Here is a 288,358-nt window from a genome sequence, read left to right as displayed (position 1 = left end):
AAATGGAAAGTCAGAGTTGATGTTACTGTTACTCACACAGAGAAATGTTGAGGATGTAACAAGAAACTTAGAGAATTGAAACAGGAGGGTAACGCATGTCAGAGGGCAAAGAGACTGTGCTGCTGAAAGGAGGTAACACGAGCAAATTCACGCTGCTTTTATCAAGAGGTCAAACTGGCAGTGAACAGGAGAGAAATGAACAGAACAAGCAGTGGGAACTTGCAGGAGAAGTCTATGACTGCACAGAATTCTGAAGAAAGGAATTAATAAAGAGGCTTTGAAAGGCATAGGGGTGAAATTAGGAACAGAAGGAAGCTCCTCGAGCCCGTTCCGCCATTCAGTTGGATCATGGCTGATCTGTACCTCAATCCCATTTACTCACCTTAGCTCCGTATCCCTTGATACCCTTAGCTAACAAAAATCGATCTCGGTCAATCAACCCAACATCCACAGCCTTCTTCGGGAGTTCTAGATTTCCTCTACCCTCTGTGTGAGAAAGTGCTTCCTGATTTCACTCCTGAATGGCCTGGCTCTAATTTTAAGATTATGCCCCTTTGTTCTGGATTCTCATCAGAGGAAATAGTTTCTCCGTATTTACCCTATAAAATTATCTTAATATTTGAAACAGCTCGATCAGGTCACCCCTCAACCTTCTAAACTCAAGGGATACGAGCCAAATGTAGGCTACCCTCTAAGCCCTGGTATCGTTCTGGTGAATCTGGGCAGCACCCTCTCCAAGGCCAGTATATCCTTCCTGAGATGTGGGCCGGGATCTTACTTGAAGAGACGCGTTGAGAGCGGGACTGCTGCTTTCCAGGTTCTAATCCCGCCCCCAGCGACGTCCAACGCACAGACGCTATTTTGTGTAAATTGACCTTGTTAAGCCCGCCCAATTAAGAGAAAGTCGGTGTCAGATGACGCCAGTTGATGAGGTGCCATCTGCTGGTTTTCTTAAAGGGGCCACCACCATTTCTTTTTGACAGATGATTTTCCAGTGTTTGACAGCATTGAGGTGCTGCAAACACTGACAATCACTGTACAAAGCTGAGCCCTTTCACCCAGGCTCTCCAGTGACTCCTTAGGCTAAAACAGATGGCAGTTGCAGGTGAGGTTACAGAAGCGATCTATCACTGGTGAGAGAGGTTCTCCCAAAAACACTTCAAAGCTTGTCACCTACAGAAAAATCTAAACATATTAAAAATGACTTTCCCAACATTTTCTTACCTCTGCAACTCACCAGTGTCCCATTGGATCCGTCACACCACTTCTGCATCTGTCATCTATACACAAACATTATAGTAGACCCACAGCACACCACACTTACCCTGGCAGGGTTTCCCGACATCAGGAAGCCCGCAGTGGAAGTGTCAAAATTGGAAAAAGCCTGTTAACAAGCAATTAAGTGGCTATAATCCTCTTCCCGCCGCTAGGAGTCGGGTCCCTGCGCAAATCGGGGACCCGACTCCTGGGAAGATTGATTGGAGGTGGATTGGAAGCGGGTTTGGGACCCGCTGCCAATCTTTTTGATTTTGCCAGCAGTCCCGCCTCCAAACCCGACCCCTGAGCGCTGGCAAAATCGCCCCCGTGGTGTCCAAAACTGAACGCAGAACTCCAGATGGGGTCTAACCTAGGCTCCATACAACTGATGCATAACTTCCTCCCTATTTTACACCATCATCAAAGACCAATTTCACCCCCAGTGGTCCTCAAGGTCCAGGTAGCTGCCTCTATTGCAGAAGTTTTGCTGCCTACAGTATGTTATTCTTCAAGTGGTGCAACCCTCTGCAATCCTGACCCACCATCTCCTTGCACTCCTGCTGCACGACTAGATAACCAGGAGTCAGCATGGCCGAGCCACCTGAGGTGCTGTGTTCATGTCACAGTCTCCACTTTTGGCTTTGGTTTGAATCCCACTTCTGACATTTATCTGGCGCATACACAATGGGCCAAAAGGCCTTCATCTGTGCCATAAATTTCTATGATTCTACAACAGGAAGAAATTGGTGACCGGTGCTGTGGAGATGCAAACTCTGCCATATGATTCACCTCTGTAAGTGCTTGATGAAAATGTAGAAATCTTGCCCTTCCGTTATATAACTGTTATGTGTCTGTTGACCTCCCCCATGATTCTGCAGAGTTTTACTTGATTGGCTTTTAACAATAACATAAATAGCAGACTGGAACACAAATACTGTGTGGGGCAGTTGGGGTCGTGTAAAGGAGCACACAAGGTGACTTGGGTGTAGCCAATGAGGCCCTGGACTGGGGGAAGCCTACAATCTGTGCAAACCCTAAAACCCTATCCAGCTGCTTCTGTCCATGGAGAAAGTAAGGAAAGTATTTGCTCTAGTCACCTGCTTGATGCAAACATGTACTGCAGAATGACTGATGTTACTGATACCCACTGGGGTAGCCGAAAGGAATTGAAGGCGAAGTTGAGGGCAGCAGTGACCTTGATTGGAACAGGCAATGTTGTGCTAGTAAGGGTAGTTGGCTTTGTTACAGAAGGCAACACAACTCTGTGACAGCCTTCATAGAGAAGTTAAAGCCTGCACTGCTCCTCAGAGAACTGCAAATCTGTTGTCCTGGTCCTTTAATCTCTGTTGGGAGCATAAGGATTCCTGCATGTAAGGCTTGTTCTATATGGACTCCATTCAGCTGCAGCTCTGTTAGCTCCTGTTCCTCCTATGGTTCCTGTTCCTCCTACGGCTCCTGTTCCTCCTACGGTTTCTGTTCCTCCTAGGGTTCATGTTACACCAACTGTTCCTGTTAATCCTGCATTTCCTCTTCCACCTGCTGCCCCGTTCCTCCTCCTCTTCCTTTTCCTCCTCCTCTTCCTTTTCCTCCTCCTCTTCCTGTTCCTCCTACTCTTCCTGTTTCTCCTAGTCTTCCTGCTCCTCCTACACTTCCTGTCCCTCCTCCTCTTCCTGTTCCACCTACTCTTCCTGTTTCTCCTAGTCTTCCTTTTCCTCCTACACTTCCTGTCCCTCCTCCTCTTCCTGTTCCTCCTACTCTTCCTGTTTCTCCTAGTCTTCCTGCTCCTCCTACACTTCCTGTCCCTCCTACTCTTCCTGTACCTCCTACTCTTCCTGTACCTCTACACTTCCTGTTTCACCTACTCTTCCTGTTTCTCCTACGCTTCCTGTCCCTCCTACTCTTCCTGTACCTCCTACTCTTCCTGTACCTCTACACTTCCTGTTTCACCTACTCTTCCTGTTTCTCCTACACTTCCTGTCCCTCCTACTCTTCCTGTACCTCCTACTCTTCCTGTACCTCTACACTTCCTGTATCGCCTACTCTTCCTGTTTCTCCTACGCTTCCTGTTCCTCCTACTCTTCCTGTTCCTCCTGCTGTTCCTTTTCCTCCTGCTGTTCCTGTTCCCCCTCCTCTTCCTGTTCCTCTTACTCTTCCTGTTTCTCCTACTCTTCCTGTTTGTGCTACTCTTCCTGTTCCTATTCCTCCTAATTTTTCTGTTCCTCCTGCTCTTCATATTCCTCTCAATCTTCCTGTTCCTCCTGCTCTTCCTGTTCCTCCTACTCTTCCTGTTCCTCTTACTCTTCCTGTTTCTCCTACTGTTCCTGTTCCTCCTGCTCTTCCTGTTCCTCCTGCTCTTCCTATTCTTCCTGTTCCTGTTCCTCCCAATCTTTCAGTTCCTGTTCCTTCTACTCTTCCTATTCCTCCTACTGCTCCTGTTTCTGCTACTCTTCCTATTCCTCCTGCTGTTCCTGTTCCTCCTGCTGTTCCTGTTCCTCATACTCAGCTTGTTCCTCCTACTCTTCCTGTTCTTCCTACTCTTCCTGTTCCTCCTAACTCTTGCTGTTCCTCCTGCTGTTCCTGCTCCTTCTACTCTTCCTGTTCTTCCTACTCATCCTGTTTCTCCTACTCTTGCTGTTCCTCCTAATCTTACTGTTCCTCCTACTCTTCCTGGTCCTCCTCCCCTGCCTGTTTCTCCTAATCTTCCTGTTCCTCCTGCTCTGCCTGTTCCTCCTTCTCTTCCTTTTCCTCTTTCTCTTCCTTTTCCTCTTTCTCTTTTCCTCCTACTCTTCCTGTTCCTCCTACTCTTTTGCTCCTACTCTTCCTGTTTCTCCTACTCCTCCCGTTCCTCCTAATCTTCCTGTTTCGCCTACTGTTCCTGTGCCTCCTCCACTTCCTGGTCCTCCTCTTCTTCCCATTCCTCCTAATCTTCCAGTTCCTCCTGCTGAGTCCTGTTCCTCCTACTCATCCTGTTCTCCCTGTTCCTCCTAATTGTTCTGTTCCTGTTCCTCCAACACTTTCCGTTCCTCCTCCTCTTCCTGTACCTCTTACTCTTCCTGTTCCTCCTATTCTTCCGGTTCCGCCTGCTGTTCCTTTTCCGCCTGCTGTACCTGTTCCGCCTGCTGTTCCTGTTCCTCCTACTCTTCCTCTTCCTCCTACTCTTCCTCTTCCTCCTAATCTTCCTGTTCCTCCTGCTCTTCCTCTTCCTCCTAATTTTCCTGTTTCTCCTACTCTTCCTGTTCCTCCTGCTGTTCCTGTTCCTCTTACTGTTCACGTTCTTCCTTCTCTTCCTATTCCTGCTACTCTTCCTGTTCCTCCTCCTCTTCCTGGTCCTCCTACTCTTCCTGGTCCCGCTCATCTTCCTGTTCCTCCTACTGTTCATGTTCCTCTTCGTCTTCCTGTTCATCCTACTCTTCCTGTTCATCCTACTCTTCCTGTTCCTCCTGCTGTTTGTGTTCCTCTTACTGTTCCTGTTCCTGATTCTCTTCCTGTTCCTAACAATTTTGCTGTTCTTCCTGCTGTTCCTTTTCCTCCTGCTGTTCCTGTTCCTCCTGCTCTTTCTATTCCTCTTACTCTTTCTGTTCCTCCTCTTCTTCCTGTTCCCCTTACTCTTCCTCGTCCTCATGCTCTTCCTTTTCCTATTCCTCCCATTCTTTCTGTTCCTGTTCCTCCTACTCTTCCTGTTCCTCTTGATCTTCCTGTTCCTCATGCTTTTGCTGTTCCTCCTGCTCTTCCTGTTCCTCCTACTCTCCCTATTCCTCCTACTGCTCCTGTTTCTCCTACTCTTCCTATTCCTCCTGCTGGTCCTGTTCCTCCTACTCAGCATGTTCCTCCAACTCTTTCTGTTCCTCCTACTTCTTCTGACCCTTTTACATTTTCTGTTCCTCCAACTGCTCCTATTTCTCCTACTCTTTCTGTTCCTCCTAATCTTTTGGTTCCTCCTACTATTCCTGTGCCTCCCATTCTTCCTGGTCCTCCTCCTCTGCCTGTTTCTCCTAATCTTCCTGTTCGTCCTGCTCTGCCTGTTCCTTCTACTCTTCCGGTACCTCCTACTCTTCCTGTTCCTCCTTCTCTTCCTGTTCCTCCTGCTGCTCCTGTTCCTCCTACTCTTCCTTTAGCTCCTACTCTTCCTGTTTCTCCTACTCGTCCCATTCCTCCTACTCTTCCAGTTCCACCTACTGTTCCTGTGCCTACTACACTTCCTGGTCATCCACTTCTTCCCATTCCTCCTAATCCTCCAGTTCCTCCTGCTGAGTCCTGTTCCTCCTGCTTTTCCTGTTACTCCTACTCTTCCTGTTCCTCCTAATCTTCCTGTTCCTCTTACTCTTCCTACATAGAAACATAGAAGATAGGAGCAGGAGTAGGCCATTCAGCCCCTCGAGCCTGCTCCGCCATTCAATGAGATCATGGCTGATCATCCAAATTCAGTACCCTGTTCCTGCCTTCTCTCCATATCCCTAGATCCCTTTAGCCTTAAGAAATATATCCAACTCCTTCTTGAATATATTTAATGAATTGGCCTCTACTGCCTTCTTTGCAGAGAATTCCAAAGGTTTACCACTCTCTGGCTGAAGAAATTCCACCTCATCTCTGTCCTAAATGGCTTACCCCTTATCCTTAGACTGTGACCCCTGGTTCTGGACTCTCTGACCATCGGGAAAATCCTTCCAGCATCTAGTCTGTCTAGTCCTGTTATAATTTTATAAGTTTCGATGAGATCCCCTCCCATTCCTCTAAACTCCAGCGAGTACAAGCCCAATCGACACAATCTCTCCTCATACGTCATTCCTGCCATCCCAGGTATCAGCCTGGTGAATCTTCGCTGCACTGCTTCCATGGCAAGAACATCCTTCCTCAGATAAGACGACCAAAACTGCACACAATACTCAAGATGTGGCCTCACCAAGGCCATGTACAATTGCAGCAAGACATCCTTGTTCCTGTACTCAAACCCTCTCGCTGCGAAGGCCAACATACCATTCGCCTTCTTAACGGCCTGCTGCACCTGCATGCTTACTTTCAGTGACTGGTGCACAAGGACATCCAGGTTCCGTTGCACTTCCCCTTCTCCCAATCTATTGCCATTCAGATAATAATCTGCCTTCCTGTTTTTGACACCAAAGTGGATAACCTCGCATTTATCCACGTTATATTGCATCTGCCATGCTTCTGCCCAACCACCCAACCTGTCCAAATCATACTGGAGTTTCTCGGCATCCTCCTCACAGCACACACGCCCACCCAGCTTTGTGTCGTCTGCAAACTTGGAGATATTACATCTAGTTCCCTCGTCCAGATCATTAATATATATTGTGAATAGCTGGGGTCCAATGACCGATCCCTGCGGTACCCCACTAGTCACTGCCTGCCACTCGGAAAAAGACCCGTTTATTCCAACTGTTTGCTTTCTGTCTGCCAACCAGTTCTCTATCCAAGTCAATACCTTGCCCCCAATCCCATGTGCCTTAATTTTACACGCTAATCTCTTATGCGGGACCTTATCGAAAGCCTTTTGAAAATCCAAATACACCACATCCACTGGTTCTCCCTTATCTATTTTACCAGTTACATCCTCAAAAAATTCCTGTCCCTCCTACTCATCCTATTCCTCCTGCTGTGCCTGTCAATCCTACTCTTCATGTTCCTCCTACTCTTCCTGTTCCTCCTACTCTTCGTGTTCCTCCTCCTCTTCCTGTACCTCTTACTCTTCCTGTTCATCCTCCTCTTCCTGTTCCACCTACTCTTCCTGTTCTGCATGCTGTTCCTTTTCCTCCTGCTATACCTGTTCCTCCTACTCTTCCTCTTCCTCCTACTCTTCCTGTTCCACCTACTCTTCCTGTTCCGCCTGCTGTTACTTTTCCTCCTCCTGTATCTGTTCCTCCTGCTGTTCCTGTTCCTCCTATGCTTCCTCTTCCTCCTACTCTTCCTGTTCCTCCTGCTCTTCCTCCTACTCTTCCTGTTCCTCCTACTCTTCCTGTTCCTGTTCCTGTTCATGTTCCTCCTTCTCTTCCTGTTCTTCCTACTCTTCCTGTTCCTCCTACTCTTCCTGTTCCTCCTGCTCTTCCTGTTCCTCCTGCTCTTCCTGTTCTCCCTGTTCCTCCTAATCTTTCTGTTCCTGTTCCTCCAACACTTTCTGTTCCTCCTCCTCTTCTTGCACCTCTTACTCTTCCTGTTCCTCCTATCCCTCCTGTTCATATTGCACTAACTGTTTCTCCTACTCTTCCTGTTCCTCCTTCTCTTCCTGTTCCTCCTCCTCTTCCTGTTCCTCCTACTCTTCCTGTTCCTCCTGCTGTTCCTGTTCCTCTTACTCTTTCTGTTCCTCCTAATCTTCCTGTTCCACCTACTCTTCCTGTTTCTCCTACTCTTCCTGTTCCTCCTACTCTTTCTGTTCCTCCTTCTCTTCCTTTTCCTCTTTCTCTTCCTTTTCCTCTTTCTCTTCCTTTTCCTCTTTCTCATCCTTTTGCTCCTACTCTTCCTGATTCTCCTACTCCTCCCGTTCCTCCTAATCTTCTTGTTCCACCTACTGTTGCTGTGCCTCCTACACTTCCTGGTCATCCTCTTCTTCCCATTCCTCCTAATCCTCCAGTTCCTCCTGCTGTGTACTGTTTCTCCTGCTTTTCCTGTTACTCCTACTCTTCCTGTTCCTCCTAAACTTCCTGTTCCTCTTACTCTTCCTGTCCCTCCTGCTGTTCCTGTTCCTCCTGCTCTTCCTGTTTCTCCTACTCATCTTGTTCTCCCTGTTCCTCCTAATCATTCTGTTCCTGATCCTCCCACTCTTCCTGTTCCTCCTAATCTTTCTGTTCCTGTTCCTCCAACACTTTCTGTTCCTCCTCCTCATCCTGTACCTCTTACTCTTCCTGTTCCCCCTACCTTCCTTATCATCTTGCTCTAACTGTTTCTCCTACTCTTCCTGATCCTCCTCTTCCTGTTCCTCCTACTCTTCCTGTTCCTCCTACTCTTTCTGTTCCTCCTACTCTTCCTGTTTCTACTATTCTTCCTGATCCTCCTCCTCTTCCTGTTCTGCCTGCTGTTCCTTTTCCTCCTGCTGTACCTGTTCCTCCTGCTGTTCCTGTTCCTCCTACTCTTCCACTTCCTCCTACTCTTCTTGTTCCTCCTGCTCTTCCTCATCCTCCTAATCTTCCTGTTACTCCTACTCTTCCTGTTTCTCCTACTCTTCCTGTTCCTCCTACTCTTCCTGTTCCTCCTGCTGTTCCTGTTCCTCTTACTTTTCATGTTCCTCGTTCTCTTCCTGTTCCTCCTACCCTTCCTGTTCCCCTTACTCTTCCTGTTTCTGCTACTCTTCCTGGTCCTCCTGCTCTTCCTTTTCCTATTCCTCCTAATCTTTCTGTTCCTGTTCCTCCTGCTCTTCCTGTTCCTCCTACTCTTCCTATTCCTCCTACCGCTCCTGTTTCTCCTACTCTTTCTGTTCCTCCTAATCTTTCGGTTCCTCCTACTATTCCTGTGCCTCCTATTCTTCCTGGTCCTCCTCCTCTGCCTGTTTCTCCTAATCTTCCTTTTCGTCCTGCTCTGCCTGTTTCTTCTACTCTTCCGGTACCTCCTACGCTTCCTGTACCTCCTTCTCTTCCTGATCCTCCTTCTCTTCCTGTTCCTCCTGCTGCTCCTGTTCCTCCTACTCTTCCTTTTGCTCCTACTCTTCCTGTTTATCCTACTCCTCCTGTTCCTCCTACTCTTCCTATTCCTCCTACCGCTCCTGTTTCTCCTACTCTTTCTGTTCCTCCTAATCTTTCGGTTCCTCCTACTATTCCTGTGCCTCCTATTCTTCCTGGTCCTCCTCCTCTGCCTGTTTCTCCTAATCTTCCTTTTCGTCCTGCTCTGCCTGTTTCTTCTACTCTTCCGGTACCTCCTACGCTTCCTGTACCTCCTTCTCTTCCTGATCCTCCTTCTCTTCCTGTTCCTCCTGCTGCTCCTGTTCCTCCTACTCTTCCTTTTGCTCCTACTCTTCCTGTTTATCCTACTCCTCCTGTTCCTCCTACTCTTCCAGTTCCGCCTACTGTTCCTGTGCCTCCTACTCTTCATGGTCCTCCTCTTCTTCCCATTCCTCCTAATCTTCCAGTTCTTCCTGCTGAGTCCTGTTCCTCCTGCTGTTCCTGTTCCTCCTACTCTTCCTGTTCCTTCTGCTGTTCCTGTTCCTCCTACTCTTCCTGTTCCTCCTGCTGTTCCTGTTGCTCCTACTCTTCCTGTTCCTCCTCCTCTTCCTGTTCCTCCTACTCTTCCTGGTCCCGCTCATCTTCCTGTTACTCCTACTGTTCATGTTCCTCTTCATCTTCCTGTTCCTCCTACTCTTCCTGCTCCTCCTGCTGTTCCTCTTACTGTTCATGTTCATGTTACTCCTTCTCTTCCTGTTCCTCCTGCTGTTCCTGTTCCTCCTACTCTTCCTGTTCCTCCTGCTCTTCCTGTTCCTCCTACTCTTCCTGTTTCTGCCACTCTTCCTGTTCCTCCTGCTCTTCCTGTTCCTATTCCTCCTAATCGTTCTGTTCCTGTTCCTCCTCCTCTTCCTGTTCGTCCTAATTTCCTGTTCCTCTTAATCTTACTGTCCCTCATACTCATCCTGTTCCTCCTGCTGTGCCTGTTCCTACTGCTGTTCCTGTTCCTCCTGCTGTTCCTGTTCCTCTTACTGTTCATGTTCCTTCTTCTCTTCCTGTTCTTCCTACTCTTTGTGTAAAATTAAGGCGCATGGGATTGGGGGCAAGGTATTGACTGGGATAGAGAACTGGTTGGCAGACAGAAAGCAAAGAGTTGGAATAAATGGCTCTTTTTCCGAGTGGCAGGCAGTGACTAGTGGGGTACCGCAGGGATCGGTCCTTGGACCCCAGCTATTCATAATATATATCAATGATCTGGATGAGAGAACTAGATGTAATATCTCCAAGTTTGCAGATGACACAAAGCTGGGTGGGTGTGTGTGCTGTGAGGAGGATGCTGAGAAACTCCAGTATGATTTGGACAGGTTGGGTGATTGGGCAGAAGCATGGCAGATGCAATATAATGTGGATAAATGCGATATTATCCACTTTGGTGTCAAAAACAGGAAGGCAGATTATTATCTGAATGGCAATAGATTGGGAGAAGGGGAAGTGAAATGAGACCTGGGCGTCCTTGTGCACCAGTCGCTGAAAGTAAGCATGCAGGTGCAGCAGGCGGTATGTTGGCCTTCGTAGCACGAAGGTTTCAGTACAGGAACAAGGATGTCTTGCTGCAGTTCTACAGGGCCTTGGTGAGACCACATCTTGAGTATTGTGTGCAGTTTTGGTCGCCTTATCTGAGGAAGGATGTTCTTGTCATGGAAGGAGTGCAGCAAAGATTCACCAGGTTGATACCTGGGATGGCAGGAATGACGTACGAGGAGAGATTGGGTCGATTGGGCTTGTACTCACTGGAGTTTAGAGGAATGAGAGGGGATCTCATCGAAACTTATAAAATTCTAACAGGACTAGACAGACTAGATGCTGGAAGGATGTTCCCGATGGTCGGGGAGTCCAGAACCAGGGGTCACAGCCTAAGGATAAGGGGTAAGCCATTTAAGACAGAGATGAGGAGGAATTTCTTCACCCAGAGAGTGGTGAACCTGTGGAATTCTCTACCACAGAAGGCAGTAGAGGCCAATTCATTAAATATATTCAAGAAGGAGTTGGATATATTTCTTAAGGCTAAAGGGATCAAGGGGTATGGGACTTGCAAAGACTGAAAACCCAACACAGGTGCAGTCTTCCACCACGTCCGGGTTACGGCAGGCCCCAACCGCCACAGCTAGAGAGAACCCTGAAAGCAGGGACAGGGTACTGAATTTGGATGATCAGCCGTGATCGAATTGAATGGCGGAGCAGGCTCGAGGGGCCGAATGGCCTAATCCTGCTCCTGTCTTCTATGTTTCTATGTTTCTATGAATTTCTTCACCGAGGGTGGTGAACCTGTGGAATTCTCTACCACAGAAGGCAGTTGAGGCCAATTCATTAAATATATTCAAGAAGGAGTTAGATATATTTCTTAAGGCTAAAGGGATCAAGGGATATGGGGAGAAGGCAGGGACAGGGTACTGAGTTTGGATGATCAGCCATGATCTCATTGAATGGCGGAGCAGGCTCGGGGGGCCGAATGGCCTACTCCTGCTCCTATCTTCTATGTTTCTATGTGTGTGTGTGCAGTCTGGGTCAGTGTGTGTGTACAGTCTGGGTCAGTGTGTGTGTGCAGTCTGGGTCAGTGTGTGTGTGCAGTCTGGGTCAGTGTGTGTGTTGTACGGGGTAGTGTGTGTGTTGTAAGGGGTGGTGTGTGTGGTCAGCTTTGCCTCTGACTCCCTGAGCGGTTCGAATCGCTCCCACTCCCTTGGTTCTAGACTTTGGACTTATTTGGAGGTTGTAATGAAATTGCAACAGACAACTGAGTTGGTCAAAAGAATTGAGATTTTATTTTGAGACAGGAAAATATACAATACAATGGCCTAGAAATTAGCTATAGCCACGCCAGCTCGCTGGCGGCCAGAATTTACCGCTGGGCGCGGAGCCACTCGCGCCCAGCCGATATTCAGTTGCAGCACCCAAAGTCGAGGATGGCCGCTGTTCAAGGGTGTGGCCGCCCCCGCTTGGGGCGCTGAAACTGAATATCGGCGCACTAGTGGCCGCAGCGCCACCCGCAGCGGAGCGGCAGGCTGCGGTACTGCAGGCCTTCCTCCCTCTCTTAAGGGGGAGGTGCCTGCAGCAGCCGGAGCCCCGATCGCGAGTGCCGGCAAAAGAGCCCGGCACAACGGAGAAGTGCCGGGCTCCCGGAAACCAGCTGGCAATGCCATGGGGGGGGGGGGGTGGAGGAGGCCGGTGAAGGAGGTGCGGGCAGGCGGCCGCCGAAAAAGCGGCCGGCTGCACCTCCACCTTAAAGCGCCCCACTAAGGCTGCTGTACGGACCCGGTCTCCGAATGTTATTAGCGGCCGCCACGGAAGAGGCGGCCGCTACTGAAGATGGGGGTCGGGCCGGTGTCGGGGCGGTACCGGGGCGCTGCGCACACCGATGACGTCATCGGTGGCGGCGCAGCGCTAACGGCTACCGCCACAATTAGTGCGTCAATTAAGTTCGCCCGAAGTTTGCAGACTGGCGCAGAAGCCCTCTTTGGGTGGTAACTGGGCGCAAAGCCCACTGAATTTCTAGGCCAATGAATCTTATCACTCTAAAAGGGGGAACACTTCAGAATATGCGAGGGAGAATGACAATTGACGAAATACCTTACCCCTCCCAATCCCACTATACTAACTAGGTTGAATTCCAGAGGACCAGGAAATGCTCACCAAACGACTTTCTTGATAGTTGTAGAGGTTCGCGATTTCAGGGTTCTCTCTAGCTGTGGCGGTTGGGGCCTGCCGTACCCCGGACATGGTGGAAGACTGCACCTGTGTTGGGTTTTCAGTCTTCGCAAGTCCGCTGATGCGGTCGGTGCGTATTTGGATTTATCGGGTAAGTACCCAATTTCCTTTGGTTAGGTATAGTTTTTAGAGTCTTTTGTGTTAAATCTTACCCAGGGGTAAGTCAGGCTAGCTTGTAGAGTGGAAACAAGTTTGCGAATCTTCGGTTTCTTCCAAGTTGGTTTCTTGTTGGTCGCGGTGGCCCAATATTACCTAGTTGGTCGTAATATTGTTAGTTGTTGGTTTCTTGAGGCCTTTGGTTGCTGCGATTCCTTTCTCCTTTCGTTTCGTTGTTCTTTCCTCAAGTCTCCGATTCTCCGACTGTGTGCGATGATGATGATGAGTACCCTTCTGAACCATACTTTCTAACTGCTCGCCTTTTCACTACTCCTTTCACCTGGGTTTCTGAACTGCACTGCTTTCTGTGTACAAGCAGGCCTCAATTATACTGTTTTGAGGCCTGGCTTATCTGACCGCCAAATCTCTTCTGGCCCATTGTTAATTTTGGCGGGCTCATTAATTTTAATAGTTTTAAAATTCTTATCGAGTTTTGAGCCGGTCCCATCTATTTTTAATTGACTTTTAACCAGTTTCGGGATTGCTTTGAAATCAGTTTAAGTGTGCAAAGTGGTTTTGGGTGTCTCTCCGAGTGGTTTAAAACTGTTGTTCAATTGTCTTCTCCTGCTGGGGCCAGGGTCTCTTTTGTTGATTAGTGGCATGTATTGTATTATTCATGTTCTTGATGGCCCTGTAGGTTTCGGCGTGAACTGTCCTTCCGTGGGCCTATTGTCTTTATGTAGAATCGCTGGGACGGCCCAGAACATTCTCAGACAATCTGGCCTTTTCCAATACTCAAACTGTCTGTCCCATAGTGCCCAACCCAATTCCTTTGGTTAGCTTTTCCACAGGCCTAGACATGCCTTTTAAAATAGCCAAATCTTCCTGGGGTTTTAACTTTAAGTCCCTTTTGGCCCAATATTCTTTCGAACAGTCCAAAATCTCTTCTTTTCTTACTTTGGGGGAATCTGTAAAATTTTGCGAGCTTTACTGTGCGCAGTCTGGGTCAGTTTGCATGCGCAGTCTGGGTCAGTGTGCGTGCGCAGTCTGGGTCAGTGTGCGTGCGCAGTCTGGGTCAGTGTGCGTGCGCAGTCTGGGTCAGTGTGCGTGCGCAGTCTGGGTCAGTGTGCGTGCGCAGTCTGGGTCAGTGTCCGTGCGCAGTCTGGGTCAGTGTGCGTGCGCAGTCTGGGTCAGTGAGCGTGCGCAGTCTGAGTCAGCGTGCGTGCGCAGTCTGGGTCAGTGTGCATGCGCAGTCTCGGTCCAGAACCAGGGGTCATAGTCTAAGGATAAGGGGTAAGCCATTTAAGACAGAGATGAGGAGGAATTTCTTCACCCAGAGAGTGGTGAACCTGTGGAATTCTCTACCAAAGAAGGCAGTAGAGGCCAATTCATTAAATATATTCAAGAAGGAGTTGGATATATTTCTTAAGGCTAAAGGGATCAAGGGGTATGGGACTTGCAAAGACTGAAAACCCAACACAGGTGCAGTCTTCCACCACATCCGGGGTACGGCAGGCCCCAACCGCCACAGCTAGAGAGAACCCTGAAAGCAGGGACAGGGTACTGAATTTGGATGATCAGCCGTGATCGAATTGAATGGCGGAGCAGGCTCGAGGGGCCGAATGGCCTACTCCTGCTCCTGTCTTCTATGTTTCTATGTTTCTATGAATTTCTTCACCGAGGGTGGTGAACCTGTGGAATTCTCTACCACAGAAGGCAGTTGAGGCCAATTCATTAAATATATTCAAGAAGGAGTTAGATATATTTCTTAAGGCTAAAGGGATCAAGGGATATGGGGAGAAGGCAGGGACAGGGTACTGAGTTTGGATGATCAGCCATGATCTCATTGAATGGCGGAGCAGGCTCGGGGGGCCGAATGGCCTACTCCTGCTCCTATCTTCTATGTTTCTATGTGTGTGTGTGCAGTCTGGGTCAGTGTGTGTGTGCAGTCTGGGTCAGCGTGTGTGTGCAGTCTGGGTCAGTGTGTGTGTGCAGTCTGGGTCAGTGTGTGTGTGCAGTCTGGGTCAGTGTGCGGAGCAGGCTCAAGGGGCCGAATGGCCTACTCCTGCTCCTCTTCTATGTTTCTATGTTTCCTGTTCCTCCTACTCTTCCTGTTCCTCCTAATCTTTCTGTTCCTCCTACTCTTCCTGTTCCTCCTACTCTTCCTGTTCCTCCTACTCTTCCTGTTCCTCCTACTCTTCCTGTTCCTCTTACTGTTCATGTTCCTCCTTCTCTTCCTGTTCGTCCTACTCTTCCTGTTGCTCCTACTCTTCCTGTTCCTCGTCCTCTTCCTGCTCCTCCTACTCTTCCTGTCCCGCTCATCTTCCTGTTCCTCCTACTATTCATCTTGCTCTTCATCTTCCTGTTCCTCCTACTCTTCCTCTTCCTCCTACTGTTCGTGTTCCTCCTGCTGTTTGTGTTCCTCCTACTGTTCCTGTTCCTCCTTCTCTTCCTGTTCCTCCTACTCTTCCTGTTCCTCCTCCTCTTCCTGCTCCTCCTTCTCTTCCTGTCCCGCTCAACTTCCTGTTCCTCCTACTATTCCTCTTGCGCTTCATCTTCCTGTTCCTCCTACTCTTGCTGTTCCTCCTTCTCTTCCTGTTCCTCCTACACTTTCTGTTCCCCTTACTCTTATTGTTCCTCCTCCACTTCCTGTTTCCCTTACTCCTCCTGTTTCTCCTACTCTTCCTGTTTCTGCTACTCTTCCTGTTCCTCCTGCTCTTCCTGTTGCTATTCCTCCTAATCTTTCTGTTCCTGCTCCACCTACTCTTCCTGTTTCTGCTACTCTTCCTGTTCCTCCTGCTCTTCCTGTTGCTATTCCTCCTAATCTTTCTGTTCCTGCTCCACCTACTCTTCCTGTTCCTCCTGCTCTTCCTGTTCCTCTTATTCTTCCTGTTCCTCCTACTGCTCCTGTTCCTCCTACTCTTCCTGTTCCTCCTGCTCTTCCTTTTCCCCTTTCCTTTCCTGTTCCTCCTGCTGTTCCTGTTTCTCCTGCTCTTCCTTTTGCTCCTACTCTTCCTTTTGCTCCTAATCTACCTGTTTCTCCTACTCCTCCTGTGCCTCCTACTCTTCCAGTTCCGCCTTCTGTTCCTGTGCCTCCTACTCTTCCTGGTCCTCCTTTTCTTCCCATTCCTCCCAATCTTCCAATTCCTCCTGCTGAGTCCTGTTCCTCCTGCTTTTCCTGTTAATCCTACTCTTCCTGTCCCGCCTGTTGTGTATTTTGAATGTTGTATTTGAATTGTCCCACATAGCTTACCATAGTTGGGATGTGCAATGCACTATGGGAAATAGAGTGCATTGACTGGAGAAGAATCTCTTGCAAGATGGCTGATAACGGAACTCTGTCTCCTGCGTACTCTTTTAATTGTTATACAAGCAAGGTTAATAAACTCTTGAGATATAACAAAAGTGGTGACGAGGACGTCTAAACTTACATGGCTCTGCTGTGCGGAAGATAGTCGGGTTTTATGTGTTAAAACTGTTATTTTTGCCGTGGACAGTTTATTAAAGTGAGGCTGGCTCGAGGATAAAGGAGCTTGCATGGCGGGAAGACGAGACGGAGTATAAGGTACTAACGACTTGCGGAAGGGGAGGAAAAGCAGTGAGTAAATCGGGAAGGACATTTATTCAACTGTGAAACGATCTGTGAATTGAAGCACTAAATAACTGATAGTGATTTTAGTTGAGTTCAACATTGGAAGGATCCTTAGTGAATGATAATTAGGAGCCTGAGAGAAGGAAAATGGCTGGAATTATCGGTAACATTGGACCATTTGCTGAGAATGTCGAACAATGGAGCTCATACACAGAACGATTTGAATTCTTCACACAAGCAAATAACATTGGAGGGAACAAAGTAGTACCTACATTGTTAAGTGTGATGGGACCAAAGACTTTCAATCTTTTGCGTACTTTAGTGCATCCAGATAAACCAGGGACTAAACAATATAGCAAAATTGTGGAGATACTAAAAGGGCATTTTTCACCCAAACCCCTAGTCATAGCTGAGAGGTTTAGGTCCCACAGGCGTAACCAGGAAGAAGGAGAAACAGTGACCATGTTTGTAGCTGCACTAAAAAGACTATCAGAGCACTGTGAGTTTAATGACGTGCTAAATGATACTATAAGAGACAGGCTAGTGTGTGGTATGAGAACTGAAGCCATACAGAAGAGAGTATTAACGGAGAGTAATCTGACTCTAAAAATGGCCATTGAAATCAGTATTTCCATGGAATTGGCAGCTAAGGAAGCTCAACAGTTGGGTGCAACAGAAAAAGTGCACAAAGTAAGAACAGAGAGCCAAGGGCCATGCTTCCATTGTGGCAAAACGGGACATCTTGCGTCTGCATGCTGGTGTGTGGACATGGCTTGCCACAGCTGTGGTAAAAAGGGACATATTCAGCGCGCATGCAGAAATAAAAAGGACATAGAGAAAATGTCAAAGACGGAAGGAAGAAAAAAAACATTCAGACAAAAGACAAAGAAGCATGTCCGCTCTGTAGAACAGGACAAAACAGAGGCAAGTGACACTTCAGAGGAGGAACTATTACTGAATGTGCTGACTGTATCTGGGGATTCGCATGGCTACTGGGTCTCAACCTTGCTAGAGGGGCAGCCTGTGCGAATGCAGATCGATACTGGGGCAGCAGTATCTCTTATGTCAGAGATAGTCTACAAAAAGACATTAAAGCACCTTCCACTTTAACCAGCTAATATAGTGTTAAAGACATATACCAGTGAAGGAGTAACCGTGAGAGGTATCATTGAGGTCACAGTTCAGTTGAATGGACAAACTAGGAAGTTACCACTCTGGTAGTTAAAGGAGACTACCCCTCCCTGCTGGGACATTCGTGGATGGAGAGAATAAAATTAGACTGGTCATCAGTCTACATGATGTCACACAATGATCTAGGCTTACCCGCCATCTTAAAGAAACATGCAGAAGTCTTTAATGGAGAACTGGGTAGCATGAAAGATATTACTGTGAAGCTTCGTATTAAGCAGGATAGCAAACCCAAGTTCATGAAGGCACGACCCGTACCTTATGCCATCAGACCAAAAGTCGAGGCTGACTTAGAAGCCCTAGTTGAAAGCGGAGTACTAGAACCAGTCAGCGTGAGTGAATGGGCAACACCCATCATACCAGTGCTCAAGAAAGGGGGTGGAGTTAGGATATGTGGAGATTTTAAAGTAACTGTTAACCCTATATTGTCAGTGGAGCAATATCCGCTTCCCCATATTGATGATTTGTTTGCAGGACTTGCTGGGGGCCAGAAGTTTAGCACAATCGACCTCTGTCAAGCCTACCTGCAAATGCATGTGAATGAACAGTCACGAGAAATGCTGACTATTGTGATGCACAAGGGCCTATTTAGGTATCGTCAACTCCCTTTCGGAATTACATCAGCTGCAGCGCTTTTCCAACATGTTATGGACCAGATCCTTAGTGGATTGCCTGGAGTCCAGTGCTACTTAGATGGTATCTTAGTGATGACCAGGACCATCTGCATAACTTGGACGCAACGCTACAGAGACTGAGGGATTATGGAGTCAGAGTTCGCAGGGATAAAAGCGATTTTTTTCAGGCATCAGTTGACTACCTCGGTCATGTGATCGATGCCACAGGCCTTCACAAGGCACCATCCAAGACCAAGGCAATCGTGGATGCCCCAGCACCTGAAAATATCAGCCAGCTGCGTTCTTTTCTAGGGTTACTGAACTACTATGGACAGTTCATACCGAACCTAGCCTCGATGCTGAGGCCGCTGCATTGGTTGCTATGTAAAGACAAGAAGTGGGAATGGACTAACAAGTGCCAGGAGGTGTTCATGACAGCAAAGGACACGCTCCTGAAGTCAGAGGCTTTAACGCATTTTAACCCTTCATTACCAATACAGTTAGCTTGCGATGCATCGTCATATGGTGTGGGAGCGGTCATTTCTCATATCATGCCAAATGGAGAAGAGAAGCCGATAGCATTCACATCTAAGACTTGGAACAGAGCTGAAACTAACTATGCCCAAATAGAACGAGAAGCACTGAGAATCATTTTTGGCGTTCGCAGGTTTCACCAATATTTGTACGGGAGACAGTTCACCCTACTAACAGATCACCGCCCTCTCACGACCATCTTTGGGCCACATACAGGGATTCCGTCACTTGCTGCGAGTAGAATGCAAAGGTGGGCGCTGCTGTTGTCTGCACACACATTTGACATTAGATATCGTAAGTCTGACCTGTACGGCAACGCCGATGGTCTTTCCAGGTTGCCGCTGCCTGTCACCAAGCCTATGACGCGTAGCATGGACATCTGCTATTTTAGGCAGGTGGAGAACGCGCCTGTTACTTCGACACAGGTCCGACGAAACACCAGAAATGACCCAGTGTTGTCTGCAGTGCTGGACATTATCGTCAGCGGCAAGCTTGACAGCGATGACCCAAACCTGAAACCATATCTCTTAAGGAGAAACAAACTGTCAGTGCAGTCTGGATGTTTGCTGTGGGGGAGGAGAGCGGTTATTCCACCTTCGCTACGGAAACCAGTGTTACAGCAACTACACTCCGGACACTGCGGAATGGTTCGTATGAAAGAAATAGCGAGGAGCTACTTCTGGTGGCCGGGTATGGATGGACAGATTGAGGACAAAGCTAAAACCTGTTCCTCATGTCAGAGAGTTCGTAATGTGCCACAGCTTGCACCTCTTCACCCTTGGGACTTTCCGGAGTAAGCATGGCACCGCATTCATGTAGACTTTGCAGGTCCATTCGAGGAGAGAATGTTCCTGGTGGCTGTTGACGCACAGAGTAAGTGGCCAGAGGTTGTTATAATGAGGTCTACCACCGCTGAGAAGACCATCGAGAAGTTAGGTGAGGTGTTCAGCCGATTTGGATCTCCGATGCAACTTGTCTCAGACAACGGTCCACAGTGGGTGTCACAAGAAATGGCTACATTCCTGCAGGTGAATGGCGTACAACATATCAGGGCTGCACCATACCACCCTGCGACCAATGGTCTAGCTGAGAGGTTTGTTCAGACCATGAAACACTCTCTAAAGGCATCGCAAGGCCAGGGAACGCTTCATCAGCGCCTGAATAGTTTCCTGTTGACTTACAGGAACACACCACATGCGACCACAAAAGCATCACCTGCCACTCTACTGCTCAAAAGAGAGCTATGAACCAACTTCGACCTGCTGAAACTGCCAAAGGTGAAAGACATGGTACAGTATCAGCAGGACAAGCAGATCAAGTGACGTGAACAACGCTCCAAAGACAGAGTCTTCAGTCCAGGTGAACATGTGTTGGCACGTAACTACAGTGGTGGACCTAAGTGGGTTCCTGCTCCTGCTATTGCACAGACTGGTCCAGTATCCTACACTGTACAGATACCGGAGGACATTGTCTGGAAGAGACACACCGATCAGCTTCTACGAAGTGCAGCAACACCCACTGAACCACCAACAGCAGTTTATCTGCCATTGGGTGACGCTGTGGGTCATCCGGCTTCTACACCGAGAGGCTCACCTTCTGAGGAAGCAGCCACTTCAGCCCCTATCTCATCAGCAAGGGAGACCTGTATACAGGCACCTCAGCTGCCTACACCTGTGTTGACGTCACCTGTGAGAGACAATGAACTGGAGAGCCAGGTTGACCGCCGGTATCCCACCAGTGAACGGTGGGCCCCTATACGTTTGAAGTTATAGTTCAGAGGCTTACCCTTTATCTGGGGCAGAATAATCCCCATGGGTATAGCTGTGGTTGGAGGAAGTCTACCTTCACTCCCAGGTTATTGTGTTTTATTGTGTTTTAAAAATGTTGTGGTTCTGTTGGGACATCTAATGTAAAAGGGGAGATGTTGTGTATTTTGAATGTTGTATTTGAATTGTCCCACATAGCTTACCGTAGTTGGGATGTGCAATGCACTATGGGAAATAGAGTGCATTGACTGGAGAAGAAGCTCTTGCAAGATGGCTGTTAACTGAACTCTGTCTCCTGCATACTCTTTTAATTGTTATACAAGAAAGGTTAATAAACTCTTGAGATATAACACCGCCTACTCATCCTGTTCCTCCTGCTGTGCCTGTTCCTCCTACACTTCCTGTGCCTCCTACTCTTCCTGTTCCTCCTACCCTTCCTGTTCCTCCTGCTGTTCCTGTTCCTCCTGCTGTTCCTGTTCCTCCTGCTCTTCCTGTTCCTCCTGGTCTTTCTGTTCTCCCTGTTCCTCCTAATCATTCTGTTCCTGTTCCTACAACACCTTCTGTTCCTCCTCCTCTTCCTGTACCTCTTTCTCTTCCTTTTTCCTCTTTCTCTTCCTTTTCCTCCTACTCTTCCTGTTCTTCCTGCTGTTCCAGTTGCGCCTACTGTTCCTGTTCATCCTACTCTTCCTGTACCTCTTTCTCTTCCTTTTTCCTCTTTCTCTTCCTGTTCCTCCTACTGTTCCTGTTCCTCCTACTGTCCCTGTTTCTCCTGTTGTTCCTGTTCCTCTTACTGTTCATGTTCCTCCTCCTCCTCCTGTTCCTCCTACCCTTCCTGTTCCTCGTACTCTTCCTGTTCCTCCTGCTGTTCCTGCTCCTCCTACTTTTCGTGTTCCTCCTGCTTTTCCTGTTCCTCTTACTCTTCCTGTTCCTCCTTCTCTTCCTGATCCTCCTGCTGTTCCTGTTCCTCTTACTCTTCCTGTTCCTCCTCCTCTTCCTGCTCCTCCTGCTCTTCCTGGTCCTGCTCATCTCCCTGTTCCTCCTACTCTTCCTGTTCCTCCTACTCTTCCTGTTCCTCCTGCTGTTTGTGTTCCTCTTACTGTTCCTGTTCCTCCTGCTGTTCATGTTCCTCTTACTCTTCCTGTTCCCTCTGCTGTTCCTGTTCATCTTACTCTTTCTGTTCCTCCGCCTTTTCCTGTTCCTCTTTTCCTGTTTCTCCTACTCTTCCTGTTTCTGCTTCACTTCCTGTTCCTCCTGCTCTTCTTGTTCCTAATCCTCCTAATCTTTCTGTTCCTGTTCCTCCAACTCTCCCTGTTCCTCCTACTCTTCCTGTTCCTCTTACTCTTCCTGTTCCTCCTGCTGTGCCTGTTCCTGCTCCTCTTCCTGTTCCTCCACCACTTCCTGTTCCTCCTACTCGTCCTGTCCCTCCTACTCTTCCTAATCCTCCTACTCTTCCTTTTCACCCTACTCTCCCTGTTCCTCCTTCTGTTCCTGTTCCTCCTTCTGTTCCTGTATCTCCTGCTGTTCCTGTTCCTCTTATTCTTCCTGTTCCTCCTACTCTTCCTGTTTCTGCTACTCTTCCTGTTCCTCCTGCTCTTCCTGTTCCTCCTGCTCTTCCTGTTCCTCCTACTCTCCCTGTTCCTCCTACTCTTCCTGATCCTCCTAGTCTTCCTGTTCCTCCTACTCTTTCTGTTCCTGTTACTCTTTCTTTTTTTTTATTCATTGATAGGATGTGGGCGTCACTGGCTAGGCCTGCATTTAGTGCCCATCCCTAATTGCCCTTGAGAAGATGGTGGTGAGGCGCCTTCTTTAACCGCTGCAGTCCATATGGTGTAGGTACACCCACAATGCTGTTAGGAAGGGAGTTCCAGGATTTTGGCCCAGCGACAGTGAAGGAACGGCGATACAGGTCCAAGTCAGGATGGTGTGTGGCTTGGAGGGGAACTTGTAGGTGGTGATGTTCCCATGCGTCTGCTGCCCTTGCCCTTCTAAGTGGTAGAGGTCGCGGGTTTGGAAGGTGCTGTTGAAGGAGCTTTGGCGAGTTGCTGCAGTGCATCTTGTAGATGGTACACGCTGCAGCCACAGTGCGCCGGTGGTGGAGGGAGTGAATGTTTCAAGTGGGCTGTTTTATCCTGAATGGTGTCGAGCTTCTTGAGTGTTGTTGGAGCTGCACTCATCCAGGCAACTGGAGAGTATTCCATCACACTCCTGACTTGTGCCTTGTAGATGGTGGAAAGGCCTTCCTGTTCCTCCTGCTCTTTCTGTTCTCCCTGTTCCTCCTACTCTTCCTTTTCCTCCTAATCTCCCTGTTCCTCCTACTCTCGCTGTTCCTCCTAATCTCCCTGTTCCTCCTACTCTTGCTGTTCCTCCTAATCTCCCTGTTCCTCCTACTCTCGCTGTTGCTGCTAATCTCCCTGTTCCTCCTACTCTCACTGTTCCTCCTACTCTCCCTGTTCCTCCTACTCTCGCTGTTCCTCCTAATCTTCCTGATCCTCCTAATCTTCCTGTTCCTCCTACTCTTCCTGTTACTGCTAGTCTTCCTGTTCCTGCTAGTCTTCCTGTTCCTGCTAGTCTTCCTGTTCTTCCTACTCTCCCTGTCCCTCCTACTGTTCCTTTTCCTCCTACTCTTCCTGTTCCTCCTTCTCTTCCTGTTCCTCCTGCTGCTCCTGTTCCTCCTACTCTTCCAGTTCCGCCTACTGTTCCTGTCCCTCCTACTCTTCCTGTTCCTCCTGCTCTTCCTCTTCCTCCTAATCTTCCTGTTCCTCCTACGCTTTCTGTTTCTCCTACTCTTCCTGTTCCTCCTATTCTTCCTGTTCCTCCTACTCTTCCTGTTCACCCTAATCTCCCTATTCCTCCTTCTGTTCCTGTTCCTCCTTCTGTTCCTGTTCTTCCTTCTGTTCCTGTTCCTCCTTCTGTTCCTGTTCCTCCTTCTGTTCCTGTTCCTCTTACTCTCCCTGTTCCTCCTACTCTTCCTGATCCTTCTATTCTTCCTGTTCCTCCTTCTCTTCCTGTTCCTCCTACTCTCCCTGTTCCTCCTTCTGTTCCTGTTCCTCCTTCTGTTCCTGTACCTCCTGCTGTTCCTGTTCCTCCTACTCTTCCTGTTCTGCCTACTCTTCCTGTTCCTCTTACTCTTCCTGTTCCCCCTACTCTTCCTGTCCCCCCTACTCTTCCTGTTCTTCCTACTCTTCCAGTTACTCCAGCTGCTCCTACTCTTCCTGTTCCTCCTATTCTTCCTGTTCCTCCTCCGCTTCCTGTTCCTCCTCCTCTTCCAGATCCTCCTACTCTTCCTGTTCACCCTAATCTCCCTATTCCTCCTTCTGTTCCTGTTCCTCCTTCTGTTCCTGTTCCTCCTTCTGTTCCTGTTCTTCCTTCTGTTCCTGTTCCTCCTTCTGTTCCTGTTCCTCCTGCTGTTCATGTTCCTCTTACTTTTCCTGTACCTCCTACTCTTCCTGTTCCTCCTAAACTTCCTGTTCCTCCTACTCTGCTAGTCCCTCCTGTTTTTCCTGTTCCTCTCACTGTTCCTATTCCTCCTTCTCTTCCTGATCCTCCTCCTCTTGCTGTTCCTCCTCCTCTTCCTATTCCTCCTCCTTTCCCTGTTCCTCCTTCTGTTCCTGTTCCGCCTACTTGTCCTGTCCTTCCTACTCTTCCTGATCCTCCTACTCTTCCCGTTCACCCTACTCTCCCTGTTCCTCCTTCTGTTCCTGTTCCTCCTGTTGTTCCTGTCCCTCTTACTCTTTCTGTTCCTCCGCCTCTTCCTGTTCCTCTTACTCTTCCTGTTTCTCCTACTCTTCCTGTTTCTGCTTCTCTTCCTGTTCCTCCTAATCTTTCTGTTCCTCCTCCTCTTCCTGTTCCTCCTCCTCTTCCTGTTGCTCCTCCTCTTCCTGCTCCTCCTACTCATCCTATCCTTCCTACACTTCCTGATCCTCCTACTCTTCCTGTTCACCCTACTCTCCCTGTTCCTCCTTCTGTTCCTGTTCCTCCTGTTCCTCTTACTCTTCCTGTTTCTCTCACTCTTCCTGTTTCTCCTACTCTTCCTGTTTCTGCTTCTCTTTCGGCTCCTCCTGGTCTTCCTAATCCTCCTAATATTTCTGTTCCTGTTCCTTCTACTCTTCCTGTTCCTCCTGCTCTTCCTGTTCCTCCTGCTCTTCCAGTTACTCCAGCTGCTCCTGCTCTTCCTGCTCTTCCTTTTCCTCCTACTCTTCCTGTTCCACCTACTCTTCCTGTTCCTCCTGCTCTTCCTGTTCCTCCTGCTCTTCCTGTTCCTCTTATGTTTCCTGTTCCTCCTACTCTTCCTGTTCCTCCTGCTCTTCCTGTTTCTCCTACACTTTCTGTTCCTCCTAATCTTTCCGTTCCTCTTACTCTTCCTGTTCATCTTAAACTTCCTGTTCCTCCTGCTGTGTCTATTCCTCCTCCTCTTCTTGTTGCTCCTACTCTTCCTGTTCCTCCGACTCTTCCTGTTCCTCCTCCTCTTCCTGTTCCTCCTCCTCTTCCTTGTCCTCCTACTCTTCTTGTTCACCCTAATCTCCCTGTTCCTCCTTCTGTTCCTGTTCCTCCTGCTGTTCCTGTTCCTCCTGCTGTTCCTGTTCCTCTTACCCTTCCTGTTCCTCTTACTCTTCCCGTATCTCCTACTCTTCCTGTTCCTCCTACTCTTCCTGTACCTGCTTCGCTTCCTGTTCCTCCCAATCTCCCTGTTCCTCCTACTGTTCCTGTTCGCCCTACTCTTCCTGTATCTCTTCCTGTTCCTCCTGCTGTTCCAGTTCCACCTACTCTTCCTGTTCCTCCTACTGTTCCAGTTCCTCCTACTCTTCCTGTTCCTCCTACTCTTCCTGTTCCTCCTTCTCTTCCTCCTCCTTCTACTCTTCCTGTTCCTCCTCCTCTTCGACCTCCTCTTACTGTTCCTCCTCCTCTTCCTGTTCCACCTCCTGCTGTTCCCGTTCCTCCTCCTCTTCCTGTTACTCCTCCTCTCCCTGTTCCTCCTTCTGTTCCTGTTCCTCCTTCTGTCCCTGTTCCTCCTTCTGTTCCTGTTCCTTCTGCTGCTCCTGTTCCTCCTGCTGTTCCTGTCCCTCCTCCTCTTTCTGTTCCTCTGCCTCTTCCTGTTCCTCTTACTCTTCCTGTTTCTCCTACTCTTCCTGTTTCTGCTTCGCTTCCTGCTCCTCCTGCTCTTCCTGTACCTAATCCTCCTAATCTTTCTGTTCCTGTTCCTTCTAATCTTCCTGTTCCTCCTGCTCTTCCTGTTCCTCTTGATCTTCCTGTTCCACGTGCTTTCCCTGTTCCTCCTACGCTTCCTGTTCCTCTTACTCTTCCTGTTCCTCCTCCTCTGCCTGTTCCTCTTGATCTGCCTGTTCCTCGTGCTTTTGATTTTCCTCCTGCTCTCCCTGTTCCTCCTACTCTTCCTGATCCTCTTACTCTTCCTGTTCTTCCTCCTCTTCCTGTTCCTCCTCCACTTCCTGTTCATCCTACTCATCCTGTCCCTCCTTCACTTCCTGATCCTCCTACTCTCCTTGTTCCTCCTTCTGTTCCTTTTCCTCCTGCTGTTCCTGTTCCTCTTTCTTTTTCTGTTCCTCTGCCACTTCCTGTTCCTCTTACTCTTCCTGTTTCTCCTACTCTTCCTGTTTCTGCTACTCTTCCTGTTCCTCCTGCTCTTCCTGTTCTTCCTGTTCCTAATCCTTCTAATCTTTTTGTTCCTACTCCTCCTACCCTTCCTGGTCCCGCTCATCTTCCTGTTCCTCCTACTATTCCTGTTCCTTCTGATCTTCCTGTTCCTCCTGCTCTTCCAGTTCCTCCTACTCTTCCTATTCCTCCTACTCTTCCTGTTCCTCCTCCTCTTCGACCTCCGCTTCCTGTTCCTCCTCCGCTTCCTGTTCCTCCTACTCTTCCTGTTCCTCCTACTCTTTCTGGTCCTCCTAATCTTCCTGTTCCTCCTATTCTTCCTGTTCCTACTACTCTTCCTGTCCTCCTACTCTTTCTGTTCCTCCTCTTCTTCCTCGTCATGTTGCTCCTAATCTTCCTGTTCCTCCTACTCTTACTATCCCTCCTACTCTTCCTGTCCCTCCTGCTCCTGTTCCTCCTCCTCTTCCTGTTCCTCCTGCTGTTCCTGTTTCTCCTGCTGTTCCTGTTTCTCCTGCTGTTCTTCTTCCTCCTGCTGTGCCTGTTCCTCCATCTGTGCCTGTTCCTCCTAATCTTTCTGTTCCTCCTCCTCTTCCTGTTCCTCCTCCTCTTCCTGTTCCTCCTCCTTTTCCTGTTCCTCCTCCTCTTCCTGTTCCTCCTCCTTTTCCTGTTCCTCCTCCTCTCCCTGTTGCTCCTTCTGTTCCTGTTCCTCCTTCTTTTACAGTTCCTCCTTCTCTCCCTGTTCCTCCTTCTGTTCCTGTTCCTTCTGCTGCCCCTGTTCCTCCTGCTGTTCCTGTACCTCTTACTCTTTCTGTTCCTCTGCCACTTCCTGTTCCTCTTACTCTTCCTGTTCCTCCTCCTCTTCCTGTTCCTCCTCCTCTTCCTGTTCCTCCTCCTCTTCCTGCTCCTCCTACTCATCCTGTCATTCCTACACTGCCTGATCCTCCTACTCTTCCTGTTCACCCTACTCTCCCTGTTCCTCCTTCTGTTCCTGTTCCTCCTGTTGTTCCTGTTCCTCTTACTCTTTCTGTTCCTCCGCCCCTTCCTGTTCCTCTTACTCTTCCTGTTTCTCCTACTCTTCCTGTTTCTGATTCTCTTCCAGCTCCTCCTGCTCTTCCTGTTCCTAATCCTCCTAATCTTTCTGTTCCTGTTCCTTCTACTCTTCCTGTTCTTCCTGCTATTCCTGTTCCTCTTGATCTGCCTGTTCCTCATGATTTTGCTGTTCCTCCTGCCCTCCCTGTTCCTCCTACTCTTCCTGTTCCTCCTGCTCTTCCTGTTCCTCCTGCTCTTCCTGTTCCTCTTACGCTTCCTGTTCCTCCTACTCTTCCTGTTCCTCCTACTCTTCCTGTACCTGCTTCTCTTTTTGTTACTCCTAATCTTTCTGTTCCTCCTAATCTTCCTGTTCCAACTATTGTTCCTGTTGCTCCTACTCTTCCTCTTCCACCTACTCTTCCTGTTGCTCCTACTCTTCCTGTTCCACCTATTCTTCCTGTTCCTCCTCCTCTTCCTGTTCCTCCTGCTGTTCCAGTTCCACCTACTCTTCCTGTTCCTTCTGATCTTCCTGTTCCTCCTGCTCTTCCAGTTCCTCCTACTCTTCCTATTCCTCCTACTCTTCCTGTTCCTCCTCCTCTTCGACCTCCGCTTCCTGTTCCTCCTCCACTTCCTGTTCCTCCTACTCTTCCTGTTCCTCCTACTCTTTCTGGTCCTCCTAATCTTCCTGTTCCTCCTATTCTTCCTGTTCCTACTACTCTTCCTGTCCTCCTACTCTTTCTGTTCCTCCTCTTCTTCCTCGTCATGTTGCTCCTAATCTTCCTGTTCCTCCTACTCTTACTATCCCTCCTACTCTTCCTGTCCCTCCTGCTCCTGTTCCTCCTCCTCTTCCTGTTCCTCCTGCTGTTCCTGTTTCTCCTGCTGTTCTTGTTCCTCCTGCTGTGCCTGTTCCTCCATCTGTGCCTATTCCTCCTACTTTTACTGTTCCTCCTCCTCTTCCTGTTCCTCCTACTCTTCCTGTTCCTCCTACTCTTCCTGTTCCTGCTAATCGGACATGGGAGCAGCGAGGCCAAGTACAAGACCGGAAGTGAGGTAAGGCCCGACCAGATCGGACCTGGGAGCAGCGAGGCCGAGTATAAAACCGGCAGTGAGGTAAGGCCCGACCAGATTGGACCTGGGAGCAGCGAGGCTGAGTATAAAACCGGCAGTGAGGTAAGGCCTGACCAGATCGGACCTGGGAGCAGTGAGGCCGAGTATAAAACCAGCAGTGAGGTAAGGCCCGACCAGATCGGACCTGGGAGCAGCGAGGCCGAGTATAAAACTGGCAGTGAGGTAAGGCCCGACCAGATCGGACCTGGGAGCAGCGAGGCCGAGTATAAAACTGGCAGTGAGGTAAGGCCCGACCAGATCGGACCTGGAAGCAGCGAGGCCGAGTATAAAACTGGCAGTGAGGTAAGGCCCGACCAGATTGGACCTGGGAGCAGTGAGGCCGAGTATAAATCCGGCAGTGAGGTAAGGCGCGACCAGATCAGACCTGGGAGCAGCGAGGCCAAGTATAAAACCGGCAGTGAGGTAAGGCCCGACCAGATCGGACCTGGGAGCAGCGAGGCCGAGTATAAAACCGGCAGTGAGGTAAGGCCCAACCAGATCAGACCTGGGAGAGCGGTTAAAAAGTAATCAGAGTGTGACATCACCAGGGAGCAGGTAAGTGATTGGTTGGTGAGTATTTCTCTATTTTTAAAACTTTAACTCTGGTTTATAGTTGCGAAGGTCTTTCTGGTGTAGTGGGGACTGTTGGTAAACCATACAAGCGCCCTAGTGTATATCTTTAATTGGTGGTATTGAATTAATTAAAATTCATTAAAGGGTAGGTCATGTCAGGACAGCCCAGCCCCGTGTTATGCTCCTCTTGCTCTATGTGGGAATTCAGGGACGCTGCCTGTGTCACTGACGACCATGTGTGCCAGAAATGTTTCCAGCTGCAGCTACTAGTAGACCGCATTGCGGCGCTGGAGCTGCGGATGGATGAGTTTTGGAGCATTCACGATGCTGAGAGGGTCGTGAGTAACACGTTTAGTGAGTTGGTCACACCGCAGGTAAGGGCTGCACAGGCAGAAGGGAAATTGGTGACCATCAGGCGGAGCAGTAGAAGCAGGCAGGTAGTGCAGGGGTCCCCTGTGGACATCCCCCTCTCAAACAGGTATACCGATTTGGATACTGTTGAGGGGGATGACTTACCAGAGGAAGGCAGCAGCAGCCAACTTCCTGGCACCAGGGGTGCTTCTGCTGCTCAGGAAGGGAGGAAAAAGAGTGGGAGAGCAATAGTGGTAGGGGATTCTATCGTAAGGGGAACAGATAGGCGTTTCTGAGGCCATAGACGTGACTCCAGGATGGTTTGTTGCCTCCCTGGTGCCAGGGTCAAGGATGTCACTGAACGGCTGCAGGGCATTCTGAAGGGGGAGGGTGAACAGTCAGAGGTCGTGGTTCACATTGGGACCAATGACATGGGTAGGAAGAGGGATGAGGTCCTGCAGCAAGAATTTAGGGAGCTAGGTAGCAGACTAAAGAGCAGGACCTCAAAGGTTGTAATCTCTGGATTACTCCCGGTGCCACGTGCTAGTGAGTATAGGAATAGGAGGATAGAGCAGATGAATGCGTGGCTAAAGAGTTGGTGCAGGAGGGAGGGCTTTAGTTTCCTGGATCACTGGGCCTGCTTCTGGGGAAGGTGGGACTTGTACAAGTCGGACAGGTTGCACCTGAACCAGAACGGGACAAATATCCTTGCGGGGAGGTTTGCTAGCACTGTTAGGGGGGGTTTAAACTAACTTGGCAGGGGGATGGGATACAGAGCGGAGCTATAATAGGGGGTGATGTACAGCCAAATATAGAGGAAAAAATAAGTCAGACTGGAAGGCAGAGCAAATATATAACGGCACAAGGGAGTAGGGCAAGGCTAAATGGCATTTATTTTAATGCAAGGAGTCTTACGAATAAGGTGGATGAACTGAAGTTGTTGATGAACACATGGAAGTATGATATTGTTGCTATCACGGAGACATGGTTGAGGGAGGGGCAAGACTGGCAGCTCAATATTCCGGGGTATAGAATCTTCAGGCGAGACAGAGGGGGGGGGGGTAAAAGAGGAGGGGGTGTCACAATATTAATTAAGGAGACAATTACTGCTGTAAGGAGGGATGATATATTAACAGGTTCCTCTAATGAGGCCATATGGGTTGAACTTAAAAAAAAAAGGGGGCTAGCACTTTGCTGGGAGTGTACTATAGGCCCCCAAACAGCCAGGGGGAGATAGAGGAACAGATATGTAGACAAATCTCAGAGAAGTGTGCAAATAATAGGGTAATTATAGTGGGGGATTTCAACTTCCCCAATATTAACCAAGATAGTCAGAGTGTGAAAGGCTTAGAGGGTGCAGAATTCTTAAAGTGCATCCAGGAGAGCTTTTTGAGCCAGCATGTAGAAAGTCCTACAAGAGAGGGGGCGGTACTGGACCTAATTCTAGGGAATGTGGTCGGGCAAGTGGTAGAAGTGATAGTAGGTGAGCACTTTGGTGACAGTGACCATAATTCGGTGAGATTTAAGGTAGTCATGGAAAAGGACAAGGATGGACCGGAAATAAAGGTTCTAAATTGGGGGAAGGCCGATTTTAATATGATAAGGCAGGATCTGGCCAATGTGGACTGGGATCAGCTACTTGAAGGAAAATCCACATCGGAGCAATGGGAGTCTTTCAGAAAGGAAATTGAGAGAGTACAATGGCAACATGTTCCCGTAAAGGTGAAGGGTGGGACCAACAAGCCCAGGGAACCTTGGATGTCAAGGGATATGCGAGAATGGATTAGGGAAAAAAGGGGGGCTTTTGGCAGATACAAAGGACTAAAGACAGAGGAAACCCGAGAGGAGTATAAAAAGTGCAGGGGGGTGCTTAAAAAATAAATTAGGAGAGCGAGGAGGGGCCATGAAATAACACTGGCGAGCAAAATAAAGGAAAATCTTAAGGTGTTTTATAAGTATAATTAAGGGCAAGAGGATAACTAGGGAAAGAGTAGGGCCCATTAGGGACCAAAGTGGCAAACTGTGTGTAGAGCCAGAGGATGTAGGTGGGGTTTTAAATGAATTTTTTGCATCTGTGTTCACTATGGAGAAGGACGATGTGGACATAGAAATAGGGCAGGGGGACTGTGATATACTTGAACATATTAGCATCGAGAGGGAGGAGGTACTAACGGTTTTAGCAGGCTTAAAAGTGGATAAATCCCCAGGCCCGGACGAGATGTATCCCAGGCAGGTGAGGCAAAGGAGGAGATTGTAGGGGCTCTGACACAAATTTTCAGAACCTCTCTGGCCACAGGGGATGTGCCAGAGGACTGCAGAACAACTAACGTAGTACCATTATTCAAGAAGGGTAGTAGGGATAAACCAGGGAATTACAGGCCAGTGAGCCTAACATCAGTGGTAGGGAAATTATTGGAAAAAATTCTGAGGGACAGAATTGGTCTCCACTTGGAGAGGCAGGGATTAATTAGGGATAGCCAGCATGGCTTTGTCAAGGGAAGATCATGTCTGACCAATTTGATTGAATTCTTCGAGGGGGTGACTAGGTGTGTGGATGAGGGTAGTGCAGTGGATGTGGTTTACATGGATTTCAGTAAGGCTTTTGATAAAGTCCCGCATAGGAGACTGGTCAGGAAGGTAAGAGCCCATGGGATCCAGGGTGCCTTGGCACATTGGATCCAAAACTGGCTTAGTGGCAGAAGGCAGAGGGTGATGGTGGAAGTTTGTTTTTGTGACTGGAAGCCTGTGTCCAGTGGGGTACCGCAGGGATCGGTGCTGGGTCCCTTGCTGTTTGTGGTCTACATTAATGATTTGGATGTGAATGTAAAGGGTATGATCAGTAAGTTCGCAGGTGACACGAAAATTGGTGGGGTGGTAAATAGCGAGGTGGGAAGCCTCAGGCTACAGGACGATATAGATGGGTTGGTCAGATGGGCGGAACAGTGGCAAATGGAATTTAACCCTGAAAAGTGTGAGGTGATGCATTTTGGACAGACTAACAAGGCAAGGGAATACACAATGAATGGTAAGACCCTAGGAAAGACAGAGGATCAGAGGGACCTTGGTGTGCATGTACATAGATCCCTGAAGGCAGCAGAACAGGTGGATAAGGTGGTTAAAAAGGCATATGGGATACTTGCCTTCATTAGCCGAGGCATAGAATATAAGAGCAGGGAGGCTATGATGGAGCTGTACAAAACGCTGGTAAGGCCACAGCTGGAGTACTGTGTGCAGTTCTGTTCGCCACAATATAGGAAGGATGTGATTGCTTTGGAGAGGGCGCAGAGGAGATTTACCAGGATGGTACTTGGGCTGGAGCGCTTCAGCTATGAAGAAAGACTGGACAGGCTGGGGTTGTTTTCCTTGGAGCAGAGAAGGCTGAGGGGGGACCTGATTGAGGTGTACAAAATTATGAGGGGCATAGATAGGGTGGATAGAAAGGAACTTTTCCCCTTAGTAGAGGGGTCAATAACAAGGGGGCATAGATTCAAGGTAAGGGGCAGGAGGTTTAGAGGGGATTTGAGGAAAAACTTTTTCACCCAGAGGGTGGTTGGAATCTGGAACTCACTGCCTGAAAGGGTGGTAGAGGCAGGAACCCTCACAACATTCAAGAAGCATTTGGATGAGCACTTGAAATGCCATAGCATACAAGGCTACGGACCAAATGCTGGAAAATGGGATTAGATTAGACAGGGCTTGATGGCCGGCGCAGATGCGATGGGCCGAAGGGCCTCTTTCTGTGCTGTATAACTCTATGACCTAGAAATTTGGTTGGTTGCGCCAGCGATTAGCGCCTAAAGAGGCCAAGAATTGGGGCGTTACCCAATGTTCGGGCGGGCGCAATGAAGATAGCGACACCTCCCATATTGCCTATCCATTTAGCGCCAGCGCTAACTCTTAGCGCGCGCCCACGTGCGCAGGCAGTTAATGACGTCATTTCAGTGTGCAACGCCTTTTTGGCACCCCTGACCAGATATTCGGTGGCGCCTGGAACCTTTCCGCCTGGCGCTATTAGTAACAGTTGGATGGAACGTTCCCAGGCCCGTCTCGGAGTCGGGGGGCGCTATTTAAAGGGGACAGCTCTAGTATAAAAGCTGCAGGCACTTGGCCTGTTCATTCTGTTCGTTGCTGGAGAGAGTTGGTGAACTACTGTTGCACACTATTTTTCGGATTTAGCCTTCGAAGACTTGGGACTTGCAGGCCTGTCCGGAGCAGTTGGAGCGCTAGACATTACTGCATGTTGCCCGTCTGGCATAGCAATGGGAACTGCTTTGGAGGGGAACGTCCTTGTGGCCGGACACTTGGAAGGGGCACAGAGACGGCGGGAGAGAGGGCCGGGATTGGCCAGAAGGAGGAGGGGCAATGGAGGTCGGCCAATCCGACGATATGCTGTGAGGGTTTTCAGGCAGCAGGTGTCATACCTTACCATGTCCGAGGAGCAGTGTCTGCGAAGGCTCAGATTCGGTAAGGAGGTTGTGACTGAGCTGTGCCACCTGCTTGCTGAGGATCTGCAGCCGTGTCTACGGTGCAGGACCTCTCTGTCGGTTGCCGTCAAAGTGACTGTTGCCCTGAACTTTTACGCAAGCGGATCCTTTCAGTCAGCCACTGGGGACATCGTGAATATAATACAATTTGCAGTGCATTGTTGCATCCGGCAAGTAACAGCTGCCCTCTATAGAAGGAGGCGTCAATTAATCACCTTCCCTGTGACCCTGGAGAAGCAGGCGGAGCGCGTGCAGGGCTTCGCTGCTATTGCGGACTTCCCCATGGTGCAGGGGGCCATAGATTGCACACACGTGGCTTTGCGGGCACCATTGCAGAATCCAGAGGAGTTCCGCAACCGAAAGGGGTTCCACTCCCTCAATATCCAGCTGGTCTGTGACCACCACCAGATGATAATGGCAGTCAGCGCACAATTCCCTGGGAGCAGCCACGATGCGTTCATCCTGCGGCAGACCTCAGTTTCTGACCTTTTTGAGGGCCCGGCTCACCGACGAGGCTGGCTTCTGGGTGACAAGGGCTATCCTCTCTGCCCATGGCTCATGACCCCACTCCATTTGCCCGCCACCCCGGCAGAAGAGCTTTACAACAGCAGCCATCAGGCGACCAGGAACATTGTCGAGCACACTATTGGTGTGCTCAAACAGCGTTTCCGCTGTCTGGACCATTCGGGGGGAGCCCTGCAGTACTCGCCGGAGCAACTGGGTCGCATCATCATCGTCTGCTGCATGCTCCACAACTTGGCCATTCGACGAACCCAGCCAATGCCAGCCGACCCTCAAGGTCCAGCAGAGCAGGCAGACGAGGAGGAGGAGGAGGAGAAGGAAGAGCAGGCGGACAAGGAGGAGGAGGAGGAGCTTGCGGATGAGGAGGAGGAGGAGGTGGGAGGAGGAAGAGCAGGCGGACGAGGAGGAGGAGGAGGAGGTTGCGGACGAGGAGGAGGAGGAGGTGGAGGAAGAAGATGGGAGGGCTCCTGAAAGTGGAAGGGCCGTTCGTCAGAGGCTCATAAGGACTCGGTTCTAGGCCCCTCTGACGGAATGATGGCTGTCATTTGTCCTGCGCACTTCGGATCGTTCAAAGCCTAGGAAGTCCACCATGAGTGTAAATAGTTACGAGTACCATTGTAAATAAAAAAAATTCTTTATTGTCAAAAAAGTGCTTCCTTCCAGCATAACAACGTCATGTCAACAGAAACCATAACTAACAAAATAACAGTCAACTCTCTGGCAAAGCCGCAAAACTAAACAAACCATCACAAACAATGACAACAGGTGAGGGTGTCCTTGAATTTGGAGGAAGAAACGTCTCAGCAACTCCCTCTACTGCTGGCCCCTTGATGGAGACTGACTTCTCTTTCGCGGTCGGCCCCTTTCCTCCCTGCTGCTCCTACGTAATTGAACCCCAGTGGTGGGGTCATGGCTGGGGGATGCCTGGTGACTGTCTGGAATCGCAGAAGCCCCTGATGGACGGCCTGGACGACCTCTGGGCTTGGAGGATGCGGAGGCTGGCTGCTTGATCTGGCCATGGCTGGAAGCAGTGTGCACTGCAGGTGGTGGCAGCTGCACTGCAGACATTCCAGTGGTGGCATGAGCAATGGTCACCTGCCGAGAGAGGACACCTGCACCATGGTCGGACGACACACTGGCTCTCGGAGGGGACCGGCTCGGCTCCACCGCCACAAGCGACTGCTCCACTGATTCCTTACCTCGTGTGGTACTGGAAGGGCCCGGGGTGATCCTAGCTGATGCAGATAGGGTGGCAGCAGTGAGAGTTCGCGTTGCCTCAATCTGGATCTGGACAAGGCCAGCAAGTGGCTGCGTGGCAGCAGTGAGGACCTGTGTGGCAGGTGCCAGTGCTTCGGAGAAGCCCTGGACAGTTCTCTCCATTGCTTCGGACAAGGCCGGAGCAGTCCGTTCCACTGCCTCGGACAAGCCCTGGACAGACCTTTCCAGGGATTGTCCGAAGCTCTGAACAGTCCTTTCCATAGCGGCCTCGAAGCCCTGGACAGTCCTCTCCATTGCTGCCTCGAAGCCCTGGACAGTCCTCTCCATTGCTGCCCCAAAGCCCTGGACAGTCCTCTCCATTGCAGCGCCAAAGTCCAGCACACTCTTTGCCAGTGTTTCTATCGACTGAGGCATCCTCACCACTGCAGCCATAAGCTCAGTGTGCCTGAGCCGGGCCTGGGTGCTCATTTCAGACAGGCTACGCACCTCCTCTGCACTCTGTGCAGCAGTCATCGCTCCCTGCCTCGCCCTCCGGGGAGCCGGTGCCCGAACTTGCCCACCCCCCTTGCGTTGATGCAGGCCGCTTGTTCCGGCAACTGGCTCCTCATCAGAGCCCCCCCCACTCCCCTCCAGGGAGCTACTATCCCCAGTCTGCAGATGTGTTGGCTCCCCTGCGGCTGGAACGGATGGTGCGGCTTCCTCCTGAACCTCGCCTCCGGAGCCACTGGCACTGGCAGCTTCAGGGCCCGGACCCCGAGCTGGTGATGCAGCATCTGAAAGCAGGGAGGTGGAAGAGTGGCTTTAGCAAAAGGACAGGTTGGCAGCAAGGCATGCCAGATTGCGGCAAGGCTATGACATGGCTCCACAGTGAGAAAGCATGCTGGCGGGGGGACCAAGTGGAAGGAGACAGCTGAAAAAGGTGAGATCCTTACCATCGCTGTCGACAATGGGGTCAGCAGCTGCAGTGGTAACAGGACCACTCAGACGTCCTCCAAGAATCTGATGCACTCTCTCCTTGAGATCCATCAGAGTGGCCACTTGTGGAGGTCCTCCACCGGTTCGAAGCTGGTCCTTGCGGATCGTCGCCAGCTTGGACTGCAGGGGAAAGAGGGGGAAGTTCTGTTACATGATGCCCTGAGTGATCATCTCATGCCCCCCATGGTGCAAGAGCCCTTACATGATGCCCTGAGCGATCATCTCATGCTCCCCATGGTGCAAGAGCCCTTACATGACGCCTTGAGTCAAATGTGCATGTGTGTGCCCAGAAAGGGCCATGGGTGCTTGCTGACACATGGCCATTGGGGCATCGCGCACCCTGTAGCCATGAAGTCAGGTGCAGATGGAGGGAATCAGAAATTTGCATAAACACCACTCACCCTAACGACCCGAGTGAGGTCGTTGAATTTCTTCCTGCACTGAACAGGGCTCCTGGTCGCCATGCTGCTGGAGTTGACCCTCTGACAAACATCCCTCCAAGCTCGGTGGTAGTCCTTTTGATTCGGCCTCCTGCCATTGTCAGGATAGAGAACATCTCGACGGTGCTCCACTGCGGCCACCAACTGCTCCAGAGCCTCAGTGCTGAAGCGCTCTGCTCTCTGTCTCACCTTCTCCATCTTGACCAAGTTTTTTGCGCCAGAGAAGGGCGTACGCCGATTCTGAGGCCTACAGGGCGATGAGTGTGGAAGCTGAGGCTGACTGACCCACCCCTTTAAGAGCCGGCCGGCACCTGGAAGTCTCGTGGTTATCAGTAATTGAGATCACCTGCGCCCGTCCACACCGATATTGGGTAGCGCCGGAAGTTTTGCGCCTTAGGAGGCCCGTGCAACATCTGAATTCACGCCTCAATCACCTTTGGGGGCGATGCAACCCAATATCGCGCCAGGCGGTGATAAGTTTCGTCTGGCTATAAACTTTGTGCAGCGCCAGTTCTAACGCCTCAAGCGGGGCTATACTCCTACTTTTCCTGTTCCTCCTACTCTTACTGTTCCTCCTGCTCTTCCTGGTCCTCCTGCTCTTCCTGGTCCTCCTCCTCTTCCTGTTCCTCCTACTCTTCCTGTTCCTCCTACTCTTTCTGTTCCTCCTCCTCTTCCTGTTCCTCCTACTCTTCCTGTTCCTCCTACTCTTCCTGTTCCTCCTACTCTTTCTGCTCCTCCTACTCTTTCTGTTCCTCCTACTCTTTCTGTTCCTCCTATTCTTCTTGTCCATCCCACTGTTCCTCCTCCTCCTCTTCCTGTTCCTTCTGTTGTTCAACTTCCTCTTACTCTTCCTGTTCATCCTCATCTTCCTGTTCCTCCTGCTCTTCCTGTTCCTCCTCCGCTTCCTGTTCCTCCTAATCTTCCTGTTCCTCCTAATCTTCCTGTTCCTCCTACCCTTCTGTTATGTATTGTGTGTTCTCCTCCCACCTGTGGTGGCGCTGTCACAGGAGATAAATGGTTGGGTATTCTCTCGGTTAAGTTTAGCTCTCTTTGTTCGGAACTTGCCAGAACTTCCTTTCCTTCCAATAAAGCACTTCATGTTTGAATCTCTGAGTTCTGAGTCCTAAATTGTGTCTAGGTAGAAAGGTACCGACACAACAAGTGGCAACGAGGAGCGGATGAATCTGCGTACGTTACGGGTGCAGTGAGTAAACAGAAAATTTAATTTGAAACGTGAGATGGCTACAATATTAGGAAACATCAGTGATTTTGATGAAAATGTGGAGCAATGGAGCGCATATATGGAACATTTTGACTATTTTGTATTGGCGAATGCGGTGGCAAATGAAAAGGTCGTGCCTACCTTTTTGAGTGTAATCGGGCCGAAGACTTTCAATTTACTTCGCAGCCTCGTGTAGCCAGATAAGCCAGGAACTAAAACATATAAGCAACTAGTGGAAATTCTTGGAGCACATTTTTCACCAAAACCTCTGGTTATTGCTGAGAGATTTAGATTTCACAAACGGAATCAAGAGGAGGGGGAATCAGTGACAATGTTTATTGCTGCTTTAAAAAGGTTGTCGGAACAGTGCCAGTTCAAGGAGGTGCTGAATGACACCATTAGAGACAGACTTGTGTGTGGTCTGCAAAATGCAGCCACACTGAAGCGCCTTCTTACTGAGGACAACTTTACTCTTGAAAAGGCCATTGAAGTTAGTGTCTCCATGGAGATGGCGGAAAAGGAGGCTCACCAGTTGAGTTCAACAGGGAGAGTTCACAAGGTGTCGTCTGAGCCTAAAGGTGCGCGGAACGGCACATGTTACCGTTGTGGGAAAACGGGCCATCACGCTAATGACTGCTGGTGTACGGAGCTGGAATGCCGAAATTGTGGCAAAAAGGGTCACATTGAACGCACTTGTAGAGGTAAAAAAAGAACAGACAGAGCTGGGAAGTGTTGTGTATGTAACCTGTTCCAGCTTAAGAGAGCTTAAACCTGTTCCACCTTAAGAGATGTACTACTTTCTCAGGCTGCTGTAGACGTAATACCGGGGGTGAACACACCGGTATATAAGCACTGTGCAGTAATCTTGTATTCAGTATAGTCCCTACCTCCAACCAGTAAAGACCTGTTTTTATTGTTACTCATTAGTCTGTGTCTTAATTAACTAAATAATTCACAGACTTAACACTGGCGACGAGTCAGTTTCTTACCCTGCGGCAGTTATTCCACGGCGGTTGAAGAGAGGTTTCAAACCACACCACCCCACTGGAAGCGACAGGCATTAGGACCCTGAAGCCTCCATCAGCTTGTGAACCGGAGTAGAAGACAGGGCTGGGGAAGACAGAGGTACAGGGCGATAGCGATCGGCAGATAAGGGCCGGGCCGCTTTGAAGTGAGGGGCGCAGCCGGGCCATCGATCGCAACCACCGATAAGGGCCGCACTCGGGCTGAAAGGGCAGTGGCTGCAGAAATTGAAGGCGCGAGAGCCGCGGTGAAAAGCGCGGGCCATCGATCGCGATCGGGAGATAAGGGCTTTGGAGTGCGAGGCGCAGCCGGGCCATCGATCGCAAGCACTGATAAGGGCCGGGCCGCTTTCAAGTGCGAGGCGCAGCCGAGCCATCGATCGCATCTGCTGATAAGGGCCGCACTCGGGCGATCGTGGCGAAGATAAGGGCCGCACTCGGGGGCTGAAGGGAGGCGGCGTCGGGGGACGGGTGAAGACTGCAAGCGCGGGAAAACCGCCATTTTGTGGGCGGAGGACGACGGCAAGAGCGGGAAGCCGCCATCTTTGATAACAAGTAAAGAAAATAAAATCTGAGAAATTGCAAATCTACAATGCCTAAACACGGGAATATTAGCACCTTTGATAGTGACCTCGAAGATTGGGCCATATATGTTGAAAGAGTAAAAAATTATTGGAAGGCCAATAAAATTCGTGACCAAGATAAAGCTCTAACATTATTAAATTTAATGGGTGCGAAGACATACGGGCAATTGAAACACCTGTTATCACCAGATGAACCGGCGGATAAGACGTTCGATGAGATTGTTACTGTCCTGAAAGATCATCTAAACCCCACGCCGCTGATGCTAGCGGAACGATTTAAATCTTACGACAGAAGGCAGCTCCAGCATGAAAGCAATGCTGAATATTTGCTGGAATTGCGTAAATTAGCGAAATAGTGCCAGTTTGGAACGGGACTGACAGACGCACTACGAGACAAATTTGTGTGTGGTTTATTTAAACAGGATACACAAAAGCGACTGCTCGAGGAGAATGAGCTGACGCTTGAGAAGGCGGTCACTATGGCAGCAGCACACGAAGCCGCAGCGAGAGGCACGGCAGTAATGCAGCTACGGTCACCGGAGCTCAGTACACACAAATTGGGTGTGAGTTCTGGCAAATGTTATCGTTGTGGAAAGACAACGCATGATCAGAACCAGTGTTGGTTTAAAAACCAAGAATGCAGAACTTGTGGTAGGCTTGGACACATAGCTAGAGTATGCAGGTCAGGGAAGAAGACCAGCAACAAGAAGTCACCGCAAGGAAAATACGCAAAAGTACACAAGGTGGCCGAACAGGAGTCCGATTCAGACGCTAGCAGTAATGAACTGGCTGGCTTAAGCAGTATTGAACTGGCTAGCTTAAGAGTACTCAACGTTGGTAAGGGTGCAGACCTCCAGACAATTTGGGTTACTCTTCAGATAGAAGGAGTCCAAGTAAAAATGGAATTGGACACTGGATCGGCATTGTCAGTCATGAATAAGAAAGATTACAGAAGGTTATTCCAACATATTCCCCTACAGGATACGGAGATTATATTGACAACCTACACGGGGCAGAGAGTGTACCCCATCGGGACAATAAAGGTTGCAGTGGCCAACAAGGGCGAAGGAAGTCAAATAATGGACTTATATGTGCTACCGGAGGGAGGTCCACCACTACTAGGCCGGGAGTGGTTTAGAAACATAAATATGGACTGGCATTCGCTAAAAGCCATAAAGAGTGAGAACTCGGTGCAGATAATCAGCCCAGACTCTAGAACTGATGATGGTAAGACCAACCCATGTGCAAAAGACAAAGTTTCAGCACAGAATTCCACTGAGCAACAACAACATAGTTTAACAGAGAATTCTGAGTCTGTCAAGTCTACTGATATGCACATTTTTGAGGGACACTGGGCTCGAACTCAACTCCATTTCAAACTACAACAGCAATTAGAACAAATGATTCGCCGTTTTGAGCAAGAGATGAATGAAATAAAAAAGTTCTTTGTTACAGAGTGGGAGAATCTGGAAAGTCAACAGAAGCAACTGATGGAGAAAATGGAGCAGGAGCACACCAACCATCTGCGCGAGGAGGCCGAACGAATCAAAGCTGATTCAGGTTCTGAAGGTGCGTGCCATAATCTGGTGTCAGAAGAGTTAACGGTCAGCCAACTCCTTCATATGCTGAGGGACAAGACTCTGAAATGGGAAAAACTTGAACACGAGCTGCGATCTTCAAAGGAAAAGGGTTCGGAGCTCTCAAAAGTCATTGAGATGGCTGATGTGACGACACAGACTGAAACGACTGCAACAGAGCAGCCATTGGATGCCAAAAGTACGCTGACTCACGTCAATGTAGAACAACAGACCGCTGAAACAGCTGCTCCGGTAGAGGGATTGCATAGTCCGATCAATCAATCTCCAAAGGAAGTTGAAGTATTATAATCACAAATGAGGTCACTAGTAAACGACTTGCTGAAAGCCCAGAAAAAGCTGGATGCAGAGGTACACATGAAGAAGTCTCTTCAGGAAAGATGTCTGGATTTGGAACAAGAGCTGGCTAACGTCCAGCTGGGTATGGAGGAAATAGATGACCCTCTCACTGGTCTAGCTCAGGACGACACCGAATATTACTATGACCTGGTGGACGACACCGAATATTACGATGTCCTGTCCTGCCCAGCTTGTAACTTCGACTCCCAAAGTGCAGAAATCATGGAGGAGCACCAAAAGTCTACGGAACATCGGGAGAAGCTGGCTCTATGACGGAAACAGGAGGAAGAGGAGGAACTGCGCATGCAGCTGGCAGCTGTGGCAGCTGACAATGGAGCCCAGAGAGTCTCCAAGAAGCAGAAAAGGAAAAGTAAAAACAGAAGATGACCCATCTGAACCATTATCACCTCTACCAGATCACACACGTGGTCCCTCCGAACGGAGCCAAATCAGTTCGGAAGTTCAAGCTGTTAAATCCATGGAAGGACTATTGAATGAGTCACTCCAGCAACGTGAACCGACTACACCACAGAGACTGAATCTGTGAACTATTTTCCGCAGAGATTGAATCTGTGAACTGTTTTCCGCAGAGACTGAATCTGTGATCTGTTTTGACATGAAGTTATCTATGTATCTATGTTATTCTGTTACGTTAAACATGAAGTTATATATGTATATATGTTATTACGTTATGTTAAATGGGGGGGTGACTATAAAGCTAAGAAGGGAGGAGTGTTGTGTATGTAACCTGTTCCACCTTAAGAGAGCTTAAGCCTGTTCCACCTTAAGAGATGTACTACTTTCTCAGGCTGCTGTAGACGTAATACCGGGGGTGAACACACCGGTATATAAGCACTGTGCAGTAATCTTGTATTCAGTATAGTCCCTACCTCCAACCAGTAAAGACCTGTTTTTATTGTTACTCATTAGTCTGTGTCTTAATTAACTAAATAATTCACAGACTTAACAGGAAGCATGGAAGCAAAATGTCTGTATTTGGACAAGAGAGGAAAAAGAGTGTTCATTCAGTGCAGTATGATGGAACAAGCAAAACAGAGGGGAGCGACACCTCTGAGGAGGAAGAGGTGCATATACTGACGGTTGCAGGTGGTTCAAATGGCTACTGGGTGTCACCACTGGTGGAGGGACAATCAGTGCGGATGGAGGTGGACACAGGCGCGGCTGTGTCCCTTGTTTCAGACACTGTCTACAACAAAATGCTAAAGCATCTTACCCTTCAGCCAACAAACATTGTGCTAAAGACGTATACCAGCGAACCTGTGGCCATGAGAGGCGTCATTGAGGTGACAGTTAAATTGAACGGACAGACTGCAAAACTGCCACTATATGTGGTAAAGGGAAATTACCCATCGCTACTGGGACGTGCGTGGCTAGAGAAAATCACGCTGGACTGGCCTGCAGTCCGCATGATGTCAAAAGGGGAGTCAGGTCTGACTGCAGTGTTAAACAAACATGCAGAACTCTTCAATGGGGAACTTGGGAGCATGAAAAAGATCAGCGTGAGACTGGACATTAAACCTGACAGCAAGCCAAAGTTTCACAAAGCCCAACCTGTACCCTATGCAATTAGGCCAAAAGTTGAGGCTAACTTGGAGGCCTTAGTCGAGAATGGAGTCCTGGAGCCTGTGAGCGTGAGCAAATGGGCCACACCCATTGTTCCTGTCCTGAAAAAGGATGGATCTGTTCGAATCTGCGGGGATTTTAAAGTGACTATTAACCCGGTGCTGTCTGTGGAACAGTACCCTCTTCCACTCATTGATGATCTTTTTACGGGCCTGGCCGGAGGGCAAAAGTTCAGCAAAATAGACTTATGCCAGGCTTATCTACAAATGCATGTCGATGACAAATCAAAGGAGCTGCTGACAATTGTGACACACAAGGGGCTATACAGGTACTGCCGCCTTCCGTTTGGAATTACGTCGGCCCCTGCTCTATTCCAAAGGGCAATGGATCAGATTTTGAGTGGACTGCCAGGAGTCCAGTGCTACCTGGACGACATCCTTGTCACTGGGACAAATGAGGAGGATCATCTTCTGAACTTGGATGCGACACTACAACGACTGAAAGAGTACGGACTCAGAGTTCGTAAAGACAAATGTGAATTCTTTCAGTCTTCAGTTGAGTACCTGGGGCATGTGATTGACGCTACTGGCCTGCATAAGGCGCCACCAAAGGTCAAGGCGATCGTGGAGGCCCCAGCACCCCAGAATGTGAGCCAGTTACGTTCATTTCTGGGGCTACTTAACTACTATGGGAAGTTTAGTCCAGACTTAGCAACATTGCTGAAGTCGTTACATCAGTTGCTATGTCAAGGCAAAACATGGAAATGGACTGAACTGTGCAACAAAGCTTTCGCCCAAGCAAAGAAAGCATTGCTGAATTCGGAGGTCCTGACACACTTCGACCCAAAGCTACCCGTGCAGCTAGCATGTGATGCATCACCATATGGTGTGGGAGCAGTCATATCCCACATCATGCCTTCGGGTGAAGAGAAACCCATCGCCTTCGCATCACGTACCTTGAACAAGGCCGAGAGTAACTATGCGCAGATCGAGCACGAGGCCTTGGGAATCGTTTTTGGAATTCGAAAATTTCATCAGTACCTGTTTGGGAGAAGGTTCACACTACTGACAGACCACCGTCCATTGACTTCAATCTTCGGGCCCCACACCGGAATTCCGTCTCTTGCTGCAAGCAGGATGCAAAGGTGGGCTTTACTGTTGTCAGGACACACATACGACATCAAATATCGCAAATCAGACTTGCACGGCAACGCAGACGGTCTCTCGAGGCTACCCTTGCCTGTTACTCCCCCAGAGCCTCATCAGATAGACATTTTCTACTTTAGACAAGTGGAGGGAGCACCTGTCACTGCAGTTCAGGTGCGAAGGTACACCCGCAATGATCCAGTCCTGTCTGAGGTAATGGACGATGTCATTCGAGGGAGAGCGATAGGAGATTCTCCTAGTTTGATACCTTACGTTTCAAAAAGAAATGAGCTCTCCGTCCAGACAGGTTGTCTTCTTTGGGGACGCCGTGTCATCATTCCGCCACCTCTGAGGGAACCTATACTGCAACAACTTCATACAGGCCACAGTGGGATGGTTCGGATGAAGGAAATGGCAAGAAGCTACTTCTGGTGGCCAGGTCTCGATGGGAATATTGAGGAGAAAGCCAAAACATGTTCCCCATGTCAAAGGGTCTGGAATGTTCCACAGCTGGCAACCCTACACCCCTGGGATTGGCCTGCAGAAGTGTGGCAGCGAGTAGATGTGGACTTCGCCGGTCCTTTCGAAGGGAAGATGTTTATGGTGGTTGTGGACGCTCATAGCAAGTGGCCGGAGGTCGCTGTGATGAAGTCCACCACGGCAGAGAAAACAATTGAGAAACTTGGTGAGATGTTCAGCCGTTATGGCTCACCGGAACAACTCATAAGTGACAATGGTCCACAATTTGTATCACAGGAGTTTGCAACCTTCCTGCATGTGAATGGTGTCCAACACATCAGGTCTGCGCCCTATCATCCCTCTACTAATGGCCAGGCAGAAAGGTTTGTGCAAACTTTGAAGCACGCCTTGAAGGCATCGCAAGGTCAGGGCTCAATCCACCAACGTCTGAACAGCTTCCTGTTGTCCTACAGGAACGAGCCGCATGCCACAACCAAAACTTCCCCCGCTTCGCTCATGATGAAGAGGCAGTTGCGGACAAGTTTTGACTTACTCAAACCTCCAAGGGCAGAGCAGGTTGTCCATCGTCAACAACAAGCTCAAGTTGAAAAGAGAGAGAAAAGAGCCAAGGAGAGACGGTTTCATCCGGGAGAGCACATCCTAGCTCGAAACTACAACACTGGACCGAAATGGGTTCCTGCTACGGTGATCGCGCAGACGGGCCCTGTGTCTTACACGGTTGAGACTGCTGAGGACGTCGTCTGGAGAAGACACACAGATCAACTGTTGCTAGGAGCAGAGACAGCCACAGAGGCTCCAACGGCTGGTTGGCCTGAGCTGTTTCCGAATGATACCGCAAACCAGCATCCTTTGCCACAGTGCTCTTCTCCAACACAGGAAGTCAAAGAGACTGTTCCACCTGTGCAAACTCCTGACTTTCAATTGACACAGGCACTTTCTCCATCCAGGCCTGTGTCAATGCCTACTGCTGTGGAAGCCAGCGATGACCGCCGGTATCCTGTCAGAGAGCGGTGGCCTCCAAGACGCTTGGATCTGTAGGCTTAGTGACTTACCCACAAGACTGGGGCAGAATAAACCCCAGGGTAAAGTCAGGGTTTGAGGCAGTCTACCTCTACCCTAGGTTAGTTGAGTGTATTGAAAGTAACTTACCTATTGAGGAATAATGTGGACCTTCCATTTAAGAGGGGAGGAAATGTTATGTATTGTGTGTTCTCCTCCCACTTGTGGTGGCGCTGTCACAGGAGATAAATGGTTGGGTATTCTCTCGCTTAAGTTTAGCTCTCTTTGTTCGGAACTTGCCAGAACTTCCTTTCCTTCCAATAAAGCACTTCATGTTTGAATCTCTGAGTCCTAAATTGTGTCTAGGTAGAAAGGTACCGACACAACACCTTCCTGTTCTGCCTCCTCTTCCTGTTCCTCCTACTCTTCCTGTTCCTCCTAATCTTTCTGTTCTTCCTCCTCTTCCTCCTCCTCTTTCTGTTCCTCCTACTCTTCCTGTTCCTCATACTCTTTAGGTTCCTCCTGCTGTTCCTGTTCATCCTGCTCTTCCTGTTTCTCCTACTCTTCCTGTTCCTCCTACTTTTCCTGTTTCTCCTACTGATCTTGTTCCTCCTACTCTTCCTGTTCCTCCTGCTGCTCTTGTTCCTCCTGTTACTCCTGTTCCCTTCCTTGCCTGGCCCCTGCCTACAGCTCTACCCCCTTAAAGCTGCTCAGGTTAAAATACGCCCCATAATTTTTCCCCCAAAAAGGCCAATTTTGCTGCTAATGTGCTTTGTGCATTGAGTGTTGCTGGAGTTTTGGTAAGTGGGAGAGTTTGGGCAAGTGGGAGGTGAGGGTGTGTTTTTTGCTCTGTTTTTCCCCCCACTCCCAGGCTTAGACAGCACTGCGGAAGCGGAGCAGCGAGACGAGTCAACCAAACAGGCCCCACAGACAGTATTCACGGAGGAGGTTGGTGATCAGCTGGTTGGTTGGTTTTCTTCCTTCTCTTCTCTTTTATACCTTTAAGTTGGTAAGTCCTATTGAATAGTGGTGTGATATTATCATCTATATCTGGGCAGGGTCTTCATAACTAATAATAAGAAATTTAATTAATTATATAGAATGGAGCAGGTGATGTGTTACTGCTGCGAGATGTGGGAGCCGGTGAACCCCATTGAGGCTCATGGTGATTACATCTGCGACAAGTGTTTGCTGCTAGAGGAACTCAAGTTCCATGTTATAGAGCTTGAGACCGAGCTTCAGACACTGCGACACATCAGGGAGGGGGAGAAGTTCCTGGACTCTATGTTTCAGGAGATGGACACACCTATGAAGTTAATTACTGCAGATGTAGTCCGTGGTCAGGGACAGGATGGTGTGACTACGAGTGAGGAAGGTGCAGGGATCCAGGATGTAGTGTTGAAGGAGATGCAGCCCTTGCTCTTGTCCAGCAGGATCGAGGTTCTTAGTCCCTGTGAGGGCGGGAGCGGGGACTGCAGGGAGGGTGAGCAACCTGGCCACAGCACCGTGGTACAGGGGGCCATTCAAGTGGAGGGAGTAAAAAGAAATGTTGTAGTGGTAGGGGATAGTATCATTAGGGGGATAGATAGGGTTCTCTGCAGTCAAGAGCGGGAGTCCCGAAGGCTGTGTTGCCTGCCCGGTGCCAGGGTTGACATCTCTTCTGGGCTGGAAAGAAACTTGGAGTGGGAGGGGGAGGATCCAGTTGTCGTGGTCCATGTTGGTAGAAACGACGTAGATAGGACAAGGAAGATGGTTCTGTTAAAGGAGTATGAGCAGCTAGGGGTCAAATTAAAAAACAGAACCTCAAGGGTAATAATCTCTGGGTTATTACCTGAGCCACGAGCGAATTTGGCTAGGATAAATAAAATTAAAGAGTTAAATGCGTGGCTCAAAGACTGGTGTGGGAGAAATGGGTTTTGCTTCTTGGGACACTGTCACCAATACTGGGACAGGAGGGAGCTGTTCCGTTGGGACGGACTCCACTTGGCCAGTGCTGGGACTAGAGTCCTGGCGAATCATATAACTAGGGCTGTAGAGAGGGCTTTAAACTAATTAGTGGGGGGGAGGTTTCTAGAGAGCAAATAATAGAAATGACAACAGAGAAGGTCATAGACTTAGGTAGCAGTGGGGGGAATTTAAAAACAGAATGTGTCAGGAAGGGACAGAAGGTATGGAGTAAAAAGTAAAGTACTAAAAAGGGAAAAAACAGGAACTAAGTGTTACAAAACATATTTGAAAGTTCTTTATCTGAATGCACGTAGCATTCGTAACAAAATGAATGAGTTAACGGCACAAATAACGACATATGGGTATGATCTTGTGGCCATTACAGAAACATGGCTGCAGGGTGACCATGACTGGGAATTAAACATACCAGGTTATTTAACAATCAGGAAGGACAGGCAGGAAGGGAGAGGAGGTGGGGTGGCTATGTTAATAAAGGAAGGAATCACTATAATACAGAGAAATGATATTGGGTCAAAGGAGCAGGATAGTGAAACAGTTTGGGTGGAGATAAGGAATAATAAGGGGAAAAAAACACTAGTGGGTGTAGTCTATAGGCCTCCGAACAGTTGCAACTCTGTTGGACAGAGTATTTATCAGGAAATAGTTGAGGCTTGTAATAAGGGAACAGCTATAATTATGGGGGATTTTAATTATCATATTAACTGGACAAATCAAATTGGGCAGAGCAGCCTTGAGGATGAGTTCATTGAGTGTATTAGGGATGGGTTTCTTGAGCAGTATGTAACTGAACCGACCAGGGGGCAAGCAACCTTAGATTTGGTCCTGTGTAATGAGACAGGATTAATTAAAAATGTCCTAGTAAAGGAACCCCTTGGAATGAGTGAGCATAACATGGTTGAATTCCATATTCAATTAGAGGGTGAGAAGGTTGGATCTCAAACAAGCGTGCTGAGCTTGAATAAAGGAGACTATGAAGGTATGAGAGCAGAATTGATTGGAGTGGACTGGGAAAATAGATTAAAGGGTAAGACGGTACATGATCAGTGTTGTACATTTAAGGAGTTATTTTACAACTTCCAAAAAATATATATTCCACTGAGGAAAAAAGGGTGTAAAAGAAAAGATAGCCATCCGTGGCTAAGTAAAGTAATTAAGGATAGTATCCTACTAAAAACAAGGGCATATAAGGTAGCCAAATCTAGTGGGAGGATGAAAGATTGGGAAGTCTTTAAAAGACAGCAAAAAATAACTAAAAGATTGATTAAGAAAGGGAAGATAGATTATGAAAGTAAATGAGCAAAAAATCTAAAAACAGACAGCAAAAGTTTCTATAGTTATATAAAAAGAAAAAGGGTGGCTAAAGTAAATGTTGGTCCCTTAGAGGATGAGACCGGGAAATTAATGGTGGGAAACATGGAGATGGCAAAAACACTGAACAATTATTTTGTATCAGTCTTTACAGTAGAGGACACTAAGAATATCCCAACACTGGACAAACAGGGGGCTCTAGCGGGGGAGGAACTAAATACGATTAAAATCACTAAGGAAGTGGTACTTGGTAAAATAATGGGACTCAAGGCGGATAAATCCCCTGGACCTGATGGCTTGCATCCTAGGGTCTTGAGGGAAATGGCAGTAGGGATTGTGGATGCATTGGTAATAATTTTCCAAAATTCCCTGAACTCGGCAAAGGTCCCGGCAGATTGGAAAACTGTTAATGTGACACCCTTATTTAAAAAGGGTAGTAGGCAGAAGGCTGGAAACTATAGATCTGTTAGCCTAACATCTGTGGTTGGTAAAATGTTAGAGTCCATTATTAAGGAGACAGTAACGGGACATTTGGATAAACATAATTTAATAGGACAAACTCAACATGGTTTCATGAAGGGGAAGTCATGTTTGACAAATTTACTTGAGTTTTTTGAGGAAGTAACATACAGGGTGGATAAAGGGGAACCAGTGGACGTAGTGTATTTAGACTTCCAAAAGGCATTTGACAAGATGCTACACAAAAGATTATTGCTCAAGATAAAAAATCACGGGATTGGTGGTAATATTCTGGCGTGGGTGGAGGATTGGCTCTCTAACAGAAAGCAGAGAGTTGGGATAAATGGTTAGTTCTCAGATTGGCAACCAGTAACTAGTGGTGTTCCGCAGGGGTCAGTGCTGGATCCCCAACTCTTTACAATCTATATTAACGATTTGGAGGAGGGGACCGAGTGTAACATATCAAAGTTTGCAGATGATACAAAGATGGGACGGAAAGTAGTGAGTGAGGAGGACATAAAAAACCTGCAAAGGGACATAGACAGGCTAAGTAAGTGGGCAGGGATTTGGCAGATGGAATACAATACTGGAAAGTGTGAGGTTATGCACTTTGGCAGGAAAAATCATAGAGCAAGTTATTATCTTAATGGCAAGAAACTGGAAAGTACTGTATTACAAAGGGATCTGGGGGTCCTGGTGCACGAAACTCAAAAAGTTAGTATGCAGGTGCAGCAAGTGATCAAGAAGGCCAATGGAATGTTGGCTTTTATTGCTAGGGGGATGGAATATAAAAACAGGGAGGTATTGCTGCAGTTGTACAAGGTATTGGTGAGACCGCACCTGGAATACTGCATACAGTTTTGGTGTCCATACTTAAGAAAAGACATACTTGCTCTCGAGTCAGTACAAAGAAGGTTCACTCGGTTAATCCCGGGGATGAGGGGGTGGTCATATGAGGAGAGGTTGAGTAGATTGGGACTCTACTCATTGGAGTTCAGAAGAATGAGAGGCGATCTTATTGAAACATATAAGATTGTGAAGGGGCTTGATCGGGTGGATGCGGTGAGGATGTTCCCAATGAAGGGTGAAACTAGAACTAGGGGGCATAATCTTAAAATAAGGGGCTGCTCTTTCAAAACTGAGATGAGGAGAAACTTCTTCACTCAGAGGGTGGTAGGTTTGTGGAATTTGCTGCCCCAGAAAGCTGTGGAAGCTACATCATTAAATAAATTTAAAACAGAAATAGATAGTTTCCTAGAAGTAAAGGGGATTAAGGGTTACGGGGAGCGGGCAGGAAATTGGACATGAGTCTAGGTCGGAATGGTCATGGCCCTGTGGGTAGTGGAGTGGGCCCAGGGGCCGTGCAGCCTGGTTCTGCTCCTACTGTGTTCTAATTCTGTGCTAGATTTCAGGAGATGGTTTTATTCCTGTTCCTGGCTGGGGTGGAGATCGCCTTTACAGAAGGTAAGTACTGTAGAAAATATAGGGAAAGCGTGATCTCCTGGAAGAATTTTGATCGCCTAGATGGGTCGGAGAGGAATTTCCCAGATTTTTTTCTCCCAAATTGGCCATTGGGTCTTTTATCTGGTTTTTCGCCTCTCCCGGGAGATCACATGGGTTCGGGTGGATGCAGAGTGATAGAAGATTTGAGGTTAGGATCAGATCAGCCATGACCTTATTGAATGGTGGAGCAGGCTCGAGAGGCCGATTGGCCTACTCCTGCTCCTATTTCTGATGTTCTTATGTTCTTATGCAAGGCAGCAAATCTTGAAATAAGGAAATCCATTCCCATGATAACCTGACCACATCACTCATGAGCAATGCATTCTGTCACCATCAAGATCTGGGATTATTTTCTGTAGGCTGTATCCTTGAGTTCTTCTAATACCACGAGTGGCTCATAGTGTAATATTTTCGTAATTTACAAAGTGGTTTTGTCAGGTCCCACAGTTTAAATATATATCTAACTACAAAATATATTGGCCCAGAAATTCGGGTCTCCACGGGTGAGTACGCAAGGGGTACTCACCCATAGGCCCAATGGAAGTGCCGGTTTCTTGCATGCACTGTGCATGCGCGGGAAACCGGCACTTCCGTTCCCCTGAAAGAAGGGGTTCAGAGGTCGAACGCATGCACGGGAGAGGCTGCGCGTGCACATCGAACTTCCATTTTTTTTGCAGGTTTTTCCAGGAGGGTAAGTCTCCAGAATTTACACATTTAAAAAGCAGGCGTAAGGCCTGCAGTTTACAAGGTAAGTGGTGAATTAATTAAAATAAAACATTTTTTCCACAGGTTTATTATTTTAAATACTTTAAAGAAAGGTAAGTTTATTTTTAGCCCCGTTAGAAAATAAAATTATTTTTTTCAAAAATTATAATTATTGTTTAAAATAGTTATTTCATGTAATTTATAGTTTATTTAAAAATGTGATGGTTTTTTAAAAATTTATTTGAAGATTTAGTGATGTTTTGGGGCCCGTAGTATTTCTAAGTTTTGACAGCTCTTCCTGTCAAACTTATGAATGGGCACTTCCCTGCTCCGATTGGCTCCCCATGGCCCACGTGATCCCAGGGGACGCATCGAACTAAATGCGCCCCTGGGATATGCAAGCGCTGCACGCCGGCAGCTGGAGCAGGCCCAGGATTGGAATTCCACGGGGGCCCACAGCTCAACGGCCGGCGTGCAAGGTAAGTGCAGGCCGGGGGCTTACACCCGCGGGAAGCCCCCGATCCGAATTTCTGGGACATTATTTTGGTTGTTTAAATGTATCTGTTCTGAGCTGAGTGTTGTTGCAAACCGCATGTCTTTTCCAGTGTGTGAACTGCTGTGCGATCTGTCATTACTTCACTGTCAGGGATCACATCAAACTGAATCCTCACTCGAAGATCCTTCCTAATCTTAAGTGCTGTCTCTCTGATCTCATCGTTTCTACTTGGCTAAGCTGTCCCATACTGATACAAAAGCAAAATACTGCGGATGCCGGAAATCTGAAATAAAAACAGAAAATGCTGGAAATACTCAGCAGGCCAGGCAGCATCTGTGGAGAGAGAAACAGCATTAACATTTCAGGTCAATGACCCTTCGTCATAACTGGAAAAAGCTGGAGATGGAACAGGTTTTTAAGCAAGTGTTAGGGGCTGACATGAGTTTGAGCTCTCTAGTGTCTCTGAAAACTCTATCATTCCCAAAGGTCCCCATCAATATCTGTGTGCTTCTCAAATACACTTGATGTATTCGAGGTTTGACTTTGTGCGATAGTGTGAAACGAGTGACAGTGAGTCACCAGCCCATTTTATATCTCTCCCCATTTCCATTGAAGTTGACAGGAGGACCTCCTCGGGTTTGCAATGAGTGCAATGATCCCAGAAGCTTGCGATTCAAAATCCCGGGATCCTATATAAGGATTGGGAATCCTATTTATCATTTCTTTCAAGCTGTTATGAGTCTGTCATCATCTCGTCCTTTAATACTTACAACATTGTCGTCTCGTCACTGGACAGAAATGTCACATCACTTTATACCAGCCAGGGCAATTATTAAAGATTAAGACCTCCATTTTACCCCCGCAGCCCCCCAATAGCTGGGAGAGAGTCGGGGGGCGGGGTTAAAATATTAGGATCGGGCAACCTAAGCCCAAACCAACTCAATTCCCGCTCCTTTAAATTTTTAAGTGCAGGAATCAGGCTGTGGACAAGGCTCCTGCAAAGGGCAGATGGGGGCCTAATTAATGTACCAAAGTCATGGCCTGATGACATCATCGGCACCATGGCTTAAATTTAATAGAAGTGAGGGGGAGGCCTGAGCAGTGGGATTCCCGACAGCTGATCCGAGGCAGCAGCTGCCGGCATCTCAAGGTAAGTGACTCTTTCAGCATTCCTTGTGGGCCACGGCAAGCACGATGCTCCACCCAGGTCCCTCAAGGAAGCCTTTGGCCTCCCTCAGCCAAGATCTCCAGCTTCCCCCCAGCCCTCCTGATCTCCATCCTCCCCCCAGCCCTCCCGATCTCCATCCTCCCCCCAGCCCTCCCGATCTCCATCCTCCCCCCAGCCCTCCTGATCTCCATCCTCCCCCAGCCCTCCTGATCTCCATCCTCCCCAGTCCTCCTGATCTCCATCCTCCCCCCAGCCCTCCCATCTCCATCCTCCCCCTAGCCCTCCTGATCTCCATCCTCACCCAGCCCTCCCGATCTCCATCCGCCCCCCAGCCCTCCTGATCTCCATCCTCCCCCCAGCCCTCCCGATCTCTATCCGCCCCCCAGCCCTCCTGATCTCCATCCTCCCCCCAGCACTCCTGATCTCCATCCTCTCCCCAGCCCTCCCGATCTCCATCACTCCAGTGCAGTACAAAGGGAGTGCTGCACTGTCGGAGGTGCCGTCTTTCTGATGAGAGGTTAAACCAAGGCTCCGTCTGCTCTCTCAGATGGATATAAAAGATCTCATGGCACTATTTCAAAGAGCAGGGGAGTTATCCCCGGTGCCCTGGCCAATATTTATCCCAACATAACAAAATCTGATTATCTGGTCATTATCACATTGCTGTTTGTGAGAGCTTGCTGTGCGCAAATTGGCTGCCGCGTTTCCCACATTACAACAGTGACTCCACTTCAAAAGTACTTCATTGGCTGTAAAGAGCTTTGAGATGTCCGGTGGTCGTGAAAGGCGGTATATAAATGCAAGTCTTTCTATCCTTCCTCCCCCCAGCCCTACCGATCTCCAGCTTCCCTCCCCCCAGGCCCTCCAAGGAAGCCTTCGGTCAACCACAGCCCCGGTCTCCATCCCGCACCCACCCCGAATCCCCAGAAATACCCCCCCCACCCTCCCCGTCTCCCCACAATACCCACCTGCACCCTCCCCGTCTCCCCGTAAATAACCCCCGCACCCTCCCCGTCTCCCCAGGAATACCCCCCGCACCCTCCCCGTCTCCCCACAATACCCACCCGCACTCTCCCCATCTCCCTGTAAATGTCGGGGCCTAAGATTGAGAAATAGTAAAGGGGTGTGAATCGGGGGGGTGAATCGGTGGGGGGGTGAATCGGTGGGGGGTGAATTGGGGGGTGTGAATTGGGGGTGAATCGGTGGGGGTGTGAATCGGTGGGGGGTGAATCGGTGGGGGGTGAATCGGGGGTGAATCGGTGGGGGTGTGAATCGGGCGTGAATCGGGGGTGAATCGGTGGGGGGGGTGAATCGGTGGGGGGTGAATCTGTGGGGTGAATCAGGGTGTTAAATCTGGGGGTTTAATCGGAGTGGTGTAAATCGTTATGCGTGTCCGCGAAGATCAGTTTCATCGCCACAAAAACTAAATTAAGATGGGATATAATTCTTGAATGAGTTTTACATATTTTGACAAATGAGATGCTGTTTAAAATATATTCAGTCATACTTAACATCTCAAGATGAGCCATGATATAAAAATATCCAATTTAATTCTGTGATTATTGTGACATTCTATTTGAATAGATACCAGACAAAGAATATTAAATCTTTTTGACAGACTTGAAGCAAATTGATGCTTTCCTCACAATGTACTTTGAAGGCTTCACTCTGAGACTGTACTCTCTTATTCCAGTTGCTTAGACAACCTTTAGCAGTAGGTTGAAGCATGAGTGACAGAGTATTAAATGTTAAAGAACACTGCAACATAGGTAGCGGAATATGATAATAACATAAAAATACCAAACTCTTGTTCTAACTCATGGAAACCAGGGAAAAATACTAGAGGGAAAATTATTAAACAAAAATGTAATACATTTTTAATTGAAGGGAGTGCAAATTAAATATGAAATATACTTAGAACTAAATAATTGCATATAGTAGTTAAAATAGCACAAAAGAAAACTACTAATCTATAATGGTGCATTGAGAGTGTATTTTGAGCCATTATGTTACACTTCTCATGTCACACTTTTGGCATTGTATATTGACATTATAAATTACTTGCACTTGATCGGCTCAAATTTGGAATTGGAAAAATAAGAACAAACTTCCATTGGGGGAAAACTAAAGGCATACGACAATGAATTGAGAATGAGCAGCAAGCAACATCTACAAACACAATAACGAAGGAGAATTAATCAAATAATTCCAATTAGTTTTTAAACATGTTTTCAATCACCATCTTGGTGCCTCAAACAGAACTGAGCACGTACTACTAGAAATAAGGGCCTAGAAAGTCAGTTGGCTGCGCCAGCCGTTAGCGCCTTAGGAGGAGTAGATCTCAAGCGCTAGGCGCTTAGCGCCCGGGCGCAGCGCGATTTGCGCCTCGCCCCAACTTCAGTAGACATTTAGCGCCGGCGCAAAGTCATTGCGCGCGCTCATCTGCGCGCGCAGATCATGACGTCATTTCGTTGTGCAACGCCCTTTGTGCGCCCGGAACCGGAACTTCACTCGCGCTGCCCCATTGTGCGCCTGGCGGCCCGAACGACTGTGAAGTGGAACGGTACACAGCCGAGGCGGGCCGCGGGGAGCGCAAATTAAAGGGCACTCCTGCAGTAGAAAAGAAGGGGGGGGAGGAGGAGGAGGAGGAGGAGGAGGAGGAGCCGTCCCCAAATACACTAGTCTCGGCCTGTCAAAAAAACAAATCCACCCTCCCCCTTTAAGAGCTCACCGGAGCCAGAGTGTCTGCCGGCAATCAGCAGCTCGCCGCACCTGCCCTGCGCCCAACTTCCGGTGTTAGCGCCCCGGGCTGCCGGCTTAGCACCTAATGATAGTCGTGCATCGCCTGTTTTAGCGCAGCAGCAACCTCTTAGGGCGATGCAACTGAATATCGGCGAAGTGGCCTCGACTTTGCGCTGGGCGCAAACTTTAGCGGCCGCCCGACTTTACCGCCCCAAAAGTGGCTATAATGAATTTCTAGGCCAAGGATTGTAACATAATAAAGCCATAAAGACTAATACAAATTATATTAAATTAACATAGCAATGTTTTCTAACAGAGATCTGGTGGCTTTACAAGGTTGCAAACTGTCAGCCATAGCTCAGTGGGTCGCACTTTTGCCTCTGACGTGGAAGGTTGTGGGTTCAAGTCCCTACTCCAGTGCTGGTACTGAGGGTGTGCTGCACTGTTGGAAGTGCCATCTTTCAGATAAGGCATTAAACTGAGGCCCCAGCTGCCCTCTCCGGTGGATGTAAAAGATCCCTTGGCACTATTCCGAAGAATAGCAGGGGAATTCTCCCCATTGTCCCGATTAGCCATTATCCCTCAACTACCATCACTAAAAAGATTATTGGAGAGTGCCTAGTACGCATGGAGCATACCCAGTGAGGGAGTCAAAATCTTGATGAGAGGAGGGATATAGGAAATAAAAGTGAAAATAATGTTCAACTAATGGGGAAAGGTGGAAGACAGGTAAAGTTATTAGGATTTTAATTTTACTTAGAATTATTCCATATGGTTTCCTCACATTTAGAATAGCATGATTGCTGAAATATTAAGGTTTTTTCAGTGTCACAATCTGAGCTCAAAACTTGTGATGGCATACTACAAATTGACTGGTGCAGGGAGATTGGAATGCCAGCAGTCTAAGGTTTAAACTGGTTATATATTTACGATATCCCTTGCATTATAGAAATAGAACATTAAAGCAGCAAGTTATATACATATGCAAGTATATTTGGACTGAAGGTAATCAAACTAATAACAGAGTAAATTATGCAAACTAGCTGTCACTGAATAATATGAAGGGGTATATAGTGATACTTAGCCTCATGCAAGTGGAGTAACATTGAATTATACAATCACGTCACAATGTATTCATGTCAAAAGGCTGATGGGGTCTGTTGTTCAGACACAAGGGGCTGGATTTTCATTCAGGAGTTGGGTTGGAGGCGGGACTACAACTTTCGGGGTTGTAGTCCCGCCTCCATCGGGATGCGGCCAATCCACGCGATTTTAACTTGATTGACCTTGTTGAGCCCGCCCAGCGGGCTCAGCAGGCCAATTAAGGGCCACCCAGCAACAGGTGATGTCACAGACTGAAATTTCATCTGTCAAGACGTTTTGACAGATGAGATATCAGCGTTTCGCAGCTGTTTGAAGTTGTCAAACACTGACAGTCTTACTTCTAACATGAGTCCTTCTCCACAGACTCAGTTAGAAATCTCTCCTGCACAGAAAGCTGCAGGCTGTCACTTTTGACAGATCGCAGCCATTCTGCTTTCTGTGCCGGTGAGATGAGAGACTCCCCGAACCTAAAGGAAGGAAGGCTGAAAAGGTAAGAAAAGGTAATTTACATTTCTTTAATTACTTTAGACACACCAAACACACTTACCTTTGCACTCATGCACACATCACTCACCTGAACACCGACATTTCGACCCCTCCAAGCCCTTCAACCCGACGGCCTGACTGCTCCAACTTGGCGTGGTTTGGAGCCGTCGGGAATCCCACAGGTCAAGCTTAAAAATAGGGATTAAGCTAAAAACTGCCTGTTAACTACCTGTTAACAGGCAGTTAATTGGCACTAATCCCTTCCTGCCTCGGGGAGTCGGGTCCCAGTGCAGAGCGGGTACCCGCCTCCTTTGAAAGTGGCATGGAGGCGGGTTGGGGGGGGGATGGTGTCGGGACCCCTGATTTCGGGAATTTAACCCCCCGCACGCCTCCAATCCCGACTCCACGGCACACTGAAAATCGAGCCCATGGGATCAGTGTGTGAAACGAATAACCCAGTGCAGTGCATAGACTTTCTTGAAGCAATCAAAAAAAGAAATAACAGATTTCAAATTCAATAAGTTCAAGGCAAGAGGGAGATAAAATGATTTCCACAGGTCCCTGATTATGGATAGAAATGGCAATGTGTGGGTGATGAGTTGAATTCGACCTTTGTAATCCTGTGCAATCTGGAGACTTTGGCCGTGGTGGTCCTGTGTGCAGCAATGTGACCAGATGCTTTGAATGATGTAGCTTTTTGCCAGCATCACTACTTTTAGCATGATTACTGACCGTTCTATTGATTTATACTCACTCATACAGGATTAGAACATTGGCCAAAACACCAATTAAAATACTAACTGAAGGTCAAACCTGGGAAGATGCAAGAAAAGACCAGCTGGTCCATCAAGCCTGATGACTGGAGCATCGTGACTAGACACATCCTAACCGTCGCCCCAGCAGCCATCTAATCTCCTGGAGAGGGAAAACAACAAAAATAACCCAGGGCCAAAAATGGGGTGGAGCCTGCGATCGAAACCAGACCAGGAGATTACATTAACCATGTGCATGTTAACTGTGAAACCACTTACAATCTATATGTGTGCAGAAAATGTGTACCCTACAGGAATGATTGAGATAGGATTTAAGACTGCTAGTGCTCAGCTTGTCTGGATCCTGTTGTCTTATGGAGGTCATCAGTGGAGTTTAATCCTCAGCAGCAACTCCTGCCTGATATTTGACTTTCATGTCAAAGATTGCAACCGACAAAGCATCGAGTACCGACTCGACACAATAGACTGTTCGTTGGCTGGAAAAGCCACCCTTAAAATTGCTTTCAAGCCAATGGAAAACCTTTTTCTCTTAAAAAAAGGTTGCTTGTACCTCCAAAGTGGATGGTGAGAGCAGGGAGGTAGAGCACGGAAAGTAAATAAAAGACTTTAAACTTCTAATGTTAAAAAAATTATAAAAGGTAAAACAATAGCTTGAATAGGTAGAAAAAGTCAAATGAAAATTAAAAATAAACAATAGGATGGAACTGGAGAATTCAAGAGTGGCAGGAAGAGCACAGATCTAAATGTGTTTTAGATGCTTAATTTAATAATTACTGTAATAAAACTATTCTGATGTTTGAGTAGCCTTATTGTTGTAATATTAACATTTAGACTGGCAGAAATCCAAGTATTAATCCCTATTACATTGTTAATGATTAATCACATACCTTCCATATATTTTCTGCTAAAATTAAATCTTCTGTGTTTTGCACTATACTGAGCGGTTACATTCATTTGCCATATCATTTTGAAGATCTGAAAGCAATTATGATTTTTCTGATCCAATTGCTGTGATTACATCATATTATGTTGTTTACTTAAGGGGGCAAATAGCAAATATGACATCAGTAGGAACTGCAGTCGCCAGCAGTTTTTGTGACATACTGTCATGAGTCAAGCCACGTTCTACATGCATACATTAAGAAAATGAGCAGCAAAAGCTAAACCTAAGACAGAAATGTCAGAACGTTTGGGAAACTGTACGGGACTGGCACTTCAATTTGCAGTGGTAATTGGGATTGGAGAAAGGAACAAGATGGAAAATAAGGTTTCCTTTAATACGACTGTTACGCGTTTGGGTTTTTACTCCAGATATTTTCGGCTCCCTAGATACTTGGAGTATTTTCACTTGTCCTGATGTCAAGATGAGTTTCAGAGAATGCCAGGTTAGTGAACAAAGAATCTTTTTTACATTATTGCTCCCTGCTTCTTCAAAAAGTGGCAGAATAATGCAAGACCAGACCCTGATTTAGTCTTTGACTGCCAAACAAATGATTAGATAGTGATAGAATAAGTGAATATGAGGATAATATATAATATATATTTGTAAGTAGTAGTTAAGCTTGACTAACTCTTCACTGAAATAAAATATAATAATTAATATCCAACTTAAATAATAAGCTAAATTTCAATTCATTTTTATGCATATTTATAGTTTTTACATCTTCTCAACAGTATCTAGCTCTCTGGAAGTTTTAACAGGTTCACTTCAAAGATTAGAGACAACCTCTTGCCTCTTTGAAAGCGCCAGATAAACTCATTTGGTTGGAAGACAGCAAGCTCCTAAAACCCTTTCACAACCGTAAGAGGAGCCAAGCAGAATTGAAATAACTATCCATTAAATTCAAACATTTGTCAAACATCCTTTTTATATACTATCAATGTCACTTACACTGGTCAACTGGCCACTTGGCTTGGTCTTATCAGCAAATGTTACATTGATGTAAGTACCTTCCTCCATCACAGTAACAAATACGCTAAGTGAGATCAAGTTCCTTGCTTCCTATGTCAGTCACAATGAGCCCTAGCTCTTTATTCAACCCAATTTATATCTTGTCAGAGTTTCAAATAAATAAACGTAATATTCCTGTAATATTTCTTCTGTTTCAGTTATTGAATTTCAGCTCTATTAGATTTTTTTTTACAGTTCAGTGACCTGCACCTAAGACCCATTTTACTTACTTTTTTATGCATCCTTGCTAGTTCCCCTATTTTTCAGACTTGAGCCTAGAATTTCGGATTGGTAATGTCTGAGTTTCAGGCAAAAGTGAGCGTTACCAACTGGAAAATGGGGCAGAGATGAGTTATGTCGATGGTATCAGCCATGGCTCAGTTGGTGGCACTCTCGCTTCTTTGTCAGAAGGTTGTGGGTTCAAATCCCACTCCAGGCACTTGAGCATAGTGTAGGCTAACACTCCAGTGCAGTACTGAGGGAGTGCTGCACTGTCGGAGATGCAGTTTTTCAATTGAGAAGTGAAACCGAGGCCCCGTCTACCCTCTCGGGTAGAAATGTCCCATGGCACTATACGAAGAAGAGCAGGAGAGTTCTCCCTGGTGTCCTAAACAATATTTATCCATCAACCAATACCTAATAAACAGATTATCTGGTCATTTATTTCATTGCTGTTTGTGGGAACTTGCTGTGAACAAATTGGCTGCTGCATTTCATACATTACAACAGTGACTATATTCCATAAAGTACTTAATTGGCTGCAAAGTGCTTTGGGGCGTCCTGAGGATGTGAAAGGTGCTATACAAATGCAAATCTTTCTTTCTAGCAGACTGGTTTGAACAAGATAGTTGATCGTCTGGAGCACAGTATTACTCAGTCTTGGAACACCTTGCAAGGGCTGTTTGATCAGTACCTGTTGTGACGGCAACTCAAAGCAGTGCATCCTTTGAAATGAAAACAGAAGACATCGGGGGGGGGGGGATTTTTGATTCAGGCGAATAACGGGTAGGACGATGGCACTGCCCGATGCTGCCGGCAGGAAGCCCGATTGATTTTGGTGATCACGGTTATCAAAGTGGCGAGCTGCCAGTGTTAAACGAGCACCGACCGGCAGCAGAAAACCCAATGGCTCCTCCACGAAGCCGATCCGGCAGCGACTGCTTGAGAGGGAGGCGATAGCAGGGGAGAAGGTAGCTGGGGAGGGACTGGCAGCACGTGGGGAGGCTCTTGTGGGGGCCAGGAGGAGCGCCGTTGGAAAAACTTACCATTTGTGATTTTCTTCTACCGCTCTGTTCCCAGCGCAAAACGTGGCAGCAGCAGCCTGAAAGTCACTCCCATTCTGTCCTCCCGTGAGATGGAATTAGTGTCAGTGAAGCAGGAGCATTAGCCAGTGGCATTTTGCCATGTAGGAGCCCATTTTACAACCTCTTGCTGTAAAATTGGACTTCTATACTTCTTGCCTGTGTGACTGTGACTGTGGTAAACTATCCCTCCTCGTCCTTCTCGACTTGTCTGCAGCCTTTGACACGGTTGACCACTCCATCCTCCTCCAACACCTCTCCACCGTCGTCCAGCTGGGTGGGACTGTACTCGCCTGGTTCCATTCTTATCTCTCTAATTGTAGCCAGAAAATCACCTGTAACGGCTTCTCTTCCCACTCCCACATTGTTACCTCTGGTGTCCCTCAAGGATCTATCCTTGGCCCCCTCCTATTTCTCATCTACATGGTGCCCCTTGGTGACATCATCCAAAAACACAACGGCAGTTTCCACATGTATGTTGTCGACACCCAACTCAAGCGCACTACCACTATCAGCCGTGGCTCAGTGGGTAGCACTCTTGCCTCTGAGTCAGAGGTTGTGAGTTCATAGTCCCACTCCAGGGACTTGTGCACATAAAGCTAGGCTGACACTCACAGTGCAGTACTGAGGGAGTGCTGCACTGTCGGAGGTGCCGTCTTTCAGATGAGACATTAAACCGAGGCCCCGTCTGCTCTCTCAGGTGGATGTAAAAGATCCCATGGCACTATTTTGAAGAAGAACAGGGGAGTTCTCCCCGCTGTCCTAGCCAATATTTATCCCTCAATCCACATAACAGGAACAGATTATCTGGCCATTATCACAGTGCTGTTTGTGGGAGCTTGCTGTGCACACATTGGCTGCCACGTTTCCCACATTACAACAGTGACTACACTCCAAAAGTGCTTTGAGATGTCCGGTGGTCGTGAAAGGCGCTATATAAATGCAAGTCTTTCTTTCACTTCTCTCGACCCCTCCACAGTCTCTAAATTGTCAGACTGCTTATCCGACATCCAGTTCTGGATGAGCAGAAATTTTCTCCAGTTAAATATTGGGTAGAGCAAAACCATAGTCTTCGGTGCCCGCCACAAACTCCGTTCCCTAGCCACCGACTCCATCCCTCTCCTTAGCAACTGTCTGAGGCTGAACCAGACTGTTCGCAATCTTGGTCATATTTGACTCCAAGATGAGTTTCCAACCACATATCTGCACCATCACTAAGGCCGCCTATTTCCACCTCCCAAAGATTGCCTGTCTCCGCCCCTGCCTCAGCTCATCTGCTGCTGAAACCCTCATCCATGCCTTTGTTACCTCTAGACTGGACTATTCCAATGCACTCCTGGCCGGCCTCTCACGTTCCACCCTCCGTAAACTTGAGGTCATCCAAACCTCTGCTGCCTGTGTCCTAACTCGCACCAAGTCCCGTTCACCCATCACCCCTGTGCTCGCTGACCTACATTGGCTCCCAGTTAAGCAACGCCTCGATTTCAAAATTTTCATCCTTGTTTTCAAATCCTTCCAAGTCCTCATCCCTCCCTATCTCTGTAATCTCCTCCAGGCCACAACACTCCGAGATATCTGCGCTCCTCTAATTCTGGCATTTTGAGCATCCCTGATAATCGTACCTTCAGCTGCCTCGGCCCTAAGCTTTGGAATTCCCTCCCTAAACCTCTCCGCCTCTCTCTCTCCTCCTTGAAGATGCTCCTTAAAAGTTACCTCATTGACCAAGCTTTGGGTCACCTGTCCCACTATCTCCTTATGTGGCTCAGTGTCAAATGTTGTTTTATAACGCTCCAGTGAAGTGCCTTGGGACGTTTTACTACGTTAAAGGCGCTATATGAATACAAGTTGTTGTTGTTGCCTCTTACCTGTGTCACAGATTGAGGCAGTTTGTCCAGAAACCTATTGGATTTATTTGTTGGTTTAGATCTTGTAAAGTTGGCTGTAGAGTACAGATTCAGTTCAGGAATTATTCCCGTCAAAGAAGAAAATTGCCGCTGTGATGTTTTATTGATTTTTGGGGGGGGGGCTTTCAACTATTTAGCAATTTTCTCCCTTTTAAGTTTTCGCCACTTTTTATTCCTTGGAGCTTTGGAAAGTTTCCAATTTCAGGATGTTGAACAAAATGACCTAGAAATTCCAGAGTGCTGGAAACCTGCCAACCGCAGTTAACAGCCGCCGAAATGAATAGCGCTGGCAGCACTGGTATATTAACATTAGCGCAGAGCTAAACTTGCTGTGCGAGGCCGGTTTTTGGGCGGTGGTTTCAGCAGGAGGCCCCATGTAGCATGGCTGTAGCGTCCCTGGAGCAAGAACAGCGATAGTCTGTCATTTTAGAAAGCAGTATGGTCCCTTAAAGGGGAACCGCCTTCTAAAATGAAAAAAAATCATTTAAAAATAGACAGTTTTTAGCCCTTACAGCTCAACTGCCTTCTGAAGAAAAAATTAACATTAAAAAGAATTCCCAAACGGGAGTCTTCAGCTCTTAAAGCTGAATTGCCATCCACACCTAAATAAATGGCAAAAGTGCTTCAGAACATAAGAAAAAGGAGCAGGAGTAGGCCATTTGGCTCTTCGAGCCTGCTCCGCTATTCAATAACATCATGGCTGATCTTCTACCTCAACTCCACTTTCCTGCACTATCCCCATATGCCTTGATTCCCTTAATATTCAAAAATCTATCAATCTCTGTCTTGAACATACTCAACGAACTAACACAAATGGCTCAGCAAGCCAGGGAAGGGGCACCCAGGATCTCTCATGCAGCACACCAGCTCTGTGCAGGGGGTCAACTCCGCAAGAGAGGTCCTCTACCCACAGGGGCCAGGAGCTCCTTCAGAAAGAACGATGTGGGACCACATCACCGAAGCAGTCACTGCCAGCAGCGTTGCCCCCACCACCTGGCTCCAGTGCTCAAAGAAGCGACATGATCTCAGACCAGTGGTCAAGGTCAGTGAATGCATCTTCAAAAGCCGTCTCCTACCACTAGCCTCACACATTGCTCAATGCACAACCCACCCCCACCTACCACTCCCCCTCCCCACAATCACTCAACTACCAACAATCTGTACCAAGCACGAGGCAAACCTCCCCTTCCTAGCTTCACCTCACTCCCTTGAAGGAGACGATGCTGGCCATTCTTGGCAGCGCATCACTGAACCCTTGACCAGAAGCGGGGCCAAAAGGATACAAGCTGCTGGTATCCTCATACATTATCCTCCTTCTAGCTTTCCCGCCCTCCCCTCACCACAACTCCATCCTTGTGCCTTCCTCATTTCACTCACCCAGGAAATGCAGCCTGCCCAGCCAATGGTTGACCAAGAAGAGGGAGAGTTTTTTTTTTTATTCATTGATGGGATGTGGGCGTCGCTGGCTGGCTAGGCCTGCATTTAGTGCCCATCCCTAATTGCCCTTGAGAAGATGGTGGTGAGCCACCTTCTTGAACCGCTGCAGTCCATATGCTGTAGGTACACCTACAATGCTGTTAGGAAGGGAGTTCCAGGATTTTGGCCCAGCGACAGTGAAGGAACGGCGATACAGGTCCAAGTCAGGATGGTGTGTGGCTTGGAGGGGAACTTGTAGGTGGTGATGTTCCCATGCGCCTGCTGCCCTTGTCCTTCTAAGTGGTGGAGGTCGCGGGTTTGGAAGGTGCTGTTGAAGGAGCTTTGGTGAGTTGCTGCAGTGCATCTTGTAGATGGTACACACTGCAGCCACAGTGCGCCGGTGGTGGAGGGAGTGAATGTTGAAGGTGGTGGATGGAGTGCCAATCAAGCGGGCTGCTTTATCCTGAATGGTGTCGAGCTTCTTGAGTGTTGTTGGAGCTGCACTCATCCAGGCAAGTGGAGAGTATTCCATCACACTCCTGACTTGTGCCTTGTAGATAGTGGAAAGGCTTTGGGGAGTCAGGAGGTGAGACACTCGCCGCAGAATTCCCAGCCTCTGGCCTGCTCTTGTAGCCACAGTATTTATAGAGTGAAGAAGACGACGAAGAAGAAGAAACACCGTCACTTGATTTGACACTCCCAGCCACCAGCTCCTCAAGGTCAAACTGCGAGACCATTTGCAGTGTCCCCCACTGAAAGTCAGCAGCCTTCCACCAGCCATGCTACAGCCACTGGGGAAGCACGGCATGACATCAGCAGGATAGGCAAAGGCACACACAAGACTGTCACTAAAGGAATGCATAAGGGGATTTCTTGACGTCATATTGGATGGATAGATGTATAAAGTTGGATTGGAAAGTTTGCTTTGTGGTGGTTTTTATTTCAGCAATTTGACCAAGAGGACACTGTGATTGTCAGTAACAGAGGAAAGGTAAGGTGTGGGACAAATGTTGAAAGAGGAATTGAGGTTGTGTTCACTGGTACCACAGGCAGATGATTCCATCCCAGATATCCTGGCCAGAAAGGGCTGTCTGGGTTGCATACTTCCTTCTGCTTCCTCCTCTTCTGCTTCTTCCTCTTCCCTCTGCAAGCAGATGCTGGAAATCAGAAATAAAAGCAGAAAATGCTGTAAATACTCAGCAGGTCAGACAGCATCTCGACCTGAGACGTGAACAGTTTCTCTCTCCACAGATGCTACCTGACCTGCTGAGTATTTCCAGCATTTTCTGTCTTCTCAGAGGCCTTCCTTTACTATCCAAGGTCTTGCAAGCATCCAGCAGCACTCCCTGTATACTTTAAAAACTTTTAGCATCTATTGCAGCAAGCCACTACTTCAACAAAATATAAAAAATCTAGTCCAAAAGCTTAAATGCAAACTTACCTGAAAGATGTGTGTGTCCGTTTAAAAAGTGCTCACAGCATCTCTGTCGGTCTGCTGCACGCTCGCTTTTCAGAGCAAGCATAGGACCCAGCGCTAAACTCAGTGCAATGGTCCAAGTTCACAGAGCATGGCGGTAAGTCGGTTTTGCATGCCAACTGATGTCACACTCTCCAGATTTGCATGTCTAGGGCCAGCGCTGTTAATGGCAGTGCTATGGCCCTCACCAAAATGGCGGCCACAGAGTCCCGTGCCAAAGGTGGGTGTTAGAGCGGGTGGCCACCATTTTTTTGCAGGAATTGGCCGCTAACGGGTGATGGTAAGTAGTCCAATTTCTAGACCAATGTCGTTGGGTTGAGTTTTCTTAGCTACAACAAAGGACCCTCCTCTACAAATGCTGATCCCATTTTTCCTTCATGACCAGGGTACATAGCAACTCCCTTTAAATGTCACACTTGATGCCTCCCTGGATTGCTGTCACTTTTTGGGATTTTTGACTATTTGACCTGGAAGGCTATTTCAGAGCAATTTACTTTAGGATGATGATATTAAATTAAATTCAGCTCAACATGGTTTATATTCACAACATAAAGCTTTTAACAATATAGATTAGAATGCAGCACATAAAAGATTAGATCAAGGCGAACAAGCTGGTGAAATATGGGCTGATTTCAAGCAAATGTTATCAAAACCTCTCAAAGGCCATTGAAAGGAATTTGATGATCAACATTAACCTCCAGTGTGCTCTATTTATTCCTGTATAAACTGCTCAAAGTCAGCCAAGAACTCCGGCAGATGACCTCTTTAATCTAAAAAAAAATCTATTACAAGACACAATTTGTTGAAACTGGCCACAAAATCACGGTCCCCTTATAATTCACAGTAACATACTGTGTATGTGTGTCCAGTTAAATTTGATCAGTCATTCTCCTTCCTGGTGGGGTCAGGAGTGGCGATGGTGGGGTCGGGAATGGCGATGGGGAAGGTCGGGAGTGGCGATGGTGGGGTCGGGAGTGGCGATGGGGGGGGTCGGGAGTGGTGGTGGGGGGGTTTGGGAGTGGCGATGGTGGGGGGGTCGGGAGTGGCGATGGTGGGTCGGGAGTGGCGATGGTGGGGGGGGTCGGGAGTGGCGATGGTGGGGGGGTCGGGAGTGGCGATGGGGGGTCGGGAGTGGCGATGGTTGGGGGGTCGGGAGTGGTGATGGGGGGGTCGGGAGTGGCGATGGTGGGGGGGTCGGGAGTGGCGATTGGGGGGGTCAGGATGGACGATGGGGGGGTCGGGAGTGGCGATGGTGTGGGAGTCGGGAGGGGCGATGGTGTGGGAGTCGGGAGGGGCGATGGTGGGGGGGTCGGGAGTGGCGATGGGGGGGTCGGGAGTGACGATCGGGGGGTCGGGAGTGGCGATGGTGTGGGAGTTGGGAGGGGCGATGGTGGGGGGGTCGGGAGTGGCGATGGGGGGAGTTGGGAGTGGCGATGAGGGGTCAGGAGTGGCGATGGTGGGGGGGTCGGGAGTGGCGATGGGGGGTCGGGAGTGGCGATGGGGGGGTCGGGAGTGGCGATGGTGTGGGAGTCGGGAGGGGCGATGGTGTGGGAGTCAGGAGGGGCGATGGGGGGTCAGGAGTGGTGATGGGGGAGTCGGGAGTGGCGATGGGGGAGTCGGGAGGGGCGATGGGGGGTCAGGTGTGACGATGGGGAGGTCAAGAGTGGCGATGAGGGGGTCGGAGTGCTGATGGGGGAGTCAGGGGTGACGATGGTCGTTGGGTTCTGGAATGGCGATGGTGAAGTCTAACCACCTCCCCTTGACATTACCATCGCCGAATCCCCCACCATCAACATCCTGGAGGTTACCATTGACCGGAAACTTATCTTGGCCAGCCACATAAAGATTGTGGCTACAAGAGCAGGTCATAGGCTAGGTATTCTGCAGTGAATGACTTACTTCCTGACTCTGCAGTGCCTTGCCACCATCTACAATGCACAAGTAAGGAGTGTGATGGAATACTCTACACTTGCCTGGATGAGTGCAGCTCCAACAACACTCAAGAAGCTCAACACCATCCAGGACACAGCAGTCCACTTGATTGGCACCCCATCCACCACCTTAAACATTCACTCCCTCCACCACCGGCGTACCGTGGCTGCAGTGTGTACCATCTACAAGATGCACTGCAGCAACTCGCCAAGGCTTCTTCGAGAGAGAACTTCCCAAACCCACGACCTCTACCACATAAAAGGACAAGGGCAGCAGACGCATGGGAACACCACCACCTCCGAGTTCCCCTCCAAGTCACACACCATCCTGACTTGGAAGTTTATCACTGATCCTTCATCGTCACTGGGTCAAAATCCTGGAACTCCCTCCTTAACAGCACTGTGGGAGTACCTTTACCATAAGGACTGCAACGGTTCAAGAAGGCGGCTCACCACCACCTTCTCAAGGGCAATTAGGGATGGGCAATAAATGCTGGCCTTTCCAGCAACGCCCACATCCCATAAATGAATAAATTAAATTAAATATTACTCATTAATGGAGCGGAAGCCCTTGCAATTCATGAAGGCAGTTGGGGTCATGTGAAGGAGCTTGCAGTGCGATGTGTGCGTAGTCAATGAGGCCCTGGATTTGGGGGAAGCCTACAATCCTCGCGAACCCTTGCGCCTTTTGCAGGTTTGTGGTTCTCCATGGGGAAAGTGATGAATGTTTTCCCTCTATCAAACATGGCATCAGTCACCCCTTACTGCGAGCATGAACTGCAGACTGACTGAGGCTACTGATTCCCCTATAGCAGCCAGGAAGGAGACAGAGGCAAAGAAATTGAGCAGCGATCCTGACTGGAACAGGCAGCGCTGTGTTAGCTGGGGCAGTGAGTGGCAGGTCTTGATGCAGGAGGTGAAACAGCTCTGTGACAGCCTTCCAAGAGAAGACCAACGTCCTTGAGCACTGCTCCTTTCAGAACGGCAGATATGGTGTCCTGAGCTTAGACTCTCTGTTGAGAGGCTGAGGATTGCTGCGAGATCGCCTCCTCCTTCTGTTACTGCTCCTCCTCATCTTCGAGCCAACGTGGAACTTCCAGGACCCCATGGAAATAAAAGTATGTTTGCAGAAGTTCACACAGCCGCTACAAGCACATTAACACAATCTAAATAACAAGAAAAACCACACTGTAATGCAAGCAAAATGTCTCCCGAACCTGTCTAAGCTCAGAGCGGATGAGTGTGCTTTAATCTAGCAGTGGAAGTGGCCGCTCCTTGATTAATCTGCTCCCTAATCTCCAACCGTGGTATATAATGCTCAACAAAAACTTACTTGTGTCAGTTGATCCAAACTGTTCAGAGGGCATACTCCTGACTAACAGCTCAAGCCTCCAGCTGAAACTAATGCAGTGCAAAATAAAACGCTCTGGATTTGCAGATTTCAAACTCCAGTTACTGATTCACAAGCCGTACATCTTTTAAAGATTTCTCGTTCTACTTTGCCTGCCTTGCCCTCCCTTCCTGAAGGTGGTGACTCATGCAGTGAGGGCACCTCTTGCAGTTCTCCTAAACAGCAAACGTTCATGGATGAGCCCGTAGAGAGTATCACCACGGAATTCAATAATGGGGTTATCGGAGCCAAGGCTCTCCTGTTCACCATGTAATGGAGCCATGGATCTGCCGTATCGATTGAGTCACGCCTTGCAAAGAGCTGCGCACTGAGCCCCACTCATTAATCAGCAGAAGCTTTTCATGCAATCGATGGGGACCTGGTGACTTGCCCGTGACATTTGCCCTGTTTGCTCAGGGTCCTTGAGTTGGCTCAGCCTTTACTGCCAGCATTTTGGGTTCTACGCTGGCTGGCTGTCCTGCTCTCCTACCTGCCTCCTCTTCAGTTTCCTGGGCTGTTGGAGGGAGGGAGTGAGGGCCAGCTGAGAATCTTCACGGCTCCCTGCATGGAATGGTGGAGCAGGTGCAGCTCCAACATCTGTGCAGGAATGCAGGAGGGTGCAGAATACTATGGAGCGAGTGGCAACTCCAGGCCTCTCTGCCAGAGAGACCTAGAGGACAGAGGGTCCAAGTGTTGATGCAGCTTTGCTTGTCAACCCGGCATCTGCCTCTGTTGAGACCTTGGGCTCCAACTTACAGAAACTTCCTGGTCATCTGCTAGGGCCAGCGAGGAGACGGAGCATGGCATGAAGAGAGATGGAGGATGCCTTCACCTCACAGAGTGCCGACCCATCCGCTTCTCCCAGCTGGCCCTCCCCACCTCAGGGAACTGAAGAAGAGGCAGGTAGGGGAGATGGACAGCCAGCCAGCACAGAGCCCGAGAATGGCAGTATTGGCAGGGCCGACGCATGGCCCTGTGCAAACAGGACAAATGTAACAGCCAAGTCACAATTGATGAGCAGCAACACAACACCACATTTGTCCCAGTCATACACAACAACACATGGAAACCAAAGATACATGGGCAGGGAAAGAGAGAGAGAGAAAGAGGGAGAAAGACAAAACCTGCGCACTGGGACAGAGAGAGAAAGAGAGAAGGAAAACACATGGGGGGGGGAGATACGACCACAGATACAGAGCGAGAGGGGGGAGAGAGAGAAATAAGCCAGAAATAGATATGCACTGGGTGCAAAATCCAGGCTGACACTGAACTGCAATACTGAGGGAGTGCTGCACTGTCACAAGTGCTGCCTTTCAAATGAGACATCAAACCGGCCCTCTAAGGTGGATGGGAAAGATCCCACGGCCATATTTTGAAGAGCAGGGGAGTACTCCCAATATTTATCCCTCAGCCTACATCACTAAAACTGATTATCTGGTCATTATCACATTGCTGTTTGTGGGAGCTTGCTGTGCGCAAATTGGCTGCCGCGTTTCCGACATTACAACAGTGACTACACTTCAAAGCGCTGTAACTCTTTGGGATGTCCTGAGGCTGTGAAAGGCGATATATAAATACAAGGCTCTCTTCCTTTCTTCTTTCTCACCTGAGGGTCGTTGCCATCGCCTGTCATTCAGATGAGGCCTGAGGACCGATGTCTGGTGGTCCTCAGGCCCCTGTCTTCACGATGACAGGCCGGCGCTATGATATTTCCACCCCATTAAATTTTGGCTTGACTTAGATCAACTATTCTTTTCTAACATTCCCTAAAAAGAATGTCTTCAGGAGAAGCCAAGTAAAACAATTTGAAAAGCATTAATGGCAGACATCATCTTTAACGCAGAATCAGATTTTGTTTCATTGATAAATCTTTCATCAAGTCTCTCTCCACCCAGCATGAACTGCTTTAGAAATGTATTTCACAGCTGTCAAATAAATCTGTATGTTCAAATGATCAATCCAACTAACTCGAAAATAATAAAGTTACTTTCACTAAACTTAAGGTTTGGGGCCTAGATCCATTTAAACTTGTGTAGTTCCGACGCAGAGTGCGGACTGCATCTGGCCCTGCGGGATGACGGACAGCTTCACATGGAGTCAGTGCTTCTCTTGTAATGACCGAGCAGCTGATACTTTTCCAATGGAATCAAATTTACTGATAATTTACAGGTTAGAGCTTTTTGACGCATCCTTTTGAAGTAAATGGAAATGAGTGTAGGAAAGGCAGCTTTAACAAGCAAGACCGAGCCCCAGCTGATTGTAAAGCCTCTTGTCATCAACAATCAGTCACACATCTAATGGTGCAAGTTTAGAACACACCAAGGTTCTCACTGCAGCAGCAGTGTAATTAAAGCAGAACAATTTCAAATGCAGCAGTAACTCATTGAATGCGGAGCCTGGCTCCATATTAAGCTCAACCCTTCTTAGTTTCGTCTCATTCATCATCAGCCACTCCAGTCATTTGATTGTTAGATTGTACCAGGGCAGGCTTCATGTGCGTCATCGCTGGCACCCCTGAAGGATGGCATGGTACCACAAGTCAAAGGTCGGCACGGTACCACAAGTCAAAGGTCGGCACGGTACCACAAGTCAAAGGTCGGCACGGTACCACAAGTCAAAAGACGGCACGGTACCACAAGTCAAAAGACGGCACGGTACCACAAGTCAAAGGTTGGCATGGTGCCACAAGTCAAAGGTTGGCATGGTGCCACAAGTCAAAGGTCGGCACGGTACCACAAGTCAAAAGACGGCACGGTACCACAAGTCAAAAGACGGCACGGTACCACAAGTCAAAAGACGGCACGGTACCACAAGTCAAAGGTTGGCATGGTACCACAAGTCAAAGGTCGGCACGGTACCACAAGTCAAAGGTCGGCACGGTACCACAAGTCAAAAGACGGCACGGTACCACAAGTCAAAAGACGGCACGGTACCACAAGTCAAAAGACGGCACGGTACCACAAGTCAAAGGTTGGCATGGTGCCACAAGTCAAAAGACACACGGTACCACAAGTCAAATGTCGACATGGTACCACAAGTCAAAGGATAGCAAAGTACCACAAGTCAAAGGTTGGCATGGTGCCACAAGACAAATGACGGCATGGTACCACAAGTTAAATGTCGACATGGTACCACAAGTCAAAGGATAGCAAGGTATCACAAGTCAAAGGTCGGCACGGTGCCACAAGTCAAAAGACGGCACGGTACCACAAGTCAAAAGATGGCACGGTACCACAAGTCAAAGGTCGGCATGGTGCCACAAGTCAAAGATTGGCATGGTGCCACAAGTCAAAGGTCGGAATGGTGCCACAAGTCAAAGATCGGCATGGTACCACAAGTCAAAAGACGGCACGGTACCACAAGTCAAAGGTCGGCATGGTACCACAAGTCAAAAGACAGCACAGTACCACAAGTCAAATGTCAACATGGTACCACAAGCCAAAGGATAGCAAGGTGCCACAAGTCAAAGATCGGCACGGTACCACAAGTTAAAAGATAACACAGTACCAGAAGTCAAAGGCTGGCACGGTACCATAAGCCAAAGGACGGCACGGTACCACAAGTCAAAGGTTGGCACGGTACCACAAGTCAAAGGTTGGCCCGGTTCCATAAGTTAAAGGTCGGCATGGTACCACAAGTCAAAAGACGGCATGGTACCACAAGTCAAAAGACGGCACAGTACCACAAGTCAAAGGTCGGCACGGTACCACAAGTCAAAAGACGGCACGGTACTACAAGTCAAAAGATGGCATGGTACCACAAGTCAAATGTCGACATGGTACCACAAGTCAAAGGATAGCAAGGTACCACAAGTCAAAGGTTGGCATGGTGCCACAAGACAAAAGACAGCACGGTACCACAAGTCAAAGGATAGCAAGGTATCACAAGTCAAAGGTCGGCACGGTGCCACAAGTCAAAAGACGGCACAGTACCACAAGTCAAAAGACGGCACGGTACCACAAGTCAAAGGTCGGCATAGTGCCACAAGTCAAAGATCGGCATGGTGCCACAAGTCAAAGATCGGCATGGTACCACAAGTCAAAGATCGGCATGGTGCCACAAGTCAAAGATCGGCATGGTGCCACAAGTCAAAGATCGGCATGGTACCACAAGTCAAAGATCGGCATGGTACCACAAGTCAAATGTCGACATGGTACCACAAGTCAAAAGACGGCACAGTACCACAAGTCAAAAGACGGCACGGTACCACAAGTCAAAAGACGGCACGGTACCACAAGTCAAAGGTCGGCATAGTGCCACAAGTCAAAGATCGGCATGGTGCCACAAGTCAAAGATCGGCATGGTACCACAAGTCAAAAGACGGCACAGTACCACAAGTCAAATGTCGACATGGTACCACAAGTCAAAGGATAGCAAGGTGCCACAAGTCAAAAGACGGCACGGTACCACAAGTCAAATGTTGACATGGTACCACAAGTCAAAGGATAGCAAAGTACCACAAGTCAAAGGTCGGCACGGTACCACAAGTTAAAAGATAACACGGTACCACAAGTTAAAGGTCGGCACGGTACCAGATGTTAAAGGATAGCATGGTACCACAAGTCAAAGGTCGGCACGGTACCACAAGTCAAAGGTCGGCACGGTGCCACAAGTCAAAGATCGGCACAGTGCCACAAGTGAAAGGTCGGCACAGTGCCACAAATCAAAGATCAGCATGGTACCACAGGTTAAAGGTCGGCACGGTGCCACAAATCAAAGGTCGGCACGGTACCACAGGTTAAAGGTCGGCATGATACCACAAGTCAAAGGTCAGCACAGTACCACAAGTCAAAGGATAGCACGGTACCACAAGTCAAAAGTTGGCATGGTGCCACAAATCAAAGGTCGGCACGGTGCCACAAATCAAAGGTCGGCACGGTACCACAGGTTAAATGTCGGTATGATACCACAAGTCAAAGGACAGCATGGTACCACAAGTCAAAGGTCGGCACGGTACCACAAGTCAAAGGACGGCACGGTACCACAAGTCAAAGGTCGGCACGGTGCCACAAGTCAAAGGATAGCAAGGTACCACAAGTCAAAGGTCGGCACGGTACCACAAGTCAAAGGTCGGCATGGTACCACAAGTCAAAGGATAGCAAGGTACCACAAGTCAAAGGCCGGCATGCTGCCACAAGTCAAAGGACGGCACAATGCCACAAGTCAAAGGTTGACACAGTGCCACAAGTCAAATGTTGGCACGGTACCATACGTCAAAGGACGGCAAGGACCACAAGTCAAAGGTTGGCACGGTACCACAAGTCAAAGGTCGGCACGGTACCACAAGTCAAAGGTCGGCATGGTACCACAAGTCAAAGGACGGCACGTGCCACAAGTCAAATGTTGGCACGGTACCATAAGTCAAAGGACAGCAAGGACCACAAGTCAAAGGTCAGCACGGTGTCACAAATCAAAGGTTGGCACAGTACCACAGGTTAAAGGTCAGCATGATACCATAAGTCAAAGGGCAGCACAGTACCGCAAGTCAAAGGATAGCGCGGTACCACAAGTCAAAGGTCGGCACAGTGCCACACTGCTGTACCTTCCAGGTTCTCGTAAGAATTGACTTAAATAAAAACATGTTTGAAGAATTTGTACTTAAAGCTGTGGTTACATCATGTGTGGGTCCACCCAAAGGCCTATGTCATAAAACGGGCAGCACTACAAATGGGTTTAATGGAGCAAATGTTTCCATTAGTTTGTTTGGGATCACAGGGGTCGATCGTGACTTTGTGCGAGAGTGTATACCGAGTGATCGTGTGTCAGCAGCCCATTTTATATCTCTCTACTGACTTCAATAGAAATAAAAATGGGGATAGATGTACAACGGGCTCTGGACTCACTGTCGCTCATTTTACACTGTCGCGCAAAGTCAAGACCTACCCCAATATGTTTTGTTTTGTAATGCCACATATTTAATGACTTGCTACAGTACTGAGTGTATATAGTTAGTACCTTATTTGTGGATCGATAAGTAACATCAGCTTATTCATCCATTCAAAAATCATTCATTTAGTTTAAAAACTATACACAAAAACTACAGCTTAATGATTCTTAGCATTCTGAGTAAAAAAACAAACACTGTCTCATTCGGCAGGAAGAAAGGTGTGTGAAGTCATTGGAAGGTAAAGCTACAGGTCCCATATGCAATTTCCTTCTTATAGAATCATAGAATTATAGAATAGTACAGCACGGAAGGCGGCCATTCGGCCCATCGAGTCTGCTCCCGCTCTTTCGAAGAGCGATCCAGTAATTCCCACTCCCCCACTCTTTCCTCATAACCCTGCCATTTTTTCTCCTCCAAGCAGTTCTCCAACTCCCTTTCAAAGGCCACCATTGACTCTGCCTCCACCACCCTACCAGGCAGCGCATTGCAAATCCTAACCACTCGTTACGTACAAAGGTTTTTCCTCATGTCGCCTCTGGTTCTTTTGCCAATCACCTTAAATCTGTGCCCTCTGGTTATCGACCCTTCACCCATTGGAAACAGTTTCTCTTTATTTACTCTATCTAAACCCTTCACGATTTTGAACACCTCTATCAAATCTCCTCTTAGTCTTCTCTGCTCTAAGGAGACCAACCCCAGCTTCTCCAGTCTATCCACGTAACTGTAATCCCTAATCCCAGGAACCATTCTAGTAAATCTCTTCTGTCCCCTCTCCAAAGCCTTCACACCCTTCCTAAAGTGTGGTGCCCAGAATTGGAGACAATACTCCAGCTGGGGCTGAACTGGTGTTTTATATAGGTTTAGCATAACTTCCTGGCTTTTGTACTCCATGCCTCTATTTAGAAAGCCTAAGATCTCATGTGCTTTATTAACTGCTTTGTTAACCCTCCTGCCACCTTCAAAGATTGGTGCACAAACACCCCCGGGTCTTTTTCTCCTTACAGCCCTTTAAAATTTGCACCATTTAGCTTGTATTGCCTCTCCTCATTCTTCCTACCAAACTGTATCACCTCACACTTTTCTGCATTGAATTTCACTTGTCATGTGTCCGCCCATCCCACCAGCCTATCTATGTCCTCTTAAGTCTATTACTATCTTCCAAGTTTCATGTCATCTGCAAATTTAGAAATTGTGCCCTGTACTCCCAAGTCCAATTCATTAATGTATATCAATAAACAGCAGTGGTCCTAGTACAGAACCCTGGGAACACCACTTTATACCTCCTTCCAGTCCGAAAAACAGCCATTCACCTGTTTTCTATCCCTTAGCCAATTTTGTAGCCATGTTGTTGCTGCCCCCTTTATCACATGTGCTTCAATGTTGCCAACAAGCCTAATATGTGGTACTTTATCAAACACTTTTTCAAAGTCCATATACACAACATCAACTGCACTGCCCTCATCCACCCTCCCTGTTACCTCATCAAAGAACTCAATCAAATTAGTCAAACATGATTTTCCCGCAACAAATCCATGCTGGCTCTCCTTTATTAGTCCATGCTTGTCCAAGTGGCTATTAATTTTTTCCTGGATTATTTCTAAAAGCTTCCCCACCACCGACTGTAATTGCCAGATTTAGCCTTCGCCCCTTTTTTGAACAAGGGTGTAACATTTGCAATCCACCAGTTCTTTGGCACCACCCCTGTATCTGAGGATTGGAAGATTGTGGCCAGTACTTCCGCAATTTCTATTCTTACTTCCCTCAGCAATCGAGGATGCATCCCATCCGCTCCTGGTGACTTATCTACTTTAAGTACTGCCAGCCTTTCTAGTACCGCCTCTTTATCTATTTTGATCTCATCTACTCCCAGCAACCGCCTCATTTACCATATCTTTGGCAAATTCCTCTTCCTTGGTAAATACTCATCATAATGACGTACGTCAGGGTGAAAAGCTCAGTACAAAAGCAGCTGTGATTATATTAGTCCCATAGTGATGAAGTGACAAGTTGGCCTCACAATCCAAGGTTATTACACGCACTGGAGTCAATGGCTACACTTAGTTAACAATATGATTGCTTCCCATTTGGCTGGTGGACAATTGACTCAAAGATTGACAGGCAAAACTGTAATGGAACAATGGGCTGCCTTTAAAGAGGAAATAGTTCAGGTACAGTTGAGGTACATTCCCACTAGGGGGAAAGGCAGGGCAACTAAAGTCAGGGCTCCCTGGATGACGAAAGAGATAGAGATTATGATGAATCAGAAAAAGAGCGCATATGACAGATGTCAGGTTGCAAATACATCTGAGAATCAGGCTATATATAGAAAGGTCAGAGGAGAAGTGAAAAAGAAAATAAGAGGGGCAAAGAGAGGGTATGAGAATAGAAAGGCAGTCAACATAAAAGGTAATCCAAAAGTCTTCTGTGGGCATATAAATAGTAAAAGGGTAGTAAGAGGATGGGCGGGGCCAATTAGGGACCAAAAAGGAGACCTATTGCTGGAGGCAGAGGGTATGGCTGAGGTACTAAATGAGTACTTTGCATCTGTCTTTACCAAGGAAGAGGATCCTGCCATAGACATAGTAATGGAGGAGGTAGTGGAGATACTTGATAGGATAAAAGTCGATAAAGAGGAGGTATTAGAAAGGCTGGCTGTACTTAAAGTAGATAAGTCACCAGGAGCGGATGGGATGCAACCTAGGATGCTGAGGGAAGTAAAGGTAGAAATCGCGGAGTTACTGGCCATAATCTTCCAATCCTCCTTAGATATAGGGGTGGTGCCAGAGGACTGGAGATTTGTAAATGTTACACCATTGTTCTAAAAAAGGTGTAAAGATAAACCCAGCAACTACAGCCCAGTCAGTTTGACCTCGGTAGTGGAGAAGTTTTTAGAAACAGTAATCAGGGACAAAACTAACAGTCACTTGGACAAGTGTGGATTAGTTAAGGAAAGCCAGCATGGATTTGAAGGCAAATAGTGTTTAACTAACTTGATTGAGTTCTTTGATGAGTTAACAGAGAAGGCTGATGAGGGTAATGCAGTTGACGTAGTGTACATGGAATTCCAAAAGGCATTCGACAAAGTGCCTCATAATAGGCTTACCAGCAAAGTTGAAGCCCATGGAATAAAAGGGACAGCGACAGCATGGATACAAAATTGGCTAAGTGTTAGGAAACAGAGAGTAGTGGTGAATGGTTGTTTTTCAGACTGGCGGAAGGTATACAATGGTGTTCCCCAGGGGTCAGTTCTAGGGCCACTGCTTTTCTTGATATATATTAATGACTTGGATGTAGGTGTACAGGGCACAATTTCAAAATTTGCAGATGACTCAAAACTTGGAAGTATAGTGAACAGTGAGGAGGATAGTGATAGACTTCAGGAAGACATAGACATGCTGGTGAAATGGGCGGACACATGGCAGATGAAATTTAACGCAGAAAAGTGTGAAGTGATACATTTTGGTAGAGAGAATGAGGAGAGGACATATAAACTAAAGGGTACAATCCTCAGTGGGTGCATGAACAGAGAGACCTGGGGGCATGCGTGCACAAATCGTTGAAGGTGGCAGGGCAGGTTGAGAAAGCAGTTAAAAGGCTTGCAGGATCCTGGGCTTCATAAATAGAGGTATAGAGTACAAAAGTGTGGAAATTACGATGAACCTGTAAAAGACACTGGTTCAGCCCCAACTGGAGTACTGTGTCCAATTCTGGGCTTCGCACTTTAGGAAGGATGTGAAGGCCTTAGAGAGGGTGCAGAATAGATTTACGAGAATGATTCCAGGAATGAGGGACTTTAGTTACATTGATAGACTGGAGAAACTGGGGTTGTTCTCCTTGGAGCAGAGAAGATTGAGAGGAGATTTGATAGAGGTGTTCAAAATCATGAGGTGCCTGGACAGAGTAGATAGAGGGAAACTGTTCCCATTGGCAGAAGGGTCAAGAACCAGAGGACATAGATGTAAGGTGATTGGCAAAAGAACCAAAGGTGACATAAGAAAATTTGTTTTTACGCAGCGAGTGGTTAAGCTCTGGAATGCACTGCCTGAAAGGGTGGTGGAGGTAGATTCAATCACGGCTTTCAAATCAGAGTTGGATAAGTATCTGAAGAAATGAAATTAGCAGGGCTAAGGGGAAGGGGCGGGGGAGTGGGACCAGCTGAGGTGTTCTTGCAGAGAGTCGACACGGGCTCAATGGGCCGAATGGCCTTCTTTCATGCTGTAACCATTCTATGATTCTATGACAGGCTACTGGGTATAATGTACATGCTGCCAGTTTTATGAGCCATGCACAATTGTCCTTTCTGGCCTCTTCTCAAATTCAAAGTACCATTTTTATGTGCACAGACTTATAGTTGAAGTCTGATGGTGCTCTGAGTAATGGAAGAAGTAATGTATGGCTGTAAGCCTGGAGTACGGCAGATTTATCACTAAGACTGCCTATTTCCACCTCCGTAACATTGCCCGACTCTGCCCCTGCCTCAACTCATCTGCTGCTGAATTCCTCATCCATGCCTTGTTACTGTGGTGTATGTAACCGTTCCACCTTTAAGAGAACTATTTTAAGAGATACACTACTTTATCTTGGCTGCTGTATACTGTAATACCGGTGGTGACCACACCGGTATATAAGTGCTGTGTAATGATTTATTGGGCAGTTCAGCCTGACCTTCGACTAGTAAAGACCTGTTGAATTTATTCTTGTGGTCTGTGTGCAGTGATTCTTATTAACAATAACTAGAACACACAGACTTAACAGTGGCGACGATGACGATCTTACCCTGCGGCAGAGATATATCCAAGGCAGTTTAACGGGCGTCAAGAAGAGGCATCCGCCCTCATCATCCTGCTGAGAAAAGACTCGGGTCTGAAGAGCAAGGAAGAATCCTGACACGAACCCTTCCATCAGCAACAGGCAGTGATCATCCCTTCTACCACGGTGGTGGGTAAGCCGATCAGCGACGAGCAGCAAGTCGGCCACGTTGGCTGTGAAGTAGGGGAGGGAAAAATGGAGGATATAAGGGCGGAGAACTCGACCACGGCCGGGGAAAAGAGCCGGACAGAAGTCGGGGCCAGAGGCGCTGAGACTGGGGCAGCGTAAGGCACGGGAGCCGCGGTGAATGCAAACGCAGCCGGTGTAAAAGACCGGGCTGCAAGCGGGCTGGGAGACGCAACAGCGTCGAGAGAGAGCTCGACCGCGACCGGGGAAAAAGGCCGGGCAGCTACCGAGGCCGCGAGGCGCGGGAGAAAATTTTTAAATTTTTTTTAAAAAACCGCGGAGAACTCAGCCGCAGCCGGGGGAAAGGACTGGACTGCAAGAAGGGCTGGGAGGCATGATTTGAGAACCGCTGGGGAGGGCGAACGCAGCAATACGGCAATCGCCATTACAGCCAGCGGGGGAGAAAGGCAAACGCGGGAAGCCGCCATTTTCGTAGGCGGGGGAAGAAGACAAGCGCGGGAAACCGCCATTTTGAAAAAAAAAAATAAAAGAAAAATTTCTTTTTGTTTCTCCAGAAGATTGCGAGGATGCCTAAGCGTGGTAACATCAACGATTTCGATGCCGATGTTGAAGATTGGGCCACGTATGTAGAACGCATAGAGATTTATTGTAAGGCAAATAAAATATCAGATGAAGATAAAGCACTAACCTTACTAAACTCAATGGGTGCGAAGACATACGGGCTATTGAAGGATCTTCTATCACCAGCTAAACCGGCGGATCAGGCTTTCGCTAATATTGTTGCTGTCCTGAGAAATCATTTGAACCCCACACCGCTGATGTTAGCGGAACGATTTAAATTTTATGCGAGAACGCAACTGAAAGAGGAAAGCAACGCGGAGTATTTAATTGAACTGCGTAAGCTAGCGAAATACTGTCAGTTTGGGGAAAGACTGACAGAGGCACTGAGAGACAAATTCGTGTGTGGATTGTCGAAAGAAGGAACACAAAAGCGGCTGCTTGAAGAGAATGATCTTACACTTGATAAGGCTGTCACTATTGCAGCATTGCACGAAGCCGCAGTGAGAGGCACTGCGGAAATGCAGCTGAAGGCAGCGGTACTCAGCGTAGATCAAATGGCTTTGGGTACAGCAAAATGTTATCGTTGTGGAAAGACAACACACGATCAGAACCAATGCTGGTTTAAAAATCAGGAATGTAGAAAATGTGGCAAGCTTGGTCACATAGCTAAAGTATGCCGGTCAGGAAAGAAGACCAGCAACAAAAAGTCACCGCAGGAAAAGTGCAGAAAGGTACATAAGGTGGCTGAGAAGAGTTCGGATGAACAGAATTCGGATTCAGACTCCAACAGCAAGGAACTGGGTAGTCTGAGAATTCACAATGTGAGTAAGGAAGCTGACCTACAAACTATCTGGGTCACACTTCAGATAGCAGGAGTCCAAGTGAAGATGGAATTGGACACCGGATCGGCGTTGACGGTCATGAATAAGCAAGATTACAAAAGGTTATTCACACATATTCCCCTACGGGATACGGAGATAGTATTGCAGACATACACGGGGCAAAGAGTATACCCCATCGGAAAGATAAAAGTCAAGGTGGTACACAAGGGCAAAGAACACCAAGGAATGGACTTATATGTACTACCTGAGGGAGGTCCACCACTTCTGGGACGGGAGTGGATCAGGAAAATAAATATGGACTGGCACTCCCTAAAAGCAATAACGGTAGATTCTGGAAAAAAAGATGTCAAACCTGAACGATTGTCCAGAATATTGGATGAGGCTAAAGAGGTGTTCCAACAGGGACTGGGAACACTGAGAGGAATTACGGCAAAAATCAAGATTGCAGAACATGCAAACCCAAAATTTTTCAAAGCCAGACTGGTACCTTATGCGATACGACCTGCTGTGGAAGCTGAGCTGGAAGGGCTAGAACGTTCAGGAGTACTAAGGTGGACTGGAGTGAGTGGGCCACGCCCATTGTTCCCGTCATGAAGCGTTCATCGAGTAACAAGCCAGGGGAACCGGGGAAGGTCCGCATCTGTGGAGACTTCAAGATCACGGTTAATCCGGTGCTTCACACGGTGCAATATCCGCTTCCGCGGATTGAGGATATCTTTGCTTCATTGTCTGGCGGGAAACACTTCACCAAGATAGACCTGGCGCAAGTGTACTTACAGATGGAAGTTGAGGAAGAGTCGCGCCAGTATCTCACAACCAACACGCACAGAGGCTTGTATCAATATAATAGACTGGTTTTTGGAGTGGCTTCGGCTCCAGCAATTTGGCAGAGGGCCATGGAGCAGGTATTACAGGGAATTCCAAGCACTCAATGTTACTTGGACGATATCCTGATTACAGGAGATGACGATGAGGAACACCTTGCAAATTTGAAACTGGTGCTCACCAGATTGAAGGAATATGGACTTCGAGTTAATCGCCAGAAATGTGAGTTCTTTCAGAAACGGATCTCGTACTGTGGTCATGTCATTGACCAGGAGGGGCTGCACAAGTCACCTGACAAGATCGAAGCTGTTGTGAAGGCTCCCGTCCGGAAAATGTATCCCAGTTGAGGTCGTTCCTAGGGTTGATTAACTATTACCATAAGTTTCTGCCAAATCTATCCATGGTGCTGCACCCGCTGAACGCTCTTTTGCAGAAAGAAGTACCATGGAAGTGGAGCGAGGACTGTAAGAAGGCCTTTCGCAAAAGCAAGGCATTGATCACCTCAGAGGAAGTGTTGGCTCACTTCAACCCAACGCTACCTATTCGTTTAGCTTGTGATGCTTCTCCTTATGGTATTGGAGCAGTACTCTCACACAAGTTGCCAAATGGCTTGGAAAGGCCAGTCGCATTTGCATCCAGATCATTGACCTCCGCTGAGCGCAACTATGCTCAGATAGATAGGGAGGCTCTCAGCCTTGTGTGGGGAGTAAAGAAGTTTAATCATTACCTGCAGGGCCAGAAGTTTACACTGCTGACAGACCACCAGCCGTTGGTATCCATTTTTAACCCTAAGAAGGGTGTTTCGGTGATGACAGCACAGAGGCTCCAGAGATGGTCCCTTTTCCTAGGGGCACATCAATATCAGATAGAATTCAAAGGTACAAAGCAGCATGGTAGTGCTGATGGGCTGTCGTGCCTGCCACTACCTACTGAGGAGGAGGCACCGACGGTTGACCCGGTGGAGTTATTTCACTCGACCATCATCGAATGTTTACCTGTCACCAATGCAAATATTGAAAGGGAGACTAGGAATGACCCAACACTGTCCCGGGTCTACGAATTGACAGTAAAGGGATGGCCAGCCCATGGTGATCCACTGTTACCGGCATTCTCAGCAAGACGAGAACAGCTGTCCATCTGTCAGGGAACATTGATGTATGGAACAAGGGTGATTATCCCTCCTAAGTTAAGAGAGAGACTTCTAAAAGAACTACATGAAGGTCATCTGGGGGGAGTCAAGATGAAAAGCCTTGCTAGGGCTTATGTGTGGTGGCCGGGTATCGACCAACAGATAGAGGATCTGACGAAAAGCTGCTCAGGGTGCCAAAAAGTCCAAAATGCACCTCCAATTGCACCGCTGCATCCATGGGAATGGCCTTCAACCCCATGGCAACGTGTGCATATTGACTTTGCTGGTCCATTCATGGACTCCATGTTTTTAATTGCGGTGGACGCACATTCTAAATGGCCAGAAGTGATTAAAATGACTACCACTACCTCGGAGAAGACGATCGCGGTGCTAAGAACGATATTTGCAAGAAAAAGATTGCCAGAGCAAATATGTTCAGACAACGGACCACAGTTCATGTCAGAGGAATTCCAGAAATTCCTGAAGAAGAATGGGGTGAAACATTATACCTCTGCCCCATATCATCCAGCTACGAATGGGCTGGCCGAGAGGTTTGTACAGACGCTCAAAAAGGCAATAAAGGCCATGAGCGAAGATCAGATTCCACTGCAACACAAGGTGGACAATTTCCTACTGGCATATCGAAACGCCACCCATGCAACAACAAACCAAAGTCCTGCCATGATGTTCTATAACAGGAGGTTGCGGTCCAGGTTGGACTTGTTAAAACCAAATGTGCGGAGGGAAGTCGAAAACAAACAGTTCCAGCATATCAATAACAAGCCCACTCGGAGTTTTGAAATAGGACAACCGGTGTTAGCCAGGGACTATAAAAACGAGAAATGGCAATCTGGAACAATTCGGGCCAGACAAGGACCCCTGATGTACACGGTAGATGTTGGTGAAAACGTAATGCGACGTCATGCTGACCAACTGGTGGGATCGAGAACAAGGGTCCAGCCCATGGTTACGACAGAGACAACTGTGGAGGAAGTTAGTGAACCTGAAGCATCTACCTCAGAAGTGAATATACCTGATGATGATGTCCTATCCATAGGGGATCAACTAGATGAGTCACCCCAGCAACGAGAACCAGAGACCCCTGAAAGGCATTATCCGTCTCGGATCAGGAGGCCTCCTCAGAGACTGAATCTGTGAACTGTTTTTACATGAAGTTGTGTATATATGTTATTATGTTATGTTAAATGGGGAATATATACTGTTAAGCTAAAAAGGGAGGATTGTGGTGTATGTAACCGTTCCACCTTTAAGAGAACTATTTTAAGAGATGCACTACTTTATCTTGGCTGCTGTATACTGTAATACCGGTGGTGACCACACCGGTATATAAGTGCTGTGTAATGATTTATTGGGCAGTTCAGCCTGACCTTCGACTAGTAAAGACCTGTTGAATTTATTCTTGTGGTCTGTGTGCAGTGATTCTTATTAACAATAACTAGAACACACAGACTTAACAGTTACCTCTAGACTTGACTATTCCAATGCACTCCTGGCTGGCCTCCCACGTTCTACCCTCTGTAAACTTCAGCTCATCTAAAACCCTGCGGCCTGTATCCTAACTCGCACCAAGTCCCGTTCACCCATCATCTCTGTGCTCGTTGACCTACATTGGCTTCCGGTTAAGCAATGTCTCGATTTTAATATTAGAGTCATAGAGTTATACAGCACAGAAAGAGGCACTTCGGCCCATCGTGGCCGCGCTGGCCATCAAGCCCTGTCTATTCTAATTCCATTTTCCAGCACTTGGTCCGTAGCCTTGTATGCTATGGTGTTTCAAGTGCTCATCTAAATGCTTCTTGAATGTTGTGAGGGTTCCTGCCTCTACCACCCTTTCAGGCAGTGAGTTCCAGATTCCAACCACCCTCTGGGTGAAAAAGTTTTTCCTCAAATCCCCTCTAAATCTCCTGCCCCTTACCTTGAAACTATGCCCCCTGATTATTGACCCCTCTACTAAGGGGAAAAGTTCCTTTCTATCTACCCTATCTATGCCACTCATAATTTTGTACACCTCAATCAGGTCCCCCCTCAGCCTTCTCTGCTCCAAGGAGAACAACCCCAGCCTGTCCAGTCTCTCTTCATAGCTGAAGCACTCCAGCCCAGGTAACATCCTGGTGAATCTCCTCTGCACCCTCTCCAATGCAATCAGATCCTTCCTATAGTGTAGCGACCAGAACTGCACACAGTATTCCAGCCGTGGCCTAACTAGCGTTTTGTACAGCTCTATCATAACCTCCCTGCTCTTATATTCTATGCCTCGGCTAATGAAGGCAATTATCCCATATGCCTTTTTAACCACCTTATCTACCTGTCCTGCTGCCTTCAGAGATCTATGTACATGCACACCAAGATCCCTCTGATCCTCTGTCCTTCCTCGGGTCCTACCATTCATTGTGTATTCCTTTGCCTTGTTAGTCCGTCCAAAATGCATCACCTCACACTTTTCAGGGTTAAATTCCATTTGCCACTGTTCTGCCTATCTAACCAACCCGTCTATATCGTCCTGTAGCCTGAGGCTTCCCTCCTCGCTATTTACCACTCCACCAATTTTCGTGTCATCTGCGAACTTACTGATCATACCTCCTACATTCATATCTAAATCATTAATGTACACTACAAACAGCAAAGGACCCAGCACCGATCCCTGCGGTACACCACTGGACACAGGCTTCCAGTCACAAAAACCTTCGACCATCACCCTCTGCCTCCTGTCACTGAGCCAATTTTGGATCCAATGTGCCAAATTGCCCTGGATCCCATGGGCTCATACGTTCTTGACCAGTCTCCCATGCGGGACTTTGTTAAAAGCCTTACTGAAGTCCATGTAGACTACATCAACTACACTACTCTCATCCAGACACCTAGTCACTCCCTCGAAAAATTCAATCAAATTGATTAGACATGATCTCTCCCTAACAAATCCATGCTGGCTATCCTTGATTAATCCTTGCCTCTCCAAGTGGAGACTAATTCTGTCCCTCAGAATTTTTTCCAATAATTTCCCTACCACTGATGTTAGGCTCACTGGCCTGTAATTCCCTGGTTATCCCTACTACCCTTCTTGAATAATGTTACTACGTCAGCTGTTCTCCAGTCCTCTGGCACCTCCCCTGTGGCCAGAGAGGTTCTGAAAATTTGTGTCAGAGCCCCTGCAACCTCCTCCCTTGCCTCACACAGCAGCCTGGGATACATCTCGTCTGGGCCTGGGGATTTATCCACTTTTAAGCCCGCTAAAACCGCGAGTACCTCCTCCCTCTCAATACTAATTGGTTCAAGTATATCACAATCCCGCTGCCTGATTTCTATGCCTACATCGTCCTTCTCCATAGTGAACACAGATGCAAAATATTCATTTAAAAACTCACCTACATCTTCTGGCTCTACACACAGATTGCCACTTTGGTCCCTAGTGGGCCCTACTCTTTCCCTGGTTATCCTCTTGCCCTTAATATACTTATAAAACACCTTGGGATTTTCCTTTAATTTGCCCAGCAGTGTTTTTTATGCCCCCTCTTCGCTCTCCTAATTTCTTTTTTAAGCACCCCCCTGCACTTTCTATACTCCTCTAGGGCTTCCACTGTTTTTAGTCCTTTGTATCTGCCAAAAGCCTCCCTTTTTTTCCTAATCCATTCTTGTATATCCCTTGACATCCAGGGTTCCCTGGGCTTGTTGGTCCCACCCTTGACCTTTACAGGAACATGTTGGCGTTGTACTCTCTCTATTTCCTTTCTGAAAGACTCCCACTGCTCTGATGTGGATTTTCCTACAAGTAGCTGATCCCAGTCCACTTTGGCCAGATCCTGCCTTATCATATTAAAATCGGCCTTCCCCCAATTTAGAACCTTTATTTCCGGTCCATCTTTGTCCTTTTCCATGACTACCTTAAATCTCACCTAATTATGGCCACTGTCCCCAAAATGCTCTCCTACTGACACTTCTACCTCTTGCCCGGCTACTTTCCCTAGAATTAGGTCCAGTACCGCCCCCTCTCTTGTAGGACTTTCTACATGCTGGCTCAAAAAGCTCTCCTGGATGCACTTTAAGAATTCCGCACCCTCTAAGCCTTTCACACTCTGACTATCCCAGTCATCCTTGTTTTCAAATCCCTCCATGACCTTGCCTTCCCTATCTCTGTTATCTCCTCCAGTCCCCGCAACACTCCGAGATATCTCCCCTCCACTAATTCTGGCCTCTTGAGCATCCCCGATTTTAATCGCTCCACCATTGGTGGCCGTGCCTTCTGTTGCCTAGGCCCCAAGCTCTAGAATTCCCTGCCTAAACCTCTCCGCCTCTCTACCTCTCTTTCCTCCTTTTAGACGCTCCTTAAAACCTACCTCTTTGACCATCTGCCCTTATATTTCCTTATGTAGCTCGGTGTGAAATTTTGTTTTATAACGCTCCTGTGAAGCACCTTGGGACATTTTACTACATTAAAGGCGCTATATAATTACAAGTTATTGTTGTTGTTGTTGTTGTTGTTGAGCAACACTTACCAAACAGGTTTGCATTGACAATGGCATAAATCTGTTTCCCCGTGCTTGAGAGAATGGCCTTTGGAGAGACTATCTAGAATTGGATGAAAAGCATCTACTCGCACCCCACATCCACAGTCTGAAAAACGGCCAACACTCCTCCACATTCCTCTCCGATGACAGATGAGGTAAGCTGTCACTCTCTCCCTTCCCCTCCCCTCCCCTCCTTTTTGTCGTGACCCATAGAGCTGTTGATAACAACTGCAGGGTGTCAGCCATGGCTCAGTGGATAGCACTCTCGCCACTGAGTCAGAAAGTTGTGGGTTCAAGTCCCACTCCAGAGGCTTGAGCACATAATCCAGTCTGATGCTTCGATGCAGTACTGAGGGAGTGCTGCAGTGTCAGGCTCATCGGATGAGATGTTAAACCGAGGCCCCGTCTGTCCTATCAGGTGGATGTAAAAGATCCTATGGCACTATCTTGAAGAAGAGCAGGAGCGTTCCCCCTGGTGTCCTGGCCAATATTTATCCCTCAGCCAACAGCAAAAAGAGATGAGATGATCATTATCTCATTGCTGGTTTTGGGACCTTGCTGTGCATAAATTGGCTGCCGCATTTCCTACATTCTGACAGTGACTACGCTTCAAAAGTACATAATTGACTGTAAAGCGGTTCAGAACATCCTGAGGTGGTGAAATGCACAATATAAATGCAAGTAATCACCTTCACATGGTCCATCTCCGACTCTTCCCTTCCCTTCCCTTCCTCGACTTTTCTGTCTCCATCTCTGGGGATAGGCTATTGACAAACATTCACTACAAGCCCACTGACTCCCACAGATACCTGGACTACACTTCCTCCCACCTCACTTCCTGTAAGGAGTCTATTCCATTCTCCCAGTTTCTCCATCTCCACCGCATCTGCTCTGACGATGCCACCTTCCATACTAGTGCTTCCGACATGTTTTCCTTTTTCCTCATCCGAGGATTCCCCTCTAATATGGTTGACACAGCCCTTGACTGTGTCCGTTCTATTTCCCGCGCTTCTGCTCTCACCCCTTCCCCTCCATCCCGGAACCACGATAGGGTTCCCCTTGTCCTCACCATTCACCCCACCAGCCTTCATATTCAACGGATCATCCTTCGCCATTTCCAGCACCTCCAGCATGATCCCACCACCAAACACACCTTCCCGTTCCCCCCCCCCTTTCAGCATTCTGAAGGGACCGCTCCCTCCGTGACACCCTGGTTCACTCCTCTATCGCCTCCAACACCCCTTCCCCTTCGCCCGGCACCTTCCCGTGTAAGCGCAGGAGATGTAACACATGCCCTTTTACCTCCACCCTTCCCACTGTCCAGGGCCCCAAATACATCTTCTAGGTGAAACAGCGATTTACTTGTACTTCTTGCAATTTAGCATACTGTATTTGCTGCTCACGATGCGGTCTCCTCTACATTGGGGAGACCAAACGCAGATTGGGTGACCGCTTTGAGGAACACCTCTGTTCAGTCCGTAAGGGTGACCCCGAGCTTCTGGTCACCTGTCACTTTAATTCTCCGCTCCATTCCCACTCAGACCTCACCATCCTCGGCCTCTTACACTGTTCCAATGAAGCTCAAAGTAAGCTTGAGGAACAGCACCTCATCTTTCAATTAGGCACTTTACAGCCTTCTGGACTCAACATAGAGTTCAACAATTTCAGACCATAACCTCTGCCCCTATCCTTTTTTTTCCCCATTTCTTTTCTCTCTCCCACATGGCAGCTATCTTTCATTCTGCCAGTGCCATTTACACTTCATCTAGAGCCATCTTTTGTTTCTTAACTTGTCCCATTGCCATCTCCTTTTGCCTTGCACCATCTCTTAATCTCTCTTAACGTCTCTTAATCTCTCCCACCTTCCACCCTATCACAGATCTTCCCTTTTGTTCTTTCCTCCCCTCCCCCCTTTCCCTGCCCCTGCACTTGCTTAAAAATCTGTTCCATCTCCAGCTTTTTCCAGTTCCGATGAAGGGTCATCGACCTGAATCATTAACTCTGTTTCTCTCTGCACAGATGCTGCCTGACCTGCTGAGTATTTCCAGCATTTTCTGTTTTTATTGCAAGTTATTACTTTCTTTCTTTCTAACGTCAAATTCCAACATTTCTTAAGTGGACAAACAGGCAATTTTCCTCTATGGGCTTGCAGCCAGAAGGCTCCAAAGACCACAAATCAGCCTGAGGGATGGGCTTCAACTAAAATGTTTTACCTTGCTTGCAAATCTCTGGTCTGCCCCACAGGCCCCCCATTAACCCTCCAGTGGCAGCCCATAGCACCAGGTTTCCATGGGGACAGGAGGGTGGAATGTCTCCTACTCTCATTAAATTAGCTACACTAGGCCCGTGCCTACTCCAGGTACAGGCCTACTTTGCATGGTGCAGAGGCCATAGGGAATCCTGAGGCAGTGCAATATGGCCGAGACCTAACACAATGGTCTCCACCCCTTCTTCCTCTACTCTGTGTCCATGGAATGCCAATTCCCCAGGCACCAAATATCACTGCATGCTGAGGATGTGTCATTACACGTTACCAAGCCCACTATCCATCAGTTTTCAAATCATCAAGGCTTTTGACCAGCTCCTAAGTCACAAACTTCACTACTCCAAAACAGAGGATATGTTCTCATGCAGGGAGACCCCTGCACTCATGTAGCAATCCTAGCCCTCTGCATGGTCAGAGATGGGTTTTAAATTTTGGGGTACAACAGTACCCCCAACACTTTCAACCTTATACAGATAGGAATGACCGCTCCCACTCACAGCAAACATAGACCTGTGCAGCAGCTCGCTGATGTACCTCCTGGGGTAGGCAAGCACGTTAAGGATGAGTACACTACGCCCAACTTATTTACCAGTTCCAAATGCTACCTATCAGCGTCCCAAGCCAACAGTTCTGTGACCTTAGCAAAATACTGCAAAAGGGTTGGACCCGAAACGTCACTCTAATTTCTCTCCACGGATGTTGCCTGGCCTGCTGAATTTTTCCAGCATTTTCTGTTGTTCGATCTGTGACCTTGAAAGACAAATAGCTATGTTCCTCAGGCAGGCATGCTCTAGATACCTGCAACTCACAAGTACACGAGAGGACCCACATATTTTAGGCTCTACTACTGAGTAAACAAGCTTGGGGAATTGTTGCCTGGAATACAACTTCACCACAGAATCGCTGGTTGTGTATGGAGTCTGAAGCCTCACAACCCGTCCCCCTGTTCAATCTACTTTCCATACACCCTTGCAAGAGACCACAAGGTCTGCAAATACACCCCATAGTTCTGCTAATGTTATCAATCTAGAAAGAAGCCTAAGCTCTGCTGAAGCTTCCATTAGATATGTCAGTCCTTTCCCTGAACTAGTACAAGAATGCCCAGGTCACAGAATCATACAGCACATTCGGCCCATCGTGCCTGTGCCAGCTCTTTGAAAGAGCTGTCCAATTGGTCGCATTCCCCTGCTCTTTCTCCATAGTCCTGCACATTTTCCCTTTTCAAGTATATACATTTCTGAAAAGTACTATTTAATCTGCTTTCACAAGCCTCTCAGGCTGTGCATTCCAGGTCATAACAACTCGCTGTGTAAAAACATCTCCTCACTGGTTCTTTTGCCAATTATCTTAAATCTGTGTTCTCTGGTTATCGAACTTCCTGCCAGTGGAAACAGTTTATCCTTATTTACTCTATCAAAACCCCTCATCATTTTCAACATCTTTATCAAATCTCCCCTTAACCCTTTCTGCTATAATGAGAACAAACCCAGCTTCTACAGTCTTTCCACATAACTGAAGTCTTTCATCCCTGGTACCATTCCAGTAAATCTTCTCTGCACCCTCTCCAAGGTATTGACGTCTTTCCTAAGTGTGGTGCTCAGAATTAGGCACAATACTCCAGCTGGGGCCTAACCAATGATTTATAATAGTTTGGCCGAGTAATGTGAGGAGGACATGAGGCCAGACAAAGCAGCACCAGCTGCTGCAGGAGAGAGGGACAGGAGGGCGAGGTGGACTCCTTTCCCCTGCTGGTACAGGACATCCCTCTTCCTCTGGACCTCCTGTGCCACACCCAAGAACCTGTGTGCCCTCTCCCTCGGTCGTTGACACTAGATCGGACACCGGATTTTGAGCAAGTCTCCATTCAAAAGCCCATGGAAACGCTGTGGGCAGCTGTCAATGAGGTGAATGGTGAGCACCTTTCTTTCACTGCTGACTACAAAATCCAGGCCAAAATTGAATCTGCTTCCACCTCCCTGTCAGGCGGTGCATTCCAGATCACAACAACTCGCTGCATAAACATTTTTTTCCTGATGTGGCCTCTGGTTCTTTTGCCAGTTACCTTAAATCTGTGTCCTCTGGTTACTGACCCTTCCGCCAATGAAAACAGTTTCTCCTTATTTACTCTATCAAAACCTTTCATGATTTTGAACACCTCTATCAAATCTCTCCTTTACCTTCTCTGTTCCAAGGACAACAACCCCAGTTTCTCTAGTCTCTCCACATAACTAAAATCTTTCATCCCTGGTACCATTTGAGTAAATCTCCTCTGCACCCTTGAGTTAATAAATGAAAGCCATCGCGGATTTGTTAAAAGCAAATCGTGTTTGACTTTCAAAAGGGAATTGAATATATGTAACTGGTAGAATAGATAAGGGAGAACCAGTGGATGTGGTGTATTTGGACTTTCAGAAGGCTTTCGATAAGGTCCTGCATAAGAGATTAGCGTGTAAAGTTAAAGCACATGGGATTGGGGGTAAGGTACTGACTTGGATAGAGAACTGGTTGGCAGAGAGTTGGAATAAATGGGTCTTTTTCCGAGTGGCAGGCAGTGACTAGTGGAGTACCACAGGGATCGGTGCTAGGACCCCAGCTATTCACAATATATATTAATGATCTAGACGAGGGAACTAGATGTAACATCTCCAAGTTTGCAGACGTCACAAAGCTGGGTGGGCGTGTGTGCTGTGAGGAGGATGCCGAGAAATTCCAGTATGATTTGGACAGGTTGGGTGATTGGGCAGATACAGTATAATGTGGATAAATGCGAGGTTATCCACTTTGGTGGCAAAAACAGGAAGGTAGATTATTATCTGAATGGCAATAGATTGGGAGAAGGGGAAGTGCAACGAGACCTGGGTGTCCTTGTGCACCAGTCGCTGAAGGTAAGCATGCAGGTGCAGCAGGTGGTTAAGAAGGCAAATGGTATGTTGGCCTTCATAGTGAGAGGATTCGAGTACAGGAGCAAGGATGTCTTACTGCAGTTGTACAGGGCCTTGGTGAGACCACACCTTGAGTATTGTGTGCAGTTTTAGTCGCCTTATCTGAGGAAGGATGTTCTTGCCATGGAGGGAGTGCAGCAAAGATTCACCAGACTGATACCTGGGATGGCAGGAATGATGTATGAGGAGAGATTGGGTCGATTGGGCTTATATTTGCTGGAGTTTAGAAGAATGAGAGGGGATCTCATTGAAACTTATAAAATTCTAACAGTACTAGACAGACTAGATGCAGGAAGGATGTTCCCGATGGCGGGGGGGTCCAGAACCAGGGGTCACAGCCTAAAGATAAGGGGTACGCCATTTAGGACAGAGATGAGGAGGAATTTCTTCACCCAGAGAGTGGTGAACCTGTGGAATTCTCTACCACAAAAGGCAGTTGAGGCCAATTGATTAAATATATTCAAGAAGGAGTTAGATATATTTCTTAAGGCTAAAGGGATCAAGGGATATGGGGAGAAAGCAGGGACAGGGTACTGAATTTGGATGATCAGCCATGATCTCATTGAATGGCGGAGCAGGCTCGAGGTGCCGAATGGCCTAATCCTGCTCCTATCTTCTATGTTTCTATATACTTGAAGGGGAGAACATTTACAGTGCAATGGGAAAAGAGCAGGGGAGTGGGACTAATTGGACAGCTCTTTCAAAGAGCTGACACAGGCACAGTGGGCTGAATGGCCTCCTTCTGTGCTGTATCATTCTATGATTCTAATGAAGAAAGTTCTCTTGTACAAATTCAAGCAACTCCTCCCCCACTTTGCCCTTTACACTGTTACTATCCCAGTCTATATTGGGATAGTTGAAGTTCCCTATTATCACTACTCTGTAGTTCTTGCATCTTCCTGTAATTTGTCTGCAAATTTGCTCCTCTATCTCCTTCCCACTATTTGGTGGCCTATAGTACACACCCAGCAGTGTAATAGCTCCTCCATTGTTCCTTAATGCTAACCAAATAGATTCTAGATTTAAACCCTCAAGTACGTCATCCCTTTCTAGTGCGGTAAATACTATAGAAATACAAGTTGTTGTTGTAACAGTATTTTTGACCAATACTACCACCCCCTCCATTTTCTTCATCCCTATCTTTCCTGAATACATTGTAGCCAGGAATATTAAGTTCCCAATCCTTTCTTGCTTGAGCCAGGTCTCTGTTATTGCCACTATATCATAATCCTCTGTTACAACTTGTGCCTGCAGCTCACCGACCTTATTTACCTTATTTACCACCTCTGGGCATTTACGCACATGCACTCCAAACCCATCCTAGTCTGCCTCACATTTTCCCCCTGTCTGATCCTTCCTATTTCTGAACGACTCTTTATTCTAATGCTATTTGTCTCTGTGTGCCTTGTATCTCCTCTAATGCTTCATCCTGGTGCCCCTCCCCCTGGCAAATTAGTTTAAACCCTCCCCACAGCACTAGTTAACCTACCTGCGAGGGCGTTGATCCCAGACCTGTTGAGGTGCAACCCATCTATCTTGTACAGGTCCCTCCTGCTCCAGAACTGGTCCCAATGCCTTAGGAATAGAAGCCCTCCCTCCTGCACCATTTCTCCAGCCATACATTAATCTGTTTTATCTTAATGTTCCTATAATCATTAGCACGTGGCACTGGACGTAATCCAGAGATACTACCTTTGTGCTCCTGCTCTTTAATTCCTCCCTAGTTTCTGCAACTTTGGTCCCAATATTAATCTGAAGGCGGCATCTGAGCAGAGAGTGGCAGTGGGGGAAACCTGGAAATCAACTGAGCAGGTTGGAATCTGCGATCTTAACTCAATTCAAACAATTCATTTTAACTTCCGGGTTTTGCGTCTCCAAGCTGCACAGTGGGCGTGAATCACACCCGCATGATGCAATCTCAGCTGTATTTAAAGGGACAGTCCACAAATGTAAATTGGAGGTGTTCAGGATGGATGCTGGACATAGAGCAAGGGCAGCACCCAGATTTAATGATGCCTCGCTGGAATTACTGTTAGTGCAGTCAAGAGGAGGCGGAACATACTTTTCCTCAGCAATGGGAGGAAGAAACCTGCTGCTTCCACCAAGAAGGAGAGGTTGGAGGTAGCTGAGGAGGTGAGCAGCAGGAGCATTGTGCCCTGGTCATGGATGCAATGAAGGAAGTGGTTTAATGACCTAACCAGGTCAGGAAAAGTGAGTACATTTGCTGAGTCAACTGCATCCTGTGCTTTAAACCCCCGTCTCCTTTCACTTTGTCTTGCAAAGAGTTCTCCATCACATCACTCCTCACAGCCACTCAACTTTCAGGAGCACCCAGCCTTCACTTTCTACGTACTTCCTCACCACGCCATTTATCCAGCCGCCATTGACAGTCACCCCAAAGAAGTGAGCACAAAACACAAGGGAGAGGGACAGGACTGGAAGTGGGCCACCACTAATAGTCCAGCTCACAGATGCAGAGGAGGCCCTGGAGATAAGTGGCACATCTACGTCCCTCTCAGTCAGAGATCGAGAGATAAGGAGCTCGTAGATTCTGGTGACAGAATTACAAATATCTCTGACACACATGTGCTGACTGTATTTCATCAATGACTGAATGATGAGAAGACGGAGTATGGTGATTGTCAAGATTGTGACTTTGCCACAACTAATTCATTTCCCTTTCTTTTGTCTTCCAGGGCCTTCACACATACAGCAAGTGTTGCAGGGCATCCAGGAAGATGATTCCTCAGAAGACCTCAATCCTTCTGAGGGTGCACCATCACAGGATGAACAGCCATGCACCAGCGCAAATACTCCCACTTCAGTGGGTCCAGTTAGACAGTTAGTTGGGTTTTCATCTGGTGATTCACACCTAACAAGTGAGCATGAGCAGACACTGGTGGCAGGGACAGCTGTGGAGAATCCACATCAGGGGTGCAATTCACTCCAGGCTCTGCACAGCTGGACACAGGTGCTGAACCCTGGGGTTATCATTGAGAAGGAGAAAGCTAGACGTGCACGCACACTCTCCTCATTAACAGAGATGATGGAGGAGCCCAACTCAATCACTAATGGATTGGTGGTGCAAGGAATTGCGAGATTGTCTGCCTTGAAGAGACAGTCTGCCTCCATGGAGCTTCAAGCACGGCTCTCAAATGAGTTAATGCAGGCCATGACCACGGCTATGCAGACTTTGGATGCCAACTTGTTTGCCGCCTTAAACAGGATGACAGGTACCTTATCCGTGGCCTTACAACACGTCACTGATCTTCACCAAGCTGGTCTCCAGCAGAGTGGTAGGAGTGCTGAGTCACTGGCCCAGGAGAGGAATGATGGCGAATGGGGACATAGAAGTAGGAACTCCACTCAAAGCACTCCCACTTCTCACCTGTTACCCGCCCCCTCCCTCTGCCAGTTCCTGACATGCTGCCTTGTCTCCCGATGGCGAAATCTGCCCCTGCACAGGTGCAGATGGAGCAGTCTTTGGCAGGGCCCTCACGGGCTCCAAAAGTCAGAGGGCATAGGCCAAAAGCATCTCAACAGTCAGAGCAGGGATCTGAGCAACCTGCCTCTACCTTTGCTGAAGCCACACGGGATGCACCACGTAGAAGCGATAGGAAGCATAAGTTGAAGAAATTGTTATTCACCAAGTGTATGCACATGGGTGTTTAACAAAATGTTCTGTTGTTAAGTTTCCTTTTTTTATAATGTCACATAAAATTTATTGATTTGCACCACTTCCACATCTGGCCCATTATTGCATCCTGACGACGGTTGCTGAAACACCTGTCGATTTCCTTGACTATCAAATCCCCTATGATTGCATTTCTACACTTTGCTGTGCCCCCTGTGCAGTCAATTGCCCCACAGTGCTGTGGATGTGCTGGAGACTGCACTCCCCCGAGGTGTCATCACCCTCACCGGTATTCAGCACTGAAGCTGGTTTGCAAGTACCACACTCCCGGAGGATTTCTGCACTGCCTGCCTCTTCCTACCCTGCCGGATGGTCACCCACTTACTATCCACCTGAACTCTCTGTGGCTGCGGGGTGACCACCTCCTGGAATTTGAGCTCCAAGAAATTCTCAGCCCTGCAGTGACTCCAGCCGCTCTGCAAGCTATGAAACCCTGAGCTCAAGTTCGAGCAACTGGAGGCACTTCCTGCACAGGTGGTTATTCAGGACACAGGAAGCGTCCTGGAGTTCCCACATGGCACAGGAATTGCAGGAAACGGGCCTCAGCTGTCCCATCATTTTGCTTAAAAGTCTATCTACTTATGTTTTATGTGTGTTTTTTTAGTTTAGTATCCCTTTACTCCTATTTATTATTTATTTTGCATTTATGTATACCAGATTTTTATTTAATACAATTCGGTATACTCTACTTGTTCATTTTAATTTTATCTCCTTAGATCTAATTCATTACTCTAATTATTTATTGGTATATTTGCTTATTCACTGTTGCACCTTAGTTTAAATTACTTAGCACCTCCTTCCCCCGTGCAGCAAATTCACACTCTCGCCAAATTCCTATCATCACTGTTTAGCGAGCCATTCTGCTTAGCAGATTCATCCAACACTCACCAAACTCTATGCTTAAAGCTCTGTGCTTTTACAGATAGCCCTCTAATATATATCCTTCAGAAACACACTAGCCACAACTGGTCAGGCAACTTACAGCCACAATAATTAATACCTAGTCAGGGACCCACTTACAGCTGATTGACTGTTAGCTGACACTGACTTGCAGTTTTTTTTAAAGTTCGAAAATTAGGTTCAATTTCAGTTTGATAAAAACACGCTCTCTGTCCTACTCACCCATTACTTACCAGTGAATTCCCACTCTCACCAAATTCCCATCGTCACTCCATTTAGCAGATTCACCCAACTCTCAGCAAGCTCTATGCTTCAACTTGCTTGTTTAAAAAATACTAGTGGGATTGAGGAGAGTGGAAGGAGGTCTAAGGGTGAGGTGAGTGCTAGTGAAGTGAGGGAAAGGGGAGGATACAGTGGTTGACACTGACTCCCTCTTTCAGTTTAATATGCTTTCTAAAGTTTATACAGCACAAAAGAAAAGCTACACAAGTATATAATTATTACACTCTAATTTCTCACATACAAACACACTGTTAAGAAAAACACTCACACAAAGTTCACATGATTTTGCCTTCTAATTAAAAAAATATATTTTTGATAAACAACCAATAGATTCTGTTGAAAACTAAGCGAGAAGTTACTGAGAAACAGAATGGAAGCTGATTTTATTTCTTGAAAGTAGTTGGAGTGATTTGTGGGGAAAAGATAATCCAGCAGAATATGGTGGTGTGACAGGAAACCACAACATGCATCCGTGACAGGCAAGTCACAAAATTAGCATTGAAACTCCTATTAGACTGCCAACTACTGGCGTCACAATGAAATGTGGCCATTTAACATAGCGTCCCCAAAGGAAACACTTACATAGTAATTTTCAATGGAGTGTGCAGACAACATACATTTAATATTGCACAAATATTCTCCTGCAAACAACATGTCACAAATGTGCAAGTGCTTAATTGAAGAAAACCTTTAACAGAAATCATTCTTTTGTTTTAACAGTCACTTCCTCACTAGACTTCAAGTATATATTTTAAATAAATCCCTGTAATGCCAGTCACATACCCCTACTAAAGACTGATGGTTTCTTAATCATTATGGGCTGACGGAGAATATGACACAGAATTTGAGTGTTGCAAAATATCAGTATTACGAAGTGTGGAGTGTATACATTTTTGCAGCAATTCAACAATTCCAAATATTAGAAAAATTCAGGAGCAAGTCAATACCACCCGGATAGTATATTGGAGAGTGTATAGCAGGGCTTCATGAACAACAAATTCATTCCAAATTTGAGAGATAAATATTGAATATGTTGCACAGCAGTTGGTTTTCCCGTGACGATGTAATGTTGATACCTTATTTTAAAGAGCTCTAATCATCAGCTTGGAGTGTTGTTGCTCAACTCTGCTGCACTAGGCAATTAATTTGCACCGTAGTTATCTGCTGCAGCACAAACTTCGTCCCAGCAATTCTCACTGCAGTAACTTTCTTTCCATTTTTAATTTTTGACTAATTTAAAGTAGCATGATACCATCACACCTGATGCTGCCACGGGTTTTCGATAATCACCGGTAAGACAGTAACGTTCCTTTAACACTAACTCTTCCATCCCCAGAAATATGTAAATGACAGGTTGAATAATATACAATTACCATATCGAATTCATTTATATATTTTGAAAAACATTCAAATGGGGAACATTATGTCACACCTGGTCGCTCTAGATCAAAGTATTTGTGTGGGCATCAAATCCTTCACCAATTTCTGAAATGATTGCAATGTCTTCATTCATTTGTTATCTTGCTCTTGCTGTGCTTACATTGATATATACGGTTCACCACCGGCAGCCGAAGCTGAGAATCAACAGACTTTACTTACAATGTACAGACATTGCCTGAAATCCACACTATCCAGCGATCAAATGGTGCTATTTATTTTAACCCACACAAACCGAGATGAAAAAATTTTTGATTAAGAAAAAAAATCTAATTTACCTGAACTGTTGAGAATTGACTGTGTTTTGTCTTAAGTTCTGTTCACTTTACAGGCAGATTTTCAAAAGTCTTGAAATCTTCCCGACACCTTTTTTAAAACATTCTGCTGTGCACCGTGTCAGCTGCTGAAAGTGGTATCACAGCATCCCAGTTCTTGGCTTCAGGTCTCCACCAAGTAGAAGATCATTTAGAAAATGTGGCATAAATGGAATCTACGTGGATCTGGAGTGACAGGATAAGACAGTGCTGGGAGGAAATTTTCTCTAGTTGTTACAGAATAGAAGTTTTAATTGGTGAAGCTTCCATAGAAATGTTTAACATGCCCGTTCTACATTCGTATGTGTGCTGTTTTTGCAGTCATTAACCACACAACCATTTAACAGTATGGTGCACACTGCATTTACAGACATTAACCATGCAAACACTGAATATGCTCACACTAACATTACTGTGCACACTGCATTTACACAGACATTAATCACACAAACACTGAACATGCTCATACTACATTCTTATGCGTGCTGTTTTCACACAGACATTAACCACGGTTTAACACTCGGGTAAGCGTAGTGCACACCGAACTGTAGTACGAGCATATTAACTGTACATGCGTGAAGTTTGGCCCTTGTAAACTCGAATCCTTTGTGAAGACAGTGGGAAGCTCGCCAGCATGCTTCCCATTTTCATTGCAAACTACCGGTGTGACATTGGCCATCTCAATTTCTCTGCTCCCCTCACTCACTCCAACCTACCTCCCTCTGAACTTGCAGCACTCCGTTCTCTCAAATCCAACATCAACATTGTCATTAAACCTGCTGACAAGGATGGTGCTGTTGTTGTTCGGCAAACCGACCTCTACCTAACTGGAGATCTTCCCTCCATGGCCGCCAACCTCATAGTTCCTCAACCCCGCACAGTCCGCTTCTACCTCCTTCCCAAGATCCACAAACAGGACTGCCCTGGTAGACCCATCGTTTCAGTCTGTTCTTGCCCCACGGAACTTATCTCTTCCTATCTCGACTCTATTTTTTCTCACCTTGCCCAGTCTCTTCCCACCTACATCCATGACTCTTCTGACGCCCTCCACCACTTTTACAGTTTCCTGACCCAACCGTCCCCTTTTCACCATGGACGTCCAATCCCTCTACACCTCCAACCCCCACCAGGATGGCCTGAGGGCGCTCTGCTTCTTCCTTGAACAGAGGCTCAGCCAGTCCCCATCCACCACCAACCTCCTCCGCCTGGCTGAACTTGCTCCCACATTGAACAACTTCGCCTTTCACTCACTTCCTCCAAATTAAAGGTATTGCTATGGGAACCCGCATGGATCCCAGCTATGCCTGCCTTTTCATGGGATATGTGGAACATTCTTTGTTCCAGTCCTACTCAGGTCCCCTCCCTCACCTCTTTTTCCTGTACATTGATGACTGTATCTGTAGTGTCCGAGTAGCAATAATACACGGACTGCAGGAGAACAATAATAACAGGTATTTACTGAACAGAGGGTAAGTTAAAACTGAAATACAGAAGCCTGCTATGGCTTTATATACAGGGGTGGTCACTGCCAGTACTGCAGTATAGAATCAGTTCTTCTCTTAAAGGTACATACACAACAATTCCTCCCCTTTTAGATAAACAGTACATAACATTCATTTAACAACTAAATAATAACTAATTACAATTACAATTTTCTCTGTACTATATACATCAACTGAAATAATCATTTATAAGTTCAGTCTTTGAGGAGGCTTCCTGATCCTGACTGGATAGCGCCTTTCTCGAGTATCCTGTTCTTGCGGTGGAGTTGATTCTGGCTCATTGTCATTGGTTGGTTCGTCAGCTTCCAATACCACTGCTTCTGAGGTAGACGCAATCTGTACTTCGGGTTGATTACCAGGTGCACCTGCTCGTGGTATGGGTTTGGCTTGTTCCTGTGACTCTAGAATCTGGTCAGCATGGCGTCTCACGATGCTCTCTCCAACGTCCACTGTGTACATTAGTGGTCCCTGCTGTGTGCATATCGTTCCTGGCTGCCATTTTTCTGTTTGGTAGTCGCGGGCCAAGACTGGTTGCCCTATCTTGAAGCTCCTGGTTGGCTTCTCATTTATGTGCTGGAATTGCTTATCCTCAACATCTCGTCTTATGTTTGGTTTGAGCAAATCCAGGCGACATCTTAGCCTTCGGTTGAAGAACATTATGGCTGGAGCTTGGTTGGTGACTGCATGTGTCTCATTCCGGTAAGCAAACAAGAAATTATCCACCTTGTGTTTTAGTGGTATGTCATCATTATGCATTGCCTTTATTGCCTTTTTAAAGGTCTGAACAAACCTCTCAGCCAATCCATTTGTGGCTGGATGATCTGGGGCAGATGCGTAATGCTTCACCCCATTATTCCTCAGAAACCTCCGGAAATCCTCTGACACAAACTGTGGCCCATTGTCGGAGCAAATCTGTTCTGGCAAGCCATTCCTGGCGAAGATGGTCCGTAGGACTGCAATAGTTTTCTCCGTGGTGGTGGAGGACATTTTGATGACCTCTGGCCATTTCGAATGGGCGTCCACAGCGATTAGGAACATTGAGTCCATAAATGGACCAGCAAAATCAATGTGTACCCATTGCCATGGAGATGAGGGCCACTCCCATGGATGTAGCGGGGCCTGTGGTGGAGCGTTTTGGACCTTCTGGCATCCTGTGCATCTCTTGGTCATATCCTCTATTTCTTTATCGATTCCCGGCCACCACACAAACGCCCTGGCTAGGCTCTTCATTTTTACCCCTCCCAGAGGACCCTCATGAAGCTCATTGAGCACTCTATCTCTCAACTTGGGTGGAATTACCACTCGGGATCCACACATCAAGGTCCCCCGGCACACTGACAGCTGTTCTCTCCTTGGCGAGAATGCTGGCAACAGTGAGTCGCCATGTGCTGGCCATCCCTTCACCGTCAAATCATAGACCCAAGAGAGTGTCGGGTCATTTCGGGTTTCCTACTCTATACTTGAGTTTGTAACAGGTAGACATTCGACTATGGTCGCATGGAATATCTCAACAGGGTCCACTGCAGGTGCTTCCTCTACCATAGGCAACGGTAGGCGCGACAGCCCATCAGTGTTTCCATGCTGTTTCGTACCCTTGTACTCTATGTCGTACTGATGTGCCCCTAGAAAAAGTGACCATCTTTGCAGCCGTTGCGCCGTCATCACCGGAACGCCCTACTTTGGGTTAAAAATGGAGACCAGGGGCTGATGATCAGTCAGTAGGGTGAATTTCTGCCTGTGCAGATAGTGATTGAACTTCTTCACCCCCCACACCAGGCTGAGGGCCTCCCTGTCAATCTGGGCGTAGTTACGCTCGGCTGAGGTTAACGAGCGCGACGCAAAGGCTATTGGCCTCTCTGAACCGTCATGGAATTTGTGTGACAGCACCGCTCCGATGCCATAGGGAGATGCATCACATGCTAACCGAATCGGTAGTGTTGGATTGTAGTGGGCCAATACTTCTTTTGAAGTGATTAGGCATTTACATTTCTGAAAGGCACGCTTACACTCATCACTCCATTTCCATGTTACTCCAGTTTGCAGCAGGGCGTTCAGTGGGTGCAGAATTGTAGATAAATTCGGCAAGAACTTATGGTAGTAGTTCACCAACCCGAGGAACGACCTCAGTTGCGACACATTTTCCAGTGCTGGAGCCTTGGCTACAGCCTCAATCTTGTCCGGCGACTTATGCAACCCTTCCTCATCAATCATGTGGCCACAATACGAGATTGGTCTCCTGAAGAACTCGCATTTGGGGTGGTTGGCTCGTAGCCCATATTCCTGTAATCTCGTGAGCGCCTGCTCCAGGTTGGCAAGGTGTTCACTGTCATTTTCGCCCGTAACCAGGATGTCGTCCAAATAACACTGGGTCCCTGGGATCCCTTGCAGGACTTGTTCCATTGCCCTCTGCCAAATAGCTGGGGCTGATGCTACCCCAAAAACCAGTCGATTGTACTGGTAAAGGCCTTTGTGAGTGTTTATCGTGAGGTACTTCCTAGATGCTTCTTCCACCTCCATTTGTAGATACGCTTGGGCCAGATCAATCTTTGTAAAGCGTTTCCCTCCAGATAGTGAGGCGAAAATATCTTCTATCCGTGGAAGTGGATATTGTACTGTGTGCAGGACTGGGTTCACAGTTACCTTGAAGTCCCCACAGATGCGAACCTTCTTCGGTTCCCCAGGCGTGCTGCTCAATAATTTCTTCATTACAGGAATGATGGGTGTGGCCCACTCGCTCCAGTCCACCTTGGACAGCACACCCGAATGCTCCAGACTCTCCAGCTCTGCTTCAACGGCTGGGCAGATTGCGTTAGGTACCGGTCTGGCCTTAAAAAATTTTGGGTTTGCGTTATCTTCGATTTTTATCGTTGCCGTTACTCCTTTTAGAGTCCCAAGTCCTTGTTGGAACACCTCTTTCGCGTCAGTTAGAATCTTTGACAGTCGTCCAGGTGTGACGTCATCATCCTTTTTATCAGTCACAGTTAGCGCCTGAATGGAATGCCAATCCAATTGTATTTTTCGGATCCATTCACGTCCCAATAATGGTGGTCCTCCATCTGGTAGTATATATAGATACAGTTTCTGTGTTTCCTTGCCGTTGTATTCAACTGGCACCCTTATTTTCCCTCTGGGGTAGACTTTTTGCCCCGTGTATGTCTTCAATACAATGGACGTGTCCTTCAAGGGTATGTGTGGGAATAGCCGCTCATAGTCTCGTCGATTCATGACAGTTAGGGCTGATCCTGTGTCCAATTCCATCTTTACTTGGGACCCTGCTATCATGAGGGTGACCCAAATGGTTCGGTGATCCTCCTTTGCGATCACGTTGTGTAACTTTAGACAACTTAGTCTCCTGCTCCCGGAGTCCTTATCACTCTCCTAATCTTCCGAACTACTGTCTGTCAATTTCTTTACTTTCTTGTACTTTTCCTTTGTAGTTCTTGTAGTGTTGGTTTTCTTTCCCGACCTGCAGACTCTTGCTATGTGTCCCATTTTCCCACATTGCCTGCATACTTTGTCCTTAAACCAGCAGTACTTCTGATCATGGGTTGTTCTGCCGCAGCGATAGCACTTTTCTGCTCCATACGCCATTTCGTTAGCGCTGTATTCTTGTGGTTTCTGTTGTATTTCCGCAGCTCCCCGTGCTGCTGCTTCGTAGGGTACTGCCATGCTGAAAGCCTGTTCTAGCGTCAGGTCCTTTTCCGAAAGTAGTCGTTTCTGGGTTCCTTCACTCTGGAGCCTGCAGACAAACTTATCCCGTAAGGTGTCTGCCAGTCCTGCTCCGAACTGGCAGTGCTTCGATAACTTGCGTAGTTCCGTAAGATAGTCAGCGTTGCTCTCATCTTTGTGCTGGTTTCTTTTATGGAACTTGAATCTTTCTGCTATCAGCAGCGGTGTAGGGTTTAAGTGTTCCTGTAAGGTATTAACAATCTCTTCAAAACTTTTCTCCATTGGTTTAGCTGGGGTAATTAAATTCCGCAATAGGCCGTACGTTCTCGCGCCCATCAAATTTAATAATACCGACGCCTTCTTTCCATCGGCCACCTCATTTGCCTCACAGTACACTTCAATTCTTTCTACATATGTGGTCCAGTCTTCTACCTCGTTGTCGAAAGCAGTGATACTGCCACTCTTCGGCATCTTGGGTGGTTTAAAATGGCACCTCCCGCACTTTTTCTTCTTCCCCAATGGATTAAAATGGCACCTCCCGCGCTTTTCCTTTTTCCCCAATGGAATAAAATGGCACCTCCCGCGCTTTTCCTTCTTCCCCTTGCTGCCACACTGCTCCTAGCGTTCTACAGGGTAATGGCGGCGACCCGCAGCTTCGGCGCGTCTCACTTTTCCTTCCCCTCGTTTTATTTTCTCTACGCTGCCCGGTTCTTGAGCACCGACCGTGCCCTGTGCGCTCCACCCTCTCTCTCTCTCTTTTCCTCCCGACGATGCTGCACGGCTCCTTTTTCAGAGCCGCTCGATCGAACCCGAGCCCGCCGCAGTCCGGAAGGGTCAGTGCGCTACCTGCTACCAGCACGATTTGCTGGAACACCTCAACTGGGGAGCCAAGCCCAGCTCTCCACAGCCTCCCCTGCAATTCTCCGAACTCCGATGGATTCCTGGGCGGTTGCCCGCAGTCGACGCCCGTTGCTCTGACTTCGACCTCCCAGAAGCTTCTCTTCAGGGAAAGATCCCCGTGAGGTGATGCAGTACTGCAGGTGAGTTCGAACCTGCCCGTCACCAGTGTAGTGTCTGAGTAGCAATAATACATGGACTGCAGGAGAACAATAATAACAGGTATTTACTGAACAGAGGGTAAGTTAAAACTGAAATACAGAAGCCTGCTATGGCTTTATATACAGGGGTGGTCACTGCCGGTACTGCAGTATAGAATCAGTTCTTCTCTTTAAAGGTACATACACAACAGTATCGGTGCTGTTTGCTGCTCTCGCCCTGAACTAGAAAATTTCATTCACTTTGCTTCCAATTTCCACCCTTCCCTCACCTTCATATGGTCCATCTCCTACTCTTCCCTTCCCTTCCTCGACTTCTCTGTCTCCATCTCTGGGGATAGGCTATTGACAAACATTCACTACAAGCCCACTGACTCCCACAGCTACCTGGACTACACTTCCTCCCACCCCGCTTCCTGTAAGGACTCTATTCCATTCTCCCAGTTTCTCCGTCTCCACCACATCTGCTCTGATGATGCCACTTTCCATGCTAGTGCTCCCGACATGCCTTCCTTTTTACTCAACCGAGGATTCCCCTCTACTGTGGTTGACATGGCACTTGACCGTGCCCGTTGTATTTCCCGCACTTCTGCTCTCACCCCTTCCCCTCCCTCCCAGAACCACGATAGGGTTCCCTTGTCCTCACCTTTCACCTCACTGATCTCCAAATTCAATGGATCATCCTCCGCCATTTCTGCCACCTCCAGCAAGATCCCACCACCAAACACATCTTCCCCTCATTTTCCCTTTCAGCATTCTGAAGGGACTGCTCCCTCCGCGACACCCTGGTCCACTCCTCTATCACCCCCAACACTCCTTCCCCTTCACCCAGCACCCCCCTGTGCAAGCACAGGAGATGCAACACATGCCCTTTTACCTCCCCCCTTCCCACTGTCCAGGGCCCCAAACACTCCTTCCAGGTGAAACAGTGATTTACTTGTACTTCTTGAAATTTAGTATACTGTATTTGCTGCTCACGATGCGGTCCCCTCTACACTGGGGAGACCACTCGCAGATTGGGTGACCGCGTTGTGGAACACCTCCATTCAGTCCGTAAGGGTGACCCGAGCTTCCGGTCGCCTGTCACTTTAATTCTCCGCTCCACTCCCACTCAGACCTCAACCTCCTCGGCCTCTTGCACTGTTCCAATGAAGCTCGAGGAACAGCACCTCATCTTTCGATAATGCACTTTACAGCTTTCTGGACTCAACATAGAGTTCAACAATTTCAGACCATAACCTCTGCCCCTGTCCTTTTTTTTCCCATTTGTTTTATTTTTTTTCTCTCTCTCCCACATGGCAGCTGTCTTTCATTCTGCCATTTACACTACATCGAGAGCCATCTCTTGTTTCTTAACTTGTCGCATTACCATCTCCTTTTGCCTTGCACCATCTCTTAATCTCTCTTAATGTCTCTTAATCTCTCCTGCCTTCCATCCTATCACAGACCTTCCCTTTTGTTCTTTCCTCCCCTTCCCCCTTTCCCTGCCCCAGCAATTGTTAAAAACTTGTTCCATCTCCAGCTTTTTCCAGTTCTGACAAAGGGTCATTGACCTGAAACGTTAACTGAAGAGTGCTGTGCATTGAGTGCTGCTAGAGTTTGGTAAGAGGGAGAAAGTCATTTAAGTGTATTTTGTGAATTTTAGTGTGTTAAAAAGTTAATTATTTGAAGTGTGTTTAATTTTTAAGTGTATATTAAACTGTTGGGGAGTTCAACCCGGAAGTGGAATGTGGGTATAAAAGGGGCGGGACTAGTGCTTGTGCACGGAGTGCTGTGCATTGAGTGCTGCGGAAGCGGAGCAGCGAGACGAGTCAACCAAACAGGCCCCGCAGACAGTATTCAAGGAGGAGGCTGGTGATCAGCTGGTTGGTTGGTTTTCTTCCTTCTCTTTTATTCCTTTAAGTTGGTAAGTCCTATTGAATAGTGGTGTAATAGTATCATCTATATCGGGGCAGAGGGCCTTCAAAACTGATAATAATAAATTTAATTAATTACATAGATATGGGTGAACAGGTGATGTGTCACTGTTGTGAAATGTGGGAGCTGGTGGACCCCATTGAGGCTCACGGTGATTACATTTGCGATAAGTGTTTGCTGATAGAGGAACTCAAGCTCCATGTTAAAGAGCTTGAGACTGAGCTTCAGACACTGCGACACATCAGGGAGGGGGAGAAGTTCCTGGACTCTATGTTTCAGGAGATGGTCACACCTATGAAGTTAATTACTGCAGATGTAGTCCGTGGTCAGGGACAGGACGGTGTGACTACGAGTGAGGAAGGTACAGGGATCCAGGATGTAGTATTGAAGGAGATGCAGCCCTTGCTCTTGTCAAGCAGGATTGAGGCTCTTACTCCCTGTGAGGGGGGGAGCGGGGACTGCAGGGAGGATGAGCAACCTGGCCACAGCACCATGGTACAGGGGGCCATTCAAGTAGAGGGAGTAAAAAGAAATGTTGTAGTAGTAGGGGATAGTATCATTAGGGGGATAGATAGGGTTCTCTGCAGTCAAGAGCGGGAGTCCTGAAGGCTGTGTTGCCTGCCCGGTGCCAGGGTTAAGGACATCTCTTCTGGGCTGGAAAGAAACTTGGAGGGGGAGGATCCAGTTGTCGTGGTCCATGTTGGTACAAACAACGTAGATAGGACAAGGAAGACGGTTCTGTTAAAGGAGTATGAGCAGCTAGGGGTCAAATTAAAAAACAGAACCTCAAGGGTAATAATCTCTGGGTTATTACCTGAGGCACGAGCGAATTTGGCTAGGATAAATAAAATTAAAGAGTTAAATGCGTGGCTCAAAGACCGGTGTGGGAGAAATGGGTTTTGCTTCTTGGGACACTGGCACCAGTACTGGGACAGGAGGGAGCTGTTCCGTTGGGACGGACTCCACTTGGCCAGTGCTGGGACTAGAGTCCTGGCGAATCATATAAATGGGCTGTAGAGAGGGCTTTAATCTAATTAGTGGGGGGGGAGGTTTCTGGAGAGCAAATAATAGAAATGACAACATAGAAGGTCATAGACTTAGGTAGCAGTGGGGGAGTTAAAAAACAGAACGTGTCAGGAAGGGACAGAAGGTATGGAGTAAAAAGTAAAGTACTAAAAAGGGAAAAAACAGGAACTAAGTGTTACAAAACATATTTGAAAGTTCTTTATCTGAATGCACATAGCATTCGTGACAAAATGAATGAGTTAACGGCACAAATAACGACATATGGTTATGATCTTGTGGCCATTACAGAAACATGGATGCAGGGTGACCATGACTGGGAATTAAACATACCAGGTTATTTAACAATCAGGAAGGACAGGCAGGAAGGGAGAGGAGGTGGGGTGGCTATGTTAATAAAGGAAGGAATCACTATAATACAGAGAAATGATATTGGGTCAAAGGAGCAGGATAGTGAAACAGTTTGGGTGGAGATAAGGAATAATAAGGGGGAAAAAACATTAGTGGGTGTAGTCTATAGGCCTCCGAACAGTTGCAACTCTGTTGGATTGAGTATTAATCAGGAAATAGTTGAGGCTTGTAATAAGGGAACAGCTATAATTATGGGGGATTTTAATTATCATATTAACTGGACAAATCAAATTGGGCAGAGCAGCCTTGAGGATGAGTTCATTGAGTGTATTAGGGATGAGTTTCTTGAGCAGTATGTAACTGAACCAACCAGGGGGCAAGCAACCTTAGATTTGGTCCTGTGTAATGAGACAGGATTAATTAAAAATGTCCGAGTAAAGGATCCTCTTGGAATGAGTGACCATAACATGGTTGAATTCCATATTCAATTAGAGGGTGAGAAGGTTGGATCTCAAACAAGCGTGCTGAGCTTGAATAAAGGAGACTATGAAGGTATGAGAGCGGAATTGATTAGAGTGGACTGGGAAAATAGATTGAAGGGTAAGACGGTACATGATCAGTGGTGTACATTTAAGGAGTTATTTTACAACTTCCAAAAAAAAAATATTCCACTCAGGAAAAAAGGGTGTAAAAGAAAAGATAGCCGTCCGTGGCTAAGTAAAATAATTAAGGATAGTATCCGACTAAAAACAAGGGCATATAAGGTAGCCAAATCTAGTGGGAGGATGGAAGATTGGGAAGTCTTTAAAAGACAGCAAAAAATAACTAAAAGATTGATTAAGAAAGGGAAGATAGATTATGAAAGTAAATGAGCAAAAAATCTAAAAACAGACAGCAAAAGTTTCTATAGTTATATAAAAAGAAAAAGGGTGGCTAAAGTAAATGTTGGTCCCTTAGAGGATGAGACCGGGAAATTAATGGTGGGAAACATGGAGATGGCAAAAACACTGAACAATTATTTTGTATCAGTCTTTACAGTAGAGGACACTAAGAATATCCCAACACTGGACAAACAGGGGGCTCTAGCGGGGGAGGAACTAAATACGATTAAAATCACTAAGGAAGTGGTACTTGGTAAAATAATGGGACTCAAGGCGGATAAATCCCCTGGACCTGATGGCTTGCATCCTAGGGTCTTGAGGGAAGTGGCGGTAGGGATTGTGGATGCATTGGTAATAATTTTCCAAAACTCCCTGAACTCGGCAAAGGTCCCGGCAGATTGGAAAACTGTTAATGTAACACCCTTATTTAAAAAGGGTAGTAGGCAGAAGGTTGGAAACTATAGACCTGTTAGCCTAACATCTGTGGTTGGTAAAATGTTAGAGTCCATTATTAAGGAGACAGTAACGGGACATTTGGATAAACATAATTTAATAGGACAAACTCAACATGGTTTCATGAAGGGGAAGTCATGTTTGACAAATTTACTTGAGTTTTTTGAGGAAGTAACATACAGGGTGGATAAAGGGGAACCAGTGGACGTAGTGTATTTAGACTTCCAAAAGGCATTTGACAAGGTGCTACACAAAAGATTATTGCTCAAGATAAAAAAATCACGGGATTGGGGGTAATATTCTGGCGTGGGTGGAGGATTGGCTCTCTAACAGAAAGCAGAGAGTTGGGATAAATGGTTCGTTCTCAGATTGGCAACCAGTAACTAGTTGTGTTCCACAGGGGTCAGTGCTGGGTCCCCAACTCTTTACAATCTATATTAACAATTTGGAGGTGGGGACCGAGTGTAACATATCAAAGTTTGCAGATGATACAAAGATGGGACGGAAAGTAGTGAGTGAGGAGGACATAAAAAACCTGCAAAGGGACATAGACAGGCTAAGTAAGTGGGCAGAGATTTGGCAGATGGAATACAATACTGGAAAGTGTGAGGTTATGCACTTTGGCAGGAAAAATCATAGAGCAAGTTATTATCTTAATGGCAAGAAACTGGAAAGTACTGTAGTACAAAGGGATCTGGGGTTCCTGGTGCACGAAACTCAAAAAGTTAGTATGTAGGTGCAGCAAGTGACTAAGAAGGCCAATGGAATGTTGGCTTTTATTGCTAGGGGGATGGAATATAAGAACAGGGAGGTATTGCTGCAGTTGTACAAGGTATTGGTGAGACCGCACCTGGAATACTGCATACAGTTTTGGTGTCCATACTTAAGAAAAGACATACTTGCTCTCGAGTCAGTACAAAGAAGGTTCACTCGGTTAATCCCGGGGATGAGGGGGTGGACAAATGAGGAGAGGTTGAGTAGATTGGGACTCTACTCATTGGAGTTCAGAAGAATGAGAGGCGATCTTATTGAAACATATAAGATTGTGAAGGGGCTTGATCGGGTGGATGCGGTGAGGATGTTCCCAATGATGGGTGAAACTAGAACTAGGGGGCATAATCTTAGAATAAGGGGCTGCTCTTTCAAAACTGAGATGAGGAGAAACTTCTTCACTCAGAGGGTGGTAGGTTTGTGGAATTTGCTGCCCCAGAAAGCTGTGGAAGCTACATCATTAAATACATTTAAAACAGAAATAGATAGTTTCCTAGAAGTAAAGGGAATTAAGGGTTAAGGGGAGCGGGCAGGAAATTGGACATGAGTCTAGGTTCGGAATGGTCATGGCCCTGTGGGTAGTGGAGTGGGCCCAGGGGCCGTGTAGCCTGGTTCTGCTCCTACTGTGTTCTAATTCTGTGTTAGATTTCAGGAGATGGTTTTATTCCTGTTCCTGGCTGGGGTGGAGATCGCCTTTACAGAAGGTAAGTACTGTAGAAAATATAGGGACAGAGTGATCTCCTGGAAGAATTTCGATCATCTAGATGGGTCGGAGAGGAATTTCCCAGATTTTTTTCTCCCAAATTGGCCATTGGGTCTTTTATCTAGTTTTTCACCTCTCCCGGGAGATCACATGGGTTCGGGTGGATGGAGAGTGATAGAAGATTTGAGGTTAGGATCAGATCAGCCATGATCTTATTGAATGGTGGAGCAGGCTCGAGGGGCCGATTGGCCTACTCCTGCTCCTATTTCTTATGTTCTTATGTTCTTAACTGTGTTTCTCTCTCCACAGATGCTGCCTGGTGTAGTGTATGTATCCGTCTACCTTTAAGAAAACCATTGTATGTAACCGTTCACCTTTAAGAGAACTATTTTAGGTGTGGCACTACTTTGTTGGCTTCTGTATACTGTAATACCAACGGTGACCACACCGGTATATAAGTGCTGTGTCAGGATTTATCTGGCATATTCGCCCTGACCTTCGAATAGTAAAGTCCTGTTTTAAGTTACTCTGGTAGTCTGTGTATTAATTAACTAAACAACCCACAGACTTTACAGTGGCGACGAGTCCGATCGTACCCTACGGCAACAATACTTCCGAAGCAGTTAACGAGCGTCGAGAAGAGGCAACCGCCCTCGTCATTCTGCTGGGAGAAGACTCGAGTCTGCAGAGCTGGAAAGGAGGAAGAATTCAGAGACAAAGACTTCCATCAGCAACAGGCACTGACTGTCCCTTCTGCCACGGTGAGGAGTGAGCCGATCAGCACGAGAAGCAAGCCGGCCACGGTGACTGTGAGTAAGGGAAAAGTAAAAAGAATAACCGGAGGATAAGGGCGGTGCACTCGACCACGGTCGAAGGGGAAAGGAGCCGGACAGAAGTCGGGCCCAGAGGCGCTGAGACTGGGGCAGCGTGGAGCAAGGAAGCCACGGTACAGACAGGCTGGGGACGCAATGGCGTCGTGAGACAGCTAGACCGCGACCGGCGAAAAAGGCCGGGCAGCGACCGAAGCCACGAAGCGCTGCGACCGGGAGCGTAGGCGCGGGAAGAGATAAACTCAGCCGCAGCCGGGGAGGGAAGCACTGGACTGCGAGAGGGCTGGGAGGCGCGATTGGGAGCCGAGTGAGCGGGAGAGGCAGAGCCGACCAAGGGGGAACTGAGCGAGAGCCAGTCCAGCGGCTGAAACTGTTCTCCGTCAACGGGGTGTACCCAGCGCCGGTAGAGCCGAGCGAGCGGGAGAGAGACAGGGCCCGAGCAAGGGGAACCGAGCGAGAGCCAGCCCAGCGGCTGAAACTGTTCGCCGTCAACGGGGTGTACCCAGCGCCGGTTGCCCTGCCGAGAAAAGGGAAAGCCCTGAAGCCGACGCGCAGGCTGTGAACCTGGAAGCCAGCGGCCGTCGCCCGTGGGGAAAGTGTACCCCTCCCGCTAGGGAAGAAACGCGGGAAGCCGCCATTAGGCGGGGAAGAAGGCAGAAGCGGGAAACCGCCATTGAAGTGGGCGGGGAGAGAAGATAAGCGCGGGAAACCGCCATTTTCGCGGGAACCACCATCTTGGAAAAAATAAATAAATAAAAGAAAATTTAAAGAAATAATTCGTGGTGTTATCAGGAAGAGAGGAAGATGCCTAAGCGTGGTAACATCAACGATTTTAATTCCGAGGTAGAAGACTGGGCCACGTATGTGGAACGCATTGAGATCTATTGTGAGGCCAATAAAATAGAAGAAGATGACAAAGCTATAACCTTGCTAAACTCGATGGGCGCGAAGACATACGGGCTCTTGAAGCATCTACTAGCACCAGCTAAACCGGCGGATCAGACTTTCGATGATATTGTGACTGTTCTGAAGGATCACTTGAACCCCACACCGTTGATGTTGGCGGAACGATTCAAATTCTATGCGAGAACGCAAAGGAAAGACGAAAGCAACGCGGAATACTTGGTCGAACTGCGTAGACTAGCGAAACACTGCCAGTTTGGAGGGAATCTGACAGAGGCATTGCGAGACAAGTTCGTGTGCGGGTTGTCAAAGGAAGGAACGCAAAAGCGACTACTCGAAGAGAACGACCTTACACTTGACAGGGCTGTCCTTATTGCAGCATCGCACGAAGCCGCAGCGAAGGGAACTGCGGAAATGCAGCTAAAGGCAGCGGCACTCAGTGTGGATCAAATTACCTCGAGTACAACAAAATGCTATCGTTGTGGGAAGACAGCACACGACCAGAACCAATGCTGGTTTAAGAACCAGGAATGTAGGAAATGTGGCAAACTGGGTCACATAGCTAAGGTATGCCGGTCAGGGAAGAAGACCAACAACCAAAGGAAGCCATCACAGGAAAAGTACAACAAGGTACACAAGGTGGCTGAGAAGAGTTCAGACGAACAGAATTCGGACTCAGACCCAAACGGCCAGGAGCTGGGCAGTCTGAGAATTCACAATGTGAGTAAGGAAGCTGACCTACAAACTATCTGGGTCATGCTAAAAATAGCTGGAGTCCAAGTGAAAATGGAGTTGGACACTGGATCAGCTCTATCAGTCATAAATCGAAGGGATTACCACCGGCTATTCTCACATATACCCTTAAGAGATACCAAGTTCGTATTGCAGACATACACGGGGCATAAAGTATACCCCATGGGGAAGATAAGAGTCAAGGTGAGAGATGGGGGTAAAGAACACCCAAGAATGAACTTATACGTACTACCTGAGGGAGGACCACCACTTCTGGGACGGGAGTGGATCAAGAAAATAGACATGGAATGGCACTATCTAAAAGCCATAACGAGTGAGGACTCGGTGCAGACAATCAGCTCAGATTCTGAAACGGATGACGATAAGACCAACCCAAATATGAAAGACAAGGCTAAAATGGACTTGCCGACTAAGGTTGGAAGAACGAAGGCATGCATAAAGGCTTATGCTCCAGAGAAGAACAAAGTTTCAGAACAGAACTCCACCGAACAACGACAACATAGTTTGACAGAGAATTCTGAGTCTGTTCAGTTTACGGACATATCCATGACTGACGAACACCGAGCTCGGACTCAACTTTATTTCAAATTACGACAGCAAGTAGAACAAGTGGGTTACCGTCTCGAACAAGAGATGAAAACAATGAAAAAGTTCTATGACACCGAATGGGAGAATCTGGAAAGACAACAGAAGCAGCTAGCTCAAGCAGAGAGCGACCATAGAGCCATTGTGACCAATTACTGATCACATCTCCCTTATGCTGTTCAGGAGTTAGAATATTTGCAGGAAGGAGCAAATGAAGAGGAATCTTCAGGAAGCCAGGATTTTATTCCCGTTCTTCTCTACGACTCCTTACAAGCAGAGTTTGAGAAGTTGAAGGAACAGTATGAACAGGCCCAGGCTACAATCCTGGAGGGGATTAACTCGGCAACCTCCGAAAAGCTAGTTTCAGTAGAAGCATATGAGCAACTAAAGGTTGAACATGAGCAAGAAGTCCAAAGGCTGCAGGAAATTCTTGATGAGCTCAAGGCCAAGACAGACTCATCGGTAGGAGTTCCATCAATAGATGAGAAATTAGAGGTGAAAGACATGGCAGAACATGAAAGACAAGATGTCCAAGAACTCATAAAAATATTGAAGGAAACCCAAGACAAATATGAGGCGGCAATGACCGAGGTTCAACAACTTGAAGAACAGATTCAACTGGGAATCCTTTCAGTGGAAGAAAAGGAAACTGTAAGAAACACAGAGACTGTAAGAATGGCCCCTGAACATGAGCTAGAGAGCATCAAGGCGCAACTTCTCCGAGCGCTGAAAGCCAAAGTACAAGAGGAAAAGGTGAAAGCATTGGAGGAAAAGGTGGATGAAATGGAGAAGACTCTGATCCACAGTGTTCCCGTGGAAGAGTTAACGGTCAGCCAACTCCTTCAGATGCTGAGGGACAAGACTCTGCAATGGGAACAATCTGAACACGAGCTTCAATCTTCAAAGGGAAGGAGTTCGGAGCTCTCAAAAGTTATGGAAATAGCTGAGGTTGCAACACAGATTTTACTGGGATGCCAAAAGTACGCTGAATCACGTCTATGTGAACAACAGAATGTTGAAACAGCTGCTCCAGTAGAAGGATTGAATAGCCCGATCAATCAATCCCCGATGGAAGGGGAAGTATTGAAATCACAAATGAGGTCATTAGTGAAGGATTTGCAGGAAACCCAGGAAGAGCGGGATGAATATGAACGCATGAAGAAGTCTCTTCAGGAAAGATGTCTAGGGAGGGAACAACAGTTGGCTAACGTCCAGTTGGGTAAGGAAGAAGTAGCAGGCCCTCTCGCTAGACTAGTTCAGGACGACACCGAATAATACCATGACCTGTTGAGTGACACGGAACATTACGAGGACTTGGTCTGCCCAGCTTGTGATGAAAACTCCCAAAGTGCAGAAATCAGGATGAAGCACTTAAAGTCTAAGGAACATAGGGAGATGGTGGCGCTACAGCTGGCAGCTGATAAGGGAGCCCCGAGAGTCTCCAAGAAGCAGAAAAGAAAAAGACGAAGCAGAAGGTGATAACCATCTAAATCATTATCACTTCTACCAGATCATGTACGTGGGCCCTAGGAAGGGAGCCAAATCAGTTGGCAAGTAGGAAAAATTACCAAGGCAGTCCAGCTGTTTGTAAAAGTCAGCACTGCTGGTTCAGCAGGACGGAAGTTCAAGCTGTTAAGTCAAGGGAAAGACTATTGGATGAGTCACGCTAGCAATGTGAACCGGCTACACCACAGAGATGTTGTTCGGACCGAGTCAAGACCAGAGACTGAATCTGTGAACTGTTCCCGCAGAGACTGAATCTGTAAACTGTTTCCCGCATAGATTATACCTGTGAATTGTTTTACATGAAGTTGAATATATGTTATGTTTAATGGGGGACTAAGTATGTTGTAAGCTAAAAAGGGAGGATTGTAGTGTATGTATCCGTCTACCTTTAAGAAAACCATTGTATGTAACCGTTCACCTTTAAGAGAACTATTTTAGGTGTGGCACTACTTTGTTGGCTTCTGTATACTGTAATACCGACGGTGACCACACCGGTATATAAGCGCTGTGTCAGGATTTATCTGGCAGATTCGCCCTGACCTTCGAATAGTAAAGCCCTGTTTTAAGTTACTCTGGTAGTCTGTGTATTAATTAACTAAACAACCCACAGACTTTACACCTGGCCTGCTGACTATTTCCCGCATTTTCTGTTTTTATTTCAGATTTCCAGCATCCGCAGTATTTTGCTTTTGTTGAAGCTCGCCAGTGTTGTTGATCGCCAGCAAAATTCTAAATGCATTTTAAAGAACACGTTAACAGTTTCACCAGAAATAGCCATCAAAGGAAATCTGCATCAATTTCAAACAATTACAAATAATCTCACCTCCCCTTCCCAGCTGCAAGAAGGCAATGGTTCAGCTGCACAGGTCACGGAGCCAGGACCCACAATCACTCGGTTAACACCACACTCTTGTCCAAAAGCACTCCCTGCAATATAGCATTCAATTCTGGGTCAGCAGTTCTTCACGTCAAGATTAGATCTCCTAGTTTGACTTCACTGGAGTTTAAACCCTGATTTTAACTCAGGGTGGAAATCGGGTGGGCAGGGGGCCGGGGCGAGCAACAAGCTCCCACGACGTCACCAAAGTGAGGCCCTGGGCAATTTTCACATATTATGATATGATTGACAGGCTGCTCACCTATCGGGAAACAGTCAGCCCCCCCATTTTCGAGGTGCAATTTCTGGTGGGCTGCTGGAGGCCTTTTTAAAGGGGATTGCACCTGTTAAAGCGAGGTTGCATTCCCTGATGCGACATTTCAGTTCCATACTGTTGGAGGAAGGACTATTAGGAGAACGAGTCGCGGGGCTGCTCCAGGTGTTCTGATGCCTCAATGGAGATCTTCATGGAGAAGGTCAGGGTGAGGAGGGAGGCGCTGTTCTCAGCACCTGTCATTATTCAGCAGTCTGGACACAGGTGACTGACTGGATGAGTGCCAGCAGCATCTCCCGCAGGACGTAGTGTCAATGTAGGAAGAGGTTCAGTAATCTCACAAGAGCAGCAAGGGTTGAGGCAGCTCTTCACCTCACCGTCACTCTCAACATCAGCCAACAGTCCTTCCCCCTCCCTGTCACTCTCAACAATTCCCGCCCCCATCATATCCATCAGCAGACAATCACAAGGACACTCTGCAACTCCTCTCTTTCTCATTCCAAACACACTCACCTCTCCCTTTGCTCTCTTCACACCACACATTAACACCATTCTCTTCTCACATCCTAGCACTTTCACAACCACCAACTCCTCCCAGGACTCCATCCTCACTTTACATTCCACACACTCATTTCCATTTATTACCATCCTTTCCCCATCCTCATTCAATCTTGCTTCTTCTCCAGCTCTCGACTTATGCACTATGTACACAAACCCTACACATCTCCACATACCTTTTCAGCAGACAATCAGTAACTCTCGCCCTCTCTTTCTGCAGCACAAGACAGCAGATAATGCCAGGGAGAGGAGCAAGACCAGGGGAGGAGTGCCTAAGAGAATAGCCCTCACCCAAACAAAGTAGGAAGCCCTGGACATTAGTGGCCCAGGAAAATCCATTAGCATCGGGAAAGGCGAGGCTGAGAGCTTATCTGTACAGGGTATCTTTTTAACCCTTCATTCACCTCAGAAAATATTCAGCCAGCTTCACAACTTCAAACTACTTTCAGAAGACTGTCATCTGCTAATGTCCAGCCTCTCAGTGCCATCGTAACTCTTGTCCCTTTTAATTTTCCTCTAGGTCCTTCTCAACACCTGGACCCTGCTGAAGAAGACACCTCAGAGGAAGACAAACTTCCTGCGAATGCACCGTATTGTGCTCCATCCCTCCCAGGCACCAGCTCATACACTGAAACTCTGCATGAGTTAGACCGTGAGCTAGAGGGGTCTGCATGTGGTGAAACACCCAGTACAAGTTGTTGGACATCATGGAGAATTAAAGGATTAACAGCCAAACCTCTTCACATCATGGAGCAACAGACTTTCCAAGAGAAACAGGATGGCTTTGAAGTGTTGTGAGAGGAAAGCATAGCTTGTCTTCTGATGCGAAAAGTGCTTGTGTAAAGAAATACATGAGAGTAATGATATTAGCCATGAGTGACTAAAGTGTAACTCTCGAGGCTAGGGTAATAAATACAGGTAGAGGTATCCATTAGCTATAGTAGAGAAAGATAATGGTTGATAAAGCCTATTCTTCAAAGAGGTTGGGAACAGTTACATCAGGAAGTCTTTCACAGACAGATTTTCACAGAATCTGCAGTGCAGATAGAGGCCATTTCGGCCCATCGAGCCTGCACCGACACATATCCCACCCTATCCCCGTAACCCCACGTATTTAATCCCCTAACACTAAGGGTCAATTTATCATGGCCAAATCAACCTAACCTGCACATCTTTGGACTGTGGGAGGAAACCGGAGCACCCGGAGGAAACCCACGCAGACACAGGGAGAATGTGCAAACTCCACACAGACAGTCGCCCGAGGCCAGATTTGAACCCGGGTCCCTGGCGCTGTGAGGCAACAGTGCTAACCACTATGCCACCGTGCCCCCCTTGTTTAAGGAAAGTAGCTTTGGAGTAAACAACTACAAGTGTTTACATGAATAGACTGTCTTCAAAGGATTTGGGAACAGATACATCATGAGGCCTTATCTGTGACATATACCTTTTGATGTAGGAAAAATATGTTGTAGAAAGGAGCATGGTTTTCAGTAGTTCATCTGAGGGCTCGAAAGATACAGAAACCAAAAAGCTGCTCTCTCTGTATACAGTTAGTCCAATCACTGCTGTATATCAATAAAGTCTGTTCCATATACTCCATCATCACGTGTCTCATGCATACTCAAAATGTATTGTTGAGAACCAGAGAAGGAAGGAGGTTGAATGCCAACATTTGGTGCCGTGATCTCATCCAACAAATACGTGGACAGTGAGTATGATTTAATATCGACAGTGGGTATAACTAGCTCCTGGGAATCGCAATCTAAGCAATAGGATGGAATCACACAAAATAAATGCTTTCTCCACCAAGTGGCTCTCCACCTTTGATAAATTCTGATTGGATTAAAAGTAAGATGGGACCTTACGGTTTTTCCAAAGAAATTTTAAATGGGAGCTGGGAGGAGATTGTGCAGGCACTGGAGAATGTGTGTCTGCAGAAACAAAAAGATAGTGGACAGAAAATTAACTGTTTCAGCAGAAACAAAATGATAGGAGACAGAGAACCTACCTGTTGCAAGGCCTTTGTCTGGGAATAGGCGCCCTTTGGAAGCAGCATGATCAGACACAGGCTGAAAATAGGGTCTTAAATGCAGAAATAGAGAAGGAAGAGTGTGATGCAGTCAGGTCCATGCTGTGCAAGCTACTAATTCCTTCCTGGCTAGTCACAATGTTATGGAGCAAATGTGTGATGAGAGAGGAGTTGGAAAATAAAGTAGCAGCTTAGAAGTTGAGGTGGACAGACTACAGATAGAAAAGGTGCTAGAAAATGTGTGCCACCAAAAACAGAAACAAAAGCAAAAGCAGAAACAGAAGCAAGAGGACAGTAGCCTTGGGCTAATGGAAGTGGAAGAACAGTCTGAGGTGTTGCTCATTAATTCGGTGAAAGAAGAGAAACTGATGCAGAGACAGTTAGAAATGAAAGCAATGGGAGAAGCTTCTTCAGAAGCATTTAAAGTTTCTGTAGGAACGGGCTGTCTCAGACCTGATAAGATGTTCAATAAAAAGCTAAAATGTGGGAGTTGTAAACGTGGTCTAAAGGGATGCGTAATGGAAGTTGGAAAGTTGAAATTGTTGAGAGAGGGAGTTATAGTGGTTCCAGAGGGTGAACTGAGAAAAGGACTCTTGACTGGATCTTCGACGTTCCCTTCACCCTTTACTCAATGTCGTTACACTCCTTCCATATACCAGAGAAAAGTGTGAAGAAATGTGTAGGAGGTAACAGGCTTGGATGAGGACACGGACTGTGAGTTTGAGATTTTGAATCAGTACAGAATGGGATTAAGTAGAAAACATCAGAAATTGAAAATTGGTTTAAGTCAAAAAGGGTAAATTAGTCCCTGATGGAATAAAGGAGAACAGGGAAGATCATGTCTCTTTTCTACTGTTCTCGGAAGTTTTTTTGTTTTCAGTGTGAAACTTAGGTCGCGATTTTGCTGGCGTTCAGAGGGCGGGTTTGGAGGCGGGTCAGGAGTGAAAATCTAACTAATTGACGGCAGGTTGTGAACACCCCGCCATCTCGCCTCCACGCAACTTTGCAAAGTGTTGGGTCTGCAAGTCCCGATCAGACCCGACACCAAGCGGTGGGAGAGGCAGCTTGTTAACTGCCTACATAATCCCATTTTACCAGGCTGTTCTCATTTTAGGACATTTTCAGCGTGTTCCACGTCATGCAACAAACACGTCAGCTGATTGTGTCGGGTTCAGCAACTACCTGAATTCCTGACAGCTGCACCTGTAGCATAAAAGCGCACCTGTAGCATGACTGACTTTCAGATGGTAGAACTTTGTGCTTTGAGGTTTTGGAACACATTTTGCAGATCTATTGAGCTTGTAAGTCTTTAATCTGAGATCCATATGCACTGTGACCTCCTTGGAAAACCCTCTCCCCACATTGACTGAGCGCTTATAACATCTATTCCTCAACTGAGATATATACCAGCAGAATGGGAACCATTTATACCCTGTCATCCTGGTCCTCAGAATCGGGGCAAGAGCAGCAGCAGAACCAGGCACAACAGCAGCAGCAGCAACAGGAGCGTCAACCTTCTCATCAGCCACCTGACGCTGCACAGGGCAGAGGGCATCAGTGCAGGGCTGCACCGTGCCGCAGGAGATACCCCCAACACCGGCTTTACAGGCAGAGGATGAGCTTCCTCAACATGACAGAGCAGCAGTGCCATAGGAGACTGAGACTTTCGCGAGAGGTAGTCGGTGACATCTGCACAATGCTGCACCAACACCTGGAGCCCAGAGGAGTGGGTGGACACGCCTTACCAGTGGCTGTCAAAGTCACGACCGCCCTCAACTTTTTTGCTTCAGGGTCCTTCCAGGGATCATCAGCAGGCATCAGCAGCATCTCCCAGTCGGGCGCACACACTTGCATCATGCAGGTTATTGATGCCCTCTTTGCAAAGTCGCACAATTACATCCACTTCTCCACGGATGAAGCAAGTGTTACCATGCGTGCGGTTGGCTTTGCAAATATAGCAGGCTTGCCAAGGTGGCGTCATAGACTGCACACATGTGGCTATTAGGGCACCCCATCACAGCTCAGCTGTATTTGTCAACTGCAAGGGCTTCCACTTCCTTAACGTCCAACTGGTGTGTAACCACAGGAAGAACATTATGCATGATTGCGCCAAGTTCCCTGGCTGTTGCCATGACTCGTTCATCCTGCGGCAGTCTACTGTGCCTCAGCTCTTCAATCCGCCAACCCAACATTCCGGATGGCTACTAGGAGACAAGAGCTATCCCTAAAGACGTGGCTAATGACACTGATGAGGAGCCCATTAAACGAAGCTGAGGAGCGCTACAGTGCCAGCCACATTTCCACCAGAGGCATCATCGAGCAAACCATCGGCTTGCTCAAAATGCGATTCAGATGCCTCGACAGATCAGGTGGAGCCCTACAGTACTCACCAGCCAGGGTCTCCAGAATCATTGTGGTCTGCTGTGCACTGCACAACTTAGAAACATAGAAGATAGGAGCAGGAGTAGGCCATTCGGCCCCTCGAGCCTGCTCCGCTATTCAATGAGATCATGGCTGATCATCCAAATTCAGTACCCTGTCCCTGCCTTCTCCCCATATCCCTTGATCCCTTTAGCCTTAAGAAATATATCTAACTCCTTCTTGAATATATTTAATGAACTGGCCTCCACCGCCCTCTGTGGCAGAGAATTCCACAGGTTCACCACTCTCTGGGTGAAGAAATTCCTCCTCATCTCTGTCCTAAATGGCTTACCCCTTATCCTTAGACTGTGACCCCTGGTTCTGGACTCCCCCAACATCGGGAACATCCTTCCTGCATCTAGTCTGTCTAGTCCTGTTAGAATTTTATAAGTTTCAATGAGATCCCCTCTCATTCTTCTAAACTCTAGTGAATATAAGCCTAATCGACACAATCTCTCCTCATACATCATTCCTGCCATCCCAGGTATCAGTCTGGTGAATCTTTGCTGCACTCTCTCCATGGCAAGAACATCCATCCTCAGATAAGGTAACCAAAACTGCACACAACACTCAAGGTGTGATCTCACCAAGGCCCTGTACAACTGCAGCAAGACATCCTTGCTCCTGTACTCGAATCCTCTCGCTATGAAGGCCAACATACCATTTGCCTTCTTAACCGCCTGCTGCACCTGCATGCTTACCTTCAGCGACAGGTGCACAAGGACACCCAGGCCTCATTGCACTTCCCCTTTACCCAATCTATTGCTGTTCAGATAATAATCCGTCTTCCTGTTTTTGCCACCGAAGTGGATAACCTAGCATTTATCCACATTATACTGCATTTGCCATGCATCTGCCCAATCACCCAACCTGTCCAAATCATACTGGAGTTTCTCTGCATCCTCCTCACAGCACACACGCCTACCCAGTTTTGTGTTGTCTGCCAACTTGGAGATATTACATCTAGTTCCCTCATCTAGATCATTTATATATATTGTGAATAGCTGGGGTCCTAGCACCGATCCCTGCAGTACCCCACTAGTCACTGCCTGCCACTCGAAAAAAGACTCGTTTATTCCAAATCCTTGTTTCCTGTCTGCCAACCAGTTCTCTATCCCAAACCCATGTGCTTTAACTTTGCATGCTAATCTCTTATGCGGAACCTTATCGAAAGCCTTCTGAAAGTCCAAATACACCACATCCACTGGTTCTCCCTTATCTATTCTACCAGTTACATCCTCAAAAAATTCCAATAGATTAGTCAAGCACGATTTACCTTTTGTAAATCGATGTTGACTTTGTCCAATCCTGTCACTGTTTTCCAAGTGCTCTGCTGTTACATCTTTTATAATGGACTCTAGCATTTTCCCCACTACCGGTCTATAATTCCCCGTTTTATCTCTACCACCTTTTTTAAATAGTGGGTTTACATTAGCTGTCCGCCAATCCATGGGAACTGTTCCAGAGTCTATAGAATTTTGGAAGATGAACAGCCATGCATCTACTATTTCTAGGGCCACTTACTTAAATACCCTAGGATGTAGATTATCAGGCCCTGGGGATTTATCGGCCTTCAATCCCGTTAATTTCCCTAACACCATTTCCCTACAAATACTGATTTCATTCAATTCCTCCCTCTCATTAGACCCTATGTTCCCCGACATCTCTGGGAGGTTATTTGTGTCCTCCTTTGTGAAGACAGAAACAAAGTATGTATTTAATTGGTCTGCCATTTCTTTGTTCCCCATTATAACTTCCCCTGATTCTGACTGCAAGTGACCGACGCTTAACTTGAGCAATCTTTTTCTCTTCACATACCTAAGAAGCTTTTACAGTCAGTTTTTATGGTCCCTGCAAGCTTAGTCTCATAATCTATTTCTCCCGTCTTAATTAATCCCTTTGTCCTCCTTTGCTGAATCCTAAACTGCTCCCAATCCTCAGATTTGCTGCTTTTTTTGACCAAATCATATGTCCTCTCCTTGGATCTTATGCTATCCCTAATTTCCCTTGTTAGCCATGGTTGAGTCACCTTTTTTGTTTTATTTTTATGCCAAACAGGGATGAACAACTTCTGTAGTTCATGCATGCGATCTTTAAATGTTTGCCATTGCCTATCCACCATCAACCCTTTAAGTAACTGTCAAGGTTGGGAGTCACGGGGCCGTGTAGATACGGGGCCGTGCTGTCTGGGCGAGGCTGGTTCTGGACCCAAGTGCAGACAGACGAGGCGAGAAGCAGGTATACAGTCTTAAATAACAGTACTTTACTAGATTCACACATTACTAGATTCACACAAGGGAAACAGCAACAAACATAAGAGCTCAAGACAAGCTACCAAACAGCTAGTCAAGATAGGAACTCAGGACAAGCTTCCATGAGGCAACCCACTTGTCCAGACTGAGCTCGAGACAAGCTACCACATAGGCAACCGGCTTGCCGAGATAAGACTCAAGACAAGCTACCACAGGGGTAATCGGCTTATCAATACAGAGCTCAAGACAAGCTACCACAGGGCAACATGCTTGTCCAAACTGAGCACCTTATCAAGACTGAGCAACTTGTCAGCACCTTGTCAAGACCGAGATCAAAAGGAAGAACCACAGACATAAATGCAAACAACAACCATGGCAAGCTGCCACAGAGCAAAAGGCTAGTCGAGACTGAGCACCTAGTCGAGACTGACTCCCTTGTCAGGACTGAGCACAAAGGGAAGAAACCACAGAACTTAAATACCAACAAAACCATGTGAAACCAATGAACAGATAAAAGGCAGTTAACTAATAAACACAAGAGACTAGAAACAATTAACAAAGGGAAACCAACAAGTGAAGGTGCCATCTAGAGGTTACTGAAGGAACTGACCAGCACCCTCACAAGTAACGTTCCCCAATCCATCCTAGCCAACTCATGCCTCATACCATCGTAGTTTCCTTTATTTAAATTCAGGACCCTAGTCTCTGAGTCAACTACTTCACTCTCCATTTTAATGAAGAATTCAATGATATTATGATCACTCCTCCCCAAGGGGCCTCACACAACAAGATTGCTAATTAATCCTTTCTCATTACATAATACCCAGTCTAAGATGGCCTGATCTCTAGTTGGTTCCTCGACATATTGGTCCAGGAATCCATCCCGTATACACTCTAGGAATTCCTCCTCCACAGTATTGTTACTAATTTGGTTAGCCCTATCTATATGTAGATTAAAGTCACCCATGATAACTGCTGTGCCCTTATTGCACGTGTCTCTAATTTCCCGTTTAATGCCATTGCCACCTCAGCATTACTGTTTGGGGGTCTGTATACAACTCCCACTAACGTTTTTTGCCCCTTGGTATTTCTCAGCTCTGCCCATACAGATTCCACATCATCAGGGCTAATATCCTTCCTTACTATTGTGTTAATCTCCTCTTTAACCAGCAATGCTATCCCACCTCCTTTTCCTTTTTTCCTGTCCTTCCTGAATATTGAATACCCCTGGATGTTGAATTCCCAGACTTGGTCATCCTGGAGCCATGTCTCTGTAATCCCAATTATATCGTATCCGTTTACATCTATTTGAGCAGCTAATTCATCCACCTTATTACGGATGCTCCTTGCATTAAGTCACAAAGCCTTCAGGCTTGATTTTTTAACACACTGAGCCCTTTTAGAATTATTATTTACTGTGGCCCTGTTTGATTTACACCCTTGATTTCTCTTCCTTCCACTTATGCTTTTCTCCTTCCTGTCTTTTGTTTCTATCCTTGCTTCCCTTTCCTCTGTCTCCCCGCACAGGTTCCCAACCCCCTGCCATATTAGTTTGAACCCTCCCCAACAGCACTAGCAAACACTCCATCTAGCACATCAGTTCCGGTCCAACCCAGGTGCAATCCGTCCAGTTTGTACTGGTCCCGCCTCCCCCAGAATCGGTTCCAATGTCTCAGGATTTTGAATCCCCCCTCCCTTGCACCATCCCTCCCCCTTGCACCATTCCAAAACCATACACCATCTCTTCAATAAACTGTGGGTTCCTATCACTCTCACCACCATCATTACAGATGAAAGGCACCCTGACCCCTCACTGTGACACTTCCATTTCTGGGCACTCATAGGCCAACTCTTTGAATCTTTGCCATCGCATTTCTTTATTACAATTGAAATAATGATGATAATCTTCACTTTGTAATACATCAAAACACCGAAGTGACTATCCTTGTGACTAATTGTGTGTTAACTTTCTCTTATGCATGCTTCTACATGGTGCTTCCCCTGTGACTTCAGCAGATGTTGATGCTCCTTGCTCACCTTCATGCTACTCCTGCTTTGACACCTTTGGTGGGTGTCCTCTGGGTATGGGAGCCTGGGAGGGCCCCACAACAGTCTGCTCCTTGTGCGGCTGTGCAGGGGCTGAGATGGCCATCTCAGTTGGGTGAGGAATCTGGGGCTCTGACCGAGGGCTCCGCAGTGGCATGCGAGTGTGAGCGCTTGGAGAGGAGCCCACACTTCCTTGTTGTCGACCACCAACATTCTTCTCATGGGTCACCCGCACTTCACTGCTAGCAAGTATCTGGAGAGCACCTTGCTGCATATCAGTGGGGCCATGAGGACCGATCTCTGTACTGACAGTCCTCATAAAGAGGATGTCCATTACCTCTGGTTCCTCACCTCAATAGATGCCCATCTATTCTCTATAGCAGCCCATCTATTTAGAAGAGTCACCATGTTCATTTGCATCTGGCGATTTATCTGCTCCATGGAGATTGCCATCCTTTCCATGGCGGCACCTACATTCGCCATTGAGTGCACCACGGCATTGCTCATGTTTGAGATCGACTCTTCCATTCTCTGCACACTCGCAGTTACCATGGTTGCAAACCCTGCCAGAGCCACCTGCACTTGTTCCTGAAGGCCCAGCATCACTCTCTTTCTGGATGGCCCCAAAGGCACAGCGTCCACATGCAGCTGAGTAGAGCTAGGAGCATCCCCCACACTCCGACGAGGATTCCACTGCTGTCCCTGTCTCCACCATCTGCTGATGGTCACTTGTGAGCTGTGATGTGAGGGAATAAGCCATATTTCAGAAAAATACACCACAATATGAATAGAATACTGATATTATTAATATAGAATATACTGGGTTTAAAAATCTAAAGCCTCGGAGACATAGGCTGCAAACAGAATACAAGCTCCTGAGATAAAGATCAGTTGACAACAAAGTTGTAAACAAGCTTTGAAATGGAAATTAGTTCAATACTAAAACAATGAAAGATTGAAGCAAACCATTGGTGCTTCCAAAAGATAAGACTTCAATAGATATACCAAGCAATGACATTGTGTTTGTATTAAATTTGGAGCAGCATGGAGTCACAATGCCTGCTAAAAACCAGTAAAGCCAATATTAAGAATTAAATGAAAGCATTTTGTAAGAATGACATCAAACAGAAATCATCGCTGTCATTGTTTTTATGATGGTTTTTGAAACACCTAAAGGTAGAGCAATAATTATGCATGCAATAGTTGAATTGACAGTAAGAATAGAAAGCATTCGAAAGAGAGAATCAATAAAGACAATTAGCTGACATCAGCAGAGAACTTCAAAGAAGAAACCAATGCAAAAAGAGTATAAAGCATGGACCTTTTTAACAGAAAGGCAGAACTCGCTGAACGGGCAAAGCGTTTCTCAACTCTTCAGAGGCATCACTGTAAGTCTTTAACTATGAGTTTTGGGAAGTCAAAGTAATTGATTTTGGTGGATATTCTGGATTTAGAAATAAGTAAGAAATAAGAAATGTAATGAAGTAAAGAATGAAAATAAGGATCACTGAGAAATAAGAAATGTAAGGTAATTGTATTTTGATTTGTTAATGTTGTGACTGATTCAACAGCTGTTAACTGAATGTCGACTCTTAAATAAAACTATAAGGCCTAGAAATTAGCTATAGCCCCGCCAGCTCGCTGGCGGCCAGAATTTACCGCTGGGCGCGGAGCCACTCGCGCCCAGCCGATATTCAGTTTCAGCGCCCAAAGTCGAGGACGCCGCTGTTCAAGGGTGTGGCCGCCCCCGCTTGGGGCGCTGAAACTGAATATCGGCGCACTAGTGGCCGCAGCGCCACCCGCAGCGGAGCGGCAGGCTGCGGTACTGCAGGCCTTCCTCCCTCTCTTAAGGGGGAGGTGCCTGCAGCAGCCGGAGCCCCGATCGCGAGTGCCGGCAAAAGAGCCCGGCACAACGGAGAAGTGCCGGGCTCCCGGAAACCAGCCGGCAATGCCGCGGGGGGGGTGGTGGAGGAGGCCGGGGAAGGAGGTGCGGGCAGGCGGCCGCCGAAAAAGCGGCCGGCCGCACCTCCACCTTAAAGCGCCCCACTAAGGCTGCTGTACGGACCCGGTCTCCGAATGTTATTAGCAGCCACCACGGAAGAGGCGGCCGCTACTGAAGATGGGGGTCAGGCCGGTGTCGGGGCGGTACCGGGGCGCTGCGCACACCGATGACGTCATCGGTGGCGGCGCAGCGCTAACGGCTACCGCCGCAATTAGCGCGTCAATGAAGTTCGCCCGAAGTTTGCAGACTGGCGCAGAAGCCCTCTTTGGGTGGTAACTGGGCACAAAGCCCACTGAATTTCTAGGCCTATATTTTTAGAATTGTCTCAAAGAGTAATTCTTTATAAACTCGCGAACCCAAATTCTGTACACTCTTTTGTAAGGAGTTGCAGAATTCTGGGGGGTATTCTGGACCCTCATAATATCCGGAAGGTTACAGTCTAGTTCAACTTATTAAAAGTACTATCTGGAGGATGGTAACATCTTCAGTCATTCCTTTCCTTTAGGGAGAGATAGCCTGAACCTTTAGACCCATTTAAGCATCTTATGGAATTCGGCTATCTCTAACTTAAGTTGAGGGTGAACATCTGGGGAATACGCCTAATCTGGGATAGCCCAAAAGGGCCAGGACTGTAATTGTCCCTTCAGATGGCACCCAACGAGTGTGTTAACGAGTTGATACAGAACCTATACTTATATTTATATCTATATCCATGTTGTAGATTGTTAAGTATAGAAGGAATGTTTACTGACAGTGGTTCTAAGACCAAGATTTAAGTCTCTAGAGACGACAAGACCCTGATCAGGCCTTGTAGAACTTAAATCAGAACTCCCTCAAAATACCATTGAGGTCTCGAAGCTTCTTATAAAGTTCATATTAAACCCTAACTGAGGTTAGGTCCTGACGAAATATTAAATCCTAACCGAGGTTATGTCCTGATGAAATGGCAAATCCTGTCGGAATTGGCCAAGTTTTTTTATTAGAAAATTTAAACGATTGCTTTATTAGGGGAAATAATCCTATCCCTGTACCTTGATAAAACCAAGTGATAATTTTTGAAATAGAAGGCTTTGATGCCGAAGGAGCCATTAGAACTCATGGCACGATTAACGTTGATCCCCAGAACCAGGGGATACAGAATAGCCTGTGGGATAATCAAATGAATACTCCAAATCCAATAAATTCCTTAATGATAAGGTGCACACCTGCACAATTGGGAGGCCTAATGAATGGTGCCCAACAAGGTGGTGTCAACCATGGCCGAATAGCAGGACCCGGAGCAGCCTATGCTCCTGGGGGCCATGGATTCCGGTTAAGATAGCAAACACATAATGAAATAAATGACAACAATCTTCGAGAAAACTATAGACAGCTTAGAATCCATTATAATCAATGCCGACAGGCACTAGCTCACTCTTATCTAAATGCTGGAGGTGTAATGATTAATGGTCCAGTAAACCAACCCCAGCAACCACAAATTGCACCCCTAGGTCAAGTAAACCTGAGCTCTATCTACAAAATGTGTGGTAAACCAGGAAACACCAGCCAGGAAAAAACCTGATGGATTCTAACTAACCTTCCTAAATTGGAAACCTTTTGCCAAAATTGGAATGCTCAACACCTGAGGCAACTACTGCAAATGATACTAAGTTCAGACTTAATTCCCCCATTAAACCAGTGCAACAACTGGGTTCAAATATACGCTTATGCTCTCACGGCAACTCAGGGCGGGCATGTAATGGGTTCAATCAAGGAAATACTCACTAATACAGCCACAACTAAAGGGCTGGTAGCTGCCTACAGATTAGGCAAAGTACTTACACAGGATAATTGGGACATTGTTCATGGTTGCTTGGCCAATCAATATCAAATACAACCCTCAAACTTGCCTGTGAGGGTGCTCTAAATGATTATTGAGATAACCAACAAAGATAGGATAATGTCAATCGCATTATCCAACTAAATCATAAACTCTTAGGTCTACCCCAAACTAAACCTATAATGAGATCAGAAACTAGGGATAAAAAAAATGGAGAAGGTACCTTTGGTACTCAGAAAGAAGGACTGTATAGACACAAGTCTCAAGTCCACCCTGCCCAGACACAAACTCATGGCTCAGGACCCCTAAGAGGGTATTCCAAAAGGTTTACACCCCCAACCCACCCACAATATGAGACAGATTTTTCCCCAGAAAAATGGGATAGATGAGGGGCTAGACCTCAAAAGGAAAGTGAAGGACAGTGGACTCCCTATGGGGACCACTTTTACACTGGCCAAAACTATCAAAGAGCCATGGGAGGGTACCAAGAAAACCAAAATTGGGATTAAAAAGATTCCTGGCAGAACCAACGTCCACCTCAACAGGAGGATCATCAAGAAAGTAAACGGTCCGATAAACCCCATCAGGAATCTGGAAAACATGAAATCCCCAAGAGGGAGGAACAAAAATCAGTTGAAATAATTGAAGATAAAGCAGCAAATGAACCTCAGCATCAATCCCAGCATTGAAGGCCTGGCACCCAGCCAGGACCTGTTGAATTCCCCTATACCTTGGCAACCTTGCCCAGAAATGAAAACAGCTTGATTAAACTTGTCCAGAAGGGGGAGGCAAAGACCTCCTCGAGCAACTCATTAATAAATAATGGCCTAGAAATTCACTATGGCCCCGCCAGCTGGCTAACGGCCAAAAGTTAGCGCTGGGCGCGGAGCCATGTGCGACCGTCCGATATTCACTTTTTGCGCCCCAAGTCGGAACCGGCCGCTATTCCAGAGTGTGCCCGCCCCCGCTTGGGGCGCTGAAACTGAATTTCAGCACTCTAAGAGCCGCTGCGCCACCCGATGCGGTGCGGCAGGCTGCGGTACTGCAGGCCTCCTCCTTCTCTTAAGTTGGAGGTGCCTGCAACGGGGAGATCGCCGCTGGATTGTGCCGGCAAATGAGCCCGGCACCACGGAGAAGTGCCGGGCTCGCGGAAAGCAGCCGGCAATGCCGCGGGGGGGGGTGGTGGAGGAGGCCGGGGAAGGAGGTGCGGGCAGGCGGCCGCCAAAAAAGCGGCCGGCCGCACCTCCACCTTTATGCGTCCCACTAAGGCTGCAGTAAGGCCCTGGTCTCCGGATGTTAGTAGCGGCCGCCACAGAGGAGGCGGCGGCAACTGAATATGGGCATCGGGCCGGCATCGGGGCGGAAACGGGGCACTGCGCACACCGATGACGTCATTGGTGCCGGCGCAGCACTACCGGCTACCGCCGCCATTACCGCCGAGCTCAATATCAGCGCAACCTCCTATACTGGCGCAGAAACCCTCTTTAGGCGGTAACTGGGCGCAAAGCTTGCAGCGCCTTACTGAATTTCTAGGCCAATATCCTTATCTACAAGCCATTCAAATTAATGTGGAAAGATAGAACATCTCTCCATCATGGAGGATGATAATATGGAGGAGAGAATCAGACAAATACTTATGAGACTGCTTACAGAATGCCATCAAGTTATTTACTGTGATGGAACATCAATGACGATTAAAAAAGAGACACCCCAACAATCCTCAGCTAGGATGGGGATAGTAGTAGGGACTTTGAGATTCCTATTCTTTATATCCAAAAGAATTATTGTCTATACCCCGTGGCCATAGGACAGCACAATATGCTGAAGCCGCAGCATTACGGTATGTTTTAAAGAAAGCAGACTTTATTAAACCCACACTGTGGGAAGATATTCTCCATTCGTGAATGGAGAAAAAGAAGTGTCAGGTGATTCATATAAACGGGCATTCCACTGGAACAGTACACTCAAAAGGAAACAGTCTTACAGACGAACAAGCAGAAACGTTCAGTCTGCATGACACCCCTTGAGAGGGGCCTGCCAATGTTAGTGTAATCACTAGGCCAGAACGGGCAGCTAATCAGGATGAGGAACTGATTCAGCTATTAGACCCAGTAACAGAGAATCCACCAGAATGTCCACCAAGGTACTTTTACTCGGAATCCCCTACGGGTATTGTACTAGTTAAGTTGCCCAAAGGAAACCAAGAAGTACCCCCGAGCCACAAACGAGAACAGCTTGCAAAAGAAACTCACAAGGGCATAAGTCAATCACATTGTAGTGCCAGAATAACATTCTGCAAATTGACCCTTTTATATTGGTGGTTAGGCATGCTTAAAGCCTGTAAAACATACGTGGCAAATTGTGAGCCATGCTATTCGACTAATAATTCATCACTAAATTAAGCCACCACCATTGGCCCCTGTGAAAGCTGATGAGCAAATGGGAAAATTCTTTATTGACTTTATTTGACCACTTCCCCAATTTTTGGGATATAGACATGTTCTCGTTTGTGTGGATGGATGCACTTCCTTCTGCTGGCTGGTCCCCACAAACTGTTTCGGAAAACGCACTCGCCAGGGCTATTTCTGATATAATTACTGTAGCTGGTGCACCCAAAATCTTACATTCTGATTAAGGCGGAGCCTTTGTCTCTAAGGTCTTCAAAGCCTATTGCAAACAAAGGGGGATTGGGTTAGAGCACAGCACGCCGTGTCATCCGCAATCAGTGGGGCTGGTGGAATGTAAAAAATCGGGAAGTAATAAAGTTATTGGTCAAACTGTTGAGAATCAGGGAAATAAGTGGACCGCCAGCATTCCGGATGTGCAGCTATCACTCAATAATGTGCCCACATCTGCATCAGGGACAGTGTCCCCTAAGAAACTCCATATTATCTGATGTATGGGATTGAGATGCATACACTGCTTACCCATAGTTCTTTTATTGCCTCTACACACTCTGAGCCCTTGACCCGACAGCGACAGTTAGAAAAAAGAAGTAACAAAGGAGATTCATCGAAATGATCAGAGGAAAAGGGAAGCAAATAGGCAGAAAAAATTGACAAATAAAGTATGGCAGCCCATAGTAAGAAAATGGGTACAGGAAAAGAAGTTTGAGCAGAAACCTGGTTTAAGACTGAAGTGGAAACCTGTTCAAATACAGTCTGTTATTAACAAAAGAACAGTTCAAATACATATTAACCAGCCGAATGGCAAGTATATTTTTTTAATTGACTCCATAGACAATATCAAAAGATGTCCTGAAGGATACCAAAAAGGAGGAACAATACAAGGTGCAGTCATACACTTGTCTTTAAAGACCCAGCTTGGAGTACAACACAGGAAATGGATGCGATCGAAATACTGACGATGGGAAGTCAGAAGGTGTCACCGACACTTCTACATGTTGCTTGGCAACGCATCAGGAATTGGATTTGTGAAAAGCAACAACCGAAACAAGGAAAGATCAATGAGTTACTTCAGCGAAGGAGGAAGATACCGTGGATAAAAGAAGGAATCAACTGAGTGCATGGCAATGCCTTTACCACAACACGCATCTGTACACATGCCGGATCGAAGGAACAGCGTGTACAGCTTCAACTATTTTCAACTGACGTTTTCTTGACTCGTATGAATAACTCACCTCTACGGAACGTACATCTGCCAATTGGACATTCTAAGGACATTGTTATTTCGCTCATAGCATGACTATATACTTATCATCCTTTTAAATTGTGTACAATTTAAAATAAGACAAAACATTGTCCTTGGATGACTTCAAAGGAATTTTCATGTAGCACATGATTGTACATCTCGTGAACTTAATATACTATTGTAACCTCATGAGGATCATTGACCAAACTCTGCCCTGATGTTGGTAGCTCATCTTTTGGTCAAGAAGGGGGTGTGAAGGAATAAGCCATATTTCAGAAAAATACACCATAATATTAACAGAATACTGATATTATTAACACAGAATATACTGGGTTTAAAAATCTAAAGCCTCGGAGACATAGGCTGCAAACAGAATACAGGCTCCTGAGATAAAGATCAGTTGATAACAAAGTTGTAAACAAGTTTTGAAATGGAAATTAGTTCAATATACTAAAACAATGAAAGATTGAAGCAAACCATTGGTGCTTCCGAAAGGTCTATGGTTTGCAACCAACACAATGAAAATGCCCAGTTTAAGGTGTTAAGAACTAACACGTAAAACACAAACACAAACATTAAAAGAGGCATGTGCCTTTGAAAAGGCCACATCAAGTAAAAGAAACACCTGCTGGTCAAATAGTTTTTATGTTACACTTGCATGACAGGAAACATAAGATTAAATATGCAACCAATTGAGATAGCTAGAAATGCATGAACCACCCTAGTCAAAGTGTCTTTAATTTATACATATAGTAAAAACCATACCAACAAGAAGACTTTGAAGATAAGACTTCAATAGATACACCAAGCAATTACATTGTGTTTGTATTAAACTTGGAGCAGCATGGAGTCACAATGCCTGCTAAAAATCAGTAAAGCCAATATTAAGAATTGAATGAAAGCATTTTGTAAGAATGACATCAAACAGAAATCATTGCTGTCATTGTTTTTATGATGGTTTTTGAAACACCTAAAGGTAGAGCAATAATTATGCATGCAATAGTTGAATTGACAGTAAGGATAGAAAGCATTCAAAAGAGAGAATCAATAAAGACAATTAGCTGACATCAGCAGAGAACTTCAAAGAAGAAACCAATACAAAAACAGTATAAAACATGGACCTTTTTAACAGAAAGGCAGAACTCGCTGAATGGGCAAAGCGTTTCTGAACTCTTCAGATGCATCTCTGCAAGTCTTTAACTATGAGTCTCGGGAAGTCAAAGTAATTGATTTTGGTGGATATTCTGGATTTAGAAATAAGTAAGAAATAAGAAATGTAACAAAGTAAAGAATGAGAATAAGGATCTCTGAGAAATAAGAAATGTAAGCTAATTGTATTTTGAATTGTTAATGTTGCAACTGATTTAACAGCTGTTAACTGAATGTCGGCTCTTAAATAAAACTATATATTTTTAGAATTGTCTCAAAGAGTAATTCTGTATAAACTCGCGAACCCAAATTCTGTACACTCATTTGTAGGAGTTGCAGGTCAGGCACACGCATTTCCCCTCAGTGACCCCGACCCGTGTGGCCACAACCTGTATGCTGGGGCAGGGGAGGGTGGCCTCCCGTAGGTGAACCCGGTCTGGCTGGAGTACCAGGTGGAGTTAGATCCCAGCCACCCTGGCCATCTTCCCTCATGGGAATAGATGGCGAGCTCCTCCACGCCTCGTTCGCCGCCCCCAGCAGTCACAACCAGTGCTCTCTCTCCTGAGCACCCATAAATGTGGGAGTCCTCCACATCACCTCACTTCCCCGTGCTCATTCCCATCAGGTTGAGTAGGAGTATGCTCCCCTTCATTTTGAAATCCCTTCTGTAAAGAGACACGAGCATATAGCCAGGTCCCAAGAAGATTCTCTGGCTTGGGTAAAGCATAGTCGAGTCTTGCGACCTCGACCAATACAAACAGTCTTAAACAATAATATTTAAACTACCAATCACCTTATTTAAATTAAACTAAAACACCCAAACTTAACAATCCCCAAATTACACTATAGAAGCTTTGTACATCCGCCGCCCGTCTCCGGGCGGCCAAGCTAATCCCTATTCGGGCTGCAGCACACTACTCCCTTTGGTGTGGCTGCCCTGTCCTGTACTTTCGGTCCCTTGCAGCCTGCGGCTGCTGGCTGGGAACCTCTGCCCTCAGATTGAACCCTGACTCGAGAGGCTGCCCTTTTAAACTGGGGAGCCAGTGACCACGGTATCTTTGGCTGTGGCGTTCATGGAGACCTTCTAGGGACTTTGGCTGGTGGGGGTTTTCTGGCTGATGGGTCTTTAACATGAGCCACTGCCCTCTCTTGTGCGGTCCGTGAACTTTCCACTACCGCTGGCTGGGGATTTTTATCCTCAGGCTTTTCCTCTACTAAACCTGTGTTAGGGGCAGGCAACTCTACGCAGCCTGATGCTGCCGGCTGCGGGTCCTCGCCCTCACATTCCACCTCTCCTAAACCTGGGTTAGGAGCGGGCAACTCTCTGCAGCTTGATGCTGCAGGCTGAGGGTCTCCGCCCCCAGGTCCCACCTCGTCTAAGTCCCAGATGAGTGGGGCAGGTCCCAAACTGTGGGTGGGAGGGCCCCTCCCTTAAAACAGGCCACAGCACCTGCAGACTGAGGATTTCTATCCTCAGACCTTGCCCCAACTGGCTGTTCTCTTCTCTTGGGCTTGGGCTTAAACAATTTACATTGATTAATGTAACTAGCAGCCTGCCAGTAACCCTGTTTTAAAGTTTCGTCCGCTGCCCCGAACGGGCCTTCTATGGACTCCCCATTCTTTCTCTTTACCGGGATGGCCTTAAAGACGGGATCTTGGGCTTCGACCTGCTTTAAGTCCGGGGCCAAAGCTACCCCTTGTGTGCCTCCCTTATCCCGGATTGCGGCTACCGGGCCTGCTCCACAGGGATCCCAGAACTCTCCTTCCCTGGCCCCCTGCTTGGCCACCTCGTCGGTCTTTTAGTTACCCTCCCACATGGTATGTGTAACATTTGCATATTGATTTATCATTGGCCTGCAGGCATCTGTAAGGAATACCTATTATATTCACATGTGATCACATGCTGAGTTGTCACTGGCCTGCAGGCATCTGTAAGGACTGCTATTGTTTAGAGGACCCAGGGGCCCTGTCTCCATCTTGTCCACACGGTGTTGTACTGCTGTGAGTCAGATCAGACCTGATGCTTCATTAAAATAGTTTAAACTGTAATACTCCGTTGTCCTGCAATTTATTATTTTTGTACAAAGTGTGCAAAACAAGACATGGTGTCAGAACAGGGATTTGAAATGGACATCGTTGGAGCTCCCTTACCTCGAATGAATTGGGGATCTTTGAACTTACATAGAGAATGGTGCAAGTTCAAGCAACACGTGGAGTTGATGTTCTCGGGTCCACTGAAAAGCAAAGGGGAGGAAGAAAGATGCAGCTACCTACTCTTGTGGATCGGAGAAAAAGGGAGAGACATTTTTAACACATGGTCTCTCACCGCGGATGAAGCAAAGGTACTGAAAAGATATTTTGACCGTTTTGAAGCATATGTGATGCCCAAGACAAATACGATATTCGCTAGGTACAAGTTTCAGGAGAAAGTACAAGGAGCTAGTGAGTCGTTTGAACAATTTGTGACTGAGTTAAAACTGCCAGTAAAAGACTGTGTATATGCAGATAAAGATGAGATGGTCAGAGACCGCATCGTGTTTGGAATACATTCAGCTAAAGTGAGAGAAAAACTTTTGAATGTTGGGTCCGGGCTAACACTGGACAAAGCTATAGACATAGCTAGATCGCACGAGATAGCCCAAGCACAGTTGAAAACCATAACCGGCGCCACGAGCAGCTCGAGTGAACAGACAGTGCACGCAGTTAATAGACACACACCAAAGAACACTGCCCAGAGAGCATGTTTCAGAACAGAAAGAACAGCGAGAGTTCTAAAAATGGGCGACACAGACATAAAACGCTTCAAAAACTGTGGATATTGTGGAAACAACTGGCATGGAGAAAAGGAGTACTGCCCTGCCAAAGGAAGGCAATGTACTAAATGTGGTAAACGGAACCACTTTGCTAAAGTTTGCAGGACTGCTTTCTGAATAGCAGTACACACAGAGAGTGACAGCCAAATGCCAGATAGAGAGCCAAATGCAGAGGAACTGTTTATTGATCTGTGTCACAGAAAAAACAGATTTCAGAGACTGAGCAAGCTTATGCCGATATTGAGATAGGAAAACAGGGCACAGAGCTTAAGCTTAAACTAGACACTGGATCTCAAGTTAATGTAATTCCTCTGAGTGAGCATCACAGCTTGACGGATGAGTGTGAGCTACAGCCCACCTCATGCAGATTGAACGGCTATGGGGGTGAGCAGCTCAATGTAAAAGGCACATGCGTGATGAAATGCAAGTACAAAGAAAGCGAAATGATGTTGAACCTTTACATTGTTGACACTCAAGCACCTCCAGTGCTAGGTCTAAAGGCATGTTTAGACATGGACCTCGTCAAGCTAGTGCTATCATTGACAGCACCTGTTGATAAGCAGACAGTCATGGAGGAGTTTGCTGACGTTTTCAAAGGAATTGGACTATTCCCAGGTGAATGCACTATTCACCTTGACCCAGCAGCAACCCCTGTGGTTTGCCCACTGAGAAGGATACCCCTTGCTCTGCGTAGTCACCTGAAGGAGGAGCTGCAGAGCATGGAGAATACAAAAATCATCGTCCGGGAAACAGAACCGACAGAGTGGGTCAACGCGTTAGTAGTGGTTGAGAAACCACGTACAGGCAAGCTCAGAGTCTGTCTCGACCCCAGAGATTTGAACAAGGCTATCAAACGCCCTCACTACCCTCTACCAATGCTAGATGACATCACACCCAAGCTAGTGGGAGCACGTTACTTCAGTGTAATGGACGCACGATCAGGATACTGGACTATCAAGCTCACGGAAGAGTCATCTAAGCTAACAACGTTCAACACACCATTTGTATGCTACCGATTTCTGCGTTTACCATTTGGTCTTATCTCAGCTCAGGATGAATTCCAGCGGAAGATCGACAAAACCTATGAAGGCCTCGATGGAGTAGTTGCAATCGTAGACGACACCCTCATCTATGGCAGGAATAGAGAGGAACATGACAGGAACCTCCGTGCGATGCTACAAAGTTCACAGGAGAAAGGTATCCGGCTCAACCCTGAGAAAAGCATAATCGGATCCACCGAGATCAGTTATTTCAGGCATCGCCTCTCAACTGATGGCATTAAGCCGGATCCAGAGAAAATCTCCGCCATCAAGAAGATGGAGCCGCCGAAGAACCGCGCAGAGCTAGAGACAGTACTAGGCATGGTTAACTACTTAGCCAAGTTTGCCCCGAGCCTCTCCGAAATCAACGCACCCATGCGCCAGTTGCTCAAACAATCCAATGAGTTCCTGTGGGACAAACAACACGACACAGCATTTCAGAAAATGAAAGATCTAATCACCAGAGAACCAGGACCAGTTCTTGCCTAATTCGACCCCAACAACAAGCTCAGACTACAAGTGGACGCATCAAAGTACGGAAGAAGGAAAGCCCATCGGCTACATAGAAACATAGAAACATAGAAGATAGGAGCAGGAGTAGGCCATTCGGCCCCTCGAGCCTGCTCCACCATTCGATGAGATCATGGCTGATCATCCAAACTCAGTACCCCGTACCTGCCTTCTCCCCATATCCCTTGATACCTTTAGCTCTAAGAAATATATCTAACTCCTTCTTGAATATATTTAAAGACTTGGCCTCAACCGCCTTCTGTGGTAGAGAATTCCACAGGTTCACCACTCTCTGGGTGAAGAAATTCTTCCTCATCTCTGTCCTAAATGGCTTATCCCTTATCCTTAGACTATGACCCATGGTTCTGGACTCTCCGACCATCGGGAACATTCTACCTGCATCTAGTTTGTCCAGACCTGTCAGAATTTTATAAGTTTCAATGAGATCCCCTCTCATTCTTCTAAACTCCAGCGAGTATAAGCCCAATCGACCCAATCTCTCCTCATACGTCATTCCTGCCATCCCAGGGATCAGCCTTGTGAATCTTCGCTGAACTCCTTCCATGGCAAGTACATCCTTCCTCAGATAAGGTGACCAAAACTGCACACAGTACTCAAGGTGTGGTCTCACCAAGGCCCTGTACAACTGCAGCAGGACATCCTTGCTCCTGTACTCAAACCCTTTCACTATGAAGGCCAACATACCATTTGCCTTCTTCACCGCCTGCTGCACCTGCATGCTTACCTTCAGCGACTGGTACACAAGGACACCGAGGTCTTGTTGCACTTCCCCTTCTCCCAAACTATTGCCATTCAGTTATAGTCTGCCTTTCTGTTTTTGACACCAAAGTGGATAACCTCGCTTTTATCCATGTTATATTGCATCTGCCACGCTTCTGCCCAATCACCCAACCTGTCCAAATCATCCGGGAATTTCTCAGTATCCTCCTCGCAGCACACACGCCCACCCAGCTTTGTGTCGTCTGCAAACTTGGAGATATTACATCTAGTTCCCTTGTCTAGATCATTAATGTATATTGTGAATAGCTGGGGTCCAAGGACCGATCCCTGCGGTACCCCACTAGTCACTGCCTGCCACTCGGAAAAAGACCCGTTAATTCCTACTCTCTGCTTTCTGTCTGCCAACCAGTTCTCTATCCAAGTCAATACCTTGCCCCCAATCCCATGTGCCTTAACTTTACACGCTAATCTCTTATGCGGGACCTTATCGAAAGCCTTTTGAAAGTCCAAATACACCACATCTACTGGTTCTCCCTTATCTATTTTCCCAGTTACATCCTCAAAAATTCCAGTAGATTAGTCAAGCATGATTTACCTTTTGTAAATCCATGTTGACTTTGTCCGATCCTGTCACTGTTTTCCAAGTGCTCTGCTATTACATCCTTTATAATGGACTCTAGCATTTTCCCCACCTCGGATGTCAGGCTTACCGGTCTGTAATTCCCCATTTTCTCTCTGCCACCCTTTTTGAATAGTGGGGTAACATTAGCTACCCTCCAATCCATGGGTACAGTTCCAGATTCCAGCGAATTTTGGAAGATGATCAGCAATGCATCTACTACTTCTAGGGCCACCTCCTTAAGTACCCTAGGATGTAGATTATCAGGCCCTGGAGATTTATCGGCCTTCGATCCCGTCAATTTCCCTAACACCATTTCCCTACAAATACTGATTTCTTTCAGTTCCTCCCTCTCATCAGACCCTATGTTCTCCAACATCTCTGGGAGGTTATTTGTGTCCTCCTTTGTGAAGACAGAACCAAAATATGCATTTAATTGGTCAGCCATTTCTTTGTTCTCCATTATAACTTCCCCTGCTTCTGACTGCAAGGGACCTACACTTGATTTCACTAATCTTTTTCTCTTCACATATCTATAAAAGCTCTTACAGTCAGTTTTTATGTTCCCTGCAAGCTTACTTTCATATTCTATTTTCCACTTCTTAATTAATCCCTTTGTCCTCCTTTGTTGAATCCTAAACTGCTCCCAATCCTCAGGGTTACCGCTTTTTCTGGCCAATTTATATGCCCTCTCCTTGGATCTTATGCTATCCCTAATTTCCCTTGATGGCCACGGTTGAGTCACCCTTTTTGTTTTATTCTTATCCCAAACTGGGATGAACAACTTCTGTAGTTCATCCATGCGGTCTTTGAATGTTTGCCATTGCCTATCCACCGTCAACCTTTTGAGTGACATTCCCCAATCCATCCTAGCCAACTTGCGCCTCATACCATCATAGTTTCCTTTATTTAAATTCAGGACCCTAGTCTCCGAGTCAACTACTTCACTCTCCATCCTAATGAAAAATTCTATCATATTATGATCGCTCTGACCCAAGGGGCCTCGTTAAACAAGATTGCTAATTAAGCCTCTCTCATTACATAATACCCAGTCTGAGATGGCCTCATCTCTGGTTGGTTCCTCAGCATATTGTTCCAGAAAACCATCCCATAACCATTCTAGGAATTCCTCCTCCACAGTATTTTTACTAATTTGGTTCGCCCAATCTATATGTAAATTAAAGTCACCCATGATGACTGCTGTGCCCTTACTGCATGCTTCTCTAATTTCCCTTTTAATGCCATCCCCAACCTCCGTATTACTGTTTGGAGGTCTATATACCACTCCCACTAACGTTTTCTGCCGCTTGATATTTCTCAGTTCTACCCATACAGATTCCGCATCATCAGAGTTAATATCCTTCCTTTCAATTGTGTTAATCCCCTCTTTAACCAGCAATGCTTCCCCACCTCCCTTTCTTTTTTGCCTATCCTTCCTAAATATTGAATACCCCTGGATGTTGCGTTCCCAGCCTTGGCCACCCTGGAGCCATGTTTCTGTAATCCCAATCAAATCATATTCGTTTACCTCTATTTGCGCAGCTAATTCATCCACCTTGTTCCGAATGCTCCTTGCATTAAGACACAAAGCCTTCAGGCTTGTTTTTTTTAATGCTCTCAGACCTATATGAATTATTATTTACTGTGACCATGTTTGATTTAAACCATTGAGTTCTTTGCCTTCTAATTTTGTTTTTCTCCTTCCTGTCTTTTGCTTTTTTCCTTGTTTCCCTTTCCTCTGTCTCCCTGCTCAGGTTCCCAACCCCCTGCCACTTTAGTTTAAACCCTCCCCAACAGCACTAGCAAACATTCCCCCGAGGACATCGGTCCCGGCCCTGCCCAGGTGCAAACCGTCCCATTTGTACTGGTCCCACCTCTCCCAGAACCGGTTCCAATGTCCAAGGAATTTGAATCCCTCCTCCTTGCACTATTCCTCTAGCCACGTGTTCATTTGAAATATCCTCCTATTTCTACTCTGACTAGCACGTGGCACTGGTAGCAATCCTGAGATTACTACCTTTGAGGTCCTATTTTTTAATTTACCTCCTAACTCCCTATATTCTGCTTTTAGGACCTCATCCCGTTTTTTACCTATATCGTTGGTGCCTATGTGCACCACGACAACTGGCTGTTCACCCTCCCCCTCCAAAATGTTCTGCAGCCGCTCCGAGACGTCCTTGACCCTTGCACCAGGGAGGCAACACACCATCCTGGAGTCTCAATTGCGGCCGCAAAAACACCTATCTATTCCCCTCTTTTTCCTCCTGTCCTGTGCAGCAGAGCCACCCATGGTGCCAGGAAGTTGGCTGCTGCTGCCTTCCCCTGATGAGTCATCCCCCCCAACAGTATTCAAAGTGGTATATCTGTTTGAGAGGGGGATGGCCACAGGGAATTCCTGCACTACCTGCCTGCGCCTCTTACTCTGCCTGCTGGTCACCCATTCCCTTCCTGCCTGTACACCCTTTACCTGCGCTTCCAGATCTCTCACAGACAGTGAAATCAACTATGCTCAAATCGAGAAAGAGCTATATGCAATTCTATTTGGATGTAAGCATTTCCACCAGTACGTCTATGGCCGACAAGTCATTGTGGAATCCGACCACAAGCCCCTCGAGTCAATCATGAGGAAACCACTAGCCGCAGCCCCACCAAGGCTACAGAGAATGATCCTTCAGCTACAGAAGTATGACTTCACAATCATTCACCATCCAGGCAAAGACATTCCTGTCGCAGACACACTCTCCAGAAAGTCTCTTAGCTACCAGGACAGCAGCCTCAGTGAAGGCATGGATGTGCAGGTGCACATGGTGTACAACAGCTTACCTGTGAGTGACTCAAAACTGAAGGAGATCCGAGCAGGAACAGGGAAAGATGCACAACTCACACTGCTGAGCAAAGTCATACATGAAGGATGGCCTGAGGAAAGGAGGAAATGCCCTCAGAGCATATCTGAATTCTGGAACCACAGAGACGAACTGTCACAAATCAACGGAATCATCTTCAAAGGGGAGAAAATCATCAATCCTACCAGTCTCAGAGAAGAGATGTTGACAAAAATTCATGCTGAACATATGGGCATGGAAAAATGCAAACAAAGAGCACGTGACATTATGTTTTGGCCCGGAATGTGCAAACACATTGAGGACATTGTCGGAAAATGTTCCATTTGTCTAGAACGCCGCCCATCAAATGTCAAAGAGCCCATGATACTTCACCGTATCCCAGACAGGCCCTGGCAGGTCGCAGCAATGGATCTGTTCACATGGAACAACGAGGACTACATAGTGACTGTTGATTACTACAGCAGATATTTTGAACTGGACAAGCTTCACAGCACCACATCTGCAGCTGTGGTCCACAAGCTAAAGGCAGCCTTTGCCAGGCATGGTATAGTAGAGACTTTAGTCTCAGACAATGGCCCCCAATACAAATCAAAAGAGTTCGAGTCGTTTGCCAAGGCATGGGATTTCACACATGTCACATCAAGCCCACATTACCCTCAAAGTAATGGCCTTGCTGAAAAAACTGTCCAGATTGCAAAAACACTCATGGACAAAGCCAAAGCGGACAAAAGAGACCCCTACATCAGTCTCCTTGAGTACCGCAACACTCCGGTTGACAACTTCAAGTCACCAGCACAGCTGTTGATGAGCCGCAGACTTCGCTCAATCCTTCCAAGCACCAACCAGCAGCTGCAGCCAGAGGTCATCAGCTGCAAGCAAGTGCATGCAAAACATGTACAGAGACAGCAACACCAAAAGAGATACTATGACAGGTCAGCTAGACTACTGCCGCCGCTGCACAATGGAGAATCCGTCAGAATCCAGGAGCATGATTACTGGAAGCCAGCAGTCGTCATCCAGCCAGCTGACACAGAACGATCGTATCACGTCTGCACTCCAGAAGGACAGGTGTACCGCCGCAATCGCAGGCACCTCATGAACACCAAGGAACAACACCTTCATTCCAATGAGAGGATCAGTTCAACAGAGTGTGATGAACAGAGCACCTGAACCTGATTTGTTGACCGATTCAGGAGCATGCTCAGTACCATACCACACAAGGTTGGGACGAGAGGTCAAGCCTAGAGTTATCCTTGACTTGTGAACTGCCAAAGGGTGTAGGCGGATCGCTGCCCTAAAAAAAACTGTACATCGTTATTGAAACATTGAGATGTTTTCAGTGCTAGTTAAATGTTGAGTTTACTTATATGTTGATGCTACTGAGAACATTATGTAAAAGAAAGGTTCAAAAGTAATGCATAACATTTTTCTTTTAAAAGAAAGGGGATGTTGTAGCGGAGCCACCAGGGGGACTCTGATCTAATGTACATAATTATCTTTAACAAATTATTAGCTACAGAATGAATCTGTATCTTTGTTCATATCATTGCATGTACATAGCACGGTCCCTTTAAGAATGAGACCAAACGCGATGACGTCATCACGTTGATCACATGATCCTCCAGCGGCGGGAAAACATGATGACATCATGACGTCAGGCTGGGGAGCCGCCCTAGCCAGTCCTCGTGGAGCCAGCAAAGAGTACAGACCTGTAATGTAGTTCCCCTGTGTTTTCGTTTTAAACTTTGTTGATTAGCATTAAACATCGTTTGTTTGATAGACTGACTCGACCTCAGTCCTTTAGTTAGGAATCTAGCCATTCCTACAATGTAACATTTGCATATTGATTTATCATTGGCCTGCAGGCATCTGTAAGGAATACCTATTATATTCACATGTGATCACATGCTGAGTTGTCATTGGCCTGCAGGCATCTGTAAGGACTGCTATTGTTTAGAGGACCCAGGGGCCCTGTCTCCATCTTGTCCACATGGTGCTGTACTGCTGTGAGTCAGATCAGACCTGATGCTTCAGATCTTCGGTTTCTTCCAGGTTGGTTTCTTGTTGGTCGCGGTGGCCCAATATTACCTGTGTGAGACCACATCTGGAGTATGGTGTACAGTTGGTAATATTGTTGGTTGTTTGTTTCGTGGGGCCCTTGGTTGCTGCGATTCCTTCTGTTCTCCTTCTGTTGTCCCGAGGCTGATGTCTTTCGAATGAGCTGTGCCTTTTTCTGTGTCTGTCCGAACTGTACTGCTGACTTCAATTCACTGACTGCTGTTTCAATTCTCTGCCTGAACGACTGTCTCTGTACTGATCGAACTGATCGAACCCATCGAACGAACTCCTTTCTTGTGGAGAATCGTCTTTTGCTTATACTAAAACGAAACCTGCTAATCTTAGAGTCATAGAGTCATCGAGTTATACAGCACAGAAAGAGGCCCTTCGGCCCATCGTGTCCGCGCCAGCCATCAAGCCCTGTCTAACCTAATCCCATTTTCCAGCATTTGGTCCGTAGCCTTGTATGCTATGGCATTTCAAGTGCTCATCCAAATGCTTCTTGAATGTTGTGAAGGTTCCTGCCTCTATCACCCTTTCAGGCAGTGAGTTCCAGATTCCAACCACCCTCTGGGTGAAAAAGTTCTTCCTCAAATCCCCTCTAAACCTCCTGCCCCTTACCTTGAATCTATGGCCCCTTGTTATTGACCCCTCTACTAAGGGGAAAAGTTCCTTTCTATCTACCCTATCTATGCCCCTCATAATTTTGTACACCTCAATCAGATCCCCCCTCAGCCTTCTCTGCTCCAAGGAAAACAACCCCAGCCTGTCCCGTCTTTCTTCATAGCTATAGTGTAGTGACCAGAACTGCACACAGTATTCCAGCTGTGGCCTAACCAGCGTTTTGTACAGCTCCATCATAACCTCCCTGCTCTTATATTCTATGCCTCGGCTAATGAAGGCAAGCATCCCATATGCCTTTTTAACCACCTTATCCACCTGTTCTGCTGCCTTCAGGGATCTATGTACATGCACACCAATGTCCCTCTGATCCTCTGTCTTTCCTAGGGTCTTACCATTCATTGTGTATTCCCTTGCCTTGTTAGTCCCTCCAATATGCATCACCTCACACTTTTCAGGGTTAAATTCCATTTGCCACTGTTCCACCCATCTGACCAACCCATCTATATCGTCCTGCAGACTGAGGCTACCCTCCTCGCTATTTACCACCCCACCAATTTTCGTGTTATCTGCGAACTTACTGATCATACCTTTTACATTCACATCCAAATCATTAATGTAGACCACAAACAGCAAGGGACCCAGCACCGATCCCTGCGGTACTCCACTGGACACAGGCTTCCAATCACAAAAACAACCTTCGACCATCACTCTCAGCCTTCTGCCACTAAGCCAGTTTTGGATCCAATGTGCCAAGGCACCCTGGATCCCATGGGCTCTTACCTTCTTGACCAGTCTCCTGTGCGGGACTTTATCGAAAGCCTTACTGAAATCCATGTAAACCACATCCACTGCACTACCCTCATCCACACACCTAGTCACCCCCTCGAAAAATTCAATCAAATTGGTCAGACATGATCTTCCCTTGACAAAGCCATGCTGACTATCCCTGATTAATCCTTGCCTCTCCAAGTGGAGACTAATTCTGTCCTTCAGAATTTTTTCCAATAATCTTGTTAGATTTTTGGCTGGCTCATTAAGGGCCACTTGATTGGTCCCATTTAGTTAACTGGTTTCGGGATAGCTTCCTGAGTAGTTGAAGAAGGTGTGAAGTGGTTTTGGATGTCTCAGTGTTTGTTATGCATAATGTAAATCAGTATCTTCCTGGCTTGGTAGCTAGTTCGAACTGTAAGCGATTATATATGCATTGTCTTGATGGCTTTAAGTTTGTGCAAGATTAAGTCATTTCCTGAGTTGATTTGTTTTAAAGGGAAGAATGCGTGTTCTGTCTCCTTCATACACAAATTACTGAAAGTTAACATGCAGGTACAGAAAGCAATTAGGAAAGCAAATGGTATGTTGGCCTTTATTACAGGAGGATTTGAATATAAGAGTAAAGACGTCTTACTGAAATTGTATAGGGCCCTAGTGAGACCACACCTGGAGTATTGTGTACAGTTTTGATCTCTTTACCTAAGGAAGGATATACTTGCCATAGAGGGAGTGCAACGAAGGTTCACCAGACTGATTCCTAGGATGGAAGGATTGTCCTATGAGGAGAGATTGGGTAGACTAGGCCTGTATTCACTCGAGTTTAGAAGAATGAGAGGTGATCTCATTGAAGCATACAAAATTCTTACCAGGCTTGACAGGGAGGGAGGATGTTTCCCCTGGCTGGGGAGTCTAGAACCAGGGGTCACAGTCTCAGAATAAGGGGTTGGCCATTTAGGACTGAGATGAGGAGAAATTTCTTCTCTCAGAGGATGGTGAATCTTTGGAATTCTCTACCCCAGAGGGCTGGGGAAGCTCAGTCGTTGAGTATATTTAAGATACAGATCGATAGATTGTTGGATATTAAGGGAATCAAGGGATATGGGGATAGTGCAGGAAAGTGGAGTTGAGGTAGAAGAGGCTCGAGGGGCCAAATGGCCTACTCCTGCTCCTATTTCTTGTGTTCTTATGTGCAAAATTGGATTAGAGGAAGTGATTGAGGATATAAGATAGAAACAGGGAAAGTTATACCATCAAATGGGAATTTTTCTAAAATTGTTTTCCTAGGTGATTATGGGACAATTTCAGGGACCTGAACAGGGCTTAGGAAAAGCTGTGTGAGTGTATCCCTGAGTTACATAAATCACCTGGGCGTGATTCACAAAAAGATTTCAATTTGCTACCGATGTACATTCTATTGAAAGGCAGGAAAGTGTAGGTGAGAATCATTGATTGATAGCTTTCTCTTGGAGATGTTTGTGTCTTTGCCTATACTGATCAATGAGAAAAATGTATTTGATAGCCTGGCTACTACCCAACATTGGGAGCATGCAGGGGGAGATGAGCAAAAACCTCCAATCTATTGATAACTTAAAAGCCCAGGAATGGCTTATATCTGATGTCAAGTGTGGTCTGAACTTATGTCTGCAAATGTGACATGTTGCACATGAAGCAACTAGTTGCGGCAATGCATGGTGACGATGCACCGAAGAACGGGTCTCAGACATGCTCAGTTACTTAACAACAACACAACAGGAGATGGTTAATGTGGCTCAGGGCAGTGAGACAACTTTTAATCAAGGCACTGAATGTTGATGTTGTGGAGAGTTAAAGGATTAACAGTCAAACCTCTTTGTATCATGGAGCAATTAACATTCCAAGAGAAACAGGATGGCTTTGAAGTGTCATGAGAGGAAAGCATAGCTTGTCTTTTAACGCGAAAAGTGCTTGTGTAAAGAAATACATGAGAGTAATGACGTCAGCCATGAGTGATTAAAGTGTAACTCTAGTGGCTAGGGTAATAAATACAGGTAGAGGTTTCCATTAGCTATAGTGCAGAAAGGTAACGGTTGATAAAGCCTATTCTTCAAAGAGTTTAGGAACAGTTACATCAAGAAGTCTTGTTTAAGGGAAATAGCTTTGGTATAAACAACTACAAGTGTTTTTGTGAATATGCTGTCTTCAAGTGCCAGGCAATGACTATCCAACAAAAGAGATCTAACTGCTGCCACTCGACATCCAACAGCATTACCATCGCCGAATCCCCCAACATCAACATCCTGGGGGTCACCATTGACCAGAAACTTAACTGAACCAGCCACATAAATACTGTGGCTACAAGGGCAGTTCAGAGGCTGGGTATTCTGTGGCAAGTGTCTTACCTCCTGACTCCCCAAAGCCTTTCAACCATCTACAAGGAACAAGTCAGGAGTGTAATGGAAAACTCTTCACTTGCCTGGATGAGTGCAGCTCCAACAACACTCGACACCATCCAGGACAAAGCAGTCCATTTGATTGGCATCCCATCCACCACCTTAATGCAAAAAGTGCTTGTGTAAAGAAATACATGAGAGTAATGACGTCAGCCATGAGTGATTAAAGTGTAACTCTAGGGCCCATCCACCACCTGGACTGGAGACAGAAACTTGAAGGTGTCAGGGCAGTGGGAGGCATTCAAGGAGGAGATAATGAGGGTTCAGAGCAAGTATGTTCCCTTAAAGAAAAAGGGTGGGACTAACAAATCTAGAGCTCTCTGGATGCCAAGGGACATACAGGGTAGGATAAAGAAAAAAAGGGAAGCTTATGACAGATGCCGAGGAATCAATACTGCAGAAAGCCGAGAGGAGTATAGAAAGTGCAGGGGTGAAATTAAAAAGGAAATTAGGGAAGCAAAGAGAGGGCATGAAAAAATATTGGCAAGTAAAATCAAGGAAAGCCCAAAGATGTTTTATAAATACATTAAGAGCAAGAGGATAACTAAAGTAAGAGTAGGGCCTATTAGGGACCATAAATGTAACCTGTGTGTGGAAGCGGAAGACATGGGTATGGTTCTTAATGAATACTTTGCGTCTGTTTTCACAAAAGAGAGGGACGATGCAGGCATTGCAATCAGGGAGGAGGAGTGTGAAATATTAGATGAAATAAACCTGGTGAAAGAGGAAGTATTAAGGGGTTTAACATCTTTGAAAGTGGATAAATCCCCAGGCCTGGATTAAATGTATCCCAGGCTGTTAAGAGAAGTAAGAGAGTAAATAGCAGAGGCTCTGACCATCATTTTCCAATCCTCTCTGACTACAGGTGTGATGCCAGAGGACTGGAGGACTGCTAACGTAGTACCGTTGTTTAAAAAGTGAGAAAGGGATAGACTGAGTAATTACAGGAAAGTCAACCTAACCTTGGTGGTGGGAAAATTATTGGAAAAAATTCTGAGGGACAGGATAAATCTTCATTTAGAAAGACACGGATTAATCAGGGACAGTCAGCATGGATTTGTTAAAGGAAGGTCGTGTCTGACTAACTTGATTCAATTTTTTGAGGTAACAAGGAGGGTCGATGAGGGTAATGCGTTTGATGTAGTCTATATGGATTTTAGCAAGGTCCCGCATGGCAGACTGGTCACAAAAGTGAAAGCCCATGGGATCCAAGGCAAAGTGTCAAGTTGGATCCAAAATTGGCCCATAGGCAGGAAACAAAGGGTAATGGTTGAAGGGTGTTTTGTGACTGGAAGGCTGTTTCCAGTGGGGTTCCGCAGGGCTCAGTACTGGTCCTTTGCTTTTTGTGGTATATATCAAGGATTTGGACTTGAATGTAGGAAGTCTGATTAAGATGTTTGCAGATGATACAAAAATTGGCCGTGTGGTTGATAATGAAAAAGAAAGCTGCAGACTGCAGGAAGATATCTATAGACTGGTCAGGTGGGCAGAACAGTGGCAAATGGAATTCAATCCGGAGAAGTGTGAGGTAATGCATTTGGGGAGGGGTAACAAGGCAAGTGAATACACAACAACAGGTAGGACACTGAGAAGCGTAGAGGAACAAAGGGACCTTAGAGTGCATGTCCACAGATCCCTGAAGGTAGTAGGACAGGTAGATGAGGTGGTTAAGAAGGCATACGGAATGCTTGCCTTTATTAGCCGAGGCATAGAATATAAGAGCAGGGAGGTTATGCTTGAACTGTATAAAACACTAGTTAGGCCGCAGCTAGAATACTGCGTACAGTTCTGGTCACCACATTACAGGAAGGATGTGATTGCACTAGAGGGGGTGCAGAGGAGATTTACGAGGATGTTGCCTGGGCTGGGGAATTTTAGCTATGAGGAAAGATTGAAAAGGCTGGGGTTGTTTTCTTTGGAACAGAGGAGGCTGAGGGGAGACCTAATTGAGGTGTATAAAATTATATGGGGCCTAGATAGAGTGGATGGGAGTGACCTATTTCCCTTAGCAAAAGGGTCAATAACCAGGGAGCATAGATTTAAAGTAATTGGTCGGAGGTTTAGAGGGGATTTGAGGAGAATTTTTTTCACCCGGGGGGGTCTGGAACTCACTGTCTAAAAGGGTGGTAGAGGCAGAGACCCTCATCACATTTAAAAAGTACTTGGATATGCACGTGAAGTGCCGTAACCTACAAGGTTACGGACCAAGTGCTGGAAAGTGAGATTAGGGTGGATAGCTCTTTGTCGGCCAGCACGGACAAGATGCACCAAATGGCCTCCTTCTGTGCTCTAAATTTCTACGATTCTATGGTTCTTAAACATTCACTCCCTCCACCACAGGCGCACCGTGGCTGCAGTCTGCACCATCTACAAGATGCACTGCAGCAACTCGCCAAGGCTTCTTCGACAGCACCTCCCAAACCCATGACCTCTACCACCTAGAAGGACAAGGGCAGCAGGCGCATGGGAACTCCACCACCTCCAAGGTCCCCTCCAAGTCGCACACTATCCTGACTTGGAAATATATCGCCATTCCTTCATAATCGCTGGGTCAAAATTATGGAACTCACTCCCTAACAGCACTGTGGGAGTACCTTCACCACACGGACTGCAGCGGTTCAAGAAGGCGGCTCACCACCACCTTCTCAAGGGCAATTAGGGATGGGCAATAAATGCTGGCCTTGCCCATGTCCAATGAACTAATGAAAAAAAAATGGGATTCAGGAACAGATACATCATGAGGACTTATCTATGACGCACCTTTGATGTAGGCAAAATACGGTGTATAAAGGAGCATGGTTTTCAATAGTTCTTTGGAGAGCTCGAAAGATACAGAAATGAAAAAGCTGCTCTCTCTGTACATAGTTAGGCCTGTGCTGTGTATCAATAAAGTCTGTTCCGTATGCTTCACCATCAAATGTCTCGTGCTTACTCGAAATGTATTATTGGGAACCAGAGGAGGAAGGAGGTTGAATACTAACACAAGTGGGCAGCAGCAGGTACTGGTGGCATGGAAAGTTCAGAGGGCAAGCTCCTCCCCCAGCTCTGCTGAGCAGGATAGAGATTAGACCTTCAAGGCCTCCACCATAAAAAGACAAGAGCTTGGCCGCTAAACTCGATTGCGCCCTGTGTACTGCAGAGTTGGAGATGCAGCAAATGTCCCCTGTTGCAGCCTGGAAGGGGCCAGTGGCAAAGAAGTTAAGGGATGTGGTGACTTTGACAGCCACATGCAAAGCATAACATTCTGGTCTAGCAGGTAGCAGGTCCTGTTGCAGGAAGCTGCAGAGGTCTGCAGCAGCCTGCCTGGTGCAGCCTCCTGACGCACTGCTCTTCAAATAGATCTGAGATACTCACTAATGGCTTGTTCACCCTATGTGCTGGGTGTGGCCTCCTACAAGCAGCCCAATCACTTGGTATCTCCTCATAGGCTCAGCTGCGGCATGTTGTAGTTACTGAGGCTGATGCTGCTCCTCTTCCTCCAACTGTTCCTACATCCAAAGGAAACTGGCAATAATAGAACCCATGATAAGCAGATAGAGCTCACTGAGGTAAAAATACCAGAAAAAGTGATCTGGAAGCTGGAAACTCTCCTGACAATCTAAGTAATGAAACACCGATCCTGTGATCCAATTAACTGCAGGTGAGTGCCCCTTTAAATCGGTGGCTCTGAAGAGACCAATCCTGCTAGGTGTAGGGTTCAAAAATCCACAACCACGTTTTACCAAAAATTGGATTGCCCTATACAGTTTAAAACCAACATTTTCGGCCAAGGCAGAGGTCCCGACAAGCAGGCTGGGATATGCCTGGGACATCCGAATACAGGGGACTGTGGCTCAGAGGCGAGCCATAGATGTCGGCCAATCGAAGCAGAGTGCATTCTCAAAGGCCAATCAGGGGACCGAGTCAGACCTGAAGCGAGGAAACCCCCGGCCAATGGGGACCACCTGGTCCGGGTTTGAATATGTGGCTCACCCCTAATCGGGTAGGAATACAAGCTATCATCACTTTAATCAACTCGGACTAGGGACAATAGTCTTGGGATCACTACAGTTAAGAGGTGGTCCAAACTAATCAAGTCCCAGGACTGACACAATGGGGCAGCAGACTTGGAGGAGCCGATGTGCACTCAAAACAATACCCCTGTCCTCACACCTACCTGTATAAATATGGGACACAAGAAGGACCAAGGCTGAGAGAGAACTATTACCAGAAGAACGAACAGGAGAGCGAGTTAAGATGCTGAGGGAAAAGACGAGCCCGGGAGGGACGAGCTGGGGCGAACTAACATCTAAAGAAGTCCAACCGCGCTGAGGAGAAGATCCACCATCAGGCCCCAGGCTCAATTGGTATACTGAAGGTTTACTCCACTACCAGACGGCGCAACATCGCCGCAAGAAGCCGTACCGTATACCGACTCCCGTTCCGGGGACCTCGACAAGAAGACACCAATGACCGAAGTGGTTGTGGAAGACGGCATTCACTCCAGTCATTTCGGGAACCTTTTCCATCAAGCACAAACCAACCAACGACAACCGACCAAAAGCACAATCAACAAAACCAAACTTCGAGAAAACCCGACCAGACGCAGCAAGGTCCTCTCCGAGGTTTGGGGTACGGTGAACCCCGAGGCACAGGTCAAATTCAGACGATGACAGCAACAACAACAACCCAACAACCGCACTCAAAATTCCATCTGTCACGGGAGGAGGCTGTGAGTATAATCCAAGGGCCTGCAACTGTCAGTCTAGTTTAGGTAGGAAAGTGGGTTGGTGGGATTGGACTTGGTAAAGATAAAACTGTGTAAACATTCTCGTTGTGTCCGTTCTCTCTCATATTTTATTTATAGTTATAAATGTGTGTGTGTTTATTACGTTTGTGGTAGAACTTACCTTGGCAAATAAAATTGGTTGTCACCTATTCTTTTTCCAAGGACTACTTGTCTCCGAGTGTCTATTTAAAGTGCATCGTTCTCCACCCAAATTCTGGAGTTAGAACCAGATAGGGGCATTAGGGCGCTTCGAACCCGCCAAACAAGGGAACAGCAGACTAGGGAAAAGAGAGAGGACTCCAGGAGCACTTGGGCTCAGGAGTACCCCACAGATTAGGTATAAACTGTGCGGGTCGCCACCGTATTTTAGTCCTCCTCTATAAGTTGTTGTTCTCTATCTCCTTAGAGGGTGTTTAGTGACACCCGACCTGCAGGCTAACATAAGCTGCAAGGGTATAAAGGAGATCGAGGCCCAATACATCAACAGGCACTAAAGACCCCTGCAATTGGGCAGAGCAGAGCTCCATCCCCCTACACAATGCTAGGTTTTACTGGCGGGTTGGACGCTGGGCGAGATTTCCGTGATTTGAGTTGAAATCGCATTGAGGCCCTATTTGCATCATCAGACTCCAATCTTCACATATTCACAAGGTCCTCACCTGTCTCTGACAAATGCCTAGGTTGACTAAAAAAAACTGCGTGATTAAAATGCAGGTTGGCAGGAACGGAGCTGTAACTCTGTAATCGCCTGCCCCATTCCCGTCAGACAGCCGGTGCAACAATCGTTCCTTTAGAGACATCTTAGATAATAGTTAGTACTAGACAAGACATTGTAGAAACAGAGGAATAGATTTTTGTCTTGCTTGCCTGGGTTATATCTCCATGGGACAGACTGGGCTCCCTTTATTGAATCCACCTGAACCGTTAAGCCTTTGTTAAGCACTAATAAATAGGAAACGTGCGACTTCACTCACTCAAAATATACTTTGTCCATGCATTGCGTCAATCTTGCACGGTTCTATCACACCACCACTTCTCTCGAGCCCTCCACGGTCACTAAATTGTCAGACTGCTTGTCCGACATCCAGTACTGGATGAGCAGAAATTTCCTCCAACTAAATATTGGCAAGACCGAAGCCACTGTCTTTGGTCTCCACCAAGAAACTCTGTTCCCTAGCCACCGACTCTGATGCCTGTGTTCTAACTCGCAACAAGTCCCATTCATCCATCACTCCTGTACTTGCTGACCTACATTGGCTCCCGGTTAAGCAACACCTCAATTTTAAAATTCTCATCCTTGTTTCCAAATCCCCCCATGGCCTCGCCCCTCCCTATCTCTGTAATCTCCTCTAGCCCCACAACCCTCCGAAGTATCAGCGCTCCTCTAATTCTGGCCTCTTGAGCATCCCTGATTTTAATCGCTCAAACATTGGTAGCCATGTGTGCAGCTGCCAAGGCCCTCAGCTCTGGAATTCCCTCCCTAAACCTCTCCGTCTCTACCTCTCTTTCCTCTTTTAAGACGCTTCTTAAATCTACCTCTATTTAGTCATCTGCCCTAATATCTCCCTATGTGGCTCGGTGTCAAATTCTATTTTATAATGCTCCTGTGAAGCGCCCTGGGATGTTTTACTATGTTAAAGGCGCTATATAAATACTAGTTGTTGTTGTTGTTGGTTCAGCCGTTAAAGCATGAGAGGAAGCTGACAGAATATGAGGGCTGAGTAGAGCAGGAGATAACCTTCAGGAATGATCAAGGAGGAGTCTCTTTGTGACGAGTACAGCAGGATTGCACAGGTAACTTTGGCGAAACTCCAATCTAATGACAGGGCGTTACATACAGCCAGTGCACATAGACGTTGGTGAGCAATGCAGCCATGATTTTTCCAATACGAGCTGGCTATGTGCAAGACCCCTCCAGCAATGTGGGACTTCACAGGAGTTACTCTAGAGCCTCAAGCCTCTTTGGGGCAATTTGCATGATGAAGTAGCAGAAGGTGATGGCCTGGGAGATTCAAGAGCACAGGAAGTCGCCATTCAAGGCACGTTACAACCCTTAATACTGTGTGTATTCAAGATACTTGCGGGGGAAAATTCAGTTGCTTTGCGCCTCCCGTTAGTGCTCTAATAGGGTGCCAATGTGGCGCAACGCAACTAGCGCCCGGGCGCGGCGATGTTTGCGCCGCTCGCGAAATTGACCAGAGTTTTTGTGGCAGCACTAAACACTACCACCACGATCTCCTGCACTGGCAGATTGTGACGTCAGTTGAGCGTGCAATGCCCCGGTAGCGCCCCGGACCAGATATTGAGTCGCGCCCCCTTCCTTTCTGCCTGCTGCTAGCATCGACAGGTTGAGGGAAACGCTTTGCAGTCGGTAAGGGACTGGGGAGCGCTATTTAAAGGCGCCCTCTTCCTGCCTTTTTTTGTGGGAGACATTTTTGCACCGCTCATTCTGAGAGAGAGAGAGATTCTGAGAGAGCGAGAGTGACTTCTGGAAAGAATCAATGCTGTGTGAAGGAGTTTTGGGTACTGAGCAGCACTTTGCAGGTTCATTTTGATTTGAGCTTCCTTGCATCAATTTAGAAGAGACTATGGGGGCTGCACTCTGTGCTCTTTGATGGTGCACCCTCAGAAAGAATCAACTCCTCTGACGATTCATCGTCCGAGAGCTCCACTGACTGCTGCTGCACATGTGAAGGCCTTGGCGGAGAGAAAAGATATGAATCAGTTCTGGAAAGTTAAGAATGTTGCAACTTATCATTATGAAGAAATTCATATTGCACTCGCTGCTGAGATCAAGTCAACATGACTGAGTGTTGTATGTCAGGTGGGTTGCTGATATTTAATTCTGTCACCGGGTAGCTGGGAGGTCCCAATCGCTCTATCTCCGATGGCCAGAGACACTGAAACGCCACTGATCTCCAGCGCTTCCTCTTCTGCAGCTCAACTGCAAAATCTGTGGAGGCCCACCTCTGGTTCATTCCTTCTCCCTTGTGTTCTGTCCTCTCTTCTCCCAAGGGAGGGAGTGCATTTGGTGAGCGTGACTATCAGGGAGAGACATCAAATTGAATAAGGGTCAGGGTGAGTGGCAGTGGTGGATGAATAGATTGGGGTGTGAGAAAGTGCATAGAAAGAGAAGGATGGGTGTGTTTGCAAGGTAAGTGGGTGTGAGGAGTGATGTGATGGAATAGGCGTGACACGCTAGAATGAGGGTTGGGGAGTGTGATGCGCACAGCAGGATGTAGGTGAATGTGCAACTGTACTCACCTTTCCTGATCTGGTTAGGTCATTAAAGCATTTCCTGCACTGAAACCAGGAGCGTGGCACAACGCTTCTGCTGCTGACCTCCTGGGCCACCTCCAGCCAAGTCTTCTTTGTGTCAGCAGCAGGTTTCTTCCTCCCATCACGAGGGAGAAATATCTTTCTCTGGCTCCTCACTGCGCCCAGCAGTGATCTGACAGGTCGGCCCGACAATAACTGTGAGGCGGGATGGGGGTGGGCAGTGTGGGGGAGGGGGAAAGTATTTGCAGCCAGGAAACCCAGAAGTACAGATTTCCCACAAGTCCTGGTGAGTTTAACGGTGCCTGTTGGGCAGGAAGGCAGGCAGCGAACAGAGCAGATGTAAATCCGATGTGGTGGGGGTGGGGAGTCAGACATCGCGGGGGGAGTGGGACACCGCGGGGAGAGTCGGACATCGCGTGGGGAGTGGGACATCACGGGGGGAGTGGGACATCGCGGGGGGAGTCGGACACCGCGGGGAGAGTCGGACATTGCGGAGGGAGTGGGACATTGCGGGGGGAGTGGGACATCGCGGGGGGAGTGGGACATCGCGGGGAGAGTGGGACATTGCGGGGGGAGTCGGACATTGCGGGGGGAGTGGGACACTGCGGGGTGAGTGGGACATTGCGGGGGGAGTGGGACACCGTGGGGGGAGAGTGGGACATCGCGGGGGGAGAGTGGGACATCGCGGGGAGAGTGGGACATCGCGGGGGGAGTGGGACATCGCGGGGGGAGTGGGACATCGCGGGGGGAGTGGGACACCGCGGGGGGAGTGGGACATCGCGGGGGGAGTGGGACATCGCGGGGGGAGTGGGACATCGCGGTGGGGGTGGGACATCGCGGGGGGAGTGGGACATCGTGGGGGGAGTGGGACACCGTGGAGAGAGAGGGACATCGTGGGGAGAGTGGGACATCGCGGGGGGAGTGGGACATCGCGGGGGGAGTGGGACATCGCGGGGGGAGTGGGACACCGCGGGGAGAGTGGGACATCGTGGGGAGAGTGGGACATCGCGGGGGGAGTGGGACATCGCGGGGGGAGTGGGACATCGCGGGGGGAGTGGGACATCGCGGGGGGAGTGGGACATCGCGGGGGGAGTGGGACACCGCGGGGAGAGTGGGACATCGTGGGGAGAGTGGGACATCGCGGGGGAGAGTGGGACATCGCGGGGAGAGCGGGACATCACGGGGGGAGAGTGGGACATCACGGGGGGAGAGTGGGACATCACGGGGGGAGAGTGGGACATCGCGGGGGGAGAGTGGGACATCGCGGGGGGAGAGTGGGACATCGCAGGGGGAGAGTGGGACATCGCGGGAAGAGTGTGACATCGCGGGGAGAGAGTGGGACATTGCGGGGGAGTGGGACATCGCGGGGGGAGTGGGGTATCACGGGGCGAATGGGACATCACGGGGGGGAGTGGGACATCACGGGGGGGAGTGGGACATCACGGGGGGGAGTGGGACATTGCGGGGGGGAGTGGGACATCGCGGGGAGAGTGGGACATCGCTTGGGGAGTGGGACATCGTGGGGGGAGTGGGACATCACGGGGAGAGTGGGACATCGCGGGGAGAGTGGGACATCGCGGGGAGAGTGGGACATCACGGGGAGAGTGGGACATCACGGGGAGAATGGGACATCGCGGGGGGGAGTGGGACATCGTGGGGGAGCGGGACTTCGCGGAGAGAGTGGGACATCGCGGGGGGAGAGTTGGACATCGCGGGGAGAGAGTATGACATCGCGGGGGAGTGGGACATCGTGGGGGGGAGAGTGGGACATCGCAGGGGAGTGGGACATCACGAGGGGGGGTGGGACATCGCGGGGGGAGTGTGGGACATCGCGGGGGGAGTGTGGGACATCGCGGGGGGAGAGTTGGACATCGCGGGGAGAGAGTGTGACATTGCGGGGGAGTGGCACTTCGCGGGGAGAGTGGGACATCGCGGGGGGAGAGTTGGACATCGCGGGGAGAGAGTATGACATCGCGGGGGAGTGGGACATCGTGGGGGGGAGAGTGGGACATCGCAGGGGAGTGGGACATCACGAGGGGGGGTGGGACATCGCGGGGGGAGTGTGGGACATCGCGGGGGGAGTGGGACATCGCGGGGAGAGTGGGACATCGCGGGGAGAGTGGGACATCACGGGGAGAATGGGACATCACCGGGGGAGTGGGACATCGCGGGGAGAGTGGGACATTGTGGGGGGAGTGGGACATCATGGGTGAGCGGGACTTCGCGGAGAGAGTGGGACATCGCGGGGGTAGAGTTGGACATCGCGGGGAGAGAGTGTGACATCGCGGGGGAGTGGCACTTCGCGGGGAGAGTGGGACATCGCGGGGGGAGAGTTGGACATCGCGGCGAGAGAGTATGACATCGCGGGGGAGTGGGACATCGCAGGGGAGTGGGACATCACGAGGGGGAGTGGGACATCGCGGGGGGAGTGTGGGACATCGCAGGGGGAGAGTGGGACATCGCGGGGGGAGTGTGATATCGCGGGAGGAGAGTGGGACATCGGAGGGAGAGTGGGACAGCGCGGGGGGAGAGTGGGACATCGCGGGGAGAGAGTAGGACATCACGGGGCGAATGGGACATCGCGGGGGGGAGTGGGACATCGCGGGGGGAGTGGGACATCGCGGGGAGAGTGGGACATCGCTTGGGGAGTGGGACATCGCCGGGGGAGTGGGACATCACGGGGAGAGTGGGACATCGCGGGGAGAGTGGGACATCGCGGGGAGAGTCGGACATCGCGGGGGGAGTGGGACATCGCGGGGAGAGTGGGACATCGCTTGGGGAGTGGGACATCGCGGGGGGAGTGGGACATCACGGGGAGAGTGGGACATCGCGGGGAGAGTGGGACATCGCGGGGAGAGTCGGACATCGCGGGGGGGAGTGGGACATCGCGGGGGGAGTGGGACATCGCGGGGGGAGTGGGACATCGCGGGGGGAGTGGGACATCGCGGGGGGGAGTGGGACATCGCGGGGGGAGTGGGACATCGCGGGGAGAGTGGGACATCGCTTGGGGAGTGGGACATCGCGGGGGGAGTGGGACATCACGGGGAGAGTGGGACATCGCGGGGAGAGTGGGACATCGCGGGGAGAGTGGGACATCACGGGGAGAATGGGACATCGCAGGGGGGAGTGGGACATTGCGGGGAGAGTAGGACATCACGGAGAGAGTGGGACATCGCGGGGGGAAAGTGGAACATCGCGGGGGAGTGGGACATCACGATGGGGAGTGGGACATCGCGGGGGGAGTGTGGGACATCGCGGGGAGAGAGTGGGACATCGCGGGGTGAGAGTGGGACATCGCGGGGAGAGTGGGACATCGCGGGGAGAGAGTGGGACATCGCGGGGTGAGAGTGGGACATCGCGGGGGAGAGTGGGACATCGCGGGGAGAGTGGGACATCGCGGGGAGAGAGTGGGACATCGCGGGGTGAGAGTGGGACATCGCGGGGAGAGAGTGGGACATCGCGGGGTGAGAGTGGGACATCACGGGGGGAGAGTGGGACATCGCGGGGAGAGAGTGGGACATCGCGGGGTGAGAGTGGGACATCGCGGGGAGAGAGTGGGACATCGCGGGGTGAGAGTGGGACATCGCGGGGAGAGAGTGGGACATCGCGGGGAGAGAGTGGGACATCGCGGGGTGAGAGTGGGACATCGCGGGGGGAGCGGGACTTCGCGGGGAGAGTGGAACATCGCGGGGGGAGTGATGGGCATCGCGGGGAGAGAGTGTGACATCGCGGGGGAGTGGGACATCACGAGGGGGAGTGGAACATCGCGGGGGGAGTGTGGGACATCGCGGGGGAGCGGGACATCACGGAGGGAGAGTGGGACATCGCGGGGGAGCGGGACTTCGCGGGGAGAGGGGACATCGCGGGGAGAGTGGGACATCGCGGGGGGGAGTGGGACATCGCGGGGGGAGTGGGACATCGCGGGGAGAGTGGGACATCGCTTGGGGAGTGGGACACCGCGGGGGGAGTGGGACATCACGGGGAGAGTGGGACATCGCGGGGAGAGTGGGACATCGCGGGGAGAGTGGGACATCACGGGGAGAATGGGACATCGCGGGGGGGAGTGGGACATCGTGGGGGAGAGTGGGACATCGCGGAGAGAGTGGGACATTGCGGGGGGAGAGTTGGACATCGCGGGGAGAGTGGGACATCGCGGGGAGAGTGGGACATCGCAGGGGAGTGGGACATCGCGGGGAGAGTGGGACATCGCGGGGGGAGAGTGGGACATCGCGGGGGGAGTGTGATATTGCGGGGAGAGTGGGACATAGCGGGGAGAGAGTGGGACATCGCGGGGGGAGTGGCACATCGCGGGGAGAGTGGTACATCGCAGGGAGAGTGGGACATCGCGGGGGAGAGAGTGGGACATCGCGGGGAGAGTGGGATATCGCGGGGAGAGTGGAACATCGCGGAGGAGTGGGACATCGCGGGGAGAGAGTGGGACATCGCGGGGGGAGAGTGGGACATTGCGGGGGGAGAGTGGGGCATCGCGGGGGGAGAGTGGGACATCACGGGGACTGTGGGACATCGCGGGGAGTGGGACAACATGGGGGGAGTGGGACATCTCAGGGAGAGTGGGACATCGCGCGGAGAGTGGGACATCGCGGGGGGAGAGTGGAACATTGCGGGGGGAGTGTGGGACATCGCGGGTGGAGAGTGGGACATCAGAGGGGGAGTGGGACATCGCGGGGGGAGAGTGGGACATCGCGGGGAGAGTGGGACATCGCGGGGGGAGAGTGGAACATCGCGGGGAGAGAGTATGACATCGCGGGGGAGTGGGACATCGTGGGGGGGAGAGTGGGACATCGCAGGGGAGTGGGACATCACGAGGGGGGGTGGGACATCGCGGGGGGAGTGTGGGACATCGCGGGGGGAGTGGGACATCGCGGGGAGAGTGGGACATCGCGGGGAGAGTGGGACATCACGGGGAGAATGGGACATCACCGGGGGAGTGGGACATCGCGGGGAGAGTGGGACATTGTGGGGGGAGTGGGACATCATGGGTGAGCGGGACTTCGCGGAGAGAGTGGGACATCGCGGGGGTAGAGTTGGACATCGCGGGGAGAGAGTGTGACATCGCGGGGGAGTGTCACTTCGCGGGGAGAGTGGGACATCGCGGGGGGAGAGTTGGACATCGCGGTGAGAGAGTATGACATCGCGGGGGAGTGGGACATCGCAGGGGAGTGGGACATCACGAGGGGGAGTGGGACATCGCGGGGGGAGTGTGGGACATCGCAGGGGGAGAGTGGGACATCGCGGGGGGAGTGTGATATCGCGGGAGGAGAGTGGGACATCGGAGGGAGAGTGGGACAGCGCGGGGGGAGAGTGGGACATCGCGGGGAGAGAGTAGGACATCACGGGGCGAATGGGACATCGCGGGGGGGAGTGGGACATCGCGGGGGGAGTGGGACATCGCGGGGAGAGTGGGACATCGCTTGGGGAGTGGGACATCGCCGGGGGAGTGGGACATCACGGGGAGAGTGGGACATCGCGGGGAGAGTGGGACATCGCGGGGAGAGTCGGACATCGCGGGGGGGAGTGGGACATCGCGGGGGGAGTGGGACATCGCTTGGGGAGTGGGACATCGCGGGGGGAGTGGGACATCGCGGGGGGAGTGGGACATCGCGGGGAGAGTGGGACATCGCTTGGGGAGTGGGACATCGCGGGGGGTGTGGGACATCACGGGGAGAGTGGGACATCGCGGGGAGAGTGGGACATCGCGGGGAGAGTCGGACATCGCGGGGGGGAGTGGGACATCGCGGGGGGAGTGGGACATCGCGGGGGGAGTGGGACATCGCGGGGGGAGTGGGACATCGCGGGGGGAGTGGGACATCGCGGGGGGGAGTGGGACATCGCGGGGGGAGTGGGACATCGCGGGGAGAGTGGGACATCGCTTGGGGAGTGGGACATCGCGGGGGGAGTGGGACATCACGGGGAGAGTGGGACATCGCGGGGAGAGTGGGACATCGCGGGGAGAGTGGGACATCACGGGGAGAATGGGACATCGCAGGGGGGAGTGGGACATTGCGGGGAGAGTAGGACATCACGGAGAAAGTGGGACATCGCGGGGGAGTGGGACATCACGATGGGGAGTGGGACATCGCGGGGGGAGTGTGGGACATCGCGGGGAGAGAGTGGGACATCGCGGGGTGAGAGTGGGACATCGCGGGGAGAGTGGGACATCGCGGGGAGAGAGTGGGACATCGCGGGGTGAGAGTGGGACATCGCGGGGGAGAGTGGGACATCGCGGGGAGAGTGGGACATCGCGGGGAGAGAGTGGGACATCGCGGGGTGAGAGTGGGACATCGCGGGGAGAGAGTGGGACATCGCGGGGTGAGAGTGGGACATCACGGGGGGAGAGTGGGACATCGCGGGGAGAGAGTGGGACATCGCGGGGTGAGAGTGGGACATCGCGGGGAGAGAGTGGGACATCGCGGGGTGAGAGTGGGACATCGCGGGGAGAGAGTGGGACATCGCGGGGAGAGAGTGGGACATCGCGGGGTGAGAGTGGGACATCGCGGGGGGAGCGGGACTTCGCGGGGAGAGTGGAACATCGCGGGGGGAGTGATGGGCATCGCGGGGAGAGAGTGTGACATCGCGGGGGAGTGGGACATCACGAGGGGGAGTGGAACATCGCGGGGGGAGTGTGGGACATCGCGGGGGAGCGGGACATCATGGAGGGAGAGTGGGACATCGCGGGGGAGCGGGACTTCGCGGGGAGAGGGGACATCGCGGGGAGAGTGGGACATCGCGGGGGGGCGTGGGACATCGCGGGGGGAGTGGGACATCGCGGGGAGAGTGGGACATCGCTTGGGGAGTGGGACACCGCGGGGGGAGTGGGACATCACGGGGAGAGTGGGACATCGCGGGGAGAGTGGGACATCGCGGGGAGAGTGGGACATCACGGGGAGAATGGGACATCGCGGGGGGGAGTGGGACATCGTGGGGGAGAGTGGGACATCGCGGAGAGAGTGGGACATTGCGGGGGGAGAGTTGGACATCGCGGGGGGAGTGGGACATTGCGGGGAGAGTAGGACATCACGGAGAGAGTGGGACATCGCGGGGGGAGAGTGGGACATCGCGGGGAGAGAGTGGGACATCGCAGGGAGAGTGGGACATCGCGGGGGGAAAGTGGGACATCGCGGGGGAGTGGGACATCACGATGGGGAGTGGGACATCGCGGGGGGAGTGTGGGACATCGCAGGGAGAGAGTGGGACATCGCGGGGTGAGAGTGGGACATCGCGGGGAGAGAGTGGGACATTGCGGGGTGACAGTGGGACATTGCGGGGGGAGTGGGACATCGCGGGGAGAGTGGAACATCGTGGGAGGAGTGATGGGCATCGCGGGGAGAGAGTGTGACATCGCGGGGGAGTGGGACATCACGAGGGGGAGTGGAACATCGCGGGGGGAGTGTGGGACATCGCGGGGGAGCGGGACATCACGGAGGGAGAGTGGGACATCGCGGGGGAGCGGGACTTCGCGGGGAGAGGGGACATCGCGGGGAGAGTGGGACATCGCGGGGAGAGTGGGACATCGCAGGGGAGTGGGACATCGCGGGGAGAGTGGGACATCGCGGGGGGAGAGTGGGACATCGCGGGGGGAGTGTGATATTGCGGGGAGAGTGGGACATAGCGGGGAGAGAGTGGGACATCGCGGGGGGAGTGGCACATCGCGGGGAGAGTGGTACATCGCAGGGAGAGTGGGACATCGCGGGGGAGAGAGTGGGACATCGCGGGGAGAGTGGAACATCGCGGAGGAGTGGGACATCGCGGGGAGAGAGTGGGACATCGCGGGGGGAGAGTGGGACATTGCGGGGGGAGAGTGGGGCATCGCGGGGGGAGAGTGGGACATCATGGGGACTGTGGGACATCGCGGGGAGTGGGACAACATGGGGGGAGTGGGACATCGCAGGGAGAGTGGGACATCGTGCGGAGAGTGGGACATCGCGGGGGGAGAGTGGAACATTGCGGGGGGAGTGTGGGACATCGCGGGTGGAGAGTGGGACATCACAGGGGGAGTGGGACATCGCGGGGGGAGAGTGGGACATCGCGGGGAGAGTGGGACATCGCGGGGGGAGAGTGGAACATTGCGGGGGGAGTGGGACATCGCAGGGAGAGTGGGACATCGCGGGGGAGAGTGGGACATCGCGGGGAGAGATTCAGACATCGCAGGGAGAGTGGGACATCGCGGGGGGGTGTGGGATATCGCGGGGGGAGTGGAACATCGCGGGGAGAGTGGGATATCGCGGGGAGAGTGGGACATCGCGGGGGAGTGGCACATCGCGGGGGGAGTGGGACATCGCGGGGGGAGTGGGACATCATGGGGAGAGTGGGACATCGCGGGGAGAGTGGGACATCGCGGGGGAGAATGGGACATCGCGGGGAGAGTGGGATATCGCGGGGAGAGTGGGACATCGCGAGCTGAGTGGGACATCGCGGGGAGAGTGGGACATCGCGGGGGAGAATGGGACATCGCGGGGAGAGTGGGATATCGCGAGCTGAGTGGGACATCGCGGGGAGAGTGGGACATCGCGGGGGAGAATGGGACATCGCGGGGAGAGTGGGATATCGCGAGCTGAGTGGGACATCGCGGGGAGAATGGGACATCGCGGGGAGAGTGAGACATCATGGGGGGTGTGGGACATCGCGGGGGGAGTGGTACATCGTGGGGGGAGCGTGGGACATTGCGGGGGGAGTGCGACTTCATGGGGAGAGTGGGACATCGCGGGGAGAGTGGGACATTGCGGGGGGAGAGTGGGACATCGCGGGGGGAGAGTGGGACATCGCGGGGGGAGAGTGGGACATCACGGGGGGAGAGTGGGACATCACGGGGGGAGAGTGGGACATCGCGGGAAGAGTGGGACATCGCGGGGAGAGACTGCGACATCGCGGGGGGAGAGTGGAACATCACGGGGAGTGTGGGACTTCGCGGGGAGTGGGACATCACGGGGGGAGTGGAACATCGCGGTAGAGTGGGACATCGCGGGGAGAATGCGACATCGCGGGGGAGTGGGACATTGCGGGGAGAGAGTGGGACATCGCGGGGGGAGAGTGGGACATCACAGGGGGAGTGGGACATCGCAGGGGGAGTGGGACATCGCGGGGGGAGAGTGGGACATCGCGGGGGAGCGGGACTTCGCGGGGAGAGTGGGACATCGCGGGGAGAGTGGGACATCGCGGGGGAGAGTGGGACATCGCGGGGGAGAGTGGGACATCGCGGGGAGAGATTCAGACATCGCGGGGAGAGTGGGACATCGCGGGGGAGAATGGGACATCGCGGGGAGAGTGGGATATCGCGAGCTGAGTGGGACATCGCGGGGAGAATGGGACATCGCGGGGAGAGTGAGACATCACGGGGGTGTGGGACATCGCGGGGGGATTGGGACATCACGGGGGGAGAGTGGGACATCGCGATGGGAGTGGGGCACCGCGGGGAGAGTGGGACATGGCGGGGGCAGAGTGGGACATGGCGGGGGCAGAGTGGGACATCGCGGGGAGAGTGGGACATCGCGGGGAGAGTGGGACATCGCGGGGAGAGTGGGACATCGCGGGGAGAGTGGGACATCGCGGGGAGAGTGGGACATCGTCGGGGGAGTGGGACATCATGGGGGGAGTGGGAAATCGCGGGGGGGGGTTTGGACATCGCGGGGAGAGAGTATGACATCATGGGTTAGTGGGACATCGCGGGGGGAGAGTGGGACATCGCGGGGGGAGAGTGGGACATCGCAGGGGGAGAGTGGGACATCGCAGGGAGAGTTGGACATCACGGGGGGAGAGTGAGACATTGCGGGGGGAGTGGGACATCATGGGGGGAGAGTGGGACATCGCGGGGGGAGTGGGACATCGCGGGGAGAGCGGGACATCGCGGGGGGAGTGGGACATCGCGGGGAGAGTGGGACAGCGCGGGGAGAGTGGGACAGCGCGGGGGGGAGTGGGACATCGCGGGGGGAGTGGGACATCGCGGGGAGAGTGGGACAGCGCGGGGAGAGTGGGACATCGCGGGGGGAGTGGGACATCGCGGGGAGAGTGGGACAGCGCGGGGAGAGTGGGACATCGCGGGGGAGAGTGGGACATCGCGGGGGGAGAGTGGGACATCGCGGGACATCACGAGTGGGAGTGGGACATTGCAGGGGGAGTGTGGGACATCGTGGGGGGAGAGAGGGTCATTGCAGGGGGAGTGGGACATCGTGGGGAGAGAGGGACATCGTGGGGAGAGAGGGACATCGTGGGGGGAGTGGGACATCGCGGGGGAGTGGGACATCGCTGGGGGAGTGGGACATTGCGGGGGGAGTGCGACTTCATGGGGAGAGTGGGACATTGCGGGGAGAGTGGGACATTGCGGGGGGAGAGTGGGACATCGCGGGGGGAGAGTGGGACATCGCGGGGGGAGAGTGGGACATCGCGGGGGGAGAGTAGGACATCACGGGGGGAGAGTGGGACATCACGGGGGGAGAGTGGGACATTGCGGGAAGAGTGGGACATCGCGGGGAGAGACTGCGACATCGCGGGGGGAGAGTGGGACATCACAGGGAGTGTGGGACTTCACGGGGAGTGGGACATCACGGGGGGAGTGGTACATCGCGGTAGAGTGGGACATCGCGGGGAGAATGCGACATCGCGGGGGAGTGGGACATTGCGGGGAGAGAGTGGGACATCGCGGGGGGAGAGTGGAACAATGCAGGGGGAGAGTGGAACATCGCGGGGGGAGAGTGGGACATCACAGGGGGAGTGGGACATCGCAGGGTGAGTGGGACATCGCGGGGGGAGAGTGGGACATCGCGGGGGAGCGGGACTTCGCGGGGAGAGTGGGACATCGCGGGGAGAGTGGGACATCGCGGGGGAGAGTGGGACATTGCGGGGGAGTGGGACATCGCGGGGGAGTGTGGGACATCGCAGGGAGAGTGGAACATCGCGGGGGGAGTGGGACATCGCGAGGAGAGAGTGGGACATTGCGGGGGAGAGTGGGACATCGCGGGGAGTGTGGGACATCGCAGGGAGAGTGGAACATCGCGGGGGGAGTGGGACATCGCGAGGAGAGAGTGGGACATTGCGGGGGAGAGTGGGACATCGCGGGGGAGAGTGGGACATCGCGGGGAGAGTGGGACATCGCATTGGGAGATTGGGACATCACGGGGAGAGTGGTACATCGTGGGGGAGAGTGGGTCATCGCGGGGAGAGTGGGACATCGCGGAGGGAGAGTGGGACATCACGGGGGGAGTGGGACATCACGGGGGAGAGTGGGACATCGCGGAGGGAGTGGGACATCGCGGGGGGAGTGGAACATCGCGGGGGGAGTGGGACATCGCGGGGTGAGTGGGACATCGCGGGGAAAGTGGGACATCGCGGGGAGTGGGACATCGCGGGGGGAGTGGGACATCGCAGGACATCACAAGTGGGAGTGGGACATTGCGGGGGGAGTGTGGGACATTGCGGGGGGATTGGGACATCGCGGGGGAGAGCCGGACTTCGCGGGGAGAGTGGGACATTGCGGGGAGAGTGGGACATCGAGGGGGAGAGTGGGACATCGCGGGGGGAGTGGGACATCGTGGGGAGAGAGTGGGACATCGTGGGTAGAGAGTGGGATATCGCGGGGGGGAGTGGTACATCACGGGGAGAGTGGGACATCACGGGGAGAGTGGGACATCGCGGGGAGAGTGGGGCATCGCGGGGGAGTGGCACATCGCGGGGGGAGTGGGACATCGCGGGGGAGTGGGACATCGCGGGGAGAGTTGGACATCGTGGGGTGAGTGGGACATCGCGGGGGAGAATGGGATATCGCGGGGAGAGTGGGACATCGCGAGGGGAGTGGGACATCGTGGGGAGAGTGGGACATCGCGGGGGGAGTGGGACTTCGCAGGGGGAGACTGGGACATCGCGGGGAGAGTGGGACATCGCGGGGGGAGAGTGGGTCATTGCGGGGAGAGTGTGACATCGCGGGGGGAGTGTGGGACATTGCGATGGGAGTGGGACATCGCGGGGAGAGTGGGACATCGCGGGGAGAGTGGGACATCGCGGGGGGAGAGTGGGTCATTGCGGGGAGAGTGGGACATCGCGGGGGGAGAGTGGGTCATTGCGGGGAGAGTGTGACATCGCGGGGGGAGCGTGGGACATCGCGATGGGAGTGGGACATCGCGGGGAGAGTGGGACATCGCGGGGAGAGTGGGACATCGCGGGGAGAGTGGGACATCGTGGGGAGAGTGGGACATCACGGGGGAGAGTGGGACATTTCGGGGAGAGTGGGACATCGCGGGGAGAGAGTATGACATCATGGGTTAGTGGGACATCGCGGGGGGAGAGTGGGACATCGCAGCGGGAGTGTGGGACTTTGCGGGGAGAGAGTGGGACATCGCAGGGGGAGTGGGACATCGCGGGGACTGTGGGACATCACGGGGAGAGTTGGACATCACGGGGGGAGAGTGGGACATTGCGGGGAGAGAGTGGGACATCGCAGGGAGAGTGGGACATCGCGGGGGGAGAGCGGGACATCGCGGGGGTGAGTGGAACATCGCGGGGAGAGTGGGACATCGCGGGGAGAGTGGGACATCGCGGGGGTGAGTGGAACATCGCGGGGAGAGTGGGACATCGCGGGGAGAGTGGGACATCGTGGGGGGAGAGTGGGACATCGCGGGGGAGAGTGGAACATCGCGGGACATCACGAGTGGGAGTGGGACATTGCGGGGGGAGTGTGGGACATCGCGGGGGGAGAGTGGGCCATTGCAGGGAGAGTGGGACATCGCGGGGAGAGAGGGATATCGTGGGGGGAGTGGAACATCGCAGGGGGAGTGGGACATCGCTGGGGGAGTGGGACATCGCGGGGGGAGAGTGGGGCATCGCGGGGAGAGAGTGGGGCATCGCGGGGGGAGAGTGGGGCATCACGGTGGGAGTGGGACATCGCGGCGGGAGAGTAGGACATCGCGGGGGGAGTGGGACATCGCGGGGGGCGAGTGGGACATCGCTTGGAGATTGGGACATTGCGGGGGGAGTGGGACATCGTGGTGAGGGTGGGACATCACGGGGGAGTGGGACATCACGGGGGTGCGGGACATCGCGGGGGGAGTGGGACATCGCGGGGGGAGTGGGACATCGAGGGGGAGAGAGTGGGACATCGCGGGGGGAGTGGGACATCGCGGGGGGAGTGGGACATCGCGGGGGGAGTGGGACATCGAGGGGGAGAGAGTGGGACATCGCGGGGGGAGCGGGACATCGCGGGGGGAGCAGGTCATCGCTGGGGTAGTGGGACATCGCGGGGAGAGTGGGACATCGTGGGGGGAGCAGGACATCACGGGGGGAGTGGGACATCGCGGGGGGAGAGTGGGACATCCTGCTAACTAGATTACCTGTCCATTATTCCTATTCCCAGTCTCCTGACGCTCAGCCAATTTCCTAACCAGTTGAATAATTTACCTTCAATTCCATAGGCTTCAACTTTAGTTAACAGTCTCTTATGAGGGACTTTATCAAATGCCTTCCAGAAGTCCATATAAATAACATCCATAGACGTTCCCCTACTTTAGGTACCGCTTCAAAAAATTGAATCAAGTTCATCAGGCATGACCTACCCTTTACAAATCTATGCTGGCTCTCTGATCAGCTGAAAATTTTCAAGGTGTTCAGTCACCCAATCCTTAATTATAGACTCTAGTAATTTCCTGACAACAGATGTTAGGCTAACTGGTCTATAATGCCCTGGTTTCCCTCTCTCACCATTCTTAAATAGCAGAGTGACATGCACAATTTTCCAATCTAAATGAACGGCGCTTGAATCGAGAGAATTTGGGAAGATTATAGTTCGGGCTAATTCTCGGGATGTGGGCGTCACTGGCAAGGCCAGCATTTATTACCCAACTGAGGTTCACATATCAACATATGAAAATTATGAGCAGGAAAAGACCAGCTCATCCATCAAGCTTGCCCCACACTCATTTTTAATGAGGGCTTTAGCTTGGGTGCAGTGTCGTCGAGCTAGTGCAGTTTCAGCATAATGTTGGATCTGTTGTCGTGAAGCAGTTAGAGGTACTATCAGAGGAATCTAAACTTGCTGCAGGTCCGTACAATGAACCATTGGATGATTGTTCCTTGAGCATCATGACAAGATATAACTGGTTCTGACAAAGGGTCATCGACCTGAAACGTTAACTCTGTCCCTCTCTCCATGGATGCTGCCTGACCTGCTGAGTATTTCCAGCATTTTCTGTTGTTATTTCAGATTTCCAGCATCCGCAGTATTTTGCTTTTGTCCCTTTACTTTCTGTTTGTTTGCCTTCCAATCTTTCTGTCTCTCTCCTGTTTTCTTTGTTGCTCTCTCTCTTTACCACTCGCACACTTTATTTGTTGTCTCTGCATCGCTGAGCTTGACTCGGACTCGCTTTCTCACTATTTACCCCTTTGTGCAAGTTTTTCCTTGAGGTCGATTTTAACCTGGAGTGGATAGGGGGCAGGATGAGTACAAAATGCACTCGCTGGCTCTGATTTAAAGCTTGGGGTATGTTAACTTCTGGGCCTCATTAATGTTTGATTGACGGGGTAACCATCCAATCAAGACAGGAACAGGAAGGCCACCCACTTTCTGACCATCACTTCCTGCGGGTCTCCAGAGGCCTATTTAAAGCGGGAATGCAGGAGGTTGAATTGACTTTACTGACATTGCTGTGATTTAACTGCTGCAAAGATGAGTCAGAAGAAAGACTCCAGATTTGCTGAAGCCTCCCTGGAGAGCCTGGTGGAAGGGGTGAGAGCAAGAAAGGATGTTCTCTCACCTAACAATGGAAGGAAGAACCTCAAAATGGGCATTCACAAGTCTGGAGAGATGTGGGTCAGATCATCAGCTCCAGGAGCCTCACCCACAGGACCCGGGTTCAATTCAGGAAATGTTTCAATGGCCCAACAAGAGCAGGAAGGGTGAGTAAAACCCTGCATTTCTAGATCTCTCTCAATAACACCTGGCTATTGTCCTTCCACACCCCTCCCCAGCACTCTGAACAATTCCCTCCCCGCATTACATTCGTCACCAACCATCACACAGGCACAATATACTGCCTCTCATTCCAAATCCAAACACACATTTACCTCTTGCTGGTTGGCTTTCTTAGCAGCCACTAGCAATATTCTATTCTCACATGGTAGCTATTGCACAATAAGAAACTCTTCTCACGATTCCTTCCTTACTTCACACTCCAGCCACTTACTTTCCCATTCAACAACTCCCTATCTTGATTCCATTTGCTTCCTCTTCTTCTCAGCATAGGCACAATAAGCAGACACCCCAAACATGTGCACTCTCCTTTTCAGTGGACATTCACTAACCGTTTCTGCAGGAGAAAATGGCACACAACACAAGGGAGAGGAGTAAGACCTGGGGAAGAGCAGCCTGCATTATAATCCTCTCCAAGCTGGAGCACAAAGCTCTCCATATTGGTGGCCCCTTGAGAGATCTCTGCATTGGAGATTTTGAGGCTTGGAGCTTATGTCTGGGGTCTCTGATTATTTATTGGACTCTTTCATGAACCTCAGAAAAATGTACCATCAGGCAGCTTGACAGCATCAAGCAGCATTGTGCAGCCAGTCATCTGCTCCTGTGCAGCCTGTCAGTGCCAGTCTAACTCTTGTCCCTGTTAACATAGAAACATAGAAGATAGGAGCAGGAGTAGGCCATTCGGCCCCTCGAGCCTGCGCCACCATTCAATGCGATCATGGCTGATCATCCAAATTCAGTACCCTGTCCCTGCTTTCTCCCCATACCACTTGATCCCTTTAGCCTTAAGAAATATATCCAACTCCTTCATGAATATATTTAATGAATTGGCCTGTACTGCCTTCTGTGGTAGAAAATTCCACAGGTTCACCACTCTCTGGGTGAAGAAATTCCTCCTCATTTCTGTCCTAAATGGCTTACCCTTTATCCTTAGACTGTGACCCCTGGTTCTGGACTCCCCGACCATCGGGAACATCCTTCCTGCATCTAGTCTGTCCAGTCCTGTCAGAATGTTATAAGTTTCAATGAGATCCCCTCTCATTCTTCTAAACTCCAGCGAGTACAAGCCCAATCGTCCCAATCTCTCCTCATACGTCATTCCTGCCATCCCAGGTATCAGCCTGGTGAATCTTCGCTGAACTCCTTCCATGGCAAGAATATCCTTCCTCAGATAAGGTGACCAAAACTGCACACAATACTCAAGATGTGGTCTCACCAAGGCCCTGTACAACTGCAGCAAGACATCCTTGTTCCTGTACTCGAACCCTCTCGCTACAAAGGCCAAAATACCATTTGCCTTCTTAACCGCCTGCTGCACCTGCATGCTTACCTTCAGCGACTGGTGCACAAGGACACCCAGGTCTCGTTGCACTTCCCCTTCTCCCAATCTATTGCCATTCAGATAATAATCTGCCTTCCTGTTTTTGCCACCAAAGTGGATAACCTCACATTTATCCACGTTATATTGCATCTGCCATGCTTCTGCCAAATCACCCAACCTGTCCAAATCATCCTGGAGTTTCTCGGCATCCTCCTCACAGCACACACGCCCACCCAGCTTTGTGTCGTCTGCAAACTTGGAGATATTACATCTAGTTCCCTTGTCTAGATCATTAATATATATTGTGAATAGCTGGGGTCCAAGGACCGATCCCTGCGGTACTCCACTAGTCACTGCCTGCCACTCGGAAAAAGACCCGTTTATTCCAAATCTTTGCTTTCTGTCTGCCAACCAGTTCTCTATCCAAGTCAATACCTTGCCCCCAATCCCATGTGCCTTAACTTTACACGCTAATCTCTTATGCGGGACCTTATCGAAAGCCTTCTGAAAGTCCAAATACACCACATCCACTGGTTCTCCCTTACCTATTTTACCAGTTACACCCTTAAAAAATTTCAGATAGATTAGTCAAGCACGATTTACCTTTTGTAAATCCATGTTGACTTTGTTCACTTGCTTCTAGGTCCTTCTCAAAAGCAAAATCCTCCAGAAGAAGACACCTCGGAGGAGGAGAATCCTGAGGAGGCACCGTCAAGCGCTCCATCACTGCCAAGCAGCAGCACAGAGTTTGGCACCTTGGGTGGGTTAGATAGGTGAGACAGAGGGGCCTTCCCATGGGGAAACACCCTGCACAGTGAGCAGCAGCAGGTACTGGGGGCTGGGACAGCTTACTGGAGGGTGGCGTCCTCTCCCAGCTCTGCTGAGGAGGGCAGCAATGAAAAGTAAACTGCCCGCCTCACACTTGGAAATATATCGCAGTTCATAGAAACATAGAAGATAGGAGCAGGAGTAGGCCATTCGGCCCCTCGAGCCTGCTCCGCCATTCAATGCGATCATGGCTGATCATCCAAGTTCAGTACCCTGTCCCTGCCTTCTCCCCATATCCCTTGATCCCTTTAGCCTTAAGAAATATATCCAACTCCTTCTTCAATATATTTAATGTATTGGCCTCTACTGCCTTCTGTGGTAGAGAATTCCACAGGTTCACCACTCTCTGGGTGAAGAAATTCCTCCTAATTTCTGTCCTAAAAGGCTTACTCCTTATCATTAGACTGTGACCCCTGGTTCTGGACTCCCCGACCATCGGGAACATCCTTCCTGCATCTAGTCTGTCCAGTCCTGTCAGAATGTTATAAGTTTCAATGAGATCCCCTCTCATTCTTCTAAACTCCAGCGAGTACAAGCCCAATCGTCCCAATCTCTCCTCATACGTCATTCCTGCCATCCCAGGTATCAGCCTGGTGAATCTTCGCTGAACTCCTTCCATGGCAAGAATATCCTTCCTCAGATAAGGTGACCAAAACTGCACACAATACTCAAGATGTGGTCTCACCAAGGCCCTGTACAACTGCAGCAAGACATCTTTGTTCCTGTACTCAAACCCTCTCGCTACGAAGGCCAACATACCATTTGCCTTCTTAACCGCCTGCTGCACCTGCATGCTTACCTTCAGCGACTGGTGCACAAGGACACCCAGGTCTTGTTGCACTTCCCCTTCTTCCAATCTATTGCCATTCAGATAATAATCTGCCTTCCTGTTTTTGCCACCAAAGTGGATAACCTCACATTTATCCACGTTATATTGCATCTGCCATCTTCTGCCCAATCACCCAACCTGTCCAAATCATCTTGGAGTTTCTCGGCATCCTCCTCACAGCACACACGCCCACCCAGCTTTGTGTCATCTGCAAATTTGGAGATATTACATCTAGTTCCCTTGTCTAGATCATTAATATATATTGTGAATAGCTGGGGTCCAAGGACTGATCCCTGCGGTACCCCACTAGTCACTGCCTGCCACTCAGAAAAAGACCCGTTTATTCCAACAGTTTGCTTTCTATCTGCCAACCAGTTCTCTATCCAAGTCAATACCTTGCCCCCAATCCCATGTGCCTTAAGTTTACATGCTAATCTCTTATGTGGGACCTTATCAAAAGCCTTCTGAATGTCCAAATACACCACATCCACTGGTTCTCCCTTATCTATTTTACTAGTTACATCCTCAAAAAATTCCAGTAGATTAGTCAAGCACGATTTACCTTTTGTAAATCCATGTTGACTTTGTCCGATCCTGTCACTGTTTTCCAAGTGCACTATTACATCTTTTATCATGGACTCTAGCATTTTCCCCACTACCGATGTCAGGCTTAACGGTCTGTAATTCCCCGTTTTCTCTCTACCACCTTTTTTGAATAGTGGGGTAACATTAGCTACCCTCCAATCCATGGGAACTGTTCCAGATTCCATCGAATGTTGGAAGATGATCAGCAATGCATCTGCTATTTCTAGGGCCCCTTCCTTAAGTACCCTAGGATGTAGATTATTAGGCCCTGGGGATTTATCGGCCTTCAATCCCATCAATTTCCCTAACACCATTTCCCTACAAATACTGATTTCTTTCAGTTCCTCCCTTTCATCAGACCCTATGTTCCCCGACATCTCTGGGAGGTTATTTGTGTCCTCCTTTGTGAAGACAGAACCAAAATATATATTTAATTGGTCTGCGTTGAGTGGAGCGAGAGTTTGGTAAGCGGGAGAAAAGTCATTTAAGTATATTTGGTGAATTTAAGTGAGGGGAAAAGTTAATTATTTAAAGTAAGTTTAATTTTTTAGAGTAAGTAAAGCTGTTGGGGAGTTTAAACCGGAAGTAGAATCCGGGTATAAAAAGGGGCGGGCCTAGTGCGGCAGCGCGAGTGCGGTGCGTTGAGTGGAGCGAGAGTTTGGTAAGTGGGTGAAAAGTCATTTAAGTGTATTTAGTGAATTTAAGTGAGGGGAAAAGTTAATTATTTAAAGTAAGTTAAATTTTTTAGAGTAAGTAAAGCTGTTGGGGAGTTTAAACCGGAAGTAGAATCCGGGTATAAAAAGGGGCGGGCCTAGTGTGGCAGCGCGAGTGCGGTGCATTGAGTGGAGCGAGAGTTTGGTAAGTGAGAGAGTTCGGGCAAGTGTGAGGTGAGGGGGTGTTTTTGCTCTGTTTTGTTCCCTACTCCCAGGCTTAGACAGCACTGCGGAAGCAGAGCAGCGAGACGAATCAACCTAACAGGCACCACAGACAGCATTCAAAAGGGAGGTTGGTGATCAGCTGGTTGGTAGGTTCTCTTCCTTCTCTTTTATGCCTTTAAGTTGGTAAGTCCTATTAAATAGTGGTGTGATATTATCATCTATATCCAGGCAGAGGGTCTTCATAACTAATAATAAGAAATTTAATTAATTACATAGAATGGAGCAGGTGATGTGTTACTGTTGCAAAATGTGGGAGCCGGTGGATCCCATTGAGGCTCACGGTGATTACATTTGCGACAAGTGTTTGCTGCTAGAGGAACTCCGGCTCCGTATTGAGGTGCTTGAGACAGAGCTTCAGACACTGCGACACATCAGGGAGGGGGAGAAGTTCCTGGACTCTATGTTTCAGGAGGTAGTCACACCTATGAAATGAATTAATTCAGATGTAGTCCGTGGTCAGGGACAGGACAGTGTGACTATGAGTGAGGCAGGTACGGGGATCCAGGAGGTAGTGTTGAAGCAGCTCTTGCCAAACAGGTTCGAGGTTCTTACTCACTGTGAGGGCGGGAGCGGGGACTGCAGGGAGGATGAGCAACCTGGCCACAGCACCGTGGAACAGGGGGCCATTCAAGTGGGGGGAGTAAAAAGAAATGTTGTAGTGGTAGGGGATAGTATCATTGGGGGGATAGATAGGGTTCTCTGCAGTCAAGAGCAGGAGTCCCGAAGGCTGTGTTGCCTGCCCGGTGCCAGGGTTAAGGACATCTCTTCTGGGCTGGAAAGAAACTTGGAGTGGGAGGGGGAGGATCCAGTTGTCGTGGTACATGTTGGTACAAACGACGTAGATAGGACAAGGAAGAAGGTTCTGTTAAAGGAGTATGAGCAGCTAGGGGTCAAATTAAAAAACAGAACCTCAAGGGTAATAATCTCTGGATTATAACCTGAGCCACGAGCGAATTTGGCTAGGATAAATAAAATTAGAGAGTTAAATGCGTGGCTCAAAGACTGGTGTGGGGAAAAATGGGTTTTGCCTCTTGGGACACTGGCACCAGTACTGGGACAGGAGGGAGCTGTGCCGTTGGGACGGACTTCACTTGGCCAGTGCTGGGACTAGAATCCTGGCGAATCATATAACTAGGGCTGTAGAGGGGGCTTTGAACTCATTAGTGGGGGGGAGGTTTCTAGAGAGCAAATAATAAAAATGACAACGGAGCAGGTCATAGACTTAGGTAGCAGTGGGGGAATTAAAAACCAGAGCGTGTCAGGAAGGGACAGAAGGTATGGAGTAAAAGGTAAAGTAGTAAAAGGGGAAAAAATAGGAACTAAATGTCACAAAACATATTTGAAAGTTCTTTATCTGAATGCACGTAGCATTCGTAACAAAATGGATGAGTTAACAGCACAAATAACTACATATGGGTATGATCTTGTGGCCATTACAGAAACATGGCTGCAGGGTGACCATGACTGGGAATTAAACATACCAGGTTATTTAACAATCAGGAAGGACAGGCAGGAAGGAAGGGGAGGTGGGGTGGCTATGTTAATAAAGGAAGGAATCACTGTAATACAGAGAAATGATATTGGGTCAAAGGATCAGGATAGTGAAACAGTTTGGGTGGAGATAAGGAATAATAAGGGGAAAAATACATTAGTGGGTGTAGTCTATAGGCCTCCGAACAGTTGCAACTCTGTTGGACGGAGTATTAATCAGGAAATAGTTGAGGCTTGTAATAAGGGAACAGCTATAATTATGGGGGATTTTAACTATCATATTAACTGGACAAATCAAATTGGGCAGGGCAGCCTTGAGGATGAGTTCATTGAGTGTATTAGGGATGGGTTTCTTGAGCAGTATGTAACTGAATCGACCAGGGGGCAAGCAACCAAGATTCAAGATTCAAGATCATTTTATTGCCATATGTAACTAGTACAATGGAATGCTTACTCCCCACTCACTCCCACAATACAAGCATATAATATAAAAGCAAAAAAATAAAAACAAGTATAAATAAAAACAATAAGCAAAAAGTATAGCAATAACAGTCCAAGTTGCAGGATATGATGAATAGTATAAAAAAGCCTCAATTGCCACTGGAAATAATAGTAATGTAATATGATAAATATATGGTAATATAAGTATAATATATATATTTACATAAACATATAACCATAATATATGGGGCAGTGCAATTAGCAGTTCAGTAGGCGCACTGCCTGTGGATAGAAACTGTTCTTAAACCTGCTGGTCCTGGTTCAGATGCTGCGGTACCGACGTCCGGACCGCAGGAGGGAGAACAGTTTGTGCCCAGGGTGATTGGAGTCCTGGATGATGGAGCGGGCCTTGTTCTGGCACCTGGTCTGGAAGATCTCCTCGATGGACGGAAGTGCGCACCCGATGATCTTTTCTGCCGTATTCACAACTCTCTGGATGGCTTTCTTGTTCTGTGCAGTGGTGTTACCATACCACACATTGACACCACTCATCAAGACACTCTCTACGGTGCCGCGGTAAAAGTTCACAAGCCACTGTGTGCTTATGCCGCATTTCCTCAGACACCGTAGAGGGTAAAGGCGCTGGTGTGCCTTCTTCAGCATAGCCTCAGTATTATGGTTCCAGGCCAGGTCATCAGAGATCTGCAGTCCCAGGAATCGGAAGAAACTGACGACTTCCACTGGTGTCCCGTCTGTGCTGATGGGGCGATGGTTCCCTCGGTGGCTTCTGAAGTCCACGATGAGCTCCTTAGTGTTGCCAACGTTCAGGGCAAGGTTGTTGTCATTGCACCATCTCATCAGCTGGACTATCTCATCTCTGTACTCCGTCTCGTCATCGTTGCTTATCAGGCCAATTACTGTGGTGTCGTCAGCCAACTTGATAATCTGGTTATTGCTGTGTATGGCTGTACAGTCATGTGTAAACAGAGAGTACAGCCAAGGACTGAGGCAGCAGCCTTGTGGCGCTTCGGTGTTGAGAACCAGAGTGGATGAGGTGTTGTTCCCTATTTTCACCACTTGAGGCCTACCAGTCAGGAAATCCAGAATCCAATTACAGATGGGAGTGCCCAGGCCTAGGTCCCTCAATTTCAGGACCAGCTTGGAGGGAATAATAGTATTAAAAGCAGAACTGTAGTCAATGTAGTCAATGAACAACAGTCTGACGTAAGTGTCCCTCCTGTCTAGGTGTTCCAGGGCAGTGTGTAGTGTTAGGGAGATGGCATCGTCTACAGACCTGTTTGCCCTTTATGCGAACTGGAACGGGTCCAAGGAATCGGATATGATGCTGCTTATGTGAGTCATGACCAGCTTTTCCAGGCACTTCATGGCTATAGATGTTAGAGCCACTGGACGATAGTCATTGAGGCCTGTTACCTTGGTCTTCTTAGGTAACGGCACAATGGTTGTCTCCTTAAAGCACACTGGTACAACAGACTGCTGCAATGAGATGTTAAACCTTAGATTTAGTCCTGTGTAATGAGATAGGATTAATTAAAAATGTCCTAGTAAAGGATCCACTTGAAATGAGTGACCATAACATGGTTGAATTCCATATTCAATTAGAGGGTGAGAAGGTTGGATCTCAAACAAGCGTGCTGAGCTTGAATAAAGGAGACGATGAAGGTGTGAGAGCGGAATTGATTAGATTGGACTGGGAAAATAGATTAAAGGGTAAGATGGTCCATGATCAGTGGTGTACATTTAAGGAGTTATTTTACAACTTCCAAAAAATATATATTCCACTGAGGAAAAAAGAGTGTAAAAGAAAAGATAGCCATCCGTGGCTAAGTAAAGTAATTAAGGATAGTATCCGACTAAAAACAAGGGCATATAATGTAGCCAAATCTAGTGGGAGGATAGAAGATTGGGAAGTCTTTAAAAGACAGCAAAAAATAACTAAAAGTTTGATTAAGAAAGGGAAGATAGATTATGAAAGTAAATTAGCAAAAAATATAAAAACAGATAGCAAAAGTTTCTATAGTTATATAAAAAGAAAAAGGGTGGCTAAAGTAAATGTTGGTCCCTTAGAGGATGAGACCGGGAAATTAATGGTGGGAAACATGGAGATGGCAAAAACGCTGAACAAATATTTTGTATCAGTCTTTACGGTAGAGGACACTAAGAATATCCCAACACTGGACAAACAGGGGGCTCGGGGGGGAGGAGCTAAATACGATTAAAATCACGAAGGAAGTGGTACTCGGTAAAATAATGGGACTCAAGGCGGATAAATCCCTGGACCTGATGGCTTACATCCTAGGGTCTTGAGGGAAGTGGCGGTAGGGATTGTGGATGCATTGGTAATAATTTTCCAAAACTCCCTGGACTCAGCAAAGGTCCCGGCAGATTGGAAAACTGCTAAGGTAACACCCTTATTTAAAAAGGGTAGTAGGCAGAAGGCTGGAAACTATAGACCAGTTAGCCTAACATCTGTGGTTGGTAAAATTTTAGAGTCCATTATTAAGGAGACAGTAACGGGATATTTGGATAAACATAATTTAATAGGACAAAGTCAGCATGGTTTTATGAAGGGGAAGTCATGTTTGACAAACTTGCTTGAGTTCTTTGAGGAAGTAACATACAGGGTGGATAAAGGGGAACCAGTGGATGTAGTGTATTTAGACTTCCAAAAGGCATTTGACAAGGTGCCACACAAAAGATTATTGCTCAAGATAAAAAATCACGGGATTGGGGGTAATATTCTGGCATGGGTGGAGGATTGGCTATCAAAAAGAAAGCAGAGAGTTGGGTAAAATGGTTCATTCTTAGACTGGCAATCAGTAACTAGTGGTGTTCTGCAGGGGTCAGTGCTGGGTCCCCAACTCTTTACAATCTATATTAACGATTTGGAGGAGGGGACCGAGTGTAACATATCAAAGTTTGCAGATGATACAAAGATGGGAGGGAAAGTAGTGAGTGAGGAGGACATAAAAAACCTGCAAAGGGACATAGACAGGCTAAGTAAGTGGGCAGAGATTTGGCAGATGGAATACAATACTGGAAAGTGTGAGGTTATGCATTTTGGCAGGAAAAATCAAAGAGCAAGTTATTATCTTAATGGCAAGAAACTGGAAAGTACTGTAGTACAAAGGGATCTGGGGGTCCTGGTGCACGAAACTCAAAAGGTTAGTATGCAGGTGCAGCAAGTGATCAAGGAGGCCAATGGAATGTTGGCTTTTATTGCTAGGGGGATAGAATATAAAAACAGGGATGTATTGCTGCAGTTGTACAAGGTATTGGTGAGACCGCACCTGGAATACTGCATACAGTTTTGGTGTCCATACTTAAGAAAAGACATACTTGCTCTCGAGTCAGTACAAAGAAGGTTCACTCGGTTAATCCCGGGGATGAGGGGGTGGACATATGAGGAGAGGTTGAGTAGATTGGGACTCTACTCATTGGAGTTCAGAAGAATGAGAAGCGATCTTATTGAAACATATAAGATTGTGAAGGGGCTTGATCGGGTGGATGCGGTGAGGATGTTCCTAATGATGGGTGAAACGAGAAATAGGGGGCATAATCTTAGAATAAGGGGCTGCTCTTTCAAAACTGAGATGAGTAGAAACTTCTTCACTCAGAGGGTAGTAGGTCTGTGGAATTTGCTGCCCCAGAAAGCTGTTATTAAAAAAATCTCATTAAATAAATTTAAAACAGAAATAGACAGTTTCCTAGAAGTAAAGGGAATTAGGGGTTACGGGGAGCGGGCAGGAAATTGGACATGAGCCTAGGTTCGGAACGGTCATGGCCCTGTGGGCAGCGGAGCGGGCCCAGGGGTCGTGTAGCCTGGTCCTGCTCCTACCTCTTGTGTTCTAATTCTGTGTTAGATTTCAGGAGATGATTCTATTCACAGGGATTAGTGGAGACCTCGGGAACAGGCTGCCAGCTAGGAGTCCTTCAAGAGTAAATTGGGCCTGTTCCTGGCTGGGGTGGAGATCACCTCTTATAGAAGGTAAGTACTGTAGGAAATATAGGGACAGAGTGATCTCCTGGATGAGTTTCGATCGCCTAGATGGGTCGGAGAGGAATTTCCCAGATTTTTTCTCCCAAATTGGCCATTGGGTTTTTTATCTGGTTTTTTATCTCTCCCAGGAGATCACATGGGTTCGGGTGGGATGGAGAGTGATAGTAGATTTGAGGAAAGGATCAGATCAGCCATGATCTTATTGAATGTTGGAGCAGGCTCGAGGGGCCGATTGGCCTACTCCTGTTCCTATTTCTTATGTTCTTATGTTCTTATAAATTCCCCTGATTTTGACTGCAAGGGACCTACGCTTGACTTCACCAATCTTTTTCTCTTCACATATCTATAAAAGCTTTTACAGTCAGTTTTTATGTTCCCTGCAAGCTTACTCTCATATTCTATTTTCCCTTTCTTAATTAATCCCTTTGTCCTCCTTTGTTGAATACTAAACTGCTCCCAATCCTCTGAATTACTGCTTTTTCTGGCCAATTTATATGTCCTCTCCTTGGATCTTATGCTATCCCTAATTTCCCTCGTTAGCCACGGTTGAGTCACCTTTTTTGTTTTATTTTTATGCCAAACTGGGATGAACAAATTCTGTAATTCATCCATGTGGTCTTTGAATGTTTGCCATTGCCTATCCACCGTTAACCCTTTGAGTGACATTCCCCAATCAATCCTTTTTTAAATTCAGGACCCTAGTCTCTGAGTCAACTACTTCATTCTCCATCTTAATGAAGAATTCGATCATATTATGATTGTTCTGACCTAAGGGACCTCGTACAACAAGATTGCTAATTAATCCTTTCTCGTTACATAATACCCAGTCTAAGATGGCCTGATCTCTGTTTGGTTCCACGACATATTGGTCCAGGAAACCATCCCGTAAACACGCCAGGAATTCCTCCTCCACAGTATTGTTACCAATTTGGTTAGCCCAATCGATATGTAGATTAAAGTCACTCATGATGACTGTTGTGCCCTTATTGCACGCTTCTCTAATTTCCCTTTTAATGCCATCCCCAACTTCCGCATTACTGTTTGGAGGTCTATATACCACTCCCACTAACATTTTCTGCCCCTTGGTATTTCTCAGTTCTACCCATACAGATTCCACATCATCAGAGCTAATATCCTTCCTTACAATTGTGTTAATCCCTTCTTTAACCAGCAATGCTGCCCCACCTCCCTTGCCTTTTTGCCTATCTTTCCTGAATATTGAATGCCCCTGGAAGTTGAGTTCCCAGCCTTGGCCACCCTGGATCCATGTTTCCGTAATCCCAATCAAATCATATTCGTTTACCTCTATTTGCACAGCTAATTCATCCACCTTATTACGAATGCTCCTCGCATTAAGACACAAAGCCTTCAGGCTTGTTTTTTTAACACTCTTAGACCTATTAGAATTATTATTTACTGTGGCCATGTTTGATTTAAACCATTGATTTCTTGACTGCCACTTTTGTTTTTCTCCTTCCTATCTTTTGCTTTTATCCTTGTTTCCCCCTGCTCAGGTTCCCCCTGCTCAGGTTCCCAACCCCCTGCCATTTTAGTTTAAACCCTCCCCCAGAGCACTAGCAAACACTCCCCCTAGGACATTGGTCCCGGCCCTGCCCAGGTGCAAACCGTCCGGTTTGAACTGGTCCCACCTCCCCCAGAACCGGTTCCAATGCCCCAGGAATTTGAATCCCTCCCCCTGGCACCATTCCTCTAGCCACATATCCATCTGAAATATCCTTCTATTTCTACTTTGACTAGCACGTGGCACTGGTAGCAATCCTGAGATTACTACCTTTGAGGTCCTATTTTTTAATTTACCTCCTAACTCCCTATATTCCGCTTTAGGACCTCATCCCGTTTTTTACCTATATCGTTGGTACCTATATGCACCACGACAACTGACTGTTCACCCTCCCATTCCAAGATGTTCTGCAGCTGCTCTGAGACATCCTTGACCCTTGCACCAGGGAGGCAACACACCATCCTGGAGTCTCGTTTGCGGCCGCAGAAACACCTATCTATTCCCCTTACCACAGAATCCCCTATTACTATAGCTCTACCCCTCTTTTTCCTCCCGCCCTGTGCAGCAGAGCCACCCCTGGTGCCAGGAAGTTGGCTGCTGCTGCCTTTCTCTGATAAGCCATCCCCCCCAACAGTACTCAAAGTGGTGTATCTGTTTGAGCGGGGGATGTCCACAGGGGACCCCTGCACTACCTGCCTGTGCCTAGTACTCTGTTTGTTGGTCACCCTTTGCCTTTCTGCCTGTCCAACCTCTGCCTGTCCAACCTTTGCCTGTGGTGTGAACAACTGATCAAACGTGCTATCCACGATGTCCTCAGCCTCGTGAATGGTCCAGTATGTAGCCAATCACAGCTCCAGCACCGCAATGCGGTCTGTCAGTAGCTGCAGCTGGACACACTTCCTGCACACGTAGTTGTCAGGGACACAGGAAGTGTCCCTGAGTTCCCACATAGCGCAGGAGGAGCATACCACGGCACTGGGCTGTCCTGCCATGACTTACCCTTCAATTAACTGCAATTAAATTAAATCAAATCAATCCCACCAATTACACTACAGTTAAATGGTATATTTAAGGGCCCTGGTTTACAAACAGTCCCCGCTACACCACAGAGACTTTAGAAACTATAAACCACAGAGTTAAAGTTTAAAAAAGAGAGAAATACTCACCAACCAGTCACTTACCTGCTTTCTGGTGACGCCACACTTTGATTACTTTTCTCCTTCCCTCTGAGTTCGGAGATTGGAGATTGGTAAGCCTACCTGGTCTCTTGGAGCCTCTTTTATACTCACTCCGCCGCTCCGAAATTCCTGCCGCTGCTCGCGCCACTCTGAGGCCTACCTGGTCTCTTGGAGCCTCTTTTATACTCACTCCGCCGCTCCGAGATTCCCGCTGCCGCTCGCGCCGCTCTGAGGCCTACCTGGTCTCTTGGAGCCTCTTTTATACTCACTCCGCCGCTCCGAGATTCCTGCCACCGCTCGCACCACTCTGAGGCCTACCTGCTCTCTTGGAGCCTTTTTTATACTCACTCCGCCGCTCCGAGATTCCCGCCGCCACTCGCGCCGCTCTGAGGCCTACCTGGTCTCTTGGAGCCTCTTTTATACTCACTCCACCGCTCCGAGATTCCCGCCGCCGCTCGCGCTGCTCTGAGGCCTACTTGGTCTCTTGGAGCCTCTTTTATACTCACTCCGCCGCTCCGAGATTCCCGCCGCCGCTTGTGCCGTTCCTTCATTGTCGCTGGGTCAAAATCCTGGAACTCCATCCCTAACAGCACTGTGGGAGTACCTTCACCACACGGACTGCAGCGGTTCAAGAAGGCGGCTCACCACCACCTTCTCAAGGGCAATTAGGGATGGGCAATAAATGCTGGCCTTGACAGCGACTCCAACATCCCATAAACGAATAATTAAAAAAAAGCAATTAGACCAGGTATTGGAAGGCCTGCCCATCTGGAGTCCGATTCCAGTCTCTGTGGTGTCATCTCGCACGGCATCAGCACTCTGCAGTGTTCCTCGGAGTGTGACCACCTCCAGGGACGCTTCAGCCGGGCCCTCACTGTAGGAATCAATGTCACCAGCCTTCGTAGCTTTGGTGGAAACTCAAGCAGCTGCTACCCAGACTCTGGGCTCCACCTTGGAGAGGCAGATGTCTACCTTGGACAGATTGAGTGGATAGGGGCTTTCAAGGAAGTCACTCATCTTCTGCAGTCTGCTCTCCCGCAGATCATACAAGCCGCGGTTCCATGGGAGTGGAGGTGGGAATGGTGCACGTCGCCCTCTCTCAGGATGTCAACACATCTGCTCCCTCGCCATCCCCTCAGCCAGTGCCCACCCTGGTGCCGGGAAGCCAGCTGGACCAGACATGCCCCGGCAATAGGCGAGGGACAGCAGTCTACGGCCAGGCCCCTTAGAGGCTCAAGCTCCCAGACGTCACTGATCACGAGCATCTGACGGGTCCTAGCATGAGAAACAGCTACCTTCCATGAGCACTGCTGAAGTCACGGGGGGAGCACCTCACTGGAGTAGAACAGTTAATAAATAACCATTTGCTTTAAAAACTTCCGAGGATGACATTCGATAAGGTCTGAAAACTGGCGGGGGCACCAAGGGGCGAGATTCACTGTAGCGACACTGCATTTTCTTAAAGCAAGCTTGTCAGTTTTTAAAGCATTTTGAGCCTTTAAAGGTGAATTGCCTTCTGAAAAAACAATTAAAAATCATTCCAAACTAGGCAGCCGTCAGCTCTTAAAGCTGAACTGCCTTCTGCATGTAAAACATGGTAAAAGTGCTTCAGAACTAACACAAATGGCTCAACAGGCCAGGGAAAGGGCACCCAAGGTCTCGGACACTGCACTCGAGCTTCATGCAGGGGGTCAACACCGGAAGAGCGGTCCTCTACCCACAGGGGGCCAGGAGGCCTTCCAGAAAGAAGGATGTGGGACCAAATCCCCAGGACCTGGCTTCAGTGCCCAAAGAAGTTTCAAGGCCTCAGATGAGTGGTCAAGGCCGGTCAATGCACTTTCAAAAGTGTCTCCTACCAACTGCACCACTAGCCTCACACACTTCTCAATGCACAGCCCGCCCCCCTGCCCAATCGCTCACCTGCCAACAATCTCTACCAAACACGAGGCACAACTCACATTCCTAGCTTCACCTCACCCCCTTGGAGGAGATGGTGCTTGCTTTAAGAACATAAGAAATAGGAGCAGGAGCAAGCCATTTGGCCCCTCGAGCCTGCCCCGCCATTTAATGAGATCATGGCTGAACCGATTTTGACCTCAACTCCACTTTCCTGCCCGCTCCCCATAACCCTTGACTCCACTGTTGCTCAAAAAATCTGTCTATCTCAGCCTTGAATATATTCAATGACCCAGCTTCCACAGCTCTCTGGGGTAAAGAATTCCAAAGATTCACGACCCTCTGAGAGAAGAAATTTCTCCTCAGCTCCATCTTAAATGGGCAACCCCTTATTCTGAGACTATGCCCTCCCATTCTAGATTCCCTGATGAGGAGAAACATCCTGGGGCAGTAATTCCTCCCCAAACGCATTTCCTCTCCTCTAACCCAAGAGGTGAAGAGGTTAGTGCGTGCGCTGTAGGGGGCAGCGCGTGCGTCTTGGATTTCCTCTGTTTTGGGGGATTTGCGCATGCGTAAAGGCCTCCGGTCTTTACGCTTGTAAAAAGCACACGTAAGCATTTATTTTTACAGGTAAGTGGTGTTTTAGTGCAATTTAGAATTATTTTTTCCACAGGTTTATTATTTTAAAGAATCTACAATAAGGTAAGTTTAGTTTTAGACCCTTTTTATTAAACAATTATTTTTTCAACAAAAAAAAATTATTGTTTAAATTATTTTTTTAAACTTATTTATACTTAATTTAATGATTGGGATGTTTTTTAAAATTTTATTTAAAGTTTAAGTAGTGTTTTGGGGTGCAGTACTTCTCATGAGTTTGACAGTTCTTACTCTCAAACTTATGAATGAAGTTTCCCCTCCCCTGATTGGCTGAACAGTGCTCACCTGATCCCAGCCGGCACATCGCACTAACTACGCCACTGGGTCAGGTTAGCACAGCGCGCCGACATCAGAACCGGGCCACTGACAGGAAATCCACTGCGGGCCAGGTTTCAGATGTCGGCGCGCCGGGTAAGTACACATCGGGGGCTTGCACGCGCGGCAAGCCCCCGACACCAAGTTCTGGGCCATTATCTACCCTGTCCAACCCCCTCAGAATATTATAGGGGAAAAATTCGGTATCGCCCCATATGGGGCACCATTATTGGCGGTGCGCAAAGTTTAGCGCCTGGCGCTAATTATCGCCTCCGACAGCAAACTTGGCTTTTATTGCCCCTGGAGGTGATTGGAGCGCTAAATCAGGCGCTACACACCTGTCTTAAGGCGCTAAGGCCGAGGAGCGAGGTGTTACCTCAGAGGACGGGCGCAGCGCAGGTGCTGTCAGTTAGCGATTGAACACAGACACACTGGCACTGGTCAGTTCTTAAAGGGGAGGGTCGATCTTGATCTGCAGCCACACCCTGTTCATTGGAGCCTTGAATCTCGGCCTGGGCAGACCTGTGGCTAAATCTAGCAGCCAAACACTATGGAGAGGGCCAGGGAGCGAGCACAGCGCTTCTGCGAGCGGGCTTTGGAGGCTCTGGTTCGCGGGGTGGAGCGCAGAAGGTCCATTCTGTACCCAGAGAGTGGCAGGAGGCCTTTGCCACGCGAGTACAGAAGAGTGTGGAGGGAAGTGGCTCAGAGAGTGTCCTCAAGCAGCAAGCAGCATGGTGCCTAGGACTCATCTCCAATGTAGGAAAAAGTTCAATGACCTCACTCGGGTCGTCAGGGTGAGTGCCTTTTTTTCAAAACCTCTTCATCCCTCCATCTCAACCTCACTTTATGGCCAGAGGGTCTTAAAAGCCCCAATGCCCAACACTCATCCAACACCTATGGCCCTTTCATCAAACACACATGCACATTCCACATTTTGCATACAGTAAGGGCTATTCAACCATGGGAGGCATTTCAGGCAAGACAATGGCGGCATACAGTAAGGGCTATTCAACCACGGGAGGCATTTCAGGCAAGACCATGGCTGCATACAGTAAGGGCTATTCAACCATGGGAGGAATTTCAGGCAAGGCCATGGCGGCATACAGTAAGGGCTATTCAACCCTGGGAGGCATTTCAGGCAAGACCATGGCTGCATATTTACTCAGACGCAGTCCTTTTTCTTGCAGGCCAAGCTGTCTCATAATAGGAGACAGCAGCAATGGACCGTTGGAGGGCGGCCTCAGCTGCAACCCCTCAGCGATCTTGAGGAGCGCGTCCACAGGATTGTGGCAAGCTGGGTGATTGGTCCCGTCGCCACTGGAGACGCCGACCCCGTTCTGGACAACAATGGTAAGGTCATCACCTTTTTGTCCTCTCTCCTTCCACTTGTTCCTCACAACAGCAGCCTTTGACACTTTCAATCCAAATCACTAAAACGCTGCACTCATGCCTCCCTTGCTGCCACCCTGTCCTCATGCTAAAGCCACTCTTGTACCTCCCTGCTTTCAGATGGCGATTCACCAGGTGAGGAGATGGGCCCTCAAGCTGCCAGTGAGAGTGAAGCTGAAGGCGAGGAGGAAGAGGAAGCCGAACCATTAGCGCCACTCTCTACCAAGGCAGCCCATGCCCACACTGGGAACACGCCTTCCCTGGAGGGGAGCAGGGGGGAATGGTCTGATGAGGATGAAGCTCCAGGACCCATCGGGCTGCAGCAACGCGATGGGGGTAGGGAAGCTCGGGGGTCTTCTCCCCGGAGGGAGAGTATGGCTTCGAGTCCTGCTGCACTGGATGCAGAAGAGCAGGTCCTCACTGAAATGAGCGCCCAGGCGGAGCACAGACACACTGAGCTCATGGCTGCAGTGGCAAGGTTGCCCGAATCCATTGAATCACTGGCAAGGAGTGTGGAGTACTTCGCTGTAGCACAGGCGGCTGCCACACAAATGCTTAGTGCTGCAATGCAGTCAGTGGCTGGTCTCATGCAGACGCAGATTGAGGCCACGTGAGCAATGACTGCTGCCACCCTCGCTGGATCGGGCACATTTCCCTGGGGCTCTCACCGCGCCGCAGCAGGCCAGCAATCTGTGCTCCATCAGATTGCTCCGGATGCTGAAGTGCTGCCCCGTGGGAGTGCCAGTGTGTCGGTCGAGCAGGGAGTTGCTGTCCTCTCTCAAGATGACAGCATGCCTGCTGCCACCACTGGCACTTCTCCACTGCAGTTGCCACCACCTGTAGGACAGACTGCTGCCGCCCATGCAGAGTTGGTGCAGTGAACAGCCGGGCCCTCCAAGCCCAGAGCTGGTCCAGGCCGTCCCTCAAGGGCATCTGCAGTCTCAGTTTCTGACACTCAGCAGCCTTCCCCCAGCCTTGCTCCAGCCACTGGGTTCCCATTACGGAGGAGCTGCAGGGTGGGAAGGGGGGAATTTTGCAAGGGAAGCAGATCACCCTCGAATGGCAAAAAGTAGGGGGTGTGACAAAATGTTTTTCATTGTTTTATTGAAGGCCGAGGTTTGTGGTCAAATTTTTGTAACTGTTTTGGACATTGTCTCCAGGTTGTGAGAGCCAGTTATGTGAATGACTGCTTTTTTTTGTGTTTCTTTCTATTACTTTGTCATGCGGAAATGAGACACACAGAGTTTGTAAAATAAAGAAGTGTCTGTATTCAAAATGTACATGTTTGGTCTTTGCAATCATTGTTGACTTGACCGGTTTAGGGATTGCGGGATGGTTTCATTCAGGTTGTTTGAATGGCAGCAGCCATTTCCTCAGAGGGGGCCTAGAAGCGACTTGCTATGAGCCTTTGATGGACAGCCCTTCCACTTTGTGCCTCCCTCCCACCTTGGTGCTGCTGATGATCATCCTCCTCATCTTCCTCCTCCTCTTCCTCCTCCTCCTCTGCTGGTGCTCCAATGCCTGGTGGCATTGGCTGGGTCCTGAGGATTGCAAGGTTATGCAGCATGCAGCACACAACAACAAAGTGGGAGACTTGCTCAGGCGAGTACTGCAGGGCTCCTCCAGAATGGTCCAGACAGCGGAACCGTTGCTTGAGCATGCCGATTGTGTGCTCAACGATGTTCCTGGTAGCTTGATGGCTCTCGTTGTATCATAGCTCAGCAGGGGTGCTGGGCGAACGGAGTGGTGTCATCAGCCAGGTGCACAGAGGATATCCCTTGTCCCGAGAAGCCAACCTCCTGGGTGATGCGGTGCCTGGAAAAGGTCTGTCACAAAAGTCTGGCGCAGGATGAAGGCATCGTGGCTGCTGCCAGGAAAGTGGGCATTGACAGCGAGTATCAGCTGTCTGTTGTCACAGACCAACTGGACGTTTAAGGAATGGAAGCCCTTTCGGTTGCGGAAATCCTCCGCATTCTCTTGCGGCGCACGCAAAGCCACATGCGTGCAGTCAGTGGTGCCCTGCACCATGGGGAAGCCCGCTATCATCGCAAAGCCCGTTGCGCATTCTTGCTGCTTGTCCAGGGTCATGGGGAAAGAGATGTACTCTCGTCTCCTTTTAAAGAGGGCATTTGTTACCTGACGGATGCAGCAATGCACCGCGAACTGGGAGATATTGGCGATGTCCCCAGTAGCTGATTGAAATGAGCTGGTGGCATAAAAGTTGAGAGCCACTTCACTGCCACTGACAGAGACGTCCTGCTCCTCAGTTGAGGCTGCAGATCTGGCTGAAGCAGGTGGCAGAGCTCAGTGACCACCTCCTTGCTGAAGCGCAGCCTTCGCAAACACTGCTCCTCAGACATATTAATGTAGGAGAACTGTTGGCGAAAAACCTTGGGAGGGTAAGGTCTCCTGTACCGAGGCCTGTTGGCCCTCCTCCATCTGGCCATGATTGCCACTCTCTCTCTGCGTCTCTGTGCCCTCCGAATGTGATGGAGAAGGACGACGTTCCCATTCATTGCAGCCCCCATAGTATCTAGGCAATCAAAGTTATGAAGGTCAAAAAGCAAAGTACCTGCAAAGTTATGGTCAGAAGCCAAAACTACCTCAGACAGCGTTGACTCAATGCAGAAGTCTCTCTTTCTCTCTTTGTCTCTCTCAAAATCTCTCTCACTCTCTCAGAACGAGTGGTGCAAAAAGGGCTACCACACAAAAACCAGGAAGAGGCCCCCTTTAAATAGCGCCCCCCAGCCCAACAGTGACTGGGAAGCGTTCCAGTCAACCTGTCGTTGGTTGCGCCAGGCGGAAAGGAGGGGGGCGCCACTCAATTTCCGGTCCAGGGCGCCCCAAGGGCGTTGCACTCTTGAATGACGTCAAGATCTGCATTCGCAGGAGATCAGGCGGTATTGTTTAGCGCCGCCGCAAAATGTCCGGTCAATTTCGCGAGAGGTGCAGATATTGCCGCGCCCGGGTGCTAGTTGCTTTGCACCCCACTTAGCGCCCTCTTAAGGCGCTAACGGGTGGCGCTACCAACTGAATTTTTTCCCCCTATATGTTTCAATAAGACCACCTCTCATTCTTCTAAACGCCAATGAGTATAGGCCCAACCTGCTCAACCTTTCCTCATAAGACAACCTTTCCATCACAGGAATCAACCTAGTGAACTTTCTCTGAACTGCCTCCAATGCAAGTATATCCATCCTTAAATGAGGTGACCAAAACTGTATGCAGTATTCTAGGCGTGGTCTCACCAATACCCTGTACAGTTGTAGCAAGACTTCCTACTTTTATACTCCATCCCCCTTGAAATAAAGGCCAACATTCCATTTGCCTTCCTAATTACTTGCTGCACCTGCATGTTAACATTTTGTGTTTCATGTACGAGGACACCCAAATCCCTCTGTACCGCCGCATTTTGCAGTCTTTCACCAGTTAAATAATATTTTTCTTTTCTATTCTTCCTAACAAAGTGGATAACTTCACATTTTCTCACATTATACTCCATCTGCCAAATTCTTGCCCACTCACTTAACCTATCTATATCCCTTTGCAGACTCTTGTCCTCCTCACAACTTGCTAACCCACCTATCTTTGTATCGTCCGCAAATTTGGCTACAGTACACTCGCTTCCTTCATCCAAGTCATTAATATAGATTGAAAATAGTTGAGGCCCCAGCACTGATCCCTGTGGCACCCCACTAGTTACAGATTGCCATCCTGAAAATGACCCATTTATCCTGACTCTCTGTTTTCTGTTAGTTAGCCAATCCTCTATCCAATCTAATATATTACCCCAACACCATGAGCTCTTATCTTATGCAGTAACCTTCTATGTGGCACTTTGTCGAATGCCTTTTGGAAATCCAAATACACCACATCTAATGGTTCCCCTTTATCCACCCTGCTCATTACATCCTCAAAGAACTCTATTAGATTTGTCAAACACGATTTCTCTTTCATAAAAACATGTTGACTCTGTTTGATTGTATTATGATTTTCTAAATGCCCTGCTACTACTTCCTTAATAATGGATTCGAGCCTTTTGCCAATGACAGATGTTAGGCTAGCGAGCCTATAGTTCCCTGCTTTCTGTCATCCTCCTTTTTTGAATAAGGGTGTTACATTTGTGGTTTTCCAATCCGCAGGGACTTTTCCAGAGTTAAGGGAATTTTGGAAGATTACAACCAATGCATCCACTATCTCTGTAGCCACTTCTTTTAAGACCCTAGGATGCAGGCCATCAAGTCCGAGGGACTTGTCAGCCTTTAGACCCATAAGTTTGCTTAGCACTTTTTCCTCTAGTGATACTGATTGTTTTAAATTCCTCCCTCCCTTTTGCCCCTTGATTTTCTACTATTACTGGGATGTTTTCAGTGTCCTCTACTGTGAAGACAGATACAAAAGATTTGTTCAATGCCTCTGCCATTTCCTTGTTTCATAGAAACATAGAAAAATAGGAGCAGGAGTAGGCCATTCGGCCCTTCGAGCCTGCTCCGCCATTCAATATGATCATGGCTGATCCTCTATCTTAATACCATATTCCCGCTCTCTTTCCATACCCCTTGATGCCTTTTGTGTCTAGAAATCTATCTATCTCCTTCTTAAATATACTCAGTGACTTGGCCTCCACAGCTTTCTGTGATAGAGAATTCCACAGTTTCACCACCCTCTGAGTGAAGAAATTTCTCCTCATCTCAGTCCTAAATGTCCTACCCCGTATCCTGAGACTGTGACCCCCTCATTCTAGACCCCCCAGCCAGGGGAAACATCTTCCCTGCATCCAGTCTGTCTAGCCCTGTCAGAATTTTATACGTTTCAATGAGATCCCCTCTCATTCTTCTAAACTCTAGTGAATACAGGCCGAGTCGACCCAATCTCTCCTCATACGACAGTCCTGCCATCCCAGGAATCAGTCTGGTGAACCTTTGCTGCCCTCCCTCTTTGGCAAGTATATCCTTTCTTAGGTAAGGAGACCAAAACTGCACACAGTACTCCAGGTGTGGTCTCACCAAGGCCCTGTACAACTGTAGTAAAACATCCTTGCTCCTGTACTCAAATCCTCTTGCAATGAAGGCCAACATGCCTTCCTAACTGCTTGCTGCACCTGCATGCTTGCTTTCAGTGACTGGTGTACAAGGATACCCAGGTCCCTTTGTACATCAGCATTTCCCAATCTATCACCATTTAAATAATACTCTACCTTTCTGTTTTTCCTACCGAAGTGGATAACTTCACATTTATCCACATTGGGGCAGTAATTCCTCCCCAAACGCGTGAGTACGGAAGGGGTACTCACGCGTCTGGCCGGAGGAAATGCCGGTTTTCAGCATGCACAGCGCATGCGCTGAAAACCGGCATTTCCTCTCCTCCAACCCAAGAGTTGAAGAGGCTAGCACGTGCACTGTAGGGGGCAGCGCGTGCGTCTTGGATTTCCTCTGTTTTGGGGGATTTGCGCATGTGTAAAGGCCTCCGGCCTTTACGCTTGTAAAAAGCACACGTAAGTATTTATTTTTACAGGTAAGTGGTGTTTTAGTGCAATTTAGAATTTTTTTTTCACAGGTTTATTATTTTAAAGAATCTACAATAAGGTTGGTTTAGTTTTAGACCCTTTTCATTAAAAAATTATTTTTTCAAAAAAAAAAATTATTGTTTAAATTATTTTTTTTAACTTATTTATACTTAATTTAATGATTGGGATGTTTTTTTAAATTTTATTTAAAGTTTAAGTAGTGTTTTGGGGTGCAGTACTTCTCATGAGTTTGACAGTTCTTACTCTCAAACTTATGAATGAAGTTTCCCCTCCCCTGATTGGCTGAACAGTGCTCACCTGATCCCAGCCGGCACATCGCACTAACTACGCCGCTGGGTCAGGTTAGCACAGCGCGCCGACATCAGAACTGGGCCACTGACAGGAAATCCACTGCGGGCCAGGTTTCAGATGTCGGCGCGCCGGGTAAGTGCACATCGGGGGCTTGCACGCGCGGCAAGCCCCCGACACCAAGTTCTGGGCCATTATACTGCATGTGGCATGTATTTGCCCATTCACTCAACTTGTCTAAATCGCCTTGAAGCCTCTTTGCATCCTCCTCACATCTCACTACCCCACCTAGTTTCGTGTCATCAGCAAACTTGGAAATATTACATTTGGTTCCCTCATCCAAATCATTGATACATATTGTGAATAGCTGGGGCCCAAGCACCGATCCTTGCGGTACCCCACTAATCACTGCCTGCTACCTGGAAAAAGACCCATTTATTCCTACTCTCTGTTTCCTGTCTGTTAACCAATTTTCAATCCATGCCAGTATATTACCCCCAATCCCATGTGCTTTAATTTTGCACACTAACCTCATAGTGGGACTTTATCAAAGGCCTTCTGAAAATCCAAATGCTGTACACCACATTCACAGTTACATCCTCAAAAAGCTCCAGTAGGTTTATCAAATACGATTTTCCTTTCATAAATCCACGCTGACTTTGTCTAATCCCGTTGATATTTTCTAAGTGTCCTGTTACCACATCCTTTATAATAGACTCTAGCATTTTCTCTACTACTGATGTTAGGTTAACCGGTCTGTAGTTCCCTGTATAACAACAGAAAACATTGGAAAAACTCAGCAGGCCAGGCAACATCCATGGAGAGAGAAACAGAGTTAATGTTTCAGGTCGAAACCCCTCTTCAGAACTGAGAAAAAAGCAGGAAATGAAACAGATTGAAAAGCAGGTGTGGGGGCTGGGAAATGGGGGAGGGGATGAAAGAACAAAAGGGAAGGTCTGTGAGGTGAAGAGACATTAAGAGATATTCAAGGCGAGACGAGATGGTGATAGGACAGGTAAGGAGACAAAGGATGGCTGTAGATGAAGTGTGAAATGCACTGGCAGAATGAGAGACAGCTGCCGTGTGGGAGAGAAAAAAAGGAAAAGGCACAAACCAAAAGCTAATCGGAAGATGAGGTGCTGATCCCTGTTTTCTCTCTCCCTCCTTTTTTAAATAGTGGGGTTACATTTGCCACCCTCCAATCTGCAGGAACTGTTCCATAATCTGTAGAATTTTGGAAGATGACAACCAATGCATCCACTGTTTCCATGGCTACCTCTTTTAGTACTCTGGGATGCAGATTATCAGGCCCTGGGGATTTATCAGCTTTCAGTCTCATTAATTTCTCCAGCACTATTTTTTTTAATAATAATAATTTCCTTTAATTCCTCCTTCTCACTAGACCCTTGGTTCCTTAGCATCTCTGGGAAGTCATTTGTGTCCTCTTCTGTGAAGACAGAACCAAAGTATTTGTTTAATTGCTCTGCCATTTCCTTCTTCCCCACTATAAATTCTCCAGTTTCTGACTGTAAGGGACCTACATTTGTCTTCACTAGTCTTTTTCTTTTTACATACTTGTAGAAGCTTTTACAATCTGCTTTTATGTTCCTTGCAAGTTTACTCTCATACTCTATTTTTCCCCTCTTAAACAATCTCTTGGTCCTTTTTTGCTGAACTCTAAACTTCTCCCAATCCTCAGGCTTGCTACTTTTTCTGGCAACTTTATATGACTGCTCTTTGGATCTAATACTATTATTAATTTCTTTTGTTAGCCATGGTTGGGCCGCTTTTCCTTTTGTGTTTTTGCACCAGAAAGGAATGTTTAACTGTTTCAATTCATGTATTCGTTCCTTAAATGTTAGCCATTGCCTATCCACCATCATGCCTTTTAATTAAGCTCCCAAATCTATCATAGCCAGCTCACTCCTCATACCTTCGTAGTTTCCTTTGTTTAGATTTATGACCCTAGTTTCGGATTGGACTTCTTCACTTTCCATTTTAATGAAGAATTCTATCATGTTATGCTCACTCTTCCCTAAAGGACCCTGCACAACAAGATTATTAATTAACCCCTTCTCATTGCACAATATCCAATCTAGGATAGCCTGTTGCCTAGTTGGCTCCTCAACATACTGGTCTAAAAAACCATCTCGTACACACTCCAGGAATTCATCCTCCACAGTATTATTGCTAATCTGGTTTGACCAGTCTTTTTGTAGATTAAAGTCACCCATGATTACGGTAGTACCCTTGTTACATGCATCTCTAATTTCTTGTTTGATGTCATCTCCTACATTACCACTACTGTTTGGAGGCCTATAGACAACTCCCACCAATGTTTTCTGCCCCTTGGTGCTTCTTAGCTCCACCCAGACTGATTCTACATCTTGATTTTCTGAGCCAATATCCTTTCTCACTATTGCTCTGATTTCATCCTTTACTAACAAGGCCACCCCACCTCCTTTTCCTTTTCACCTGTCCTTCCTAAATATCGAATATCCTTGGATATTCATCTGCCAGCCTTGGTCACCTTGCAGCCATGTCTCCATAATCGCAATTATATCATATCCATTTATATTTACCTTATTATGAATGCTTCGTGCATTCAGATACAGTGCCTTTAGATTTGTTTTTTTAACATTTTTTGACATCTTAACATTTTTTTGTACTATGGCCCTATTTGTCTTATTACCATTTTTTCTTACCCGGACCCTATTTGTTAGTGCACTCCTTTGTTAGTGCGCTCTGTCCCTTCCTGACACAATCTGTTTATCCTTACCCCAATCACTTTCCTGCACTGCTCCCTTGTCTTTTCTCTTTAGCATTCTAGATTTATCTCCACCGGGACCCTTCCCGCCCCCCCTTATTTAGTTTAAAGCCCTATCTACAACCCTAGTTATTCGATTCACTAGAACTCTGGTCCCAGCATGGTTCAGGTGTAGTCTGTAGCAACGAAACAGCTTTCTCTTTCCCCAGTACTGGTGCCAGTGCCCCACGAATCGAAACCCATTTCTCCCACACCAATCTTTGAGCCACGCATTCATCTCCCTGATCCTATTGACCGTGTGCCAATTTGCTTGTGGCTCCAGTAATAATCCAGAGATTATGACCTTTGTGGTTATGCTTTTTAATTTAGCCCCTAACTGCTCAAACTCTCTCAGCAGAACCTCTTTCTTTGTCCTACCTATGCCGGTACCTACATGGACCACGACAACTGGATCCTCCCCCTCCCACACCAAGTTCTTCTCCAGCCTTTACCCTGGCACGGGGTAGGCAACATAGCCTTCGGGACTCACGCTTCTGGCTGCAGAGAACAGTGTCTATCCCCCTAACTATACTGTCACCTACTACAACCACCTTCCTTTTTACTCCCCCCACTTGAACGGCTTCCTGTCCCACGGTGCCATGGTCAGTTTGCTCGTCCTCCCTGCAGTTTCCCATTATTATTTCCCCAGTCTTGTCCTCTAAGGGACCAACGTTTATTTTAGCTACTCTCTTCATTTTTATATACTTGTAGAAGCTCTTACTGTCAGTTTTTATATTTTTTGCTAGTTTACTCTCATAAGTTATTTTCTCCCTCTTCATTTTTTTTTTAGTCATCCTTTGCTGGTTTCTAAAATTTTCCCAATCTTCTGGCCTACCACTAATCTTTGCAACATTGTATGCCTTTTCTTTCAATTTGATACCATCCTTAACTTCCTTGGTTAGCCATGGTTGGTTCATCTTTCTCTTCAAGTCTTTCTTTCTCACTGAAATATATCTTTGTTGAGAGTCATGAAATATCTCTTTAAATGTCTGCTACTGCTTTTCTACCGTCTTACCTTCTAATCTATTTTCCCAGTCCACTTTAGCCAACTCTCTCCTCATACCTTTGTAATTGCCTTTATTTAAGTTTGATACTCTAGTTTCAGACCCAAGTTTCTCACCTTCAAACTGAATGTTGAATTCTACATGTTATGATCACACTTCCCTAGAGGATCCTTTACTATGAGATCATTAATGAATTCTGTTTCATTACACATTACCAGATCTAAAATAGCCTGTTCCTTGGTCAGTTCCACAAAGTACTATTCCAAGAAACTGTCCCGAATACATTCTATGAACTCGTCCTCAAGGCTGCTTTTGCCAATTTGATTTGTCCAATCTATATGAAGATTAAAATTGCCCACGGTTATTGCAGTATCTTTCTTACAAGCCCCCATTATTTCTTGATTTATACTCTGTCCTATAGTGTAGCTACTGTTAGGGGGCCTATAGACTACTCCCACCAGTGCCTTCTTTCCCTTACTATTTCTTACCTCCACCCAAATTGATTCTACATCTGGAACTTCCGAGCCAAGATCATTTCTCACTATTGTACTGAACTCATCCTTTATTATCAGAGCTACCCCACCTCCTTTTCCTTTCTGTCTATCCTCCCAAAATGTCAAATACCCCTCAATATTCAGTTCCCAGCCTTGGTCACATTGCAACCACGTCTCTGTGATGGCTATCAGATCATACCCATTTATTTCTATTTGTGCCGTCAATTCATCTATCTTGTTACGAATGCTGCGTGCATTCAGATAAAGAGCCTTTAATTTTATATTTTTATCATTCTTGGCAGGGGCATGGCTGAAAGAGTACAAGATGCCAATATCCTTATACGTTATCCTCCTTCTCACATCCCACTTCCTCCTCATCCCACAATATCTTCTTATTTAAAAGGTGCACATGATATAAGCCTGCAGCTCTTGCTTTCCCGCCCTCTGCCCAACCAATGGTTGACCAAGATGAGGGACAGGAGAGTGAAGAAGATGAAACATTGTCACTCGATTTCACACGCCCAGCCACCAGCTCCTCAAGGTCAACCAGCAAGGCCATCTGCAGTGTTCCCCACTGACAGTCAGTAGCCTTCCACCAGCCATGCTGCAGCCACTGGGGTAGCACTGTGTGACATCAGCAGGATAGGCAAAGGCACACACAAGACAGTCACTAAGGGATTTATGGTGGCTTTTATTTCAGCATTGTGGCCAAGAGGACACTGTGATGGTCAGTAACAGAGGGAAGGTAAGATGTGGGACTAATGTTGACAGGGGAATTGGGGTTGCGTTCACTGGTACCACAGTCGGATGATTCGATCCTGATATCCCAGCCAGAAAGGGGCTGTCTGGGTTGCCACCTTCCTTCCGCTTCCTCCTCTTCTGCTTCCTCCTCTTTTGCTTCCTCCTCCTCCCTCTGCGAGCAGCTTGTCCCCTTTGCTGCCTCTGCTTCATCTCCATGTGATGTTGCAGCCCAAGGGGGACTGCAAGTAGAGCCCCCAGGACTGGGAGCAAGTGGTCTTCTCAGAGACCTTCCTTTAACATCCAAAGCCTTGCAAGCGTCCAGCAACAATCCCTGCACTCCCTGCACACCAACCCACTACTCCAATAAAATGTAAAAAAAACACTCCAAAAGCTGAAATCGAACCTTACCTGACTTATGAGTTCCTTTAAGCAGTGCTGACTGCATCTCTGTACAGCTGCTGCACGCATGTTCTTCTGTGCGTGGTTAGGAGAGGGCAGTATGGAGAACGGCGACGTCCAAAATCGCAGTTGTGCATCATTTCAGGCTTTGCACACCGATTGACGTCACGATCTGCATATTTACATGGGAGAGGTGAGCACAGGCAATGGCAGTGCTGCCAACCTCTTCAAAATGGTGGCCACCGTGTTCCGCGCCAGATGCAGGCGGCCACGGTGTTCCGTGCCAGATGCAGGCGACTGCCATTTTTTCAACAAAACCGGCCTTAACAGCCGGCGCTACAACCCCGAATTTCATAAGAACATAAGAACATAAGAAGTAGGAGCAGGAATATGCCATACGGCCCCTCGGGCCTGCTCCGCCATTCAATAGGATCATGGCTGATCCGAATCTAGACTCACGTCCACTTCCCTGCCCTCTCCCCGTAACCCCTAATTCCCTTATCTGCTAGGAAACTGTCTATCTCCATTTTAAATTTATTTAATGTTGCAGCTTCCACAACTCTCTGGGGTAGCAAATTCCATAGATTTACTACCCTCTGAGTGAAGAAGTTTCTCCTCATCTCAGTTTTGAAAGGGCAGCCCCTTATTCTTAGATTATGCCCCCTAGTTCTAGTCTCACCTATCAGTGGAAACATCCTCACCGCATCCACCTGATCAAGCCCCCTCACAATCTTATATGTTTCGATAAGATCGCCTCTCATTCTTCTGAACTCCAATGAGTAGAGGCCCAACCTACTCAACCTTTCCTCATACATCAACCCCCTCATCTCCGGAATCAACTGAGTGAACCTTCTCTGAACCGCCTCGAGAGCAAGTATATCTTTTCTTAAATAGGGAAACCAAAACTGCACGCAGTATTCCAGGTGTGGCCTCACCAATACCCTGTATAACTGCAGCAAGACTTCCCTGTTTTTATACTCCATCCCCCTCGCAATAAAAGCCAAGATTCCACTGGCCTTCCTGATCACCTGCTGCACCTGCATACTAACTTTTTGTGTTTCATGCACCAGGACCCCCAGATCCCTTTGTACTGTAGCACTTTGCAGTTTCTCTCCATTTAGATAATAACTTGCTCTTTGATTTTTTCTTCCAAAGTGCATAACCTCACACTTTCCAACATTATATTGCATCTGCCAAATCTCTGCCCACTCACTTAGCCTGTCTATGTCCTTTTGCAGGTTTTTTATGTCCTCCTCAATCACTGCTTTCCCTCCCATCTTTGTATCATCGGCAAACTTGGATATGTTGCACTTGGTCCCTTCCTCCAAATCGTTAATATAGATTGTAAATGTGGTGTATGTAACCTGTTCCACCTTAAGAGAACTACCTTAAGAGATGTACTACTTTCTCTTGGCTGCTGTATACTGTAATACTGTAACACCGGTAAGTGTTGTGCAAGGATTTGCTGGGCAGTTCAGCCCTGACCTTCAAATAGTAAAGACCTGTTAAAAGTTATTCTTGTTGTCTGTGTCCAGTGATTGATCCTAAACCTAACTGGGACATACAGACTCAACAGTGGCGACGAGTCCGATCTTACCCTGCGGCAAATTTACATCCAAGGCAGCTTCGTCCTCAAAACGGGCGTCGAGAAGAGGCATCCGCCCTCATCATCCTGCTGAGCACCATCGCACGGGAGGCATCGAGAACCCGGGTTAAAAAGAAAAAGAATTCTGACCACGAAGCCCTCCATCAGCGACAGGCAGTGATCATCCCTTCTACCATGGTGGTGGGTAAGCCGATCAGCAACACGAGCAGAAAGTCGGCCGCGTTGACTGTGGAGTAGGGGAGGGAAAACGGAGGAATAAGGGCGGAGAGCTCGACCACGGCCGGTAGAAAGGGCCGGGCTGCAATCGAGGCCGAGAGGCGCAGCGACTGGGGCAGCTTAAGGCTCGAGAGCTGCGGAGAACTCAAACGCAGCCGGTGTACAGGACCGGGCTGCGAGTGGGGCTGCGAGGCAAAGCAGCGTCGGGGAGTTGAGAAGCTTAAGGCACGAGAGCCGCGGAGAATTCAAACGCAGCCAGTGTAAAGTGTAAGATTCGCAATTTTCAGCAAAAATCACGCAAGAAAACTGGATAAAATTAAGACTGTTTATTGACCAAAGTAAGCTTGCACAGAAAAACCTTTGATAAAAGGGCATACAAAATGGCCGCCAGGCCCCGTGATCAGTTTATGAACCATTTTATTTCTGTTACTGCAAGCCAGACAGGCTTGTGGATTGAAGACAGTGAGCCCACGAAAGCCAATCTCTGGGAACCGAAACTCAGAGCAACAGCATACATATTCAATGGATTATAAGTACAGGATGGGGCCCATCAAGATATGGGCGGACAATGTAAAAACACTTATACCCATTTATCGTACAAAGGAAAAACCGTTTAGCAGCCATCAAGGAAAATGTCCGGACCGATCAATATGCGAACCGAGCCACGGTGACAATGCAAAAGACATTGAAAGACATTATCGGCCAGGAAGGCCAGTTTAAGTTATCACCGGCTCCGTTACAAGACAAAGCGCCCCTGCAGAGATTTCTGCCCGCCAAAATTAATACAAAGACAGGACTATGATTTGGCGGGAGATAAGACTGTCCCAAAAGAGTATAACTATGGATTGAAAGTCCAGCTAAAAAAACTTCGGACTCCGGGTTACTTGAACAACTTCTTCTTCACTGCCACGGCTTTCTTGTTGGGCGACTTCAGGCTTCCATTTTCTTCAAGAACTTTCTTCTACGAGGAACGAACGAAGGGCGGACGGTGCCCGGATCGGCGCCTCTTCCACTTCGGCAGATCGATGAAAACGTTTTCGTCTTTTTAAAGACGGACGGTTTCGGTAAAAGGACAACGTGGTCGGTGTTCAGCCAAACAAGGCTCGGCCACGACGAGAAGACGACGAGGGTGGCCCGGGTACTGGGGTCGGGAGATCATCGACGACCCAGGCCGACGGAGAAGAAACCCTCTGGAGAACCGGCGATCGATGCCACAAGATTCTCCCAAGTGCATAGCCTGCATCTGGGTCTGCTCCATGAACCCAAATTGACTTGGTGGATCTCAACCTTAACGAGCGCTCATCGAGGCTGGGTCTACCCCACCGCCTCGAGGGAGGAGAGAATATCGACTGCGCCAGAAGTTTCCAAATCCACGTGACGACGGAAAGCGGTGCCAAAAAGGCTGCGAACCCCCCTTTCTCGCGATTTCGAGAGTGGTGAGCATGATCCCAAGTTCCCCAGGTCGAAACTTAGTTTAGGTATAGGGGAGGGAGTTAAGGGAAATCGTAATGTGTTTCCCCTTTTTCGATGTGCCGTGTGTTCCCCATTTCCATAGAGTCAAGTTCATAAATTTGTGCATGATTGTAGTAACTTTAATCTGTGCCTATGATATGTATTTTGTAATGCTTCAAACTGTTTAAAATTAAAAGCATCCATTTCGTGCTATTCAACCTGGTCTATTGAGTTCTTTCTCTGCACTACTGTTCTCTGCACCTAAGTCCAAGGTCTAGAACCGTAGGGGGGAGTGGGTCGAACCACTCAAGGGTAATTATTGCATGAAGCCTGGCAGGAGACCAGAAAGAGCAAGAGAAACCCCCTACAGAAATGGCGACCGCGGCAGGACCTTGGCAGCAGGAAAGTAGTGTGTTAGATCAAGATCTGAATAGACGAAATGTGATGGATGAAAGAATAGCAGATTATGTTTTCGGAAAAGTCAACCTCACAAAACAATGGATATCTGATCTACTAAGGGATAGGCGCCCGCTAGACGCAGCCATCAAGTGGACAGCGGGTAGAGAGCATAAGAAATCTGTAGAAAAGGCGGTCTGGCTGATGTGCTACAAGAAGCAAGTCCAGCTTTTGGACCAGGTAGTTGCAGCACAGACAGTCCAGATCAACGGCTTGCTTAAAGGCGTGGAGGAAAAGGTTGCGGGAGGTCAAAAACTGATTGAATCGCTTGACGCGCTGAACCAGGAACGCCGCTCTGTAATTCGCTGCCACGAAACCCGGGTAGAATATTTAAAATGTCAGGTCGTGGAGGCCAAGGCCAGTGAAGGTAGAATGAGAGAGAGGTGTTCCCGTCTAGCCAAACAAGTAGATGCCCAAGAGGAAAAGCTCCTGGGAGCCAGGGCAGCATATAAAATGGCCATGGAGGATAGATCTGAGAACACCGACCACAGCACTTGCCGCCGGGAGCTAGAGGACCTGAGAAAGGCCCTAGCGAAGGCAAACGGGTTGGTGTGTCTCATAAATCCACCAGCGAGTCAGCTGTTGCTAGCCAAGGAATCCAAAAGACCGATTCCACAAGAGGCAGTTGGGGTACCAACCCCCGAACCTTCTGCGCCTCCTGCCTATGAGGAGTCTTGGACTCCGGGACAGGAGACGGAGACGGTAGAGGAAAAGAGCCCTGAGGTAGAGCAACCCCAGACAGTAGAGTCGGGGTCGGCGCCAATGTGTCCAACGAGACACCGGAGGATCGGTCCAAATGAAGAAAATGGCGATGACGGACCCCTTGAGAGTCAGATCATAATGCCTCATAGCGCACGACAGCTAAGAGAGATGATAAGTCACATCCCAAAACTCTCCGAGTCAGGAGATCCCTCCGTGCATTTCAGGGACGTGGAGCAGACCGCAGCAGTCAATGACTGCGACGGGGTTGAACAGTCTAAAATGCTGCTGTTCTCCCTGGACAGTTCGCTCCTCCAGTGTCTCCCTGACGAGAGCAAGAGAGGGCACAGGGACTATGAGTTGCTACGGGATGAGATTCTGGAGATCATGGGAGAGGGGGACGGAACTCCGTTCCTCCGTTTAGAAAAGACAGTGCAGCTAGAGGGAGAACCCCCACGGGTTTTCGCCGACAGGTTGTGGCCAGTGTATCGGCGCAGCTGCCCGGGCGGGCCGGCCCGGGCCGGGCTGGATGGCGAACAAAGGGCTCACTGGCTTCGGTGCCTGGTAGCAGGTTGCCTGCCAGTAGTGAAGGAACAGGCCAAAGCATGGTTTGACCCCACTAACGCCCGCTCCACGGAGGAAGTAGTACTAGATCAGCTCACGATCAGTTATAGAAACAACAAGGGCAAGAAAACGCCTGTTGTGAAAGGAAAGGTGCATGAGGTGAGACCCGCAGCCTCTGCTAAAAAGGAATGGCGTCAGGAGGGAAATCGCCATCCCCAAGCAAATAGCAGTTGTTACGGGTGTGGGAAGGAGGGTCATTGGCGCAAGGACTGTAGGAATCCTTGGAAGGATAAGAGGGAGAGAGAGTTCGCCGCAGCCCAAGATCGAGCCCAAGCCCGAGTCGCCAATGGCCCGAGAGTTTCCCCAACACCAGCACAACCACAAGTGCAGGCCGCTGCCCCAACACCAGTCCAGAACCCAACCGTAGCTTTTGCCCCGAATGAAGGGGGTGGTGCGGTTGTGGACCCCGCTGCGATCGAGTCAGTCTTGGAGACTATGTGGTCTCTGATGACCTGGCAGGGGAAGGTAGCGGTTGCTAACAGCCCTATCGCCCCCGAGACCCCAGCCGAAACACCTAAATGACTGACGCCCGCGCAGCCCATCTACTTGTGTCCGCTCCGCTATGACGCTTGGAGAAGACCTGTGGTGGAGATGGAGGTGGAGAAACAAAGGGGTAGTTACCTGTTGGATACGGGAGCTTCGTGTACCTTGATCCACACGGACAAACCTTTTGCCTCACCTCTGTCCGCCCAGGCTCCATATTTAGTAGCGGGTTTCACGGGTAGAGCACAGGCTGGCGCGCACTCCCTCCCGCTCTCCATTCAGTTGGGAGCGCTCCACACCACATGGACGTGCATCCTATTGAAGTGGAAAGAGGGGGGGGGGAAAGGCATCCTCGGGGCTGATTTCTTGGTGGAACACGGGATCCTCGTGGACCTGAGAAATCACTGTCTCTGGGGAGCCGAGGGCGGTTTAGGTAAGGTAGTCGTAATCCCGGGGAAGGAAGAAAAGGGGGCCCTGTGCACTATGAAGCCATCAGGAGGTTACGATCTCGAGCTCATGATAACAAACGTCCCAACGGACTTGCAGGCGCGTGTGTCAGAAAATCTGACCGCGTTCGCCACCCACAAGCACGACTGCGGGAGAGTCACTGGGTTCGAAGTCAGCGTAGACGGGGACCCCATGATCCGACCCCAAAAGCAGTATAATTTCCCCAAGGAGGCAGAACCCGACATGGAGACAGCAATATCTTCATTGGTACAGCAGGGCGTATTGAGGACGATAGCCACCCACGTGAACTCCCCATTATGGCCGGTAAAGAAACCGGACAATTCGTGGAGAGCCACGGTGGACTATAGAGTCCTCAATAGTAATATCCCAGCCTGCGCGCCCACGGTAGCAGCAGTTGCAGACTTAATAGGGAGTATTCCAGCATCGGCGACCACATTCACGGTGCTGGACATCTCGAACGGTTTTTGGTCCATTCCGCTGCGGCGGGAGGACCAGTACAAGTTTGCCTTTACTTTCAAAGGGCAACAGTACACCTGGAACTGCTTACCACAGGGTTTTCACAACAGCCCCAGCATTTTCCATCAGTGTATGGCGGGGAGTTTGAAAGAGTTCAGCCAGCCCAACCAGATAGTGCAGTATGTGGACGACTTACTCCTGTTCACAGATACAAGGGAGCAGCACGGCCCACTGTTAGCCGAATTGTTGGAACTGTTAGAAAGGAAGGGTTTCAAAGTAAACCCAAAGAAAGCGCAGATCGGCCAGCAGGAAGTTAAATTCCTGGGTCTGGCCATCCGCGCTGGGGAAAGAGCCATAGATAAGGCCAGACGGGAATCTATACAAGATCTGCCGATTCCCAACACAGTAACGGGTGTAAGGTCCTTTTTGGGATTGACCGGGTACTGCAGAGATTTCATCGAGGACTATGCTGCCACAGCGGCCCCGCTACTTCGACTCTTACACAAGGGAGTCGAGTGGTCTTGGGACGAGGGGTGCCAGGCAGCATTCGAGAAGTTGAAAAGAGATCTGCAGACCGCGCCAGCCCTAGGGGCCATAGATGGGGGAGAGGAGTTCTTTCTGGAGGTAGCCGCTAGTGGGGACAGCCTGAGCGCAGTACTGCTCCAAGAGCGGCACGGCAAGCTAAGACCAGTAGTTTATTCCTCCAGGGTGCTCACGGATGTGGAGAGGAGTTTCTCCAATTGCGAACGGCATCTCCTGGCCACGCATTGGGCTGTGAACAGATCAGTGATCTTCACAGGGACCTCTCCCATTACGCTCCTCACCCATCACACCCCCACGAAGATGCTTCTGGACGGGAGGATTAAGGATGGGACCGTAAGCAGCGCTCGGATTGCGCGCTGGACCCTCCTCCTTTCCCAGATGGATCTCAAAGTTAAAGGCCTCTGCGCGCCAAGGCTCGCAGCCAATATGGCATATCCCGGGACAGCCCATCAATGTTCCGTAGAAGGGGTATGGGAAGTTAACATAGGTTTACGGGCCGGGATACATCCCACGGGCCGCGAGATCTACGTAGACGGTTCTAGCACTGTAGCTGACGGCAAGCGACTCACAGGGTGTGGAGTTTATGACCCTGCGGCAAACATTGCCCTGGCAATAAAGCTCCCCAGCACTATGAGCGCGCAGCAGGCTGAACTGTCCGCGGTGGCGTACGTGGTTACCCACCCCGAGATTTTCCCAACCCCATACACGATTTGCTCAGACAGCATGTTCACGTGCAATTCGTGTACGGAGTACCTCGCCATCTGGTCCCGACGCGGGTACACCTCCGCGGACGGGCGGCCTTTAACAGTTAAGCCCTTGCTGGAGAAGATCCTAGCAGCTGTGGGGGAGAAAGGAGAGGTGTTCATCCATAAGGTGAAGGCTCACTCCATTACAGAACCCCGCAGTCAGGGCAACCAGCAGGCGGATGCGCTAGCCAGGGAGGGTGCCCGCAACGGCATTCTCTGGGACCCATACGAACCCGGACCCGTGGCGGCGATCCAAGGCAGGGAGGGAATTCCCGGGAACACAGGGGTGACACCGCCCCCAGACCTAAAGACCGTCCAAACCCTGGATCCCGCCCTAAAAGCAGTCCTAAAAGCCATCACAGAGGGCAAACAGGTAGAAGGTCCGTACAGTACGGCAGCCCTCACAGTCAAAGAAGGTATGCTGTTCCGAAAGGAGCAGTGGGTTGTGCCGCAGCAGCACCGAAGGGAATTCCTGCAATTGGCCCACGAGGGTCCAGGAGCGGGACACCCCGGACCTGAGGTCACCTGGCAACGGGTGGAGCAGGCGGGATGGTGGCCGGGACTTCGGGACGATGTCCGCGAGTTCTGCGCAAGCTGTCTTGTGTGTGCTGCTAACAACCCAGACCCCCACAAAAGGAAGGTGCCCATGGGGCACATCAGGAGGGTAGAGGGACCATGGCAGTCGATTCAGGTCGACTACATAGGGCCCCTGCCCGCCGCCCAGGGAGGCTATAAGTACTGCCTTGTCCTGGTAGATGTGTTCACCAAATGGGTAGAAGCCTTCCCGTGCAGAACAGCTACGGCACTGGGTACTGCTAAGATCTTGATTCGGGAAGTGTTCTCACGGTGGGGACTCCCCCGTTTTGTAGAGTCCGACCAAGGGAGTCAGTTCACCGGTCAAGTAATGCAGAACGCCCTCAGGCTCTTGGGCATTGAGGGAAAGTGGCACGTAGCATACAATCCCCAGTCATCCGGGATTGTTGAGCGTATGAATCGGACCCTCAAGGAAAAGCTGAGGAAAGAGACAATGGGCTCGCCCCAGAAATGGGCGGAGGTCCTGCCTTTAGTCCTCATGGGGATCCGAGCCAGCCAGTCCAAAAGCACGGGGTATTCCCCGCACGAGTTAATGACTGGAAGGATCATGCGAACACCCACCCATGTGCTAGCCCCGGTGCTCACTGAGGGCCAGCTCCGAGAGGTGAAACGGGACAAATTCGCCCAAACCCTCTTGGAGCGCCTGAGACAGATTTATGGGCAGACGGCTGGGAACATGGGAAGACAGCACCAGGGAAATAAACTGTTGTTGGAACCTCGGAAACAACAAGAGTGGGTAGTCGGGGACCAGGTCATGGTCCGAAACTACGCCAGGGTAGGGAGTTTTGAACCACTGTACATGGGGCCATACAGCATTGTAGACAAAGCCAGCCCCATGGTTTATGCAGTGAAGACGCCCCGACGTACCAAATGGTTTCACATCAACCAGTGTAAACTGTTTAAACCGGGTACACCAGGGCCACCAAAGGGGACCAGGTCTGAGAACAAAGATCCTCAGCCTGTAACAGAGTCACAGACCACACAGGCTGGAGCAGTAGCCTGCGTGAAGGGAGAGGCCATCCCATTGGAGTGGGAGGTCTCATCTTTTGAATGGGATTTAGGCAGGGGAGAGCCCGAACAGCTCAACCTCGCTTTAGACCCAATCACGGAGGAGGAAGAGTCAGAGGACGGCAGTCCCGCCCTCGACTCAAGCTTGGGGGAGGTAGGGAGCGGGGGTGAAGACTCGTTACCTGTAGGGACAGGTGAGGTGGAGTCGGAAGCCACAGATCCCGACCCCGGGGGGGCGGAGCCTGAGGAAGGGGAGCTGGAGCCGGCAGCTGTGGAGGAACCACAGGCTGTGACGGTAACAGTCACGACCCCAGGTCCATCGGCCCCGGGAGCCCAACCCAAAGCAGCCCCTCGTAGGTCAGCTCGAGCGCCCCAGCCCAGAAAATTTTGGCCAGATTCTCCCCATCCTCCCCAACCACGGTTTAAAGCAGCCCCAGGAAGACATGATCCCCGTTCAGCAGCGACAGGCTGCGGGGGATCAAGGCCAAAGATCAATGCAGCCCCACCGCAGGGTGTGGCACACGACAGACCTCACAGGGATTCGGAAAGCCGCCCCACGGAGGGCGGCGCTGTACATAAGTTAAGATAGGTAATTATGGTCATAGTTTAAGGAATGTAAAGTATATGGTGTTAAGAGTACAATTTTGAAGTCTGCCCGGTATGTGTGTTTGTTAGGGAGCGGGGTCCAGGAACCCGCGCGTCCAATTAATTTAGGCCAGCACCTATCGGGAGCCCGGCTACATCATTTTGTTGGTTACAGAAACCTGGGATACGATGGAAAGGATTGTCGTCGCGTTCATGGCGATCGGGTGCGGGTGGGCCTACCGAGGCCGCACCAAGGACGTCATCATTTTCGGGTGCTCCGGGGACACGGCCCCCATCGCAACGGATGGGACGGGGGAGCGAGAGGTAGAGGAAACCGCCACCTACTTCCACCAAGGGAGATGGCCAGGTTGGCTGGGAACGAATTCTACGGAATATTCCAGCAATTTCGGTTTTGTCTACCAAGAGACTTCATTAACGTGCCCTCGAGTGAGGATCCTAGCGCCCAGAGTCAGCGTCACCGTGGGAAAGAGGATTTGTCTGGTGTGCAATGGGAACGTACCACCAAGGCGATGGTGGTGGCTACGAAAGCTGGGAAAGGACATGAGAAACTCTACGGTCGAGTGGGAGCGACTGGGTAATAATACCCATCGGACTATTACGGGAACTCACGGACAATTACGTGTGTGTTGGGACAAATGGTGGGAACCGGATGAGGGAATATATGTCTGTATGTGGGGTTCGAGACGCGTCTGCCCCAAGGGCGTGTCCATCTTCTTCCAGAGGCAGTGGCAGGATGAAGGGAAGGGGATGAGATGGGATGTTAGCACTCGAGCGTGCGGAGCCCCATACTCCCCTATTCCGGTGAACGCCACTGAACTCATCACCCGCCCACGCAAGCCCCTGCCCACGCTTCCGGTAGCACTAGCCCAGAAAGGAGGGTGCCCAACCACCACCAGGGGACCCGGGAACGGTTTAGTATTGGTACCCACCGGTCAGGTGCTGTACCAAGGGGTACACTACGCGGTGGCCTCAGTGATTTTAAATCTCACTGAGGTAAGATTGCCGGAGTGGTGTCCCAAAGAAACGGAACAATTATACCAGGTCCTGTTAACCAGTATGTTTAGACAATTTTACGAATTTGATTTTGCCGACATCGACAGAGACAAATTATACACCACACTGCCAGAAGTTTTGGATCGAGTCGGGAGGCAAAGAAGGGGTACTGTAAATGACATATTCACTGCTTTTAATACCGGGACATCTGTTGTCAACGCTCTAGATAACGTGGAACTGCAGACACAGATCAACGGTTTAAAAGCCCAGTTAAGGAACATATTGACAGACGAAAACAAGGTCGTGGGTTCTGAGTTGCATGAGGACCAGGCCATGACACTACACTTTAAGGACATAATTGCTGAGCTGGAGAAACACGCGAGAACGGTAAATGCACTCATTAAGGAGGATCGGAATGCGTCCGATCAAGCTGCGCAAAACGAGGCCTGTGTGCTGTACGGGGCGTGGTTATTGGGCGAGGGCCGCAGTAATCTTGAGGATTTAAAACAGGGTTTGGTCCCGTCCTGGATCAGCAACAAGCACTTGCAAGCGCTCCACCCTTTTGAGAATGCATTAAGCCCGTGCCAGCTCAGACTAGCCGCAGAAGCATACCCAGTTCCAGTGGACTGCGGACATTCGAATCACACTATTATGGGAATAGTAGTAAGAATGCCGGTGTTGGGTCCCGCAGCAAAGCCCGCCCCGGTATACAGAGTAGAGAACATTGGAGTCATTCAGGGGGGCGCACACATTCGTTACGCAGTGGTCCCGCCTTACGTCATCAGATGGGAGCGTACGATGACAGGCACCGACCTCTCGGGATGTCGGAGCCGGGGAGCACACATCATCCTGTGTCCCCAGCACTTGAATGCCTTTTTGAAACCACAGTGCGGGTTCAGAACCGCTAGCGCGAAGCCGGTGAATTGCACCATGGAGGCAATGGCAGAGGACCATGTGCCCCCACAGGTAGCATATATCGGGGGTGGGACATACTGCGTCACCACTGCAGCGCCTCAGTACCGATATGGACAACACGAGTGGTGTTCGGTCGGTGATAGCAGTTTCTGTTTCAAACCCAGGGCCGAGGTTCAAGTGGCACAACAACGAATTGTTCCCATTCCTGCGCCCTCCACTGTACACATCACTATCAAAGAGAATTTCACAGACTTACAACGATTTGTCGCGCATTTTGGTTATGTCATTCCCCCTCTTCCCGAACACCTCACCAAGGTTTTAAAAGCCGTTATAGTTTCGCAGAAACATTTCTATACACTGGAGCAGAAGACTTTAGAGATAGGAAAAGACATATTGGATATAACCATCCCACCATGGTGGGACTTGTTCACCAACATAGAGGTCCCCGCCTGGATTAGAATAGCATCCCATATCCTAGTAGTATGTCAGGTTTTGATTGTGATATTTTTGCTCTTCGTGCATTGCAAAAGAGGCAAACGCCTCCAGAGGCACGAGAACACAGGAGAATGGAGAGAACGCTATGTGCAGATGGGGAAGCAGATACCCCACTCTAAGCTGCTAGTATAAGATTAAGCGTCCCACCATTTAAAAAAAAAAAATTTTTTTTTTTTTTTTTTTGATTGTTTTGGGTTATAAGGAAATAAGTATTGTCATGTTATTAGTTGTTCTTAAGTTTTTTTGGATTAATAAAAGATGCATGCAGATGGCGCAAAAGGGTATCAACCCCTGCCCATCTGACAGGTGAAGGTGTTATAGTTTAAGATTTGCTGTCTATGATTCCAAATGTGCATGAGGTAATTTTCATTTTTCTCCAGAAATGGGAACTGCATGTGTCGTGAGGGGCATAGATAGTTAAGTGCCAGGAATGTTTGGATGTGGGGAATCAGGGAAAATTTGCTCATCAAGGATTATTGATACTTTAAGCAAGCTATCAGTATCACAGGGGGGCCTGTAAGATTCGCAATTTTCAGCAAAAATCACGCAAGAAAACTGGATAAAATTAAGACTGTTTATTGACCAAAGTAAGCTTGCACAGAAAAACCTTTGATAAAAGGGCATACAAAATGGCCGCCAGGCCCCGTGATCAGTTTATGAACCATTTTATTTCTGTTACTGCAAGCCAGACAGGCTTGTGGATTGAAGACAGTGAGCCCACGAAAGCCAATCTCTGGGAACCGAAACTCAGAGCAACAGCATACATATTCAATGGATTATAAGTACAGGATGGGGCCCATCAAGATATGGGCGGACAATGTAAAAACACTTATACCCATTTATCGTACAAAGGAAAAACCGTTTAGCAGCCATCAAGGAAAATGTCCGGACCGATCAATATGCGAACCGAGCCACGGTGACAATGCAAAAGACATTGAAAGACATTATCGGCCAGGAAGGCCAGTTTAAGTTATCACCGGCTCCGTTACAAGACAAAGCGCCCCTGCAGAGATTTCTGCCCGCCAAAATTAATACAAAGACAGGACTATGATTTGGTGGGAGATAAGACTGTCCCAAAAGAGTATAACTATGGATTGAAAGTCCAGCTAAAAAAACTTCGGACTCCGGGTTACTTGAACAACTTCTTCTTCACTGCCACGGCTTTCTTGTTGGGCGACTTCAGGCTTCCATTTTCTTCAAGAACTTTCTTCTACGAGGAACGAACGAAGGGCGGACGGTGCCCGGATCGGCGCCTCTTCCACTTCGGCAGATCGATGAAAACGTTTTCGTCTTTTTAAAGACGGACGGTTTCGGTAAAAGGACAACGTGGTCGGTGTTCAGCCAAACAAGGCTCGGCCACGACGAGAAGACGACGAGGGTGGCCCGGGTACTGGGGTCGGGAGATCATCGACGACCCAGGCCGACGGAGAAGAAACCCTCTGGAGAACCGGCGATCGATGCCACAAGATTCTCCCAAGTGCATAGCCTGCATCTGGGTCTGCTCCATGAACCCAAATTGACTTGGTGGATCTCAACCTTAACGAGCGCTCATCGAGGCTGGGTCTACCCCACCGCCTCGAGGGAGGAGAGAATATCGACTGCGCCAGAAGTTTCCAAATCCACGTGACGACGGAAAGCGGTGCCAAAAAGGCTGCGAACCCCCCTTTCTCGCGATTTCGAGAGTGGTGAGCATGATCCCAAGTTCCCCAGGTCGAAACTTAGTTTAGGTATAGGGGAGGGAGTTAAGGGAAATCGTAATGTGTTTCCCCTTTTTCGATGTGCCGTGTGTTCCCCATTTCCATAGAGTCAAGTTCATAAATTTGTGCATGATTGTAGTAACTTTAATCTGTGCCTATGATATGTATTTTGTAATGCTTCAAACTGTTTAAAATTAAAAGCATCCATTTCGTGCTATTCAACCTGGTCTATTGAGTTCTTTCTCTGCACTACTGTTCTCTGCACCTAAGTCCAAGGTCTAGAACCGTAGGGGGGAGTGGGTCGAACCACTCAAGGGTAATTATTGCACGAAGCCTGGCAGGAGACCAGAAAGAGCAAGAGAAACCCCCTACAAAAGGACCGGCCTGCAAGCGTGGCTGCAAGGCAAAGCAGCGTCGGGGAGTGAGAACTGCTGGGGAGGCGAGAACGGCAGCAGCAAGGCAATCGCCATTGCAGCCAGCGGGGGAAGAAGGCAAACGCGGGAATCCGCCATTGTAGTCGGCGGGGAAGAAGACGAGCGCGGGAAAGACCGCCAAGCGCGGGAAGCCGCCATTTTAGTAGGCGGGGGAAGAAGACAAGCGCGGGAAGCCGCCATTTAAAAAAAAACTTTAAAAATTTTAAAAACTTGCAAGGATGCCTAAACATGGGAGCATTAATACCTTTAATAGTGATGTTGAAGATTGGACCACGCATGTAGAACGCCTGGAAGTTTATTGTAAAGCAAATAAGGTACCAGATGATGAGAAAGCATTAACCTTATTAAGCTCAATGGGGGCGAAGACATACGGGCTATTGAGGCACATTCTATCACCAAATAAACCGGCGGATCAGGCCTTCGCGAATATTGTTACTGTCCTGAAAAATCATTTAAACCCCACGCCGCTGATGATAGCGGAACGATTTAAATTTTACAGAAGCTCGCAGTTGAAAGACGAAAGCAACGCTGAATTTTTAATTGAACTACGTAAGCTATCGAAGTACTGTCAGTTTGGGACAGGGCTAGCAGATGCGCTGAGAGATAAATTTTTGTGTGGATTGTTAAAAGAAGGAACACAAAAGCGACTGCTTGAAGAGAATGATCTTACGCTTGATAAAGCTGTCACTATTGCAGCATCGCAAGAAGCCGCAGCGAGAGGCACTGCAGAAATGCAGCTACGGTCACCGGAACTCTGTACCAATCAAATGGTCTTGAGTACAGTAAAATGTTATCGTTGTGGAAAGACAACACACGATCAGAACCAGTGCTGGTTCAAAAATCAGGAATGCAGAAAATGTGGCAGGCTTGGTCACATAGCTAAAGTATGCCGGTCAGGAAAGAAGACCAGCAACAAAAAGTCACCGCAGGAAAAGTACAAAAAGGTACACAAGGTGACAGAGGACAGTTCGAACGAACAGAAGTCAGATTCAGACACCAGCAGTAATGAACTGGGTAGTCTAAGAGTACACAATGTTGGTAAGGAAGCAGACCTCCAAACAATTTGGGTCACACTTCAGATAGCAGGAGTCCAAGTGAAGATGGAATTGGACACTGGATCGGCATTGACGGTCATGAATAAGAAAGATTACAAAAGGTTATTCCCACATATTCCCCTACGGGATACGGAGATTGTATTGAAAACATACACGGGGCAAAGAGTATACCCCATCGGGAAGATAGAGGTAAAGGTGGTCCACAAGGGGAAAGAAAGCCGAGGAATGGACTTATATGTGCTACCTGAGGGAGGTCCACCACTACTGGGACGGGAGTGGATTAGGAAAATAAATATGGACTGGCATTCCTTAAAAGCACTAACGGTAGATTCCGGTAAAAAAGATGTCAAACCTAAACGATTGTCCAGAATATTGGACGATGCTAAAGAGGTGTTCCAACAAGGACTGGGAACACTGAGAGGAATTACGGCAAACATCAAGACTGAAGAACATGCAAACCCGAAATTTTTCAAAGCCAGACCGGTACCTTATGCAATACGACCTGCTGTGGAAGCTGAGCTGGAAGGGCTAGAACGTTCAGGAGTGCTGTCTAAGGTAGACTGGAGTGAGTGGGCCACGCCCATTGTCCCAGTCATGAAGCGTTCATCGAGCAACAAGCCGGGGGAACCGGGGCAGGTTCGCATCTGTGGTGATTTCAAGATCACTGTTAATCCGATGCTTCACACGGTGCAGTATCCGCTTCCACGGATTGAGGATATCTTCGCTTCATTGTCTGGCGGGAAACACTTCACCAAGATAGACCTGGCGCAGGCGTACTTACAGATGGAAGTTGAGGAAGAGTCACGCCAGTATCTCACGATCAACATGCATAGAGGCTTGTACCGGTATAATAGACTGGTTTTTGGAGTGGCATCGGCTCCAGCAATTTGGCAGAGGGCCATGGAGCAGGTATTACAGGGAATTCCAGGTACACAATGTTACCTGGATGATATTCTGATTACAGGAGATGATGACGAGGAACATCTTGCAAACTTGGAACTGGTGCTCACCAGATTGAAAGAATATGGTCTTCGAGTTAATCGCCAGAAATGTGAATTCTTTCAGAAGCGGATCTCGTACTGTGGTCATGCCATTGACCAGGAGGGGCTTCATAAGTCTCCTGACAAGATTGAAGCTGTTGTGAAGGCTCCCGCTCCGGATAATGTATCCCAATTGAGGTCGTTTCTAGGGTTGATTAACTATTACCATAAGTTTCTGCCAAATTTATCCACGGTGCTGCACCCGCTGAACGCTCTTTTGCAGAAGGGAGTACCATGGAAGTGGAGCGAGGACTGTAAGAGGGCCTTTCACGAAAGCAAGGCATTGATCACCTCAGAGGAAGTGTTGGCTCACTTCAACCCAACGCTGCCTATTCGTTTGGCTTGTGATGCTTCTCCATATGGTATTGGGGCAGTACTCTCACACAAGTTGCCAAATGGCCAGGAGAGGCCAGTTGCGTTTGCATCCAGATCATTGACCTCCGCTGAGCGCAATTATGCTCAGATAGATAGGGAGGCTCTCAGCCTTGTGTGGGGAGTAAAGAAGTTTAATCATTACCTGCAGGGCCAAAAGTTTACGCTTCTGACAGACCACCAGCCGTTGGTATCCATTTTTAACCCTAAGAAGGGTGTTTCGGTGATGACAGCAGAGACTCCAGAGATGGTCCCTTTTCCTAGGGGCACATCAATATCAGATAGAATTCAAAGGTACAAAGCAGCATGGTAATGCTGATGGGCTGTCGCGCCTGCCATTACCTACAGAGGAGGAGGCACCGACGGTTGACCCTGTTGAGTTATTTCACTCGACCATCATCGAATGTTTACCAGTCACCAATGCAAGTATTGAAAGAGAAACCAGGAATGACCCAACACTGTCCCAGGTCTACGAAGTGACAGTGAAGGGATGGCCAGCACATGGTGATCCACTGTTACCGGCATTCTCAGCAAGACGAGAACAGCTGTCCGTCTGTCAAGGAACATTGATGTATGGAACAAGGGTGATTATTCCTCCTAAGTTAAGAGAGAGAGTTCTAAAGGAACTGCATGAAGGTCATCTGGGGGGAGTCAAGATGAAAAGCCTTGCTAGGGCTTATGTGTGGTGGCCGGGTATCGACCAACAGATAGAGGAGCTGACGAAAAGCTGCTCAGGGTGCCAAAAAGTGCAAAATGCACCTCCGATTGCACCGCTGCATCCATGGGAATGGCCTTCAACCCCATGGCAACGTGTACATATTGACTTTGCTGGTCCTTTCATGGACTCCATGTTTTTAATTGCGGTGGACGCACATTCTAAATGGCCAGAAGTGATTAAGATGACTACCACTACCTCGGAAAAGACGATCGCGGTGTTAAGAACGATATTTGCGAGAAATGGATTGCCAGAACAAATATGTTCAGACAACGGACCGCAGTTCATGTCAGAAGAATTCCAGGGATTCTTGAAGAAGAATGGGGTGAAACATTATACCTCTGCCCCATATCATCCGGCTACAAACGGGTTGGCCGAGAGATTTGTACAAACGTTTAAAAAAGCAATAAAGGCCATGAGCGAAGATCAGATTCCACTACAACACAAGGTGGACAAATTCCTACTGGCATATCGAAACGCCACTCATGCAGTGACAAACCAAAGTCCTGCCATGATGTTCTACAACAGGAGGTTGCGGTCCAGGTTGGACTTGTTAAAACCAAATGTGCGGAGGGAAGTTGAAAACAAACAGTTCCAGCATATAAATAACAAGACCACTCGGAGTTTCGAAATAGGACAACCAGTGTTAGCCCGGGACTATAAAAACGAGAAATGGCAATCTGGAACAATTCGGGCCAGACAAGGACCCCTGATGTACACGGTAGATATTGGTGAAAATGTAATACGGCGTCATGCTGACCAACTGGTAGAATCGAGAACAAGGTTTGAACCCATGGTTACGGCAGAGACAACCGTGAAAGAAGTTAGTGAACCTGAAGCATCTACCTCAGAAGTGAATGTACCTGATGATGATGTCCAATCCATAAGAGACCAACTAGATGAGTCACCCCAGCAACGAGAATCAGAGACCCCTGAAAGGCGTTATCCAACTCGAATCAGGAGGCCTCCTCAGAGACTGAATCTTTGAACTGTTTTGCATGAAGTTGTATATATATATGTTATTATGTTATGTTAAATGGGGATATAACTGTTAAGCTAAAAAGGGAGGGTTGTGGTGTATGTAACCTGTTCCACCTTAAGAGAACTACCTTAAGAGATGTACTACTTTCTCTTGGCTGCTGTATACTGTAATACTGTAATACCGGTGGTGACCACACCGGTATATAAGTGTTGTGCAAGGATTTGCTGGGCAGTTCAGCCCTGACCTTCGAATAGTAAAGACCTGTTAAAAGTTATTCTTGTTGTCTGTGTCCAGTGATTGATCCTAAACCTAACTGGGACATACAGACTCAACAGTAAAGAGTTTGGGTCCCAGCACTGGCCCCTGCAGAACACCACTAGTTACTGATTGCCAGCCCGAGAATGAACCATTTATCCCAACTCTTTGTTTTCTGTTAGATAGCCAATCTTCCACCCATGCCAGTATATTACCCCAATCCCGTGATTTTTTATCTTGATCAGTAATCTTTTGTGTGGAACCTTGTCAAATGCCTTTTGGAAGTCCAAATACACTACATCCACTGGTTCCCCTTTATCCACCCTGTATGTTACATCCTCAAAGAATTCGAGCAAATTTGTCAAACATGACTTCCCCTTCATAAAACCATGCTGACTCTGTCCTATTAAATTATGTTTATCCAAATGCTCTGTTACTGTTTCCTTAATAATGGACTCCAACATTTTGCCAACCACAGATGTTAGGCTAACTGGTCTATAGTTTCCAGCTTTTTGTCTACTTCCCTTCTTAAATAAGGGTGTTACATTAGCAGTTTTCCAATCTGCCGGGACCTTTCCTGAGTCCAGGGAGTTCTGGAAAATAATCACCAATGCATCCACAATCCCTACCACCACTTCTCTCAAGACCCTAGGATGTAGGCCATCAGGTCCGGGGGATTTATCCGCCTTAAGTCCCATTATTTTACTGAGTACCATCTCCTTAGTGATTTTAATCGTGTTTAGCTCCTCCCCTACCCCTATTGCCCCCTGTTTGTCCAGCGTTGGGATATTTTTAGTGTCCTCTACTGTAAAGACTGATACAAAATATTTGTTCAGCGTCTTTGCCATCTCCATGTTCCCCACCACTAGTTTCCCGGTCCCATCCTCTAAGGGACCAACGTTCACTTTAGCCACCCTTTTTCTTTTTATGTAGCTGTAGAAACTCTTGCTATCTGTTTTTATATTTTTTGCTAGTTTACTTTCATAATCTACCTTCCCTTTCTTAATTAATCTTTTAGTTATTGTTTGCTGGCTTTTAAATGTTTCACAATCTTCTATCCTCCCACTAGATTTGGCTACTTTATATGCCCTTGTTTTCAGTCGGATACTATCCTTTATTACTTTACTAAGCCACGGATGGCTGTCTTTTCTTTTATTCCCCTTTTTCCTCAGTGGAATATATTTATCTTAAAAAGATGTGAAATATCTTCTTGAATGTAGACCACTGCTCTTGTACCGTTGTACACTTTAATCTGTTTTCCCAGTCCACTTTAGTCAATTCTACTCTCATACATTCATAGTCTCCTTTATTTAAGCTCAGTACGCTGGTTTGAGACCCAACTTTCTCATCCTCAAACTGAATTTGGAATTCAACCATATTATGGTCACTCATTCCAAGGGGATCCTTTACTAGGACATTTTTTATTAATCCTGTCTCATTACACAGGACGAGATCTAAGATTGCCTGCCCCCTGGTTGGTTCAGTTACATACTGCTCAAGGAACCCGTCCCTAATACACTCTATGAACTCTTCCTCAAGGCTGCCTTGCCCAATTTGATTTGTCCAGTCAATATGAAAGTTAAAATCCCCCATGATTATAGCTGTTCCCTTATTACAAGCCCCAACTCTTTCCTGATTTATACTCCGACCGACAGAGTTGCAACTGTTAGGAGGCCTATAGACTACGCCCACTAGTGACTTTTTCCCCTTATTATTCCTTATCTTCACCCAAACTATTTCACTATCCTGATCCTTTGACCCAATATCATTTCTGACTGTTGCAGTGATTCCATCCTTGATTAACATAGCAACCCCACCTCCCTTTCCTTCCTGCCTGTCCTTCCTAATTGTCAAATACCCTTGTATGTTTAGTTCCCAGTCATGATTATCTTGCAGCCATGTTTCCGTAATGGCCACCAGATCATACCCATGTGCAGTTATTTGTACCGTCAACTCGTCAATTTTGTTACGAATGCTGCGTGCATTCAGATAAAGAACTTTCAAATATGTTTTCTGACAATTTATTCCTGCTTTTACCCCTTTTACTACTTTACCTTTATCATTATACATTCTGTCCCTTCCTGATATGCTCTGGTTTTTAATTCCCCCACTGCTACCTTGCTCTATTGCCTTCTCCGCTGTCATTTTTATTTTTCGCTCTCTTAAAAGCTTCCCCCCACTAATTAATTTAAAGCCCTCTCTACAGCCCTAGTTATTCGATTCGCCAGGACTCTAGTCCCAGCACTGGCCAAGTGAAGTCCATCCCAATGGAACAGCTCTCTCCTGTCCCAGTACTGATGCCAGTGTCCCAGGAAGCAAAACCCATTTCTCCCACACCAGTCTTTGAGCCACGCATTTATCTCTCTAACTTTATTTACCCTAGCCAAATTTGCACGTGGCTCAGGTAGTAATCCAGAGATTATTACCCTTGTGGTTCTGCTTTTTAATTTGGCCCCTAGCTGCTCAAACTCCCTCAGCAGAACCTCCTTCCTTGTCCTATCTATGTCGTTGGTACCAACATGGACCACGACAACTGGATCCTCCCCCTCCCATTCCAGGTTTCTCTCCAGCCCAGAGGAGATGTCCTTAACCCTGGCACCGGGCAGGCAACATAGCCTTCGGGACTCTCGCTCTCGGCTGCAAAGAACTCTATCTATCCCCCTAACGATACTATCCCCTACCACTACAACATTTCTTTTATCTCCCCCCACTTGAATGGCCCCCCGCTCCACGGTGCTGTGGCCGGGTTGCTCATCCTCCCTGCAGTCCCCATTCCCATCCTCACAGGGAGTAAGAGCCTCAAACCTGTTGGACAAGAGCAAGGGCTGAGGCTCCTCCAACACTACCTCCTGGATCCCCGTACCAGCCTCACTTCTAGTCACACCATCCTGACCCTGGCCACGGACTACATCTGAATTAATTAATCTAATTGGTGTGACTACCTCCTGATACACAGAGTCCAGGTAACTCTCCCCCTCCCTGATGTGTCTCAGTGTTTGAAGCTCGGACTCCAGCTCTTCAACACAGAGCTGGAATTCCTCGAGCAGCCAACACTTACTGCAAATGTGATCACCGTGAGCATCAATGGTGTCCACCAGCTCCCACATATTGCAGCAGCAACACATCACCTGATCTCCCATTCTATGTAATTAATTAAATTTATTAATATTATTCTTAAATACCCTCTGCCCCGATTCTAGATGATGAATATCGCACCTTAGAAACTATAAACCACAGAGTTTAAGCTTAAAAAGAGAGAAATACTCACCAACCAATCAATTACCCGCTTTCTGGTGACATCACAGTTGGATTACTTTTTACCTCTCTCCTTCCCTCTGAGTTCCAAGATTGGAGATTGGTAAACCTTACCTGGGTCTCGGGAGCCTTTATACAGCCGCTCAGCCCGCGATTCCCGCTGATTCTCGCACTGAGACCTTACCTGGGTCTCTGGAGCCTTTATACAGCCGCTCAGCCCGCGATTCCCGCCGATTCTCGCACTGAGGCCTTACCTGGGTCTCGGGAGCCTTTATACAGCCGCTCAGCCCGCGATTCCCGCCGATTCTCGCACTGAGGCCTTACCTGGGTCTCGGGAGCCTTTATACAGCTGCTCAGCCCGCGATTCCCGCCGATTCTCGCACTGAGGCCTTACCTGGGTCTCGGGAGCCTTTATACAGCTGCTCAGCCCGCGATTCCCGCCGATTCTCGCACTGAGGCCTTACCTGGGTCTCGGGAGCCTTTATACAGCCGCTCAGCCCGCGATTCCCGCCGATTCTCGCACTGAGGCCTTACCTGGGTCTCGGGAGCCTTTATACAGCCGCTCAGCCCGCGATTCCCGCCGATTCTCGCACTGAGGCCTTACCTGGGTCTCGGGAGCCTTTATACAGCTGCTCAGCCCGCGATTCCCGCCGATTCTCGCACTGAGGCCTTACCTGGGTCTCGGGAGCCTTTATACAGCCGCTCAGCCCGCGATTCCCGTGATTCCCGCCGATTCTCGCACTGAGGCCTTACCTGGGTCTCGGGAGCCTTTATACAGCTGCTCAGCCCGCGATTCCCGCCGATTCTCGCACTGAGGCCTTACCTGGGTCTCGGGAGCCTTTATACAGCCGCTCAGCCCGCGATTCCCGTGATTCCCGCCGATTCTCGCACTGAGGCCTTACCTGGGTCTTGGGAGCCTTTATACAGCCGCTCAGCCCGCGATTCCCACCGATTCTCGACCTGAGTCCTTACCTGGGCCTCGGGAGCCTTTATACAGCCGCTCAGCCCGCGATTCCCGCCGATTCTCGCACTGAGTCCTTACCTGGGTCTCGGGAGCCTTTATACAGCCGCTCAGCCCGCGATTCCCGCCGATTCTCGCACTGAGTCCTTACCTGGGCCTCGGGAGCCTTTATACAGCCGCTCAGCCCGTGATTCCCGCCGATTCTCGCACTGAGGCCTTACCTGGGTCTCAGGAGCCTTTATACAGCCGTTCAGCCCGCGATTCCCGCCGATTCTCGTGGCCTCCATGTTCTATTAACCCGCTGTATGAAAAAAAATTCTTGTGACTTCCTCCCTCAATGTTCTGCTGATAATCCTGAACCTATTACCACTTGCTCCCTTGTTTCTGTTTTCTGTGAGTTTCCGATCCACTCTGTATGCCTCTCACACAGCTTCTGTCTTTCTCTCTGTATTTTTCTCTCAGTATGTCTCTCTCTCTCTTTCTTTCTGTATGTTTGGTACTCTGCATGACTCCCAAACACTTCCCTTCATTTTTACTTTAATCCTTTTTTTCTTCCGTTATGTAATTTCTCCTTTTAATCCATGCTGTGACAGTGGGCTTTCAGAACATTCAGAACTCCATCGCTGCAGAAATGATTTTGTCTGTGTCATTGTGTCACATTTCCATGGGGGATCCGGAGCCAGGGTCTATGTTAGGAAGGAACAGGAGGCTGGAGTTAAGATCGAGAGAGAATGGTTAACTTAACGGAGAGTGGCTGTCTTCTTGGCCTCTGGGTGCATGATACCAGTGAGGAGTGTCACCTTTGAGAGGTGTAGTATGATAGACGTATGCTAGATGCAAGGCTTTCGAGTAAGTGCACTGATGGAGGTGAGAAAGAATTGAATATATTTTCAGGTCATCATCAAATGTTGGTGTCATTGTTTAGAGATCCAAAACTCTCAAACCATTAAAAGCCAAAGTATTGTGTTTGGGGGAATTAGCTGGATATGTAACATGGGAGGTCTCTGAGCACAATGGGCTGGATCAAATAGGCTGCATGCAATCCCGCTTAGCTACAATCCAGAGCGAGCGAACACAGCTGCTACTAATTAAAGCTTTATATGCACAAGCCACTCCAAACAAACTAAACAAATAGTCTAAAGTATATGTGCACATGACATAAATAATCTGACAAGCTTAATGATTTGCACAAACTGCAATACTGAATGGTAATGAGCCCAGTCTCTAACAGTTCCAATGCAGTGCAAGCAAAGGACAACAGTACAATGTAACTGGCTTCTCCTTATTTTCTCCTTTGTATTGTAAGATACATCATTCTTTTTAGGATCCATTGTGGCAGATGGCTATGACTAGTTCTTTTCCTACGAGATAGGAAGAAACTGCCAGATAAACAGAGAGGGTGAGAGATTGACAGTCCATCGAAAACCATAGCTTCTCTCCAGAACAATGGAAGGGATGGAGCCCCTTGTTATGGCTACTTCTGAGGAGACAGAGGTGACAAACCTTCCTCATCTCAGAGAGCCACTAATTCACCTCATTATTGAATACATGAGGTTCCCCTTACTTCTTGGAGCAGTACAGTTCAAATCTGTGTTTCTTTTCATTGCCTCTCAGCGAGCCCCTTGAATAGAGGTCCACTTCCTGCAGACTCAGTAGGCAGCTGGTCGGCTCATGTTTCCTTGAAGAGTTGCAGTTCAGCATTTCTCCACTAGGGACGTTCTATTGCTTCACCGATGACTCCATGGGGTAAAACTTTGTGTAGGCCTGTTCTCGAGCCGAGAATGAGCACGTCGCTGGCAACGCTGGCCTAATCACATGGGCAGCACAGGACCGTTAAATTGGTATGGGGTTCTCATTAGAATTAAAATAGGGGAGCTGTCCAGTCGGCCTGCTGTTGATTGGCAGCTCACCTAGAAAGAAAGAATGTGCATTTCTATAGCATCTTTCACGACTTCAGGACGTCCCAAAGCACTTTACAGCCAATGAAGTGCTTTTTGAAGTGTAGTTACTGTTGTAATGTAGGAAAAGCTGGAAAGCGCTTTACAACTGTGTTGTCCAGGCAGATGACAAGTTAATTTTAGTAAAGAGCCAATCTGCTGGAAACATGAAACAAAATGCAGAAAACATGCAGCAGGCCAGTCAGCACCTGTAAGGAGAAAAGCTGGGCCAACATTTCAGGAAAAGGTTCTTCTTCAGAAGTATTATTATCAGGCAAGAGTTGCTACTGTCAACAGCCTGAGTTCTTCCAGGCGGTTTCGCAAATCCTTAGTACCACACAAAATGGTTGGCAAGAGGAGGCGACTTCACCAAGTCAGAATCTGAAAATACGTTGCAGTGCCTCATCTAGACGGTAAATCAAGTTCCAGTCAGCAGCCAACTCTAATTGAATCTGATTTAATTAAAAAAAGCTTGATAGAGCAAAACCTGCAAGGAGGACAAGGAATAAGTCTTCAACTTGACTACTCAATCCCACAGAGACAGTGCATTTTGCACTGGAGTCAAAACTGTTTCAACTGCACTTTCCATAATTCAGCTGTGGGCATCAGCATGGGGGGATCATGCTGTGACTGTGATAAGATTTAAAAAAGAACTGCATCTTCCACTGAGAAAAGAAATTGATGAACCGCTAACAAGGTGCTGGAAATGGGAATAGTGTAGAAACATAGAAACATAGAAGATAGGAGCAGGAGTAGGCCATTCGGCCCCTCGAGCCTGTTCCGCCATTTAATGAGATCATGGCTGATCATCCAAATTCAGTACCCTGTCCCTGCCTTCTCTCCATATCCCTTGATCCCTTTAGCCTAAGAAATATATCTAACACCTTCTTGAATATATTTAATGAATTGGCCTCAACTGCCCTCTGTGGTAGAGAATTCCACAGGTTCACCACTCTCTGGGTGAAGAAATTCCTCCTCATCTCAGTCCTAAATGGCTTACCCCTTATCCTTAGACTGTGACCCCTGGTTCTAGACTCCCCCACCATCGGGAACATCCTTCCTGCATCTAGTCTGTCTAGTGCTGTTAGAATTTTATGTTTCAATGAGATCCCCTCTCATTCTTCTGAACTCTAGCGAATATAAGACTAATCGACCCAATCTCTCTTCATACGTCATTCCTGCCATCCCAGGTGAATCTGGTGAATCTTCGCTGCACTCCCTCCATGGCAAGAACATCCTTCCTCAGGTAAGGCGACCAAAACTGCACACAATACTCAACGTGTGGTCTCACCAAGGCCCTGTACAACTGCAGCAAGACATCCTTGCTCCTGTACTCAAATCCTCTTGCTATGAAGGTCAACATACCAATTGCTTTCTTAGCCGCCTGCTGCACCTGCATACTTACCTTCAGTGACTGGTGCACAAGGACACCCAGGTCTTGTTGCACTTCCCCTTCTCCCAAACTATTGCCGTTCAGATAATAATCTGTCTTCCTGTTTTTGCCACCAAAGTGGATAACCTCGCATTTATCCATATTATACTGCATCTGCCATGCATCTGCCCAATCACCCAACCTGTCCAAATCATACTGGAGTTTCTCGGCATCCTCCTCACAGCACACACGCCCACCCAGCTTTGTGTCGTCTGCAAACTTGGAGATATTACATATAGTTCCCTCATCTAGATCATTAATATATATTGTGAATAGCTGGGGTCATAGCACCGATCCCTGCGGTACCCCACTAGTCACTGCCTGCCACACGGAAAAAGACCCGTTTATTCCAACTCTTTGCTTCCTGTCTGCCAACGAGTTCTCTATCCAAGTCAGCACCTTACCCCCAATCCCATGTGCTTTAACTTTACATGCTAATCTCTTATGCGGGACCTTATCGAAAGCCTTCTGAAAGCCCAAATACACCACATCCACTGGTTCTCCCTTATCTATCCTATCAGTTACATCCTCAAAAAATTCCAGTAGATTAGTCAAGCACGATTTACCTTTTGTAAATCTATGTTGACTTTGTCTGATCCTGTCACTATTTTCCAAGTGCTCTGCTATTACATCTTTTATAATGGACTCTAGCATTTTCCCCACTACTGATGTCAGGCTATAATTCCCCGTTTTCTCTCTACCGCCTTTTTAAAATAGTGGGGTTACATTAGCTACCCTCCAATCCATGGGAACTGTTCCAGAGTCTACAGAATTTTGGAAGATGACCAGCAATTCCTCTACTATTTCTAGGGCCAGTTCCTTAAGTACCCTAGGATGTAGATTATCAGGCCCTGGGGATTTATTGGCCTTCAATCCCATCAATTCCCCTAACACCATTTCCCTACAAATACTGATTTCATTCAATTCCTCCCTCTCATTAGACCCTATGTTCCCCGACATCTCTGGGAGGTTATTTCTGTCCTCCTTTGTGAAGACAGAACCAAAATATGTATTTAATTGACCTGCCATTTCTTTGTTCCCCATTATAAATTCCCCTGATTCTGACTGCAAGGGACCTACGCTTGACTTCACCAATCTTTTTCTCTTCACATATCTATAGAAGCTTTTACAGTCAGTTTTTATGTTCTCTGTTAGCTTACTCTCATATTCTATTTCCCCCCTCTTAATTAATCTCTTTGTCCTCCTTTGCTGAATCCTAAACTGCTCCCAATCCTCAGGTTTGCTGCTTTTTCTGGCCAATTTATATGTCTTCTCCTTGGCTCTTATGCTATCCCTAATTTCCCTTGTTAGCCTTGGTTGAGTCACCTTTTTTGTTTTATTTTTATGCCAAACAGGGATGAACAAATTCTGTGTTCATCCATGCGATCTTTAAATGTTTGCCATTGCCTATCCACCGTCAACCCTTTAAGTAACATTCCCCAATCCATCCTAGCCAACTCACGCCTCATACAATCATAGTTTCCTTTATTTAAATTCAGTACCCTAGCCTCTGAGTCAACTACTTCACTCTCCATCTTAATGAAGAATTCTATCATATTATGATTGTTCCTCCCCAAGGGGCCTCGCACAACAAGATTGCTAATTAATCCTTTCTCATTATATAATACCCAGTCTAAGATGGCCTGATCTCTCGTTGGTTCCTCGAGATATTGGTCCAGGAAACCATCCTGTATACACTCTAGGAATTCCTCCTCCATAGTATTGTTACTAATTTGGTTAGCTCAATCTATATGTATATGTATTAAAGTCACCCATGATAACTGCTGTCCCTTATTGTACTGCGAACCTCACTTGTGTCTGGGAGCAGTGATCTTGCTCATAAATAATATTTTGTTTAACTGTAGCCTGTGATTCAAATAAAACATTGAGGTAAATTGATTTATTGAACAATAATTACGAATGATTTTTGATAAGTCTTGTTGAGAAAGTAATAAACGGTATATTGAATTAATTTAATAAGACTCCTGTAATGTATGTAATATATATATACCTTAAGGGAGAGAACTACTTTTTACAGCTCCTGTATACTGTAGTACCAGCAGTGACCACACCTGTATATAAACCCTGAGAAGTGATCTGCATAGTTAGTTCTAGAGTAACCCTCATTCAGTAAACACCTGTTGAATCGTTCCCTGCAGTCTGTTGTCTGATTATTGAAGGGCACAACATTAAGCTACATGGACATAACATTGGCAACGACGCAGATTCGAACCTACCTGCAACTCTGCATCACCTCCCAGGGATTCGCTCCTGGAGAACAGTGGAAGGAGGTCGAGTCCAGAAGCACGGGCGTCGACCACGGGCAACCGCCCAGTCATCCAGCGGAGATTTGAGCATCGCAGGGGAGGCTGTCGAGAGCCAGGCTTCGCTTTCCAGTCACGGTGGTCCAGCAAAACGGGCTGGCAACAGGTACTGCGCAGACCCTTCCTGGACAGCGGCGGGCTAGAGCCCAACCGAGCGGCACAGAAAAAGGCTGAGCAGCGTCGACGGGGGAGAGAGAGAGGGCAGAGCGCACAGGGTGCAGCCGGTGTTCAGGACCGAGCGGCGTCAAAGGGGGAGAGAGACGAGAGAGAGCAGAGCGCAGCCGGTGGTCAATAGCCGAGCAGCGTCAACGGGGGGGAGAGAGGCGCGCAGGAAAACGCGAGGCGCTGCCATTGCCACGAGGACCGCAGAGAGCGGCATTGGCAGCAGCGCAGGAGCAGCACATGAAACCCACAGGGCATCGCTATTTGCCACGAGGACCGCCGAGAGCGGCGTTGGCAGCAGCGCGGGAGACGCCATTTTAAGCCGCAGCGGGGAAGAAAGGAAAGCGCAGGAGACGCCATTTTAAGCCGCAGGGGGAAGAAAGGAAAGCACGGGAGACACCATTTTAAGCCAGTCTAACCACACCCAAAAATGCCGAAGAGTGGCAGTATCACAGCGTTCGACAATGAAGTCGAAGGTTGGGCGACATATGTCGAATGCATAGAAGTATACTGCAAGGTGAATGAAGTGCCAGATGACAAGAAAGCGCTGGTATTGTTGAATTCAATGGATGCAAAAACATATGGCTTACTACGAAACCTAGTAACCCCAGAGAAGCCAGTAGAAAAGGATTTTGAAAACATAGTGTCAATCCTACAGGACCACTTAAACCCCACACCGCTGCTGATAGCAGAAAGCTTTAAGTTTCACAAAAGGAACCAGCATAAAGATGAAAGTAATGCTGAGTATTTAACGGAACTGCGCAAGCTATCGAAACACTGCCAGTTTGGAACGGGACTAGCAGATACTTTAAGGGACAAGTTTGTGTGTGGGCTTCAAAGTGAAGGAACCCAGAAACGGCTTCTATCAGAAAAGGATCTTACGCTGGACAAGGCTTTCAGCATTGCAGTATCACACGAAGCAGCAGCACGGGGTGCTGCAGAGATACAACGGAGACCGCAAGAATATGGCACAAATGAAATGTCATACGGAACAGTGAAGTGCTATTGCTGCGGCAGAACAACACACGACCATAATGATTGCTGGTTCAAGGACAAAGTGTGCAGACAGTGTGGAAAAGTAGGACACATAGCAAGAGTCTGCAGGTCGGGAAAGAAAACCAGCAGCAAGAAATCTCCACAGGAGAAGTACAAGAAGGTACATAAGGTGACGGAGAGTAGTTCAGATGAACAGAAGAGTGATACAGACTCCGGAAGCAAGGACCTGGGTTGTCTGAAACTACATAATGTGATCAAAATGGAGGATCACCAAACTATCTGGGTCACGCTCAAGATAGCAGGAGTCCAAGTGAAAATGGAATTGGACACAGGGTCAGCCCTAACAGTCATAAACCGAAGGGACTACAAGCGGCTATTCTCACATATACCCTTGAGGGATACAAAGATTGTCTTGAAGACGTACATGGGGCAAAAAGTCTACCCCAAAGGAAAAATAAGGGTGAACGTTATATATAACGGCAAGGAAACACCAAAAATGGACCTATATGTATTGCCAGATGGAGGACCACCACTACTGGGACGTGAATGGATCCGGAAGATACAGCTAGATTGGCATTCCATACAAGCACTGACTGTAGATGCCAAAAAGGATGATGACGTCACACCTGGACGACTGTCAAAAATGCTAACTGATGCACAAGAAGTGTTCCAGCAGGGACTCGGAACACTAAAAGGCATAACAGCGATGATCAAAATAGAGGAAAATGCAAGCCCAAAGTTTTTTAAGGCGAGACCGGTACCTTATGCGATCCGCCCAGCCGTCGAAGCAGAGCTGGAAGGTTTGGAACGTTCAGGAGTACTGTCCAAAGTGGACTGGAGCGAGTGGGCTACACCCATCATTCCTGTAATGAAGAGGTCGTTGAGTAATACGCCTCGGGAACCAAAGAAGGTTCGCATCTGTGGGGACTTTAAGGTGACAGTGAACCCAGTCCTTCACACTGTACAATATCCACTTCCGCGGATTGAAGATATTTTCGCCTCGCTATCTGGAGGGAAATGCTTCACTAAGATTGATCTGACCCAGGTGTACCTGCAAATGGAGGTAGAAGAAGCCTCGAAACAGTACCTCACGATCAACACTCATAAAGGTCTCTACCAATACAACTGGCTGGTGTTCGGGGTAGCATCAGCTCCGGCTATTTGGCAAAGGGCAATGGAACAAATCCTGCAAGGGATTCCAGGGACCCAGTGTTATTTGGACGACATCCTGGTCACGGGCGAAAATGACAGTGATCACCTCGCCAACCTGGAGCAGGTGCTCACTAGATTGAAGGAATATGGGCTCCGAGCTAATCGCCACAAATGCGAGTTTTTCCAGAAGCAGATCTCGTATTGTGGCCACGTTATTGATAAAGGGGGGTTACATAAGTCCCCTGAAAAGACTGAGGCAGTAGTCAAGGCTCCAGCACCGGAAAATGTGTCACAACTGAGGTCGTTCCTCGGGCTGGTGAACTACTACCATAAGTTCTGGCCGAATTTGTCTACCGTACTACACCCACTGAACACCCTGCTGCAAATGGGGGTACCATGGAAGTGGAGTGACGAATGTAAACGAGCTTTCCAGAAGAGCAAAGCATTGATCACATCAAAAGAGGTGTTGGCTCATTTCAACCCAGCACTACCAATTCGGTTGGCGTGTGATGCATCACCCTATGGCATTGGAGCGGTGCTGTCGCACAAACTCCTGGACGGCTCGGAGAGGCCAGTAGCCTTTGCATCTCGGTCACTAACCTCAGCCGAGCGTAACTACGCCCAGATTGACAGGGAGGCCCTCAGCCTAGTGTGGGGAGTGGAAAAGTTCAATCACTATCTGCACGGGCAGAAGTTCACCTTGCTGACTGACCACCAACCACTTGTTTCCATCTTTAATCCAAAGAAGGGCGTTCCGGTGATGACTGCGTAACGGCTACAAAGATGGTCCCTTTTTCTATGGGCGCGCCAATATGAAATCGAGTGTAAGGGCACGAAACAGCATGGAAACGCTGATGGGCTATCACGCCTGCCACTGCCTACTGCAGAGGAAGCACCAGCAGTGGATCCTGTCGAAATATTTCATTCGACTATAATTGAATGCTTGCCAGTAACTAACGCTGGTACAGAGAAGGAGACCCGAAATGACCCAACACTGTCTCGGGTATATGATTTGACAGTGAAGGGATGGCCAGCACATGGCGACTCACTGTTGCCAGCATTCTCATCCAGAAGAGAACAGCTGTCAGTATGCCAGGGGACCTTGATGTGTGGATCCCGAGTGGTAATTCCACCCAAGTTAAGGGAGAGAGTGCTCAATGAGCTTCACGAAGGTCATCTGGGAGGGGTGAAAATGAAAAGCCTTGCTAGGGCTTATGTGTGGTGGCCGGGGATCGATCAGCAAATTGAGGACCTGACAAAGAGCTGCTCAGGATGCCAGAAGTTCCAAAATGCACCACCACATGCCCCTCTACACCCATGGGAGTGGCCCTCATCTCCATGGCAACGGGTGCATATTGATTTTGCTGGTCCATTCATGGGCTCAATGTTTTTAATAGCCGTGGGTGCGCACTCGAAATGGCCTGAGGTGATCAAAATGTCCTCCACCACCACGGAGAAAACTATTGCAGTCCTACGGACCATTTTTGCCAGGAACGGCTTGCCAGAGCAGATTTGCTCTGATAACGGACCACAGTTTGTGTCCGAAGAGTTTCGAAGATTTATGAAAAGGAATGGGGTAAGGCATTACACATCCGCCCCGTATCATCCAGCCACAAATGGATTGGCTGAGAGGTTCATACAAACCTTTAAAAAAGCAGTAAAGGCCATGTCCGATGACGACATTCCGCTGCAGCATAAGGTGGACAATTTCCTGTTAGCCTCCAGAAATACAACACATGCAGTCACCAACCAGGCCCCGGCCATGATGTTCTTTAACCGAAGGTTGAGATCTCATCTGGATTTGTTCAGACCAAATGTACGAAGAGATGTTGAGAGTAAGCAATTCCAGCACATCAATGAGAAGCCGACAAGGAGCTTCAATGTAGGGCAACCAGTCTTGGCCTGCGACTACCGAACAGAGAAATGGCAACCAGGAACGATATGCACATGGCAGGGGACACTAATGTACACAGTGGATGTTGGGGAGAACATTGTGAGACGCCATGCTGACCAGATCCTAGAGTCACAGGAACGAGTCAACCCCATGTCTCGGCCATACGTACCTGGTGAGGAACCTGACGTACAGGTCGCATCTATATCTACAGGTATAGCACTCAAGTGCTGATTAGATCCAATTTTCGTGGAGCAGTATATGTTTGGCTCCTCACACCCACTTCCACTGAAGACATGGGGGGAAAATTCAGTTGGTTTGCCCCTCCCGTTCGCGCCTTAAGATGGTGCTAATGGGGCGCGGCGATGTTTGCGCCGCTTGCGAAATTAACTAGACATTTTGCGGCGGCGCTAAACACTACTGCCATGATCTCCGGTGGATCATGACATCAGTTGAGTGCGCAACGCCCCGGTAGCACCCCAGACCGGATATTGAATGGCGCCCCCTGCCTTACCACCTGCCGCTAGCAACAACAGGTTGAGGGGAGCGTTTTGCAGTCAGGAAGGGACTGGGGGAGCGCTATTTAAAGGCGACCGCTTCCTGCCTTTTTTTGTTGGTGACATTTTTGCACCACGCATTCTGAGAGAGAGAGAGACACTTCTGGAGAAATTCAACGCTGTGTGAAGGAGTTTTGGGTACTGAGTAGCAGTTTGCAGGTTCATTTTGATTTGCCCTTCCTGGTATCGATTTAGAAGAGACTGTGGGGGCTGCACTCTGAGCTCTTTCACTGGGCCTCTCCATTGTTCTTTCCAGCAAACTTGATGTACATGTCTCTCCAGGCCGAGGTTCAAGGCTGCAATGAGCAGGATGTGGATGGAGTGCAAAATCAACCATCCCCTTTAAGATAAAAACAGAAAATGCTGGAGAAACTCAGCAGGTCAAGCAGCATCTGTGAAGAGAGAAACAGAGTTAACGTTTCAGGTCGATGATCTTTCGTCAGAACTCCCCTTTAAGAACTGGCCGGCGCCAGTGTGTCTGTGTTCCATTGCTGACTGACATTACATGAGCTTCGCCAGCGCTCTGAGGTAGCGCCTCGCTCATAAGAACATAAGAAGTAGGAGCAGGAGTAGGCCATACGGCCCCTCGGGCCTGCTCCGCCATTCAATAGGATCATGGCTGATCCGAACCTAGACTCACATCCACTTCCCTGCCCGCTCCCCGTAACCCCCAATTCCCTTATCAGCTAGGAAACTGTCTATCTCCGTTTAAAATTTATTTAATGTCGCAGCTTCCACAGCTCTCTGAGGTAGCAAATTCCATAGATTTACTACCCTCTGAGTGAAGAAGTTTCTCCTCATCTCAGTTTTGAAAGGGCAGCCCCTTATTCTAAGATTATGCCCCCTAGTTCTAGTCTCACCCATCAGTGGAAATATCCTCACCGCATCCACCCGATAAAGCCCCCTCACAATCTTATATGTTTCTATAAGATCGCCTCTCATTCTTCTGAATTCCAATGAGTAGAGGCCCAACCTACTCAACCTTTCCTCATAAGTCAACCCCCTCATCTCCGGAATCAACCGAGTGAACCTTCTCTGAACTGCCTCGAGAGCAAGTATATCTTTTCTTAAATATGGAAACCAAAACTGTATGCAGTATTCCAGGTGTGGCCTCACCAGTACCCTGTATAACTGCAGCAAGAATTCCCTGCTTTTATATTCCATCCCCCTCGCAATAAAAGCCAAGATTCCATTGGCCTTCCTGATCACCTGCTGTACCTGCATACTCACCTTCTGTGTTTCATGTACCAGGACCCCCAGATCCCTTTGTACTGTAGCACTTTGCAGTTTCTCTCCATTTAGACAATAACTTGCTCTTTGATTTTTTCTGCCAAAGTGCATAACCTCACACTTTCTAACATTATATTCCATCTGCCAATTTTTTGCCCACTCACTTAGCCTGTCTATGTCCTTTTGCAGGTTTTTTATGTCCTCCTCACTCACTGCTATCCCTCCCATCTTTGTATCGTCGGCAAACTTGGATACGTTGCACTTGGTCCCTTCGTCCAAATCGTTAATATAGATTGTAAAGAGTTGGGGTCCCAGCACTGACCCCGCGTAACAGCACTAGTTACTGATTGCCAACCCGAGAATGAACCATTTATCCCAACTCTCTGTTTTCTGTTAGATAGCCAATCTTCTACCCATGCCAGTATATTGCCCCCAATCCCGTGATTTTTTATCTTGTGCAGTAATCTTTTGTGTGGCACCTTGTCAAATGCCTTTTGGAAGTCCAAATACACCACATCCACTGGTTCCCCTTTATCCACCCTGTTTGTTACGTCCTCAAAGAACTCGAGCAAATTTGTCAAACATGACTTCCCCCTCGTAAAACCATGCTGACTCTGTCTGATTAAATTATGCTTATCCAAATGTCCTGTTACTGCTTCCTCAATAATGGTCTCCAACATTTTACCAACCACAGATGTTAGGCTAACTGGTCTATAGTTTCCAGCCTTTTGTCTGCCTCCCTTTTTAAATAAGGGCGTTACATTAGCTGTTTTCCAATCTGCTGGGACCTTTCCTGAATCCAGGGAGTTTTGGAAAATTACCACCAATGCATCCACAATCCCTACCGCTACTTCTCTCAAGACGCTAGGATGTAAGCCATCAGGTCCAGGGGATTTATCCGCCTTTAGTCCCATTATCTTACCGAGTACCACCTCCTTAGTGATTTTAATCGTGTTTAGCTCCTCCCCCCCTATAGCCCCCTGTTTGTCCAGTGTTGGGATATTTTTAGTCTCCTCTACTGTAAAGACTGATACAACATATTTGTTCAGCGTTTTTGCCATCTCCATGTTCCCCACCACTAATTTCCCGGTCTCGTCCTCTAAGGGACCAACATTCACTTTAGCCACCCTTTTTCTTTTTATATAACTGTAGAAACTCTTGCTATCTGTTTTTATATTTTTTGCTAGTTTACTTTCATAATCTATCTTCCCTTTCTTAATTAATCTTTTAGTTATTCTTTGCTGGCTTTTAAATGCTTCCCAATCTTCTATCCTCCCACTAGATTTGGCTACTTTATATGCTCCTCGGCCTTTGCGCCTTAAGACAGGTGTGAAGCACCTGATTTAGCGCTCCAATCACCTCCAGGGGCGATAAAAGCCAAGTTTGCCGTCGGAGGCGATAATTAGCGCCAGGCGCTAAACTTTGCGCACAGCCGATAATGGCGCCCCAAACGGGGCGATACTGAATGTTCCCTCCATGGAGTGCCCTGGCTGGCACACAGCAGCACATTGCAGGATGGCTCAGGGACCGAGGGAGAGGCCGCGCAGGCTATCATATACGGCACTGGATGTCCTGGTGGAGAATGTCCAGAGGAGGAGGGATGTCCTGTACCCGCAGGGGGCAAGGATGCCACCGCGCTCTCCTCACCCTCCTGTCCTTCTATTCAGCAACTGTTCTGCCTGGCCTCACATGTCTTCCTCCTATTCCTCGTCAAGACCAAAGGGGACCCGTAGCAAGATGCCGATGACCAAGCACTCCCTCTCCTGGTGACTCCTATAAGGCGTCCAATACGGTGGAGTAGCACAGCACTTACTATTTTTAGATGAAGTCCTCAGAGAACTTCCGGAATAAATTTTGCTCGAGAATTGGTGAAGTCTTGACAAAACGTCCCAGAAAGTCTCCCAATGTGTCTCAGAGTTCCTCTTCACAGCGCCAGCAGCAATGAACATAAAATGGTGAATATCCCTGTAAGTAGCACTTGAAATCGACATCAATGCTGTGTTCACTCCCAACAGCTGGTCGAAGTTCAGAGAGGGCATTAGGACAAGCGCTAGCCACCAAAATGTCGTGGAGCCTCTTTAACGAGCGCAAGCAGGCATTTTAAGTGGCAATCAGTCCCTTAATGAGCCCCCGGATGGCCGTTCTTAGCGCAAGCTTCAACTCCTTTACCAAGGTGGGGCCTTGCGCTAAACACGGGCTAAACCAGCATTTCAGCTCAAGACCCCATCTTGGCCATCTCGGAGGATTGTTAACGCATGAACTCGCTGCGGAAAATCACCCCCAAGCAAGCCTCTGTCCTCCTATTCAGGTGGATGTAAAACTTCCCATGACACTATTTGAGGAGGAGCAGTAAGTTCTCCTTGTCTGGAGGCCAACAGTCCTCTGCCACCAACAAACAGATTAACTGGTCATTTATGATCCTCTGTCTGTGGAACCATGGCTGCACTTTATTGATTGAAAAGTGCTACAGGACATCCTTAGGAAATGAAGGTTGCCATATAAAAGCAAATATATATATTTTTTAAAGATATATATACTTACTCAATGACCCGTTCTTAATCTAGCTGCTAACTGAAAGATGAAAACATACAGGATAAAATAAGTTTCTTTTGGTGTCTTTACAGCATGATCTGAAAATTAACACTTGGCAAAGCTACAGAAAATCATAATAATGTACTTCAGGCTATTAAATTAAAAGAAAATACAGCTATCACACCATTTTTTCCTCTCCAAGGATCTGTGCACTAAACTGGGCATTCCTGATCACAAGAGCATAAAATAATTACAAATAAAGAAGGCCATTCTGCCCATCTTAATTCGTCCATGCAGAGCGATCCATACCCCTCCACAATCACCCCCATCGCATCCCATTATTCTTAAATGATTCCAATGCTTTTCCCTGTGTCTGGAAGTTTATTCCCCATGTTGGTGACTCCGTATAATGAAGAATTTTATGATATCAGTCCTTCGAACCTAAATCCCCTAGTTTTACGCCTACAGTTTAATTAAAGTAATATTCCGTGTTAACTTTTTCCATACCTTTAATAATCTCATACACCTCTAGAAGACCAACTCTTGGCATTTCATTTCTATGCTGAACCCTCCCAGGTCTCTCCAGCATTTCCTCATAATCCAGACCCCTATCTCTAGTAATCAGCCTCATGGCTCTTCTCTGCACTGCCCCCAATGCTCGAATGTCTCTCTTATAACTTGTCAATCTAAACTAGACAGGATATTCAAGGTGCGGTCTGACCAGAGCACTATACACTTGATCATTGCCTCCTCTGACTTGTATGCTACTGTTTGGATGATGTAGTTCAACATCCTCTTGGCTTTGTTGATGGCTGATGCTCTGCCTTGGTTGGTCATGTGTAGCACCAAGTCTACTGAGACTGCGAGTTCTCTTTCAGCTTCATCCTTAGTTATTTCAACACTACTCATGGAGTACTCATGTTGTCTATTGTGTGTAGCACCTTACACTTGTCTGCAATAAATTTCATCTGCCATTGTTCTGCCCTCTTATATATCTTGTCTAACACAGTCTGTAACTTCTGAGCTGCCTCCTATTCTTGCCATAGAGGGAGTGTAACGAAGGTTCACCAGACTGATTCCTGGGATGGGGGGATTGTCCTATGAGGAGAGATTGAGTAGACTAGGCCTATATTTTCTAGAGTTCAGAAGAATGAGAGGTGATCTCATTGAAACATACAAAATCCTTACAGGGCTTGACTGGGTAGATGCAGGGAGGATGTTTCCCCTGGCTGAGGAGTCTGGAACCAGGGGTCACAGTCTCAGAATAAGGGGTTGGCCATTTAGGACTGAGATGAGGAGAAATTTCTTCACTCAGAGGGTGGTGAATCTTTGTAATTCTCTACCCCAGAGGGCTGTGGAGGCTGAGTCATTGAGTATATTTAAGACAGAGATCGATAGACCTTTGAATATTAAGGGAATCAAGGGATTTCGAGATAGTTCAGGAGAGTGGACATGAGGTGGAAGATTAGCTATGATCTTATTGAATGGCGGAGCAGGCTCGAAGGGCCAAATGGCCTACTCCTGCTCCTATTTCTTACGTTCTTATATTCTTATTCTGGCATCATCTACCACTTCATATTGAGTTTCTGAATCTAGGCTATTTATGTAAATTAGAAACACTGAGCATCGCACTCAGTACTTCCCCCACCCTGACATACTCTTCTAACAAGCATACATTGTTTCCCATCCTTCTGCCAGTTTCTTATCCATTGCCAAGGTTTACCCTGAATTTCCACAACTTTGAGTTTAATTGATAATGTTTCATGTGGAATTTTATCAAAAGCCTTTTGGAAGTACACTTAGATTTTCACTTCCTCAAAGAAGTCATGACCATCGGTCAGGCAAGATCTTTCCTTCTGACTCCATGCTGACTGCTGTTAACTAAATTATTATTGTACAGCTGATCCTCAAGTTTATTCCTGATAATCAGTTCCATTATTTTACATGGAATGGAAGTTAGACTAACAGGTCTCTAGTTGCTTGACTTTGGTTTGTTATCTTTTTTGAATATTAGCACCACACTTTGGACTGTTTCCAATCTATTGGTACCTCCCCAGTTTCCCTTGATTCCTTCATAAAAATTATCAGTGGCTCACAAATCTCCTCCCTAGTCTCTCCCAGTACATTGGAATAAAGACCATCCATCCCTGATTTATTTGCTCTGAGACCTTTTAGCCTGTCTAAGACTTCCATTTCATTAATAACAAAGTCATACTTATATTCTTCGAATATTTCTATTTGGAGTAGCCATAGTCTTAGCTCCAGATTGAAAAGAAAAATAATAGGACTTGCAATTATATAATGCCTTTCATGACCTCAGGATGTCCCAAAGTGCTTTACAGCCAATGAAGTACTTTTTGAAGTGTAGTCACTGTTGTAATGTAGGAAACACGGCAGCCAATTTGTGCACAGCAAGGTCCCTCTCATAGCAATGTGATACAGACCAGATAATCTGTTTTAGTGATGTTGGACAACCTCAGAACATCCCAAAGCATTTAAATGTCAAGTACGTTTGAGATGTATTCACTGCTGTAATGTAAGAAATGCGGTAGCCAGTTTGCGCACAGCACTGTCCCGCAAACAGCAATGAGATAATGACCATGTTATAAATCTCATCATCAAGAAACTACTTATGAAATAACGCTGGACAGCCAGCTGGTGGCACCGTCCAAGGAGTATAAATACTCGGGCATGGGCCCAGCTTTCCAGGGACATTTTGTAAGACAAGGAGCTAGTGAAATACAACTAGACTTCCATGTTCTGAAACAAGTTGATTATGCTCAAACCAAGTGCGTAGTGAGTTTTATTACGTCAATTTAATCAACTTGCTATCGACTCCACGCTTTGGGTGATTTCGGGAACAGCCAGCTATGACTCGAACCGTAGAAGGGAATACAGACAAGTAATCAATCCATCACGGAGAAACTACTCAGCCCCGCCTGTCTCGACCTGGACCCGAATTCACTTACAGCTGCTAAGGTATGGAAACACTGGTATTGTACTTTCAGCAACTTCCTCAGGGTGTGTGGTGAAAATGTTCCTGATAAATTAGAGATACAGGAAACTTTCGATTTACCGGCACCTAAATAACCGGAAATCTCGGTTAACCGGCAAAATTCAGGAGTAGGTTCAGGTAACTTTTATTACTTGCCTTCCTCCATTTGTTGCTGCGGCCATTGTTCTGAACAGGGTTTGTTGCTTTATACGGTGCTCTCAGCTCCGTATCTTTTACTAAAGCTTTTGGTTATCCGGAATTTTTGATGAACCGGCACCACGTCGGTCCCGTCCCTGCCGGATAAAAAAAAGTTTCCTGTACTTGCTAATTATGTATCCCTTCATGTGTTTGATTATATCAAAGACTGTGTAGACTATGATGCCGCTATCCAAATACTACAGCAGCTATATGTCAAGTCCCCAAATGAAATTTTTGCTCGGCATCTACTGACCACAACTCGACAACAACCCGGGGAATCACTTGATGAATTCCTTCAGAAACTTCGCAGGCTCAGCAAGGATTGTAATCTTAAAACTGTTACAGCTGAGCAGTACCAGGAGGAGTTAATTCATGATTCCTTTATTAATGTGATTGCATCTCCCTTCATACATCAGCGTCTGCTGGAGAATAAAACGCTCAAGTTACAGGCTGCCTATGACAAGGCATGTTCTCTGGACTTAGCAAAGAGGAATGCAGATACCTATCTTTCACCACATGCACAGGCTGCTGCTATCACTTTTTGTGACTCCTTCGATAGGCCTCGTGCGGAAGCCCTCACGAATGACGACTCCAACCTGACTGATGACAACCCTACCCTAGAAACCTACACTAATGATGACCCCTCCTTAGTGGCATCTTGACAATCTGGAAGGAAGTGTTTCCTCTGTGGAGGTGTGTTCCATTATAGGAAATGTTGTCCTGCTCGTAACGCAACCTGCAATCATTGCAACAAGAAAGGTCACTTTTCTAAGGTATGCCAGTCAAGAGCCACTGTTAGTAAGAAAGGCCACTTTTCTAAGGTATACCGGTTGAGAGCTCCTGTTAGTTTTGCAGCTACTATCTATAAAACTGCTCCTCCCCCAAGAGCCACTACTAAGGTTACAGCTGCAATCTATAAAACTGCTCCTCCCCCAAGAACCACTACTAAGGTTACAGCTGTCAAGGGTAAAACTGCCCCTCTTCCCATCACAGCTGTTTTTCCCCAAAGTCTGTCCCATGCAGCCACGAAGGTTTTGGTAAATGGACACATTTTGAGTGCACTAATCAACTCATGCAGCTCTGACAGCTTCATTAGTGAGCGGGCTGTCAGTAAGTTAAAACTGCGTATTTACCCCTCGGACAGGGAAATTGCAATGGCTCTGATGACACTGACCACCAATTCTTTCGGCTTTTGTCTTGTTGACCTTATTCTCAATGGCCGCACTTATTTCTCCACCTGGCTTTGGGTGCTCAAGAACCTATGCAGTGATGTGCTCCTGGAACAGGATTTCCAGAAACAACACAAAAGACTCACTTTCGAGTTTGGAGGGTCAAAGCCAGAGCTTACTATTTCCAAAGTACGATTTTATGCACTTTCGGCGGCTTCACTCGACAAGCCCTCCTTGTTTGCCAATCTTTCACCCCGATGTAAGCCCATAGTCACTAAATCACGACGTTTCAGCCAAGATGATCGAGCCTTTATCGAGGCAGAAATCTCTCGCCTTCTAGCTGATGGTATCATTGAGCCATGTTCATCTTCCTGGCGGGCTCAAGTCGTCATTGTTAAAAATCCTCTGAAGCAACACAAGAAACGTCTTTGCATCGATTACTCGCAAACTATTAACCGGTATACTGACCTGGATGCCTACCTACTACCACGCATCGATGACATGGTCAATAACCTTGCCAACTACAAGGTATTTTCAAATTTTGATTTAAAGAGTGTGGTAAACCACTGTATTGTATATTGCCACCTCTGGGTGGCGCTGTGTATGGAGGCATGCCTCAGCTGACTCCACCCACCACTGTGTGGGTTTCGTTCAGACTTGTTCAGTCACTCACGAAGAAGCATGGTCTCTTCTTAGCTAATAAAAGCCTTATTCATCTCTTCTTTTCGACTCATCATCTCTTCTTCGACTCATCACCTTTTATGAAGTAATTGATAAGCGTATCAATTTTATTAGCTAAAAGTTAAATGGCGACACCTGAGGAGCAACAACAGCAACGGATACAGCAGACATTGCTGAGAGCCCTCAGACCACCACACCTGGACCTCGACCCTCAAGATGTGGGTGCATCAGCCAAGTTTGAACACTGGCTGAGCTGCTTTGAATCCTTCCTCGCAATCTCACAGGTTACAGAGGAGGATCACAAACTGAAAATTTTGACCGCCCAGGTGAGCCATCAAGTATATATGCTAATCCGGGACTCTAATACGTACGTGGCGGCCCTCGAGCTACTAAAAGGGCAATATACGCGCCCAGTGAACACAATTTACGCCCGACACCTCTTGGGATCCCGCAGGCAGCAACCGGGAGAATCGGTAGGGGCATTTGCACGGGCGCTACTGGCACTCTGCAGAGACTGCGATTGTAAAGCGGTAACGGCTGTGGAGCACGCGCAGGGACTCGCCTGTGATGCCTTCGTCAGGGGCCTCCAGTCAGACCACACCCGGCAGAGACTGCTAGAAAGCAAGGAACCCGACCTGAAGACGGCCATTGCCCTTGCGCTCTCGTTAGAGGAGGCCCACCGAAACCTCGAGGCATACCCCCGTAACGGCGCCGAGACATGGCAATCGAAACCGTGGGACACGGGACCGCCGCCCCCGGCACCAACCGCTGCAGCGACCCAACCGAGACAGCAGCCTCCGGTAAGAACTGCTTCGATGCCCAGTAACCAGGCCCAAAAATGCTATTTCTGTGGCCAGTTAAAACATCCCAGAGCGCACTGCCCAGCTAAGACAGCTACCTGCTCGGGCTGCGGGAAGAAAGGCCATTACGCTAACGCCTGCAAGGGGAAGCCAGCCAGCAGCACAGCGTGCGGGCCGTGGGAGCAGCCATCTTATCCGCCATTTTGTGTACCCCCGGCCGCATGGCATCCGCCGCCATCGTATCCAACGCACTCAACCGCCATTTCGTCACCGGAACCGACCACCGTCTCGGCGGATGACTATAGTGACTCACTAAGCCACATACTGGCCTCCGTGACGCTGGATCAAGGCCACCCTCACCATCTATCCAGCTCCATGATGGATATCGCGGTAAACGGCCGCGCCACCAGTTGCCTGATCGACAGCGGGAGCACAGAGAGTTTCGTCCACCCCGACACGGTACGTAGCCACTCCCTCACGATTCTGCCAACGCACCATCGCATTTCTATGGCGTCCAAGTCCCAGTCAATGGACATCAGCGGCTACTGTGTGGTGACCCTGTCAGTAGGGGGCACTGAATATCAAAAATTTAAACTGCTAGTCCTGCCCCGTCTTTGCGCTGCCGTCCTGCTAGGGTTGGATTTTCAGTGCCACCTTAAGAGTGTCACACTAGCATACGGTGGACCCCTCCCCCCACTCACAGTCTGCAACCAACAACTTTTAAATCGCCCGCTGCAAACCACCTGCAGCCTTTCCACATTAAAAGTCCCCCCCCCTCCCCTGTTCGCTAACCTCACCCGCGACTGTAAACCCATCGCTACCAAAAGCAGGCGGTACAGTGCCGGGGACAGAGCTTTTATCAGCTCTGAGGTGGAGCGGCTCTTGAAGGAGGGCATTATCGAAGGTAGCACTAGCCCCTGGCGAGCCCAGGTTGTAGTCGTTAAAACCACTGCAAAACGCCGCATGGTAATCGACTACAGCCAAACCATAAACCGGTACACCCAGCTGGACGCGTACCCCCTCCCTCGCATATCTGATATGGTCAATCAGATTGCGCAATACAAAGTATTCTCCACCATCGACCTTAAGTCAGCGTACCACCAGCTGCCCATCCGCCATGAGGACCGCCAGTATACTGCCTTCGAGGCAAACGGCCGCCTCTACCACTTCCTTAGGGTCTCCTTCGGCGTCACCAACGGGGTTTCGGTCTTCCAAAGGGAGATGGACCGAATGGTTGACCAGAACACGCTGCGGGCAACCTTCCCCTATTTGGATAACGTCACCATCTGCGGCCACGACCAGCAGGACCACGACGTTAATCTAGCAAATTTCCTCCGTACGGCCCAACGGCTGAACCTAACGTACAATAAGGAAAAATGTATGTTTCACACCAAGCGCCTGGCCATCCTCGGCTGCGTGGTGGAGAACGGAGTCATCGGGCCCGACCCCGACAGAATGCGCCCCCTAATGGAGCTACCCCTTCCCCACTGCCAAAAAGCACTGAAGAGATGCCTGGGGTTTTTCTCCTACTACGCCCAGTGGGTGCCCCTCTATGCAGACAAAGCCAGGCCCCTCATCAAAGCCACCTCCTTCCCCCTGACACCAGAGGCGTGTGCAGCCTTCACTCTTATCAAGAACGATATCGCGAAGGCCGCAATGCACGCGGTGGATGAGTCCATCCCCTTCCAAGTGGAGAGCGATGCCTCCGACTTCGCCCTAGCCGCGACCCTTAACCAGGCGGGCAGACCCGTGGCCTTTTTCTCAAGGACCCTCCAGGGCCCCGAGACGAGACACTCCTCCGTCGAAAAGGAGGCCCAGGCTATTGTAGAAGCGGTGCGTCACTGGAGGCATTACCTGGCCGGGAAACGATTTACCCTGCTCACTGACCAGCGTTCAGTAGCTTTTATGTTTAATAATAAGCAGAGGGGTAAAATCAAGAACGACAAGATCTTGAGGTGGAGAATCGAACTCTCCACCTACAATTATGATATCTTGTATCGGCCAGGGAAACTCAATGAGCCCCCAGATGCCCTATCACGTGGTACATGCGCCAACGCGCAGAGTGATAGGCTGCAGTCCCTCCACAATGACCTCTGCCACCCGGGGGTCACCAGGTTTTTCCATTTTATCAAATCCCGTAACCTGCCCTACTCCATCGAGGAGGTCAGGACCATGACCAAGAGCTGCCAAATCTGCGCCGAGTGCAAACCGCACTTCTATAGGCCGGACAGAGCAAGCCTGATCAAGGCCACCCGCCCCTTCGAACGCCTGAGCGTCGATTTTAAAGGGCCCCTCCCCTCCGCTGACCGCAATGTGTACTTCCTCAACATAGTTGATGAGTACTCCCGTTTCCCCTTTGCCATCCCTTGCCCAGACATGACCAGTACCACGGTCATCAAGTGTCTGAATGACATCTTCGCTCTGTTCGGGTTCCCCAGCTATATACATAGCGACAGGGGCTCATCGTTCATGAGCGACGAACTTCGGCAGTACCTGCTAACAAGAGGTATCGCCACGAGCAGGACCACCAGTTACAACCCCCGGGGGAACGGCCAGGTGGAAAGGGAGAACGCGACGGTTTGGAAGGCAGTCCTCTTAGCACTAAAATCTAAGGGCCTTCCGACCTCCCGCTGGCAGGAGGTCCTCCCTGCAGCGCTTCACTCCATTCAGTCACTGCTTTGTACTGCCACTAATGCGACCCCTCATGAGAAAATGTTCGTTTTCCCCCGGAAGTCTACATCGGGAACCTCGCTACCGGCATGCTTGACTTCTCCTGGGCCCGTCCTACTGCGGAGGCACGTGAGGACGCATAAAACGGACCCCCTGGTCGAGCGGGTGCACCTCCTACACGCCAACCCCCAGTATGCCTGGGTGACATACCCAGACGGGCGGGAGGACACGGTCTCCATACGAGATCTCGCACCCTCGGGTACCCCTGAATTACCACCGTTATCCCCCTTACCACCGTTATCCCCCTTACCACTGTTATCCCCCACCACCCCTCCCAACCCAACCCCTGCAGACGGCATGCCAAAGCCCCAGGAATCTTCGCCAACCACCCAGACACCAGACCCGACGTCGGATGCTGCAACACCACCGCCGCCACCACGACGATCAGGACGTCAGACAAGGCCTCCTGATAGACTTAACTTGTAGTACCCTTCACCCCGCCGGACTTCACATTAAACAAGGGGTGAATGTGGTAAACCACTGTATTGTATATTGCCACCTCTGGGTGGCGCTGTGTATGGAGGCATGCCTCAGCTGACTCCACCCACCACTGTGTGGGTTTCGTTCAGACTTGTTCAGTCACTCACGAAGAAGCATGGTCTCTTCTTAGCTAATAAAAGCCTTATTCATCTCTTCTTTTCGACTCATCATCTCTTCTTCGACTCATCACCTTTTATGAAGTAATTGATAAGCGTATCAAAGAGCACATATCATCAAGTACCGTTAAAGGACTCTGACAAAAAGTATACGGCCTTTGAGGCCAATGGTCGGCTTTACCAGTTTTGTTGCCTTCCATTTGGGGTCACCAATGGGGTGGCCATCTTTCAATGGGCAATGGATAGCCTAGACAAACAGGAGAACTTAACGGACACTTTTCCATATCTGGATAATATCACCATTGCCGGTCATGACCAGAAGGAGCATGATGCCAACCTCCAGACATTTTTTGACGTTCTCCGTCGTCACAACTTAACCTTAAATGAGTCCAAATCTGTGAAATCAGTACCATCAGTCAACATCCTTGGCTACTGGGTGGACAACGGTGCCATCAAACCAGATCTGGAGTGACTTCGTCTGCTTCAGGAGCTCCCTCCTCCTACGGCTCTCTTCGTCGGGCACTCGGCATGTTCGCCTATTATGCGAAATGGATACCCCACTTCTCCGACAAGACCCAGCCTCTGCTTCACGCTAAGTCATTTCCATTGGAGGCAGCGGCTATTTCAGCTTTCAACCTCCTCAAGCGACAACTGGAAAAAGCCACGCTTCGTTCCATTGATGAAAATCTTCTTTTCGTGGTTGAGTGCGATGCATCGGCTGTGGCGATCTCTGCTACCTTGAATCAAGGTGGTCGACCCGTTGCATTTCTGTCCAGAACTTTGCAGGGTAGCGAGCTCCATTATCCTCCTGTCGAGAAGGAGGCTACGGCCATCATCGAAGCGGTACGTAAATGGAGTCATTTTCTCGCTCGTCGCCATTTCACACTTATAACCGATCAGCGCTCCGTGGCCTTTATGCTGGATAACCGGAAACGCACTAAGATCAAGAATAACAAAATACAACTCTGGAGGATGGAATTGGCTGCATTTGGATACACCATACATTATCGACCGGGCAAAGAGAATGTGGCCCCGGATACCCTCACGCGGGAATTCTGCTCTTCTATGTCAACTTCGACTCTGGCGGATCTTCATACTGACTTATGCCATCCTGGCGTTACCCGTATGTTGCACTTTGTGCGATCTAAAAATCTCCCATTTTCTACGGAAGATGTGAAAAGAACGTGCTCCTCCTGTAAAATTTGTGCGGAATTAAAACCGCGATTCTTCCGTCCATCGGATGGCTCGCTCATACACGCTATGCAGCCTATGCAGCGACTCAGCATTGACTTTAAAGGGCCATTGCCTTCCTCAACGTGAAACACCTATTTACTGACTATGGTGGACGAATATTCACGCTTTCCCTTTGCTTTCCCCTGTCCCAATATGTTTACTTCCACAGTGACCAAATGCCTTGATCAAGTCTTTTCCCTTTGCGGTACGGCCAATTTCATCCACTCTGATCGGTGTCCCTCCTTCATGTCAAACGAACTCAAAAGTTATCTCTCCCAACGGGGAATCGCCACAAGTAAAACGACACCGTACCATCCCATCGGTAATGGACAGGTTGAGAGATACAGTGCTATCATTTGGAACGCTGTTCGTCTTGCGCTGAGGTCACGCATTCTACCAGACCAGCAGTGGGAAACTATGCTTCCTGACGCATTGCATTCCATCAGGTCTCTCCTTTCTACTTCTACCAATGTCACACCTCACGATTCTTCAGCTTCCAGCGTCGCTCCACCCATAGGATGTCTCTACCATCATGGTTGGCAGCTCCTGGCCCCATGCTGCTCCGAAGATTCGTCTGATCGTCCAAAACTGACCCTCTTGTCGACGAGGTAGAACTCATGGACGTCAACCCCACGTACGTGCACGTGCGGTACCCGGATGGCCGGGAGTCCACCGTTTCACTCCGGGACCTGGCTCCCTGTCCGGCCGGTTCCATGGACCCAACTGATAGAGGGACCCATGGGGATGATGCCGACATTCTGCACTCCCCCGAAGATGATGCCCTACCTGGGACATCAAGAGATCTGCCAGCTGCCCCACCGGATCCACTCGGGGAGCCGAGCGCTCCCCGTGGGATGGCCACCTGAGGCCAGGACGCCAGTCAATCCCCAGCTATCCAACAGGACAAAGCTAGTTCCGCGCCTGTGGGGACCCGCACCCAGAGTCACGATCTCCCCAGCCTCCCTCGGGTCGATCAGAGCAACACGGGCCCTGTCGATCCACCGGTACGGATCAAGCGGCCCAGGGGCCAAGACACGGTCCGGGGAGACGTGCCTTCTGGCCATAAACAAAAATCTAAAAGACTGCGGCTATTCGTGGTCTGCCTAATCCGTTAAGAGGAAGTCATCGGACTTCCAAATCTTTTAGGCAGGAAGAATGTTATAAATCTCATCATCAAAAAACTACTTATGAAATAACGCTGGACGGCCAGCTGGTGGCGCCGTCCAAGGAGTATAAATACTCGGGCGTGGGCCCAGCTTGCCAGGGACATTTTGTAAAGACAAGGAACTAGTGAAATACAACTAGACCTCCATGTTCTGAAACAAGTTGATTAACATCATCAAACCAAGTGCGTAGTGAGTTTTATTACATCAGACCAGATAAGCCATTTTGATGATGTTGGTTGAGGGATAAATATTGGCCAGGACTCCTCTGTTCTTCTTCGAAATAGTGCCATGAGATCTTTTAGTGTCCTGAGAAGGCAGACAGGGTCTCAGTTTAATATTTCATCCAAAAGGCGGCATCGCTGACAGTGCAGCATTCCCTCAGTACTGCACTGGAGTTTCAGCCTAGATTTTGTGCTTATGTTTGTGGGAGCTTGCTGTACACAAATTGACTGCCGTGTTTCCTACATTACAACAGGGACCACACTTCAAAAAGTACTTCATTGCCTGTGAAGCACTTTGGGATGTCCTGAGGTCATGAAAGTTGCTATATAAATGCAAGTTCTATTTTAGAATGGTTTAGTAACTCATGAGATTGATTGAACACTTAAAACCAAAAGGTTGCTCTTTTAAGATTCAAAGATGCATGTCACTCAATTTCACTTATGGAGTAATTTTTGGGTGTCGTTTTTTTGTAGCGTGGTGGATGGATAACCGTATGGTTGTGATCTTGGATGGAGCAAGTGAAATTGATAAGCCTGGACGTGAAAGCAATGCTATCGTACAGCGTTAGTATCTAATTCTTCTGTTCCTTTTGTTTAAGGCGGTTGGTAACTCATCTTAAACAAACAGTAAAACATTAAAGTAGTGGAGAGTGGAATTTGGCACCAGCTCTTTAAACAATGAGACAATCACATGGCAGACAGTAACTTCACGGCAAGTGTACTTTTAGGGGTACTGCGGGAAATATGCAAATGACACCTTGAAAGGGCTGAAACATTAATTTGGACAATTGTGAAGAAAGATGAGCTCCTGGAACCATCTACCTCACCAATCTGTCCTTTTCCTGTGGGAAGAAGCAGGTCAAACAGCACCAGATGTGTTGTTTGTTACAGCAGTTTCAAGACCAATTAATTGAATTTTAAGAAATATAATTTTAGATTCGCACATTGAGCATCACAACTGCAATAAGATCCTTGAGCAACAAATACATCATTGTGTGTATGTACAGTGTCTTGCATGATTTAGATACCTTCTTATAAGAGGCTGTCACTTCTACTTAGCTCCTTTCACCAATAATCCACAGACCTTAGCTAGTTAGGTGCTTCCACAGATAACTGTCTTTGTTTGGCCCTTTGAGTCGCCTTGATTATTTAGCTAAATTACAATATTCTCACTGGCTTCCCTATTTGTAATCAGGAATATGCTTGCCTTTTTAGCAAGTCAAATCTAGATTGATGAGAAGCTGGGTAGTTCAAACATTTTCCATTTCCTACTTTTACATAAAGAGCCAGAATGTGAACCTTTTGAATCCCAGAACAGAACCCCAAGAGAGAGGTTTTGATAATTACTTGGCTTGCTGGGTTTAGCGGAGTCCTTCTCTTGGAATGCTGCAAATCTCTTCAGCAATCACTTTTTACTCTGGAGGATATTGCATTATTGCTGTGTTATGACTATAAATTCTGATTGACTATGTGACCTCCCAAAGGTGTTAAATATTGAAAGCAAATGCTTGTTGTTGATTTTGAGGAGGAGTGTTGTTGATTTTGAGGGGAGTGTTGCTGATTTTGAGGAGAGTATTGTTGATTATGAGGGGAGTGTTGTTGATTTTGAGGGGAGTGTTGCTGATTTTGAGGGGAGTGTTGTTGATTTTGAGGGGAGTGTTGTTGATTTTGAGGGGGAGTTTATTTTGAGGGGAGTGATGTTGATATTTGAGGGGGGTGTTGCTGATTACGAGGGGGGTGTTGTTGATTATGAGGGGGGTGTTGTTGATCTTGAGGTGGAGTGTTTTTGATTTTGAGAGGAGTGTTGTTGATATTGAGGAAGAGAGTTGATTTTGAGGGTGTGTTGTTGATTTTAAGGGGACTGTTGTTGATTTTGAGTGGGAGTGTTGATTTTGAGGGGACTGTTGTTGATTTTGAGGAGGAATGTTGATTTTGAGGGGGGTGTTGTTGATTTTGAGGGGGGTGTTGTTGATTTTGATGGGGGATTTGATTTTGAGGGGGTGTTGTTGATTTTGAGGGGACTGTTGTTGATTTTGAGGGGAGTGTTGTTGATTTTTAGGGGGGTTTTATTTTGAGGGGAGTGATGTTGATATTTGAGGGGGGTGTTGCTGATTATGAGGGGGGTGTTGTTGATCTTGAGGTGGAGTGTTTTTGATTTTGAGAGGAGTGTTGTTGATATTGAGGAAGAGAGTTGATTTTGAGGGTGTGTTGTTGATTTTAAGGGGACTGTTGTTGATTTTGAGTGGGAGTGTTGATTTTGAGGGGACTGTTGTTGATTTTGAGAAGGAGTGTTGATTTTGAGGGGGTGTTGTTGATTTTGATGGGTGTGTTGATGATTTTGAGGAGGAATGTTGATTTTGAGGGGGGTGTTGTTGATTTTGAGGGGAGTGTTGTTGATTTTGAGGAGGAGTGTTGATTTTGAGGGGTGTTGTTGATTTTGATGGGTGTGTTGATGATTTTGAGGAGGAATGTTGATTTTGAGGGGGGTGTTGTTGATTTTGAGGGGAGTGTTGTTGATTTTGAGGACAGTGCTGTTGATTTCTAGGAGGTGTTGTTGATTTTGAGGGGGCTGTTGTTGACTTTGGTTGGAATTTTGTTGATTTTGAGGAGGAGTGTTTTTGATTATGAGGAGGAGTGTTGTTGATTTTTAGGGGAGTGTTGTTGATTTTGAGGGGAGTGTTGCTGATTTTGAGGGGAGTGTTGCTGATTTTGAGGGGAGTGTTGTTGATTTTGAGGAGGAGTATTGTTGATTTTGAGGGGAGTGTTGCTGATTTTGAGTAGAGTGTTGCTGATTTTGAGGGGAGTGTTGCTGATTATGAAGGGAGTGTTGTTGATTTTGAGGGGAGTGTTGCTGATTTTGAGGGGAGTGTTGCTGATTATGAGGGGAGTGTTGTTGATTTTCAGGGGGTGTTGCTGATTTTGAGGGGAGTGTTGCTGATTTTGAGGGGGGTGTTGCTGATTTTGAGGGGAGTGTTGCTGATTATGAGGGGAGTGTTGTTGATTTTGAGGGGGTTGTTGCTGATTTTGAGTGGAGTGTTGCTGATTTTGAGGGGAGTGTTGCTGATTTTGAGGGGAGTGTTGTTGATTTTGAGGAGGAGATTTGTTGATTTTGAGGGGAGTATTGCTGATTTTGAGGGGAGTGTTGCTGATTTTGAGGGGAGTGTTGCTGATTTTGAGGAGAGTATTGCTGATTATGAGGGGAGTGTTGTTGATTTTGAGGGGAGTGTTGCTGATTTTGAGGTGAGTGTTGCTGATTATGAGGGGAGTGTTGTTGATTTTGAGGGGGGTGTTGTTGATTTTATGGGGAGGGTTTTTCATTTTGAGGGGGATTTTGTTGATTTTGAGAGGGAGTGTTGTTGATTTTGAGGGGAGTGTTGCTGATTTTGAGGGGAGTGTTGTTAATTTTTAGGGGAGTGTTGTTGATTTTGAGGGGGTTTTGTTGATTTTGAGAGGGAGTGTTGTTGATTTTGAGGGGAGTGTTGCTGATTTTGAGGGGAGTGTTGTTAATTTTTAGGGGAGTGTTGTTGATTTTGAGGGGGTTTTGTTGATTTTGAGGGGGAATGTTGATGATTTTGAGGGGGCTATTATTGATTTTGAGGAGGAGCATTATTGTTTTTGTGGGGGGTGTTATTGATTTTGAGGAGGAGTGTTGATGATTTTGAGGAGGAGTGTTGTTGATTTTGAGGGGAGTGTTGTTGAATTTGAGGGGGGTGTTGTTGAATTTGAGGGGGGTGTTGTTGATTTTGAGGGCAGTGTTGTTGATTTTGAGGAGGAGTGTTGTTGATTTTGAGGGTGCTGTTGTGGATTTTGAGGGGGTGTTGAATTTGAGGGGGTGTTGTTGATTTTTAGGGGAGTGTTGTTGATTTTGAGAGGGGGTTTATTTTGAGGGGAGTGATGTTGATATTTGAGGGGGTGTTGCTGATTATGAGGGGGGTGTTGTTGATCTAGAGGAGGAGTGTTGTTGATTTTGAGGGGAGGGTTTTTGATTTTGAGGGTGGTTTTGTTGATTTTGAGAGGAAGTGTTGTTGATTTTGAGGAGGAGTGTTGTTGATTTTTAGGGGAGTGTTGTTGATTTTGAGGGGAGTGTTGCTGATTTTGAGGGGAGTGTTGCTGATTTTGAGGGGAGTCTTGTTGATTTTGAGGAGGAGTATTGTTCATTTTGAGGGGAGTGTTGCTGATTTTGAGTGGAGGGTTGCTGATTTTGAGGGGAGTGTTGCTGATTATGAAGGGAGTGTTGTTGATTTTGAGGGGGTTGTTGCTGATTTTGAGGGGAGTGTTGCTGATTTTGAGGGGAGTGTTGCTGATTTTGAGGGGAGTGTTGCTGATTATGAGGGGAGTGTTGTTGATTTTGAGGGGGTTGTTGCTGATTTTGAGGGGAGTGTTGCTGATTTTGAGGGGAGTGTTGCTGATTTTGAGGGGAGTGTTGCTGATTATGAGGGGAGTGTTGTTGATTATGAAGGGAGTGTTGTTGATTTTGAGGGGGGTGTTGTTGATTTTTAGGGGAGTGCTGCTGATTTTGAGGGGGGTGTTGCTGATTTTGAGGGGAGTGTTACTGATTATGGGGGGAGTGTTGTTGATTTTGAGGGGGTTGTTGCTGATTTTGAGTGGAGTGTTGCTGATTTTGAGGGGAGTGTTGCTGATTTTGAGGGGAGTGTTGTTGATTTTGAGGAGGAGTGTTGTTGATTTTGAGGGGAGAATTGCTGATTTTGAGGGGAGTGTTGCTGATTTTGAGGGGAGTGTTGCTGATTTTGAGGAGAGTATTGCTGATTATGAGGGGAGTGTTGTTGATTTTGAGGGGAGTGTTGCTGATTTTGAGGTGAGTGTTGCTGATTATGAGGGGAGTGTTGTTGATTTTGAGGGGGGTGTTGTTGATTTTATGGGGAGGGTTTTTGATTTTGAGGGGGATTTTGTTGATTTTGAGAGGGAGTGTTGTTGATTTTGAGGGGAGTGTTGCTGATTTTGAGGGGAGTGTTGTTAATTTTTAGGGGAGTGTTGTTGATTTTGAGGGGGTTTTGTTGATTTTGAGAGGGAGTGTTGTTGATTTTGAGGGGAGTGTTGCTGATTTTGAGGGGAGTGTTGTTAATTTTTAGGGGAGTGTTGTTGATTTTGAGGGGGTTCTGTTGATTTTGAGGGGAGTGTTGCTGATTTTGAGGGGAGTGTTGCTGATTTTGAGGGGAGTGTTACTGATTATGAGGGGAGTGTTGTTGATTTTGAGGGGGTTGTTGCTGATTTTGAGGGGAGTGTTGCTGATTTTGAGGGGAGTGTTGCTGATTTTGAGGGGAGTGTTGCTGATTATGAGGGGAGTGTTGTTGATTTTGAGGGGAGTGTTGCTGATTATGAAGGGAGTGTTGTTGATTTTGAGGGGGGTGTTGTTGATTTTTAGGGGAGTGTTGCTGATTTTGAGGGGGGATTTGCTGATTTTGAGGGGAGTGTTGCTGATTATGAGGGGAGTGTTGTTGATTTTGAGGGGGTTGTTGCTGATTTTGAGTGGAGTGTTGCTGATTTTGAGGGGAATGTTGTTGATTTTGAGGAGGAGTGTTGTTGATTTTGAGGGGAGAATTGCTGATTTTGAGGGGAGTGTTGCTGATTTTGAGGGGAGTGTTGCTGATTTTGAGGAGAGTATTGCTGATTATGAGGGGAGTGTTGTTGATTTTGAGGGGAGTGTTGCTGATTTTGAGGTGAGTGTTGCTGATTATGAGGGGAGTGTTGTTGATTTTGAGGGGGTGTTGTTGATTTTATGGGGAGGGTTTTTGATTTTGAGGGGGATTTTGTTGATTTTGAGAGGGAGTGTTGTTGATTTTGAGGGGAGTGTTGCTGATTTTGAGGGGAGTGTTGTTAATTTTTAGGAGAGTGTTGTTGATTTTGAGGGGGTTTTGTTGATTTTGAGAGGGAGTGTTGTTGATTTTGAGGGGAGTGTTGCTGATTTTGAGGGGAGTGTTGTTAATTTTTAGGGGAGTGTTGTTGATTTTGAGGGGGTTTTGTTGATTTTGAGGGGGAATGTTGATGATTTTGAGGGGGATCTTACTGATTTTGAGGAGGAGCATTATTGTTTTTGTGGGGGGTGTTATTGATTTTGAGGAGGAGTGTTGATGATTTTGCGGAGGAGTGTTGTTGATTTTGAGGGGAGTGTTGTTGAATTTGAGGGGGGTGTTGTTGAATTTGAGGGGGGTGTTGTTGATTTTGATGGAGGTGTTGTTGATTTTGAGGGCAGTGTTGTTGATTTTGAGGAGGAGTGTTGTTGATTTTGAGGGAACGGTTGTGCATTTTGAGGGGGTGTTGAATTTGAGGGGGTGTTGTTGATTTTTAGGGGAGTGTTGTTGATTTTGAGAGGGTGTTTATTTTGAGGGGAGTGATGTTGATATTTGAGGGGGTGTTGCTGATTATGAGGGGGGTGTTGTTGATCTAGAGGAGGAGTGTTGTTGATTTTGAGGGGAGGAATTTTGATTTTGAGGGTGGTTTTGTTGATTTTGAGAGGAAGTGTTGTTGATTTTGAGGAGGAGTGTTGTTGATTTTTAGGGGAGTGTTGCTGATTTTGAGTGGAGTGTTGCTGATTTTGAGGGGAGTGTTGCTGATTTTGAGGGGAGTGTTGTTGGTTTTGAGGAGGATTGTTGTTGATTTTGAGGGGAGTATTGCTGATTTTGAGGGGAGTGTTGCTGATTTTGAGGGGGCTATTATTGATTTTGAGGAGGAGTGTTATTGTTTTTGAGGGGGTGTTATTGACTTTGAGGAGGAGTGTTGACAATTTTGAGGAGGAGTGTTGTTGATTTTGAGGGGATTGTTGCTGATCATGAGGGGAGTGTTGTTGATTTTGAGGGGAGTGTTGCTGATTTTGAGGGGAGTGTTGCTGATTATGAGGGGAGGGTTTTTGACTTTGAGGGGGATTTTGTTGATTTAGAGAGGCAGTGTTGTTGATTTTGAGGGGAGTGTTGCTGGTTTTGAGGGGAGTGTTGTTAATCTTTAGGGGAGTGTTGTTGATTTTGAGCAGGTTTTGTTGATTTTGAGGGGGAATGTTGATGATTTTGAGGGGGCTATTATTGATTTTGAGGAGGAGTGTTATTGTTTTTGAGGGGGGTGTTATTGACTTTGAGGAGGAATGTTGACAATTTTGAGGAGGAGTGTTGTTGATTTTGAGGGGAGTGTTGTTGATTTTGAGGGGGGTGTTGCTGATTTTGAGGGGAGTGTTGCTGATTTTGAGGGGAGTGTTGCTGATTTTGAGGGGAGTGTTGTTGATTTTGAGGAGGAATGTTGTTGATTTTGAGGGGAGTATTGCTGATTTTGAGGGGAGTGTTGCTGATTTTGAGGGGATTGTTGCTGATTATGAGGGGCGTGTTGTTGATTTTGAGGGGAGTGTTGCTGATTTTGAGGGGAGTGTTGCTGATTATGAGGGGAGGGTTTTTGATTTTACGGAGGTGTTGTTGATTTTGAGGAGAGTGCTGTTGATTTCTAGGAGGTGCTGTTGATTTTGGGGGCTGTTGTTGATTTTGGTCATAATTTTGTTGATTTTGAGGAGGAGAGTTGTTGAGTTTGAGGAGGAGTGTTGTTGATTTTGGTCGGAATTTTGTTGATTTTGAGGAGGAGTGTTGTTGATTTTGAGGTGAGTGTTATTGATTTTGAGGTGAGAGTTGTTGATTTTGAGGAGAAGTGTTGTTGATTTTGAGGGGAGTGTTGCTGATTATGAGGGGAGTGTTGTTGAACTTGAGGGGGGTGTTGTTGAATTTGAGGGGGCTGTTGTTGATTTTGAAGAGGGTGTTGTTGATTTTGAGGGGGGTGTTGTTGATTTTGAGGAGGAGTGTTGTTGATTTTGAGGGGATGTTGTTGATATTGAGGACTGCTGTTGATTTTGAGGGGGCTGTTGTTTATTTTGTGGGTGTGTTGATTTTGAGGGGGTGTTGTTGATTTTGAGGGGGTGTTGTTGATTTTGAGGGGAGTGTTGTTGATTTTGAGGGGGTGGTTTGTTTTGAGGAGGAGTGATGTTGATATTTGAGGGGGGTTTTGTTGATAATGAGGGGGGTGTTGTTGATTTTGAGGTGAGTGTTGTTGATTTTGAGGAGAAGTGTTGTTGATTTTGAGGGGAGTGTTGCTGATTATGAGGGGAGTGTTGTTGAACTTGAGGGGGGTGTTGTTGAATTTGAGGGGGCTGTTGTTGATTTTGAAGGGAGTGTTGTTGATTTTGAGGGGGGTGTTGTTGATTTTGAGGAGGAGTGTTGTTGAATTTAAGGGGAGTTCTGTTGATTTTTAGGGCAGTGATGATGAGTTTGAGGGGGCTATTCTTGATTTTGAGGAGGAGTGTTATTGATTTTGAGGGGGTGTTATTGATTTTGAGGAGGAGTGTTGATGCTTTTGAGGAAGAGTGTTGTTGATTTTGAGGGGATTGTTGTTGATTTTGAGGAGGAGTGTTGTTGATTTTGAGGGGAGTGTTGTTGAATTTGAGGGGGTGTTGTTGAATTTGAGGGGGTGTTGTTGATTTTGAAGGGAGTGTTGTTGATTTTGAGGGGAGTGTTGTTGAAATTGAGGGGGGTGTTGTTGATTTTGAAGGGAGTGTTGTTGATTTTGAGGAGGAGTGTTGTCGATTTTGAGGGAAGGGTTTTTCATTTTGAGGGTGGTTTTGTTGAGTTTGAGAGGGAGTGTTGTTGATTTTGAGAGGAGTGTTGTTGATATTGAGGAGGAGAGTTGATTTTGAGAGGGGTGTTGTTGATTGTGAGAGGGAGTGTTGTTAATATTGAGGAGGAGTGTTGATTTTGAGGGGGTTGTTGTTGATCTTGATGAGGGTGGTGATTTTGAGGGGCTGTTTTTGAATTTGAGGGGACTGTTGTTGATTTTGAGGAGGAGTGTTGTTGATTTTGAGGGAGAGTGTTGTTGATTTTGAGGGGGAGTATTGATGATTTTATGTGGAGTGTTGTTGACTTTGAGGGGGTTGTTGCTGAAATTGAGGGGGCTGTTGTTGATTTTGATGGGGGTGTTGTTGATTTTGAGGGGGGTGTTGTTGATTTTGAGGAGGAGTGTTTTTGATTTTATGGGGAGTGTTGTTGATTTTGAGGGGGCTGTTGTGGATTTTGAGGGGGCTGTTGAATTTGAGGGGTGTTGTTGATTTTGAGGGATTTTGTTGATTTTGGGGGGGGTTATTTTGAGGGGAGTGATGTTGATATTTGAGGGGGGTGTTGCTGATTATGAGGGGGGTGTTGTTGATCTTGAGGAGGTGTGTTTTTGATTTTGAGGGTGGTTTTGTTGATTTTGAGAGGAAGTGTTGTTGATTTTGAGAGGAGTGTTGTTGATATTGAGGAGGAGAGTTGATTTTGAGGGGGTGTTGTTGATTTTGAGAGGGAGTGTTGTTCATTTTGAGGAGGATTGTTGATTTTGAGGGGGTGTTGTTGATTTTAAGGGGACTGTTATTGATTTTAAGTAGGAGTGTTGATTTTGAGGGGGTGTTGTTGATTTTGAGAGGGAGTGTTGTTGATATTGAGGAGGAGAGTTGATTTTGAGGGGGGTGTTGTTGATTTTGAGGAGGAGTTTTGTTGATTTTTATGGGAGTGTTGTTGATTTTGAGGGGAGTGTTGTTGAATTTGAGGGGTATGTTGTTGATTTTGAGGGGATGTTGTTGATATTGAGGACTGCTGTTGATTTTGAGGGGGCTGTTGTTTATTTTGTGGGTGTGTTGATTTTGAGGGGGTGTTGTTGATTTTGAGGGGAGTGTTGTTGATTTTGAGGGGGTGGTTTGTTTTGAGGAGGAGTGATGTTGATATTTGAGGGGGGTTTTGTTGATAATGAGGGGGGTGTTGTTGATTTTGAGGTGAGTGTTGTTGATTTTGAGGAGAAGTGTTGTTGATTTTGAGGGGAGTGTTGCTGATTATGAGGGGAGTGTTGTTGAACTTGAGGGGGGTGTTGTTGAATTTGAGGGGGCTGTTGTTGATTTTGAAGGGAGTGTTGTTGATTTTGAGGGGGGTGTTGGTGATTTTGAGGAGGAGTGTTGTTGAATTTAAGGGGAGTTCTGTTGATTTTTAGGGGAGTGATGATGAGTTTGAGGGGGCTATTCTTGATTTTGAGGAGGAGTGTTATTGATTTTGAGGGGGTGTTATTGATTTTGAGGAGGAGTGTTGATGCTTTTGAGGAAGAGTGTTGTTGATTTTGAGGGGATTGTTGTTGATTTTGAGGAGGAGTGTTGTTGATTTTGAGGGGAGTGTTGTTGAATTTGAGGGGTGTTGTTGAATTTGAGGGGGGTGTTGTTGATTTTGAAGGGAGTGTTGTTGATTTTGAGGGGAGTGTTGTTGAAATTGAGGGGGGTGTTGTTGATTTTGATGGGGGTTTTGTTGATTTTGAGGGGGGTGTTGTTGATTTTGAGGAGGAGTGTTTTTGATTTTGAGGGGGCTGTTGTGGATTTTGAGGGGGGTGTTGAATTTGAGGGGGTGTTGTTGGTTTTGAGGGGTGTGTTGTTGATTTTGAGGGGGTTGTTTTTTATTTTGAGGGGAGTGATGTTGATATTTGAGGGGGGTGTTGCTGATTATGAGGGGGTGTTGTTGATCTTGAGGAGGAGTGTTTTTGATTTTGAGGGGAGGGTTTTTGATTTTGAGGGTTGTTTTGCTGATTTTGAGAGGAAGTGTTGTTGATTTTGAGAGGAGTGTTGTTGATATTGAGGAGGAGAGTTGATTTTGAGGGGGTGTTGTTGATTTTGAGAGGGAGTGTTGTTCATTTTGAGGAGGAGTGTTGATTTTGAGGGGGTGTTGTTGATTTTAAGGGGACTGTTGTTGATTTTAAGTAGGAGTGTTGATTTTGAGGGGGTTGTTGTTGATTTTGAGAGGGAGTGTTGTTGATATTGAGGAGGAGAGTTGATTTTGAGGGGGGTGTTGTTGATTTTGAGGAGGAGTGTTGTTGATTTTTATGGGAGTGTTGTTGATTTTGAGTGGAGTGTTGTTGAATTTGAGGGGTATGTTGTTGATTTTGAGGGGATGTTGTTGATATTGAGGACTGCTGTTGATTTTGAGGGGGCTGTTGTTTATTTTGTGGGTGTGTTGATTTTGAGGGGGTGTTGTTGATTTTGAGGGGAGTGTTGTTGATTTTGAGGGTGTGGTTTGTTTTGAGGAGGAGTGATGTTGATATTTGAGGGGGGTTTGTTGATAATGAGGGGGGTGTTGTTGATTTTGAGGTGAGTGTTGTTGATTTTGAGGAGAAGTGTTGTTGATTTTGAGGGGAGTGTTGCTGATTATGAGGGGAGTGTTGTTGAACTTGAGGGGGTGTTGTTGAATTTGAGTGGGCTGTTGTTGATTTTGAAGGGAGTGTTGTTGATTTTGAGGGGGGTGTTGTTGATTTTGAGGAGGAGTGTTGTTGAATTTAAGGGGAGTTCTGTTGATTTTTAGGGGAGTGATGATGAGTTTGAGGGGGCTATTCTTGATTTTGAGGAGGAGCGTTATTGATTTTGAGGGGGTGTTATTGATTTTGAGGAGGAGTGTTGATGCTTTTGAGGAAGAGTGTTGTTGATTTTGAGGGGATTGTTGTTGATTTTGAGGAGGAGTGTTGTTGATTTTGAGGGGAGTGTTGTTGAATTTGAGGGGTGTTGTTGAATTTGAGGGGGGTGTTGTTGATTTTGAAGGGAGTGTTGTTGATTTTGAGGGGAGTGTTGTTGAAATTGAGGGTGGTGTTGTTGATTTTGATGGGGGTGTTGTTGATTTTGAGGGGGGTGTTGTTGATTTTGAGGAGGAGTGTTTTTGATTTTGAGGGGGCTGTTTTGGATTTTGAGGGGGGTGTTGAATTTGAGGGGGTGTTGTTGGTTTTGAGGGGTGTGTTGTTGATTTTGATGGGGTTGTTTTTTATTTTGAGGGGAGTGATGTTGATATTTGAGGGGGGTGTTGCTGATTATGAGGGGAGTGTTGTTGATCTTGAGGAGGAGTGTTGTTGATTTTGAGGAGGAGTGTTGCTGATTTTGAGGGGAGTGTTGTTGATTTTGAGGGGAGTGTTGTTGAATTTGAGGGGTGTGTTGTTGATTTTGAGGGGAGTGTTGTTGATTTGGAGGAGGAGTGTTGTTGATTTTGAGGGGGTTGTTGTTGATTTTGAGGAGGAGTGTTGTTGATTTTTATGGGAGTGTTGTTGATTTTGAGGGGGGTGTTGTTGAATTTGAGGGGTATGTTGTTGATTTTGAGGGGATGTTGTTGATATTGAGGACTGCTGTTGATTTTGAGGGGGCTGTTGTTTATTTTGTGGGTGTGTTGATTTTGAGGGGGTGTTGTTGATTTTGAGGGGGTGTTGTTGATTTTGAGGGGAGTGTTGTTGATTTTGAGGGGGTGGTTTGTTTTGAGGAGGAGTGATGTTGATATTTGAGGGGGGTTTTGTTGATAATGAGGGGGGTGTTGTTGATTTTGAGGTGAGTGTTGTTGATTTTGAGGAGAGGTGTTGTTGATTTTGAGGGGAGTGTTGCTGATTATGAGGGGAGTGTTGTTGAACTTGAGGGGGTGTTGTTGAATTTGAGGGGGCTGTTGTTGATTTTGAAGGGAGTGTTGTTGATTTTGAGGGGGGGTTGTTGATTTTGAGGAGGAGTGTTGTTGAATTTAAGGGGAGTTCTGTTGATTTTTAGGGGAGTGATGATGAGTTTGAGGGGGCTATTCTTGATTTTGAGGAGGAGTGTTATTGATTTTGAGGGGGTGTTATTGATTTTGAGGAGGTGTGTTGATGCTTTTGAGGAAGAGTGTTGTTGATTTTGAGGGGATTGTTGTTGATTTTGAGGAGAAGTGTTGTTGATTTTGAGGGGAGTGTTGTTGAATTTGAGGGGTGTTGTTGAATTTGAGGGGGTGTTGTTGATTTTGAAGGGAGTGTTGTTGATTTTGAGGGGAGTGTTGTTGAAATTGAGGGGGGTGTTGTTGATTTTGATGGGGGTGTTGTTGATTTTGAGGGGGGTGATGTTGATTTTGAGGAGGAGTGTTTTTGATTTTGAGGGGGCTGTTGTGGATTTTGAGGGGGGTGTTGAATTTGAGGCGGTGTTGTTGATTTTGAGGGGTGTGTTGTTGATTTTGAGGGGGTTGTTTTTTATTTTGAGGGGAGTGATGTTGATATTTGAGGGGGGTGTTGCTGATTATGAGGGGGGTGTTGTTGATCTTGAGGAGGAGTGTTGTTGATTTTGAGGAGGAGTGTTGCTGATTTTGAGGGGAGTGTTGTTGATTTTGAGGGGAGTGTTGTTGAATTTGAGGGGAGTGTTGTTGATTTTGAGGGGAGTGTTGTTGAATTTGAGGGGAGTGTTGTTGATTTTGAGGGGAGTGTTGTTGATTTGGAGGAGGAGTGTTGTTGATTTTGAGGGGGTTGTTGTTGATTTGAGGAGGAGCGTTGTTGATTTTTATGGGAGTGTTGTTGATTTTGAGGGGGGTGTTGTTGAATTTGAGGGGTATGTTGTTGATTTTGAGGGGCTGTTGTTGATATTGAGGACTGCTGTTGATTTTGAGGGGACTGTTGTTTATTTTGTGAGTGTATTGATTTTGAGGGGGTGTTGTTGATTTTGAGGGGAGTGTTGTTGAAATTGAGGGGGGTGTTGTTGATTTTGATGGGGGTGTTGTTGATTTTGAGGGGGGTGTTGTTGATTTTGAGGAGGAGTGTTTTTGATTTTGAGGGGGCTGTTGTGGATTTTGAGGGGGGTGTTGAATTTGAGGGGGTGTTGTTGGTTTTGAGGGGTGTGTTGTTGATTTTGAGGGGGTTGTTTTTTATTTTGAGGGGAGTGATGTTGATATTTGAGGGGTGTGTTGCTGATTATGAGGGGAGTGTTGTTGATCTTGAGGAGGAGTGTTGTTGATTTTGAGGAGGAGTGTTGCTGATTTTGAGGGGAGTGTTGTTGATTTTGAGGGGAGTGTTGTTGAATTTGAGGGGTGTGTTGTTGATTTTGAGGGGAGTGTTGTTGATTTGGAGGAGGAGTGTTGTTGATTTTGAGGGGGTTGTTGTTGATTTTGAGGAGGAGTGTTGTTGATTTTTATGGGAGTGTTGTTGATTTTGAGGGGAGTGTTGTTGAATTTGAGGGGTATGTTGTTGATTTTGAGGGGATGTTGTTGATATTGAGGACTGCTGTTGATTTTGAGGGGGCTGTTGTTTATTTTGTGGGTGTGTTGATTTTGAGGGGGTGTTGTTGATTTTGAGGGGGTGTTGTTGATTTTGAGGGGAGTGTTGTTGATTTTGAGGGGGTGGTTTGTTTTGAGGAGGAGTGATGTTGATATTTGAGGGGGGTTTTGTTGATAATGAGGGGGGTGTTGTTGATTTTGAGGTGAGTGTTGTTGATTTTGAGGAGAGGTGTTGTTGATTTTGAGGGGAGTGTTGCTGATTATGAGGGGAGTGTTGTTGAACTTGAGGGGGTTTTGTTGAATTTGAGGGGGCTGTTGTTGATTTTGAAGGGAGTGTTGTTGATTTTGAGGGGGGTGTTGTTGATTTTGAGGAGGAGTGTTGTTGAATTTAAGGGGAGTTCTGTTGATTTTTAGGGGAGTGATGATGAGTTTGAGGGGGCTATTCTTGATTTTGAGGAGGAGTGTTATTGATTTTGAGGGGGTGTTATTGATTTTGAGGAGGAGTGTTGATGCTTTTGAGGAAGAGTGTTGTTGATTTTGAGGGGATTGTTGTTGATTTTGAGGAGGAGTGTTGTTGATTTTGAGGGGAGTGTTGTTGAATTTGAGGGGTGTTGTTGAATTTGAGGGGGGTGTTGTTGATTTTGAAGGGAGTGTTGTTGATTTTGAGGGGAGTGTTGTTGAAATTGAGGGGGGTGTTGTTGATTTTGATGGGGGTGTTGTTGATTTTGAGGGGGGTGTTGTTGATTTTGAGGAGGAGTGTTTTTGATTTTGAGGGGGCTGTTGTGGATTTTGAGGGGGGTGTTGAATTTGAGGGGGTGTTGTTGGTTTTGAGGGGTGTGTTGTTGATTTTGAGGGGGTTGTTTTTTATTTTGAGGGGAGTGATGTTGATATTTGAGGGGGGTGTTGCTGATTATGAGGGGGGTGTTGTTGATCTTGAGGAGGAGTGTTGTTGATTTTGAGGAGGAGTGTTGCTGATTTTGAGGGGAGTGTTGTTGATTTTGAGGGGAGTGTTGTTGAATTTGAGGGGAGTGTTGTTGATTTTGAGGGGAGTGTTGTTGAATTTGAGGGGTGTGTTGTTGATTTTGAGGGGAGTGTTGTTGATTTGGAGGAGGAGTGTTGTTGATTTGAGGAGGAGCGTTGTTGATTTTTATGGGAGTGTTGTTGATTTTGAGGGGGGTGTTGTTGAATTTGAGGGGTATGTTGTTGATTTTGAGGGGCTGTTGTTGATATTGAGGACTGCTGTTGATTTTGAGGGGACTGTTGTTTATTTTGTGGGTGTATTGATTTTGAGGGGGTGTTGTTGATTTTGAGGGGAGTGTTGTTGATTTTGAGGGGGTGGTTTGTTTTGAGGAGGAGTGATGTTGATATTTGAGGGGGGTTTGTTGATAATGAGGGGGGTGTTGTTGATTTTGAGGAGGAGTGTTTTTGATATTGAGGGGCGTGTTGATATAGAGGGGAGATTTGTTGATTTTGAGGGTGGTGTTGATTTTGAGGGGTGTGTTGTTGATTTTGAGGGGTTGTTGATTTTGAGGGGAGCGTTGTTGATTTTGAGGAGGAGTGTTGTTGATTTTGAGGGAAGGGTTTTTGATTTTGAGGGTGGTTTTGTTGAGTTTGAGAGGGAGTGTTGTTGATTTTGAGAAGAGTGTTGTTCATATTGAGGAGGAGAGTTGATTTTGAGAGGGGTGCTGTTGATTGTGAGAGGGAGTGTTGTTAATATTGAGGAGGAGTGTTGATTTTGAGGGGGTTGTTGTTGATCTTGATGGGGGTGTTGATTTTGAGGGGCTGTTTTTGAATTTGAGGGGACTGTTGTTGATTTTGAGGAGGAGTGTTGTTGATTTTCAGGGAGAGTGTTGTTGATTTTGAGGGGGAGTATTGATGATTTTATGTGGAGTGTTGTTGACTTTGAGGGGGTTGTTGTTGAAATTGAGGGGGCTGTTGTTGATTTTGATGGGGGTGTTGTTGATTTTGAGGGGGGTGTTGTTGATTTTGAGGAGGAGTGTTTTTGATTTTATGGGGAGTGTTGTTGATTTTGAGGCGGAGTGTTGTTGATTTTGAGGGGGCTGTTGTGGATTTTGAGGGGGCTGTTGAATTTGAGGGGGTGTTGTTGATTTTGAGGGATTTTGTTGATTTTGGGGGGGTTATTTTGAGGGGAGTGATGTTGATATTTGAGGGGGGTGTTGCTGATTATGAGGGGGGTGTTGTTGATCTTGAGGAGGAGTGTTATTGATTTTGAAGGGAGGGTTTTTGATTTTGAGGGTGGTTTTGTTGATTTTGAGAGGAAGTGTTGTTGATTTTGAAAGGAGTGTTGTTGATATTGAGGAGGAGAGTTGATTTTGAGGTGGTGTTGTTGATTTTGAGAGGGAGTGTTGTTCATTTTGAGGAGGAGTGTTGATTTTGAGGGGGTGTTGTTGATTTTAAGGGGACTGTTGTTGATTTTAAGTAGGAGTGTTGATTTTGAGGGGGGTATTGTTGATTTTGAGAGGGAGTGTTGTTGATATTGAGGAGGAGAGTTGATTTTGAGGGGGGTGTTGTTGATTTGGAGGAGGAGTGTTGTTGATTTTTATGGGAGTGTTGTTGATTTTGAGGGGAGTGTTGTTGAATTTGAGGGGTATGTTGTTGATTTTGAGGGGATGTTGTTGATATTGAGGACTGCTGTTGATTTTGAGGGGGCTGTTGTTTATTTTGTGGGTGTGTTGATTTTGAGGGGGTGTTGTTGATTTTGAGGGGAGTGTTGTTGATTTTGAGGGGGTGGTTTGTTTTGAGGAGGAGTGATGTTGATATTTGAGGGGGGTTTTGTTGATAATGAGGGGGGTGTTGTTGATTTTGAGGAGGATTGTTTTTGATATTGAGGGGAGTGTTGATATAGAGGGGAGATTTGTTGATTTTGAGGGTGGTGTTGATTTTGAGGGGAGCGTTGTTGATTTTGAGGAGGAGTGTTGTCGATTTTGAGGGAAGGGTTTTTGATTTTGAGGGTGGTTTTGTTGAGTTTGAGAGGGAGTGTTGTTGATTTTGAGAGGAGTGTTGTTGATATTGAGGAGGAGAGTTGATTTTGAGAGGGGTGTTGTTGATTGTGAGAGGGAGTGTTGTTAATATTGAGGAGTGTTGATTTTGAGGGGGTTGTTGTTGATCTTGATGGGGGTGTTGATTTTGAGGGGCTGTTTTTGAATTTGAGGGGACTGTTGTTGATTTTGAGGAGGAGTGTTGTTGATTTTGCGGGAGAGTGTTGTTGATTTTGAGGGGGAGTATTGATGATTTTATGTGGAGTGTTGTTGACTTTGAGGGGGTTGTTGTTGAAATTGAGGGGGGTGTTGTTGATTTTGATGGTGGTGTTGTTGATTTTGAGGGGGTGTTGTTGATTTTGAGGAGGAGTGTTTTTGATTTTATGTGGAGTGTTGTTGATTTTGAGGCGGAGTGTTGTTGATTTTGAGGGGGCTGTTGTGGATTTTGAGGGGGCTGTTGAATTTGAGGGGGTGTTGTTGATTTTGAGGGATTTTGTTGATTTTGGGGGGGGTTATTTTGAGGGGAGTGATGTTGATATTTGAGGGGGCTGTTGCTGATTATGAGGGGGGTGTTGTTGACCTTGAGGAGGAGTGTTTTTGATTTTGAGGGGAGGGTTTTTGATTTTGAGGGTGGTTTTGTTGATTTTGAGAGGAAGTGTTATTGATTTTGAGAGGGGTGTTGTTGATATTGAGGAGGAGAGTTGATTTTGAGGGGGTGTTGTTGATTTTGAGAGGGAGTGTTGTTCATTTTGAGGAGGAGTGTTGATTTTGAGGGGGTGTTGTTGATTTTAAGGGGACTGTTGTTGATTTTGAGGAGGAGTGTTGATTTTGAGGGGGTGTTGTTGATTTTGATGGGTGTGTTGATGATTTTGAGGAAGAGTGTTGATTTTGAGGGGGCTGTTGTTGATTTTGATGGGAGTGTTATTGATTTTGAGGAGGAGTGTTGTTGATTTTGAGGAGGAGTGTTGTTGGTTTTGAGGGGAATTTTGATTATTTTGCGGAGGAGTGTTGTTGATTTTGAGGGGGCTGTTGTTGATTTTGTTCGGAATTTTGTTGATTTTGAGGAGGAGTGTTGTTGATTTTGAGGGGGGTGTTGTTGATTTTGATGGGGGAGTTGATTTTGAGGGGTGTTGTTGATTTTGAGGGGAGGGTTGATTTTGAGGGGGGTGTTGTTGATTTTGAGGGGGAGTATTGTTGATTTTGAGGGGAGTGTTTTTGATTTTGAAGGGGGTGTTGTTGATTTTGAGGGGAGCGTTGATTTTGAGGGGAGTGTTGTTGATTTTGAGGGGGAGTATTGTTGATTTTGAGCAGCATGTTGTTGATTTTGAGGGGAGGGTTGATTTTGAGGGGGGTGTTGTTGATTTTGAGGGGGAGTATTGTTGATTTTGAGGGGAGTGTTTTTGATTTTGAAGGGGGTGTTGTTGATTTTGAGGGGAGGGTTGATTTTGAGGGGGTTGTTGTCGATTTTGAGGTTGTGTTGTTGATTTTGAGGGGGTGTTGTTGATTTTGCGGAGGCGTGTTGTTGATTTAGAGGAGAATATTTTTGATTTTGAGGAGGATGTTGTTGATTTTGAGGGGGGTGTTGTTGATTTTGAGGGGGTTTTCTTGATTTTGAGGAGGGTGTTGTTGATTTTGAAGGGGGTATTGTTGATTTTGACGGGTGTGTTGTTGATTTTGAGGTGGGTGTTGTTGATTTTATGGGTGGTGTTGTTGATTTTGAGGGGTGTGTTGTACATTTATGGGGGAGTGTTGTTGATTTTGAGGGGGTTATTGTTGATTTTGAGGTGGGAGTAGTTGATACTGAGGGGGGTTTTGTTGATTTTGATGTGGCGTTGTTGATTTTGAGGGGAATGTTGTTGATTTTGAGGGGGAGTGTTGTTGATTTTGAGGGGATTGTTGTTGATTGTGAGGGGGAGTGCTGTTGATTTTGAGGGGAGTGTTGTTGATTTTGAGGGGGAGCATTGTTGATTTTGAGGGTGTTATTGTTCATTTTGAGAGGGTGTTCTTGAGTTTGAGGAGGATGTTGTTGATTTTGAGGGGTGTGTTGTTGAGTTGGAGGGGTTGTTCTTGATTTTGAGGAGGATGTTGTTGATTTTGAGGGGTGTGTTGTTGGTTTTGAGGTGAGTGTTGTAGGTTTTAATGGGAGTGTTGTTGAATTTGAGGGGGTTGTTGTTGATTTTGAGGTGCATGTAGATAATATTGATGGGGGTGTTGTTCATTTTGAGGGGGAGTGTTGTTGATTTTGAGGGCTGTGCTTTTGATTTTGAGGAGGAGTGTTGTTGAGTTTAAGGGGAAGTGTTTTTGCTTTTGAGGGGGGTGTTGTTGATTTTGAGGGGAGTGTTGTTGATTTTGAGGTTGTGTTGTTGATTTTGAGGGGGAGTTGTTGATTTTGAGGGGTGTGTTGATTTTGTGTGGGGTGTTGTTGATTTTGATGGAGGAGTTGATTTTGAGGGGTGTTGTTGATTTTATGGGGAGGGTTGATTTTGAGGGTGGTGTTATTGATTTTGAGGGGAGTATTGTTGATTTTGAGGGGAGTGTTTTTGATTTTGAAGGGGGTGTTGTTGATTTTATGGGGAGGGCTGATTTTGAGGGGAGTATTGTTGATTTTGAGCAGCATGTTGTTGATTTTGAGGAGGAGTGTTGTTGATTTTGAGGGGGTGTTGTTGATTTTGAGGAGGAGTGTTGTTGATTTTGAGGAGGATATTTTTCATTTTGAGGAGGATGTTGTTGATTTTGAGGGGGTTGTTGTTGATTTTGAGGTGGATGTAGTTGATATTGAGGGGGTGTTGTTGATTTTGAGGTTGTGTTGTTGATTTTGAGGGGGAGTTGTTGATTTTGAGGGGGCGGGTTGATTTTTGAGGGTGTTGTTGATTTTGATGGGGGAGTTGATTTTGAGGAGTGTTGTTGATTTTGAGGGGAGGGTTGATTTTGAGGGGGTTGTTGTCGATTTTGAGGTTGTGTTGTTGATTTTGAGGGGGAGTTGTTGATTTTGAAGGGTCGTGTTGATTTTGAGGGGGGTTTTGTTGATTTTGAGGTTGTGTTGTTGATTTTGAGGGGGAGTTGTTGATTTTGAGGGGGTGTTGTTGATTTTGAGGAGGAGTGTTGTTGATTTTGAGGAGGATATTTTTCATTTTGAGGAGGATGTTGTTGATTTTGAGGGGGTTGTTGTTGATTTTGAGGTGGATGTAGTTGATATTGAGGGGGTGTTGTTGATTTTGAGGTTGTGTTGTTGATTTTGAGGGGGAGTTGTTGATTTTGAGGGGGCGGGTTGATTTTTGAGGGTGTTGTTGATTTTGATGGGGGAGTTGATTTTGAGGGGTGTTGTTGATTTTGAGGGGAGGGTTGATTTTGAGGGGGTTGTTGTCGATTTTGAGGTTGTGTTGTTGATTTTGAGGGGGAGTTGTTGATTTTGAAGGGTCGTGTTGATTTTGAGGGGGGTGTTGTTGATTTTGAGGTTGTGTTGTTGATTTTGAGGGGGAGTTGTTGATTTTGAGGGGGTGTTGTTGATTTTGAGGAGGAGTGTTGTTGATTTTGAGGAGGATGTTGTTGATTTTGAGGGGGTTGTTGTTGATTTTGAGGTGGATGTAGTGGATATTGAGGGGTGTTGTCGATTTTGAGGTTGTGTTGTTGATTTTGAGGGGGAGTTGTTGATTTTGAGGGGGTGTTGTTGATTTTGAGGAGGAGTGTTGTCGATTTTGAGGAGGATATTTTTCATTTTGAGGAGGATGTTGTTGATTTTGAGGGGGTTGTTGTTGATTTTGAGGTGGATGTAGTTGATATTGAGGGGGTGTTGTTGATTTTGAGGTTGTGTTGTTGATTTTGAGGGGGAGTTGTTGATTTTGAGGGGCGGGTTGATTTTTGAGGGTGTTGTTGATTTTGATGGGGGAGTTGATTTTGAGGGGTGTTGTTGATTTTGAGGGGAGGGTTGATTTTGAGGGGGTTGTTGTCGATTTTGAGGTTGTGTTGTTGATTTTGAGGGGGAGTTGTTGATTTTGAAGGGTCGTGTTGATTTTGAGGGGGGTGTTGTTGATTTTGAGGTTGTGTTGTTGATTTTGAGGGGGAGTTGTTGATTTTGAGGGGGTGTTGTTGATTTTGAGGAGGAGTGTTGTTGATTTTGAGGAGGATGTTGTTGATTTTGAGGGGGTTGTTGTTGATTTTGAGGTGGATATAGTTGATATTGAGGGGGTGTTGTCGATTTTGAGGTGGTGTTGTTGATTTTGAGGGGGAGTTGTTGATTTTGAAGGGTCGTGTTGATTTTGAGGGGGGTGTTGTTGATTTTGAGGTTGTGTTGTTGATTTTGAGGGGGAGTTGTTGATTTTGAGGGGGTGTTGTTGATTTTGAGGAGGAGTGTTGTTGATTTTGAGGAGGATGTTGTTGATTTTGAGGGGGTTGTTGTTGATTTAGAGGTGGATGTAGTTGATATTGAGGGGGGTGCTGTTGATTTTGAGGGGGTGTTGTTGATTTTGAGGAGGAGTGTTGTTGATTTTGAGGAGGATATTTTTCATTTTGAGGAGGATGTTGTTGATTTTGAGGGGGTTGTTGTTGATTTTGAGGTGGATGTAGTTGATATTGAGGGGGTGTTGTTGATTTTGAGGTTGTGTTGTTGATTTTGAGGGGGAGTTGTTGATTTTGAGGGGGCGGGTTGATTTTTGAGGGTGTTGTTGATTTTGATGGGGGAGTTGATTTTGAGGGGTGTTGTTGATTTTGAGGGGAGGGTTGATTTTGAGGGGGGTTGTTGTCGATTTTGAGGTTGTGTTGTTGATTTTGAGGGGGAGTTGTTGATTTTGAAGGGTCGTGTTGATTTTGAGGGGGGTGTTGTTGATTTTGAGGTTGTGTTGTTGATTTTGAGGGGGAGTTGTTGATTTTGAGGGGGTGTTGTTGATTTTGAGGAGGAGTGTTGTTGATTTTGAGGAGGATGTTGTTGATTTTGAGGGGGTTGTTGTTGATTTTGAGGTGGATGTAGTGGATATTGAGGGGGTGTTGTCGATTTTGAGGAGGAGTGTTGTTGATTTTGAGGAGGATGTTGTTGATTTTGAGGGGGTTGTTGTTGATTTTGAGGTGGATATAGTTGATATTGAGGGGGTGTTGTCGATTTTGAGGTGGTGTTGTTGATTTTGAGGGGGAGTTGTTGATTTTGAAGGGTCGTGTTGATTTTGAGGGGGGTGTTGTTGATTTTGAGGTTGTGTTGTTGATTTTGAGGGGGAGTTGTTGATTTTGAGGGGGTGTTGTTGATTTTGAGGAGGAGTGTTGTTGATTTTGAGGAGGATGTTGTTGATTTTGAGGGGGTTGTTGTTGATTTAGAGGTGGATGTAGTTGATATTGAGGGGGGTGCTGTTGATTTTGAGGGGGGCGTTGTTGATTTTGAGCGGAGTGTTCTTGATTTTGAGGAGGAATGTTGTTGATTTTGAGGGGAGTGTTGTTGATTTAGAGGGGAGTGTTGATTTTGTGGGTGGTGTCGTTGATTTTGAGGGGGGTGTTGTTGATTTTGAATGGAGTGTTTTTGATTTTGAAGAGGAGTGTTGTTGATTTTGAGTGGGAATGTTGTTGATTTTGAGGGGAGTGTTGTTGACTTTGAGGGGAGTGTTGCTTTTGAGGGTGGTGTCGTTGATTTTGAGGGGGGTGTTGTTGATTTTGAATGGAGTGTTTTTGATTTTGAAGAGGAGTGTTGTTGATTTTGAGGGGGAATGTTGTTGATTTTGAGGAGGAGTCTTGTTGATTTTGAGGGCTGTTGTTGATTTTGAGGGGGGGTGTTGATTTTGAGGGGGGGTGTTGTTGGTTTTGAGTGGGAGCACTGTTGTTGGGATAGTGAACATGATAATAACGCAGCTAATCTAAAGGCTGACCATTGGGAATTCCTTGTTGGGAAGTCGCTCTAGCACATGTATTATTCAGTCCTGATACAGATTCTGTGATAGGCTTCAGCTCTCCCCCCAAGAATAAAACAGAATTTGCCCCCTTTTTAACTCAATACAAAGAAAGAACACACTTGCATTTATGCGGCGACTTTTACGTTCTCAAGATGTCCAAAAGCGCTTCACAGCCAATTAAGTACTTTTTCATAGTGTAGTCACTGTTGTAATGTAAGAAATGCGGCAGCCAATTTGCACACAGCAAGCTCCCACAAAGAGCAATGAGATAAACAACCAGTTATTCTGGGGGGGGTGGTTTAAGTCATTTTGGTTGAGGGATAAATATTGGCCAAGACACTAACAAAGGTCCCCTCCTCTTCTGTGAAATATTCCCACAGGATCTTTTGCATCCACTTGAGGAGGGGCCTTGGTTTAACATCTCATCCGAAAGACGGCACCTCCGACAGGGCAGTGCTCCCTCAGTACTGCACTGGACTGTCAGCCTAGATTTTTGTGCTCAAGTCTCTGGAGTGGGACCTGAACCCACAACCTTCTGACTCAGAGGCCAGAGTGCCCCCAACTGAGTCAAGGCTGATACTTAAGCAGATATTTGCTGATTCATTGTTTATGTCTCACTCCAAACTTGAACTGGGAACATTTGTCAATTAGACCATGGGGTAGTTTTCTGAGGGCGGGGCAGCAGTTCAGGACTTCGCCAGCGCGGGTGCAGCGCTGTCCAATTGAAATCCTTTCTCCTTTCCAAAGTTTGGAATTCAGGCATGAATTTATCAGACAGCACATCTCAGAGCAGCTTCCAGGCTTCAGTCCATCTCAGAGCAGCTTCCAGGCTTCAGTCCATCTCAGAGCAGCTTCCAGGCTTCAGTCCATCTCAGAGCAGCTTCCAGGCTTCAGTCCATCTCAGAGCAGCTTCGAGGCTTCAGTCCATCTCAGAGCAGCTTCCAGGCTTCAGTCCATCTCAGAGCAGCTTCCAGGCTTCAGTCCATCTCAGAGCAGCTTCCAGGCTTCAGTCCATCTCAGAGCAGCTTCTAGGCTTCAGTCCATCTCAGAGCAGCTTCGAGGCTTCAGTCCATCAGTTGCAAGCGGTACCTTGACTTCACCGGAGTGATTGCTGAGAATGATCCTTCACCTGAGACGTGCCAGATCCTCCCTCCAGACCCTTCTCCCTCCCCTGCTCTCCCCCCAGACCCTCCCCTGCTCTCCCCCAAACCCTCCCCCGCTCTCCCCCCAGACCCTCCCCTGCTCTCCCCCAAACCCTCCCCTGCTCTCCCCCCAGACCCTCCCCTGCTCTCCCCCAAACCCTCCCCCGCTCTCCACCCAGACCCTCCCCCTCCCCCAGACCGTCCCCCCTCCCCCAGACCCTCCCCCGCCTTCCCCCAGACCCTCCCCCCTCCCCCCCAAACCATCCCCCGCCCTCCCCAAGACCCTCCCCCACCCTCCCCCAGACCCTCCCACGCTCTCCCCCGCTCTCCCCAAGACCCTCCCCCACCCTCCCCCAGACCCTCCAACGCTCTCCCCCCAGACCCTCCCCCGCTCTCCGCACAGACACACCCCTGCTCTCTATCCAAACCCACCCACTCTCCATCCAGAACATGGCTGGATGCTGCTTGCCCTTTGCCCAGTTGGATCAGTTCATTATTGGTTGGGTCGCTTTCTTCTTCGGGGCTGGAGCGGTTGTTCTGATTGGTCGAACTGACCACGATGACAGATTCTCTCCCCATGTGATGTCACTGGTGTTTCCATGATACTGAATTCTGGCATTTTCATCCGTGTTACCCATCACTTTAGCAGATAACCAACGCACAGTATCCACGGAAGTAATGCACAGCCAACAATCAAAAAACACTCGCACACTCACAGGCCCAATGACAGTGTCTCTCACTCTTTGTTTATTTACAAATCAGAAATACAATTAACCACATCTGGTTCCCAATTAGTCACATGTGGCAGGCGGTTAACGTATTGGACAGCACTGCGCTAGTGCATAATGAGAAATGGTGGGCAGCGCTATATACTGGCCAAGGTGCTTGGGCAGAGGGTTGAGAGGCTTCTTGCTCCCAATACAAATTCAGAAGATTTTTAAACTGATTTGTTAAACTGCGTGGGTGAAGAAAAAAATTGAATTAAAATAACAAATCAGCTAAGTACTTATTAGGAAAGTAGAAAGGATTAGCTCTTGGTTAATGAAGCAGCGGTCCTGGGATCTGGGCAGTAAGACTACTCATTGTTTACAGAGTAAAAGCCTGGCAAGATCTCAATTGAATTAATCCAAATGTATGGGTCCGTTAATTGCAGTTTACAACCCTGCACAGTACATCACTGACTCCATACAGATATCGAAAAAGAAAGCACCGTGCATGGCCGACGCTAATAAAATTGTATCCAAGAACAAACACTGGGGCATATTTTAACTTTGTGCGATAGTGTAAAATGGCTGATAACGAATCGGCAGCCTGCTTTGAAGTCCATGGGGGAGAATTTCATTATAGTCCAGGAGTGGGTGCTAACTTTGGAAAAGTTGGAGATTTTGTGCCAGGCGCTAATGAACCTCGCTGCACGCAAAATTCAGTGTCATCGCTCAAAGAATGGATGGCAGCGCTAGATCAAGTGCTAATGGCTGAGCTCACTGGCGTTAGAGTCAAAGCGCTAAGCAATTTCAGGTACAGTCTAATCGTTAGACATCATTGCCACAGGCTCTTTCCAGTTCTTAAAGGGGAGGTTCAGTCATGCTGCAGAACCTCATTCTCAGCATTGCTGGTTCTGCAGCTGTCTCATCAAGCAGCAGAAGGCCAACAAGAAGGAACCAGACCACTGAAGGAGCTGTCATTATGGCAGATCAACGGCCCAGGGAGAGAGCGCGCAGATTCTGCGATGAAGCATTGGAGGCGTTGGTCTTCGCTGTGGGGAGACAGAGGGCGGTGCTGTGCCCAGCAAGTGGCAGGAGGCCCTCGCCGCAAGCCATCCACCTGCTTCATGCCTCCTCTTCCTGTCATTGTTGGGGCGAGGCGCTAAGGCAGGAGACATAGAAACATAGAAACATAGAAGATAGGAGCAGGAGTAGGCCATTCGGCCCCTCGAGCCTGCTCCGTCATTCAATGAGATCATGGCTGATCTTCCAAATTCAGTACACTGTTCCTGCCCTCTCCCCATATCCCTTGATCCCTTTAGCCTTAAGAAATATATCTAACTCCTTCTTGAATATATTTCATGAATTGGCCTCAACTGCCTTCTGTGGTAGAGAATTCCACAGGTTCACCACTCTCTGGGTGAAGAAATCCTCCTCATCTCTGTCCTAAATGGCTTACCCCTTATCCTTAGACTGTGGCCCCTGGTTCTGGACTCCCCCGCCATCGGGAACATCCTTCCTGCATCTAGTCTGTCTAGTCCTGTTAGAATTTTATAAGTTTCAATGAGACCCCCTCTCATTCTTCTAAACTGCAGCGAGTATAAGCCCAATCAACCCAATCTCTCCTCATACGTCATTCCTGCCATCCCAGGTATCAGCCTGGTGAATCTTCGCTGCACTCCTTCCATTGCAAGAACATCCTTCCTCAGATAAGGTGACCAAAACTGCACACAATACTCAAGGTGTGGTCTCACCAAGGCCCTGTACAACTGCAGCACGACATCCTTGTTCCTGTACTCAAACCCTCTCGCTACAAAGGCCATTTGCCTTCTTAACTGCCTGCTGCACCTGCATGCTTACTTTCGGCGACTGGTGCACAAGGACGCCCAGGTCTCGTTGCACTTCCCCTTCTCCCAATCTATTGCCATTCAGATAATAATCTGCCTTCCTGTTTTTGACACCAAAGTGGATAACCTCACATTTATCCACTTTATATTGCATCTGCCATGCATCTGCCCAATCACCCAACCTGTCCAAATCATACTGGAGTTTCTCGGCATCCTACTCACAGCACACACGCCCACCCAGCTTTGTGTGGTCTGCAAACTTGGAGATATTACATCTAGTTCCCTCGTCTAGACCATTAATATATATTGTGAATAGCTGTGGTCCAAGCACCAATCCCTGCGGTACCCCACTAGTCACTGCCTGCCACTCGGAAAAAGACACGTTTATTCCAACTCTTTGCTTTCTGTCTGCCAACCAGTTCTCTATCCAAGTCAGTGGCCCAGAAATTCGGGTCTCCACGGGTGAGTACGCACGGGGTACTCACCCGTAGGCCTGATGGAACTGCCGGTTTCCTGCATGCACTGTGCATGCGCGGGAAACCGGCACTTCCGTTCCTCTGAACGAAGAGGTTCAGAGGTCGAATGCGTGCGCGGGGGAGGCTGCGCGTGCGTATCGAACTTCGTTTTTTTTTACAGGTTTTCCTGGGAGGGTAAGCCTGCAGAAGTTAGAAATATAAAAGCAGGCATAAGGCCTGCTTTTTACAAGGTAAGTGGTGAATTAATTAAAACTAAAACATTTTTTCCACAGGTTTATTATTTTTAAAGACTTTAAAGCAAGGTAAATTTATTTTTAGCCCTGTTAGAATAGAAAATTATTTTTTTCAAAAATTTAAATTATTGTTTAAAATAGTTATATCATGTAATTTATAGTTTATTTAAAAAATGTGATTTTTAAAAAATTTATTTAAAGATTTATTGCTATTTTGGGGCCGTAGTATTTATAAGTCTTGACAGCACTTCCTGTCAGACTTATGAATGGAGCATTCCCTGCTCCGATTGGCTGCCCATGGCCCACATGATCCCAGGGGACGCATCGAACTAACTGCGCCCCTGGGTTACGCAAGCACTGCGCGCCGGCAGCTGAACCAGGCCCCGGATCAGAATTCCACGGGTCCCACAGCTCAACGGCCGGCGCGCAAGGTAAGCGCAGATCGGGGGCTTGCACCCGCGGAAAGCCCCCGACCCGAATTTCTGGGCCAATACCTTGCCCCCAACCCATGTGCTTTAACTTTACACGCTAATCTCTTATGCGGGACCTTATCGAAAGCCTTTTGAAAGTCCAAATACACCACATCCACTGGTCCTCCCTTATCTATTTTACCAGTTACATCCTCAAAAAATTCCAGTAGATTAGTCAAGCATGATTTACCTTTTGTAAATCCATGTTGACTTTGTCTGATCCGGCCACTGTTTTCCAAGTGCTCTGCTATTACATCTTTTATAATAATGGACTCTAGCATTTTCCCCACTACCGATGTCAGGCTTCCCGGTCTGTAATTCCCTGTTTTCTCTCTACCACCTTTTTTGAATAGTGGGGTAACATTAGCTACCCTCCAATCCATGGGTACTGTTCCAGAGTCTATCGAATTTTGGAAGATGACCAGCAATGCATCTATTATTTCTATGGCCACTTCCTTAAGTACCCTAGGATGTAGATTATCAGGCCCTGGGGATTTATCGGCCTTCAATCCCGTCAATTTCCTTAACACCATTCCCCTACAAATACTGATTTCTTTCAATTCCTCCCTTTCATTAGACCCTATGTTCCCCGAAATCTCTGGGAGGTTATTTGTGTCCTCCTTTGTGAAGACAGAACCAAAGTATATAATTAAGACAATAATCAACTTGGCAGATCGGGCGCTCAGTGAGCTCACTGATGTCACGATCTGCCTGGCGCTGAAATCCCCGGTGCTAACTGTTAACGGTAGCGCTAAGGGGCGACTGGATTTGGCGTGCAGCACTGGATTCGCCTCGCCCTGGCGTTACTTCATTAGCACCACGTTAACACCCCCACCAGTGTCTATTTTCATCATTCCTTATTCATCCAAAGAGGATTTCTGCATTCTTCAAATATTCCTTAAACATTTGTATAATTTTGGTCTTTACTGCCTTTGCGACATTTTACTACGTTAAAGGCACTATATAAATGCAAGTTGTTGTTGCCAAGGACCTCACCGTCCTTGGCCTCTTGTATTGTTCCACGGAAGCTCAACGTAAACTCGAGGAACAGCACCTCATCTTCCGATTAGGCACTTTGCAGCCTTCCGGACTCAATATCGAGTTCAACAATTTCAGATCATAACCTCGGCCCCTATTTCATTTTTTCTTGTAATTTTTCCACTCCTTTCCCCCCCCCCCACTCCTTTCCTTTTGTTTCTCTCTCACACCTGGCAGCTATCTCTTGCCCTGCCAGTACACTTTACACCCAATCTCAGCCTATTACCATCTCGTCTAGCTTCTAATACCTTCTATTGTCTCTTTTTTACTTCTTTTGTTTCTTTTATTCTTTTGTCCGATCGCAGCCCTGCCTCCGATCTATCTTTTCTTTCCAGTTTTGAAGAAGGGTTCGACCCGAAACGTCAACTCAAATTTCTGTCCACGGATTTTGCCTGACCTGCTGAGTTTTTCCAGCATTTTCTGTTGTTATTTCGGATTTCCAACATCTGCAGTATTTTGCTATCGTCGTTGTTGTTGCCATTGTTACTTTGTATCAGTTTCAGGATAAATCAATATTCTTCACATTTCCCTTTTAACAAGAATGCAGTTTTTCGAATCTGTTGTCTATCAACAGATTAATCTGCATCTCAATATCTGGGGAAATCTTTTGTTTCCACCTCATTAATATCATATTTTTGGCCAACAATATGTTCAGCAGAGCAATCATTTACATCCCAGTTGGAATGTGAAATAATTTGCAATTTTGCCGGGTATAGTTGTTGGGCTAGAAATTCTGTTCCGTAGCTTGTGGTGCGGGCCACTCTGAACGCCATTCTGGTGAGAGGGGTAGGGCGGGCGTTAGGAGGGTACATTGCAAGTATGTAGTGTGGGCAAAGCGTGATGCCAGTCAGCATGCAATGCTGATTTGACGCCATGCTGCCATTTTTGTCCTCAGTGCTGGAGCTAACGCCCTGTGTTAACCTCGCACAGCTGAAGATGTGTTCAGCAGCAGCAAAGACCACCCACCAGTGATATTTAAAGGGATCAGCAATTACTCTCAGGTTAGTTGCTGATTAATTTCTACTGGCTTTGTGTAAGTTTGTGGAAGTGTTTGGAGCTTTCCAGAGTTGTTTAAAGTTGGTGAGATACAGGGATTGGTGCTGCAAGTGGAGAAGGCTTTGCTTCTGACTTCAAGGGTTCTGGTCAGACCACTTGCTCCCAGCCATGGGTGCTCTAGTTGTCAACCCCCTTGGCCTACAGCATGACAGGGAGATGGAGCAGGGGCAGCAAAGAAGAGGGCAAACTGCTCACAGAGGGAGGACAAGGAGGGGGAGAAGGGCTCTCAAAAGGTGGCCTTACCCACCAAGGATCTTCCGAGAGCAATTCTCTTACCTCAACCTGAGCCAGGAGCAGTGTGTGAGGCATCTATGCTTTACAAAGAAGGTGCTCACAGAATTCTGCTACCTCTTGCAACCAGATCTGCAGCCTCACACCAGGGCAAGGACAGCACTGCCAGTGGCTGTGAAGGTGACCGTGGCCCTGGATTTCTTTGCAGTCGGGATCCTTCCAGGCTAGAGCAGGCAACATCTGTAACATCTCCCAGTTCACCGTCCACTGCTGCAAAGAGAGGTGACAGATCCTCTTTATTCCAGGAGAGGGGACATGATTGTCTCCTCTCTGACCAGAGAGAAGCAGGCGGAGCGTGTACGTGGCTTTGCCAGGATAGCGGGCTTCCCCATGCTGCAGGGTGCCATTGATTGCATGCACATGGCTTTGCGGGCGCCGCATTTAAATGCTGAGATGTACTGCAACCGCACAGGTTACCACTCACTGAATGTGCAGTTGGTGTGCGACCATGCTCAGCACATCATGATGGTGAACGCTCAGTATCCTGGCAGCTATCATGATGCTTTTATTCTACGCCAGTTCACAGTTCCCTCAGTCTTTGAGCCACCAAAACAAACCAGAGGGTGGCTACTGCGCAAACCACGCACACGTGGGCAGCGAGCATATAATGAAAGCCTTGCTACCACACGGAATCTGATAGAGCAGACCCATCCTTAAACAACGCTTCCGCTGCCTAGACCACTCTGGAGGAGCCCTGTAGTACTCACCAGAGCGCATCTCAAAATTCATCATGCTCTGCTGCAAGTTCCACAACCTGGCCATCATGAAGGCACAGCCCTTGCCACCAGGCATATGGCGACCAGCTAAGGAGGTGGAGGAGGAGGAAGCAGAGGAGGAGGAAGTGGAAGAGAAGGAAGCAGAAGGGAGGAGGCAACCCAGGCAGCCTGTTTCTACCTGGGCTGTCCATGATCGACTCTTCTGACTGCAGTACCAGTGAACGCAACCCCAATTCCCCATTCAACAATAGTCCCACACCTTATATTCCCTCTGTTACTGACCATCACAGCGTCCTCTTGACCACAATGCTGATATAAAAGCCACCACAAAAGAAACATTCCAATCCAACTTTATACATTAATCCATCCAAAATTACATAACAAAGTCAACTAATCACCCTTGAGCATTCTCTTCATGACTGTCTTCAGGGCGCCTTTGCCTATCCTAGTGTTCCTACGCAGTGCTACCCCAGTGGCTGCAGTATGGCTGGCGGAAGGCTTCTGACTTTCAGTGGGGGAGTCTGCAGATGGCCTTGCAGGACAACCTTGAACAGCTCTGGGCCTAGAAGGCCCGGCTGTAGACGGCACCACTTTGGCATGGGCGGCAGCAGTCTGGGTAGGTTGGCTGACAGGCAACAGCAAGGGAACTGGCGCTGTGGCGGTGGTGGGAGGACAAATGCTGTCATCCTGAAAGAGGACAGCAGGTTCGTGCTCCAGGGAGCCACTGCCACTCCCCCGGGTCGGCACCTCAGCATTCCTAGCTATCTGCTGGAGGACAGATTGCTGGACTGCTGTGACACCCTGCAAGCCCCTTTCCATACTGGTAAACCCAGCCACCATGGCAGCAGTCTGAGTTTGCATGACTTCAGTCTGAGCTTCCACTGCAGCACTCAGACGTCGGGTGGCTTGTGCTTGTGCTGCAATGGAAGCTGAGACATTGGCCATCAGACGCTGCATCATAGTTGGGTCTGCAACTGCACTAATGGAGTTGGCCACCACTTCCATGCTGGTAAGGATGGGCTCCAAGCTCTGCGCAAAGCCATGTGCAAAGTTAGTGCCGAACTCCTCCTTGACCCTTGAGATTGCACTCAGGCTTTCTGGCAGGCCTGCCAATGCACCAAGCATTACACTGTGCACACCCATCAGCGTTCTTCTGTAGGCCGCCCCATCGATGTCCTCATCTGCATCCAAGCAGCAGAACTCATGTGCGATCTCACCTTCCGGGGAGCTGGCACCTGCGCTACCTTTCCCCCCTGCCCTAGCTGCAGCTCACTCATGCCCAGTGACTCACCACGTGCAGCTCCCGTGTTTAACCCATCCTCTAAAGTACGCGGAGTGTCAGTATCTGAGCTGGTGGCTGCGAGTGTGAAATTGAGTGACGGTGCTGTTTCTTCTGCATCAGTGCCTGGGTGATCTTTAGTTTTGTGCTCCTCCACCAGTGCCTGGCCAGGTGGCAGTTCTTGGCTATCTGAAAGGAGAAAGGCACAAGGGTAGGGTTGTGGTGAGGAGAGGGGGTGGGGAGAAAGCATGAACTGCATGCTTACACCAAGTACAGGTTGTAAATCAGAAGAGATTGTGGGATCAGAGAGCAGTGGGATGTGAGAAGGAGGATTAGGTATGAGAATAGCATCATCTTGCATTGTTTCAGCCCCGCCGCTCGCCACAGACTCAATATTGACCAACACCATCTCCCCGTCAGGGTCAGGTTATACAGGCTCAGCTGCCCCCCACTGGTTAGGACCTGCTGCCTCCGATTGTGAGCCAACTTGTCCTGTGTCAGTGAGTTCGGTGCAATATGTTTGGATGGTGTGCCTGTCGTGGTTGAATAGCTGACAGTGTGTGAAAGCTGTGAGATGTGGGTGTGAGGCTTGCAATAGTGCTAAGTATGTGAGGGTGAGGTGAAGCTATGAATGTGATGTATGAGTTGTGTTTGGTAGAGATTGCTGGTAGGTGAGTGATGGGAGTGTGATGCATTGAGCAGTGTGTGAGGCTAGTGGTGCAGATGGTGGGATATGGCATTTGAAGATGAATTCACTGACCTTGGCCACTCATGTGAGATCATAAACCTTCTTCTGCAGGACCTCGGGGCTACACTGCTGGCATTCACCACGACGGCTATCTGCTCCCTATGCTTTTTGCGCATTTGCCTGGAGGGCCTCCTGACCCCCTGTGGAAAGAGAACCTCTCTCCTCTTGTTCACCTCCTGCACCAAGGCCCCCAGTGCTGCATCGGAGAACTTTGGAGCATGCTCTCTCTCCCCTGTTGTGACATCAGTATTTTTTTGTTGGTTTAACTCTCTTCCCCAGCCAGTTCAATCACCTGCTGCAGGCAGAAGGCAACTGCCCTTTAAGAGGTGCAGACTGCCTTTAAGAAGTGCAGGCAGGCTTTAGTTGGTGCAAGCCTCGCACGGACCTGGGCCCCTTGCTGAGCATTCAGCTCAGCGCTGGGCTGAATGTCACAATCATGTTAATCAGCAGGCAGCACATAGTTAGCATACTGCCTGCATTAATATGAACAGGCGCGGGTTGATCCCGCTTTGTGATCCCCGCACCTGTTTTTGGGTGCAAACCAATTTCTAACCGATTGAGTTTTTTAACCATTTGTGAGAGCCTATCTAGATTCGATACGTGAACCTAGTGTGTGTATGTTGGGCAGTATTAAAAACACAAAGCGGTAGATTTTAATTTTGTGCAGTAGTGTTAAACGGGTGATAACGAGTCGGCAGCCCGTTCTACATCTCTCCCCATTTTTACTTCCATTGGGGGCGAAATTCAGTCCTAGAATAAAACAAGAGTTACTTTTCATATATAAAAGCAATATACTGCAGTGCTGGAAATCTGAAATGAAAACAGAAAATGCTGGAAATACTCAACAGGTCAGACAGCATCTGTGGAGAGAGAAACAGAGTTAATGTTTCAGGTCGATGACCTTTCATCAGAACTGGAAAGAGTTAGAGATATAGCAGGTTTTAAGCAAGTGCAGCGGCAGGGAAAGAGGGAAAGGGGGGGTGGAGGAATGAACAAAAGGGAAGGTCTGTGATAGGATGGAAGGCAGCAGAGAATAAAAAACAAAAGGGATGATGGTGCAAGGCAAAAGAAGATGGTAAAATCATAGAATCATAGAATCGTAACAGTTCTCTGCAAGAGCACTTCAGCTAGTTCCACTCACCCGCCCTTTCCCCATAGCCTTGCAAATACTTTTCCTTCAAAATGGGACAAGTAAAGTAACAAAAGATGGGTCTAGAAGAGGTGTAAATGGGAATAGTAGCATCATCAGCAGCTGCCATCTCTAAAAATGGGTGCAGAGGTTCTGATCTGAAATTATTGAACATAATGCTTTAAACTAAATAAGGGGGGGAGGGTCCCGGTGGAGAGAAATCTAGAATGCTAAAGAGAAAAGACAAGGAAGCAGTGCAGGAAAGTGATTGGGGTAAGGATAACTAGATTGTGTCAGGAAGGACCAGAGCGTACAAACAAAAGAGTGCACTAACAAATAGGGCCCGGGTAAGAAAAAATGGTAATAAGACAAATAGGGCCATAGCTAAAAAATGTTAAGATGTCAAAAAATGTTAAAAAGACAAATCTAAAGGCACTGGGCAGGATTTTCATTGAGCTGTGGAGGCGGGATTGGAGGCATGTGGGGGGTTAAAATCTTAAAATCGGGGGGCACGAACCCAACCCATCCCCAACCCGCCTCCATGCCAGTTTCAAAGGAGGCGGGTACCCGACCCGCGCTGGGACCCGCCTCCCCGAGGTAGGAAGGGGATTAGTGCCAATTAACTGCCTGTTAACAGGTAGTTAACAGGCAGTTTTTAGCCTAATCCCTATTTTTATTGGTGAAGTGTGGGATTCCGACGGCTCCAAACCATGCCAAGTTAGCGAGGCGGGCCATCGGGATGAAGGGCTTGGAGGGGTCGAGATGTCTGATGTTCAGGTGAGTGATGGGTGCATGAGTGCAGAGGTAAGTGTGTTTGGTGTGTGTAAAGTGTTTAAAGCAGTTTTACTTACATGTACTCACCTTTACAGCCTTCCTTCCTTCAGGTCTCGGGAGTCCCTCATCTCACCGGCACAGAAAGCAGAATGGCCGCGATCTGTCAAAATCTGCAGCATTCAGCTTTCTGTTCCAGAGAGATCTCTAAATCATCCTGAAAGGAAGGAATTAATTTAGAGTACAGATTGCCAGTGTTTGACAGCTTGAAACAGCTGTGAAACGCTGATATTTCATCTGTCAAAATCTCTTGGCAGATGAAATGTCAATCTCTGACGTCACCTGTTGCTGGGTGGCCCTTAATTGGCCTGCTGAGCCCGCTGGGTGGGCTCAACAAGGTCAAGCAAGTGAAAATTGTGTGGGTTGGCCACAACTCGATGGAGGCGGGACTACAACTCCAAAATTTGTAGTCCCGCCTCCTACACGCCTCCTCAATGAAAATCCAGCCCACTGTATCTGATTGCACAAAGCATTCGTAATAAGGTAGATGAATTAACGGCGCAAATAGATGTAAATGGATACGATATAATTGCGATTATGGAGACAAGGCTGCAGGGTGACCAAGGCTGGGAGCTGAATAGAGTCATAGTCATAGAGTCATAGAGTTATACAGCACAGAAAGAGACCCTTCGGCCCATCGTGTCCAAACCGGCCATCAAGCCCTGTCTATTCTAATCCCATTTTCCAGCACTTGGTCCGTAGCCTTGTATACTATGGCGTTTCAAGTGCTCATCTAAATGCTTCTTCAATGTTGTGAGGGTTCCCGCCTCTACCACCCTTTCAGGCAGTGAGTTCCAGATTCCAACCACCCTCTGGGTGAAAAGGTTTTTCCTCAAATCCCCTCTCAACCTCCTGCCGCTTACCTTGAAACTATGCCCCCTGGTTATTGACCCCTCTACTAAGGGGAAAAGTTCCTTTCTTTCTACCCTATCTATGCCCCTCATAATTTTGTACACCTCAATCGGGTCCCCCCTCAGCCTTCTCTGCTGTAAGGAAAGCAACCCCAGCCTGTCCAGCCTCTCTTCATAGCTGAAGTGCTCCAGCCCAGGTAACATCCTGGTGAATCTCCTCTGCACCCTCTCCAATGCAATCACATCCCTCCTATAGTGTGGCGACCAGAACTGCACCCAGTATTCCAGCTGTGGCCTAACTAGCGTTTTGTACAGATCCATCATAACCTCCCTGTTCTTATATTCTATGCCTCAGCTAATGAAGACAAGTATCCCATATGCCTTTTTAACCACCTTATCTACCTGTCCTGCTGCCTTCAGGGATCTATGTGCCTGCATATACAGGGCCTTGGTGAGACCACACCTTGAGTATTGTATGCAGTTTTGGTCGCCTTATCTGAGGAAGGATGTTCTTGCCATGGAAGGAGTTCAGCGAAGATTCACCAGGCTGATACCTGGGATGGCAGGAATGACATATGAGGAGAGATTGGGTCGATTGGGCTTGTACTCGCTGGAATTTAGAAGAATGAGAGGTGATCTCATTGAAACTTATAAAATTCTGACAGGACTGGACAGACTAGATGCAGGAAGGATGTTCCCGATGGTCAGGGAGTCCAGAACCAGGGGACACAGTCTAAGGATAAAGGGTAGGCCATTTAGGACAGAAATGAGGAGGAATTTCTTCACCCAGAGAGTGGTGAACCTGTGGAACTCTCTACCACAGAGGGCAGTGGAGGCCAGTTCATTAAATATATTCAAGAAAGAGTTGGATATATTTCTTAAGGCTAAAGGGGTCAAGGGATATGGGGAGAAAGCAGGGACCGGGTACTGAATGGTACCATGATCGCATTGAATGGTGGAGCAGGCTCGAGGGGCCGAATGGCCTACTCCTGCCCCTATCTTCTATGTTTCTATGTTTCACACCAAGGTCCCTCTGATCTTCTGTCCTTCCTAGGATCCTACCCGTCATTGTGTAATCCCTTGCCTTGTTAGT

Source organism: Somniosus microcephalus, chromosome 14 (genome assembly GCF_052327205.1).
Source record: "Somniosus microcephalus isolate GS21.2 chromosome 14, FLI_Smic_1.0, whole genome shotgun sequence".
NCBI classification, from domain to species: Eukaryota; Metazoa; Chordata; class Chondrichthyes; order Squaliformes; family Somniosidae; genus Somniosus; species Somniosus microcephalus.
The sequence above is the reverse complement of the archived record's forward strand: the minus strand, read 5'-3'. Positions refer to the sequence as shown.